Below are 288,358 nucleotides of genomic sequence, written 5' to 3'. Positions count from 1 at the left end.
AGTTATGATTATATAATTATTAATTTTCCTGCTTTGTATTCCCTATTTTTAACTCCTTGTATTTGTAAAAGTATTTTCAATGAGAAAACATCATTCAGTAGGTATAGTTGTGGAAATCAGAATATTTCTCTCAATTATTAATGATGAATTGTTGCATTTTTTTCTGTAAAATGAATGAACCTCTGGATATTTCTAAACCCATTGAGAAAAGGTTCCCATCAACCCATAATGACATGGTTAATATTGTGGAGTATAAGCTGGTCCCGTTAGAAATATTTTACATTATTTGAACGCATCCATTTTAATAAATTTGTTGTAGATAATTTGTTGATCTGGGTTTGCATGCTTTAGATTATCACAAATATTGTATGTATACATGTGGGATCTTGGTCAGTACCTGCATAGGAGACCTCCTGGGAATGTATGGTTGCTGCTGGAAGTGGTGTTAGTGGGACCAGCGGGGGGTGCCTACCCTGCAGTCGGTGTGAATCCTAATGCCCTGGTATAGTGGCGGGGACACTATACTCTACCAGGCACCATCTTTTGGATGAGACGTTAAACCGAGGTCCTGACTCTCAGTGGTCTTTAAAGATTCCTGAGCATTTCTCGATAAGAGTAGGGAGTCCAGACCAAATTTCCCCCCTGTGCTTTTACCGTGGTCTCCATGGGTCCAGGGTATACCCTGCCTTGCACTCATTGCTTGCCGGGTAGGCTCCAGCTTCTTGTGACACCGTATGGTATAAAGCAGTTTGGCAAATGACATGACAGTTGTTTAGACTTTTCAATTAATTTTAAACTGTTATTATACCATAGCTTGGGAACATGGTGTGCCTCTTTTAGGTTTACATCCACATAGAGAAAATCCAATGGTCAATTTTGGTAGCAGAAAATAATAATAGTACTGTTACGTAGTACATACCTAACGTATACACAGTAGATGGTAGTGATTGCTAAATATGAAAACATACACAACAGTATTCCACCCTCTTCATTAATATTTTATGCATCAAAGTCTTTAACATAGTGACTTATGGTGGATTCTGGTTTTAATGTGTTTGTTCAGGCATTATGTACACTTTATGTACTGCACTCCATAAAAACGTTACTCTTTAATGTTTTATCATTTTTTAAGAATACCAAGTAAGAACACCACATGCTGTTATTGTAAAAAAAGTTGCACTGATTTAATACCACTTGATAGTAAAATTAGTATACAATCATGTAACTAAGTGACTAAAATATCACATGCGGTTGTTTTGGAAACATTTTGACATTAGTTTTTTTTTTTTAACAAAACCTTTTAATGTCCTTTTAATGGCAAAGGACAATGGAATGCTCATGGACTGTATCCTAGCGCGCTGCACCTAGGTGGTTCAAAGCCTGATCAGAGCATTACTTTTGGTTTGTTTCTTACATAGTTGAATATATAAAAATAGCCTGTTTCTCCATGCGATGTTTCTCTTTCATTGGTCAATATATTTTATCTTAATACAAAGTTCAGCAATGAGTAATTTCAATTTGGATTAAGAAACATTTCACACATACTGTGTTGTAGTGGCTTTGAAACCATACGGTATCATGTAGTACAGTATATATAGTATATTGATTTGCGTGTGTGGAACAGTGGGAGAGAGCCCCGGCGGGGGGTGGGACAGGGCGGGTTATTTGTATTACACTATGAATGAGTCCCTGAGGCATATCATCCACATTTTGGAATTATAATAAACCTATTTGAGTTGAGTTTGCATGAGAGACACAAAAGGTACCTTTTGAGAAGTCATGTACTGCTTGCAAGGTAAATTATTTTAAAAAACAGCTACATTTGATTTAATAATTTAAAATCTTTCTGTACTTTAATGACCAGAAAGTCACTTTGCTCTTATAAGCAGCTCTGTTAAGCAGAGTTTGTGTTAACACACCGCACCCTTTTGCATGAGTTTTTATCTCCTTTATCGCCTTTGTCTGGGGAGTAGGTGTTGGACAGAGTGAAAGAGAGTGAAATAAATGATGACCAGCACTACCAGCTGCACTGGCTGGCATGAAACATTCCCTCCCAAGCTCTTTCAGAACATCTTGGAGATGGTCTGGAGGTTCATTCATGTTATTACATTATTTATATTAATATTTTATATGTACACATATCAGAAATGTGAATATAGTTTGCATAGCATTTTATTGTGAGAGAATAACAATTATATTCATCATTGTATTAACAGTTACAGCAGATATTTCACACCTGAAAATACAGGGTTTTTTATTATACTGGTAGTGTGAAAATTGAGTGAACACCGGGGTGCACAGAGATTACTGAGATGTATAATTTTGGTAAATATGTCGACAAATGTCTGGATGTTTGGTTTCACGAAGCAAGATACAATTGTATCCAACTGTGAATTAGCCCCCGTTGCCCCAATGCAGTTTTGAGAAAGGGGGTTAGTGGGCAGCATCCCTTGCAGTGTAGTGCCCAAAGAGTGTTAGTTTTAATATTGGTATTACCATGATCTTGCAAGTACGTTTTTTAAACATATGTAATCACTATTCTTGCAAATACATTTTTTATTGTTATTCAGTTTGTGTCTGCGGGTTTGTTGGTTGGAAAACGCTCAAAGTCCAAATTCTTCCATGAGAAGGGTACCTTTAAAGTGAAGAAGATGGCACCACATTTTTTCAGCTCTGTATGCTGCTTAAGCCTTTGGCACTTTAGTCATAGAGGGGGGGACCACCGCCTTCCCTCTGGCTGCCTGACTTGTTCTTATTTTTAATCATTCTGTGTCTAAATTGCAGCGATGTGAGAGAGTAGGGAGAGACAGACAGAAAAAGTGCACCCTGGCTAAATTTTAAATTATATTTTACTATCAATTTTTTAAAAGTTAATATTTTACTTATTTTCTGATAGTCAGATTTAATATATATTTGAACAAAGTATTGTAAATTAATGTTTTTACAAGATATGGAAAAAGTGCAACAATTTATCAGAGTGCAAATTTTAATACTAATTATTAATTACTAATAGTTTATGCTAACACCTGATTTTCTTTATTTAGATGTATATAAAATATTGAACTAAAAGTGATGTAACATTCAGAAATACAATCGAAAATAGTCTGTGGTATTTGTGTAGATTAAACATTTCTAAAATTGATAAAAAATTAAAAATGATTAAAATGTATAATCTTTCCACGTATAATGTTATTAGAAAGTACAATAAGCACCTGCTTTGTTTAGTGATGGTTTCAAATATAAAACTAACTGGTGAGAAAGCTGTTAAATAATAATTAAAAGACTTCAACGTAAAATAATTGATTTACGTTCCATTAATAAACTTTTAAAGGCAGACATGCTCAGTGCCATAAGCACTGGAAGTTGTAGGTATCGCTGTGTTCTAAGCCTCCTCTCAGTGCTCCCTCTTCTCTGACGAAGCTAAGCGGGCGATGCACTATTTTCTAAGTGACCTGCTGATCTGCTTCACACTTCAGGAAGAGTGGAGAATGTGATTGTATCTGTATGATATGCATGTTGTATTTACAAAATTAGTGTTTAAAATGTTTAAAACGTTTTTTTAAAAACTTCTAAGCTGATCATTGAACTATCAACCCACTTTGTATGGATTTTAAAGTCATGCAATGTCTAATTTAGGCAGGCAAAGTTTTTTTTTTATTTTCTTTAAAATTGAAAGAATCAATTTGCCCATCCTGCCATACAATATTATGTTACATTTGTATGTTTTTGAGAGACTTCTGAACCTTTCAACTGATGCATACAAATGTAACATAATGCCTTCTCACATTATGAACTTACACCTGGGATGTGCTTTATTCAAACTAAGGGTTTCTTAAAATGCAATCAGGTACTAGATATTGTTTAAATAAAAGCTGTGAAAAGTTTCTTTAAAATGTCTGTGGTTTGAAGGCTCTGGGTCATTTGTTGGTGGAGATATTGACATCTGAAGCATTCCATCTCAAAGGAGTTTTAATAAGAAAGTGAAGGTTGTGAAAACAGTGACAAATGACTGAACAAAATAAAACAGTTTGAAATTGTTATTATTAATAATTTAATATTGTTAATAGTGATTAGATACATTATTATAGTTTGGTTTCAGTGGTGTTTCTAAGATCACTTTGTTGTTCTCCATTATCCATTCTTGATTCTGACTTAACATTCAACCCGCATGTGCAGCACATTGTCAAAACATCTTTTTTTCACCTCAGAAATATCGATAGACCAAGCCCTATGTTATCACTAACTCTCAAATTGACTACTGTAATGCTCTACTTGCTGGTGTATCTAAATCTACTTTGAACAAACTGCAATATGTCCAAAATTCAGATGCCAGGATCCTGACCGGGTCTAGTGCAAGTGATCACCTAACTCCTATCCTGGAGTCCTTGCACTGGCTTCCTGTCAAATTCCATGTGGACTTTAAAATCCTCATGCTCACCTATAAGGCTCTGCATGGCTTGGCACCTCGGTACCTGTCTGAACTATTATCGCCCTACTCCCCACCTCGCAACCTTTGCTCTTCTAATTCTGGTCTCCTAACTGTCCCCCAAGCCCATCTACATTGTATAGGTGATGGGGCCTTCTCCTATTATGCCACCCAAGCTTTGGAACTCTCTGCCCAAGGATATCAGAGAGTCATCTTCTCTAAACTCCTTCAAATCCAGACTCAAAACCTCCTTTAGAAGAGCCTTTACTTAACTGGTTCCATTCTTCACCCCTCTTCTTTTCCTAGTATCACCATCCACCATCTTGTGTATTGTTGTTCTCATTCTGTAAAGTGCTTTGAGAATCCACCTTTAAAGGCACTATATAAAATAAAGTTTATTACATTATAATTGTAATATATACTATTTCGCTTTAAGACTTGTTGTAAAGGCTTGTCTTGAATTGCCTCGTTGGGATGCAATATTTTTAAATTGAATTGAATTAAACTGGTTGAACTGTTTTTTTACTCCTACTGTTGACAGTATTCACATTTGCTCAATCATATTTTTAATTTATTTATTGGACACATTGTGATGTATGAAAATACAATTTCAATATAATGTACATAATAGATTTTTAAAAAGAAAGTGGACTATGGTAATACTTTGAGCTACACAAATATATTTAGATCCTTAAATCAATATCATTATTAATGTATTTAGATACGCGATTCCATATTATATTTCCTATTCTAAATTCTAAAAAGTATGCATTTTTCACTGTGATAAAGAGCACAAGCATTCATAGAAAAGGTTAAAACATCATATCTCTTTATAAAGCATATGAGCTTAAAATAGTCAAAACAAGCGTGTCAAAACTTTCCTAAAATTACTAGAGTGAGTGACCAAGTGAAAGAATTTGATGCATAAAATGTTTATGAATTAAGTGTTGTGTATTTTTTATTTAAATTACCACTACCAACCATATACAGTTTGTATAATATATTTATACTCCTAAATTAATATAGTTAATGACATTCAGAGACTTTATGCTCTTCTTATTTTTATGCTTAGCTACCAAAATTTCCCTTTACTCCTAAAATTTCATATTAAGTGGATTTAAACATGTACAGTAAAGAGATTGCACGAATCAACCATTGCACTAACAACTAATGCACCACAAGTGCCACCTGTCGGTCATTTTGGTCAGTGAATCACGTACTGTGGTATTCTGCAGATAATTTCCCATGGTACGGGGTTTTACCACGCATTTTGAATGGCTACATTTGTACTGTATATATTTGAGGTTTGGAGATAGTTTGCTGGGTAGTAATCACTCCAGGTGAAGTTTTGGACCTTATAACCAATTAAGCAGCTTCATGCCATGAGGAAAATTAAAGATTTTCTGCATTCCTGTGTCCTATAGTCTTTCCCATTATATAGACTATAGTATGTATAAAGGGTTAAAATGATACAAATAACATTTAAAACATATTAAAAATATTTAAAATATTGTTATATCATTTAAAACGATATATCCATCAAATACAAATTTTATGTCTACAGCATTTTTTTAGACATTTTGGAAATGACTGGCCTGGTCTTGAGTATTGCCTGTGGGATACTTGAAAGAATCAGTATTCTATGAATAAACACTGCACAACCGAGATCTGAAAGTCAAACTAGAAACTAAACAAAAAGCAGGCAATAGTGATTTTCACCTGGCATGCTTTGAAGTTTTCAGTGTAATTGAAGAATGTGATCTTGGATCACTATACTATTTCACAGATAAGTTAATATAGAAAAAAAAATATTTACAATGACAGTCGGGCTAAGAGGCTTACCATTTTACCACTTTTGTGAATATTAATTCTTAATTTGTCCTTTATAATATATACTATTGATGAACATAACTGCATGAAGCTGTACCGTGAACTGAATTTTGAATATCAGAGGTGTGAATTAAACTATTCTTCCTGGAGAAAACAGGTCACAGGTTTAGTGAAAATGTCTGATGTACCTAATTCATACTATTCTTTTATATATGCTTCAGAAGTTTCTGAAGCATGATAATTGCTTAAGGTGCACGTTAGCAATTATTGTGCAGAAAGAGCAATTAAGAATTCGCATACCATGCCCTGATAATTAAGATAGCATGAAAAGCACTTTGAAAACAGTCATGCAAGAGGGGAAAAATAATCCATAATGCACTTGGAAGTTATACTCAGTGTTTTAAATACCTACATTAAGAAAATCTCAAAGTAGTTATGTATTAATTTAATTCTGCTGGAATGATTTTAGTTAAATAACATTTATATTCTGTATGTATTATATATAAAATAAGCGATACACAAATGAACTAAATGTCATTGAAGTCAAACAAAAAAGGTCTATAATATAAAACAAATGATATAAAATTAAATAAGAAAACCAAGTTTTTAAAGTGAATAACTTAAAATTTCTGTATTTTCAAGGCTTGTTAAAATAGATCAAAATGTTTTTTTTTACATTCAAGATATTTATATCTGTGACAATGAAATGTATTATATGTACAATATAATATACATGTTACTGATGGTTAATTCCTTGTGTACACTGGATCATATTATTATTTATAACAACAAATGGTTACTGGGATAGGCTCCAGCTCCCCCATGACCTTGTACTGGATAAAGCATTTGGAAAATGGATGAATGGAAAAATATATTTTACATTCAATCCTGTGATTATAAGATACCACAAGTACAGGGACACATTTATTTTAGTTCATTTGTATTATGGTGTTTTCTGACAGTTTTGTTCTTCAGCATGTAAAATGTATTCCACTGAAGGATATTTAACTCTTATCCTGATGAATGTTTACATTTCATTGGTTCTACAGTGTTAAAGTTTAAAAGTTAAAAATTAAAAGTTGAAAATTAGGGTTAAAGTTACGGTTACAGTTCACACTAAATAATTTTTAATTTGTCATCCATATATAACTAGGGCTAGTTTAGGACTCATGACAAGACTCTGATTAGGTTAAGGATTAAAAAAAAATAGTTTTAGAAAATTTATTTAGTTTGCCCCCTTGACTGGTACCATGGTAGGGAAGTCTGCACATAAACTGTCCCATCTAGAGGAGCCTAGATGGCAGAACATGTTGATGTATTGTATCCTTCCTACCCTAATGTAAGTCCCTGTTACATCCCTAATATGGCTCAGTCTAGGTGCGAATGGGGTCAAACAGTTGAGCCAGGGTTTCACTGATGGAAATACACACAACAATGTGTAGGATGGCGGAAAATGCTAGGAAGTAAAAAAAAAAAAACACGGGGGTAAGTGAAATAAAAAAAACTACACTATTCCAAAACCCAATTACCCGCTAAACCTGTCTCCCGAGAAAGGGGTGGCAAAGCAAAAGAAAAGTCTTCCGCAAGCTGTCTTTCTGATCTATACTAAACAAGGCTAATGAAAAATCAAAAACAACACAGGTGCCACAACAATCCCAACCCTACACAGCTAAGAAAACAAATCTGACATCTCATAATTTAGCCGTTTCTTCTTCTTACACCTCTCTTCAGACAACCTCTCAGGATGTCCCGTAACAGCATTTAAAACTGGACCACTCTCTTCAACAAATCCAGAGAGAGACTTAATTTAGGGATACGACTACTTCCAAAAATGGATTCCTACATGGGAAGGGAGTAAAAGAAAACAGAAAACAGTCCCAAAGAAGGCTCACCTATTTCCTTGTTTTTACCCAATAGAAATAGATGAAATTTTCAATTTGAAGCTTTATTGTCCCCTAGCAGAAATTTGTTTTATGGCACAGTCAAACAACACAGGAGAAAGAAACAAGAGACAAGGTAGTTACTTTGCATTGTTTAAGAGTGTGATTGCAGTGGGGATAAAAGTCAGTTGGTTTTACACCTGGGGGCACAGAGGTGTCTCCCAGATGGGAAAAGTGTGAATTCACAATGGAGGGGGTGAGACACACACTCTCTGATGCTTTTGGCTTTCTTAGTCATCCTCTGTTTGTAAACGATGCTTAAGTTTTAAGATTATTTTGCCACTTATATTTACCCAGCCTATTACAGTTACCGGTACTTATATTGCCAAACCAACAAATGAAGCAGTATGTTAAGACACTTTCAATAAATGATTTGTAGAAAAGTATAAGAATTGTTTTATCCACCTTAAAGCACCTGAGTTTTCTAAGAAAGAAGAGTCTCTGTTGGTCTTTTTTATAGATCGTGTCACAACATTTGTCTCATTTTAGGTTTTTGTCAATGACCAGTCCCAAGTACTTATAGTCATCAACAATTTCAACAGGCTGACCATCAATTATAGTGGGTTTAGGGGGTGTGGTATTTTTCCTAAAATCAATAACCAGTTCCTTTGTTATTAAAACATTTAACTTTAGGGAGGACTCGTTGCACCAGTTAGTAAAATCATTAAGGATGGGCCCATGATAGTATTCTGTGTTTTTTAATAAACTGACCAGAGCTGTGTCATCAGCAAACTTAATGAGGTGTCTATCTGTGTCTTTGCTTATGCAATCATTGATGTGCAAAATGTACAGCAGAGGGGACAAAACACAGCCCTGTGTATTGCATCATCTACTCCTCTCCTTTCCCTGTATGAAAACTGCAGGGGGTCGATGAGGGCTTGTGTGATCTTTGTGATGTGTTGCTTCACTATTCTCTCCAGAGTTTTCATTGGGAGAGATGTGAGGGCTAAGGGCCTGTAGCTGTTAAGGCAACTAGGCTTGGCAGTTTTAGGAATAGGAATAATGATAGATTTCTTCCACAGAGAGGGAATGATCTGTGTGTTTAAGGACATCTGGAAGAGAAAACTAAAAATATTACAAAGCTGATCTGCACAAGATTGTAGGACCCTACCACACACATTATCTGGACCTGCGCTTTTCCTAATATTGATTTTCCTAAAAAGTCTACGTACTTCTTCTGTGTCAATATTAAAGAAAACCTCTCCAGATACAGGGTGAATAGCACTATGAGCTGAGGTGGTTGTAGATTTTAACTCAAAGTGGGTATAAAACCCATTCAGATCATTGGCCTGCTGTTGCCCATCCATACCATGTAACAGAAGTACAGTGCTGTCACTACGCTTCTGAAGGATATTGGCCATGCTTTTAATGCCCCACCATGCCATCCTTGTGTCACCTGTTGTCATGGTGTTCTCTATTTTTACCCTGTACTGATCCTTAGCCTTCCTGATTTCCACTTTCAGATTCCTGTTAATAATGTGGTTCATTTTGACCTTCATCATTAATGGCAGTTAGCATTTCATTTAACTGAGATAAAATCCTTCACCAACTATAAAGAAGCACAGTTTGAAGGAATGCAATATTAAACATAAATCCACTAGAGAACACCAGCAGAGGCAGAAACTCTTGACAGTTCTGTTGACCCAAAGCAGCTTTATTATTACCAATTAATTCTCATGGCAGGCACGGAGACGAAAACAATCGCATTTGATGATTAAGTTGAATATGCACCCTTCAAATGGTTTGCATTTTCAACTCTCAAATCATATTTTGTTTCAGACAGTATGTGCTTTTCAGGGATTGTATGAAGTTGTTATTTGCTTTTACATAGAAGCAATTTACATTATCAAGGGTTGTTGTAAGGATGTTGTGTAATGATTTCTCCACATTAAAATTGCCATGCACAATCTTTTCCATCCCCTGCACATCCATGAACAGGCAATGGCAATGGTAACATGAAAGTAACATCTAGATGTACCTATTCATGGTCTGGCATGATGTGGCTGTTATATGAGGGTTCATATATTAATCAGCTGTGTAGGGGCAGATTTGAAATTCACCAGCTCTAAATATAGTTGAGCCACAATTTTAATAATTTGCTCTGCTCACTTCTTTTTTGGAGTTCACTGGAAAAGGTGCCAAAACACAGTCTGGCTATTTTTGACGAGACAGATCATATCAAGAGTATCAGGAGACAAAATCAATGAAAATTTCTATGACAAGCATGAATAAATTACTTGTGGAATTTTGGAATGGAACACTTGCAAAAGAGGGAAGGAGTTAGACACCATGTCAACTCCAGCAGCCTCCTTCTTACCAAAATAACAGTGCATGGGCACCCTGTTTCACCAGAATAACTGACACAAAAGCTCCTGATAGCATCTTTGGTAATTAAATATGAAATCCTGTGTCTAGAATTATAAAAATGTCCACATCACCAGAACAAGGTCTCTCGAATGACAAACACGCACTAATGAACAGTAGTTCAGGTGGGTAGCTGCGTCAGCATGCGTAGGCTGCAAAGAAACAAGTAATAGGTTTATTCCATGCTGAAAAAAAGAAGAAAGAAAACGTTTCGGCCATGGAGCCTTCTTCAGGGGTGAGAAAGACAAGGCAGTAAGCAAAGGTAATGTAGCGGGAGAACAAAGGATGGGAGAGAGGAGGAGTGAGAGGTGGGAGCAGGGGACAGAAAGAGAGTTCAATCAAGAGGTGTGAAGCCAGAATAGGTGAATGGAGAAAATTTAGAAGAAAAATACTCTGTCGTTAAGAGAAGGGGGAAGGTGTGATCCTAGCTGCAGGATAATTTTGGTTTCTGTAGTCTTTCTGATGTATGAGTTCGGAACATTATAATTTGCCTTGTTCTAAAAAATATACTATGATTAATTTATCAAATTAAATTATCGCCTTATAGCCTGATTTCACTAGCTAATCAAGGCTAGGCCGATTTAGTACTGGGATGGGTAACCATTAAAGAAAGATGGGCTGCTGCAAGTAGTGTTGTTGGACCAGAAGATTGCACTTTTCCCTCCCGAGTAATACGTATGAACAAATTCTAGGGCAAGGTGAAAAATAGAGTGGTGATTAAGGATACCATTCTATGGGTGGGAGGCACTATCCTTCAGATAAGATGTTAAACTCATTTCCTAACTACATAATCTTAAATATCTCAAAACCTACTGTTCTTCCTTAATGCAAATGATAAAATAATTTCTAATTATTTCTAATTTCTCTACCTGATCTACAATGTTGTGAGACTACTGGTGGCGCTCTTTAGAGGCTGATATACGGGGTTCCCCTTTTATATGTAAAGTTACAGTACTTATTCATAACAGGAATAGCAGTAGCAATACACACAGAGACAGATTTTAAATTGTAAAAGGATCCCAATTGTAAAGAAAAAACATACAGTAGGACATGAGTTGACAACTGGTATTTGTGAAAATGTGTGACTGGTAAATTGTTTGGAGCTGGAGGTTTACATAAGGAATGTTGAATGCTAGCACCTGTCAATCAGGATGTAAAGGGTAAAATATTGAACGATTTAAATTTAAGGGATGTTAAGGGTTGCCAAACAGGTTCAATAACCTCACAGGTGTAGACTAGATTCTATCAAGTAAAGCCAGTCAATTTTAAATTAAACTGAAGCTAGAATAAGTGCTCTTGCACATGATTTGTTTAGTATGAGCTGGATGTAAATGATATTTTTCGCTAAACATACAGGATAAGCAATGAAATCAGGAATGACTTTCACATTCTCATAATTGAAAAATTGTTGTGAAAGTTGAATCAGTGAAGATCTGAATGAAAATACATTGCAATGAAAAGTTTTGTTTTCAAGGATACCACCATCTTAAAAAGAAACAAGTTTGTATTTTTTCTCTAGTTTATCTTGTCACATACAGTATAATTTCACATGTAACAGAAATCTATTTTTAAAACTCCAATTCTGCCCTTTTCTGAATACAAGATTTCAGGTGCAAAACTAACATGGTATACTGTATACACACAGGATTAAAACATTTGGATAAGCAATGATAAGTTTTAAAATCCAATGTATTAATAAATATATAACATTTATTTTTTCCCATTGAACTAAGGATTTTAATTAACTGACTACCCTCACTGTCTCCTTTACTACAAAATATTCTGGTCCTGTGTACAATACAGGGCCTGTGTAAAATTATCTTTAAGGCCACAACTAACTTTTTTGGGACCTACATTATTTCGATTGCAGCTATGTCATTTTGAAATGTGATTACAGAGAAATGTGATTGTACAACACATTATGTTTCCTCTGAAATCAGTATATTAAATGCAGCTAGGTGATTTTTTTCCTGTATAAAGCTTTTGGATTAATGTAATGATAATGTAATGGGCAGAGCAAGATATGTCTATGTGTGTATATATATATATTGTTGCATGGCAAGGATTATTGTTTGTTTTTAATGTTTATTTATTTTATGTTGAGTTGAGTGTTTTTTTTATTTGATTGATTTTTATAGTTTTTATGATGATCTCAAAGATCACCATGTCCACCTTTTTACAAAAACAGTTATATAAAGTTAAAGATAAAGATACTGTATATCATGAACTATTTTTCCTCACAAATTTCTATTAGAACTTTGTTATAATTCCATAGTTCAGTAAAATCCTAATAAATATGAGAGAGACAAAATATGCAGAGTATATTTCACATAGCTCATCTGGCTGAGGGAAACTGGCAGTCTTTCCTTAAGGGTAAAGGTGCACAGACCCCCACAAAATCCTCAAAAACATTGATGCAGATTTAAAAATGCTGAGCTAAGAGCAAGTCAGTCAAATGTGCACATGTTTAGCTAAAATGTGAATAACAAAAGACTGAAGGTTAATGATGCAGGCTTATGCTTGCATAGAGTGGTACAAGGTGTACATATATTTCAAGTATATTAAGTGATTTGAACCATTTGGTGATGTGTGTAGGTGAGCAGGATGTGTTTTCTTGATCTTTTGGTTTCCAGGTGTGCCATATAGGTGGAGTTATGACAGTGTCATTATTGTATTTGTACTATTTGCCATGTTCACTATGAGTTAGTAATGGAAGGTGGCCTGATGCAGAATACAGAAGAGTGCCTCTGCTTGTAGAATTTAGATAAGAGAGAGTTTTGGGCCAAGTCCCCAAAAAAGGGAGGAATATTCCTATAGTCACAATAAATGTGGCTAGAGGTATAGGAGAGGGAAGGATCGAAGGCCAGTACTGACCAGTTGGATTCCAAGGAAGGGTAAATGGTGGAGGGAACCCTTTGCTGGATCTGCCTAGGCTCTAGTGTTAGGGACAACATGGGGGTGAATGAAAAAAACCCTGTCTGCTGCAAACTGCTTCTGTGCACACATGCCTGCAGGGTGAAGTGGGAGTCAGAAACTGGGGACTCCTGCAGTGGACAGAGAAAAGAATTATGGGGAGAGAGGGGTGAGACAAAACATACAATATTAAGGCCGGGGCTATAAGTGTTAGGTTGGATGTTTGACCAGAAATGGAGAGAAATGGGGGCAGGCTGAGAATGGAATGGGAGAGTGTAGGAAGAGAGAGAAAGAAAAACTGCAATGGGAGCAGCTGCTGAGAGATTCTGGAGGTTTGTTGACATCATGAGAACTAAAAAAAAGGCTCAGACAGTATAGAGGGCACAGAGCTGCTATATTGCATGTGAAGAATTGAGACTGAAGAGGCCAGACAGACTCCAGTCCTGGATGAATGCAATGAAATTAAGGTCTTGGGAATGCCAAAAATAATGTAGGTGATGAAGCAAGACACAGAATGCTCATAGTAGAGAGCTGGGCTATGGGAAGTTTTAGATGTGAGACATATAGAGGAGAGCAGATGTACAGATGCAGCCATTCAAAATGCGTGGGCGATACCGCATTATTTTGCAATGCGCTTTACGCAGTCTACCGCGAGTTACCGGAAATTCTCCTATAATACCGCAAGTAAAATAATAGTATCCGGAATTTCCGCAAGGTGGAGCTAATAAAGCTCAACCTATCATGTTTGAGCTGTCGCCATCAAAGTCTTTAACGAAGATATTACTAATAGTATTAATAATGAATGACCTTGGACAAGCTGTAAGTGTAAACTCAAAGTATTGTCCTGGTCCACATCCTTTTTTTCATTGACCGTCTTTGTAAAAGTAACACCACAGCATTTCGCAATCACGCATTTGTTTCCAATTATGCAAAGTACAGTAATTTTTGAGAATCGATTCACCATGCCTTTCACATGCTCATAAAAAAGATTGATTTAGGAACATAAACATATTACCGTATGCAAACTGTACTGTATACAGTATGTATATGTATATTTAATGTCTTAACTGTGCCCGTTTAAGTATTGAATATTTATATGGAATTTTACCACTGAAGGGAAATCTTAGTACCTGAGCATAAAAAGAATAGGAGCATACTGTAACGCGTGTAAAGGCCATAAACCATATTAATTTTGGAACTTATACAGTATATGGCTGGTCTCAGTACATTAAAGAAAACATACACACCAGTATTCCATTTCTCCCTAAACATTTTAAGCATGGAAGTCTTAAACTAACGTGATACCGGAGTCAACAAGCATACTTTTAGAATTTGATTAAAAGGGAATATAATATGGAATCGCAAATCTAAAGAAATTAATAACGATATAATTATATTCATGTACTGCAACACAAGAATAGTACACGCTGTACATTGTCTGTTGATAATGTTTCTGTAGTGCTTTTTCAGCACTCTGCATGTGACCTTGCCGGTGGCGCAGTGGGTTAGGTTCCTGACTCCCATGTCACACGGTCTGTGATTGAATCCTGCTGGAGCCATGAATTTCCTTTAACAAACATTTCTTTGAAAAAATGAAACGTTTCCCTAAGTCAGAGATTAAATAAAACCTCACTCGCACCAAACAAATTTATATTTCTAAATATCACAACATGATCGAATTTAAGTCTTTTTAATAACAATGAATAGTCACCCATGCGTTACAAAATAAACATTTATATTGATTTGAATCACGTTTTGATTTAAATCGTAAACATGTGTTTAAATATATGTGTTTAAAGGCGATATACTGTATAAAAGCGCTGATTCTTATGGAGTGTGTTCCACGGGGGATTCAAAAAAAAATATTTTTTTAATCGCATATCTAAGGAAAATTGCAGTATAACTTTGTTCATGCACAAACAGTGGCATGTTACATTATAAATGGGGTGTCTCCTCTTGCCAGAAAGCTCTAAATTGCATTTTGAGTGCGGTTTTTGACTTTTTCTAAATTGCAACCCATAAATAAAGCTGATAAAGCTTAGACTAACTGTATTCTAAACTATTACAACAGCACATTGGACAATGCAATGTAAATTGCAAAAATGCACTTGGAATCTGTCCAAGCCCTCCTACGAAAATTATTTAAACTGCGACACTGATCATTCATCTCTAAATAAACTTTATTTTATATAGCGTTTTAAGCGAATAGGTAATTAGATTGCTCATAAACCTAATCGCTTTTTCTACATAAACACAGCGTGATTGCTGTGTAATCTCTGACCAAGGAAAACGTTTCATTTTTTCAAAGAAATGTTTGTTAAAAAATAAAGTCATAGTTCCATGTGATTCAATCACAGACCATGTGACATGGGAGTCAGGAAACTAACACACAGCGCCACCAGATTTGATAACGCTAAAAAACGCTATAAAATAATGTGACTAGGCACAGAACAAGTTTACAGCACAGTACAATAATTAATGCTGACCATGACTTTAGAAGCATAAATGACCTTACACTCAATTTAAACACAAGCTGTCTTTAGCCCTCTAAGCTGGTTCATACAGAAATGTAGAGATCCAGGCTCAGAACACACAGCTTCATTAGCGAATACATATGCAGGACAACTAGAGAAGACGTTTTACAGAGGATGGATTTTTAGAAACATCCCATCAGTGACATCACTGAAGTCAACTCCTAGGTACTGTAACTGTCGTGTGGATAGTTTCACAAGAATCAGACAAAGTTTTAAGCATCGCTTGTTCTAGATAAAACTGCAAAAAAAACAAAACAACAACCCATAATGTACTTCTTTGCGGCTTTGTTTGCCCAAATCATATATTCACAACGTGAAATCTAGAAAATAATATTACGTAACCAAAATCCGCAATATGGAAACAGAACCTGTGGAATTGTTGATAGATGATGTACTCGTAACAATTTTACAAGACGAACTACAACATTTAAAAAATGACTTGTATGTACTTGATATCTCTAATCAATCCACGGCGACATTGTTAAAAGCAGAGTCCCAGCACAAAACGAAACTAACATGCATACTGTTTCGCGCTTCTTATCAGTTGCTCAAAAGTAATTTGACAGTATGAAATGCATAATATAAACCTAGAAACATATACGTGAGCAGTATTTAGGCACTTTAGTATCGGTGTTAAGACATACCTCTCAAATACTGTAAATCAAGTTAAAAATATCTCAAGACCGATTCTGGTCATAATGAAACCATGTTTCGTGTATGTTTTCTTTAAAGTACCGAGACCAGCCATATACTGTATGTTTATGTTCCAAAATTAATATCGTTTATGGCCTTCACACGCGTTGCAATATGCTCCTATTCTTTTTATGCTCAGCTACTAAGATTTCCCTTCAGTGGTAAAATTCCATATAAATGTTCAATACTTAAACGGGCACAGTTAAGACATTAAATATACATATACATACTGTATACAGTACAGTTTTCATACAGTAATATGTTTATGTTCCTAAATCAATCTCTTTTATGATCATGTGAAAGGCATGGTGAATCGATTCTGAAAAATTACTGTACTTTGCATGATTGGAAACAAATGCGTGATTGCGAAATGCTGTGGTGTTACTTTTACAAAGACAGTCAAAGAAAAAAAGAATGTTGACCAGGGCGATACTTTGAGTTAACACTTACAGCTTGTCCAAGGTCATTCATTATTAATACTATTAGTAATATCTTCGTTAAAGACTTTGATGGCCACAGCTCAAACATGAGAGGTTGAGCTTTATTAGCTCCACCTTGCGGAAATTCCGGATACTATTATTTTGCTTGTCGTATTATAGGAGAATTTACGGTAACTAGCATTATTTACCGGTAACTCGAGGTATTTACCAGTAACTTGCGGTAGACTGCGTACAGCGTACCGGAAAAAAATGCGGTATCACCTGCGCATTTTGAATGGCTGCATCTGTATTGTAATACTTTTCAGTTCGGATAGGACAGACATGAGAACTCAGACTTGCGGAGTTAAAGCAAGCTAAAGCCTTGATTTTATATATCACCTTTAAAAGTGGCATCTCAAAGCAAAGTAAATGCCCAACACTGATTGAACCCATCTGTCATGCTAATAAAGCACCTTGAATTGAATTGAATTGAGGGAGTGGGGGGGAGGGCGAGCGAGAGAGCCAGGACAGACAGGCAAATAAGATACACTCCACAGACATTCACAACAGCGACATATCATAAAATGTTTGCACATATAGTTAAGTTATTACTTGGTTTTCAAAGTGCAATGAAATACAATATTGTTGTTGTTGCTGTTATTGCTGTTTTTATCCTGTAAGGCGTTTTGAGAAGCCACCTTTAAAGGCGATATATAAAAGCGCTGATTCTTATGGAATGTATTCCGCCAGGGATTCAATTTTTTTTTAATCGCATATGTAGCGGCGAGCACATATCTAAGGAAATAGCAGTATAACTTTGTTCATGCACAAACAGTGGCATGTTACATTATTAATTTGGGTGTCTCCTCTTGCCAGAAAGCTCTAAATTGCATTTTGAGTGTGGTGTTTGGCTTTTTTAAATTGCAACCCATAAATAAAGCTGATACTGTTTAGACTTTGAATTATTTTAAACTGTATTACAGCAGCACAATGGACAATGCAACGTAAATTGCAAAAATGCGCTTGGAATCTGTCCAAGCCCTACTTTGTCAGGCATTTTCTTTTACTGCAATATAAACTCCCTTGCTTTTAACAGAGCGTTTCATAATTTCTAACTGTGAAAATTATTTAAACTGCGACACTTATCATTCAACCAGAGCTCGAAATATCACAAGGATCCTCTAGAGCACAGCAAAGACTGTATTAAAAGTATACTAGTGACAAACTAGTATACTTTAGATCTTTTTTTCTGAACTTGGGAAAATCTGATCATGTTTCTCTATAACAATAATAAAAAACATTATTTTACATATCACCTTTATGTGATATCACCTTAAGGACAGCACATACAAGGGTTAATTGCACAATGGACCGCACAAAGAAATTTAAAATAGTCTTCTTTAGGTGTGAGAGCAGGAGTGGATTGCAGAAGGCATAATCAGCAAATTAGGAAAACAAAGAACAGGACAGGTGAAACATTTATCCAGAGAGCGAGTGATCAGAAAAAGGAACAGCTGTTACACCCAGGTTTTACGCTCTCTCTCTGCTGAATGAATAAAAGCATTTTATTAAAAACACGTTTGCGTTTGTCTGGGTATTTACTTTGTAATCTGTGGTTTACATCTACTGTATTGCTTTGAGATGCCACTTTTAAATGATATGTAAAATAAAGTAAAATAAAGTAAAATAAAGTTTTTTATAATTGTTATAGAGAAACATGATCAGATTTTCCCTGGTTCAGAAAAAAGACGATTAAAATCTATAATCTTTCCCTTGTATGTCATCGGAAAATACAAGAGGTTTCTGCTTTGTGTAAGGATGGTATCAAAAAGTAATCTAAGTGGAGAGAAAGCTGTGCTCCTCAAAGCGCTTTACAGAATAAAAACAATAACAACAATAGTGTTAGGATGGGCAAACTATTTTTTTATAGAAATACAAAATGAGATAATGATGTGTTCCGGCTAAGACATTAACGAGAACAACCCCCCTCTTTGCGGGAGTGCTGAATGTGATGAATTAAACCGGTTTCACAGGTATTTTCAAAGTAGAAGGGGCCGAGATTTCTAGCGAAAGACACCTCCCCCCTACAAAACCAAGGAAGTACAGTATTTACTAGTACTTAGTATTACATGCTAATGCGTTGGTGTAACAGTCCAGGCATGGCAAGCTTCTAATGTCAACTCGACTCGATTGGAAGACAATGAACATATTCTAGCCCTAAATGAATTAATAGCAAACATGGTTTACATAAAATACATTTTTCCAAGAAAGTTAATAATAATACGATCTAAAGTTAAAATCTGAGCCTAAATAAAAAGAAAAGGCATTTTCAGAGAGCAATTACGCTGTGTTTTTGTAGAAAAAGTGATTAGGTTCATGAGCAATGTAATTACTTATTTGTTTAAAACGCTATATAAAATTAAGTTTATTATTAATTTGCTGGACAGAGCGGTGAACATTATTATGGATAAGACAAAGAAAACGATCCTGATCGTGGTGCATTTGTTGGTAGTGAAAAGATTTAATCATTTAATGTCTTTACCGTGCACATTTTAATCCACTTAGCTTTGAATATTTATATGGATTTTACAACTAAAGGGAAATTTTAGTAGCTGAGCATAAAAAGAAGAGGAGCATAACGCATCTGAAGGTCATAAACGATATTAATTTAGGAACATAAACATTACTGTATGTATGTAAACTGTACTGTGTATGGCTGGTCTTGGTAGTTTAAAGAAAAAATACACACCAGTCTTCCATTTCTCCCTAAACATTTGAAGCATGAAAGTTTTATGAAACGGTACCCAGATATGCGATTGCTGTATAGAATGAATTTTAATTTAAAAAAATTATTTAACACGAACATTAAGCTGTTTACATCTTCCGCCTGAGAACAGTCACCCGTTGCTACCCAACGCAGAAACACAGCCACTAACTAGCAAAGAGAGGAAATTAGCTAGCCAATATGATAAAGAAATGAATGATTTGCACATTTATTTGAACATTTCCACCGATTGTACAAGCACTTGGAAACTGTCCAATCCCTAGTTCATCAGGCATTTTACCGGTCTGGCGCCGGTCTGTGTCTTCCAGGATATAATGCCAGCGAACTCTTGTTTTTATGTCCACTATAACAGACAATCTCCTTTGCTTTTAACCGAGCGTTAGTTTTACTCTCGCAAAGTCCTCCAATTATCTTATCCCGCCCCTTATGCAAAACAAACCTTCCTCCCATCCCGGTTTATCCTGTTTATCATAAACAAAATCCAACTCAATTTTCAACATAAAGCATTACACAAAATCAATACCTCAACACTCCATACTCAACAACGGTAATTCACAAACAGCCAGAACATGTAACTACACATTCCCAAACATACCTAATTTCCATATCCCCGCCCCTTATGCAAAACCAACATCCCTCCCCTGTTCTCTCTCTCCCCTGGCGGTTGTAATTGTTTTTATTTTCAAATAAATTTTAGCAAAGTCATGTATTTTAAAAATCTTAAGACTTTTATTTTTACCACTTTATTTAGTGGTTTCATTAGTGACAAAGCCTAAACTTTCTTGGAAAAATGTATTTTATGTAAACCATGTTTGCTATTAATTCATTCAGGGCTAAAATATGTTCATTGTCTTCTAATGAAAGAAGGGTTTCTTTCGCCGTAGTCGGGAGCCTAGCCTTTAACTAGTAAGTACTGTACTTACTGGGTTTTTGAGGGGGGGGAGTGTCTTTCGCTGGAAATCTCGCCTCCTACTTTGAAAATACCCGTGAAACCGGTTCAATTCGTCACAGCCAGCACTCCTGCAGAGAGGGGGGTTGTACTTGCAGTGTATACAGTACACGCGTTATGCTCTTCGTTAATGTCTGTGAAGTTTTATTTAATCTCTGAGCCATACTGATTCTTCTGGAAGCCAGTTTCCGCCAGGGAGTAAAAAAAAAAACACACTATGGTATTCTCTCAAATGCAGTGCAGTTAAAAACATACCTCTGATGCTGATCCTAAATGACCATCAGAAGCTTTATGCTCCTTTTCTTTTTTCCAGTGGATTGAACAGGGAGAGGCATTTCATGATGTACTTTTCACTGATGAAACAACAGTGGCTCTGGAACAGTTTTCAACCAAGTCGTTTTATAAAAAGGGGAGATATGTACACGTTACTGAAGCTAAAAGTTTAGCCTTTGTCACTAATGTAACCACTAAATAAAGACATATAGAAATCCCTACGTTACAGACTGTATATGGCTGGTATTGGTAGTTTAAAGAAAAAATACACACCAGTATTCCACTTTCTCCCTAAACATTTTAAGCATCAGAGTCTTACATGTGGTTATTTCGGAAACGTTTGTATGTGCTCCATCTGACCATGTTACTGTTTACTGTTACTGACCATATTAAGTTTAAGTGCCTGTGGGCACTTTTCCTGTCTGTGGGGGGTGGACCGTCTTTCATTAGAAGGTTAGTCTGTTCTACTCTGAGAATGTAGAGGGGGTGGAAAGTGCCCGCGGTCATTTAATTAGTATTAAAATTCGCACTGATTCCCTTGCGAAGATACGGACATAGGAATATTCGTGCGTGGTCAAAAAATGGCATAAAAACGACAAAGTGAAGGCTGTGAAAACATTCACAATGTACTTTATACACAAAGCAAATATACCCCCCCCCCCCTCAATTCAATTCAAGCTGCTTTATTAGCATGACAGATGGGTACAATCAGTGTTGGGTATTTACTTTGCTTTGAGATGCCACTTTTAAAAGTGATATATAAAATCAAGGCTTTAACTTGCTTTAACTCCGCAAGTCTGAGTTCTTGTGTCTGTCCTATCCGAACCCGAAAGTATTACAATATGTATCTTTATAGCAGGTGGTGTACAGCTTTTTAGTATAGATTACACTTTTCTAAAATGTATTTAAAAAATAAAAACAATTACAATCTAATCTTTCCACGTTTGATCCCAAAATAAATCTAAACGGGGAGAAAGCTATGCTGAAAGTTTATTAAGATACTTAGAAGACAAAGATATCAATTTATGTTCCATTTGTCTGATTGTGAATCAAAAAACACATATATTTAAACCCGCATTTGCGATTTAAATCAAAATGTTATTTAAATCAATATAAATGTTTATATTGTAACGCCTAGGTGACTATTCATTGTTATTAAAATGACTTTAAATTCGATCATGTTGTGATATTTAGAAATATAAATTTGTTTGGTGCGAGTGAGGTTTTATTTAATCTCTGACTCAGTGATGGCCTGGCATGGTGAGGTGCGCTGGCAGCTATGTGGTGTTACGCAGTGGTGGCCTGACACGGTGAGGTGCCCTGGCAGCTGTATGATGCAGTGGTGGTCGGGTATGTAGAGGTGCACTGGCAGCTGTGTGTTGTGATGCAGTGGTGGCCTGGCACGGTGAGGTGCGCTGGCATATAATGAATATATTCATGTGCATCCAACACACAGTTCAACGCTAACAACTACACAAAATCTAAAATATGAGCTCTACTTGCCACTTACAATACCAACAGTACCAGCTAACTTTAGTAGTGACATTTTCATGGATCTTTTTAACAATGAAATTTACAACATCAGACTTCAGACACAATTAAACAGGCCTCAAAAAAGTCTGGTACAAACATTTTCAGCATGGTGAAACATGGTGAACATTTCCACCACTGCGTCACACCACACAGCTGCCAGCGCACCTCACCGTGCCAGGCCACCACTGCATCACCCAGCTGCCAGCGCACCTCACCGTGCCAGGCCACCACTGCATCACACAGCTGCCAGCGCACCTCACCGTGCCAGGCCACCACAGCGTCACACCACACAGCTGCCAGTGCACCTCTACATACCCGACCACCACTGCATCACACAGCTGCCAGCGCACCTCACCGTGCCAGGCCACCAGCTGCGTCAAACCACACAGCTGCCAGCGCAACTCACCGTGCCCGGCCACCACTGCATCACACAGCTGCCAGCGCACCTCACCGTGCCATGCCACCAGCTGCGTCAAACCACACAGCTGCCAGCGCAACTCACCGTGCCCGGCCACCACTGCATCACACAGCTGCCAGCGCACCTCACCGTGCCAGGCCACCACAGCGTCACACCACACAGCTGCTAGCGCACCTCACCGTACCAGGCCACCACTGCATCACCCAGCTGCCAGCGCACCTCACTGTGCCAGGCCACCACTGCGTCACAAAACACAGCTGCCAGTGCACCTCTACATACCCGACCACCACTGCATCACACAGCTGCCAGCGCACCTCACCGTGCCAGGCCACCACTGCGTCACATAGCTGCAAGTACACCTCACCGTGCCAGGCCACCAGTGCATCATACAGCTGCCAGGGCACCTCATCGTGTCAGGCCACCACTGCGTCACACATATTTCAGCGCCATATATTTCATGGATATTATGGCATATAATGGATGGATACTGTATCTTAGTTATCTTTCTAGTTGACAGGTTTGCATGCATAATTTAATTTTGAAAGCCACTGAGACATCAGGTACTACTGTTGTATTTATGAAAAAGAAACAAAACAAAAAACATACTAACAACTGTGCCATCCTACTCCTTAGTTAATACATTTTATTATTCATAAACAGTTAACATTGTTAGCAAAATATTTTGAATTATATTTAACCCTATTTTTTCTTTAGTTTTGTATTTAACTTATTATATGATAGTCAGACTTAATGTATATTTGAACAATGAAAATATATTTTTACAAGATTTTACATTAAGCACTTAAAATTAATATGGTTAATAATAGTAAACTGTAACATGCTGTAACAAGATCGGTTAAACTGCGATGAAAATGCTTTCAGAGAAAACTTGACTTGTATGTACTTGATATCTCTAATCAATCCACGGGTCCCAGCACAAAACGAAACTAAAACGCATACCGTTTCGCGCTTCTTATTAGTTGCTCAAAAGTAATTTGACCGTATGAAATGCATAATATAAACCTAGAAACATATACGTGAGCAGTACTTAAGCACTGTAGTATCGGTGTTAAGACATACCTCTCAAATACTGTAAATCAAGTTAAAAATATCTCAAGACCGATTCTGGTCATAATGAAACCATGTTTCGTGTATGTTTTCTTTAAAGTACCGAGACCAGCCATATACTGTATGTTTATGTTCCAAAATTAATATCGTTTATTACGCCTTCACACGCGTTACAGTATGCTCCTATTTTTTATGCTCAGCTACTAAGATTTCCCTTCAGTGGTAAAATTAGATATGAATATTCAATACTTAAACGGGCACAGTTAAGACATTAAATATACATATACATACTGTATACAGTACAGTTTGCATACTGTAATATGTTTATGTTACGCAATTAAAAAATAAATAAATAAAAATGAAAATGAAAAGTCCAGCACCAGCTGGATTCGAACACACAACCTGCCAGTTGGTAGTCATGCACCTAGACCAGTAGGCTACAAGACAGCTCACATGAATAGGCAGGCGAAACAGCCCTACACAGCCCTGCCGCAGTACACGGATATAATCATACTGTTATTAAATTCTTGAGATACGCGATTCCATATTATATTCCCTTTTAATCAAATTCTAAAAGTATGCTTGTTGACTGCGGTATCACGTTAGTTAAAGACTTCGAAGCTTACAATGTTTAGGGAGAAATGGAATACTGGTGTGTATTTTTTTCTTTAAAGTGCCGATTCCTGGAACACCCCTCTGAAGTGGTTCCATAAGAAAAGAAAGCGTTGATAAATACAAGTGTCTTTTAATACACTCTTTGCTGTGCTCTTGAGGATCCTTGTGATATTTTAAGCTCTAGTTGAATGATAGGTGTCGCATTTTAAATCATTTTCGTAGTTAGAAATTATGAAACGCCCTGTTAAAAGCAAGGAAGTTTTTATGCCCGTTGAAGTAAAACAAAATGCCTGACAAAGTATGGCTTGGACAGATTCCAAGTGCTTGTACAAATGTGCTAAAGAAATTATACTTTGAGTATACAGCTTGTCCAAAGTCATCCATTATTAATACTATTAGTAATATCTTCAGTAAAGGCTTTGATGCATAAATATTTCTGATAAAGGTAGGTTGTGTACTTTTGTCCAACTGAGCAATCTTGCTTTCAAAAAAATATACCAACATTTTAATGACTGATGATTAACATGCTGTAATACACAGTTCAAAATTAAAGGCTCAAATGCTGTACATGAGAGGTTAAGCTCCCCCTGGTGGTTTTACAAGGCGACGCCGGATAGTTAGTCACATGACACACGTGAACCGCGTGATACCCCGGTGGGCGTGTCGCGGTATGCCGCGAAATACCTCACCCATTTTGAATGGGTGCATCTGTAGGCCAGGGGTTCTTAACGTTTTTGAGAGTGCAACCCTTTTTTGGGTTTAAAACTACTTCACAACACTCCCCCCCCCCGCCCCCCTCCACACACACAGATTTTAAAATCATGTTGTAAAAATTGTAAGCCTACTCAATAATAATTTTTGTTTATATAGCACATTTCATACAATTATTTGCAACTCAAAGTGTTTGTTACAAAATTAAGTTAAAAAACCTTAAGCAACAATAACAAATTAAAAGAACCATGCACAAACAGTAAAAAAAAACAGTTTTGAACTGCCGTTTAAAATATCCTAATCCTCTCTAATATTTTTAGGAATACTATTCCACAGTTTGGGTGCGTAGTAGCAAAAGGCTGCCTCTCCAGTTATCCTATGCTTAATTTTTGGAATAATAAGTTGCAATTTACAGTACGAAAAGCTTCATGCATTACTTATTTGAGTTCGGGGGGCATTTCTTAGCCGCGAGGGCTTGTCTATGAATCATGCAATGCTTCCACAATGCAAACGGAGCAACGGCCTGCACTTTCGTGACTGGAACTGTTTGCCAGTCATAGCTTGTGCACCATCTGAGCAGATTCCCACACACTTGTTCCAGTCAATTTCATGCTCATGTACAGTAAGTGTCCAGCAAAACGAAAAGCTGATCGCCCATGGCACGCTTGGGAAGAGGACAACAGAACAAAAAATCTGGTGTAAACAAGTATTTGTGCATCTCTGGAGACATCAGTGGTCTCGTCAAGTTGTAAATAAAAATACATTTTATCTTAGCGATCACCTGCTCTTCCACATCTCTTGCCATACGCCCAATGCAGTTAGACATGGTATCATTTGACACTGGTATCAATGCTAGCTGCTCTGCAGTGCTTTTCCCACACATGATTGAAACTGTTTCCTTACCACATGGTAAGAAAAAAATCTCACCTAATGTAATTAGAATTCTAGAAAGTTAGTTTTAAAAAAATACTTTTCCTTTTTATTTCATTTTCTATATCCATGTTGGTGGTCTCTCAAAACAGGATTATTTTTACAGATTTTTAATAGAACTCAGACAATTTCCATATCTTTAGTAGTAACAGGGGAAAACTGACTGGTCTTTATCTCACACATAAGTATTTTAATTATGTATTATAAATGTCTATTGTCTAATGTGCACTTAATTGGTAAAGGGAAAGGAGTCTCTTTAATTTTTTTTTGAGTATAAGTTGCTTTCTTTTACTGACTTTGTATCTATATGTTGATACATGTTATAAGGTCTGATTCATTCCTCCATAGTTTGCTTATTTAAAATTATAAACCTCATAATTAATATTGATAATATTGTTACAAATGGGAATGTTACAAAAATAAAGAAAATCAGGAACTGACCAACTGGATCAATAAGTAAAATAATGAATTCTAACTCCCTGTCATGATCTTCATCCCTCCTCTAGAGGGTACTTAGTCCCTTTTGTGTTTTAGTTTAATTATCACATAGAGCTGTCCCTGGATTCACCAGTATTATTTAAACCCGGTGCTCCGGAAGCTCAGGGCTCTGTATTGGAAGACGGACGCCCGGAGGCCCGCCTAGAATCAAGTCCCCCTACGTCCACGGCTTGAAGGGATGGGCTTCCTAATGGCATCCTGACCGAGCTGAGTCCATAAACAAACAGACAAGTTACACGATGTACAAATTTACAAATAAGGTGTCCCAGATTCCCAATGTCTTAACCACCCAGACAAAATCCCAAACTGTTACCAAGTATTCAAACTCGTATACACTGTATCCCTACCAAGACCTGAAGAAGAGATAAGCTGCCTTCCAAAATAACCAGAAATTTAACCACAGTTTGTTTTATTTCTCTGTAAACCCGGATGCCACAAAATAAATAGGAACCTATTTCTCTGTTCTAAAAATGCACGCACTAACCATTTTTTCACAGAGGAAATCAGAGTTCCCTAAAAACTACAAAATAGCAAGCTCTATGTCATAGTAACCCATGGCTGTAACAAATAATAGAATACGTTCATATTTTAGAGACTAAATATATATATATCAAAAGATATTATCAACATTTCTCATTCTTTCTATCACATCTGTTCACTTTCTACAATTACAATTAACACAGTTTGTACAATTCAATTGTTCAATTCTAGTTGATTGAAAAAGTCTTTGCACACCTGGTTAAGTAGCAATTGACAACCATTTCCATTAGTATTCTCCCTCACATTATTCCAATTTGTGTGTGGAAAATTAAATATATCTATAACAAATTGAGTGTTAAATCTCTAGAATTTCTATTTTATCCATGGAGAGCCTAAAATGTCCATATCCTTGTTTCAGTTCTGTAGCTTGAATATATACGGTGCCACACCATCATCCATTATATCCTTACCTGTCTTGCTGAAGAACGTGTATCCATTTAGTCTGTTTCTCCCTACGCCATGTTTCGATTACTCTAATAATGTCACAGTTTTCCTGTTAATGCAGTAGCCTCGAGTCCTTGTATTTTATTCTAGATGCTTCTAGCATTAAGGCACAGGCATTTAAAAATGGAAGAGCTATTTGTTTTATGGTTTTGTTTCTTACTGTTGCCCATGGCTTTTCTAAGCCTATTGCATCTCTCTGCTTTCCAAGTGTAACCTGTTCCTGTACCCATCCCATTTCTTCCAGAAATGAATCACAATGCACATAAAAATTAAAATCTCTCTTCTGCACCAATCTTTTAGCCATTTATTAAATCTCCATAGATCCTTCTACAAAAGATGAGGGAGCATGGGTCTGAAATGTTATGAGGAAGTGATCTCAGAGGAGCTGTATTCCTTCATTTTCACCTTTCTTTATGTTGTATGCAATTATAAAAATAATATATTAATTGGAGAAACTTTAATTTTATCATTACAAACTTGAATGATATCTTTTATACTATTATTAAAATTGGAGGTTCAGATTTATACAGTTTTTTTAATGTCTAAAATCTCAAATTGTTCATTTTCAAAAGCCCTCTGTTTTTTTTTAAAAGAAAACAATTTAGGTTAAAAAAATCAGTCTGCACTGAAAAAAGTTTTACAAGACTGTACAAGATTTTATGCAAAACCATTTAAATGAATCATGTGTACATTCTGTTTTTCTTTTGCTTTTATTTCATTTTTTAATTTTAATTCAAATAGGTATATACAACAGAATGCTTTTCTGCTAAGCTGTGATTCTATACTCATATATATCATCTTTTAAATTGCACAAATGTAGTATTTAAACATGTTTTTAATTTTTTTAATACAGAATTCTGTACAAAAATAATTTAAATTTTATTGGGTGAACAGTGAAGAAGTTAATGTAGTGAAACTGTTGTGCTAAGATACTGACTGGAAAGTAAGTCGCTTTTCTAATTCTGATTCATTACCATGTGAGAATGGAAAACATAGCTCAGGGTCCCCAGTTATATTAAGTGATGTTAAAATTAGGACTATTTGCAAATCATGTTGGTGGCAGCACACAATACATACAAATAATCTTCACACTTATACATGCAAGTTTCTACGGCAACTTACAATTCACTGATTTCAAACTATTTCACTCCAGACCACTTGTTTTTATTTTCTGAAAAGTAATAAATGGCAGAAGGTCAAAGGTCAACAACAATGATTTTGAAAAGAATAGTAATTGTATATTTTATTTCAATACAGTTTTCTAAATCACAAAATTTAGTTAGACAAAAAAGTAGGTAGCTGCGTCAGCATGCATAGGCTGCAAAGGAACAAGTAAGGTTTATTCCATGCTGAAAGAGAAGAAAACAAGCACAACATTTTGGCTGTGGAGCCTTCTTCGGGTGTCTCCCAAATAAATGGAATAAACCTTTACTTGTTCCTTTGCAAAATAGTGAAAATGCTGTCACTTAGCAAAGAGCTTACTGATACTGTGCAAAAAATCTATACAAAAATTTATTTTGAAATACCAAAGTCATATAAGCATAAAAACACAGTAATGTGCTTTAAAACACTTTTTTGTGGACACTTAATGGAATGTAAGGATTGTTTCACAGACTGATTTCATGCACTACCAGCAACCACTTGCTTCATCATGATAAATGCTGCGCCTTAATACAGCTGTGTATCTCGATCTGATAAAATACTGTCTCAGAAGAAAGATATTGCAACTCTTTATTTCTTTAGAACTACTGTGGAATAACTTTTTTTTGTTCAGGAAATCTTCACCAGAAAGCATTAAGTTTAAGGAAATATTTTTACACTTAAAATAGCATCATGCCAACAAGCAATTATTAGCAATTTAGTAAACAAGCATTTGTTAATAATAAAACAGAAAACACTTCTATTGCCCATTTTTGATAAATTATTCTTGAACACCAGAAAGTATACTTAGACAATGAAGTATAAAAATCACAAATCAGGATTTTTCAAGCAGCGTTTTTTTGTCTTCCGACATGCGATGCATGCAAATCACATAAAGTCATATCCTGTACTGTTTCCCGTCTCATCCTGCTGCTGGCAGTATTGTTTTATTCCACTTCAGTCTCCAGTCACTTACAAGCATGGCTCCAGCTGCATCTGTCTATTTCTCTAAGCAGCTTCAGAGCCTTCCGTCAGCCCTTACCTGGGAAGCTTTAAGTGTTTGTCAGATCACATCCCAACAGTTGTACTTCAATCCAGTTTGTACTTCAGTTTCACCTCTTCAATAAAATTGCCTATCATGCATATGTATCCCTTTATTCCTCACCTCCCCACTGGCTATTTGTCACTTGGCCATGGTGCAACAAGCATATCATTGAATTTTGATACAGTAATTAATATTGCATTAAATAGATTATTTACTTCAAAATTAATCTGAGTACATCAAATTGTATAATTCCAGATAGCCAGAGACTGATAGATACCTCAGATTGACTAAACTAAAAAAGAAGTTTGACATGTTACAATTTACATAAGAAGCTCAAAGGTGAAATTCACATATGTTGTGATATGCATTTGTTTATTATAGTTAAGATACGTTGTAATATATTCTGGTTCATACAAAAAGTTTACACCACATAGACAAACAGAAAAAAATAATTCTTTGCCTGACAGTGACACATGCTTTTTGAAATGATAAAAATCAGAACAAGTCATTTGCAGCCTTGAACACTTGTTCTGTAAGAACTGGATGATACACCCTATTTTTCATATTTTACCCATAATATCAAGACACAAGGTCATAAATTTCACAAAGATGAAACAGGCTGCTGTGATATTGCTAGCTTGCTTCACACAACTTCACTGGAGGTGTGCATAATAATACAGTAAAACTATGAGTAACAAAATATTAGTGTGAAAGACTTACAATAGTAAACTTGCCAGACCAAGCTATTGTAACACCAAACAAAATGTATCAACTGTGGTAATATTTTATTTTTTGACACATATGCTGTTATTGGAATTTTCTAGTTCAATGGTACTCTCAATACCAAATATATGTTAAATGTATCTGTTAAAATGCCATTACATACAATGCCAAATGCAACGGTTTGAAAAGTTTAACCTTTTTCTTTCAAACTTTTGCTTTTCAGGAATTTAGATAACATTCCCGTGTAGGGCTATGCAGCGTACAGACCCATGAGTTTTCTAATTATTCTAACCCTAACCCTAGCTATGGGTTTGGGTAGGTTTGGGTGCAGATTTTCCATCAAAGAATCAATTCAACCTTCCACTCATTTAAGCAGAAAATATAGCTCAGGGCATCAAATATTCTTTTGTAAAGACTTGGCAACCTTGCCAAGCCAAACTAAATGTATCAACTGTGGTACTATTTTATTTTTTGACACATATGTCATTGGAAATTTCATGCTGAACGGTGCTCTCAATGAGCATGGTTTCAGGGACAAATAGGTTAAGAGTAAGGAATACCCAACTTAATTTTAGCTGTATCTGTTAAAATGCCAGTGCATTCAATGCCAAATGCAGCAGTTCATGAAATTTAACCTCTTTCTTTCAAACATTTGCTTTTTGGGAATTTAGACAACATTCCCGGGAAGGCTATGCAGTTTAGAGAGCCATATATACTTGAAAAAAAATGTGAAGATAAGATTGAAATATCACAATTCCTAAAGATCACTTTTGTCCTGAAACACAACCATGCCATCAAACATATCCTATATTTTCTAATAATTCTAACCCTAGCTATAGATTTGGGTTAGGGTTCGGATTTTTTTCAAAGAATTTATGCAACCTTCCACTCATTTATGCAGAAAATATAGTTCAGGCCACAAAATATTAGTTTGTAAAGCAACCTATCTAAACAGAATGTATCAACTGTAGTACTTTTTTTTACAAGTATTCTGTTCTTGGAAATTTAATGTATTTTGAATTCTGGTGTGTATTTTTTTATTTAAACTACCAATACCAGCAATATGCAGTTTTCATAATATGTTTATGCTCCTAAATTAATATCATTTATCACCTTCAGATGAATTAGGCTCCGATTCTTTTTATGCTCAGCTACTAAAATTTCCATATTAATATTCAATATTAAACAGATTAAAACATGCACAGTAAATAGATTAAATTATTAAATCATTTCACTAATAACCAATGCACTACGAGTGCCCATGTCGGTCATTTTGGCCAGCCAATCACATAGTGTGGTACAACACGGTGAACTGTAGATGATTTCCGTCGGTACAGGGTTGTACCCTGCATTTTGAATGGCTGTATCTAATTTACTTAGTTATTTTTGTGATAGATTAAATTTGTATGCTTAATCTATGGTAAAATACATTTTAATTACTTCCTAGATGCATTTCCTCTATAAACAAAAGTACATCTTTATTTGGGTTTTATTTATTTATTAAAAGATAACCATATGTCTTCAAGCAACTGAGAGGCTTCAGGGACCACTGTGTCATTTAAAGCCAAGAGAATTCTGTCTGTCTATTCCCACCCCAACCTGCATGCTGCTCATGCTCAGAGTCTACGGGCAATCAGACTGAATCCTATCAGATAAGTTATATACAACTAAACAGTAAATGTGTTGTTTTCACTTTTAGACATCTATAAATTTATAAAAGTCTTCTGGCATCAGTAAAATAATAATATCGCTGTTTACTTTACAAATCTGCAGATACGGGGAAAAAAAGCAACAAGGAAATTGTGCTCCACTGTAGTTCTTAGATACAACCACCTCCTTCATTACTAAATTGACCATGATAATTATTCATTTAAAAACTGAATCACGCAAAACTAAGTGTAGGAATAAAAGGATGCAGTTTTGATAAGACTTGCTTTTTCGACCTCTGATGAAACTTCCATTAAGTTGGTTAGATCTAGTTAAATAGCTGGACCGGGTTTTTCCACACGAAGCTGTATTGGGCAATATTTCTCACGTTGTGAACATGTGTACACAGCAGTCCCCCCGGGTTCCAATAAGTGCGTAATTACGCAATGATGAAAAACCAGAGGTTTTAAAAAAGAATTAGATCACTGACAGTTTTATGTGGAGGCTGTGAAAATTTTCACAAGTTGTAGTCTCTAAAATGCATTTGGTTTGAAGGCTTTCTTTTTTTCCCTTGCGAAGATATGAACAAAAAATGGCTTACAAACTACAGATGCAGCCATTCAAAGTTCGCAGTACAAACCTGTACTGCATGCAACTACCCACAAGCCCCGCGCACCAAGTTAAGTGATTGGCTGGCCAAAATGACCGACAGGGGCACTCGTGGTGCATTGGTCGGTAGTAAAAAGATTTAATAATTTAATCACTTTACTGTGCACATTTTAATCCACCTAGTACTGAATATTTATATGAAATTTTACCACTAAAGGGAAATTTTAGTAGCTGAGCATAAAAAGAAGAGGAGCATAATACATCTGAAGGTCATAAACAATATTAATTTAGGAACATAAACATATTACTATATGTAAATAGTACTGTGTATGGCTGGTCTTGGTAGTTTAAAGAAAAAATACACACCAGTCTTCCATTTCTCCCTAAACATTTTAAGCATGAAAGTTTTATGAAACGGTACCCAAATATGCAATTGCTATATAGAATGAATTTTAATTAAAAAAATATTTAACACAAAAATTAAGCTGTTTACATCTTCCGCCTGAGATTATAGTCAACCGTTGCTACCCAACGCAGAAACAAAGCCACTAACTAGCAATGAGAGGACATTAGCTAGCCAATATGATAAAGTAATAAAAGATTATTTTGTTTATTTATTTATTATTTATTTGAACATTTCCATTGTACTTGGAAACTGTCCAATCCCTAGTTCATCAGGCATTTTCTTTTACGCTGGGGGCATTCTCCCGGTCTGGCGCCAGTCTGTGTCTTCTAGGATATAATGCCAGCGATTTTTTGTTAAATTTGGGTTTCCAATAAAGCCGCAGCATACTCTTGTTTTTATGTCCACTATAACAGACAATCTCCTTTGCATTTTAACCGAGCGTTTCATAATTTCCTAAAATGAAAATTACTTTATTTCCCTCACGGGATCAATAAAGTATCTATCATCTATCTATCTAAACTATGGGACAGAATTCTGGTGTCTCCCTATACCAGAGAATACGGTAGGGCTTCAGAATGGTGATTGGCTGACACCATCTGACACCCCTCTGATTGGGGTAAAAAGACATGCTGATCTGCTCTACACACCAGGAAGTCAACAACATACAGTATGTTGTTTCTATTCCAAACGCATATTTTAAACATTCAATTAAGTAAAAACCTTACAGCGTACACAGATTTCTAAGCTGAATAGGAAGAAGAAAAATCACCTGTGTTTCGTGCATAAAAAGTGGTTATTAACTATTGAAACCTGTTTTATTTATTTTATTTTTATTTAGATTAAGAGTTCCCGTCACCCCCATTTCCATTTAAATCGCAAACCCGTGCTTAATTAAATGTCTTTTAACATAAATCGTTATCTTTGTCTTCTGCATAATAATGTTTACCACTCTATCCAGCAAATTAATAATAAACTTTATTTTATATAGCGTTTTAAACGAATAAGTAATTCGATTGCTCATAAACCTAATCACTTATTCTACATAAACACAGCGTAATTGCTCTCTAAAAATGCTCTTTTTCTTTTTATTTAGGCTCAGATTTCAACTATAGATCGTACACTAATTACTAGCAGTAAATACTGATGTTATGCTCCCTCTTACCACAAAAATATTAAAAATAATGTATTGTAGCTAGGATTAACTTTTTTTCGAACGTGTCTCTACCTACTGTGACTTGGACATGGAATGGTTAAAGATGGCGACACCTCAGGCACCCAGAGATGGGGAGGCGTCTTTCCACTTCCATAACTAAAATGCCAAATAGGAGTAGTTTTTAATTCAGTTTGAATTATAACTGTACATACTGTCTTCGTACTTGGCCAGGGCTTTAAAGAGAGGGCATGCCAAAAATTTTTTTGGTTTAAATTTTTGCGCTTTAAAAGTAGCCCTGTCGCGGAAGAATTTGACCTCGGAATGTTTACCCAGCGTAATTATTTTATTTCATTGCACTTTGACAGATTGTTTTTAAATCAATTGTTGTCAAAATATCCCCACCTCCAAACAAGAACAAAATTGCAACGATTTTATTAACTGGCTGTTTCAGTAACCTAAAGTATATATTTAAAGTAATAATTTAACAATATATGTAAATGTTTTAAGATATGTTTATGCTGTGAATGTCTGTAGATTGCATCTTATTTTTAGCTTTTGTTTTGTTTCATGTTAATTTTATAAGGGAATCTTGATTAAAATACTTTTATTTTTTCACAATCTGATAATGTCAGACGGAATTCACATTCGCTGCAGCCAAATGGCCTTGCAGATCAGAAAATCAAGAAACAAAACAATTATCCCGCCCGGCTCCTTAATGGAAACATCTTAACATGCTAATGTCTTGGTGTAACACTCTGTGTCTACAGTACATTGTGAACAAACCGGTTTCACAGGTATTTTCAACCCCTAACCACTTTTGTTTCATCGGTTGTTATACTTTAAAAGGCTTTGAAAGCCACCTTTAAAGGTGTTATATAAAATAAAGTTTTTTATTATTATTATTATTATCATATTTTTCCTCCCAGAACTTGTAAATTGTTGTTGTTATTGTTGTTGTTATCCTGTAAAGCGCTTTGAGAAGCATACTGTCCAGCTTGTCAGGTGCATTCTCTTGTAAAATAATAAGTAGAGCTTTGGGCTTATTAGTGCTCCACATACAGCAACCTAATGTAAATACATTTTGTCTCCAAATCCAGCACCACTTGTATGAATCATAGCCCTGCCAAACAACACAAATTCCAATAGTTCAAGTAAACACTGCTCTGTGTGCAAATGCAATTGCATTTAAAAATCTTTTTTTTTAAAGCCACCTTTAAAGGTGTTATATAAAATAAAGTTTATGATTTTTAATAATACTGATGATATTCTTCCTCCCAGGACTTGTAAAATTGTTGTTATTGTTATCCTGTAAAGCGCTTTGAGGAGCATACTGTCCAGCGTATTGTATTTCATTGCACTTTGACAGATTGTCTTATAATCACTATAATCCCCCAAGAGTATAGTCAGGGGAGATCGCCCATTTTCCATGTGAATAGTTCCCTGGTTCCGCACCCCTGTGTCTCTCTCTCTCTCGCTCTCTCTCTCTCGTCTGGGCTTGGAAGTGCTGCTGGCGGGTGGTGACGGAGAAGAAATAAAGCGCAGTTTTTAACTCCACAAGTTAACTCCACCAGCAGGGTCCAGCCCGCCACCCCTACTCCAGCCTGCGCCGGTGAGACCGAGCCATTATAATGGGGAGAACGCATGGCAAATGTTTGAGGCCCAGTTCCAGATGGCGGCCTGGGCAAACAGCTGGTCTCAGGTGGAGATGATAGGCCACCTCGCCGCCATCCTGGAGGGGAAGGCCTGCCAGGTGTTGCTGGATGTACCCGGGGACCAGAAGTACAACTACGCGGCATTGGCGTCGGCCCTCTGGAGGTGTTTTGCCAGGAGAGGGGAGGCGCCGGGACTGCTGTGGGCAAGGTTGGCCCAACGCTGCTGCCTAGCGTGAGAGCCACTGGGTCCAGTCGCCGCAGACGTGGCCTACTTAGCCCGCCAGGGTTACCCTACTCTCCTGGAGGAGGCTCCAGACATTCCTCTGAGCCCTGATGCCGGGGGAGCGATGATGGCTGGTCACCTTCCACCGCTGTGGGGAGTGGGGGCACATCGCTCGGGAGTGCCAGGCGCTGGATCCCCGGGGACTCCGGAGACCGTTGGGGAACGGGAGCGGGGCTGCCTAAAGCTCCAGGAAAGCCAGAAAAAGTGCTTCACCCCACCTGCTGTGGGAAGGTTTGGCCACAGCTGGGGCTTATTCCTTCCCTGCCTCACCAAGGGCAGACCCTGTCAGGCCCTCGTCGACATCTGTTTGACCATCACAATGCTGCGGCCTGGTGTCCTGCCAGGCACCAAGGCAGCCGGACCCCGAGGGTGCTCACCATGCACTTTGGGGCTGCGATGGTGAAACACCCTTTCTACCTTGCCCCAGTCTGTGAGAACTGTATCCTGGGGTTGGACTGGTTGCAGCAAGCGGGTAGAGGCCTTGACTCGGTCCGGTGAGAGTTGGTGGGGCAGGGGGAACGAATCAGTCTCGCGGCGGGCGGGGAGGGAGATGTCTGGTGTGTGTGGGTTGACTGGAGCGGGAAGCGGAGGTGGCAGTGGTGGGCGTTGCCTGGGCCTGTTGGAGCCGCGGGTGTAGGGGCGAGAGTGCCAGAGCTGACTCCCAGGACGGTCAGATAAGCTTGCCCCTACCCGAAGTCTGTAAGGCACTCTGTGGCGGGTGCCCTGATTTGACGATCTGTAAAAGTGCAATGAAATACAATATGCTGGACAGTATGCTTCTCAAAGCGCTTTACAGGATAACAACAATAACAACAAAAATTTTACAAGTCCTGGGAGGAAGAAGATCATCAATATTAATAATAATAATAAACTTTATTTTATTTTATATTTTATATAGTGCCTTTAAAGGTTTTTTTAATGCATTTGCATTTGCACACAGAGCAGTGTTTACCTGAACATGGAGATGCCATACTGAATAATTCCTGCACACAGCCATTGGAATTTGTGTTGTTTGGCAGGGCTATGATTCATACAAGTGGTGCTAGATTTGGAGACAAAATGTATTAATAAGCACTAATAAGCCCAAAGCTCTACTTATTATTTTACAAGAGAATGCACCTGACAAGCTGGACAGTATGCTTCTAAAAGCACTTTACAGGATAACAACAACAATAACAACAATGCTTTACAAGTTCTGGGAGGAAAAATTTTATCAATATTCATAATAATAATAATAATAATAAACTTTATTTTATATAGCGCCTTTAAAAATGGCTCCTCAAAATGTTTTACAGGATAACAACCAATGAAACAACAGTGGCTGGGGGTTGAAAATACCTGTGAAACCAGTAAGTACTTACTGTACTGTACTGTACTTAAGTACTACTACTGTATCAAAAAAAGGGGTTTTGGAGAGGGGGGAGGTGTCTTTCGCTGGAAGACTTCTACTTTGAAAATACCTGTGAAGCCGGTTTAATTCGCCACAGCCAGCACTCCCACAGAGAGTGATGAAAACCGCGCTGCACCAGACGAATGCACATAATGTTGGGCTTTTGGGCTCAGGTGGATTTGCATCCTACAGTTCAACCTGCGGTACCGCTGTGTACTGTACATACAGTACAAACGTGTTATTTTGAAATATAAAAATTGTCAATATACGGTAGTGTCCATAATATTTTCTATTTTAGTTTTTCAAGGAAGTGTTTCTATTAAAAGTAAACTCATAGCGATTGCTGGATTTGAACACCCGACCTCACGTTTATACGGTACTGTAAATCGGTCGCTTAAGCCGTGACAGTAATATGGTTGGAAGGTCAACCACGTAACACTTTGGTGCTTAAAATGTTTAGGGAGAAATTGAGTATTGGTGTGTATTTTTTCTTTAAAATACCAATAACAGCAACATACAGTTTACATAATATATATGTAATATGTTTATGTTCCTAAATTAATATTGTTTATGACCTTCGTTATGCTCTTCTGCGTTTTATGCTTAGCTACTAAAATTTCCCTTTAGTGGTAAAATTCCATATAAATATTCAATACTAAGCGGATAATGTGCACAGTAAAGAGATTAAATTATTAAATCTTTTCACTAACGACCAATACACCACATTATCTTCCGTGTCTCATTAAGATTGGAATGTTTTTTTTACAAATGTCAAAAGAAGTGATACACAACCTGTCTCCTCTATAACTCTTTAGTTTACAGAGAAATTCCGCCAGATCCTCACAACATTGTCCAATAATACTCTTCTCGTGTCTAATTTTTAGCAGGATTTGAGCTACAGACCATAACAGACCAAAAAACAGAATCTACCTGCGATTCGGGTGTTAACAAAACGTGTTTACAAAGAAAGTGAAATACAGTAATACTACCAGCTATATAGATACATAGATTTAGAAATTTAGATCATTAAATTAATATCATTATTAATTTATTTAGATACGTGATTACATATTCTCGATTATAAAATAGATCATTCTGGTCCTGGAATCTGACTGGCTGACACCCTTCTGAAGCGGTAGCATAATCTCTGGTATACGGACGCCCCTGAAATTTGACTTGTTACTGTGTGATAAATTTTAAAGACGTAGATAAAAAAGCTTGGATTCTCATGTATCTGGTACAAATATCTTTTAAAACAGTCTTTGTTGTGCTCTTGAGGATCCTTGTGATATTTTGAGCTCTGGTTGAATGATAAGTGTCGCAGTTTAAATAATTTTCGTTGTTAGAAATTATGAAACGTTCTGCTAAAAGCAAGGGCGTTTTTATGTCTATTATACTAAAAGAAAATGCATGACGAACTAGGGATTGGACAGTTTTTCAGTACTTGTACAATCGATGGAAATGTTCAAATAAACGTGCTAAAGAAAAAAAGTAATTTATTCCTTTATCCTATTGGCTAGCTAATGTCCCGTCCTTGTTAGCTAGATCAACGAAACACTGTGGTGTTACTTTTTGTCGATGAAAAAATAAAGTCTTTTCATTAAAAATGACAGTTACAAATAATGTGGTCCAGCGTAATACTTTGAGTTTACAGCTTGTCCAAGGTCATTCATTATTAATAATATGAGTAATATCTTCGGTAAAGGCTTTGATGCATAAAATATTTCTGCATAATTAAAATATTTATGATAGAGATATGTTGTGTATTTTTGCCCAACTGAGCAATCTTGATTTCATAAAATATACCAACTTTTTAATGACTGATGATTAACATGCTGTGTTACACAGTTTAAATTTAAAAGCTCAAATGCTGTACATGAGAGGTTAAGCTTTATTAGCTCCTCCTGGTGGTTTTACAAGGTGATTCTGGATTCTTTCTGGTATGACGTCAAATGACGCGATACGCCACGTGATACTGCGTGAAACTGCGTTTTGATGCGACATGCCCACCGGGGTATACCGCAAAATACCTCACCTGTTTTGAATGACTGCATCTGTACATAGTGAAGGCTGTGAAAACAGTCACAATGTACTTTGTACACACAGCAAGTGTTTTCGTAACTCGTGAAAAAGGGTTTTGTGAAAAAGCTACAGGATTGCCAAAATCATGTTCGAACTTCAAGGTGTGGTTACCGCATTGTAATCTCAATCACCTGCTAATTCGTTTTACACCACAGGAAGACAGGAGAATGTGATTTTACTCTATCTGTACGGAATGTGTGCTGCGCTTTCAACATTAAAGTGTTTAAAATGTAGAATTAAAAAGTTAAACAAACTTGCAGCTTACTTAAAGATTCTAAGATAATCACGAGGAAGTGTATTGCATGTCAAATGGTCTAAACCCATTTTCTCTGTTTTGATTAAAATCGCAAACGCATGTTTAATTAAATGCCTTTATTGATTCATAATCTGACAATGCAATGTAAATCGTTATCTTTGCCTTCTAAATCCCTTAACTTTAAGCATAGCTTTCTCACCATTTAGATTTATTTTCATACCAGTGTTAAACAAAGCAGGAGCGTATAGTACTTGATCATGAGATCAAACATGGAAAGATTAGATTGTAATCGTTTTTATTTAAATACATTTTAGAAAAGTGTCATCTATACAAAAATTTGCATTTAATACCACTCGATAGTTATATTAATAACGATAAGCTCTCTATTAAAGCTCAGATCAAAGATCAAACAGCAATATCTCACACAGATCTGTGATATGGTTGAATGTGAATTGTGGCACTCTAGCAGGCTAACTGTTGTCTGTGTGGTTCGGGTCGGCTGGCTGTGCCAGAAAAAAAAACAAAACTCTTAAGCATACTGTAGTTTTTGTTAACTTTATCAACGAAAAGACCAAGAGCACTTTTCCTCTTCCCCTACATTCTCAGAGTAGAATAGGTGTACAGTACCTTCCAATGAAAGACAGTCCCCCTTCCCCCACAGATGTTTTCACTGCTAATTATTTGATTAGCTATTCAGAGTGAAAAGCGGTGACGTCACCGCACTGGCAAGCATGCTCTTTAGATAACGCGATTCCATATTATATTCCCTAATAATCAAATTCTAAAAGTGTGCTTTGTTTACTCCTATAGCGAGCGTATTCGCAGAAAAGGTTAAAACTATCACTTTTCTCACAAAGTATATAAACAATATATACTTTTATATAAGGAGCATATAAAAATGTTTCCAAAATAATAATTAAATTCTTAAAAGTATGAGTTACTTTTACTGTGATAATGCGCGGACGTATTCATGGAACATGGTAATCACTTAACATGTTTTGTGATAGACCAACAAATTCAATATAGTGTTGATAATATTTATTGTCAGTAATAATATCAGTAGCAGTTTGAAATTATTCATTAGCTGGGGCTTATTCCTTCCCTGCCTCACCAAGGGCAGACCCTGTCAGGCCCTTGTCGACATCTGTTTGACCATCACAATGCTGCGGCCTGGTGTCCTGCCAGGCACCAAGGCAGCCGGACCCCGAGGGTGCTCACCATGCACTTCATGCACTGCCCAGACTGTATGCCTTCCTAAACCCCACCCTGACCACTTTCACTCCTGTCCTGCTCTTCCCCGTGCACCCCAGCCGGGCGCTCTTCGGCCTCTGCCCGGGACGAATGTATATTTAGATATTTACACCCGGAGTGGCACCGAGGGAGCGTCTGCATTTATAGCGTAGTTTTTAAAATTAGTCAAGCAATATGAAGCATCTCCTTTTACTTTTAAGTCCATTAAATACATTGAGCACAGCTTTCTCACCACTTAAGATTACTTTTTGATACCATCCTTACACAAAGCAGAAACTTCTTGTATTTTCCGATGACATACAGTACAAGTGGAAAGATTACAGATTTTAATCGTCTTTAATTTTGTTACGTTATACGTTTTAGGAACGTTTCATCTAAACAAACACCACAAAACTATTCTCGATTGTATTTCTGAATGTTATGTAACACCTACAGTAGTTCACTGCTTTAAATACATCGAATTAAGAAAGTTAGGTGTAGCATTTTAGATATTTTTTTCTGAACCAGGGAAAATCTGATCATGTTTCTCTATAACAATAATAAAAAACTTTATTTTACATATCACCTTTAAAAGTGGCATCTCAAAGCAATACAGTAGATGGAAAAACAGTTAAAAGGGACCAAAGTAAATACCAGACAAACACAAACGCGTTTTTAAGAAAATGCTTTTATTCATTCAGCAGAGAGTGAGAGGGACATCCAGCAGAGAGAGACACACACACTGGTTTCCATTGACAAAGTAATTGTTTTTTTTTCAATTCCTCTTGTCTAACTGGAATGTTTTGTTTGTGAACAGACTGTTAGACTAGAGGAAAAGAGCGCCTCCTTCTACGAAGCATTTCGTTGATCCGATCACAAATTATTTTTCAGTCGCACGAGGTAAGGGTTGAGAATCTCCGATTCACCATGCTACTAATGGTTTCCCAGAGATTGCAAGGCAAGGCGCTTTTGCCTCTGGACCCATCGAAATTTACAGACGTGGTCCACCCCCAGTAAATTTCAAAAGTCACAAGATTTCGAAACACGAGGGCCGCGTAGTGGTCGGCTCTTGCTTAGGTGTAACATACAATATAATTATATCTTATTATATTCTTTAGATATGCAATTCTTTTAATACAGTCTTTGCTGTGCTCTTGAGGGTCCTTGTGTTATTTCGAGCTCTGGTTGAATGATAAGTGTCACAGTTTAAAGTGTCGCAGTTTATTTATGGGTTGCAATTTAGAAAAATCAAAAACCGCACTCAAAATGCAATTTAGAGCTTTCTGGCAAGAGGAGACACCCAAATTAATAATGTTACATGCCACTGTTTGTGCATGAACAAAGTTATACTGCAATTTTCCTTAGATACGCGATTAAAAAAAATATTTTTTTTGTATCCCCGGCGGAACACATTCCATAAGAATCAGCGCTTTTATGTATCGCCTTTAAACACATATATTTAAACATGCGTTTACGATTTAAATCAAAACGTGATTCAAATCAATATAAATGTTTATTTTGTAACGCATAGGTGACTATTCATTGTTATTAAAAATATTTAAATTCGATCATGTTGTGATATTTAGAAATATACATTTGTTTGGTTCTGAGTGAGGTTTTATTTAATCTCTGACCAAAGGAAGCGTTTCATTTTTTCAAAGAAATGTTTGTTAAAAAAAAAGTCATAGTTCCAGTGGGATTCGATCATGGACTGTGTGACATGGGAGTCATATACTGTATGTTTATGTTCCAAAATTAATATAGTTTATGGCCTTCACACACGTTACAGTATGCTCCTATTCTTTTTATGCTCAGCTACTAAGATTTCCCTTCAGTGGTAAAATTCCATATGAATATTCAATACTACAACGGGCATAGTAAGGATGTTTAGAGTAAGTCTTTCTACAACAGACCAACGGACCACGAGTGCCCCTGTCGGTCAACCAATCACGTACCGCGGTACTGCGCGTCATCTTGTGTCAAAATGCGCTACGCCGTAGCCAATAACCTCTGGTACGTGTCTGTAACGCGCACTTTGAATGGCTGCATCTGTATACCTGTTGTATTCTGCTAACCCTCACGATAAGATCTGTTACGTTTATATGCACATTTTATGTATTAATAAATGTTTTCTCGTTTATTAGGAGCCGTGTGTGTGCGTTGCTGAGTTATCCCACAAGGCTGGTTTTCTAATAGCCATCAAAGAATCATTTTGTGACTTACTGCTTCGATTAATAATTGTCCCAGTAACTGCACAAAACCCCTACGAATGTTTAGGGAGAAATGGAATACAGGTGTGCATTTTTTCTTTAAACTACCGATACCAACAATATACAGTTTACATAATATGTTTACATTCCTAAATTATTATTATTTATGACCTTCAGATGTGTTATGCTCCTATTCTTTTTATGCTCAGCTACTAAAATTTCCCTTTAGTTGTAAAACTCCATATAAATATTCAATACTAAGCAGATTAAAATGTGAACAGTAAACAAGAGATTAAAATGATTAAATCTTTTCACTACCGACCAATGCACCACGAGTGCCCCTGTCGGACATTTTGGCCAGCCAATCACGTACCGCAGTACGGTGCGGTGGCTCGTGCGTAGTTGTGTGCGGTACCGGTTTGTTCCGCGAACTTTGAATGGCTACATCTGTAACTCCAGATCTGTTTATACATTTAAATAATAATCCTGTGACTCTTCCATTAATACCTATAAACTAGTTAATAGTTTAATTAACTAGTGTTTTCAAGAACACTTTATGAAATTATATATGGTGCAACTGTCTTGTGAGCACATTTCAACTAAATTTAAACAAGTAATCCAAGTTCTAATAAATGCAATTATTTATATAAAATACAACATACACATTCAATGTTTTCTTTAAATAGAAAATGAAGTGGATGTTATGTTATGGATTTTCCTAATGCTTTATGAAAACAAAACAGCACAAAAATTGTGAAAACATTTTTTCCATGAGTCTTTGTTTTGGTCATAACCATGTAATTATTTGGTATAATTTTCAATTTAAAGCACCACTTTCTTGAAACCCCTAGCTGTTTTAATAAGTGGAGGGTAAGTAAAAAGATAAACCTGATGTACAAACGTCAGATCCTGCCAGTCTGTAGGTTAATTAAAAAAAGCTGTCAATCATAAAAGCTCAGGAACTGAATTAACCTTTTATCAACTTGCATTGACTAGAGGATACTATACTGTTTTAATAAAAATAACCTGAAATTATCATAAAATGTCAATGCCCTTTTATATACTTTTAGAGCTATGCAGAAGAGTTTACTATAAAACGCACATTAATTTTACCAATAAAACCTGTCAGAGTGATGAACTGGCATTTTTGTTTCCTTAGAGAAGCTGTTCTTCAAAGTTTCATTAATGCTTTGATGAATTAGCCAACTTTGTGTGCGCAGACACACTCAATCAATTCAGTGGTTTTGAAGTCATTACAAGGACTTGAACTGGTAAAAACATTACATGCATCACTACTGTCTGCATTCTTGCATGCTCCATTTATGTCAATTGGTTTTGCATCTGTTAAGATTTCCAGACCTGATGCTTCTGCAGAAGATATTCTAAAATTGTATTATTTTTTTTTAAATGTGTATTTAAATGCACCTCCTTTAAAAAAGTCAACATTTTTAATTGAATAAATAAATGTATGTGCAAGCTCAGTTTCAAAGTTTGAATGAGATCATCACACTTCTAAAGCAAAAGGTGAAAACTCATAAATTTGGAACAGCATGGAAACAAAAAGTGCAACTTTCTTTAATGCTAACCCTGGGGTGGTAAAAGTGGAAAAATGTTGATGAGTTCATAGATTGATTTGGAAAGGCTACAACCTGTTGTAACGCCTACACATCAGTGTCTGGAATATGGGCAGGCTGTGGCAGAAAAACAAATTACCTTGACTTGATTCAGGCAGTTTCACCCAGTGAAGAAGTGTGACTAGCAGTATAATACTGTAGAGATTTGTCTGGCATCTTAAAGATTCAATTGCTGTGATAACTGTAACAAAACATCAAGATTTACTACAACATTGTCAGTGTCCACCATTTTTCCTTTTCACTTTTTATATTTTAGTAGTTTGAAAAAGATGAAGTTTCTTGCTAATGTAATATAATGTAATTATATAGATAATCCTTAATGTCAATACTGAAAAACATGGGAAAAAACAAGTTGTAGTAGAATTTTCTTTCATTTTAATGCAGATTAAAAATGGATGTATATATACACATTTAAAAAAAATAGGCAAAGTGAACTGGGCTAGCCGAACTGTCATCAAAAAAGGAATGCCATTTTCTTCTTTTAAATCTGCAGCTTTAACTTTAACTTGATGGATAGCCTTCAAACTGTAGTTGGATTATCTACACCTGCACTATTATATATCTGCACCTGCTTCATATTATATTTAACACATAGTATTTAATATAATGGTTCTGGTGGGGAGCAAACAACATGCAGGATAAAAAGGAAAATATACAGGTTAATTTCATGTTGAAAAAAGGAAGCAAAAACAATGTGCAGGCTGAGCTTCTTGAGGTGTCACTTGCTTTAAAAATACAAACTAATTCACAAGTGATGTTTTTTCAGCTTTAAAAAAAACTTTAAAATGAATTGGTAGCTTTTGAATACTTAGTCCTGTTTCTAAAAAAAACATTGCATTCTTCATTCATTGTAGTGTAGCGGCGATGCTTGTTAATAAGACAGAATTAAGTGTTGCGGTGCTTTCCCGAATGAGGCCCCAACTCTCTGTTAATCCCTGTGGTGCAGCCACAGAGAAGCTATTCATGCAGGCTGATTTAAAGATGTTTTCTTTTGATAAGGGATAGCTCCCAAAGGGGGATGCACTTAGCTAAGCCTGGCTATCATGATCAATGGTCATCCATTGGCACCTATCTGTCCTAAGTGTCAGGAGTAAGTGACTCATATCTCACCTTGATCAACCAATCAGGGACTGGTAGGGCCGAGTAACCCACGTGGGACTCTGATGCTCATGGAACTTTCAGCCATTGAATGAGCTGAAGTTCCTCCAGGTAAAAACAGGCAACACAGAGCTCCAAGACTTTCTGAGACAATTCTAAAAGGAATTCAAAGGAGAATTCCAGGGCAGGACGGCCCAGGAGCAGAAGGCTCCCAAGGGCAGGACATTCTCGCAGCGTGCCTCCTGACCATCCTGAGACTCAACCCCGGACAACCACGGAACGGCCAGTGTGTCAGAGTGCCAGAACTTTCCTCTGTCCTAAGAGTCTAGAGCGGAGGTTGCCAGAGAGTAACCAGAGGATCCACCCGAGGTTAGCACCAGCAGCAAGCCTTGTGAACAGGTTGGAACTGTGGACAGCTGAATCACTATTCAGAACTAGCTCTTCATCAGGAACGAACCGGTCCTCTTCCTGACTTGCTGGGACCCACAGTCATCTTTTCTCCGGTGCACAAACTGTGCTAGTTAAACCCAACACTAACTAGCCGGTCAGTGAGCATCGGCAGCGCACAGTCGCAAGCCGCACAGCACAGCCTGGCACGGAGCCAGAGAGCGCGGATTGGACAGCAACAGCCTGCAACTGCTTCTTTGAGTCCGCAGGAGATCTGAATCCCCAGAGATTGGATGAGTATTCAACTTCAATGCATTACAGCTCGGGAATTCAATTGTTATCCCAACCAGTTGATATCAATTTAATTCCTAAGAGTTATGTACTTGTTTTGAGTATCTAATGTAGATGTTGTAACAAAGTTAAATTACGAAACGGTCTAAATGAATGATATACCGAAGGTATGTCCTCTTGATATATGTAACTCTTTGTAACTGAATGAATATATATGAATATATATATTTAGTATTCTGATAACCCTCTCGATAAGATCTGTTAGGTTTATATGCATATTCTATGTATTAATAAATGTATCCTCGTGTATTAGTACCTGTGTGTGTGCGTTGTTTGAGTTATATCGCATGGTTGGATTCTAAAGCCATCAAAAGAATCAATTTTGTGATTTACTGCTACAATTAATAATTGTTCCAGTAAATGCCCAAACCCTACAGAACTGGTGCCTTCAGAGAGCACACTACAGTAGGTTGCATGGTACAGTATGTTTAATTATACAGTTCCATCACCTGGAAGGGTGTAGAGTGGCACATTAGTGGCACTAATAGCTGAGTAAAAATATGTGAGTAACTACTCTAAATAATATGATGGATCTAGACTGTATCCCTAGTGAGAGATTTAGGTAAAATGATACATTTTAACAAGATTGCATTTTCATGGGTTTGTCTGAGTTTATTTAATAAAAATATGAAATATTAACTACATTTTATAACTTTAAGAAATCTGGTAAATGATATTAGTACGATCCAATCATAACACTTCTATTTTCATTTCTTTTGTGCACTTTGAAATGATCAATTTGCAATTGATATTTAGTTTAGTTGTAATCTAAAATTTAAAAATATAGAAAATGTTACATTCGAATGAGAGAGAAACACAAAATAACTGATCTGCTTAGAATTTATAAGCAGTTAAAACTATAGTAGGGCAACATTACTGTTGAATGGAATCAGAAAAGGAAATGGAAATTACAGTAGGAAAAAGAGCCAAGCAAAAAAATGCAACAATTAAAAGGGGGAAAAAGAAATTGAAAAGAAAATATACAAAAAATAATCAAAATTATAAATTTAAGTAAAATTGGAAACTCACTTGGGAAACAAAGTGGATGCTGTGTGTTTAAAGCCTAACCTGGACAAGGCCAGGATTAACTGTAGTCATGGGTCCTTTTTGGCAAGTTTTATATGCCTACCTTTTCAGCCAAATACTGTAGGATAGCATATGGGTTATTTACTGTATGAATAGTTCAGTTATGTCAATAGACTATTTGCAGTCTTCTATTTAATTAGTAGGACATTATTTCAATGTATTGAATGTGTATTGAAAGAGATTCTTTCAATACAATAAAAATAGATACTCTTAGCATTCAATATTGAAATATGATTTGACTTCACCAGAATATTTAGCCTGTAAGCTATCATAGAAGACTATTTTCAGTAAATATATATCTCAATGTATAGTTCTCTTCCTAGCTCTTTGCTGTTCTAATTCCAATTATCATTTCTATCACATATTGACTAAAATGTTACAAAATATTATAAATGAAGTCTTACTAGTGTGTTACACAATTTTACCATAACATCCCTATATTTAAATTCTATGTTCCTTCCTATTTGACTCTGAACCATCAATTACATAGTGCCATATAGACAGGGGTGTAATCTAGAAGCCATTTATGACAATAGAGTACAAAACAATTGTGCGTAAAGGTAATGGATTTTTGTTAGGTTACACTATATCGCTTCCCTTCCTACAAAGTTAGATGAGATGCAATCTTAAATTGCTCTTACATCTTATGTCTTTGTTTCATCCTAAAGGCACCTCGCAGTGAGCCAGCAGGAAACATGGATAAATGTGGATTTGCTTGAGCAGTTGTAGTAGTATGCGAGTCCATGAACAGAACGTCTTGCTGCAACATGGTTTTCTTTAGAGACCTTACATAAAGCTACTTACCATCTACTGGCTTCTGAACCTTATAGGATCAGGCTCCAGGGTAGATTAGTGTCTGGTAGCTTTATATAAACATATCTGTAGAGGAACTGGTGTTGCTGGTGATAACTTCTCTGCAGGTGTTTTGAATCTGCACAAAAATACCAATGAAACTTCAGAAAAAAATATAGAAAGCATTCTAAGGACATGGCACTTTTGATTATTTAAAGCAACAGAGGAGTCCTCTGAGGGACATTACTGCTTGAGGCTAACCTTGTCCTTACACTGTAGGTTATACGTCTACTCTATTTATTTCAGCTAACCTTAGAGGCAAATTTAATTTTTCATCTAGGTTCTAAAAAGCATATCTAAACTGGTCTTTGAAGAACAAGACTACATTAAAAACTAACACATAGCTAAAACTAACCAAAATAAGAACAATACAATAACTTAAACAGGAACTAAAGTAACTATTACTATTACTATTTACTATTTATTTATGTTCTCAGGTGAGCTCTAGCAGCACTTTATACAAGAATTGCATGCCCTTGTTGTTGCTAAAAAAGGCAATTAATAAAAAACAAACTTTGCCAGAAAACAGTCATTCTGGGAATAAATAGTAATAGTAAATAGTAATAGTACTAAAGTAAACAGATACTGGTCAGTTCTAGGAATATAGAAGGACATGGTATAACAGTGCAAATAAAGGAGGTGTTTTTACTTTAACAAACAAGAATCTGGATTAAAACAACTGCTGTTGCTTTGCTAAAATAGGGAAACCAGCCAGCAATCATCAGAGCTAGAGCCCATATCATTGTTGTGAACAACTTGCAAACTGCTGGAACTGCTCATCCTACAAAGGATTAGCCCAATCATTAAGGCAGCAATCCCCCAAGAACAAACTGGCTCTAGGCCATACAAAAGATATTGTAATCAAGTGTTCAACCTCACAACAAACATTTAGTCTGGTTTCCAGTGCAAATGTAATACTACAATTGAATTTGATATTTTCAATACTTTTCTTGCAGCACATGACATTGTTTGGAAGCACAATGCTTAAATATGGTTTCTTCTTCTGCCAAGCTTATGTGCCTTTTGTGGACATTTTTGGACACAGAATATCTATTGAAATATATCTAACATCAAGACAATGCAAGCAGACCATTGACCCTTGCCACATAAGTATTTTTGCTCTAACCCTCTTCAATGTCTAAATTTTTAAATGTCATATGTGGAAGGGTCTGGTAAGTACCGATATAAGGGACAGGTGTAAGCAATATAATCAAGCTTTTAAAAGACTGGAGTTTAAGGTTCCTAAAAAGAAGAGAAACTTGAGTTCCACAAATGTAATACTTTAAAAATAGTACCTTGGCTTCTTGTTAAGAGATAAGCTAACTGTAGATGTCTCCATCTGTTAGTCTGAGACGCTATTGTTTTGTTTATCCAAAAAATAAATCCCCCCACAACCAGACAGTTATCAGCAATCTGCAATGATCATTTCCATATGACAAACCATAGTATTCTCAGTACCAAATTTCATAATCTTAATTGTCTTCTTTTAGCACAAGATTGTCCCGAAATCTTCACTTCTTCCAAACAAGTTTCCATGTCATCAGTCGGTCCGGAATCAATTACTATAGTCATGTAGAATTCACACATCTGTATTTCTGCATTTTCCTGATGAAAGATATAACTTTTCCCTGGTGGCATCTTGATAGGGTCAAGGTGTACAGATGCAGCCATTCAAAGTGCGCGGTACAGACACGTACCGGAGGTAATTGGCTACGGCGTCGTGCATCGTGACGCGCGATGACGCAAAATACCGCGGTGCGTGATTGGTTGACCGACAGGGGCACTCGTTGTCCGTTGGTCTGTCGTAGAAAGACTTACTATAAACGTCAAAGCCCATTGAGCCAGTATTGGCTTTAGTATTCCCCCCTTCTCCCCTCAATTCAATTCAATTCAAGGTGTTTTATTTGCATGACAGATTGGTACAAGCAATGTTGGGTATGTATATTGTAACGCTTACGGCAGACAGGCACTGTGTAAGAGCCGACGCACCAGAGCAACGCACCGAGGGAGCGTCTGCATTTATAACTTAGTTTTTAAAATTAGTCAAGCAATATGAAGCATCTCCATTTACTTAGTGCCTGAGCATACTGCAACGCGTGTGAAGTCCATAAACGATATTAATTTTGGAACTTACATACAGTATATGGCTGGTCTCGGTACTTTAAAGAAAACATACACACCAGTATTCCATTTCTCCCTAAACATTTTAAGCATCGAAGTCTTTAACTAACGCGATACCGGAGTCAATAAGCATACTTTTAGAATTTGATTAAAAGGGAATATAATATGGAATCGCGTATCTCAAGAATTTAAAGACCAGACAATCGCAAACTCGTTTTCAATAAAATTATTTTATTCATTCAGCAGTTTGTGAGAGGGACATCCAGCAGGGAGAGACACACACACCGGTTTTCATTGACAAAATTGTTTTTTTTCAATTCCTCTTGTCTAACAGGAATGTTTTGTTTGTGGACAGACTGTTAGACAAGAGGAAAAGACCACCTCCTCCTACGAAGCATTTCGTTGATCCAATCACGAATTCTTTTCCAGTCGTACGCAGCAAGGGTTGAGAATCTCCGATTCACAATCGTATTACTGGTTTCCTGGAGACTGCAAGGCAAGGCACTTTTGCCTCTGGACCCATCGAAATTTACAGACGTGGTCCACCCCCAGTAAATTTCAAAAGTCACAAGATTTCGAAACACGAGGGCAGCGTAGCGGTCGGCTCTTGCTTTCCCGTCTATGCCGATGCACTGCAAGTACAACCCCCCCTTACAACCCCCCGATTAAAAAATAAATAAAAATTTGAATCTCCTGCGGAACACATTCCATAAGAATCAGCGGTTCTACAACATATATCGCCTTTAAAGGTGGCTTCTCAAAACGCTTTACGGGATAAAAACAACCAGAACAGCAGCAACAACAATATTGTATTTCATTGCACTTTGAAAATTGCATTTGAGCATGGTTTTTGACTTTTTTTAAATTGCATTTTGGGCGCGGACAGCACATACAAGGGTTAATGAACTGCGCACCTCACCGTACCAGGCCACCACTGCGTCACACCACTCAGCTGCCAGCGCACTTCACCGTGCCAGGCCACCACTGTGTCACACCACACAGCTGCCAGCGCACCTCACGGTGCCAGGCCACCACTGCATCACCCACCTGCCAGCGCACTTCACCGTGCCAGGCCACCACTGCATCACACAGCTGCCAGCGCACCTCACCGTGCCAGGCCACCACTGCGTCACAACACACAGCTGCCAGTGCACCTCTACATACCCGACCACCACTGCAACACACAGCTGCCAGCGCACCTCACCGTGCCAGGCCACCACTGCGTCACATAGCTGCAAGCACACTTCATCGTGCCAGGCCACCACTGCATCATACAGCTGCCAGCGCACTTCACCGTGCCAGGCCACCACTGCATCACACCACACAGCTGCCAGTGCACCTCTACATACCCGACCACCACTGCATCACACAGCTGCAAGCGCACCTCACCGTGCCAGGCCTACACTGCGTCACATAGCTGCAAGAGCACCTCACCGTGCCAGGCCACCACTGCATCATACAGCTGCCAGGGCACCTCACCGTGTCAGGCCACCACTGCGTCACACATATTTCAGCGCCATATATTTCATGGATATTATGGAATATAATGGATGGATATCTTAGTTATCTTTCTAGTTGACAGGTTTGCATGCATAATTTAATTTTGAAAGCCACTGAGACATCAGGTACTACTGTTGTATTTATGAAAAAGAAACAAAACAAAAAACATACTAACAACTGTGCCATCCTACTCCTTAGTTAATACATTTTATTATTCATAAACAGTTAATTTCTAAAACTTCCAGAAGACCAATGAGCTCACATATTTAGGTTTCAGACATTAACCCACTGCAGCACCTGTAATGCACAGCTGCATTACAGCTCTTGAGCTCTGTGTTTAGCCTTTACTCCTCTGCCACTGTCTGCAGTGCCTTGCGATGTTGCAACAATGTACTGTATACTTAAACTCCACAATGTGTACTATCCCCAGAATCCTGAAACTAATACCAGTTATTATTGATTATCCAGCTCTTTGCAATTAACACAGCTTCATACAGCAAGGTTGTTCATGTACAACCATCAAGATTTAACTACTTTAGCAGCTTGAAGCAAGTGTTATTCTACAATTTGCCCATACTTTGCTCCCCTGAATGTTTTCAAACTTCCTAGTTCCTGCTGATGAGAAACTGCTTAAGCTGTGGAGAAAAAGTTGCCAGCACCAAGTTTGATAGTAAGGATAGTGTTGACCATGGTAGGCCATGTAGGACATGTACTGCATTGTACTGCATACATGTACCATGGTAAGACATGTACTGCATTGTGTTTATACCAGACATAACACTTTTCAATTAGATTAAAAAGTTCCAGTTTTATCTCAACCCTTTGTGGCATCAGATCTAAAATCACACATTTCACAGAAATGATTCACATATTTTGTATTAGATTTTTTCAATCTAAGCCACTGCACTTTGTAACTCTGATAGGTTCACCATTGACCTCATGGTGGAAGCCCTAACCAGTTTTCTTCTTGCCAAGATGCAAAGCTTGGAGGGACACCATCATCTAGGTCTCTGGGTGGTATGATATACAGATTCAGCCATTTTGCAGAAAAGCAAACTGCATCTATTTTGTTTGGTTTCTATTATACAAAAAGAGAAATATTATCTAAATTGCTAAAACTGAAAAACAAATGTCATTGTAAATGTGACTTTTTTGAGATAAAGTATTACCATGGTGTTTTTTGTAATTTCATATTAAATAGTTTTTGTAAGCTAAATTACTCTTTAAAAAAAATAGGTCAAGGGAAAATCAATGATATTGGAGGACAGCATTTCCCTGCCCCTGCTCCAAAATGTTGCCAGAGGTAGGAAGAAAGCCATTAAAAGAGGTGTGTGACAGAGGATCCTGTCACGAGGTACAAGTAGCACAGGAAATATTCTATTCATACTTTAACACAGATATAAGTGAATTATGTGGCTCTCAAAATGGATGATACTCACAGTTTGTTTGGTATTGGTACTTCCAGGGTGAGTTAGGCTATGGTGGCCTCAGATGGCCAAGCCTAACCCCCCCTTCTTAAGGTTTATTTATGGAGATGGGAAAAATCACATGAATGTGAAGAGAGGGAAATGTTATTGTTTGTATTGTTTATTTTCTGTATTGTTTATTTAAACCAGGGTCAAAAGAACTGTGCTACAGATGCAGCCATTCAAAACAAGCGGGCGATACCGCATTATTTTCCGGTGCGCTTGATGCAGTACACCGCAAGTTATGGTATTAATACCGTATATTCTCGATAGCACCGCATGATACCGCAAATAAAATACTATCCTGAATTTCCGCAATAAGAAGACAGTACGTACAGTTATAATTCAAACTGAATTAAAAACTACACATCCCAGTTACCATGGATGGTGCTTGTGATCATTGCGTTTAACCAACGAAACAGGGCAAAAAATCAGTCACATGACTTTGGGGCTGAGTTTCGAAAGCTTAACCTATCAGCAAGACAGCAAAGACATTTTTCCAAGAAATTTTAGCCTTTGTTACTAATGACACTACTAAATAAAGACATAAATATAGAAATGGACAATTAATTGACTTTTATATTTCTAAATATCACAACATGTTCGAATCCAAGTCATTTTTAATAACAATGGGTATACTGGGTAAACTATCACAAAGCTCTAGAGAACTTAACATTTCTATTATCAACAAATTGTAAATACGACGTTTACATTGGCGTTATTAATTTTTCACTTGAGTATATGGAGGATTGTGAGAGCAGACCCCCCCTCTTAGGCTACATTTTTATTAATAAATGGTGGCTGTATGCATTACAATATAAATATTTACTGTCAAACTTTAACTCAACAGTTGATTTAAAGACGATCTGTTAAAGTGCAATGAAACACAATTTTGTTGTTGTTATTGTTGTTTTTATCCTGTAAAGCGTTTTGAGAAGCCACCTTTAAAGGCGCTATGTAAAGGCCCTGATTCTTATGGAATGTGTTTTCTTTCTTCTTTTTTTCAGCATGGAATAAACCTATTACAGTACTTGATTCTTATGGATGCCCGGTTCCGCCGGGGATTAAAAATAAAACACGGAATCACGTGTCTAAGGAAATAGTAGTATAACTATATCCATGCACAAACAGTAGCATGTTACATTATAAATTTGGGTGTCTCCTGTTGCCAAAAAGCGCTAAATTACATTTTGAGTGCGTTTTTTTACTTTTTTTAAATTACAACCCATACATAAGCTGATACTGTTTAGACTAAATTACTTTAACCTGTATTACAGCAGCACAATGTGCTTTTTCACGAAACCTAGAGTAACGAAATGTCTTGCGTTGTACAGTTTTTCAGCTAAATATATTTATCGCTTACACCTGACACTTGAGGTGTCTGACAAAAACCAGTTGAACAGCTCTGTTGGAGGTTTGCAGGCCAGATCAGGTTCCCTTCCCTCCACAGAAAGACAGATTTATTAGTCGCTATTCACTGCGACTCCAAGTTCAGGCATAAGCGATAGATCCCAGTTTAGCCGATCTTGTTACAGCATGTTACAGTTTACTCTAATTAACCATATTAATTTTAAGTGCTTAATGCCATTTTTTGACCATGCACGAATATTCTTATATCCATATCTTCGCAAGGGAATCAGTGCGAATTGTAATACTAATTAAATGACCGCGGGCACTTTCCACCCCCTCTGACAGCAAGAACATAACCCATTCTCAGCTCAGCAGCTCATTACGGTGTTAGTGGGGCCAGCAGGGGGCGCTCACCCTGTGGTCCACGTGGGTCCTAATGCCCCAGTATAGTGATGGGGACACTATACTGTAAAAAGGTGCCGTCCTTCGGATGAGACGTAAAACCGAGGTCCTGACTCTCTGTGGTCGTTAAAAATCCCAGGGCGTTTCTCGAAAAGAGTAGGGGTGTAACCCCGGCGTCCTGGCCAAATTTCCCATTGGCCTTAACCAATCATGGCCTCCTAATAATCCCCATCTATGAATTGGCTTCATTACTCTCTGCTCTCCTCCCCACTAATAGCTGATGTGTGGTGAGCGTTCTGGCGCACTATGGCTGCCGTCGCATCATCCAGGTGGATGCTGCACATTGGTGGTGGTGGAGGGGAGACCCCATTACCTGTAAAGCGCTTTGAGTGGAGTGTCCAGAAAAGCGCTATATAAGTGTAAGCAATTATTATTATTATTATTATTATTATTACAATATAGGGTGTTCGAATCTTTTGCTGCCTTTTGCTGCCTCACAAAGCTTTAGAGAACTTAACATTTCTATTATCAACAAATTGTAAATACGACGTTAACATTGGCATTACTAACTTTTCACTTGAGTGTATGGAGGATTGCCAGCTGTCACTGAGAGCAGTTAATTAAATGTATTTTTTGATTCACAATCAGACAAATGCAACATAAATTGTTATCTTTGTCTTCTAAGTATATTAATAAACTTTCAGCATAGCTTTCTCCATGCTTAGATTTATTTTTCTTAGGATTTTGGGATCAAAAGTGAAAAGATTAGATTAGTAATAGTTTTTATTTTTTAAAAACATTCTAGAAAAGTGTAATCTATACTAAAAAGCTGTATTTATTTAATACCACTCGATACTTATATAAATGGAGTTTAGTTGATACTGTTTAAACTTTTAATTATTTTAAATTGTATTACAGCATTGTACACATGCTTAAAAGAGTAGAAAACGCAAGCCTTCTTCAGGTGTGAGGGTCTTCTGCTCAGAATGAAATGCTAAAATGTAATGTAGGCTCTGAATTGGTTCAATTATGATTTGGGCTTGATTAAGGTCGCTGCCTTTCATCCAAAATCCTGCTTGAATCCTTCTAAACTAAAAATTAGACACGAGAAGGGGCTCCGGTGAAATTTCTCTTTTTTTAATTTCTCTTTTTTTCTTGGAAAAATATCTTACCCGCGGCAATCTGGCGCTGCAGTCTGGGCACAGAAGGATTAAAAGAAGCCAGACAGGCAGGGGGAAGAGTGAGTTCTAAATAAAGAGGTATCCAGGAAACAGTGAAGGTAACAGCAACAGACGTGGCCTACTTAGCCAGCCAGGGTTACTCTACTCTCCAGGAGAGTCACCCCACCTGCTGCTGTGGGAAGGGTTGGCCACAGCCGGGGCTTATTTCTTCCCTGCCTCATCAAGGGCAGACCCTGCCAGGCCCTCATCGACACCGGTTCGACCATCACCCTGCTGCGGCCTGGTATCCTGCCGGGCACCAAGGCAGCCAGACCTCCAGGGCGCTCACTGTGCACTTTGGGGCTGCGAGGGTGAAACACCCCTTCTACAGTACCTTGCCCCAGTCCGTGAGGACTGTATCCTGGGGTTGGACTGGTTGCAGCAGGTGGGTGGTTCCCTTGACTTGGGCCGGCGAGAGTTGGTGGGGCAGGGGGAACTAATCAGTTTTGCGGCGGAAGGTGTCCAGGATGTGTGGGGGATGACCAGAGCGGGAAGCGGAGGTGGCAGCGGCGGGCGTCGCCTGGGCCTGCCGGAGCCGCAGGTGTCGGGGCGAGCGAGCCAAAGCTGACTCCCAATACGGTGAGATAAGCTTGCCCCTACCCGGTCTGTAAGGCACTCTGTGCACTGTGGGAGGCCTTGGAGGTGAGGGACGGGGTGCTGCGCCGAGGGTGGCAGGTGCCCTCCAGCACGAGGTCACTGCTTAACAGCCTCCGGCTGGCCGTGCACTGCTTGGAGAACTGCCCCACAGAGCGACCGCAACACCACAAACTGCCACCTAACCTCGCCGCTGGAGGGTACCCGCCACCCCCGACGCAGCTCATAAATAAGCTGATACTGTTTAGACTTTTTTTAAAACTATTACAGCAGCACAATGTGCTTTTTCATGAAACCTCCTAGAGTAACGAAATGTCTTGCGTTGTACAGCTTTTCAGCTAAATACTATATATTTATCGCTTACGCCTGACATAAGAGGTGCCCGATAAAAACCAGTTGAACAGCTCTGTTGGAAGTTTCGTGAAAAAGGAGGGTTCGTGAAAAAGCTACAGGAGTGCCAATCGTAATCGTTTTTTATTTTTAATCGTTCAATGCAGATGGCTGGTGGCATGTTCCATTAGAGTAGAGTAATTAAAAATGATTAATACTTTCGTTGGAGTTGAAATAAAGTTGATGTTTTATCTAGCGGCTGCTCGCCTCCGTCTGAATAGCGACTTCTAAACTGTGAAAACGTGTCTGTCTTTCCGTAGGGGGAAGGGAATCTGATTTGGAAGGCCCTTTGGCTACAAAAGTAAAAAGAAGGCGGTCGCTCTCTCTCTCTTTTGATTATTACATCCAATAATCAAAAATGACACAATAAACATAATAACCATAATAACGACCAACCAACAAAAACAACCATATAAACATATTACCAACCAAAAACATAGATAACAACCACAATACAAAATCAAATATATCAAACCATTAAAGCAAGACCATCCTCCAATTATCAACAAATCTCAATATCTTGTACAAATTATTCGTAATACAAACCAAAAATAGCCCGCAAACTCTCTCAAATTCATCAAATTATCATAATCCCACCCCTTACGCAAAACCAAACCCTCCTCCCATCCCAGTTTATCCTCTTTATCATAAACAAAATCCACCTCAATTTTCAACATAAAGCATTACACAAAATCAACACCTCAACACTCCATACTCAACAGCGATAATTCACAAACAGCCAGAACATGTAACTCCACATTCCCACATAAATCTAATTTCCATAGCCCCGCCCCTTATGCAAAACCAACACCCCTCCCCTGTTCTCTCTCTCCGCTGGCATTTGTAATCATTTTTATTTTTAAATATATTTTAGCAAAGTCATGCATTTTAAAAATCTTAAGATTTCTATATTTATGTCTTTAATTAGTGGTTTCATTAGTGACAAAGGCTAAACTTTCTTGGAAAAATGTCTTTTATGTAAACCATGTTTGCTATTAATTCATTTAGGGCTAGAATATGTTCATTGTCTTCCAATGAAAGAAGGGTTCCTTTTGCCGTAGTCGGGAGACATAAGAAGGTTGCTACGCCCGGACTGTTACACCAACGCATTAGCATGTTAAAGCGATTTCATTGAGGAGCCTAGCTTTCTTAACTAGTAAGTACTGTACTTAATGGGTTTTGGAGGGGGGAAGGTGTCTTTGGCTGGAAGTTTCGCCCCTTTCTACTTTGAAAATACCTGTGAAACCGGTTTAATTAGTCACAGCCAGCACTCCCGAAGAGAGGTGGGTTGTACTTGCAGTGCATCGGTATAGATGGGAAAGCCAGAGCTGACCGCTATGCCGCCCACGTGTTATGCTCTTCGTTAATGTCTAAGCCGGAACACATCATTATATCTCATTTTGTATTTCTTTAAAAAAAAATTGTTTGCCCAGCCTAACAGTTATTGTTTTTATCCTGTAAAGCGCCTTGAGGAGTCACCTTTAAAGGCGCCATTTACAATAAAGTTCATTATTATTACTATTGTTCATTTGCTGGACAGAGAGGTGAACATTATTATGCAGAAGACAAAGATAGCGATTTACGTTGCATTGTGCATTGTGCTGCTGTAATACGGTTTTAAATAATTAAAAGTCTAAACAGTATCAGCTTTATTTATGGGTTTTAAATAAAGGCGATTTAAACATGATTTAAATCAATATAAATGTTTATATTGTAACACCTAGGTGACTATTCATTGTTATTAAAATGACTTAAATTCGATCATGTTGTGATACTTAGAAATTGTTGGGTGCGAGTGAAGTTTTATTAAATCTCTGAGCCAGGGAAACGTTTTATTTTTTCAAAGAAATGTTTGTTAAAAAAAAGTCATGGCTCCAGCTGGATTTGAACACACAACGTGTGATGTGGGAGTCAGGAACCTAACCCACAGCACCACCAGCAAGGTCACAAGAGGAGTGTTGAAAAAGCCCTACAAAACATTATCAACAGACAATATACAGCGTGGACAATTCTTGTGTTGCGGTACATGAATATAATTATATCGTTATTAATTTCTTTAGATACGCGATTCCATATTATATTCCCTTTTAATCAAATTCTAAAAGTATGCTTGTTGACTCCTGTATCACATTAGTTAAAGACTTCGATGCATAAAATGTTTAGGGAGAACTGGAATACTGGTGTGTATGTTTTCTTTAAAGTACGGAGACCAGCCATATACTGTATGTTTATGTTCCAAAATTAATATCATTTATGGCCTTCACACGCGTTACAGTATGCTAAGATTTCCCTTAAGTGGTAAAATTCCATATAAATATTCAATACTTAAACAGGCACAGTAAGGAAATTAAATATACATATACATACTGTATACAGTACGGTTTGCATACAGTAATATGTTTATGTTCCTAAATCAATCGCTTTTATGAGCATGTGAAAGGCATGGTGAATCGGAGAGTCTCAAAAATTACTGTACTTTGCATGATTGGAAAAAAATGCGTGAAATGCGAAATGCTGTGGTGTTACTTTTACAAAGACGGTCAATGAAAAAAAGAATATGGACCAGGGCAATACTTTGAGTTTACAGCTTGTCCAATGTCATTCATTATTAATACTATTAGTAATATCTTTGTTAAAGACTTTGATGGCGACAGCTCAAACATGAGAGGTTGAGCTTTATTAGCTCCACCTTGCGGAAATTCTGGATACTATTAAATTTACTTGCGGTACTATAGGAGAATTTACGGCAACTCGCGGTAGACTGTGTAAAGTGCACTGCAAAATAATGCGGTATCGCCCGCTTGTTTTGAATGGCTGCATCTGTAATATGCTGTTTTATGCTAGGTTTCTAATTTGGAGCAAGTTTCCTTTCAGCATTTTTTTCATGTTTTCTTTTTGAATAGCTTTTGGTTTGTACTTTCTTTAACAAATTGCTCTTTGGGGATAGTAAGGACCTTTTCTCAATAATACATTAATGCATTGACATTCCTTACATTTTAAGTATTTAATATTAATATAGGAATAACTGGATTATAGATACATTGTATTGCCCTTAAAATCAGAATTGTTATTGGTTTGAATAACTAAATATAATTTTCAGGATTTTGGTTAGTATAATACATTTAATATCTCATTCATGGTTATTTGTAGTACATACAACATACAGTTTCTGAGGATAAAAGGTATGTTTATGCTAGTACAGTGAAGAACAGGACTTACACCTTTTTGCAAGAGTGAATCTTTGTAGTGTAGAGCTAGCTAACTTTTTTTGCTCTTTTCTAAGAACTTACAGTATATGTGTTCTATTACTTCATTAGTGAAGGATATTTTTCACCTGTTTAAGATTAAAAAACTTTCCAATTGAAGTACACTATTAAAGATATTCTCTTCAAATATTGTTTAGTTAATGAATATAATTAATTTGAAATACTACTGAAGTCTGTATCTGTGATACAGTAGCATTTACATCATTGTTTTGCAGGTTTGTTATTAACTTAGATCAGCTTCTGACCGTAGTTCACTCTTTGATCAGGGATTCATGGTGGGTTAACAGTGGTTCATGAGGCTTGCTGCTGTGTTAACCTCCGGCGGATCCTTTGGTTTCACGCAGGTAACCTCTGTTCCCGACTCTTAGAACAAAGTACGGTCCTGGCACTCGAACACACTGGCCGTCACGTGATTGTCTGAGCTGAGTCTGAGAATGCCCTACTATGTCAAGAACATCACCATGGTCAGGACTCATTTCTTTAGTAACGTGGGATTCCCAATGAAACATGCAGTGCGTACACCTTTTTTAATGACTGCAAACAAGCTGCTTTATAGGCTGCTCATAGCTCTTCAGGCATCAGCTCACATCATGACACATTTTGCCCATGTTTTTCCGTTAAACATCCATCATTCACTAAAAAAAATTCAGAACTTGTTGTGCATTCAGGTAGTTTTCTACAAAACAACATTTTTTGCTAATTTTGCTGTTGTTACCAAACACACAACCCAAGGAGTTGTGCATCTTTAAAAATATCAGTTGACTTGTCCATCTGCACTGCAAATGCCTCAGCTAATTTGTGTTTCTAGATATTGAATTGCCAAGTCTGATGCCAGTCTCAGATGAGGTGGAAGGCAGAGCAGGGTTCCTGAATAAGAAATGATCCATTATCTCCTTAACCATCATCATTCTTTTTGCCAGGTGTAATATTCACATTTAACAACATGGTGAATATAACCAATCGCTTCATAACAAAATCGTGCTGTACGTTGATAGGTCAATGCAGAGACAGAGATCGGGGAAGCAATATGTTACAGTGCTAAAAGGCATGAGTTATGATATTTGGAGTTAGAATTATAAAATAGAGTGTTTTTTTAGTAGTACATCATAATATGTATTATACATATAAAACATTTTCTACAGACCCCGTGCAGTACCTCAGTGGATCACTAGTTGAACACCTTTCTTAGATTACTTCTTCGGTTTTAAAAAAAAAATCCAGCTACAAAGAAATATGACATGCTAGTTAAATCTTTTTTTAAGAAAATGTAAGTGTTTTCTAATGTTTCCTTTTTAAGGCTAAAATGGCAGCTCTTGTGGTTATGTCTAGGTATTAAAGACAGATTTTACTATTCATACAAATACACAAAAAATACTGTTATTCAAATACAAAACATCTGCTCCATGATACCCCCATCCCCTCTAAACCAACTGAATAGACTGAGACAGCAAATTGCAGGCTTTCTTATGCTCATATTCAGTAATTAGCTACACTTACAATCCAAAGTGTGGATGATAACGTTTCTTGTAGGCAGTGATGTGATTGCCCAAAAAATAAGATGCTACAGCCCACTCAGTATTGATGGAACGGAAGTGGAAACAGTCACCAGCTTTAGGTTTTTGGGAATTCACATCTCTAAAGATCTAACCTGGACTGTGAACACTGACTCTATCATGAAGAAGGCTCAGCAGCGCCTTTATTTCTTGAGGTGCCTCAAGCGATGGGGGATGCCAATACATGTGTTGGTGAACTTCTACCACTGCACTATCGAGAGCGTCCTTACCAACGGGATCACCGTGTGGTATGGCAACACCTCTTCACGAGAAAGAAAGGCACTGCAGAGAATGGTCAATATGGCCCAGAAGATCATCGGCTGCGGTCTCACCGAGATTAAACAGCTCTATGAGGACCGCTGCCGTGGTAGAATTCTGGCCATCACAGAGGACAGTCACCACTCCGGGCATGAGCTCTTCACCCCACTGCCCTCAGGCAAGAGATATAAGAGCATACGGTCACTTACCACTAGATTCTTCAACAGCTTCTATCCACAAGCAGTGAGACTGATGAACACATTTAGCCATCCCCCTCGGACCACACCTACACCATCACCATCTACCTCATTGTAATGTATTTATTGTACATCTCCAGTCATTGTTTACACGTCTGTATTGTTTACATTCAAACTGTCTGCATGTTTACTTGCACATTGTCTATTGTTTGTTTGTACATTGTCTTGATGCACTGTTTGCACTTTGTTTTGTTTTTTACACTTGTTTTACAATCGAGAGACTTTCTGTAAGTAAGAATTCCATTGTATCAGTACCGGTTACATATGGCAATAAAGTTCAAGTTCAAGTTCAAGTTCATGGAATAAACCTATTACTTGTTCCTTTGATCTGCTTTATATTGCTTATGGTATGTTTGTGGATGTTGTTCCTGTCTATTGTTATGTGGCGTTAAGTCACTGGGGCTGCTAAAGCAAGCTAGCTTTATTGTATCATAGTATAACTTTTGTTGAAGGCTAAATTAACAGACCCCAGCAATACCTTTTATAATGTAGTTAAGTGGTAATATTGCAATGCTGGATATGTGAGATATTTACATGTCCCACTTCAACAGGGACAAATCTGTTAATAAACATTTAATACTGTAGTGATACACAGCTGTGGTATTTTAAAGATTCACTGTGCCACCTGACATTTTTATATAGTAGTACTGTCATAACTCTAATTATTTGAAAAAATAAAAATGCCGTGATTCAATTGTGTTTGGGATACTATGGTGCCTACTGCAGTATACCGTCTGACTGCTCATGCATTCTAAATGGTTGCATCTGTACCTTCCACGATTTAGTGATTGACTTCACTGTGCTCAAAGGGATATTATGTGCCTTTGAGTTTTATACGTTTTTTCTTGTTTTGTGCTTTTCTATAACTTTATCCTTGAATTGTTTTGAAAACTTTTTTATGGTTGACTATTTGCTTTAATTTCACCAGCTAACTGAGGCACCTAACAAAGATGTGTGTACATTCTGAAATCTGTGAATCACTACTATTGCTCACAGAGAGAAATCCCTTCAATTGGCTTTTTAAGCTAGTTGGGCATCTGAACTAATTAAGATTTGCCAGAGAAAAAGGGATGGATACTTAGTAAAAATATTTTAGTTTTTGATTTTCCTTAGAGGTGGCATGGTGGCAAAGTGGTAAGCATTGCTGTTTCACAGTGCTGAGTCCCTTGGTTCAATTCCAGACCTGGGATTCTATCTGCATGGATTTTGTATGTTATCCCTGTGTTTGATCCAGGTGTTGTGGCAGGTTTGGTTAGTGTTTGTGTCTGTCTGCCCTGTAATGGACTGGTGACTTATCCAGTGTGTACCATGGCAGCTGTTGCTTACCAAGATAGGCTTCTGTTTCCCAATGACCCTGAATTGGAAGTAGTAGTTAGAAAATGGATGATTTAATGTTTTTTTTTCAGCTTTACTGTTTACATGTAACTTATTTCACCCAAAAATGGTATGTTTAAGCATTAAAGTTTTGATTAAAAATATTCATGTAAAATGTTGTAGAGTTTTTGTGAATTTACTTGCACAATATTTAGTAACAGTAAATTTACCTTGGCTATTAAGAATCAATTGGTAGAACAACAAGGAGTCTTCACAAGGATTTACAGCACACAAAATATGTTTATTGATACACAGAAACAATGTGAACATAAAATATTCAAAATATCAGGCTGATACAAAATAAAAACATAAAAACAGAGATATACATTGGTACCGTTGGTAGTGTACCGTTGGATAGACTAACTTCCTCATCATTCTCATTAAAATAACAAACATTCAGGCATTCTTAAGTAACTATGGCTACTTAAAGCAATTAAATTGATAATAATGTGTAAATATTACAATTTTGTTCTCTAAAGGGTGAATATTGAGTTATACTCATCCACAGTTAAGTATTAATAACTCCTGTGCAGAACGTTGGGGAGCACCTGACTGGGTCTGTCTCAACGCTGTCCAATCAGTGCTCTGCTGGCTCAGTGCCACTCCATTCCTTAAGCAGCTTGAGGTATTGGGGAGGGAGAGAAGGATCCTGCTGTAGCTTCATGCTGACAGTCGATTCCCTCACATGGATTGTCCAGTTGGCATAGAGCTGAAATGGGACAGGGTGGTGACTGCTCAATCAGGGCAATTCACACAAAAAGGGGATAAATTTAGTTTGTTTCCAGCATAGCAGCTATTGCTGAAAAAATCTCTATTAACGAGTGTCAACAAAAAGTCTTACCGTATTGCTTCGGTGATCAAGCAGATGCACAGTGATAACAACTGTGGCTGTTCTGAAGGTCCTGTTGGAGTCTAGACCTCAAGCAGAATTCTGTATGGGCTCACCCCCTAACTCGGCACTTCAGGAAAAATTTAAGTCCTAAAGTTCAGACAAGTGTGGATGGCACGTGGTTTCTGTTGGCAGTCAAGTTGGTTCAGTGGAGTACGGAGGGCAGCTAAGGTAGAGGTGATGCACCACTTTTTAACTGGGGAAAATACAGTTGGTGATTGGCAGTGCACCAGTTTTTGATTTAGTCATAATCAATAGTCATAGTCAAGTCAACTAAAGTGTCTATTATTCATTGACACTTTCTAGACACCCACTTTTGACTATAATTAGTCTTACTTTTAGTTGTCTAAAACAGAATTAGAAGAAACAGGTCTGTCTTTGAAAGAAATGGGAAGGTGTGATCCTAGTTTCAAGATAATTTGTTTTTGGATGTCTTTCTGCAATAGGAGTTCAGAAACCCCTCTGTGAGAATTCAGACTGAGAGATCAGTATGATCGTGGCTGTTAGAAATTAAATGAGAAACTATGGGCTTGGAGAGATCTTTGATCCTCACAGCCCTGACATTTTCATTGAAGTGATCTCCTAGTCTTCTTCCTGTTTCACCAATGTAGATAGCTTGGCATTTTCTGCAAGAGAAAATCCTCTGTTGATGAAAAAAGAATGCATTTTGAGGGCATGGTTTTTGGTTTTGTTGTCACTACAAAGGTTTCACAGCCTGCAGAACTGTGAAAAAGGGAGATAATTTTTAGTATGTGGGGTGGAATGAACTATACAGGATACTGTGTGAATCTGTGGGTTGGTAATAGAAGTAGAGAGTAGTGGATGGTTAATGGATCTAGAAAACAGTAAAGTAGTATAAGATATGTTAGCTGTATACTTGAGGGATGGGTGGAAATTGGTGAAGTGATTCAGGAAATGCTCTAGGTGGTCGTTAGAGCATGTAGCGGCATTTACGTAGTCATCAATGTATCACTTGTAGAAGTCAGGGACAAAGCCGGTGTAGGAAGCGAAGTATACTTCTACCCAGTCAGCAAAACACACAACTCTGTTTAGGATTGATATTGTTAATGGCAATAACCAGGTAGTTGTCAGCTGCCGGTGAAGAGTAGTCATCAGCAAAATGTGCTCTGAGTTGAATCCTGCAATAAGAGCAGTTGAGGTCAACTTGAGTTTGAGGGATATCCAACATCTTCGGGACTGGTGGCCTTTGTTGAGAAGAGATCACTCATCCTGTGAAAGGGAAAGGTCTGAGGGTATAGTAACAACAATTTAGGATTAGTGGAGGTAGTGGGGGTGTTGATGTTTTTTTTCTGTAAAAGGTGATTAGGTTTTTGTATCCTTCTCTGCCGTGAGGAACTGGTAAAGTTTGGAGTTGAGGGATCTGATGATGATAGTTATAAAGTGAAGATGATGTAGAGCTGTTAGCCATAAAGGTTCCTTGGCTTCTTTGATGTTGTCAGAAAGAGTAATCTGTTGTTTGTGGGAGAAAATGGTACAAAGCATTAGTTTCCTTGAAAATTGTTGTGAAGTCTCTGAGTTTTACTCTGGGTGGTGTCAGAGTCAAAGGAAAAAGTGTTAAATTTCAGACTAAATCCTTTAGGAATGATATTGTAACGATGACATCTGCTAAGGAATAGGAGGTGGTTAGAAAGCCTGGTCTTGGAACAAATTGCTGTGAAGAGATGGAATGCCAGTTTGGTGAGATTAGGGGCAAGCAGTTCAGGAAGGAGGAGAAGGAATGATGAAAAGATCTAGAAAAAGATTTAGCAGAAGGCATAGTACCTATTTGAACTAATGAATAATTAGCCCTTTTCAGTTGAAAAACTACCATAATCTAAGAATAGTGTAAGTGTTGATGATGTTGCGCTAGTATCATACTAACAAAGTGACAGGCATGTGCTTCAGGTGTGTCACATCGCTTTCACTCTACAGTCTTCTGAAGAAATACTGTAAGTAAATAAGAAATAATCTCTTGCACGCATCGTAAGATGTTGGCTTACATAAACAGACTGCATGTAATTAAAGGACATTCTTTTCAAATGGCTATTACATGCTGTGTATACAGTACACAAAAAGTATTTTACAGAATTACTTTAACAATTTGAAAATAAAATATGAACAAAAATCACATTTCTAACAGATTACAAATAAATGCAGTGCACATGGTGTTTAACCAACTTTCATATTTTAAAATAGTGCTGAGTCAAGGGGGAATAATAGCGTGAAGTCCTTATTTCACACGCAGCAAGCACCTTTTATAATCCAGCGATTCCATTCATTGCCAGTTTTCCATTAGTATAACTAAAAGATTAACAGATTACTTTTAATTTTCAATCTTCGTGTTGGTTATCCCTCCTCATCCTCCAAGAGCAACTAGACCAAACGTATGAATTCAAATCCAGAGACACTGCCTGATAATTTAAGTCCTCTTTTATACTCTACTCGTCTCATGCTCCAGCCAAAGTCCGTGATCCAAAATCTCATATTCCCTGAATGTTCCAAAATGTCCTCATTGTACTATTTCAATTCGTCACCTCCTTTGTACTCCAAAAAAATAGGTTATTTTTCTTCCCTTACTCCACACTTTCACTTGCACTCTGCTTCTACGACCTTGACATAAATCCATAACCTTGGACATAAAAGGGGTACCCTGGTCTTTCAAGATTTCTTTAGATGTTCCTACTCTAGGGAAGAACTGAATTAGTCTCTAGCAATGTTCTCTGCAGTAGCAGTTCATAAAGGAATAGCCTTAGGGTATCAAGTGGCATAATCCCACTTGATATATTACTATCAGTAATATATATTGGTATTCCTTAGCCGATTTTATTAGGGGTCATACCAGATCCATCCCTATATACTCAAAATGTGTTTCTATTATTAGTAGGGTAATAAGGGGGCTATTATAATAGGGCTGAGCTGCTGTCCTTTGGCACTCAGGATACTCCCGCAGTATTGTTCTATCGCCTTATGTATACTGGGCCAAAATAAGTATTTGTGGAGCCTTTCAGCCATCTTCTTCACCTCAAGGTGTCCTACCAAAAGGTGGTTGTGTGCTAGATTGAAGAGTGTTCTTTGATAAGGCCGTGGTACAAGCAGTTGTTCTATCTTATTGCCTTCTCCCTTTTGGACCCGATAAAGCAGATTATCTCTCACTATGGAATAAGGATAGGACAGGTATTGATTAGGTTTGATCAGGATTTGACCCAGACAGAATTCTTATTTTTGTTTTTACATATCCATATGTGCATTTCAAATTACCATCTTCTAGTTAAGCAGCTCTAAACTAACTTCGATGATCACTTACTTTCAGATCTGGGGTTTCCATGGCTTCATCTCCTTCTCTCTGTTCCCAGTGGGATTCTGTTGTGTCATTTACCATTTTTCTGAGAAAATTAACAGGTGGTGTTATTGGTGTCTGGTTACCTTGCCACAATTGATGGAACCTTGGACAGTCTCTTCCTAATAAAATGGCATAGAGAAGTTGTTTGACCAAACCCAGGGTAGCATGATATTTTCCTTGGGAGGTACAGAAGTTAATACTGACGGTGAGGTATATTTTGGTATCTCCATGAACAGAAGAGATAGGTGTTCCCTTTTCCTTTTTAAGAACTGTCCCTTTGGGTATAACTGTAGGGGTTACCAGAGTTATCATACTCCCGGAATTCTGGAGACCATCAATGGTTTTCTCCCCCACATTGATCTTCGTGAGTCGAGGTTTCTCACAGGGTGGCTGAGAGGAAATTACCTTTTCCTCCATTTTTTTTATTCTATCTTTATGGGTTCTGTCCAGTAAGGACAGACACCAAATGTCCTAATTCATGATAACTGAAGAACCTGTGAGTCTCTTGCCAAGGTTTAGCTCCACAAGATTTTCCTAGAGGGTGAAAAGAGAGTGTTTTGGACTAGTCCGTGTTTAATATTAGATTCTTGAGAGTGGGGTCTTGTGTCCAGCCCAAAATCCTTATAAATGGACATCTCCCCAGAGCAGTGGATTCTTAAAGGCTGAACAAGCTCATCAGGAGAGCAAGCTCCATCATTGGGTCTAACCTGGACCCCTTGGAGGTAGTGGCTGAGAGGAGAATGATGTCCAAACTAGAGGCCATCATGGACAACTTCTCCCATCCCCTCTATGACAGGCTTACAGGAATGAAGAGCACGTTCAGCAATAGACTGATTCATCCACGGTGCGACAGGGAGTGCTACAGGAGGTCGTTCTTGCCTTCTGCCATAAGACTGTACAACGCATCCACCTTGCGTCTTGGCAGAGGCAACATCGACAGTGACCTGTTTCTGGACTAAACACATCTACACATCTCCTGCTACATCTGTTCTCTTTCTTTTTCTTTTTCTTTTTCCAATCTACAACCATTTTTTTTGCAATATATGCCAGGGACCTGTGCAATACATTTATATTTATATCTATATTTACATCTATATTTATATTCATATGTGTGATACGATTTTTCTGTGTACTGTTCTGTTCTAGTTTGTTCTTTGTGTGTGTGAGTAACTCTTGTATTGTATTGTATGTATTGTACTATTATTATATAATTCATTACACTGTGGCTGTGTTGTGTGTGTTAAGCTGCTGTTGCACTGCATTTTCCCTCACGGGATCAATAAAGTATCTATCTATCTTTATTTCCCCCTTTTCCTACTTTAATAATGCCTCAGTCTCACTCTAGTTCCACTATCCAATCCAACATTTGTGGACTGCCCTGACTTACCGTCCTTCAAAGAGTGAGAGGTAAACTCCTTACAAAGTGGTCCAAAACCACTCTTCAGCACTTGTCCTGGGGATAGTTCGTCGGGTTGAAGCCATTTCTTCACTAAGTGCATTAAATAAAAAAATTGGGACCATGCAGCCTTCTCTGGCTGATACTTCCAGTCTCACCAGAATGTCTTTCTTCAATGCTTTATATTTCTCAGCATCCTCCTGTTTCAAATCATAATACATTTTCTGAGCTTCCCCAATTACATACCAAGTTACTCTTTAGCTACTCTCTAGCTACTGCCTCTTGCTCCTTTGGCCAGGTGTTTCTAGAGGCGATCCTCTAAAAGATCATCAAATATGCCTCCACACCATTCAACTCAGTCATTTTCTGGAGATTTATTAGCTCAGAATTATTTATAGAAGCCCTTGTGTTCTGTGTCTCCCCAATTGGTTCGTTCTCTGATTCTTTGCAGTTCTTCTATAAATAACTGATTATTTATTTTTCTTCCCCTATTCCACACTCAGCTCTCACTCCTACTCTGCTTCTACTGGTTTTCACCCTGATGACTCCTTCCATGGTTGATTCATTTGGTTATTGACATCATTCACCTCTGGCCCACTAGTTAAAGGGTGTAGGAGATTTCTTTTGACGGGTCACCTGATGTAACTTGTCAGCCATCTTGTCAGTGTCTAGGCTTATATCTAGGACTTTTAAGAGATTATTTGAGAAATATTTGCCATTTATAACTGGCCGTGGATGATCTTACAAAAGTAACTTACTTTTTACACATTAACTACCCAAGACAAAAGGTAATTCCCTAATAAACAAACTGTAAAATACGGTTTATTATTGCTTAGTTTTCTAGTAAATTTGATGACTAGCTACGGTGTATAAAACAGATGTTTTAATGCAAAAGTGTCTGCGTGTTGTGACTCATATGGCACTTATCCTAGTGTCACGCCCTCTGACTGCATCCTTCTCTGTCCTGTCTCTCATTTCCGGTTCTTTGTTGTCCTTCCGGTATTTCTCTCTCTCTGGGACTATATATTTCTGGGTCTTTCATTCTGCCGAGGATGCATTAACGTCAGCATTGACGTTCGGATGTCCTGAGACCTGCCTAGCACCAGGTAGCCCCACGTCCGCTACCTGAGGGCATAGGTTTCTATACAGCATTTCCTGAACAGCTGAGCCAGGGCTAACCCCCGTCTCGTCGCTATGCATAGGGTCTTTTCACTCTCGTTTCATTCCACAGTTTGTCCCTTCCGACATCCGTGACACCTAGTTTGCTTTTCCTATATAAAGTACTTCCTGACTGCAGATCTTTTTCTTCCAGCTGAAACCATGGAGAACCACAAGCATTTCTTGTAAAAAAAAGCAAGGCGCTCTAGTTTTTATATTTTGTCTAATTTGTACATCTTATAAATCATATTGTTTATCTTGGTATCAATAAATTAAGAAACAATAAGAATTCATGACCTGAGGTGTGGAAAAGCCCAAAATCAGGACAGTTAGAAAACAAAAGAGAAGAAGAGTGAAAGCAGCACACCTTGATACTTTTAATTCTAATGTAAAAGTAGCTTTAAGGCACTTCACAGCCAACTTACAGCCGTAGCCCTGCAATTGTACCTGATATTTGTCAGACATAAAGTAAATGCCCAAATGTGAAACTCATGTGACAAATTTCATTTCAGTATAGGTTTTAGTCAGACAACAAAAATGGAAAGCAATTTTGTCTTTATCATCGTCACTGTGGATTATTTTTGTAAGTGTGTCATCTTTGATAGCTAAAATGAAAAAAAGGTAGTTAACGAGCATTTTATCATAATTTTTGTCAACAAAATTAACACTTGTGATGAAGCTACTAGGTGGAGTGGGTATTCGCACTGTGCAGGTCCCTGATTGGTTGGTCATCTTGTTGGATGACAATGCAGATGTGCCTATGTCCCACTGCCAGACATCAATTTTAAGGGAGTATAGATAATGGATTTGGATTGTCCTGAGAAAGATCCGTATCCAAAAGACAAGCTCATCTATTTTACTTGCTCAAATGCAAAGACCACTAGGTCATCTTGTGGCTGACCACAGAGAGGGGCCTCTTTCCTATGACAGGCAATAGGCTGTTTGATCCAGGTACATAAATATTTTTAGAAATACTTAATATCATTTAATTCTAAGTGAAATAAAAGGATAGTCCCTACAATGTATATGCATCATTTGTGATTCGACAAAATGATACTTGCTAAATCATCAGAAGGGAGTGAATACATTTGGAAGGAACTATAAATGGAATTTAAATATCACTATATAAGCTTATTTATAACTGTGATGCTCAAACCATTATATCCGGCTTTAAACATTATATTAAAGTACTTAAAATTTACAATGAGCATGGAATTTACTTTCCACTGATATTGGATCTTTTCAGTTAATCCTAATAAAAATGTCTCATGAGTGCGATGATTTCATTTTCTATACAGCTTATTAAAATAAATTACTTTAAAAATAACACACATATCAGTGGGTTATATACTGTAGTATAGATTGTATAAAATGTAATTGTAATAAAAATATTGTTTTTTAATAGTCTCTAAAAGGAAATCTATCCTTTATACTTTTTCTTGTCATTTACACTAAAGATGATATAATATTGAATTCAAAGTAATTTGTATTCACATTTTGGAATAAAATTCAAAAAGACTAATGCTGTACAAAGCTTGTGTTTTCAAAGACACTGTTGAGATTTATGTTAATATTGTGACTTCAGAAACATCAGTCTAACTTCCACTTCATTAGTTTAGTTTATTATACCTAATAATTATACATAATCACTATTTACAACCACTGGTTACTTGATGAAGATGAGAAAAATCTTATCTGAACTTTATATCAAATGGAACATGTTCATGAAGTTATGAACCATTAACAAATCAATAACACTAATTTGCTTATTAGGTCATTTGTATATTCTTAATGTTTTAGAGTGCTTGTATACCCAACTCAATTTTCTTCCTCAGTTCTAATGGTTTATAATTGCTAAGTTTAATCTTAAACTTATCAGTTAATTAGGAGATATAATGTTTTCTGATTAAATCGTTTTATTCAGTGGGTGCATTCACAACCTCAGCACATATATTGCAATTGAATAAAACTCAAACTTTAATTAAAATGTCAAAATATTAAAGACATATTTAATACTATTCTTCCAAAACTGTATATTGTTTTTTATTTAATCACACAGGAATATTAAATTATGCATCTGAGAGCTGTAGTTATTTCTGTTGCATGCTCTTATTCAAAATAAAAAATACCTGTACTACTGTGAAGAATTAATATTGCTATTCAGTGACCACTCATATAGCTTTCCTTATGTTCCTCTTCTCAGAAATACATTTGGAATTAAGATAACATGAAGAAAAATACATTTCAAAACCTTTTTTCAGTATTTCAACATCTAAAGTTTGATTCCAATGTAAACAAAATGAAAGCAACAAAACTGTAATGAGCTCTGACTTTAACTTTACACTTCAACTTGAACACCCCAAATGTACCATTTAAATTAAAGTCCATCCACCAAATCATATCGAGGTGATGTAAGTATTACCACAGAGACCTGCAATAGTACCACTGCTCTTCTCCATTTATACCACTGTTCTAGGTTCAGGTATAGTTAGTAAAATAATCAAGTTTACAAAAATATCAAAATAGGGCGATTAACAAATACCACAGACACATAAAATGAAATTCTAGAAGATTTAAATAAAATTCAAGACTCTGCAAACTCCTGACACATGAGGTTTGTAAAGTGCAGGCATATTACATGCACATAGTAAAAATACTGTACTGTACTGTATACTGTAAGTACCATAATGGGGGATCCTGTGCTTGAAAAAAGACATTGAGGGATACATAAAAAGGTAAAAACATTATAGAAGATATAATTAAATCATATCAAATTTATATTAAGGTCTGTTATGTTACAATTATGTAATATAGTGCTTAGAGCTCATTGAGATTGTTGTGTACAATGTTGGTCACAATGGCACAAAAATATTGTTCTGGAATCAATTCAGGAAAGAGAAAAGGATACATTCGGGGGCTTACAGCAATGTCTCATATTTATGGTGTACTATATAGTACTATATAGTTTATGACCTTTGTCTGAACAACAGCAATAAAAATTAATAACAATATTCACTGAAGAATAAAGGACATAAGCATTGGCACTCTGTACAGATGCAGCCATTCAAAATGGGTGAGGTATTTCGCGGCATACCGCGGTGGGCGTGTCACAGTATCACGCAGTATCACGCGGTGTCACGTGTGTCACGTGACTAACTATCCGGCGTCGCCTTGTAAAACCGCCAGGGGGAGCTTAACCTCTCATGTACAGCATTTGAGCCTTTAATTTTGAACTGTGTATTACAGCATGTTAATCATCAGTCATTAAAATGTTGGTATATATTATGAAAGCAAGATTGCTCAGTTGGACAGAAGTACACAACCTACCTTCATCAGAAATATTTATGCATCAAAGCCTTTACTGAAGATATTACTAATAGTATTGATAATGGATGACTTTGGACAAGCTGTATACTCAAAGTATAATTTCTTTAGCACATTTGTACAAGCACTTGGAATCTGTCCAAGCCATACTTTGTCAGGCATTTTGTTTTACTTCAACGGGGCATAAAAACTTCCTTGCTTTTAACAGGGCGTTTCATAATTTCTAGCTACGAAAATGATTTAAAATGCGACACCTATCATTCAACTAGAGCTTAAAATATCACAAGGAAAAATACACACCGGTATTCCATTTCTCCCTAAACATTGTAAGCTTCGAAGTCTTTAACTAACGTGATACCGGAGTCAACAAGCATACTTTTAGAATTTGATTAAAAAGGAATATAATATGGAATCGCGTATCTAAAGAATTTAATAACGGTATGATTATATCCGTTTACTGCGGCAGGACTGTGTAAGGCTGTTTCGCCTGCCTGATCATGCGAGCTGTCTTGTAGCCTACTGGTCTAGGTGCGTGACTACCAGCTGGCAGGTTGTGTGTTCGAATCCAGCTGGTGCTGGACTTTTCAGTTTTATTTATTTATTTTTTAATCGCGTAACATAAACATATTACCGTATGCAAACTGTACTGTATACAGTGTGTATATGTATATTTAATGTCTTAACTGTGCCCGTTTAATTGAATTTAAAAAAAATATTTAACACGAACATTAAGCTGTTTACATGTTCCGCCTGAGAACAGTCACCCGTTGCTACCCAACGCAGAATGGTGATTGGCTGACACCATCTGACACCCCTCTGATTGGAGAAAAAAGACGTGCTGGTGTGCTATACCAGGAAGAGGATTTCTTTCAATTCTAAACGTGTATTTTAAAAGTTTAAGAAGTAAAAACCTTACAGCGTACACAGATTTCTAAACTGATCAGGATCTTTATCTTTGTCTTATGCATAATAATGTTCACCGCTCTGTCCAGCAAATTAATAATAAACTTTATTTTATATAGCTTTTTAAACGAATAAGTAATTAGATTGCTCATAAACCTAATCAATTGCTTTTTCTTTTTATTTAGGCTCAGATTTCAACTATAGATCGTATTATTAATAACCATAATAACAACCAACCAACAAAAACAACCATATAAACATAATGGTGGTGCTGGACCTTCCAGTTTTATTTATTTATTTTTTAATCGCGTAACATAAACATATTACCGTATGCAAACTGTACTGTATACAATATGTATATGTATATTTAATGTCTTAACTGTGCCCATTTAAGTATTGAATATTCATATCTAATTTTACCACTGAAGGGAAATCTTAACATAAACATACAGTATATGGCTGGTCTCGGTACTTTAAAGAAAAAAATACACACCAGTATTCCATTTCTCCCTAAACATTGTAAGCTTCGAATGAAACCACTAAATAAAGACATAAATATAGAAATCTTAAGATTTGTTTTATTTAATGTTGGTAGCAGGATGAACTGTCAGAGTGTATATTTTGTCGCAAAGTTGCTACAAGATGTTAACAGTGAAAAAGGTATTTAGAAATGAGTTATTTCAAGATGAAAAAGAAAACATACACGAAACATGGTTTCATTACGACCAGAATCGGTCTTGAGATATTTTTAACTTGATTTACAGTATTTGAGAGGTATGTCTTAACACCGATACTACAGTGCTTAAGTACTGCTCACGTATATGTTTCTAGGTTTATATTATGCATTTCATACGGTCAAATTACTTTTGAGCAACTAATAAGAAGCGCTGAACGGTATGCGTTTTAGTTTTGTTTTGTGCTGGAACCCGTGGATTGATTAGAGATATCAAGTACATACAAGTCATTTTTTAAATGTTGTAGTTCGTCTTGAAAAAATGTTACGAGTACATCATCTATCAACAATTAGGTTCTGTTTCCATATTGCGGATTTTGGTTAGGTACAGTATTATCAAATCCAGTGGCGCTGTGTGTTACTTTACTGAGTCCCAATCTGTGATTGAAACCTGTAAAACCGGTTTAATTCGTCACAGCCAGCACTCTTCAGGTGTGAGGGTCTTCTGCTCAGAATGAAACGCTAAAATGTTTGTGTATATTCTAATGGTAGTGGGGGCAGGGTGTGTGGGAACAGGTTTGTTCTTCACACCTGAAACATTTTCTCTGAAAGGATTTTTTTCGCAGTTAACCGATCTTGTAACAGCATGTTACAGTTTACTATTATTAACCATATTAATTTTAAGTGCTTAATGTAAAATCTTGTAAAAATATATTTTCATTGTTCAAATATACATTAATATACATTAAGTCTGACTATCATATAATAAGTTAAATACAAAACTAAAGAAAAAATAGGGTTAAATATAATTCAAAATATTTTGCTAACAATGTTAACTGTTTATGAATAAAATGTATTAACTAAGGAGTAGGATGGCACAGTTGTTAGTATGTTTTTTGTTTTGTTTCTTTTTCATAAATACAACAGTAGTACCTGATGTCTCAGTGGCTTTCAAAATTAAATTATGCATGCAAACCTGTGAACTAGAAAGATAACTAAGATTTTAATACTAATTAAATGACCGCGGGCACTTCCCACCGCCTCTACATTCTCAGAGTAGAACAGACTAACCTTCTAATGAAAGACGGTCCACCCCCCACGGACAGGAAAAGTGCCCACAGGCACTTAAACTTAATATGGTCAGTAACGGTAAACAGTAACATGGTAAGAAGGAGCACGTACAAACGTTAAAGGCTAGGCTCCCGACTACGGCGAAAGGAACCCTTCTTTCATTAGAAGACAATGAACATATTTTAGCCCTGAATGAATTAATAGCAAACATGGTTTACATAAAAGACATTTTTCCAAGAAAGTTTAGCCTTTGTCACTAATGAAACCACTAAATAAAGACATAAATAGAAAAATCTTAAGATTTTTAAAATACATGACTTTGCTAAAATTTATTTGAAAATAAAAACAATTACAACCGCCAGGGGAGAGAGAGAACAGGGGAGGGATGTTGGTTTTGCATAAGGGGCGGGGCTATGGAAAGTAGGTATGTTTGGGAATGTGTAGTTACATGTTCTGGCTGTTTGTGAATTATCGTTGTTGAGTATGGAGTGTTGAGGTATTGATTTTGTGTAATGCTTTATGTTGAAAATTGAGGTGGATTTTGTTTATGATAAACAGGATAAACTGGGATGGGAGGAAGGTTTGGTTTTGCATAAGGGGCGGGATTATGATAATTGGAGGACTTTGCGAGTGTAAAATGGTTTGATTATTTGATTTTGTATTGTGGTTGTTATCTATGTTTTTGGTTGGTATTATGTTTATATGGTTGTTTTTGTTGGTTGGTTGTTATTATGGTTATTAATAATACGATCTATAGTTGAAATCTGAGCCTAAACAAAAAGAAAAAGCAAGTGATTAGGTTTATGAGCAATCTAATTACTTATTCGTTTAAAAAGCTATATAAAATAAAGTTTATTATTAATTTGCTGGACAGAGCGGTGAACATTATTATGCATAAGACAAAGATAACGATCCTGATCAGTTTAGAAATCTGTGTACGCTGTAAGGTTTTTACTTCTTAAACTTTTAAAATACACGTTTAGAATTGAAAGAAATCCTCTTCCTGGTATAGCAAACCAGCACGTCTTTTTTCTCCAATCAGAGGGGTGTCAGATGGTGTCAGCCAATCACCATTCTGCGTTGGGTAGCAACGGGTGACTGTTCTCAGGCGGAACATGTAAACAGCTTAATGTTCGTGTTAAATATTTTTTTTTAATTAAAATTCATTCTATACAGCAATCGCATATTTGGGTACCGTTTCATAAAACTTTCATGCTTAAAATGTTTAGGGAGAAATGGAAGACTGGTGTGTATTTTTTCTTTAAACTACCAAGACCAGCCATACACAGTACAGTTTACATACATACAGTAATGTTTTAAATTAATATCGTTTATGACCTTCAGATGCGTTATGCTCCTCTTCTTTTTATGCTCAGCTACTAAAATTTCCCTTTAGTGGTAAAATCCATATAAATATTCAAAACTAAGCGGATTAAAATGTGCACAGTAAAGACATTAAATGATTAAATCTTTGCACTACCAACCAATGCACCACGAGTGCCCCTGTCGGTCATTTTGGCCAGCCAATCACTTGCCCTGCGGTATGCTCCGGTGCCCCGCGGTGGCTTGTGGGTAGGTTACCGTACCGCGGGTTTTTACCGCGCATTTTGAATGGCTGCATCTGTATATACAATTATTTAATTCACTGAAACATTACTTGGACATTTGATGAGTAGTTACATCTCTGAGAAGGTACAAAACGTAAAGCACATAAGAGCTCTAAGAACATGTATTTTTCATTGTTTTACTTTTTTCACTTGAACACTGATATTGTTCCCATGTTTTTTTTTCTTCCAAGAACAGATCATCCTGACAAATCTGTATTTTTTAGCATAACAAAGTAGCCTGTTAGTTTTTTGGCCTTTTAGAGAGGAGAACGTGATGTCAATGCCAAGCAATACCTGACACTGAGTGAATTAGATTTGATAGGGCAATGTGATGGATTAGATATTACAAATATTCATACTGCCTGCTAATGTAGTTTACCTTTCACCAACAATAAGGTGTTATGATCAAGTTTTTGAAGTTTCTGATTAAAATGAACTGATTAAATAACCATCCTGGTTTATTCTCACACTAATCATAATCTCTAACTAATCAGAGTTTAAAATTAGTTATATAGATTACAATAAGAATAATTGTGTCAACGATTCTTAAGTGTACAGATTAATTTATATAGTAATATAATATATGTTATATATTAACGGTAACAAGGTGGCCAGGTTGGGACTATAGAAATGGAGTTAGACTGCCTGAGTGTGGCATTGAGACAGTATAATTCTATATACAGTGTGCCAATACTTATGTCCTTTATTCTTCAGCGAATATTGTTATTAATAATATTTTTTGCTGTTGTTCAGAAAAAGGTCATATACTATAGAAGCAAAAATATAAAATAAATCCTTTTTCAGGCAGACTTCAAATGCTGATAGTACACCATAAATATGAGTTACTAGAGTTTTATGCTACATTACTTTTCTGAAGTGAAAGACAAGTTTTTGCCACTCTCGCTAATTTAATCTTGCATGGTTGGCTGCTTCATTGAACAGGTTTTCAGGAGGAAAACTCAAGCTGAAAAAAAGTATTTTCCCTTGCCTTTAAAATACAATTTATCAATTTGACCTTTTCAAATAATGTACGTCTATCTGAAAAAACAAATACAATTTTTAATATAATGAATAACAAATTATTTTATGGTGCTTTGAAAATAACAACTGAGGTTAGTTACTTTTAATATTACCCTCACCACAGATAATTATAATTAACTTTATGTAATAAAATAAGAGATACAGTCTTGTAATTATTTTTGAAAAAATCCAGTCTCAGTCTTAAAGCCATTCTTCTACTTTATATAGTAGATCTAGACAGATTCATTTCATTTCGATATTACCTTCTTGAATTCAAGTCATTAATATAATTGAAAAATGGAAAAGCACACCAAAAGCATTTGGTTATTAGATATATACTTTTCCTAGGCAGTTCTGAAGCACAGCAGCTACAGTATAAAACAATAACAATATGCTGAAATTCAAGACTAAGTTCTGTTTTGCTTTTCAGTGAAAACACTGTTCATTCAGACTTCACTGTATTTGACATGTTTCAACCATTTTTGGCCACCCTTGTTTGAAATACATTCACCGGGGAATGTTGCTGTCCTCAATCACCCAACTGATCGGCGGAAAATAATTGGTAGGATTATAGATTAAAAAAAAAGGAACAAGTGTTCAGTTGTTTGTCTGAGAAAGATATTGGGTCCACCCTGCTCTCTGACTATGGGATCGGGGACATTTGGATTTTTTTATGATTCTTAACGAGTGGTTTTTATGAATTTGGCAGAGAAGATTTTCAAAGTGGCTTTTAGGAAGAATAATTGGAAAAGAGTCTCAGAGAAACAAAAAGCAGACTACACTAAGTAAGAATGTACTTACTGTATAGAGAAGAAAATCTGATTCGAATGATTCGGAATGTTGTTTCTAGAACTGTAAGTAAAAGGCAAAGTTTTAACTTTATACAGTGTCTATAGAAAGTAACACAGAGAACATTTAGGTGGGAAGCTTTGGTACAGACTTACAATATTTCAACAGATCTACAGCTATAATTAAAGCGAAAGTAGCTTTCACCATGTACTTACTCAGGAGTGTGTTCACTTATCCAACCCATTTTTGTCAATAAAGTTATGATTTAAAGTGTGTTTATTTCAGACTGTTAGGCAACACAAATATGATACTTTGTTGTGTAGAATTATGATATTGCCTATAGGAACTGTATCTGCTTTAGTGTGTATTTTGCCTAGACCCGTCTGCTTTAAAGATCACGTTATCACAACCTAACCCTGGTGTGCTGCAGCTTGTTTACATGAAAATGGTTAACATGACAGAGTTCTAATAGACATCCAACATATGTTAGGAAAGGTCATGAAATACAAGAATGCAAGGAAATGAAATAATTTGTATATAAAATGTGGCAAAAATATATGATTTTTTTTGTGATATTTAAGAGAAAGGAGGTCAAAATCTGATCTTGCACCTCTGCTTTACTATGTATAAATACTCAGCTGACTGCCCACAACTCTGAGCATATCTTTTCTAGCAGCCCTTCCTTCATCCCAACTTTATCATTGCAGGAGCTACAGTACACAGTTCATTCCCTGTAAGTGAATGAGGCGCTTGTGACAGTGCTCTCATTTGCTTAGGCTAGTGAGTAAAATTCAAATAATTAAGTTTGCTATTCCTGTATGTTTCTCTGCTTATTTTTTTGTTATTATAATTTGACTGAACAACTGAATATATATATATATGGGTAAAGCACCAGAGGAGAATGAAACTAGTGTGAGAATGAATCTAGTATAAATTTAGGTAATTTCAGAATTTCATCAAGATAATTCCCATGAGAGAATTATCAACCTGGCATGCTTATCAGTTGTTAAGCTGTAATATGGACCTTCCTTTTGTCTTATCTCATATGGATCTCTATTGATCTGTATCTCTGGATGTGTTATTTTTTATAAACAACCTCACGTTCTCAACTTTTTACTATCTTAACATGTTTTTACGAATCCTGTAGTGGAAGTAAAAAAGGCATAAGGCACACAACATGTACAATTATATTGCACAAGCAGCTCATTATTCATATTTGTTTTAACGAATGGCAAAATATATTGTACCATGTTACCTAACTAAATATATGACACCACGTTAAATATAAATATAATACAAAATATATCTTACCGTTAGCTAACTAAATCATACTAGGTAGTTACATAAAATATAACTTAATGGATGCTTAAGTAATACACTTAAAAATTGAAATAACATTTTATAAATAAGTGTGCTATACTGTACAGTAGGATCCAATTAAATGCATTACTAAATTCTTAATTCTCAATGCACATTAAACTAAAAATACATCTGTTTCCTTATCATACTCTTAGTCTTACCATTATATTTTTGCTTGGGTGTTATTTATTATGCATTTATTATTAAAACTGTAAATGAACATGAAAAAAGTATTTCTGCTCTTCAGCCCTCCTTAATTCATTACAATTGAATGATTCTGGCCTAAGTAATCTGATTTTGTAATAGGTTTATTCTATGCTGAAAAGAAGAAAGAGATACTGAGAAGAGATCACTCATCCTGTGAAAGGGAAAGATCAGTGGGTATAGTAATAACAAGGTTAGGACTGGTGGAGGTAGTAGGGATGCTGATGTTTTTTTTCTGTAGAGGATGATTGAGTTTTTGTCCTTCTCTGAAGTGAGGAACTGGTGATGAAGATTGGTCTTGGAAAGAATACTTGATTAGCACAGTGCTAAACTTGACTTTCTCTTCATTTCTCTGACCTGCATTGGCACAAAGCCCTTAAGAGAAAGTAAAGATTTACTTTTCACAGTCCTGCTTTTGAATGTACAGTGATTTTGTAAGGGAGAAAAATGAATCTATTTTAAAGGGGAAAATTAATCTATTTTAAATAAGTCACCAGCTGAACACAAACAAACTTTACTTCCTATGAGCTACACTTTTACAGTATGCTGATGTGCTTGATCGGACAGGCTGTGTTTTATTGCAATTTTCATTCAAGTTACCTCTTTTTCTTATTCCTTACCTGGGAATTACTGATAAATATTAGCCATCTGTTTCCCCTTTACTTCTCCCTGAGTTTTTTCCAGCAGGGTTCCTTTAGTTCAAGTTCAAGTTTATTTGTCATTCCAGCCATTTACAAGTGTACAGAGGAGCAAAATATCGTTCTTCAGGTCTACGATGTGAATACAGAAAAGGAACTGACAAGACAATGCTACAGACAATGTAAACATAGACATTTCTGATAGGGTACAGGGTGCATAAAGCGCAATGTGTATAGTGCAATTTACAGGATTGTGCAAAGAATACATCAGACAGTGTGCCTGACATTAGGCAAAAAAGAACTAAGTTTCCAGATTTGGAGTAGGTGCAAAAGGTACAAGGAGTTTGTTGGGGAGCCTGACAGCCTGTGGAAAAAAGCTGTTACGGAGTCTGGTGGAGCTGGCCCGTATTTCTTAACTAATGAAAAAGAAAAAATATAGTACTACTGTTTTCTACCATCATGGGACACTATCTTGTGAATACCCAAGAACACGGTACCATAACAGGATTTTTTGTCTTAGAGAAACCAGGTATACAAACGTAATGTACTGTAGATGTAAGGTAAAAATGCTTTTCTTATTTACAGTGAGAAAGATACAAAATTCCCAAAACAAAAACACAAAAGCCTTGCAGTCTCTGAGTTCTCAGCATACTTTTTTTATCCTCTTGGCATAATTAAATTCCTTCCTGTCTTGACATTTGTTTATTTGTTTATGTTTTGACTTACTTCGGTGTCAGTGGGAGGATGGTTGTGGCTAGGATTGCTGTTCCTGATGCACTCAAAGCCTTATTTTGTGAAGTTCCGATTGTAGCTGTTCGATCATATTTTAGGACCCTGTAGGTGGAAATTTAAAGCTGAATGCCTTTGAACATGAACAATCATCTGGCACAAGCATCTCATTATTCATATTTGTTTTAATTAATTATTTAAATGAATGCATTATAATATGAACAATTATTTCTAAAGTTCATAAGTGGTATCTAGAATAAGCTACAAAGATACTGTATATTGTTTAAGTAGATTACCAATGAAGAAGATTCTTGATTTAATGATAATTACTGAACAATGAAATAATAAAGTCATGCTGATCAGCCTCCTCTTGTTTGTATCTTTTATTCTGCTTATATAAACTCCATTCATGCACTATCTTTTTCAATATGTAATAGTCCATGCTTTCCATGTGGAGAACGTTTATTTCTGTTGTTTTATTTTCTCCTCCAGTTATATACTTACACTATATTGTTATAGTATGCTTTGTTTTTCAAGGAGTAAAACATTTAAAACATGCTGAAAAGAGAAGAAGGAAAACACAACGTTTCAGTTGTGGAGCCTTCTTTGAGTGTAAGCTACAGTACCTGCAGCAACCCACCTGCTTACACCCGAAGAAGGCTCCACAGCCAAAACGTTGTTTTCTTTCTTCTCTTTTCAGCATGGAATAAACCTATTACTTGTTCTTTTGCAGCCTACACATGCTGATGCAGCTACCCTCCTGAACTTCTTTAACACATTAAAAACATAACTAGCTTAGAAAGATACACTTCTCATCGTATGGTCATAACTGTCCTGACAATATGATTAATACTTGAGTGACCAAGTAAAGCAAATACAGGCTATAGCAGTAAGTGACTGATCATTTAGACCTACGTGATTTCAATGGTTGAGAACAGACTATGACCAAAAATACTTTTAAAATGATTAGTTTTCTTAATTACTGCAACAGAGAATGATGTATTTGTCATTAAAGTAAAGTTGTTTTTGTAATTAACTCCATGATAACCTATTAGACACAAAGTATTTCATGGTATGAAAAGCAAATGCTGATTTCTCACAAATGTTTTCATTCAGTCAAAGCACAACAGTTTCTTGTGCTGGAGTGTCACAATATATGTTCAATGAATCAGTCCCTAATAAAGGAAAACATTAATTAAACACAAAATTAAAATGGTCTCAGAATACTGTTTGGTGATGCAGAGTGTCCTCTGGTAAGGTTTGAGCAGTCTAAGTTGATATGTAAACTAGAGTTGTTTGTTTAATGATGTTGCTTTGCAGGATTTCAGAACTGAGCCTCCCTACAGTAGGAGTTCATTATTGTTAATGGCATTGCTGAAAGTAATTAGAACATGTTGAATGCAATTATCAACTGGGTGGAAGAAGAAAAATAAAGTGAAGGTCAGAAAAGTGTTTCTTCTTAAGTCAGCAGTAATTTAAAGGCACCTTTTTCAAAGTTTTAATATATTTATAGCAACTTCCTAAGTGAGACACATTTTTGCAAGGGAGTCTTTGCTTAGTGCTATATATATATCTATATATCTTAGGAAGCTACCTGTAATGTAACAGTAATAAATCACATGCTTCACACTTATAAAATAACTTAATGTTTATACTGTTTATATACATCTCTTTCAGCTATAATCATGCACCTATTCAAACTGTTAAGTAAATGACAAGAGTAAAAAAATCCACAATAGTGTCATCTACGTTTCATCCTATGTGGATTATCGGTTAATCAAATGCATACTTCATTTACCTTTTTTCCTTAATTGGAGATTTATAATAATATTATTCTTCACAGAATCTGCAGGTTTCAAATTTACTATTATTTTTTTTATATAAATAAAAACATTTTAGGACCTTCAAACCAATAAAAAGGTTTGATAACGCAACTAATTAGATCAATTAATTAGATTAAAAATATCAGATACAGATAAACAGAAAACCAATTACTTCCGATGTTATAAACTGGAAACTCCTGTATTTTATATTGATATTTCATTAGAAATATGATTACAGTAAGGGTTACAAAATATTTTTCTCGAGAGGTGTTGATACAAACAGCAGCCCCAAGAACTCCTGAATGTATTGTTTCTAAATCTCAATGGTACACATAAAGTATAATGTAGCTTCATCACATTTCTTAATATTCAGCCTTCAAAAAGTATCTCTGAACTTGTGCTGTGATATACAAAATATATATTACAGAATAGAATTTAAATTAAAATGTATTTGTGTCAATGCTGTTTGATGTTTAAGAAATTCATATTATGCATTTACAATCACCACTGATTGTAACCATTTATTTTCTATCTGCACATCCTAAAAATGAAATCCCTTTATTAGATGCACGTTTTCAATAACGGCTGAGACCATTCATGTTGTAAATGAATTCTGTTTTGGGGGATATTTTTGAGTCTGTCAAACCAAACAAAAGAGAGTTTCAAGAACTGTAATGGTCAGCTTTTTAACTGTTTTTATTGAAGCCAGGTAATTTGTTATTAAATACCACTAAAAATGCAAAGGCAATAATCATAGTTTAATTTCTCATGCACACCACGTATCATTATAGGAATGCATTGATTCACTGAATGTTTGTAGTTTGTATACCAAACAGCTTTAAAATATCTTTCAATAACCAGACACCATTGAGTGTAATTAAAATTTCCTACTGTACTATTTCGCTAGTGTGTCTACTAGTCCATATCAAGAAAAAATTATCAGATGTTTGATATTGAGTCTTGTGCACTATTGAAGCCATTCTATAATCGGCAGCACTTCTGCTTTTGTAAAATTTTTGTTACATACTCTGGCCTTGGCACATGGCAACTAAAACTTCCTGTTAGTGGCATTTACACCATTATTTTATTAAGATAGAACTCAGCATATTAAAAGTTTACTAAAACTGAGAACAATTCTCAAATAATAGGCTGCCATCTGGTTGTTTCTGTGCGGACCATATGTAGTACTTGTTGCGGTTTGGGAAAAAAACATCCAAGTATGAAGGAGATACCCCTGCACTCCACGAAGTAGGAAATTTAGAGTATCTAATGCAACTACGAGCATGTGCAATAGTAGGTAACCAGACACCAGGCAAAGCAAACAATCAAACAATCCTCACAAATTTCAGTTAAAATTTCTGTTTATTCATCTCAACAGCACTTTAATTGCAATAAATTTAAGCAGAAAAAAAGGAAAGGAAGAATATTGGAAAAGCAATCATTTACTTTGTTGAAACTGGTAAATACTGCTAATAGAGATATAATTATTATATACAAAGTTATCCCACTAATAAAATCAACATTGTATGCATGTACTTATGTAATGTTCCCTTTGGACTTTTGTTGTGGACCTTTTGCCTTCTACTGTTGGAACTCATATACATGCTGATCATGTCTGATCCCATATTACAAATCTTAGCTTCCCTGGGTTAATAAAAGAAGCCTTTTGAATTACATTTAAATTTTATGGAATCCTTTGAGCTTCAGAATAGTCATTTACTGTGACCTGAAATGATTGTAAGTTAAAATATGTAAAATTAATTCATGGAAAGTATAATGACTTACCATCCCCCCAAAAAGATTTTATTTGAGTTATTCTGACTATACAAAAATTATATTATATAACACATGTATACATATATAGATGTCCAGCTTTTGAAAAATGTTTGAATATACATTAACATGTATTTTCTAACATTCAAAATATTGGCCATTTAAAATTACTTACCATGGATCATACATCTCAGTAATTATTTGTGGTATTTGTAACCATTATTTGCTAAGAAACAAATATAATCAGTAGAATAACCTATTTTTTGCAAAAAAATATTATGAACAATGCTGTGTTGTTGTGAATAGATAAGAAGTCATTTAAAAATAACAACAAACCTGTGAGTATTATACAGCATATAATAGTAAACCACATCTGTGTTTGACATGTTATCACTAAATATGTCAGATACTCCAATACTAGAGATTTGCAGCAATATTTGACATTTTAATTTTAATACTAGAGACATTATAGTTTTAACAGTGCTTTGAATTTTTCCAGCACAAAAGGACTGGGGATCACAAGAGACCTTCAAGTCTGATTTAAATTAACAGACTTCTGTAGTTCGGTACTTTTGTGTTTACAAAACTGTTGTACTAAACAGTATCTGTTTTATCTGTACATTTGGAAAGTAAACAAACTGAATTTTCTTAAAATAATGCATACATGTTATGAAAGTCATTATGGTGTGTATTACTGAGATAATTGCATCACTTTACTAAAGGAAATAGATTAATTTAAACATGTTATTAGGATCAAGAAAAGCTTTACTTTCTGACTGCTATAAATAGTAATAGCAAGGTTAATACTAAATTAATCTCAAAGTGCTTAACAAATAAAATACAAGGTCAAATACAAGCATCATTACAAAGGGAAAATAAAAAAATGATGATAATTTATACACCCAATTAAAAGCATTAAAAAATAAAAGTAGAAAACCAATATTGCCATTAAAAGTGCAGTTTGAAAAAAATATTTTATACAAATTTTGATTTTGAAATATATTTAATGATGGTGAGTCTCTAATAAAACATGACAGTAATTGCAACCATATTGATGGATTATTACAAAAAAAAACTTTCTTTATTAGTTTTTCTCCTTATTAGATTGCAGACCTGATCTATAAAGACCAAGGTCATGCATGCGTGAAAGGAATGACCACATGTAGAATGTTATGCCTGTATTCTGTCACACTTTATTTGTCGTTGATGATCATTACTTACATTCTCCGAGCCTAACCAGAACATAACACAAACACCACCAAGCCTCCCTTCTCCACAGATGTCTCTGTTTAACATTCATTGTGATGCCAATACTCATTGTGCCTTCCTTCTGTGCACTGTATGCTGTTCTGGATTTTTTTAAAGGTGATGTTATCCCTCTAATGACAAAGCTGTAATACTGTAAGTGGTATGTGCACCACTGAAAATGTGCTTCACAGTGTTATTGCTGAAGCATTAGAAATATTGTTGATTAGAGTACCATTTTCACAGAACCTGCTGATGATTATTTGTGGATGGTTTGTTCAATTAGACATTGTTGTGGCTGTTAAAGATGCTGTGTGGAGGCAATCAGAGAGTTGCATGCATCTGACCCATTGGTCAAGGGGCAGCATCATTACACATGCAGCAGATGTCCTCAGTATGCTCTACGATTGACACTGTAAACCCTCTATGCACTTATGATATTTCTGTGACATCTGATGTGGTTAGCAACAGCTTGTTTGGACATTAAACCATACCACTTCTTTGATAATATTTATTACTGTATAGTTACAATTATGGATATTTTCCTACATGATATTGAAATAATGTTCTTTGTTTAACAGAATCAAAGAAATATGGATTAAGGGCCGAAATATCATAGTATAGTTCACTATTCTTTCATATAAGGTTTATTATAAGATCAAAACCTTGATCTTGATCTTCTTGAAAGAGACATTGTGTGGCATTTAAAATACGAAAGCTGAAGCTAAAAAGCAAAATATAATTACTTTTCTCCTAAAGTAAGGTTACATTAAATTCAAAAATGACACTGGAACATCCTTTAACATATATAAATACCCTAAGAGAATATTAGGAACTTTTTCACTCGAAATGCTATTGCTGAAAGTCTAATTCTACATTTGGCTCACCGAGTCTGTTTTAGTCACAAAGTGAACTGGATGAAGAATTACTGTCCATATTTATTTTCCAAAAAATCATTGACCAGTAAACCACAGAAATACAAAACTGTAAAATATAACGATATATACAAACATAAATAGTGTCTATTAAGCGAAAACTCAATCAGGAATAATGCAAACAGAAAAATGCTCCTGTGTCATTATTGGTCCTATTGATTTAATACGTTCCAAACTTATTCTCATGAGACATATGAGTGAAAGGTAATTTTCCATGATAATATGCAGATTTGCAGAGTCTTTAGAGTTGCATCTACAGTATAGCAAGAACATTTTGAAAATCATGGTCAATTTTGAGAAAAAAACATAAAAGAGGAGTTAAAGAAATCAGTGCCATTTTATTGGTAACAATACATGTGGAATACATCTGGTTCAATTAATTTTATATGAATGCCTGCTTGTTTGTAAGCCACGTTTATACCATTTTTTCTGTTATCATCTGTTTCTAATACTACATTTTAAATGTTTTGATCTTTTTGTAAACTGATTTTTTTTCCATGTTCACAATTATACCTGTTCAGGCATTTCTGATGTCCTATTTGAGAAAATAATATTAAACTAGAACAAGGTCTATTGGGTTTAGAGTTTGGATATAGGCCTATTCTTCTTTTTAAATTATTAAAAATGTGAATATTCACTGCTCTCAATTGATTATTTTGACTCGTAATTACAATTTTATCTCTCAAAGCTGTATCTCTGTCCAGAGGTTTAAATTAAAGTTTACATGGATCTCACTTGAAAAAAACTGTTTGAATAGATTATCCCATGATTGTTCTCCAAACAGAAATATCTGTTGATTTGTTTATTTTTAAATATTTGGCAAAAGTTAACACTGGATGTATAATAGATAAATATTGTAAGTGTAACCTTTAATATTTACAATATTTTAATCGATGTGAGAATGCATTTGATTTTTACCTATACATTCTCTATAAAGAGAACAGAAATCTTATTAAAGTTGTTTTTCCATCTCAAAAGGTTTGTATATAAGTCTGTAATTCAAATTCATTAAACAGCATGACAGAAGCTGTTTAATTGGATAATTTAATTTGTAATTTAATTAGACTGTGCTCACTGGTTTAAACCACTTGGCTGAGGGAACAAAAACCTCCTCACAAGAAGAAGGTCATTGATGTGACCCCATAATGCCAGTGTGGAATTCTTAATTGCTGAGTTTGAGAAGATTATGTTCAACCTAATGTTCAGTTGACAAGCTGTAGAACTCACATGCCCTAACTTGACCAGAAGGTTTAGGATTCTACTTTAAGTAGCAGAGATTGTGGTGCTGACCTGAAATGAGTGACCAAAAATATTAACCAGTCATATTTTTAAAATATTCCTGTACTAGATTGATTTCAGAGAAGGATGATTAAAGATTAGATCAGACTGATGTAGATTAATAGGAAGACCCGCAGATAATCCAAAAGGGTCAGGAGAGTCAAAGCAGGGAATAAAAGACCAGATCCAGGCAAAGAGGCCTAATGGGAGGTGGTTGTGACTGAGGAGGGATGGAGTTGGAACTACTTGGCATTGTAGGCTGCATATTTACCTTCTAAAAAAGCCAGACCATGACAACTCCAAACATCAAGTGTCTCAGTCTAGAACTGAGCCCAGGACTTAAAAACTATGAAACAATAAATGGGCATTTAAGGAGTAGTAAAGGACATAAGCATGATAAAATGTGAAGGAATTAACTCTGAGAAGGTGTGTTATAAACTCAATACTTTAGTGATTTGAAGTGGGCAAGGTTAGGTTTGTCATTTTATTTATTAAAAGAAAAACCCTTAATTAATCCACTGATTATTTCTTTAATATACTGGTACATAGTCATCATAGCTGCCATGAACTCACAGACAAAAAACAATAGATCTAAATGGACTGCTACCCTTCACAGTCCAAAAGTCATCATTTTGATTAAAACATTCAGACTTAATTATACTTAATGATTATTTTTCCTTTCAATGACCAATGTTTCATTGTTGACAACAGTGTACAACAATGGACAACAAGGTGTTAGATAAAATATACAGTATATATAGCTGAATATACTACATGGCTCCACTTTAAATCTTGATCTATGCTCTTGACTGGCTGTTTATGAATACACAGTCACTGCTATGTAGGCGAAAAGTCATAAAGAACCATGATGTGATTTTGAAAACATACATAGTGATGTGTTTTACTGACAACACTAGTGGCAGAAATAGACAGATATACTGGAACTGCAGTGAATTTCATGATGATGTCCAAGTATAGAGTTGTGTGCTTCAGATATAAAGTATAAGTTCAGATCCAACAAACTGAGAGTGCTATCATCAGCATTAATTGGAGTCTTTGTAAAAACCTCTTGCTCTGCACTTTTTGCTTGCACTTTGTTTTCTCTCTGAATTATTTATAATCATTGATGAAAACCATGATATTGTAAAAAAACTAACAGATTCATGTCAGGAATGCATAAGGACAAAAAATAATAAAGATGACTGAAATTAGGATGGAGCATGCCACTTTTATTCTAAATAACCCGGTAATATTGAGCGAAAACTCATCTGCACTGTAAGGTGATTGATATTTCAATTGTCTAAGGACTATGACTATGTACTGTACAAGTAAATAAATTTCATGCATAGATCGTACTGGACATTGTTATGGTACTCTAACAAAATACAATTCAAAATAATCTTAGTTTTGAATTTAAAAGTCAATATAATGCTCAAAACTAATTGATTTACTACTATGCCAAAGAAATATATTGTTACAAATGGGATTTTATGAGAATGGTGAAAAAAGTAGTAAAATAATTATTCATAGCACCCAACATGTAAGTGCTTTTTCCACAATATACCCAAGCGGTTAATATAATTAGAGGCACATTAAATATTTATTACAATGACAAGACACAAACTACACAACTCACAACAAAACATACAACACACAAGCTCTCAAGCTCCATGTACAGTATTTACAAATAAGGCATTTCAGTGGCCTAACATTCTGGTCACCCAGAAAACCCCAGATTGCTACTAAGCAAAAAAACTCTTATGCTTACAGAGGCCACATAGGAGATATGTTGCCTTCTAACTAAATACAATGTAACCTGCAGTTAAATCTCTCTGCACCTTGGGTGCCACAAAATAAATGGGAGCCTACATCCGTATCCGTAAAAATGCACCCTAAACTGAGGTTCCTTTTACCCAGGAAACCCACATTCCCTAAAAACACAGAATATCACACTCTCTCTGATGAGGTTCAAATACTTAGCTCCATTCAGGTTTCGTTTGGATGTCTATGAAACATGAGCTCTCGCCTGGCGCAAGATTCATGTCCCAACTTCTCAGACTCCACTTCTTCTTGTCTGCTTCTTCTTCCTCCTGTGCTTTTAATGTGATCTTATATTATGTGTTTCTGTACTGTTCCTTGATAATTATTAACCCACAATTTACCTAGGTATAATAAGGTAAACTTTACTTTTTTTCTGCTCAAGGGTCCCCCCAGACCTCAGCGAACATCCTCTGGCTTTGAAGCTAGAAGTGTCATAAACTTTTATCTAAAATCTAAGGGACACTTCTTAGTCACCTTTAGCTGTAAAAAAAGATATAAAATGTGAATAAGGGGTTGATTCCTTTCTGCACAAGGACTGGACTTCTTGTGACACAAGACATTCCAGGCTAGAGTTATGGCAGGAAAGGGGGATAACTGCTAAGGATTCCAGATGCCAGCTAGGAAAACCCCAGGGAAGAAAACCTAACATGGACCATTAAGAGTGACCAAAGCCTGTGAACTGGCCTGTGAACACCGTGACCTCCCCCCATTACCATGGTAACGAGCTATGTCAGAAGCGGCAGAAAAAGGCTATATAAACTGGAAGTTTTGTACTGGTACAATACTTCAATACAATACTTCGGTTTTATTGTTCCTTGCATGCAATAAAACTCATCTGTTTAACTTCATCCCGGGGTCCAGAACTTATTTGTCTGTTACAACAGCTGTAACAATATTTATGCTCCTTATAAGAAAACTGAAAAGTGAGGCTATGCCCGCATCAGTGACAGGACAGTGAGGCTCCATGCTGCTGGCCTTAGAGCAAGGTGACCTGTCCTAGATGTCACACCTGGCTGGCTTGGGCCAGGCAGAGGCTGCGGTGGACTCGTTAGCAGTGATATCAGGTGCCCTTCACGGATGAGCACTCATCAGCCTGTTCCACACAGACAGGAAGGCCAGAGCGTGGAGGGAAGGTGTTGCATTTCTTTTTCCATCAGTATATTTTGAGCATTTCAGGGTGTGTTTGCTGGCTGTGGATTTAGATCACAAAGTTATACAAATTTATTCAGACCATGAAAACCTTTGCCAGATTTGTAGTATTTTAAGTATCACTTAAATGCTTTGTGCAGACTCCATGAGAAATTTGAGAAGAATATTTTTATCTCTGCCGTATGGGCCAGATTTGTGAAGTGACCGAGATATTATAATCTGCTTATGTGGTAGCCCTTATTTCAACCGATTTGTTTTATATGCATAGCATTTAGGTATAAGCACATAATTGCCTATTTTTTTGTTAAGTGTTGTTGTTTTTTTTTTGGTTCCCCTTTGTCTTTGGTTCCTATATAAGTTCCCTTTCCATTTTCTTTGATTTCTGCATTCTTCCTTATAACTGTACGTGTTCTGATTTTTGTGGATTCCTTTGCCTAAACAAATGGTATTCATCTAATTTAGGTAGGATATGTCATGTCTGTTCAGATAGCTTTTGCCATGTAAGGGTTTGCAGTGACCAAGAAAGCTATAGTCTTCTTTTGCACACCATATCCTCATCCATGTGTTGTTTTGATGGACTAACATTTGGAGTTGTTCACCTTTGCCAATTCCTAAGAGATTTGACCTCTAATCCAATGTATTTTTAGTGTTTCTCAACAGCATCATCCAGTCTTGCCCATTAGGAGCATTTTGAAGAACTACTTATCAAGACACTATTATCTATTATTAGAAATAAAATATAGAAAAACAAAATAACTTTTGAATAATCTTTCATAGAAGATTGGTATTAATGAATAAATCACCCATTGCCTGAAATCTGAAACTACTACCATTGCCCATCTGAGAAGTGATTAAAGATTGCGGAATTACATCTGGAGAATAAACTTAGGTTTTACCATGCAGTCATTATTCTAACATTACTGGACAGAGATGAAACATGGACAATTTACAGAACGTATTTAAAAAACATTGTAGTTTATCACTGAAGCTGTTTATGGAAATTTTATTTATCAAGTGGGAGGACTGACCTACTGCCATTTTTCTTTGCTAAGGAGGGACTAAAAGCATTGAAGTTACAGTATGATCATTCAGCATAGGTTGGTCATTCTATCTTGATGTCAAATGTCAGGCTCCCAAAAATGATCATCCTGTCCCAGATTATCCAAGTCAATTGCAGCACAACAGGACAGAAGTGTTTCATAGATATGGTAAACAAATATGATGAAATGTGACATCAGCGTCAACTACTGGGAGAGCATGACTCTAAACTGAAGCAGATGGAGGAAGTACATGCCAGAAAGATCCCAGCACTTTAAAATCTAATGATGTCACAATGAAGAAGTAAAGCAGGAGCTTTGAAGAGATCTTACCATGACCAGATTGTTTAATATGTGACCAGATATTTTACCAGACAATATCTGTTAAATTTGCCAGGGTGTTTGTGGATCACATATTAGACATATCAATCCCCCCATAAAAGAATAGTTCCTTTTCTCAGTTTAGTTTGTACACTGAAGATTACAGTACAGATTCCAGAATTCTTCATAAATATAACATTGACATTCAAATAATAACCTTAATTTTATATACAAATTACACTTCTCACTGTATGTATGACACATCTATTTTAAAGTAAATAAATTTAATTTAAAATAGCCCAAACAAAATATAGGAATACATTAAACTGATCTATTCTATATCAAACATGGAGAATACTAAAGCTGTTCATTTGTTTTCCCAGACTTTTCTGCTGCCAACCTACAGTATGTAACAGCCAACACAATTTAAACTGTAAGTTCACTAATCATTCCCGTGTAAAACACTTTATAATGATAGGTTTATTCCATGCTGAAAAAAAGAAGAAAGAGAACACAATGTTTTGGTCGTGGAGCCTTCTTCAGGTGTGAGAGAGACAGGGCAGTAGGCAAAGGTAAAGTAGCGGGAGAACAAAGGTTGGGAGGGAGGAGGAGTGAGAGGCGGGAGCAGGGGACAGAAAGAGAGGCCAATCAAGAGGTGTGAAGTCAGAATGGGTGCAGAGAGGTGTGAAATGAAACTTCCAATGAATGGAGAAAATTTAAAAGAACAGTAATCTGTCGTTAAGGGAAGGGAGAATGTGTGATCCTAACTGCAGAATAATTTTAGTTTCGGTGGTCTTTCTGATGTATGAGCGAGCTGTATCACCTGCAAGTACACAGCCACCACCACACTCATTCAAGGGCCCTCAGGACAATTTCCGGATCACCCAGACAGCATCTTGTACCTCCAGCAACCTTATTTACTGTATCTCTTGCAGTAAATGCCTAGCCATCTACATTGGAGAAACAGGAAGGAGACTCGGAGACCGCTTCAGAGAACACGTCAGGGCTGTGAAGATTAAAGATCTCTCCAAGCACATTGTTTCTCATTTCACCTCTGACGGCCACGACCACACTAATCTCTCCGTCTGTGTTCTCAAAGACAGTTTTCCGAACTCATACATCAGAAAGACCACTGAAACTAAAATTATTCTGCAGTTAGGATCACACATTCTCCCTTGTGTAGCGGCAATGCTTGTTGATAAGACAGAATTAAGTGTTGCGGTGCTTTCCCAAATGAGGCCTCATCTCTCTGTTCATCTCTGTGGTGCAGCCACAGAGAAACTATTCATGCAGGCTGATTTAAAGATGTTTTCTTTTGATAAGGGACAGCTCCCAAAGGGGGATGCACTTAGCTAAGCCTGGCTATCTGTCACGGACGTCCAAAGGGACTAACCGTGGGGAGCAGGAGAGCAGAAAAAGACCCATATGCGTAGCGGTGAGACGGGAAAAAGGCCCGGGCTCATTAGTGCAAAGAGTTCAGGAATGCCGTATAGAAACCTATGCCCTCAGGGAGCGGACGTGAGGCGCCCTTGTGCTAGGCGGGTCTCAGGACATCCGAACGTCAATGCTGAGCCAGGACAGAGTGCAAGACCCGGAAATATATAGCCCAAGGAAGAGAGGGACAGGAAGGACAGCAGACCGGAAACTAGGGACAGGACAGAGAAGGAGCGCCCTCTGGCTGCAGAGGGCGTGACACTATCATGATCAATGGTCATCCATTGGCGCCTATCTGTCTAGGGAGTGCCAGATGGACATCTGGACTGCATTCCTAAGTGTCAGGAGTAAGTGACACCTATCTCACCTTGATCAACCAATCAGGGACTAGTAGGGCCGAGTAACCCACGTGGGACTCTGATGCCCATGGAACTTTCAGCCAATCAACGAGCTGAAGTTCCTCCAGGTAAAAACAGGCAACACAGAGAGCCTGAGAGAATTCTGTAGGATTCTGTGGACAATTCTAAAGGGAATTCAAAGGAAAATTCCAGGGCAGGACGGCCCAGGAGCAGAAGGCTCCCAAGGGCAGGACATTCTCGCAGCACACCTCCTGACCATCCTGAGACTCAGCCCGGACAACCACGGAACGGCCAATGTGTCGGAGTGCAGAACTTTCCTCTGTTCTAAGAGTCTAGAGCGGAGGTTGCCAGAGAGTAACCAGAGGATCCACCCGAGGTTAGCACCAGCAGCAAGCCTCGTGAACAGGTTGGAACTGTGGACAGCTGAATCACTATTCAGAACTAGCGCTTCATCAGGAATGACCGGTCCTCTTCCTGACTTGCTGGGACCCACAGTCATCTTTTCTCCTATGCACAAACTTTGCTAGTTAAAGCCAATACTAACTAAGCCAACAACACTAAGTGAGCATCAGCAGCGCACCATCGCAAGCCGCACAGCACAGCCTGGCACCGAGCCAGAGAGCGCGGATTGGACAGCAACAGCCTGCAACTGCTTCTTTGAGTCCTCGGGAGATCTGAATCCCCAGAGATTGGATGAGTATTCAACTTCACTGCATTACTGCTCGAGAATTCAATTGTTATCCCAACCATTTGATATCAATTTAATTCCTAAGAGTTATGTACTTGTTTTGAGTATCTAATGTAGAAGTTATAACCAAGTTCATTTACGAAACGGTTTAAATGAATGATACTGTATACTGAACGTATGTCCTCTTGATATATGTAACTCTTTGTAACTGACTGAATATATACCTTTTGTAGTCTGATAACCCTCTCGATAAGATCTGTTAGTTTTACATGCATATTCTATGTATTAATAAATGTATCCTCGTGTATTAGTACCTGTGTGTGTGCGTTGTTTGAGTTATGTCGCATGGTTGGATTCTAAAGCCATCCAAAAGAATCAATTTTGTGATTTACTGCTACAATTAATAATTGTCCCAGTAAATGCCCAAACACTACAGAACTGGTGCCTTCAGAGAGCACACTACAACTGCAATAAAGGTAGGTTTTTACTTCTTGTTAGCCATACCAGCAAGTTCAGTGTGCTGATTTTACCTTTACATTCACAGAAAGGAAGTGGTAAGTGTGATCTCAGTGAAGAAAGAGAAATAACAATATAATAACAAACAAACAATAACAAACATCTGGTGTCTAAGGTTTAAAAAATGTGTTTGAATTAGTGAAAAGTTGCTTTTTAAAAGGGGAATAAATTCATCTATACAGCTGATTTAGACAGAGGTAGTTAAGTGTCTCTCCCAGATTAATTTCAGGCACTACTTGATTGTGTATTATACCTGTACCTTAAAACCCAAAGCCTTAAGTGACTTTCAATTGGTGGCACTCACCCTCCTATTGGCTAAGTGCATGGAAAGGTTTATTTGTAATCATCCTACTCTTTCAATTGCAGATCATCTGGATCCCTTGCAATTTGCTTTATAAAAAACGTAGTGTATTTAATTTATAGATTTTCGTTCAGACGCATACTATTAGAACACCCGTTGGGTTTGGATGTTAATGGGGGTCTTTTTAAATGGATTAAGGATTTTCTCACAACAGGTTTTTATGAACAATGCATTTTCAAATGAAATTATTTTAAAAACTGGTATTCCCTAGGGCTGTGTTTTCTGAAATAAGTTGAAATCCTGATTCGTACTGCTTGTAGTCACATGGTCGGTAAAGGTGGTGAAAGAAGAGCTGCGAGCCAGCGAGATAGCTAACGAAATGAGTTGTGTACTGCCCTTTATACTAGGAAATTACAATTTGTAATAGGTTAGAATGTCTACACATATAGTTATGGTGTCTATCCTGCAGATTCCTCATTGGTTGGTCACTCTCAGGGTGATTGACCATGACCTCTGACCAATTGTGAGAGAAGCTAGACTAGTCAATCCCTCATTTAGGGAGTTTAAGAATGGATGGTTCGTACTTGTCTGTGTCAGACTTGGGATATGTTTATTATCAGAGGGGTCCCTTTTAGCTGCAATCTTAGTTTTTTAAACATAGGCCCAAGCTCCTTTTCCAAAAGAAAAATTACTAGAAATGCTTGATAACAATTTGTTTTCTAATAATATACCTTGTCACTACACACTGGAAAAAAGTATACAAAGAACTGAATATTTTAGTTTTGAACATAGAAGACTCTATTTGAGTATTCAAAATCCTTAAAGGTATTATAGAGATCAACCTATGGCTTCAGAATCATATGGCTTCAGAAGTCTGTAAACAAAATCACACAAGCCTACAAAGTAACGTAATTTGTAATATTTCATATTCTGTTTCACCTGAGTCTTGCAAGGCAAATTTCTACTTGGTCCTGTAAAAAAGTAAAAACAACATTAATAACTTTCTGTGAACATCTCAGGAATAAGTAATCAAATAGTACAATAGTATTTGTCAAAACATTTCTGAATAATGACTATAACAGAAATAAGATTAAATGTAAATCTTAAAAAAATTAATTGTTAAAATCTTGAAGAATGTATTGTAAACTCAGCGTACATGCTTATTTCTAAATAAAGTTCATTAACTTTATTTGCAACTGGCAATCAGTTGATCAGCTTAGGTTCATGTATTCTGTTCTATCCTCCTTATCTTGTTTTCCACTTCTGATCCTCTAGAGGACAAAATGCATTTGCTTAATAGTGCTCTTTTAACTACCTTCGACAACTTTACTCCTCTAAAAACTCGAAGAGTTCTTTTTCTCGCTCTGCACCCTGGTACACAGACCATCTGTGATCAATGAAGGCAGTCTCCTGGAAACTTGAACTTAGGTGGCATCTTTTTGGCTCATGGATTTTGGCCTTTCAAGCTTGGAAAGATTACTTGTCTGAATATAAGGATACGATAGAGTCTGCTAGATCTACCTACTTCTCTCACATCATTGAAAATAACCATAAGAACCTTAGATACCTTTTCTCTACCAACAACAGACAGCTAACGCCAAACTGCCCCACCACATTACCTGCCTCATCGTAACTTTGCAACACATTTGCAATTCTCTCCAAAATGCATATCATCTACACACCTCCTCCTTGCTTGCCTAACTTTACTGGTTCCCTTCTTTCTAACTTCTCTCTTCATGACTCCGCATCCATAAGTAAACTGGATTCGCATATGAAATCCACCACTTGTATTAGATCCCATTCACACCACTTTATTTCGTCCTTTTTCACTTCTCTCTGCCCCATTGTCCTCAAAATAATAAATGAATCCTTGATCACAGGTGTTGTACCACTGGTCCTCAAAACTGCTGCCATTACCCCCATGCCAAAAAAGCTAAACATGGCTCTGGACAATCTAAACAATTTCTGCCCCATCTCCAACTTACCCTTTCTTGCAAAAATTCTAGAATGTGCTGTCACAATTCAGTTACATAACCACCTCATTGCAAAGGAACTTTTTGAACCCTTCCAATCTTGTTTCTGACAACTTCACAGCACAGAAACAGCCCTGGTAAAAGTCACTAATGATCTTCTAATAGCTTCTAATTCTGGTTCTCTTTCTATTCTCATTCTTCCTGATCTCAGTGCTCCTTTTGACACTGTTAGCCATTATATTTTCCTTTGTTGTCTTAAGACTGTGTTTGGAGTTACTGACATTGCTGTGAAATAGTTCAAGTCATACCAAACATGACACTGATGTGGCTGTCTCTATTCTAACTTGTTGCATCTCCGACATGAAAACATGGATGACTCAAATTTTCCTTCATCTAAACTGTGACAAAACTGAAGTCATACTTATTGGCACCCCCCATCAACTTTGTAAAGCCAATACTTATCTGTTATCTGCCAGAAGTTACCACTAACTGTAGCTGAAAAGCTGATCAACACATTTGTCTTCTAACGAATTGACTACTACAATGCTCTACTCACTGGGGTTTCTATATCCACATTGAACAAACTCCAGTATGTCCAAAATTTGACAGCCAGAATCCATGCCAGGTCTAGTGCAAGAGATCACATTACTCCTATCCTAGAGTCTTTGCACTGGCTTCCTGTCAAGTTTCGTGTTGACTTCAAAATCCTCATGCTCATGCAATTAGAAGGCTTTGCATGGCCTACTATCATCCTTCTTCCCACCTTGCACCCTAAACTCTTCTAATTCTGGTCTCCTATCTGTCCTCTAAGGCTCTCTACACTCTTTGGGTGATAGGACTTTCTCCTGTTATGCCCCAAAGCTCTGGAACTCTATGCCCAAGGATATCAGAGAGTCACCTTCTATTAATTCCCTCAAATCTTGACTCAAAACCTTCTTCTTTAGAAAAGCCTTTAATTCACTGGTTCTTTACCCCTCTGCTCATACTGATTTCAGTACCCCCGTCTACTGTCTCCTCTCATTATGTATTCTCATTGTGCATATGTTGTGTATTTATCATTGTTGTTGTTCTGTAAAGTGCTTTGAGAAGCCATCTTTAAAGGCGCTATATAAAATAAAGTTTATTATTATTAAAAGAGATGAGAATTTCTGTAAAAAACATTAGCTTACAAATGCACACTTCATAATATATCATCAAATGGGTTCATAAGACTATGCACTATAGATATAGATTCAAATAAAAAGTTTAATTTGGGTAAGACATGCTTTAATATGCTACAAGACATACGAATTGTGGATTTCCATAATTTATTGGATTAATAGTTTATGATTTATGTGAATATTTTGGAATGAACCCTGTGGCAGACATTTTTCTTATATGGTTAGTTGTTCGTTATTCAATTAATGAAATTATTTCAGAAACTGCAGAGATGAGTAAGATAAATTTTGGGGAAAATAATATTATTTAATATAAATGTATTAAATTAACTACTGACTCTTAAATATCTACAAACAAAACTGTATAAAATCAGGCTTTACATAGAGTTTGTGTTACATGTTTGTGCAAGTTTAAGCATTTTGAGATGTATATCAGTTTTACTATGCTCCTAATCTATTTTCATGCAAATTAGAATTTTCACATTTCATTCTTCCCACTGGTGTTCTGTTGTCCTTTGTGTGTGAATTGTTTGACTGTTTTTTGAGCAGTCTGTTCCAGGTTCAGTAATCCTTTGTCTTTTCTTACTTTGGACAAGGCTCACAGTCTCACAAATCTCCATTTTTATTCTGCCACTCAGGTCTGCAATGATCTTTTTTTATAACTCCCAAACTCCCCATTCTGTGTTTGATTAGATCAGGGTATTCCTTGAGTTCCATAGTTACCATGTTATGATGTACACAAGTACATCATAGAAAGTGTCATTTTTCCACTTATTTCAGTATCACCTCCAGTATTAAACCCTGGTAGGAGGTACTTTTCTCTCTTCTAGAAGCTGGATTATGTTGTTCAGTCTACCAAAAAATCTTTTATTGTAAGGGTATTCCCATAAGACATGTTCCTGTATTTCTTCAGGAAAGCAAGAGTCCTATGGCTTGTCTTGTGGGTTTCTTGTTAGTGAACATTTGTAGAGGTTCCTCTTTCAGGCATTTAGCCATTTTACAGTAGGTTGAACTGCCCAAATGTGTGTATTTACATTTAAAAATATAAAAATATTGCAAATGCAAGTGATCTCCAATATCCCCTAAACACATCTTATACATTTTCACAGCCGCAACACTTTTTTGTAATAAACAAATACATGAATAGCATAATGCAGAGAACAACACTTCAGTCAGAAACTGCATAACAGGTGTATTATAAATATTTGTATCAGCAAAATCAAAACACAAGACCACAGACTATATATCACAAGACATAATACAACCTTTGATTTTCAATAGTGTGTTTCTTAACCAAACACAAAAGCATAAAGCAAATGATTTTTTTCATAGATACTGTATTTTTATGTATATTTATATATAATAAAATAAGTAATCTTATTTTGTATTCACATCTGTATGAACTATTCAATTGACATTCCACTTCTTCAAAAAATAACTCTGAGGGCTGAGTGTGAACACTATGACAATGTTCTTTTTTGTCAATTTGCTACTGGTATATGAACTTTTTGCATATATTTTAACAATGATAATGTATGTATATATTTATGTAGCTTGTTCAGTTTATCGATAATTATCAATTTTCCAGTAAAATGCACTTGAAAAGGCAAATATTTGCCAATATACATATTATGTTGTCTGCTACATTGAAAAATTATCAGAGTTAAACTTTCAAGAGTAAGCCCATATACCATATATAGTGAACAAAAGAAATGGCAGCTGAAGAACCATTCATGTTTTCAGACTGACCAGCTATGGAAAAAGCTGATTAAGTAGGTAGAAATTGCTGTCATGCAGTGAATTCTGAACATTCAGAGACTTAGGGAGGAATTTTTAGCTATTGTTTGTATTTTCTTTGGATTTTTTTTGTCAATGAAATGAAGATCACAGCATCTTGTCAATCTGTCATAAATACACACCAGAAAAGTAAAAATAAAATGTACTAAAACACTTTCATTTTCCATGAGCATCATACAGTAAGTAGGCTCTCTAGAACTCCCAGAAGTCAATCCAATAGAAATTACAGGGAATAATTTATACTTTTAGTTATTTTCTGTTATTTCACATTTCTTGGAAGGCAGAGAAAATTATTCCAGGTTCAGCCTTCATGAAAATTATGCAAAATTCTTTTTTGTATTTCTTCACTCTCAGATTTTTATCCAAGGTAGAAGCCACAATAGAAAAGGCCCGGAAAGAACAAAACTACATTTCCATTTGAGGAAAGACAATAAAAAATGTGTTAGTTGTTTTTTCCTGTTTTTGCTCTCAATATTTATTTCTAGTGAGTGTACTGAGTAAGACATATAAAAGAATATAAAGGTTCAGACAGGATGTCCAAGTTGTTTTCTTTAATTTAACATCCTAACCTGGCCTGTACTGTATATACTTTCCAATATATTATAATACTTAAAATATTTTAAAAAGCACATCAATTCCAGGAGGACATTGACCTTGACTTTTTGGGAGAAGGGTTTTATAATCAAGCCTATTTTGGGATTACATGTGTAACTTCTTCTATCTTGCTGAAAACAAGTTCCTCTCTCACTTCTTTCTATTAACCCTTGTGGTTATTACAAAGTTTTGAGTTTCTCACATCATCAAAGCTGTGTAACAATATAGTTAATTCTTGATTTTTGTCAGACAAATATTTGGGTGTCATCAGCAGAAAATTGGTACTATACCTCTGAAGAATCTTAACCAATGGTCACCTATAGATCCTAAAAATAATTACACTAAAAAAGGTCCCCATGGAATGCTTAATGTGATTAAATTTATCAAGGATGAACAATGCCTATTGTGTAAAAATTGGTAAATATTAGATAAAATTTAAAGCACAGAAAAGATCTGATAGAAACAAACATCTCTAATTTATACAAATACAACTGAGTTCCAGCAAAACAAGAATGCACAAAAAAGGTAGAAGTTAGGTTGTATCATTAGTATACTATAATACAAGGCGCTTTAGGACTCTTCATCAATCTGAACCCAAATATAGTACAGTATGTATGCTATTGTATTGTGCTGTATTTTTTTTTTACTGAACATCCCATTCTGGAACATTAACCAAAAAAGGTAGAAGCTGAATGTTTTTGCCACAGTCATCAGAGGTATGTTTGGCATAAGAAGAGGCATGCAGACACTTTGATCATTTACCTAATCAGAATCCTAGTCCATAAAAAAGTCACTATCCCAAAGGAAATGAGGAATGAAGATGATTCTTGGAAAAGTACTGTTTTTTCTATACCATCGTATTTGAGTATGTTGCAACAGAAAGAATAAGGTTCTAGATCCCGAGATGAAGTTAAACAGATGAGTTTATTGCATGCAAGGAACAATAAAGTCTAAGTCTTGTTTCCCGCAAGAAACAACAAAACTGTAATATTGTTCAAGGTGCCTGTACAAACTTTAGGTTTATATAGTCCTTCCTTGCTGCTTCAGACGTCAGTCGTTATTATGGTAAAGGGGGGAGGTCACATATTTCGCCAGTTTACAGCCTTTTGGCCAAATGGTCAGGGAATAAGTCCCCAGGGGTTTTCCTAGCTGGCATCTGGAATCCTTATCAGTTAACCCCCTTTCCTGCCATAAACTCCTGTTGCTTAGAAGTCTAATCTTCAGGCAGAACAGACTTAAGTTAACCCTTTTCACATCTTGTGTCTTACTACAAGTAAAAGTCAAAGTATCCCAAAATTAAAATACTTAAGTAAAATACAGATCTTGTATCTTGTACAGATCTCTACAGATCAAATGTACTTAAGTACTGTAGCAATGTTATTTCACAATTCTGATTTTAGATTGGATTGTCTCGGATCTTAGACTCATAGAATACTATTTTAAGTGTATTAAAGAGATAATTAATTACATAAAAATAGTTCTAGGATATTGTAGCACCATGTGGGCCACTTTAGCCATGCAAGGCAGGCTGGGAATAGCACCTGAGGGGCAGGACCTGGATAACTGGACTGTATATAGTGGGACAGGGGCTGTGAGAAGTACCCTTCCTGTGTCAGTCTGGTGAGGTGCAGCACTGTAATCCCTATCTGTGTGTGTGTACCTTTCCTCTGTTTGGTTAATATATGTGTCGGTTAACCCCTTTCCTGATTCAGCAGCCTGCTCCATTCTGTATGTAACTGTGGTCGTTACAATATCTTTTCCCTTTCTTGTCAGATTTATGTGCAGCAAGAAACTATTATTCAAATAAAATAATTAAAATAATTATTCTAATCCTACCTCTAATAATAAATAACCAATATATTTTTTTTTACTTCACCTCCAAACCTAAATTAAATTTCATAAACCATGTTGTCTAAAGTGCAGTATGGTTTCTCTGTGGTTAGCATTGTTGCCTTGCAGAGAACACAGGGGACCCGTGTACAATTCCTGGAGTGCTATCCATATAGAGTTTGCATGTTCTCCCTGTGTTTGCGTGGGTTTTCCCTGGGTGTTCCAGTTTCCTCCAGGAATACTTGTAGGTTAACTGGCTTCTGTAAAAATAGCCTTGGCGTGAGTGTGTGCATGTTTGTGTCTGTGAAAGCACACACTCACGCCAAGGCTATTTTTACATTGTGTCTGTCGAGCAATGGAAATACTGTCCAGGGTGTATCCTGCCTTGTGCCCAATGTTTCTTGAATTGGAAAGTTGTAATTGAAAATAATGTGATGATACTGGCTAAACCTGTAGAAAAAGTAATATTTAAATATATATTTATGTCTTCTGTCTTGCCATTTATGATTTATTCCTGATCAGAAACCAAAAGAAATAAAGTGATAAGCTACATTTTGTTTAAATAAATATACGTTTAAAATTACTGAAGGTAATAAAACTGTATTTAATTTGTAATCATTCTAATATATCTGATTTCAGAAATGTAAATAAATGTGCTTAAATTTAAACCACCTTGTCATAGTTTGAGAAAATCCAAGAAGAACATTGATAAGGAATTTCTTTTCCATTAACCTCTGTTTAACAATGTGGCCTAATAGCAACTTACAATCCAGCTTCATTACATATTCAGCATACTGGCTGATAAATAGACAAAGAATGAGATTGGTCATGATGAATGTTAATAAATGATACAGTACTTACTAAACTGCATAATGTGTTATTATTCCCTGACTCTATAAGACTAGGCAAATAGCTTGTCATCTTATTTTGTATTCATGTCTGTATGAACTATTCAATTGATATTCCACTTCTTGACAAAATTAACTCTGAGAGCTGAGTGTGAACACTATGACAATGTTCTTTTTTGTCAATGTGCTACTGGTATGTGAAGTTTTTGCATATGTTTTTCATGCTTCTTGATTATATCATACTGCATAGGGTCTTTAAACAATGTACTTCATGGGAGACTGACCCTGCTCCCATGACAACATCCTAACCACCCAGAAAAACCTCAGACTGTTAGCAAGTATTCAAACTGTTATATAATTCCTACAAATGCCAAAATAAGAGAAAGCTACCTTTTAAACCAAACAGAATATGACCTATGGTTAAAGCTGTATCTGTCACGGAACCTATAAGTGGAATAGGAGGATCCTTATGCGTGACCGGAATCCCACAGGACGCAGAGTAACAAAGGGACAATCCAAAAGACAAAATCCAAAGGCTGGGTCGATAAGGGAGGCAGAGGGTCCGGTAACGAGAGATATTCAAAAACAATTCAAAAGACAAAATCCAGAAGGCGAGGTCAAGAGGTGGAAGCAGAAGATTCGTAACGGGAGATCAGTCGAAAGGTTTGGAAACACGCACTGGAGAATACTATGAAAGGCTTCTCAATAGTGAGCATGGAAACGTGTGCGAAGGGGGTTTAAATACTGAAAGGAAAGGGGTGTGATTGGATGATTGGTTAGGGAGTGAGAATTTGAGGAATCTAATGCATGTGAGAATGTGATGGGTTCAATCAGGGATGAGATTGGGAAGCAGAGGTTCCGGGAATGTAACGTCGTTTAGGGTCGGCTCCTGATGACCCCAGAGAGTGAGTACGAACGAAGTCATCGATGAGGCTGCGATCCAAAATATCTTTCTCACAGACCCAGGAACGTTTCTCAGGACCATAGCCCTCCCAGTCGACTAGAAATTGTCGGCGGCCTCGGAGCCAGCGGGCATCCAATATCTTATTGACCGTGTAGGAAGGTAGACCGTCAATGAGTCGTGGTGTGGGTGGAGGTGGCTGAGGCCAGGAGAGGGGGAATCTGTGGTAGGGTTTCAGGAGAGAGACATGGAAGGAGGGGTGCACCCTGAGAGTTGGAGGAAGAGCAAGACGATAGGTTACAGGGGTGAGCTGGGAGAGGATGCGAAAAGGTCCAATATAACGGGGTCCCAACTTATGTGAAGGCTGTCTAAGGGGTAAGTTTCTAGTAGACAGCCAGACAAACTGTCCTCGTCGTAGTCTGGACACAGGTCGTTGATGGCGGTCAGCGGTGGTCTTCTGCCGCAAGGAGGTCTTCAGGAGGGCGGATCTGGCTTGTCTCCAAATTCTCCTGAGGAAAGTGAGGCGCGTCTGGAGGCAGGGAATATCCAAATCAGGGATAGAGTCCGGGAGAAGAGAGGGTTGGTATCCTAGAGAGCAATAGAAGGGAGACATCCCAGTGGTGGAGGAAGAGAGAGTTATGGGCATACTCATCCCAGGTGAGGAGAGAAACCCAGTCATCTTGAGAAGTAGAGACGTAAGATTGAAGGTAAGTAAGAAGGTCTTGGTTGGTTCTTTCCGTCGGTCCATTGGATTCAGGATGATAGCCAGATGTGAGAGATGTGGAAGTCCCAAGAGATTTGCAAAAAGTTCTCCAGAATCTTGAAATGAATTGAGGTCCTCGATCTGATACGATATCCTCAGGAATGCCGTGAAGTCTGAAGACATGAAGAATGAAGAGGTCAACCATGTCTTGAGCAGATGGAAGGGCAGGAAGGGGAATGAAATGAGCCGACTTCGAGAATCTATCTACCACGGCCATAATGGTAGTTTTGCCTTGACTCTCAGGAAGATCCATAAGAAAGTCCACTGAGATGTGGGACCAGGGTCTTCTAGGGGTTGGGAGTGGTTGGAGTAAGCCGGGCTTCTTAAGACGGGTGGATTTGGACATGGCACAGATGGGACAGGCCTGCACGTACCCAGTAACATCAGTCCTCATAGAAGGCCACCAGAAAGGTCTAGAGATGAATTCCAAGGTACGTTTGACACCAGGGTGACCTGCAAATAGTGAGTCATGACCCCAGCGAAGAACAGTGGAGCGTATGGTATCAGGAACAAAGAGTCTGTCTGGAGGAAATTGGGGAGGAACGTTTTGGTTATGAAGTGCACGTTTGATTTGGTTCTCCAGGTCCCATCTAATAGCAGCCACGATTCTCTCAGGGGGTATAATAGGTTCAGGAGGGTCCAAAAAGCCAGGAGGATCATGGAGGCGAGATAGGGCGTCAGCCTTTATGTTCTTGGATCCTGGTGTATAAGTAATGAAAAAATGGAACCTAGAAAAGAAGAGTGACCAGCGGGCCTGGCGTGGATTCAAATGTTTGGCAGTTTGTAGGCAAGAGAGATTTTTATGATCCATAAGAATAGTAAAAGGGTGTAGGGCCCCCTCCAACCAGTGTCTCCATTCCTCCAGGGCAAGTTTGATAGCCAGTAGTTCTCGGTCTCCAACATCATAATTAGTCTCAGCCTGGGACAATTTTTTGGAGAAAAAGGCGCAGGGGTGGAGGATACCCTTCTCTCCATGACGTTGAGATAATATGGCACCGACTCCGTTGGCTGAGGCATCCACCTCGAGAATGAATGGAAGGTTGGGTTCTAGGTGACGGAGGAGGGGGGCTGTGGTGAACAGTCTCTTGAGATGAAGGAAAGCTTGGTCTGCCTAAGGAGTCCATTTCCCTTGATCAGGACCTTTTTGGTTCAGGGCTGTAATGGGGGAGACGACAGAGCTGAAATTCCTAATAAAACGGCGGTAAAAATTGGAAAATCCCAGGAAGCGTTGAATTTGTTTTAAATTCTGGGGGGTTGGCCAGTTCTGTATGGATTCAGTCTTGGCAGGGTCAATTTCAATGCCCAGGGGTGAGAGGATGTAGCCAAGGAAGTGGATTCTGGTAACATGGAAAGTACACTTTTCCAATTTGGCGTAGAGTTTGTTCTGAATCAAACGATGAAGAACCTCACGCACATGAGAGATATGCTCCTGGGGACTACGGGAAAAGATTAGAATATCATCCAGGTATACCAGGACATATTTGTGCAAGATGTCCCTAAAGATGTCATTCATGAACCCTTGAAAGACAGCAGGAGCATTAACCAGTCCAAACGGCATTACTTTGTATTCATAATGACCATGGGTAGAAATGAATGCCGTCTTCCATTCGTCACCCTCCCGAATGCGGATCAAATTATAAGCACCGCGGAGATCCAATTTAGAAAAAATAGTGGCGCCCCGGAGTGATTCCAAAGCCGATGAAATCAGAGGAAGGGGATAACTGTTCTTGATAGTTATGTTGTTCAGATCGCGATAATCAATGCAGGGTCTGAGAGAGCCGTCTTTCTTTTTAACAAAGAAAAAACCGGTGCAGGCAGGTGAGGAAGAGGGGTGGATGAAACCAGATTCCAAGGACTCCTGGATATAATCTTCCATAGCCTGAGTCTCCTTGTTAGAGAGTGAATAGACATGGGCCTTAGGGGGTAGAAACCCTGGAATTAGGTCTATAGGACAGTCAGATGGGCAATGAGGCGGGAGGGATAGGGCCTTCTGTTTACTGAAGGCTAGGTGTAGATCCGAGTACTGGGAAGGAATATTGGGGAGGTTATCTTGAGATATACAGGAGACAGAAACTTTCTGAGGAAGCTGGCAATGCGAAAGGCAATGGGAACCCCAGGCTGTGAGTTCCTTTTGTGACCAGGAAATGTGTGGGTTGTGAATCTGTAATCAAGGGAAACCAAGAACCAATGGGTGAGAAGGGGATTGAATGAGAAAGAACTGAATGACTTCCTGGTGGGTGGCGCCAATGCGAAGAGTGAGGGGAGGGGTCTGCCACTTCACCAGACCAGGGGAGAGGGGGAGCCATCAAGGGTGAGGAGCCGAATGGGCTGGGTGACTGGCAACCGGGGAATATTCCAGGACGAAGCGAGTCCAGAGTCTAAGATGTTCTCTTCCGAGCCCGAATCAACAAAAGCAGAGAGAGAGGTCTGTCCAGTAGTCCATGACAGGGTGGCTGGGAGAAAGAGTCCAGATCTGGGAGAGGAAGAAGTGACACTGGCCATAACGGCGGGTGGATAGGAGCGAGGAGGGCGACCGGGGCAGGCGGCTCGGAGGTGATCAGGGGAACAGCAGTAAAGGCATCGCCCCTCACAAAGTCGGCAATCTCTCTTCTCAGAGGTCAGTCTATGGAAGGAAGGCAGTTGGGAGGGGTTCGAATGTCCGACCTTTGCTGTTGAAGCCTGACCTCTAGTTCAAAAAGTCAAGTGATGGGAAGTCCAGGGGCAGGTGCACAACGCGATACTTGAGTTCATCAGATAATCCGAGGCGGAAGTAGTGAATCTGGGCATTGTGATCCCAAGGGAGTTGAGCAGCCAGAAAATGGAATTCGGAAGAGTAGTCCTGAAAAGAGCGAGATCCTTGAGTAAGGGAAGTGAGGCGTGCAACAATGAGGAGGCAAGAGTGCAACTGCCCAAAGGCAGATTGTAGAGCTGTCTGAAAAAGGTGGAAGTTGGCAGTCTCAGGAGCGTTTCGAGAGAGATGTCCAGCCCATTCCAGAGCTTGTCCAGAGAGGCAAGATACCATAAAAGCAATTCTTTCTCCATCGGTGGGGAAGCAGTCTGGGCAGATGTGGAAAGCCATCTGACATTGAGTCAGAAAGCCCTGACAGCTGGAGGGGTCGCCATCAAATTTTTCCGGGAGGGGAGGGGGTAGAAGATTAATTTGTTTGAAGCGGGGGTGCAGGGGCAGGAGCTGCAGGTGGGGGAGACGGTGGAAGTGCAAAGTGGTCAGCTAGTTGCTGGACTGCCATAGTTAGCAGGTCCAGGTTCCGGGAGTGTTCGAGGAGAATAGAAAGTTGACTCTGGTCCGCTTGATCCATTTTAATATGGCTCACTATTCTGTCACGGAACCTATACGTGGAATAGGAGGATCCTTATGCGTGACCGGAATCCCACAGGACACAGAGTAGCAAAGGGACAATCCAAAAGACAAAATCCAAAGGCTGGGTCGATAAGGGAGGCAGAGGGTCCGGTAACGAGAGATATTCAAAAACAATTCAAAAGACAAAATCCAGAAGGCGAGGTCAAGAAGCAGAAGCAGAAGCAGAAGCAGAAGATTCGTAACGGGAGATCAGTCAAAAGGTTTGGAAACACGCACTGGAGAATACTATGAAAGGCTTCTCAATAGTGAGCATGGGAAGGTGTGCGAAGGGGGTTTAAATACTGAAAGGAAAGGGGTGTGATTGGATGATTGGTTTAGGAGTGAGAATTTGAGGAATCTGATGCATGTGAGAATGTGATGGGTTCAATCAGGGATGAGATTGGGAAGCAGAGGTTCCGGGAATATAACGTCGTTTGCGAGGGAGAGTGTGGAATGTGACAGGGACAGAATGGCGTTTCCAAGTAAGAGTGTGGGGCGTGACAGTATCTCTGGAAATCTGTGTGCAGTAAAATGAATGGGAACCTATTTCCCTATTCTAAAAATGCACCCACTAACCAAAAGAGGCACTTTTCTAACCAAGAGATTTTATAGAAAAGAAAGAAGAGTTCCCTTAAAACCACAGAATAGCAAGCTCCCTGAATAGTTACAAGAAGATATTTTCCTTTTTAAAAGTGTCTGTTTTTCTGTGTCTGTCTGCAGTCTGGAAGTTTTGCAATTATTTGTTATCCCCAAGTTACCTGAGAACTTAAATCTGCTTAGCAAAATGGTTAAAATCTTCTCCATCCAGGTGTACAAATGTGGTAGAAACTTAAAAAAAACTTGCAACTGTTAATGTAGTCAAAGCTGTTTCCACCAAAAATTGAGTTCATGGGTCTAAATACTTATTCAATCACCAGATTTCAATTGTGTTCTTTCTAATTTTTGTATACATTTATTGTAACATATTCTTCAAATTCTTCAGTTTAAACATTCTGGTTTTGAATGAATTAAGTTAAAAAAAGACATATGCATAATTTTGGAAATTCTCCAATCGGGCCACCTATGGAAGGGTCATAAAATTTCTGCAAAGGACTCTAAGTACAAATATTACATTATTATTGTGATTACTATTATGATTGTTTTGGTTGAGTCTTAAAGGGAGGGTTAAGATACTTCGAAGAGAGCTGCGGTACAACACTGTGTTAACTCTAAGTATTACTCTGGTCCACTTTGCCAATTGCAAAATGATAATTCAGATCTGTCACAATATTTTGATGACTTTCTTTTAAGGATAAATTGTAATAGTATGTATTTTTATTGTAAAGGATGTTTCTTTTATTATGTAGATGTGTCATGTCCACATGCAACATATAATCAAATCTACTTTGAAGAAACAATATCACAAACAATAGGAAAACATCCATATACAGATGCAGACATTTAAAATGCACAAGATGTCAAGTGGCATATTGCAAAAAATGCTGTGGTATGATAAACAATACAATACCATCTTTATGTTTTCCAAATAATCTGCTACAGGAATGCACTACTCTGAGAAACTGCCAGGTGCCACAATGAATCCTTAATGTACCGACACTGCATGTGGCTGTCACACAAATCTTATCTTAACAATAAAATTGTTTAGTAAGCCATTAGTGCTTTCTTGTGTATACTGTATAGTAACACTAACAGAACTTTTAATTTTCTTTAATTAAATACAGTATACATAATATTTAGTAATTGTGTATAAGTAGTAATTATAAAATATAAAATGTAATGTTTTTTTTATTCTTATTGTAAAAATAAAATATACAAGATAACATTAAAATGTATAATATTTAAAAGAAAAACAGCACATAATATTTTGTGCAAGTTTTATGCAGTGTCCCTATAAATTTAAATTTATAAAAAATACATTTAATTTCATTCCATTCCGTCTGCAAGCAATTATAACATCAGTGATTTTAAATATTTGTTTATATATTTACCTATATATAATATATAATGCTTCTTTGTGGTGTAATGGGGAAACAATCAAAAAAGGTTTTGAATTTAGCTCATCCCAATCAGAGTGAAGTGTTGATGGTTTAGCAGTAGAATTCTTTTCTGCCACATGAAAGATCCTAGTTCGATTTCTGGTCAAGACATGAGTTTTGACAAATTGCCACTTCAGGATAATAGATTATTTAATTGATAATAAAGTACAGCAAATAATATGTATAATATACTGACATTTTTATTAATTGTATCTATCACAGTATGTTAAATATTAAATCAATACTAAAAATAACAACCACAATGACATGGATGAACCTCCAAACTAGCTACCCTGGAGCAGTTTCACAAAGAAAAATTACTTCAGTTAGCCAGGTATTTAAGACAATAGTTTATTGTACACTTTATTATTGTGAACATGGTGCATAAGGATTACATAAAAAATAAATACATTTATTTTTGTCTTAATGTTAATTTTACAACCTAAATGATAGAAGGAAACTGAAATAAATATGAAATGATAGTTTGTTATAGTTGATAGTTTGTTCCTTCTTTTCATGAAATTATGTATTCATAATGGGAAGGTCTCTTGGTTTTGTTGGGTTCAAATGCAAAATTCTTTTTATACTGTAAAAGTTCTCTTTCTCTGTCACTCACTCACTCCCTGGTTCACTTGGTCTCTTTGTCTCAAATGCAATTAATTAGGCATAGCTGGAGATGGGATTTAAATTTGTGGTCCTGGAAGCATGAAGATGTCTACACCTCTTCCCCACCTCATCTACACACTTGCAGCTGAGCCTTGGTCACTATATAAACTGCTGGTTGAGTAGTTTGCCACTACAAAGCAGAGAGAAGGGGAATTAGTAAAAAAAAATCCTATGCATGAGTTTTATTTTTCCTCATGGTACCAGGACGCTTCCATATCAATAAACCAAACATTTTTTAATGTAAAAATAAGAGCAATAGAACTTCAGAGACTTAACTTAGAAGCAGCCTAAATTAATTATTATAAATGAATTCTAAAATATGCTTTTTGAGGAAAAACACATTTTCGTATTTGGGGAGATATGTAATTAAAAAGCTAATCGATCAGAGAAGGAACATATCATTCCAAAATAACATGGGAGAAAGACAATAGACATTATCACCCAGAAATCTGCTTCCTTGTGTCCTCCAAGTCCAAAACAGACTTCGTGGTACATGAATAGTTATATAACTTATGTTTGTTTTTGTATAATTTGGTTATTGTTTTTAATTTAAACCTTGTAAATATTCAGTGTTGAAAATTTAGTTAAAATGGACACATTATTTTTCTTCCCAAAATAACCACAACAAATGATCAATTTGCACAATGCACAAAATGTATATGAAAAAGGGGCAATGCCGTGTACTTTCTCAGCTATTAAAATATTCCTTTAGTTACATGATTCCATATTAATGGAAGTAGTACAATAGATAAGTTAACAGACTATATGTTTAAATAGATACTGAAATAAGGATTGTATTTTAGATTATGTGTTGTTGCTAGCGTTGAACTGTGTGTTGGATGCACATGAATTGAAGGAATGGGCAAACATAGCTGATGCGGATCAACGGAGCCTGCATATTAAGATGTTTTTAATTAGAGGCAATTTGTTTAAATAACTAGGTATGGATACTGATGTGCAAGAGAGGTGGAAAGGCTGTTTCCTTAAGCCAGCACCATAAAATGTTTTATTCTCAGTGAGATGCTGCCATTTCATAGTGGGTTTCTAACACTGTGTATAGTTCCATCCACACAGTGCCTTTACTTCCATCCATTTCTAATCTCTTTATCCAGTACAGAGGATTTGGAGCCTATCCCAGTAAGCGACGGACACAAGGCAGAATACACCCTGGACATAGCGCCAGTCCATCACAGGACAGACAGACACAAACACACACACACCAGGGCCAGTTTATATCTAACCTCAGAACCTTTCTTTTCAGAAGACTTAGTGTCTGTATCTGCTTCATTTTCTAATTTTGGTAGCACCTCTAACTGCTTGTCATTCTTATATGCATTTACTTTGTAATCTGTGGTCCTTTTATCTGTTTTTACATCTACTGTATTGCTTTGAGATGCCACCTTTAATGGTGATATATCAAATAAAGTTTTTTATTATTGTTATAGGGAAACATGATCAGATTTTCCCTGGTTCAGAAAAAAAGATCTAAAGTATACTAGTTTGTCACTCTTCTCATTCCCTTTGCTAAATGACTTTTCATACTAATCTGATCAATCTAACTGCCAGTTTTCTGTGCTTTCTCTATCCTGCTAGATTTGCAATTATTCTGAAAATTTTCATCTTGAAATAACTCATTTCTAAATACCTTTTTCACTGTTAACATCTTGCAGCAACTCTGCAACAAAATAAACACTCTGACAGTTCATCCTGCTACCAACATTAAATAAAACAAATCTTAAGATTTCTATATTTATGTCTTTATTTAGTGGTTTCATTAGTGACAAAGGCTAAACTTTCTTGGAAAAATGTCTTTTATGTGTTGCGGAAAAAACTGACTTGCTTTAACAAAATATGTTTACAAATCCTTTCACCTGGCATTTTCGTAGTTAGAAATTATGGAAAGCTCTGTTAAAAGCAAGGGAGTTTTTATGTCTGTTGCAGTTCTTTTGCAACATGAATATAATTATATCGTTATTAATTTCTTGAGATACGCGATTCCATATTATATTCCCTTTTAATCAAATTCTAAAAGTATGCTTGTTGACTCCGGTATCGCATTAGTTAAAGACTTCGATGCTTAAAATGTTTAGGGAGAAATGGAATACTGGTGTGTATGTTTTCTTTAAAGTACCGAGACCAGCCATATACTGTATGTTTAAGTTCCAAAATTAATATTGTTTATGGACTTCACACGCGTTGCAGTATGCTCCTATTCTTTTTATGCTCAGGCACTAAGTAAAAGGAGATGCTTCATATTGCTTGACTAATTTTAAAAACTAAGTTATAAATGCAGACGCTCCCTCAGTGCGCTGCTCTGGTGCGCCGGCTCTTACACAGTGCCTGTCTGCCGTAAGCGTTACAATATACATACCCAACACTGCTTGTACCCATCTGTCATGCAAATAAAACAGCATGAATTGAATTGAATTGAGGGGAGAGGGGGGGAATACTAAAGCCAGTACTGGCTCAATACCCTCAATGGGCTTTGACGTGCTAATGCGTTGGTTTAACAGTCCGGGTGTGGCAGGCTTCCAATGTCAACTCGACTCGATTGGAAGACAATGAACGTATTTTGTGATATTTAGAAATATAAATTGGTTTGGTGCGAGTGAGGTTTTATTTAATCTCTGACCAAGGGAAACGTTTCATTTTTTCAAAGAAATGTTTGTTAAAAAATAAAGTCATAGTTCCATTGGATTCAATCACAGACCATGTGACATGGGAGTCAGGAAACTAACACACAGCGCCACCCGATTTAATAACGCAATAAAAATGCTATAAAATAATGTGACTAGGCACAGAACAAGTTTACAGCACAGTACAATAATAAATGCTGACCATGACTTTAGAAGCATAAATTACCTTACACTCAATTTAAACACACGCTGTCTTTCTGTATGAACCTCTAAGCTGGTTCATACAGAAAATGTAGAAATGCATTAGCCTGATTATCATTAAAAAACACATAATTAACACGCGTTTGCGATTAAAATCAGAACACGATTTAAATCAATATAAATGTTTATATTGTAACGCATACTGTCCAGCCTCCATTTCTGTATAAAAACTTACTCTGTTGCACACACACACACACTAGAAGCAGGAACCGCTGTCAGAAGGGAAGATATGTTCAAAATATCGCAAATATCGATCATGTTGCGATATTTTGAAATATAAAAGTCAATTGATTGTCCATAATATCGCTATTCTATTTTTTTGAAGAAATGTTTGTTAGAAGAAAAGTCCAGCACCAGCTGGATTCAAACACACAACCTGCCAGTTGGTAGTCACGCACCTAGACCAGTAGGCTACAAGACAGCTCGCATGAACAGGCAGGCGAAACAGCCCTACACAGCCCTGTCGCAGTACACGGATATAATCATACCGTTATTAAATTCTTTAGATACGCGATTCCATATTATATTCCCTTTTAATCAAATTCTAAAAGTATGCTTGTTGACTCCGGTATCACGTTAGTTAAAGACTTCGAAGCTTACAATGTTTAGGGAGAAATGGAATACTGGTGTGCATTTTTTTCTTTAAAGTACCAAGACCAGCTATATACTGTATGTTTATGTTCCAAAATTAATATCGTTTATGACCTTCAGATGCGTTATGCTCCTCTTCTTTTTATGCTCAGCTACTAAAATTTCCCTTTAGTGGTAATATTCCATATAAATATTCAAAACTAAGCGGATTGAAATGTGCACAGTAAAGACATTAAATGATTAAATCTTTTCACTACCAACCAATGCACCACGAGTGCCCCTGTCGGTCATTTTGGCCAGCCAATCACTTGCCCTGCGGTGCCCTACGGTGCCCTGCGGGTTGGTTACTGCACCGCAGGTTTTTACCGCTCATTTTGAATGGCTGCATCTGTATGTCAGAGACTAGGATAATTCTAATCTGTTGATAAGAACAAGGTATTAATCTGTAAGAAATAAATGGTTTGAGTAACATGGGTTTTCATTGTATATTCTGTGGGCAACTGAATGTAAAGTAGTAGTGGAGGCCAAGCGTCACAAATAAATATTTATATAATCAAAATATATATTTTAAATATAGTTCAAGTAAGTAGTTGTGTCAGTGTACATACTGTAGGGTGCAAAGGAGCAAGCAAAGGTTTATTCCATGTTGAAACACAATGTTTCAGCTGTGGAGCCTCTTCCCTTTTCAGCCTGGAATATTTTATTGTAATTATATACTGTATATTTAAGTTTTTTATCATTTAATTCTTCTGTTTTTGTAGAAGTCAATTGTGCACTAATTTAAGTGGATTAATTTAAAAGAATGAACATGAAAAGTGAATAATAATTATTAAATTTACATTAAACATGTAAAAATTTCAGATGTTAAACAAAATGTATCACTGCCAAATCCCAACAAGATATTAATGGATGATATTAATATTTTATTTTAATTTAATTTTTAATGACATACTGTATTTACAGGACAAGAAGAGTGATCCTTCTAAACAGAATTTTAAGCCTTTATTAAATTGAAACCCCACAATAAAGTACACCTTCAAACAATAATTTGAGTTTTCAAAGAATAATGCACTCATGTACAGTATGCATGCCTTTAAATTCACTTGATTTGATTCAAGAATAGGTCTGCTCAATAGCTTACTGATGTTCATATTGACAACCACTCTTTGCAACCTTGCAAAGAATTATTAACATTAACTTATTAAATGGGGCAATAAAAAATTGAACATATAACCTTTGCAGGAATAGATATTGAAGCAAAACCATAGACATTTATTTTAAAGGACTGGAATAGTTGAAGCAGTCATAAAAATATTTCTTTGCTGTTACAATCTGCAGCTTCCACAAACATATAGAGTAAAGTGATAAAAACACACATCCGAGTGATTAAGACTGTGTATGCAATCCCAAGTGCTGTGTTGCCAGGTAGTGTACAATCAAAATAGGTTTGATGTTATGCTGATTGGGCTTCATTTCTGCCTCTGTAAAGATTAAGTAGTGATGCTCTTTTGAAAACCTGCAGCAGATCAAACCTGCAAGAAATTCCACTCACACGTGCGGTTTTTCCTCCAAATACCTCAAAAGTATTTTTGTGTTACATTATGTACAGTAATTTACTAGTCAAAGATAAGCAATAGGTGGCATTTGTGGTGAGTTAGATGTAAGTGAAATGATTCATTCATTTAATCATGCTTATCTAATGTGCATGTTTAAATCTGCTTAGTATGGAACACTAATATGTAATTTAACAGCTAAAAGGAACATTTAGTAGCTGAAAATAAAACAGAATTATACTGTATATGTACAGTACCTATTGTAACTAATGTAACACAAAATTACACAAATTTCAGCAACAATAACCAGCAAACAATTTAACTTAAAATTTCAATTATGAAAAATAGGTAGCACTTTACAATAAGGTTGCTGTTGTTACTTTAAAAATGTAATACCACTTTATAGGGAATCAAGTAAATAAAAAAATCTGACAGCTAAAAAATATCACCTGTGGATATTTTGGAAACTATTCTGGAAATTTTGACATTCATTTTTTATAAACTTTTATTGCCCTTATAGTGGAAATGAACAATGAAACATGTATTGACTGTAATAGTGCATTGCACTGAAGCGGCAGTTTAGCACAATGGTTTTAACCTTGCTTCTCGGAGGTTTGTTTGGTTTGGTTTTTACATAGCCAGAAACATAAAAAAATAGTTTATTATAGCTTGCTGTCAATGTGATGTGTGTCTTTCAGATTTACATCTGCATTAAGAAAATCTATATTTTGTCTTACTACAAATTTCAGCAATGAGTAATCATCAAAAATATGGTATCATACTGTACATACAGTATATTTATAATGTAGACGATCACGCTACAACTCATTGATGTGTATGTTACTGTTGCAGTATATCTATAGATATAACTTAATGTGATTCATGTGTGGAACATTGGAAGATGAGATCCAGCGGGTGTTTTGTTTTGATTATACAATTAATTACTTCTTGAGGCATACTGTCCAAGGTTTCAAAATTATAAAAAATCAAAACGTTGTTGAGTTTGCACAAGATAAAGGGACACCTTTTGAGAAGTCATGTACGGCTTGCAAAATATCTGATTTTGACAAACCTAAACAGCTAATTTCACTTGAAGAATTTAAATTCTGTCTGCATGGCTGTCCTGTTTTTTTTTAATTTCATTGAACAGAAAGTCACCTTGCTCTAACAAGCAGATGTGTTAGCAGATGAGTTTGTGTTAACACACTACACCCTTTTGACTGAATTTATATCACCTTTGTCTGTCCCGGGATGGGGCTGTGGCCTCAATTTAACATCAACATTAATTTAACAAGGTATATATTTAGTATGAGACCATATGGCTTCAAAATGTCACTATAGTACAGTATGTGTGAAATATATTTTTTCATATTCGAAATCTAAAGTAAAATTGTTTCCTGATTACTTGTTGCTGAAATTTGCATTAAGGCAAAATATAAATTCTCATTGCGGATGTAAACCTGAAAGAAGCACATCACATTTCCAACAAGCTACACTATTTAAACTATTTTTATTTTTCTAACTGAGTAATGTTGTTTTATATATAAAATAATTTAATCCAGCAGTGACCAGGATTTGAAACCAGGCATTTTCTGGCAACTAATGCTTCTGCACACCACATTAAGCATTCACTGCTCCACTTGGTTTTACAAAGTAGTGCAGTTCCACAACAAAATACTTTTCAAAACATGCAGCACACTGTGGTGTGCACGGCACAGTGTGCTGAATTGTCCCACATGCATTCTGGATCTGTATGGGCTTCTCCTTAGTAGTTTATGCTATCATTTAAAGCACTTATATGTTTTATGTGTTTCAATAATAAGGATTTAGAGGAAAGACACAATGGAATCCTATCCTTAAAGAACACCTTATGTTTTGAAATGCTTTTATTTTATTTTCTTCCATCGGTATTGGGAAATTATACAGTAGCATAAATGACATTGAGATTCTACAAGACTAAAATTACAATGGCCTGATAATATGTTCCCATTCATACTTAAGCAAATGAGGGATGTTATTTATAATCCACAAGCTAGGATATTGACAGACATGTAGCCTGGGATCAGGACTACAGATGAGTTGCAAGTGAAGAACAAACAGTTCTTAAAAAGGGGGATAGACTAACCAAAGGAAACTATAGACCAACCAGTTTTTCTTCTTTTACTGATAAATGTATTTAAATGATAGTGAGAGTTAAGCTAGACTTACACAACAAGAGTTTTGTTAGTTTTGCAGGAGAGAATGAGTATTGACACTCAGGTGGTCTGAAGCCAAGATAGGTGAAGAGAGGTATAAAGTCAAAACCTGCAAATGGATAAACAGGAAGGAAATTAGTCTGTCATTGAGAGATGGGGAACATGTGATCCTATTTTTAGGATAATTTTGGTTTTGTATGTTCTTCTGCAATAGGAGTTTCGAAACACCTCTGTGAGGACACAGTTGGAGAGATCAGTATGATAATGGCTGTTAGAGGTGAAATGGGAAATTGTGGGTTTGGAGAGATTGGAGTGTCGATACTCCTTTTCTCCTGCTCCCATCTTTTGTTCTCCCGTGTTTTATTAACTACCAGTTTTCCTCTCTCCCTCACACCTGAAGAAAGCTCCACAGCTGACATGTTGTTTCTCTTTTCTTTTCAGCATAGAATAAACCCTTATTTGTTCTTTATGGTGATTATGTTTATTTAACTTTTATTGATTCCAGGGATATGTGTGTATTCTTTTTTAATCAAAAAGGAAAATGCATACAGTTAAGCACTTACATAGACACCTTGGGGGTTATTTTCAGTTGAAATCATTTGGAAGATGAGGCTATTATGCCTTTGTTTTAAGCCTTTTTTCATTGAGTTGTTGAAAACATATAATAATATTGATGATCACATTTAACCTGTACCAGCAGGGCACTTTTTGTCCATCAATCCATTCTTTCACCTATTTATTTCAATTTCCTTATTTATGGATGCTTAGAATTGTAGTTGGAACAGAACTGTGCTATTGCCATTTTGATCAAAATATTTGCTTTCTCTAAAATAAGGGATCATTTTTTGGGAAGTTTACTTCAACTCCAAAATATTCTGTTCAGAAATATGAAGCTTTTCATTTCATTTCATTTGTGAAACTGCAATTTAAAGTCATTATTTCAGCAGATTAGTTTGCAGTTCTAGTGCCGAAATAAAATATGTGCAGTAGCCTGAAGTGAAGAAATTCACCAGGCTGTAACATAAGCAATTGCTCTGACAAACTTGTTATGAGGGTTCCAGCTGTGGGTTAACTGAAAATGATACATCTGAGTGAATGATGAGGTAAAGGATGGTGTTAATGCATTTAAAAAAAATTATGGTAGGAATGAGAGTAAGTAGGTTCATTTTATTTTAAGGTTGATTCTTAAATATTCTATTGTCTTTGATATATTCATGGAATTAATTTTATGGAATTAATATTGCCAGATGATCACATATTTATTATTTATCATTTGCAAAACCAACAGGACAACCTTTTTATTGATTAACACACTCCACCATTTATGAAAATACATCTGGGTTAATGGTCGTGTTCTTCTGGTTTGACTTTTTGGTTCGTCAGGGCATAGGCATCTGAGTTACCCTGTCTGTAAATAGTGTTATGTTTTATTTTTTGTGTGTGTAACATTCTGTTATCATCTAGTTATTGTCATTATTACTAAATGTTTTTATTTCAGTTTGCATCTAATTTATTACTCTTTTGCCAAAACTCAGAACCAACCACTTATGTATGTTCTTGCCATATCTTTAATAATGTGGGAGTTTTTTTTTAATTATTGAATATCCCACTCATATTCTATTTTCTTACCCCCCCCCCATATTTGTAACAATATACTTTTTCTTAAAATAATATTAAATCTACTTGAGGTGAGGACCATGTACTGTACAGTATATAGTTATTTTATATCACAGTGTACAGACAATCATTTGACTTTACCCCAACATTCTTTTGATCTTTTACTCATTGAGTTATATTAATGTTAATAAAAGGACCACAAAGGAGGTAATTATTACACTGCATGACATAAACAGTAATGTTCTGCTTTGATGTTCAATTTTGTGTTTGCATTTTTTAGTCTTAAGGAGTTTGAATGTTTTGACAGAATTTCTATAGCAGTCCCAAATTTGATCCAGAAATATATTCTAGAAAGTTACACAAATGAAAAAGGTTATTAATTTATTTATGTAAGGCACCCAAGAACTGAAAGAAAATGTGCAGAAAGTGTGATCCAGCAGAAGATGAAATAGAGAATCATTTTGATGGAGAACAACATTGAAAAATTAGTAGAATTTACCATATACAGATCCAGTCATTTGAAATGTGTGCAGGATACAGCAGCAGGTTGTGGTGCTCATGACATAACACTCCATTTTTTAAAATCTGTTGATCTGTGAATGCTTAACGTGGCATGTGGAGCATTTGGGCTGTCACCAGAAATCGACTGGTTTTGAATCCCCATTGATGCTGAGGGACAATCTTATTTTCCAATTATAGAATATAAGTTGGAAACTGTTTAGACTTTTATTAATTATGAACTGTGTATTGCAATATGTAAAATATGACATTAATATTGTTTTTATTTACAAAAACAAAATGACTCATATATATATTTGTTTGATGCAGCCATTCAAAATGCACAGTAAAACCTGTACTGAGAGAAATTATCTACAGTTTAGTGTTACTGTGCATGTTTAAATCCGATTAATATTGAACATTAATATGGAATTTTACAACTAAAGGGAAATTTTAGTAGCTGAGCATAAAAAGAAGAGGAGCATAACGTGTCTGAAGGTCATAAACTATATTGATTTAGGAATATGAACATATTATGTAAGCTGTATATGGCTGGTATTGGTAGTTTAAATAAACAATACACACTTGTATTCCACTTTCTTCATAAACATTTTAAGCATCAAATCTTTCATTTGGTTACATACTGTGGTTATTTTGGAAAAGTTTTTACGTGCTTCTGACTATATTAAGTTTATATGCTTCATAAAAAGTTATAATGTTTTAAGCTTTCCTATCACAGTAAAATGCATACTTTTTAGAATTTGATTAATAGGGAATATAATATGGAATCATGTATCTGAAGAAATTAGTAACAATATAATTTATCTAACTCAAATTATTACAGTACTACACTTTCTTTGTAAACATCTGCATCAATTTGACTCATTCACCTGTGATTATGTGAAGACATTTTACCTATTTTTTTCAGCTACAGCTTAACTTAAGTGGCACGTTGGTATAATGGCTTAGGCGTGTGCCTTGCATCCTGGAAGTTTGGGGTTCAAACCCAGCTGTCGCCATGAGGTTTTCTTTTAACAAACATTTCTTTGAAAAACTAAAATAGTAAATATTATCGATACTATATTGAATTTGTTGGTATTTTTAAATATCACAAAGTACAAAGTTAAGTGATTTATTAATAACAACTAATAATTTCAAACTGCTTGTATTTTAAAATTGTATTTTGTTCACGGTGATTTGTCACTTCACAACTTCAATTTATTAAACTTCTATTTTTGAGGCAGGGTGTTCCAGACTTCTGTTTAACTTCTGAAACTCCCTCTGTATTCCATGTTTTAACCTTTTCTATGAATACTTGCGCTCGTTATCACAGTAAAAATCCTCATACTTTTTAGAATCCGCTAAATAGGGATATGGAATTGCTTATCTAAAGAAATTAATAATTATATTAATTTAAGAATCTAAATATATGTATTTATACAGCTGATAGTATTACTGTAATCCACTTTCTTTGTAAATACGTTTTATTTTTAATTTGACTCATTCATGTATGATTACTTTAGAAACATTTTTAAGCGATTCATCTCAGCTGTGTTTCCGAGCAGCCTGTTGGTAAAGTAGGTTTGATAATAGGGTTTCTTTGTAGGCGATCCAAGTTCACTGCCCGCTTCTGGCACAAGTGTTTCTTCTTACAAAGACTTAAAAAAAAATAAAATAGTAAATATTATGTACACTTTATTTACATGTTTTTTTCATAAATTATAACATATTGAATGTTAAGTGATATTAATAATGAAATAAGAACGTGAATGACACAGAGCCTGCAACCTACAGATTTAAAGTTCGTGATTTGTGAAACATTTAACAGCTTTTATTTAAACAATATCTAGTACCTGGTTGCATTTTTAGAAACCTTAGTTTGAATAAAGCAGATCACAGGTACAATTTACTTCATAATGTGTGAAGGCGTTATGCTATATTTTTTATGCATCAGTTGAAGCCTTCTGACATAACATAATATTGTGTGGCACAATGGGCAACTGATTATTTTAATTTGAAAGAAAATCAAAAATAGGAAACAATGAAGTGTGTGCCTAAATTAGACATTGCATGGTTTTAAAACCAATAAAAAGGTGTTTAGTTAAAAACAAGAAAAATGGGTGATTATTCTTCTTTGTGATCAGCTTAGAATCTCTGTGTAAGCTATATAACTTTCTTCTGTCTTCCCGTGATGTGAAGTAAATTAGCAAGTGGTTGAGAAAATAGCACACTGCCCACTGAGCTCAGTCCATCAGAGAAGAGGCGGCGCCGTAAGGAGACCGTTCTGCAGCTTGCAGTGTTTATAGCATTGAGCACGCCCGCCTTTAAAACTTAATAATGGAATGTAAATAATTTATTTTAACTTGAAATCATTAATTATCATTAAACATAGCTTTCTCACCAGTTAGTTTTATATTTGAAACCATTTTTAAACAAACAGGGGCTTATTGCACTTTCTAATGACATTACACAAGGAAAGATTATACATTTCAATAGTTTTTAATTTTTAAAAAATAATTTTAGAAAAGCTTCATCTACACAAATATCGATTTCTAATATTCAAATATTTCAAATATCGATTTCAAATATTTTCGATTTCTGAATGTTATGTCACAGTTCAATATTGTATATAAATCTAAATAAAGTCAGGTGTCAGGTGCATAAACTATTAATAATCAAAAATTATTATTTACATTTGCACTGTGATAAATTGTTGCACTTCCACATCTATGTAAAAACATTTATTTGCAAAACTGTGTTCAAACATACATTAAATCTGACTATCAAAAAACCAGGGTTCACTTTTTTTCTCTCTCCCTACTCTCTTACCCGCTGCGATTCGGACACAGAATGTTAAAAATTGGAACAGGTCAGGTAGGCAGAGGGGTGAAACTGTTACCTGTCCTTGATAAAGTGCTAAAAAAATAGGTGGATTTACACTTGTAAAAAATGTTCCAATTTTAATGTGATATGGAAGATATTATAAATAATAAGTGACCTTGGACGGTCTTTAAACTGAAGATTTATAGAGGATACATGTTTTGTCTTTTCTTTCCAGCTTGGAATTAACTTTTACCTACTAGTATATTCCATTACAGCCACTTTATGTAACGCAGGTCCGTACTTCTCACAAAGGCTAGGAGTGTTACACCCCGCTGTGTTTATGTAGAATAGAAAATTCTGCTTGGGGGATGGGAAGGAATTTGCTCTGTTGTCATTGTTGCTGTTTAACATAAGGCAACCAGCAATCAAATGTCCTTTTTTTAACACTCTTAACACTCCATACTGTAGTTTTGAAATTTGAACAAAGATGTGCCACATGCAAACTGTGATGTTGTATAGTTTTAAAGCCACTACAGTATAGCTTGTGGGAAATATATTTATTTGTACTGCATCAGAGCTTAACTTCAGAGTCCCCGACATTACAAATTCTGAGTTAAAAGGAACATGTCAAAATATTTCCTAAATAATCCCATGTGGACGAGTTGAGGGATTCAATAATAATAGAGACATCATAACAAGAACCCTGAGTTGTTTCATGCTAATCATGCAATCCAACTGAAAGAAGGTCACTTAAATCAACACAAAAAGACTTTATATATAAGAATCAGTTAAAAACACTTTTTATGCATGTAAAACGGGTGTTTTTTCTTCCGCACGATCAGCTTAGAGTCTTTGTGTAAGCTGTAAGTTATTTTTACTTCTTGATTAAACATTTTAAACACTTAAATTTTGTAAACTCAACACGCATACAGAAATAAAATAATGTTTTCTACAGGTGTTCTAACTTTTTCACTTTTTCACACAGGGCCATGTAGGTTTGGATTTTTTCATTTAAAAACTGCATTTTGTGTTTACTTGTGTTATATTTGTCTAATATTTCAATTTGTTTGATGATCTGAAACATTTCAGTGTGACAAACATGCAAAAAAATAAGAAATCAGGATGGGGGCAAACACTTTTTCACACCACTGTATATTCCGATTGCAGCAGGGGCAGGGTGTGTGGAGAAATGTTTTGGCTGCAATTGAACTGGGGCTCTGTATTCTTCACCCCTGAAACATTGTTTCTCTGAAAGCGTTTTCTTCCCTCTTTAGCTGATCTTTTCCAGCCTATGCATGCTTACACAGCTCCCTAAGTGAATTCTCATTCTTGACCTAGAAAGCTTTAGAGAACTTTATAACCATTTTTATTTTCAACAAATTGTAAATATGATGTTTACATTGGCATTTTTATTAGTCGTAATTGTAAAAATAACCCTTCTTCCCTCCTTTGTTTAACTTAAAGAATTTTACGAATAAACCCCTGATCACAATACCATTACTTTTAATTTATTCAGCTACACAAATTCATGCCAGAGCCAACAACAAGCTATAATTGTTGACTATTTTTATGTATTCCCTATATAAGAAACAAACCGATAAAACTCTGATCGCACTTTGAACCATTGGGTGCATTTGTCCATCACCACTACAAGGACAATAAAAGTTTTTAAAAAGAAACGGATGTCAAAATGTTTCCGAAATGTCCACCTGTGACATTTTAGCTGCTTAGTTACATGATTCCATATTCATATAACTATCAAGTGATGTTAAATCACAACAACATTTATCAACAGCAATAACAGCAAGTGGTGTTCTTACTATGTATTCTTAGAAAAGGATAAAAATGTTATTACTTTTTTATGAATACAGAATATAATAATGTTAGAATAAGCATGTTAAAACCAGAACCCACTGTAAGTTACCAAGTTAAAGACTTTGATGCATAAAATGTTTATGTGTGATTAAATTATTTAAGATAAAGGTGGAAGGCTGTGTACTTTTGTCCATCTTAGCAATCCTGTTTTTATAAAATATACTGACATATTAATGTTTAATGATTAACATGTAAAAATACAGAGTTTAACATTATTAAACGTCTAAAGAATATACAATTTAAATTCACAATTGAAATAAGATTGTCCTTCACCAGTGACCGAGAACCGAAACCAGGCGTTTTCTGGCGATAGCTCAAATGCTGTACATGAGACGTTAAGCTTAATTAGCACCACTTGACGGTTTTACAATTTGCTTCCGGATACTATTATCTTATTTTAATAAAAATGTGGTAGGATGCAGTATATTGCGCCACATGCACCGTGTTTTAACGCAGCGTACCTCACTCATTTTGAATGGATGGATCTGTATAAAACAGTTTATTATTATATTGTGGCTTGTTATGGACACAATGTGCTACTTAGAGGATTAGTTCTACATTTAGATAATTTATATTTTCCCTTCAGCAACAAGTAAATTATGATTATAAAAATATATTTCACATTTTATTGTAGTGTCTTTAAAACCATGCATATCATACTGTATACACCGTACATTTATATAGTATATGATCACATTACAGTTCATTGACTTGTCTACACTACTGTTTCTGTATACTGTATCTGTGGATATGACTTAATGCGATTCGTGTGTGTAGCATGTTGGGAGACGAGAAAGCACTGGTTAAAAAATCCTGATTGGGATAAATTTTCCCCTCATTGCAATATATAGCCTAACAGTGTGATTTAACAATTAGCAATACAAGCTATTTCACAAATAAATAAAAATGTGAGTTCAATTTATTGGAATCCCCAAAACCACATCACATAATACATATTTAAATTACTTTACTTTATTCTTTATTGCCACACAACAGTAGTTGGTGGAATTTGCTTTCGGTACAGCAAAGAACACAGATGAGACATACATTCAACGTTTACAGTACAAGTAGTTGAGTAGTTATCGAAGCTCACATACCAGACTATAGTAGAGGTTGTCAGAACATTTTGGATTATGGCTGTGTTGAATTGAAGGAGAAGTTGCCAGTTCACTCTGTACTTTTTGAGTTACCCATGAAAAAACATCCTCTGCTGTGCTTTCTTGACTATATGGTCAGTGTTTGTGCCCCATTTAAGATCACTGTTTATTTATGTACCCAAAATTTAAAGGAGTTTGTGGTCTCTTTAGGAACATCATATACAGATGCAGCCATTCAAAGTGCGCGGTACAGACACGTACCGGAGGTAATTGGCTACGGCGTCGTGCATCGTGATGCGCAATGACGCAAAATACCGCGGTGCCTGATTGGTTGACCGACAGGGGCACTCGTGGTCCGTTGGTCTGTCGTAGAAAGACTTACTGTAAACATCTTTACTGTGCCCGTTGTAGATATTGAATTTTACCACTGAAGGGAAATCTTAGTAGCTGAGCATAAAAAGAATAGGAGCATACTGTAACGCGTGTGAAGGCCATAAACAATATTAATTTTGGAACATAAACATACAGTATATAGCTGGTCTTGGTCCTTTAAAGAAACAAAAATACACACCAGTATTCCATTTCTCCCTAAACATTGTAAGCTTCGAAGTCTTTAACTAACGTGATACCGGAGTCAACAAGCATACTTTTAGAATTTGATTAAAAGGGAATATAATATGGAATCGCGTATCTAAAGAATTTAATAACGGTATGATTATATCCGTGTACTGCGACAGGGCTGTGTAGGGCTGTTTCGCCTGCCTGTTCATGCGAGCTGTCTTGTAGCCTACTGGTCTAGGTGCGTGACTACCAACTGGCAGGTTGTGTGTTCGAATCCAGCTGGTGCTGGACTTTTCTTTTAACAAACATTTCTTCAAAAAAATAGAATAGCGATATTATGGACAATCAATTGACTTTTATATTTCAAAATATCGCAACATGATCGATATTTGCGATATTTTGAACATATCTTCCCTTCTGACAGCGGTTCCTGCTTCTAGTGTGTGTGTGTGTGCAACAGAGTAAGTTTTTATAGAGAAATGGAGGCTGGACAGTATGCGTTACAATATAAACATTTATATTGATTTAAATCGTGTTCTGATTTTAATCGCAAACGCGTGTTAATTATGTGTTTTTTAATCATAATCAGGCTAATGCATTTCTACATTTCCTGTATGAACCAGCTTAGAGGTTCATACAGAAAGACAGCGTGTGTTTAAATTGAGTGTAAGGTAATTTATGCTTCTAAAGTCATGGTCAGCATTTATTATTGTACTGTGCTGTAAACTTGTTCTGTGCATAGTCACATTATTTTATAGCGTTTTTATTGCGTTATTATATCCGGTGGCGCTGTGTGTTAGTTTCCTGACTCCCATGTCACATGGTCTGTGATTGAATCCAATGGAACTATGACTTTATTTTTTAATAAACATTTCTTTGAAAAAATGAAACGTTTCCCTTGGTCAGAGATTAAAGCTCTGGCATGAATTTGTGTAGCTGAATAAATTAAAACCTCACTCGCACCAAACAAATTTATATTTCTAAATATCACAAAATATGTTCATTGTCTTCCAATCGAGTCGAGTTCACGTCAAAGCCCATTGAGGGTATTGAGCCAGTATTGGCTTTTGTATTCCCCCCCTCTCCCCTCAATTCAATTCAATTCAAGGTGTTTTATTTGCATGACAGATGGGTACAAGCAGTGTTGGGTATGTATATTGTAACGCTTACGGCAGACAGGCACTGTGTAAGAGCCGGCGCACCAGAGCAGCGCACAAAGGGAGCGTCTGCATTTATAACTTAGTTTTTAAAATTAGTCAAGCAATATGAAGCATCTCCTTTTACTTAGTGCCTGAGCATAAAAAGAATAGGAGCATACTGCAACGCGTGTGAAGTCCATAAACAATATTAATTTTGGAATTTAAACATACAGTATATGGCTGGTCTCGGTACTTTAAAGAAAACATACACACCAGTATTCCATTTCTCCCTAAACATTTTAAGCATCGAAGTCTTTAACTAACGCGATACCGGAGTCAACAAGCATACTTTTAGAATTTGATTAGAAGGGAATATAATATGGAATCGCGTATCTCAAGAAATTAATAACGATATAATTATATTCATGTTGCAAAAGAACTGCAACGGACATAAAAACTCCCTTGCTTTTAACAGAGCTTTCCATAATTTCTAACTACGAAAATGCCAGGTGAAAGGATTTGTAAACATATTTTGTTAAAGCAAGTCAGTTTTTTCCGCAACACATAAAAGACATTTTCCCAAGAAAGTTTAGCCTTTGTCACTAATGAAACCACTAAATAAAGACATAAATATAGAAATCTTAAGATTTGTTTTATTTAATGTTGGTAGCAGGATGAACTGTCAGAGTGTATATTTTGTTGCAGAGTTGCTGCAAGATGTTATCAGTGAAAAAGGTATTTAGAAATGAGTTATTTCAAGATGAAAATTTTCAGAATAATTGCAAATCTAGCAGGATAGAGAAAGCACAGAAAACTGGCAGTTAGATTGATCAGATTAGTATGAAAAGTCATTTAGCAAAGGGAATGAGAAGAGTGACAAACTAGTATACTTTAGATCTTTTTTTCTGAACCAGGGAAAATCTGATCATGTTTCCCTATAACAATAATAAAAAACTTTATTTGATATATCACCATTAAAGGTGGCATCTCAAAGCAATACAGTAGATGTACAAACAGATAAAAGGACCACAGATTACAAAGTAAATGCAAATAAGAAAGACAAGCAGTTAGAGGTGCTACCAAAATTAGAAAATGAAGCAGATACAGACACTAAGTCTTCTGAAAAGAAAGGTTCTGAGGTTAGATATAAACTGGCCCTGGTGTGTGTGTGTTTGTGTCTGTCTGTCCTGTGATGGACTGGCGCTATGTCCAGGGTGTATTCTGCCTTGTGTCCGTCGCTTACTGGGATAGGCTCCAAATCCTCTGTACTGGATAAAGAGATTAGAAATGGATGGAAGTAAAGGCACTGTGTGGATGGAACTATACACAGTGTTAGAAACCCAATATGAAATGGCAGCATCTCACTGAGAATAAAACATGTTATAGTGCTGGCTTAAGGAAACAGCCTTTCCACCTCTCTTGCACATCAGTATCCATACCTAGTTATTTAAACAATTGCCTCTAATTATAAACATCTTAATATGCTGGCTGTGTGGATCCGCATCAGCTATGTTTGCCCATTCCTTCAATTCATGTGCATCCAACACACAGTTCAACGCTAGCAACTACACAAAATCTAAAATATGAGCTCTACTTGCCACTTACAATACCAACAGTACTAGTTAACTTTAGTAGTGACATTTTCATGGATCTTTTTAACAATAAAATTTACAACATCAGACTTCAGACACAATTAAACAGGCCTCAAAAAAGTCTGGTACAAACATTTTCAGCATGGAATAAACCGTTACTTTAATGGTATAAATCTTAAATGGATTCATATTCTCAATAAGATTTGGTGCTCAGTAACATGACTTAGAAAATGACAGAAGACATACGTATCATGCTTATCCTTCTATTTTTCATAATCATAAACTCCTTATGGCAGTTACATTTTCTCTGTTCTGACCCGTAGTTACAGAGAAATTTAAATTCTAAAAAGAGATTTGTAATGAGGAAAGTCATACCAATCACTCATACAGTACCAGGATTTGCAATTACAATACAAATACTTTCTTTCTGTATGTGTTTATTTTGCAGTTTGAGTCTATGGCATTCCTTTGGGGGTCTATACTCCAAGGCATGACTTTTTTATGTACAGATGCAGCCATTCAAAATGCGCAGTAAAAACCCGCGGTACAGTAACCTACCCACAAGCCACCGCAGGGCACCGGAGGGCACCGCGGTAAGTGATTGGCTGGCCAAAATGACCGACAGGGGCACTCGTGGTGCATTGGTTGGTAGTGAAAAGATTTAATCATTTAATGTCTTTACTGTGCACATTTTAATCCACTTAGTTTTGAATATTTATATGGAATTTTACCACTAAAGGGAAATTTTAGTAGCTGAGCATAAAAAGAAGGGGAGCATAACGCATCTGAAGGTCATAAACGATATTAATTTAGGAACATAAACATTACTGTACGTATATAAACTGTACTGTGTATGGCTGGTCTTGATAGTTTAAAGAAAAAATACACACCAGTCTTCCATTTCTCCCAAAACATTTTAAGCATGAAAGTTTTATGAAACGGTACCCAAATATGCGATTGCTGTATAGAATGAATTTAAATTTAAAAAAATTATTTAACACGAAAATTAAGCTGTTTACATCTTCCGCCTGAGAACAGTCACCCGTTGCTACCCAACGCAGAAACACAGCCACTAACTAGCAAATAGAGGACATTAGCTAGCCAATATGATAAAGAAATAAATGATTATTTTGTTTATTTCTTTTGCACATTTATTTGAACATTTCCATCGATTGTACAAGCACTTGGAAACTGTCCAATCCCTAGTTCATCAGGCATTTTACCGGTCTTGCGCCGGTCTGTGTCTTCTAGGATAAAATGCCAGCGAACTCTTGTTTTTATGTCCACTATAACAGACAATCTCCTTTGCTTTTAACCAAGCGTTTAATAATTTCCTGAAATGAAAATGATTTACTTTATTTCCCTCACGGGATCAATAAAAGTATCTATCATATGTCTGAACTATGGGACAGAATTCTGGGGTCTCCCCATACCAGAGATTATGGTAGGGCTTCAGAATGGTGATTGGCTGACACCATCTGACACCCCTCTGATTGGGGAAAAAAGACGTGCTGGTTTGCTATACAGTACTGTACCAGGAAGAGGATCTATTTCTATTCGAAACTTGTATTTTAAAAGTTTAAGAAGTAAAAACCTTACAGCGTACACAGATTTCTAAACTGATCAGGATCGTGATCTTTGTCTTATGCATAATAATGTTCACCGCTCTGTCCAGCAAATTAATAATAAACTTTATTTTATATAGCATTTTAAACGAATATGTAATTAGATTGCTCATAAACCTAATCACTTGCTTTTTCTTTTTATTTAGGCTCAGATTTCAACTATAGATCGTATTATTAATAACCATAATAACAACCAACCAACAAAAACAACCATATAAACATAATACCAACCAAAAACATAGATAACAACCACAATACAAAATCAAATATATCAAACCATTATACTCTCGCAACTTCCTTTAATTATCATAATCCCGCCCCTTATGCAAAACCAAACCCTCCTCCCTTCCCAGTTTATCCTCTTTATCATAAACGAAATCCACCTCAATTTTCAACATAAAGCATTACACAAAATCAATACCTCAACACTCCATACTCAACAACGATAATTCACAAACAGCCAGAACATGTAACTCTACATTCCCAAACAGACCTTATTTCCATAGCCCCGCCCCTTATGCAAAACCAACATCCCTCCCCTGTTCTCTCTCTCCCCTGGCGTTTGTAAGTGTTTTTATTTTCAAATAAATGTTTGCAAAGTCATGTATTTTAAAAATCTTAAGATTTTTATATTTATGTCTTTATTTAGTGGTTTCATTAGTGACAAAGGCTAAACTTTCTTGGAAAAATGTCTTTTATGTAAACCATGTTTGCTATTAATTCATTCACGGCTAAAATATGTTCATAGTCTTCTAATGAAAGAAGGGTTCCTTTCGCCGTAGTTGGGTTGAAATTAGAAGCTTGCCAGGCCCGGATTGTTACACCAACGCATTAGCATGTTAAAGCGATTTCATTGAGGAGCCTAGCCTTTAACTAGTAAGTACTGTACTTACTGGGTTTTTGAGGGGGGGGGGTGTCTTTTTTTGGAAATGTCGCCTGCTTCTACTTTGAAAATACTTGTGAAACCGGTTTAATTAGTCACAGCCAGCACTCCCGCAGAGAGGGGGGTTGTACTTGCAGTGTATACAGTAGATGGGAAAGCCAGAGCCGACCTCTACGCCGCGCACGTGTTATGCTCTTCGTTAATGTCTAAGCCGGAACACATCATTATATCTCATTTTGTATTTCTTAAAAAAAAAATCGTTTGCCCAGCCTAACAATAGCATTATTGTTATTGTTTTTAACCTGTAAAGCGCTTTGAGGAGCCACCTTTAAAGGCGCCATATACAATAAAGTTCATTATTATTACTATTGTTAATTTGCTGGACAGAGAGGTGAACATTATTACACAGAAGACAAAGATAGCGATTTACGTTGCATTGTGCATTGTGCTGCTGTAATACAGTTTGAAATAATTAATAGTCTAAACAGTATCAGCTTTATTTATGGGTTTTAAATAAAGGCGATTTAAACGTGATTTAAATCACGTAAATCACGTTAATATTGTAACGCCTAGGTGACTATTCATTGTTATTAAAATGACTTAAATTTGATCATGTTGTGATATTTAGAAATATAAATTTGTTTGGTGCGAGTGAGGTTTTAATTAATCTCTGACTAAGGAAATGTTTAATTTTTTCAAAGAAATGTTTGTTAAAAAAAAAACAGTAGGATTTGATCTCAGACCATGTGACATGGGAGTCAGGAATCTAACCCACAGCGCCACCGGCAAAGTCACGTGCAGACTGCTGAAAAAGCACAACAGTAACATTATCAACAGACAATGTACAGCGTGTACTATTCTTGTGTTGCGGTACATGAATATAATTATATCGTTATTAATTTCTTTAGATACGCGATTCCATATTATATTCCCTTTTAATCAAATTCTAAAAGTATGCTTGTTGACTTCGGTATCACGTTAGTTAAAGACTTCGATGCTTAATGTTTAGGGAGAAATGGAATACTGTTGTGTATGTTTTCTTTAAAGTACCGAGACCAGCCATATACTGTATGTTTAAGTTCCAAAATTAATATCGTTTATGGCCTTCACATGCGTTGCAGTATGCTCCTATTCTTTTTATGCTCAGCTACTAAGATTTCCCTTCAGTGGTAAAATTCCATATAAATGTTCAATACTTAAACGGGCACAGTTAAGACATTAAATATACATATACATACTGTATACAGTACAGTTTGCATACAGTAATATGTTTATGTTCCTAAATCAATCTTTTTTGTGAGCATGTGAAAGGCATGGTGAATCAGTTCTCAAAAATTACTATACTTTGCATGATTGGAAACAAATGCGTGATTGCGAAATGCTGTGGTGTTACTTTTACAAAGACGGTCAATGAAAAAAAGATCGTGGACAAAGGCAATACTTTGTTTACAGCTTGTCCAAGGTCATTCATTATTAATACTATTAGTAATATGTTCGTTAAAGACTTTGATGGCGACAGTTCAAACATGAAAGGTTGAGCTTTACTAGCTCCACCTTGCGGAAATTCCGGATACTATTATTTTAATTGCGGTATTATAGGAGAATTTACGGTAACTCGCGGTAGACCGCGTAAAGCGCACCGCAAAATAATGCGGTATCGCCCGCGCATTTTGAATGGCTGCATCTGTATAAACATCAGTATTTACTGCTATTAATTACTGTACGATTTATAGTTGAAATCTGAGCCTAGATATAAAGTTAGATATAAAGTTAAAATCTCGACAAAGCAATGTAGGAAATACAGAGAAAATAAATCCTTTCTGACATCTAAAATCAGTTTCGATCAAGGTCTCTAAAACGAACAAGAAAAAGAGGATTTTCGGAGGGCAATTACGCTGTGTTTATATAGAATAAGTGATTTATGAGCAATCTAATTTCTTGTTTGTTTAAAAAAGTGAAATGTCAGCTGCAAAAGATCGCACCAGAAACAGCACTCTCTCTGCCTGTCATAGACGTTCAGGAAAGGCTGAATGAAGTCATGTCAAGTACAATAATTCGGAGATCAATAATAACAGTTGTAGGACAGTATATAAGGAGGATAAGGATTTTGAAGTTGACTCGAAATCTGATAGGTAACCAGTGCAAGGACTTGAAAACAGGTGTAATGCATCCCTGATAGGATTCTTGCTGTCATATTCTGAATATATTGAAGATTGCTCAGTGTGGATTTAATTTCCCCAGTGAACAGGATGTGCATTTATTAATTCTAGAAAAAAAGCCTTTCTTGATTTCTCTAGTTCTTAGTTTCTCTAGTTCCCTTTAAAATAAACTATTATTCCACAATGCAGAGTATTACATGGCCAGTATTTACACATGATATTTGTGATTTAAAGAAATGAACACAAGCAGCTTTTGGAGATTTAAGTGTCGGCTGAGTTATTGCAGGATAAAAGACTAGAGATTTTGGCAAGAAGAAGATAATTTGCGGAAAGCTGAGGAATACACTTATAACAAGAACACTTCCTAATGGGGTTAGGCATACTTTTGATGAAGATGATGAAGTTAACAGACTATATGTTTACATAGATACTGAAATAAGGATTGTGTTTTAGATTATGTGTAGTTGCTGGCATTGAACTATGTGTTGGATGCACATGAATTGAAGGAATGGGCAAACATAGCTGATGTGGATCCACAGAGCCAGCATATTAAGATGTTTATAATTAGAGGCAATTTGTTTAAATAACTAGGTATGGATACTGATGTGCAAGAGAGGTGGAAAGGTTGTTTCCTTAAGCCAGCACTATAAAATATTTTATTCTTAGTGAGATGCTGCCATTTCATAGTGGGTTTCTAACACTGTGTATAGTTCCATCCACACAGTGCCTTTACTTCCATTTCTAATCTCTTTATCCAGTACAGAGGATTTGGAGCCTATCCCAGTAAGCGACGGACACAAGGCAGAATACACCCTGGACATAGCGCCAGTCCATCACAGGACAGACAGACACAAACACACACACACCAGGGCCAGTTTTCCCATAAACCAATTAACTTACCAGTATGTTTTGGAGTGCGAGACGGAGTCATATCACACATATGGAGAAAAACCATGTAACCCAGAGAGAACATGTAAACCCCACACACACAGGATGGCAGGAATTGAACCTAGGACCCCAGTGCTGCAAGATAGCATTGCTAACCACTTTGTCACCATTATAAATGGATGGATATCTTAGTTATCTTTCTAGTTCACAGGTTTGCATGCATAATTTAATTTTGAAAGCCACTGAGACATCAGGTACTACTGTTGTATTTATGAAAAAGAAACAAAACAAAAAACATACTAACAACTTTGCCATCCTACTCCTTAGTTAATACATTTTATTATTCATAAACATCTAACATTGTTAGCAAAATATTTTGAATTATATTTAACCCTCTTTTTTCTTTAGTTTTGTATTTAACTTATTATATGATAGTCAGACTTAATGTATATTTGAACAATGAAAATATATTTTTACAAGATTTTACATTAAGCACTTAAAATTAATATGGTTAATAATAGTAAACTGTAACATTCTGTAACAAGATCGGTTAAACTGCGAAGAAAATGCTTTCAGAGAAAATGTTTCAGGTGTGAAGAACATAGATCTCCAATGCAATTTCAACCAAACCTGTTCCCACACACCCTGCCCCCACTACCATTAGAATATACATAAAGCACTCAAATCTTTCGAGCTTATGATCAGGTGACCCGAGAGAGAGCGAGAGAAACACCAAGGGGTGCGGAACCAGGGAACTATTTACATGGAAAACGGGCGATCTCCCCAGACTGTCCGCCCGTTTCACTGTTACCTGGATACCTCTTTATTTAGAACTCACTAACACTGGTTTTTAGTTTAGAAGGATTCAAGTAGGGTTTTAGATGAAAGGCAGCGACCTTAATCAAGCCTAAATCATAATTGAACCCATTCAGAGCCTACATCACATATTATTGTTTCATTCTGGGCAGAAGACCCTCTCACCTGTAGAAGGGGGAGGTATTTTTCGCTGGAAATCTTGCCTGCTTCTACTTTATAACCGGAGTGCTGGCTGTGACGAATTAAACCGGTTTTACAGGTTTCAATCACAGACCATGTGACATGGGAGTCAGGAAACTAACACACAGCACCACCGGATTTGATAACGCTATAAAAACGCTATAAAATAATGTGACTTGGCACAGAAAAAGTTTACAGCAAAGTACAATAATAAATGCTGACCATGACTTTAGAAGCATAAATTGCCTTACACTCAATTTAAACACAAGCTGTCTTTAGCCCTCTAAGCTGGTTCATACAGAAATGTAGAGATCCAGGCTCAGAACACACAGCTTCATTAGCGAATACATATGCAGGACAACTAGAGAAGACGTTTTACAGAGGATGGATTTTTAGAAACATCCCATCAATGACATCACTGAAGTCAACTCCTAGGTACTGTAACTGTCGTGTGGATAGTTTCACAAGAATCAGACAAAGGTTTAAGCATCGCTTGTTCTAGATTAAACTGCAAAAAAAACAACCAATAATGTACTTCTTTGCGGCTCTGTTTGCCCAAATCATATATTCACAACGTGAAATCTAGAAAATAATATAACGTAACCAAAATCCGCAATATGGAAACAGAACCTGTGTAATTGTTGATAGATGATGTACTCGTAACATTTTTTCAAGACGAACTACAACATTTAAAAAATGACTTGTATGTACTTGATATCTCTAATCAATCCACGGGTCCCAGCACAAAACGAAACTAAAACGCATACCGTTTCGCACTTCTTATTAGTTGCTCAAAAGTAATTTGACCGTATGAAATGCATAATATAAACCTAGAAACATATACGTGAGCAGTACTTAAGCACTGTAGTATCGGTGTTAAGACATACCTCTCAAATACTGTAAATCAAGTTAAAAATATCTCAAGACCGATTCTGGTCATAATGAAACCATGTTTCGTGTATGTTTTCTTTAAAGTACCGAGACCAGCCATATACTGTATGTTTATGTTCCAAAATTAATATCATTTATGGCCTTCACACGCGTTGCAGTATGCTCCTATTCTTTTTATGCTCAGCTACAAAGATTTCCCTTCAGTGGTAAAATTAGATATGAATATTCAATACTTAAACGGGCACAGTTAAGACATTAAATATACATATACATACTGTATACAGTACAGTTTGCATACGGTAATATGTTTATGTTACGCGATTAAAAAATAAATAAAATGAAATGAAAAGTCCAGCACCAGCTGGATTTGAACACACAACCTGCCAGTTGGTAGTCACGCACCTAGACCGGTAGGCTACAAGACAGCTCGCATGAACAGGCAGGCGAAACAGCCCTACACAGCCCTGTCGCAGCACACAAATTCTTTAGATACGCGATTCCATATTATATTAGCAGAAAAGCTTAAAACTACCACTTTTTCACACGCTATTTCACATGCTAGTTAAATACTTCGATGCTTAAAATCGTTAGGGAGAAATGGAATACCGGTGTGTATTTTTCCTTTAAAGTGCCGATTCCTGGAATCTGACTGGCTGACACCCCTCTGAAGTGGTTCCATAAAATCTGGTATACGGAAAAGAAAGCGTTGATAAATACAAATGTCTTTTAATACACTCTTTGCTGTGCTCTTGAGGATCCTTGTGATATTTTAAGCTCTAGTTGAATGATAGGTGTCGCATTTTAAATCATTTTCATAGTTAGAAATTATGAAACGCCCTGTTAAAAGCAAGGAAGTTTTTATGCCCGTTGAAGTAAAACAAAATGCCAGACAAAGTATGGCTTGGACAGATTCCAAGTGCTTGTACAAATGTGCTAAAGAAATTATACTTTGAGTATACAGCTTGTCCAAAGTCATCCATTATTAATACTATTAGTAATATCTTCAGTAAAGGCTTTGATACATAAATATTTCTGATAAAGGTAGGTTGTGTACTTTTGTCCAACTGAGCAATCTTGCTTTCATAAAATATATCAACATTTTAATGACTGATGATTAACATGCTGAAATACACAGTTCAAAATTAAAGGCTCAAATGCTGTACATGAGAGATTAAGCTCCCCCTGGCGGTTTTACAAGGCGACGCCGGATAGTTAGCCACGTGACACACGTGAACTGCGTGATATCGCGACACGCCCACCGGGGTATGCTGTGAAATACCTCACCCATTTTGAATGGCTGCATCTGTATGAAGATTGTCTTCTAATGTCAGTGATGATTTCACTGGTTTTAGAAGCGTTGAGTAGGAGATTATTGTCCAAACACTAGGATGTTCCCAAGTCAATCTGCTTTCAGTAACAAGTCTCATCGTTATTTGAGATGAAACCAACAATGGTAGTGTCATCTGCATATTTAAAAATCTTGACAGAGTCATCCTGAGATGAAAGGCTGATTGTGAAAAGGGAAATGGAGATAGGACTCAGCCTTGGGGAGCTCCTATGCTTAGAGGGCAAGACGTCCTGCTATTCACCTTGACAGTCTGTTGAAGATGTGTTAAAAAGTCCAGAATCCAACAACACATACTGTAGCAGGGTTGATGTTCGAGTCCATCAGTTTACTGTATAATTTATGTGGATTAATGGTATTAAATGCTGATCTGAAATTCAAATAAAGGATGTGGCCATAAGAATTTGGCTTCTCCAAATACTGGAGTATACAATGGAGAACCAGATTAACAGCATTTTCAACAGACCTGTTGGCCCTGTAGGCAAACTAGTGAGGATCCAACAGAGGAGATGTGCAGTGCTTGAGGTGATTAAGCACTAGCTGCTCAAAAGCCTTCATAGCAACCGAAATCAAAGCAACTGGTCTGTAATCATTGAGGCAAGATATTTTTGGTGATTTAGAAACAGGCATAATAGAGGATATTTTAAAACAGGGAGGGACTTTCTGCTGAAAAACTGAAATATTATAAATGTTGGTAAACAGAAGAGCCAGTTGATCAGCACAATAGCTGAGGGCTGCAGCTGACAAATTGTCTAGACCTGTTTTTTTTTAAGATTGCTCTTACTTTGTCAGTATGGATGAAGAATGGAAGAGGAAGTGGGGTAGATTACAGTGAAGGTAATGAGGAGGCCTTTACATCAAGTTTTTCAAAGCGAACATAAAACTGCTTGAGTTTATCTGGAATCCTGGGGTCGTCATTCAGTAAGGTAGTGATTTTGTATACTAATGATACAAAAGCAGAGTTTTTTTTTCCTTAATCTCATTTAATCACAATATTAGGCAATAAATAGTAGTACTGCAATTATATTCACCATTGTATTAACAGTTTCAACAGATACAAATCTCAACACAAATCCAAAACCATTTAAAATAGAAGCTATTAACCCTACTTCACACCTGCATGTCAAGATCACTGTGTGCCCAACGGGTGTTTTGTTTGGATTATACTAGGAATGAGTCTATGACGTATACCTTCCAAGGTTTCAAAATTATTTAAAAAATCAAAACTTTGTTTGGATTAGAGTAATGGGTACCTTTTGAGAATTTGTGTATTGCTTGCAAAGTAGCTGATTTTGACAAACTTTAAAGAGCCAATTTTGCCTGAAAAATATAAATCTGTCTGACTTTACTACATCTTATTTCATGGCTTTGTTATGCAAAATGTTTCTGAGTTTCTGAGATCCTGATTTTCTTTACTTTTTATTTGTCTCATTTAGCTGAGACAGAATAAGAAAATAATAATCTGTATATAATCTTTATGGAATGTATTTTATTATTGCAAACCCCTAAAATCTACAGAGGTGTTGCTGCTGTTCATAGCCTCTTATTCATTTACAAACGTGCTGAGCTCTGCGACACTGGACCCCTACCCCTCAGTACCAGTACCCCTCTAGGAAAACATGAACATAAATTGAATATGTAAATACTGTGATAAATAAAATAAATACCCTGATACTACCAGCTAAATACATATATCTATATCAATATCATATTGTTTATGATGCTCAGAATTGTATTGGTAGTGAATTCTTCAAAAATTAAGAAGCTTCCTATTTCTTAAACCTCATGATTGTTACACATGAAAGTGAAATGCGACAATTTGTTAGTTATGATCAGGAGAAAAAAAACGTTTGTTATTTATTTCTGTCTGCTGCAGTTGCTGGATAATTGACACTTACAAATTTCTATTTCAGTCTGTCCAGGGAGGTGATGGGGCCGTTTCCTTGACATTTGATACTCCTCTGTACATTTGATCATGAATGTCAAGTACATATACTGTGATATATAAAATTATATTAAAACAGAATATTATATATTATAATTTATATATATTAAAATTATTATAGTATAGGAGTGATTTTTTCTATACGAAATGCATGTTGTGTTTACAAAATTGAAGTGTTTTAAATGACTAATTAAAAAGTAAAAAATAAAACTTACAACTTACACAAAGATTCTAAGCTGATCACGAGGAAGAAGAATCACCTGTTTTTCATGCCTAGAAAGTGTTTTTCAACTATCTAAACCCATTTTTAATAGCTTTTAAAGCCATGCAATGTCTAATTTAGGGAGGGACATGTTATTGTTACTTTTTATTTATTCATTTTTAAAACATTAAAAGAATCAGTAGTCCATCATGCCATACAGTATTATATAGCATTTTTATGTTTTTGAGAGGCTTCAGAACGCTGTGACCAATGCATAAAAAATGTAGCATAATGCATTCTCACGTTGTGAACTCGCTTACACCTGGGATTCACTTTATTCAAACTAATGTTTCTAAAAATGCAACCAGGTATAACCTTTTGTCAGAACTAGCACCTCAAAACTGAGTTAAAGACTTTGGTTCATAAAATTTATGAAGAAAGCTACCCTTACCAGTCATAAACAAAATGTATTAATACTGTTTATGATGTTAAGAGACATTATGCTCCTGTTATTTTTATGCTCAGCTTCCAAACTTTCCCTTTTGTTGTGAAATCCCATATTAATATTCCATGTTAAGTGGATTTAAACATGAACAGTAGAGAGATTAAATGAAGCAATCATTTTACTAACACCTGTCAATCATCTTTGGCCAGCAAATCACATGCTGCAGTAAAGTGCAGCTCCTGTAATGCATTTCAGGGCTTTAACGCGCATTCTGAATAGCTACATTTGTATAATGAAAACATTGTCCTTTTAGATTAAAACAGTTAATCTTGACAAGACTTGAAAAAAAAGCTCAAACATGAAACTGGAAAAAACTTTCTTCAATGAGAAAGAGGCCAGAAAAGGTGACTGGAAAGACCAATTAATTGGTAAGAGCCTTTCAGGAATGTATTTTTCTCTAGGCCAGTCAGTCACATATCTCTTCATCAACATCCTGTAAGAAGATAAAGATAGAAAAGTTTTTTGGATTATGTAATGAAGGCTATGGACCTTATTTAATTTATGTTGTGGATAGCATACATGCTTTATTTATTTAGTTTGAAGAAATTGCTCTGCTGTGTAGGGGGAATACTATGTGTAACCCAGGAGGGTCCTGCACTTCAGTGCTGGATATAGTGGATCCCTTGGTGTGTGTAAAGTGCTTTGGAATTTGGAAAAGAAAATGTTTTTTTTGTCTCTTTGCTCTTTTTCTTCAAACGTGTGGAGAAATGAACAAGACACAAATTTGAGATAAAAGATTTGGTTATGAAGAAGGAAGAAATGGGGCCTGCTAATGCGTATGAGTGTGGAACTCTTCCAAATTCCATTGAAGAATTCCAGTGACAGGGCAATAATCTGAAATTAGTGGAGATACAGAGAAAAAGTGTAATTATGACTGGAAGAGAAAAATGGGGAACAATTTGGAGAGGTATTTGGAGAGTGAGGATGAGTTAGTTTTTCAAAGATTCTATACCTGCTTGAAGTTGGTTCACATTACCCTAACACTAAACAATTGACTAATCTCATTTATATCTCTCATTTCACTTACAGATTGCTGCCTTTTTATTCCTGTGGAGATCACTGCCCACATTCCATCTCTTTTCACACCCGTTGTTATTCTCACATTTATTTTCTCTCATCTTTCCTATTTCACCACTGTCTCATATTTATTCTTTCTCTTAAACACCTGAATTAACTCCAAATACAAAACTATTATTTTATTTTATTTTTTTACTTTTTGGTGTCTAATCAATCTTTACTTTTTGCATTAAATATCTCCTATTTTTAATTAAAGCAGCAAAACAAATTTTAAAAGTAAATTCCAATATATCTAAGCATCAGTTTAAGGCAATACTTCCTTTTTTGCAGAGGGTGCACATTTTTAAAAAAATCCCCAAAAATAGACCTCCCATCTTGCCCTTAAACATATTGTTACAAAAGTAATTGAATGGTAAATAGATTTGTGAATAATGCTGTAACAATTAAAACAGTTTTAACAACAGCACTAAAAAATGAAAAGTGACACTGACTGTCTTTCGCAGAGATCAAAAAGTCAATACTGAGGAAAGGGAATGAGTTCTTAAAGTTAACCAGGAACACTTCAAACACCAATGCAAGATGACAAGACAATGAACATATTAAGCTTAAAGTCAGCATGAGACAAGCATGCTTGTCCACATTTTTTTACACAAATAACTGTGGCAAAAATTATGAATTTATGAGATTAAAATCATAAGCAGAAAAATAAGTTATCTTTTTGTTCCCAGAACAGACCTTGACATGTATCATCAAAAGGAACTGATCATCGTGATGTTAGATTATTTGCAAAAAGGATTTGGGAAAAAGGTGTTGCAAACACACCTTGGTAACACTTTGAAATGTTCATCAATCAATGTGACTGAAAAAAATAAAGTTATGTGTTAGGTAAAATAAAAAATAAATCAAACTCATCATCAAGGAATGTATTATATTCTATTCTACATCCTAAATATTATTCATATTATTATAAATATTCTAAAATCCATCCACCTACAAAAGTGTTGCTTTTTGCAATGATTAAACATTCATCAGTTGTGGGAAACTATAATATGACTACTGATGCTTCATAGACCCTTTAATGTCAGCCACAGAAAAATCACTGTTCTGAATAGATAATTCCTAAATAGTTGTGTATTGACTTGTATGTGTAATATAGCTTAAACATGTTCCATTATCAATACTTAGATTTTTTTTATGATCCATTATTACATAAACTATAACATTATATAAAACAACAGGGTTTTGTGTAACAATACATAATAATTTTAATTAATAAATCACCTTATTTACTATAATAATATTAAACAGTTTAACAGAAAGCCCTTTTCTGTATGGAGCAAATAGAAAGTCAGGAGGTTAATCACAATTGTCAAACAAGTGATTCAACCATTATCAATCTTGAAATGAAGTACTGTGAATAATCACAAAAATATTCTCAATTGTAAGATAGCATAAATGAAATTGTAAACAGTGCAACTGTACCTGGGCTCAACTGAGTCTACTAGAGTAGCATAATCCAGTAGGAAACCATATGATTTAAGAACACCTTTTATACAGTACTTTCAATTTTTCTTCTTTTTTTTCTGACAAATACAATGATTTGATGTTTTTTCTTTATTTTTCTATTTCATAATTCATAATTACTATATTATACCATTATATGTAAAGAATATATATTGCTATTGTGTATTTCCTTTTACTATAATGTTAACATAATACCTCCTAATGGTTTCAAGGTTTATAGGAAATGGAATTGTGTCTTTAAATTCTTGAACTCAGCTCAGCTGCAAATCTAAAGCAATACATAAGATAATGAGCTGATTTATTTAGTGCTAATCTCTATTCCTATTTTAGATGTAAAAAGTATTTAAACAGGGCAGATTTAGCTTCTGACAGAATCTAGTACACTTATTTTCCAGATAGATATCAATGTCTGCATGAAAATAATGACTGACACTGTATGATACAATATAGTGAAGCTATGCTTAGTAAAAATTGCCTTTAGGGTAGTAAAATGAACGAGCACTTTGCAAGGTTGTAGGAATTATGGAGACAGATGGCAAGTGAAGTAATAAATGTATCAAAAGAAATATGATTTTTTTGTATTTTTACACTTTATAATTAGAGGAAGATGTCTTAAAGAGAATGAGAACAGAAATCACAAAAGCTTTATTACTGTCATATCACATACCCGTGGGTGTCCTTGTCTTCATAGATTTCCTTATTCTGTTAAAATTACACTTTTGCATGTGTAGAAATGCTTGTGTCTGATTAAAAAGCTTCTGAAATCATTCTAAAAATATAATAGATGATAATGTTTTAACAGTAGTTTTCAAGATTTGGTAAATAAAACAATAGGGAATCAGTAATAAAAGCTTGGAATAACATTGTTGAGTAATATAAAGAGTTATCCCTGTGCTGTGTGTTGCTAAGATCAATTTATCAGTAAACAACAAAACTATGATGAAAGTAAATACCTAAGTTGTACACACCAGAAGATTTCAAGGTTGTGTGTTTAACTTTATTTTTATGCAGAATTTGCTATTACTTGTTTATATACAGACTATAGTGAACACATTGTTTAAGTCAGATCTACATGTACGTTTACATTTAAAAGAAGTTAGTTGATCACATTGAAATAGCTCAAAGCAAAAGATGAATAATGTAGAGATAGTGAAAGCCAGAAGACAGATTCAAATCTGGATATGCATGATTTGTATAGCTTGCACTTGACAAAGATATTCGTTTTGAATGTGAATGTGTGTATATATTTCCAAAAAATTGTGAAGAAAATATTTATTTAGTACAACATGAAGAAGAGTGTAAATGAGGACTGTCATTGAACAAATGTTTAATACTGTTAGGTATGAAGAATGAGGCACACTTATTTTAATTTGTAATTCCTATTATTCATCCAGATGAAGCAAGTAAACATAAAATACTCTATATGAAATGCCTTGTCTGAAATGTCATTTCTTGTAGATAATCATCAAGGAATGCTTGTGCCAAGCTTATCTCACACAAACATATAGATTTTAATTGTTGTTTGTAATAACAAGAATACACCCTGAAGGAATAATTTATCAAACCAATTTGTAATCTTATGGCAGATGATTGTTACTCTTTTCTATTTTAGTTCCCACAGGAGGAATAAAAACACTAAAATATGTCTGAATAAATAATACATATTATGTGCAGCTGCATTTACCACAATTCCAATTTAGTTATTTAAGAATGCTATTTTTGTATTAATGTGTTAACATAAAAAAATATTTTTACGTTAACACATAAAAACAATATTTGTTAGAAACATCTTTCAGTATTGTAGTTTTAGTGCACAATCATTTAAAATGAAGGTACTTATTAAAATTGTTTTATGAATTTGTCAGGAAAAATACATTCCCTGCTGTCAAGGTCTTGAGAAATCAATAATCTGAATGATTTATATGTTTTGGGGCAGTAGAATACTAACAGCATACTAAACATAGCATGCCTTAAATAAATAAACAATTACTGGTGGTTTAATTATCTGAAGTATATAACTCATAGCAATTTAGAATCCTGGTAGATCTGATGTTTAGTTCAGTTTATTGCAACCAAGAGGTGTGATTAAACTTGCATTCTTTAGCAGTCTAGATTCAGAGTTTTGAACATTTACCATACTCATATATAATATAATTTATATCTGAAAGAATCTTAAAAAATAATTTGTACTTAGCCATTAAGAACAGACTAGGTTACTTAAAACAACATGCTGTACCATCTCACATATTCTATTGATTAGTTTCTCATTCATATGTATGTGTTCAAAAATGATCATTTCTACACTAAGGTGGATTAGAAGGGCAGGCCAAGTGTGTGCACTATGAATAAACAATATTTAAAAACTTGTCATGAGTGAAGATATAAATGTGAACTATTAAATGAGAAACAAAGACATAAACAAAGAAACAGGACAAACAAAGGGATAAAAGTTAATCGGTCAAACACAACTCCAAAAAAACCCTTTTCTGTATATAAAGAAGGAAACAAATGAGTTTTTTTATTTTATATTCACAAACCAGATCATTGCAGATCCAACAAACTATACATTACTTTATTTCTCATTTTTCCTGTACTTTATATTATTTAAATAGGAAAAAAAAACTATGTTGATATAATTTTTCTTTTGCTAATATGAACTTATGTTTCAAGCCATTGGCTTAGAAGAATCCAGTTAAATATTTGACTCTGTACTGCTTGCTCAGACTGGTTAACATGAATTAGGGTCATTGGGCAAAGAGTTTAAAAAGAGAAAGAATAATAAGACGTCAGACATTTCTTCATTTGGGAATGAAAAATGCAGTTCTGCAGGTTTAAATGTTGACCCAGCAACCACATTTCATATGAAAAAAAAAAATTACCCCCATTAAATTTTACCAAAAGATTTACTATTACAACTGAGATCACAAAACTGCACTGTGAATTGAAATAAGCTTTTATCACCTCTAATATTTTGGGTATTTTGAAATTGTAAAGTGACTAAATACATATAAGAATAATGATTTAATGGTGAAGGTAAATTACAGATTTGATAAATTTTTCACACATTCAAAATGCTGATATCCTCATTTTAGCTTTCAGACATGCTTTATGAGTTTTAATTTTCATTTTGAAAAAGTTAATCTATATGTGTTACTGTATGATGTGTAGAAATATACCTTTAGCATGTATAACGTATGGAGATGCAAAACATAATTACACTATATTTGTGTGCTGTTTGGGGTTTCCTAAACCTTTATAGTTTATGTTATAATAAATTAATGAGAAAAACTTAAGAACAGTATATAATGCATACTTGTTGTTTGTTTCTTAGTTGTGTTTTACCCCTGCTTTAAGTTGTATATAATCAAAAATATACTACTATATTTTGTATTCTATATATTTGGTATTAGAATACTGATATTTGATCTAAAGGGCACAAGGGACTGTAAGAGAATAGCTGTCGCTCTGAGTGGTCCTTTGTTGGTTTAATCCTAGATGAGAGTGGCTTAGAAAGGAAGGAAGATTTAAAGAGAAATAGGTGCAGGAATTTGCATGAGGTTGCAACATTTTTTTTTGCTGCAGCTAATTCCATTTTGATTTTTACTTAAATAACGAAAGACCATGGGAGGAGGAGTTTCTTGGTAAGAATTGTTTTTTTATTTGGTTAGGTCAATCCTTTCAATTAGGACTGGTTGTTTTGTACAGATGCAGCCATTCAAAATGAACGGTACAAACCCGCGGTACGGTAAACTACCCACAAGCCACCGCAGGGCACCGCCCTGTGATTGGCTGGCCAAAATGACCGACAGGGGCACTTGTGGTGAATTGGTTGGTAGTGAAAAGATTTAATCATTTAATCTCTTTACTGTGCACATTTTAATCCGCTTAGTTTTGAATATTTATATGGAATTTTACCACTAAAGGGCAATTTTAGTAGCTGAGCATAAAAAGAAGAGGAGCATAACGCATCTGAAGGTCATAAACGATATTAGGAACATACAGATGCAGCCATTCAAAGTGCGCGGTACAGACACGTACCGGAGGTAATTGGCTACGGGGTCGCGCATCGTGACGCAAGATGACGTGGGGTACCGCGGTACGTGATTGGTTGACCGACAGGTTGGTCTGTCGTAGAAAGATTTACAGTAATCTTTACTGTGCCCGTTGTAGTATTTAATATTTATATGGAATTTTACTACTGAAGGGAAATCTTAGTGCCTGAGCATAAAAAGAATAGGAGCATACTGCAACGCGTGTGAAGGCCATAAACTATATTAATTTTGGAACTTAAACATACAGTATATGGCTGGTCTTGGTACTTTAAAGTAAAAAATACACACCAGTATTCCATTTCTCCCTAAACATTTTAAGCATCGAAGTCTTTAACTAAAGAGATACCGGAGTCAACAAGCATACTTTTAGAAATTGATTAATAGGGAATATAATATGGAATCGCGTATCTAAAGAATTTAATAACGATATGATTATATTCATGTACTGCGACAGGGCTGTGTAGGGCTGTTTCGCCTCCCTCTTCATGCGACTTCCCTTGTAGCCTACTGGTCTACAACTCACAGGTTGTGTGTTTAAATCCACTTTTAACAAACATTTCTTCGAAAAAATAGAATAGCGATATTATGGACAATCAATTGACTTTTATATTTCAAAATATCACAACATGATCGATTCTAAGTCATTTTTGATAACAATCAACAAACAAACATTTCTTTGAAAAAATGAGATGTTTCCCTTGGTCAGATATATAAATATATAATATATAAATAAATTAAATTTAACTAACGTGAAATAGCGTGTGAAAAAGTGGTAGTTTTAAGCTTTTCTGCTAATATAATATGGAATCGCGTATCTAAAGAATTTAATAACGATATGATTATATTCGTGTACTGCGACAGGGGCTGCGTAGGGCTGTTTCGCCTCTCTCTTCATGCGACTGTACCAGGAAGAGGATTTCTTTCTATTCGAAACGTGTATTTTAAAAGTTTAAGAAGTAAAAACCTTACAGCATACACAGATTTCTAAACTGATCAGGATAACAATCAACAAACAAACATTTCTTTGAAAAAATGAGACGTTTCCCTTGGTCAGATATATAAATATATAATATATAAATAAATTAAATTTAACTAACGTGAAATAGCGTGTGAAAAAGTGGTAGTTTTAAGCTTTTCTGCTAATATAATATGGAATCGCGTATCTAAAGAATTTAATAACGATATGATTATATTCGTGTACTGCGACAGGGCTGTGTAGGGCTGTTTTGCCTCTCTCTTCATGCGACTGTACCAGGAAGATGATTTCTTTCTATTCAAAACGTGTATTTTAAAAGTTTAAGAAGTAAAAACCTTACAGCGTACACAGATTTTTAAACTGATCAGGATCGTTATCTTTGTCTTATGCATAATAAGGTTCACCACTCTGTCCAGCAAATTAATAATAAACTTTATTTTATATAGCGTTTTAAACGAATAAGTAATTAGATTGCTCATAAAGCTAATCATGTATTCTACATAAACACAGCTTAATTGCTCTCTGAAAATGCTTTTTCTTTTTATTTAGGCTCAGATTTCAACTATAGATTACATTATTAATAACCATAATAACGACCAACCAACAAAAACAACCATATAAATATAATACCAACCAAAAACATAGATAACAACCACAATACAAAATCAAATATATCAAACCATTAAACTTTCTCAATTCCTCCAATTATCATAAATCGCCCCTTATGCAAAACCAACCCTCCTCCCATCCCAGTTTATCCACTTTATTATAAACAAAATCCTCCTCAATTTTCAACATAAAGCATTACACAAAATCAATACCTCAACACTCCATACTCAACAACGATAATTCACAAACAACCAGAACATGTAACTCCACATTTCCAAATATACCTAATTTCCATAGCCCCGCCCCTTATGCAAAACCAACATCCCTCCCCTGTTCTCTCTCTCCGCTGGCGTTTGTAATCGTTTTTATTTTTAAATAAATTTTAGCAAAGCTATGTATTTTGAAGATTTCTATATTTATGTCTTTATTTAGTGGTTTCATTAGTGACAAAGGCTAAACTTTCTTGGAAAAAATGTATTTTATGTAAACCATGTTTGCTATTAATTCATTTAGGGCTAGAATATGTTCATTGTCTTCCAATGAAGAAGGGTTATTTTCGCCATAGTCGAGTTGACATTAGAAGCTTGCCAGGCCCGGACTGTTACACCAACGCATTAGCATGTTAAAGTGATTTCATTGAGGAGCCTAGCTTTCTTAACTAGTAAGTACTGTACTTACTGGGTATTTGAAGGGGGGAGGTGTCTTTCGCTGGAAATCTCGCCCCCTTCTACTTTGAAAATACCGGTGAACCCGGTTTAATCACAGCCAGCACTCCTGCAGAGAGGGGGGTTGTATTTGCAGTGCATCAGTAATACAGTAGATGGGAAAGCCAGAGCCGACCGCTACGCCACCACATGTTATGCTCTTTGTTAATGTCTAAGCCGGAACACATCATTATATCTCATTTTGTATTTCTTTTATCTTTTGTATTTCAAAAAATCGTTTGACCAGCCTAACAGTATTGTTGTTATTGTTTTTAACCTGTAAAGCGCTTTGAGGAGCCACCTTTAAAGGCGCCATATACAATAAAGTTCATTATTATTACTATTGTTAATTTGCTGGACAGAGAGGTGAACATGATTACACAGAAGACAAAGATAGTGATTTACGTTGCATTGTGCATTGTGCTGCTGTAATGCAGTTTTAAATAATTAAAAATCTAAACAGTATCAGCTTTATTTATGGGTTTTAAATAAAGGAGATTTAAACGTGATTTAAATCAATATAAATGTTTATATTGTAATGCATAGGTGACTATTCATTGTTATTAAAATGACTTAAATTCAATCATGTTGTGATATTTAGAAATATACATTTGTTTGGTGCGAGTGAAGTTTTATTTAATCTCTGAGCCATACTGATTCTTATGGAAGCCAGTTTCTGCCAGGGAGTACTATGGTATTCTCTCCGATGCAGTGCAGTTAAAAACATATCTCTGATGCTGTTCCTAAATGAATATCGTTTATGACCATCAGACTCTTTATGCTCCTTTTCTTTTTTCCAGTGGATTGAACAGGGAGAGGCATTTCATGATGTACTTTTCACTGATGAAACAACAGTGGCTCTGGAACAGGTTTCAACCATGTCGTTTTATAAAAAGGATAGATATGTGAACAAGCAAAACCTAAAACAAACATGTATACCATATGGTGTACGCGTTACTGAAGCTAAAAGTTTAGCCTTTGTCACTAATTTAACCACTAAATAAAGACATATAGAAATCCCTACGTTACAGACTGTATATGGCTGGTATTGGTAGTTTATAGAAAAAATACACACCAGTATTCCACTTTCTCCCTAAACATTTTAAGCATCAGAGTCTTACATGTGGTTATTTCGGAAACATTTGTACGTGCTCCTTCTGACCATATTAAGTTTAAGTGCCTGTGGGCAATTTTCCTGTGTGTGTGTGTGGGGGGGGTGGACCGTCTTTCATTAGAAGGTTAGTCTGTTTTACTCTGAGAATGTAGAGGGGGTGGAAAGTGCCTGCGGTCATTTAATCAGTATTAAAATTTGCACTGATTCCCTTGCGAAGATACGGACAAAGGAATATTCGTGCGTGGTCAAAAAAATGGCATAAAACGACAAAGTGAAGGCTGTGAAAACATTCACAATGTACTTTATACACAAAGCAAGTGTTCTCACAACACTAGGAGGTTTCGTGAAAATGCTAGTCATGCCAAAATCATTTTTTTTTAATTCAAGGTGACTTTACCACAGTTTTCATTTTCAGATTGTGAATCAAAAAAGGTAATTAAACATGCGATTGTGATTTTAATCAATTACTGTATTGATTGAAACACACATTCTGTACAGATACAGTACAGTCACATTCTCCTGTCGTCCAGTGGTGTAAAAGGAATTAGCAGGTGATTGAGATAACAATGCACCGCCCACTGAGTGGAATGTTCTCATTTGTTCTCAAGTGTAAAAGAGGTGATAATTCTTAATAATTCTGTGTCGCATTAACTAATCTCTTCAGTTTATTCCGCCAGACAGTTCATGAATATAATTATATCGTTATTAATTTGTTTAGATACCCAATTCCATATTATATTCCCCGTTAATCAAATTCTAGAAGTATGCATTTGTTAGATAACAAGCGAATTCACAGAAAAGGTTAAAAGACTATCACTTTTCACAAAGTATATAATCCTAATATGGTCAGAAGGAGCACGTAAAAACGTTTCCCAAATAACAACATGTAAGACTTTGATGCTTAAAATGTTTAGGGAGAAATGGAATACTGGTGTGTATTTTTTCTTTAAACTACCAAGACCAGCAATATACAGTACAGTTTACATACAGTAATATTTTTATGTTCCTAAATTAATGTAGTTTATGAGCATGTGAAAGGCATGGTGAATCGGAGATTCTCAAGAATTACTTTGTATGATTGGAAACAAATGCGTGATCGGATCAACTAAATGCTGTGGTGTTACTTTTTGTCAATGAAAAAATAAACTCTTTTCATTTACAAAGACGGTTACAAAGAATGTTGACCAGGGTAATACTTTGAGCTTACAGCTTGTCCAAGGTCATTCATTATTAATACTATTAGTAATATCTTTGGTAAAGACTTTGATGCATAAAATATTCCTGCATAATTAAAATATTTATGATAAAGGTGGTAGGTTGTGTACTTTTGTCCAACAGAACAATCTTGCTTTTATAAAATATACCGCCTTTTTAATGTTTAATAATTAACATGCTGTAATACACTGTTTAAATATAAAAGTCTAGAGAGTATACAACTTAAATTCTTAATTGAATAAAGATTGTCCCTCAGCAGTGATCGGGATTCGAAACCGACGTTTTCTGGTGACAGCTCAAATGCTTTATAGGAGAGGTTAACCTTTATTAGTTCCACCTGGCTGTTTTACAAGGTGATTCCGGATACTATTAACATAATCTAATTTGCATATGGTATGATGCAGTGTTCTGCAACACGCCTACCGTGTTATACTGCAGCATACCCCGCTTGTTTTGAATGGCTGCATCTGTACATTAAATTACTTGGCTGGACCAGCCTCTGAAATGCAGTTTTTGTATATTATTGAAGAGAAATCTAGGTGGGAGAAGTACAGTTACAGTAGTCTATCCAATTAATTAATTACAGGTTAAGCAGTTTTAGTATTTTTTTCTGGGGGTTAGAAGGGACAAGCTTTAGACATTGGTATTGGTTGGGCATTAGTCATATGAGGGGGAAAACCAAGGTTAGCTCTCTCTGTGGTTACTTGTAGTGATCCGTACTGAGTGCCCCAAGGAGGAGCTGGGTTGCTCCATTGGGAAAGCAGTGGAAGCTCTTGGGTTCGGGTAGTGTCTGCCAACTTTTGGCTTTGGCAGAAGGTTTTCTGTTATTGTAATGGCGAACCAGGCAAGTAAGAAGGATCCGATGCGGAGCTGAGTTTCTTACGAAAATAAACAATCCTAAATGTAAGACAAAGTCGAGGTCAAAGAGATATCCAAAGTCCAAAATCCAAAAGATCTAGCCACAGGAGTTGAGAGAATAAAAGGTGAGGTAGGAACTCTGTGAGGAGAAACTAATACTGAGCAAAAGACAACCTAAGGTGTGAGTTTAAGTAAGCTGTGAGTTGATGATGAGTTGATGGAAAACAGCAGGAGATGATTAGTTAACGTGTGTGGTGGTGCCTGGTGTAATTAGGTGGCTGCTGAATCTGTTTAGCCTGATTTCGACAGGTGGAGGATGTGACAGTTATGATTTAGATAAAAAGGGAACCACGAAAGAAGCAAGGTATACACATTAGAAGGCACAGATGTAGCCATCTAGAATGCAGAAGGTTCCAGTTGATATTCTGCGGTAGGCACTGCAGTATCCGGAACATTAGCACAATATGATTTTTTTTTCTCAAATAATCTGATGCAGGACTGCGCTATTCTGTAAAACTGCCAGGTGATGCCGTAAATCCTTAAATTATTGCAGCTTTGTGTGGAGTAGGGTGGATGCTTTGCACTTGATTTTCATTTGAATAACAGTTTTTGTGTGGATGTGTGAGAAAAACATATTAAATCTATCTTCGATATCTTATTGTAACCACAGTTGCCTTTTTAGCCTTTTTTCTTTACTCCCCTATGGCAGGATTCTCATGTCTTCTAGCTTTACACTCTGGTGGTTCATCCTTGCAAAAAAAATAACCATCCAAAAATAACCTTCATCTACACCAGCAAAACTATGGAAAGAGATTGTGTGCCTTAATCCACACTTTGAATAGGTTCCGGTCGAGAGGGAACGCTGGCGCATTTGGCTGCCGCTCCTCTCACCAGTTTTTCATTTCTACCTACTTATTTATGTTTTTTTTTCCCCTTTTTCTCCTCGATTGCACTGATTTCTAGTTTATCTATTTTCATCCGCTTCACGTTACAAGTTCACGGGTGCGACTTCCACTGCATTGTGAACTTACTCAACTGAAGACCTTCACCTCTTGCTACCGCCTTCTCTGGATTTCCTTCCCGTCTCGTTTCATCAATCATGTCTCTGAGGTACACTGCACTGCAATTTCTTCAACTAAAACAAAGCTACTTCCTGGTCAAAGACACTTTCGATTACTGCCGTTCTACTGGGATTTTACGACCGACTCGCTACATCCATCGCAGCACAGGACGCCGTTCTCTACGTTCGTCTGCCTGCGGAGTCTCTATCCCTGCCTTTCGCCGCACGTCTGTAAGTCCATCACGTACCGGCGCCGTTCTAAAAAATCTCCTCTCACTACCGCACCTGGACCGCACTCCGCTTCCCCCCGCATCCCCGAGACTGGCCAGATCAGCGCTACTCAACACCCGCTCCGTTAACAGCAAGGCTCTTCTTTTATGTGACATTATCAAAGAAAAACAACTGGACCTTCTGTGCTTAACCGAAACATGGCACAAACAAAACGATGGACTCCTGTTCAACCAACTAGTTCCTCCTGGATATGGTTTCTTTGACCTTCCGCGTCTTTCAGGCAGAGGCGGGGGCATCATTGTTATTTACAACCTTTTTTACAGTCTAAGTCCTATAGCTATACCTCCTCCCTCTTCTTTTGAGTGTCTTGTTTTAAATGTTTCTATCCCCCAATCTACTATTATTGCCACAGTTTACAGACCACCCAAACCCAGTGGAGTCTTCTTAGGTGAGTTTGCTGATTTTCTCTCATTCTTATCCCTTACATTTAAAAGGATCCTTATTCTAGGGGACTTTAATATACACATTGATTCAACTTCCTCCAGTCTGGCTAAAGACTTCCTTTCTCTTTTGGGATGCTTTGACCTTGCTCAGCTTGTTTGTACCCCTACACATAACAAAGGACACACCTTAGATCTAATTATTGCAAATGACTCCTTTGTCTCCCACTGCTCCCCCCTTGATCTAGGCCTCTCTGACCACTTAGCCATTCTCTTCAATCTGGAATTTCCTGTTTCTAACACTTCCCCCTCACGCTCTGTAAATTTCCGCAACTGGCGATCAATTGATCACCCAAGGTTTGCAAATTCTGTTCTGTCCTCCTTATCCTGTTTCTCTTCCTCTGACCCTCTAGAGGACAAAATACAGTTACTTGACAATGCTCTTTTATCTACCCTCGACACCTTTGCTCCTTTAAAAACTCGAACCATCTCCTTCTCTCGCCCTGCCCCCTGGTACAATGACCATCTGCGTTTCATGAAGGCAGCCTCTCGCAAACTTGAGCGTAGGTGGCGTCTTTCCGGCCTAAATGTACATTATCAGGCCTGGAGAGATTACTTATCTGATTATAAGGTTACTATAGAGTCTGCTAGATCAACCTACTTCTCTCACATCATTGAAAATCACCAAAACAATCCCAGACATCTTTTCTCCACCATCAACAGACTGCTCAAGCCAAACTGCCCCACCACATTACCTGCCTCATCACAACTTTGCAACACATTCTTAGATTTCTTTAGTTCTAAGATTGACAACATCCGGCATCACATTCTCTCCACTATGGATATAATTTCCATACCTCCTTCCTCCTCATCCAACTTCTCTGGTTCCCGTCTCTCCAGCTTCTCTTTTCTTGACTCAGCATCCCTAAACAAACTAGTTACGCGCATGAAACCCACCACATCTATTTTAGATCCCATTCCCACCACTTTATTCCAGTCCTGTTTCTCTTCTCTCTGTCCCATTGTCCTCAATATAATACATGAATCCTTGAGCACCGGCATTGTACCAACGGTCCTCAAAACTGCTGCTATTACCCCAGTGCCAAAGAAGCCTAACATGGCTCTCGACAATCTTAACAACTTTCGCCCCATCTCCAACTTACCCTTTCTCTCTAAAATTCTAGAACGTGCTGTCACACTTCAGTTAAATAACCACCTCATGACAAACAACCTTTTCGAACCCCTCCAATCTGGCTTCCGTCAACTTCACAGCACAGAAACCGCCCTAGTCAAAGTCACCAACGATCTCCTAATAGCTTCTGATTCTGGTTCTCTTTCCATACTCATCCTTCTTGATCTCAGTGCTGCCTTTGACACTGTTGACCATAACATCTTGCTTTCTCGTCTCGAGACTGTGTTTGGAGTCTCTGACACTGCCCTCAAATGGTTTAAGTCTTACCTCACTGATCGCTGTCACTTTGTCTCTCTCAATGGGTACAGGTCTGAAATTGGTCTTGTCAAGTCTGGTGTCCCTCAGGGCTCAATACTGGGCCCCTTGCTCTTCAGCATTTACATGTTCCCACTTGGTCAGCTTTTAAGATCACATGGCCTCAGCTTTCATTTTTACGCTGACGATACTCAAATATACATCCATACCAAACCCGACACTGATGTGGCTGTCTCTATTCTATCTAATTACATCTCTGACATAAAAATTTGGATGACTCAAAACTTCCTTCATCTTAACTGTGACAAGACTGAAGTCATGCTTATTGGTACCCCCCATCAACTTCGTAAAGCCAGTCCTGTAACCCTGTCTGTAGATGGCTCTGTACTTGAGCTCCAATCAAAATTGAAAAACCTTGGGGTTATATTCGATTCTGGCTTAACATTCGACCCACATGTACAGCATACTGTCAAAACATCTTTTTTTCACCTTAGAAATATCGCAAGACTACGCCCTATGCTATCATTAACTGTGGCTGAAAAGCTGATCAACATATTTGTATTCTCTCGAATTGACTACTGCAATGCTCTGCTCCCTGGGGTATCTAAATCTACTCTGAACAAGCTGCAGTATGTCCAAAATTCAGCAGCCAGAATCCTGACCAGATCTAGTGCAAGTGTTCACATTACTCCTATCCTGGAGTCCTTGCACTGGCTTCCGGTCAAATTCCGCGTAGACTTTAAAATCCTCATGCTCACCTACAAGGCTTTACATGGCTTGGCACCTCAATACCTGTCTGAACTTTTATCGCCCTACTCCCCACCTCGCAACCTCCGCTCTTCAAATTCTGCCCTCCTTACTGTCCCCCAAGCCCGTCTACATTGTATGGGCGACAGGGCCTTCTCCTGCTATGCCCCCAAGCTCTGGAACTCCTTGCCCAAGGATATTAGAGAGTCACCTTCTCTAAACTCCTTCAAATCCAGACTCAAAACCCTCCTTTTCAGAAAAGCCTTTACTTAACTGGTTCCATTCTTCACCCCTCTGCTCTTCTTAATACCATCTTCCACGGTCTCCTCTATTGTTATTGTTGTATTGCTGTAATTAAAATTGTGTCCTGTCTTGTGAAATTTTCTTATTTATTGTTGTAGTCTTCTTATTTATTGTTATTGTCATCCTGTAAAGCGCTTTGAGAAGCCACCTTTAAAGGCGCTATATAAAATAAAGTTTATTATTATTATTATTATTATTATTATAACCTCAAATTATGGCTCTTTATGTAAATCTGTCAGGATAAAATCTGTTGTAATAGTGAGGAGGTTTACTGTAGCTGCTTGATTACTGATGGATTTAATGCAGAAGTTATTTAGAAAATGTAATTAAACATTTCAAGTCAGAACTACAGAAATTGCACAAGAATGCATGTACTGGCATTGTTGACCAATACAGTTTAGTACAATACTCTGAATAGAAATGTTTAATAAATTAGCAAACAAGAAGAAATGTGAGCAAAGTAAGACTGGAGGAAGAGGAAGCTTCATCATCAACACAATAAAGAATATATTCCTTTACTGGGATATTGTCTTTTCCCCAACATTGTTTGATGTGAATCATATAGTACAGGTTAGGGTCCCCCCACCACCAGGTTGCAGAAAATGTGATCTTATTATATTTGGAAAAAAATAACCTAAATGAAAATATGTATCTTAATTACATATGATGTTCAGCTGTGATGTCTCTCACTGCTCTGCTACCCTGCTGATTCAGATTAAAAGGGAGAAAGGTCATCTGAGGGTAAGGATGGAGGGGAGAAACTCTCTCCTTCCTAAGGGCTGCAGTGTTATGCAGCACAGCACATGTGACAATGATGTCACATGCCTTGTCTGGGAACACTCTAAGGCAGAGTATATGTTGTAAATGTGACACTGCATCATAAATCATTTCATAACATCGAAAACAATGAGAGGATGGAAACTGTACATATGAACACCAAGTCTAGCTAATACCCATGGTAGGAACAGGTTTCAAAACTTCTGTAGATGAAAATGATTGATAGTTTTGGTGTCTTTTGTGTAATCAATGTTCACATTTTTAGGCATACATGCTGTGGTTTTAGGCAAATATGCTGTTAACTGATTTTGTGTTAAAAAAATCAGTTGTGTTTGGCCCTTTGGGGGCCAGCTTTAAAGAGGATCTCTTTGCTGTCCAGAGCACTTATTATATAAGGATATACTAATATTTATGTTATATGTATAATATTACCAGATACTTCATGAAACCACTGTTGGATGGTTATAACTAATGTATGGCCATGAAACATTATGAATAAATAAAAACTGTTTTAAGGTAAACACCGCAAGATACACTGTTGGTTACAGATGTGCTCAGAGTTGCCAACATAGTATAATACTGCACCAGTAAGGAATTTCAGCCATATGAACAGTTGAGTTTCTTTAATCGCTGAGCTGAGCTAACCTGGAGCAGGTTAAGAATAGAGCATATATTACTATAGTTACTTACCTAGATACAATTCAATCCTGCATTGTGAGACTGAAAATCCAGACTTTTGTCAACATGTTAACTGAATTTATCTTGTTAAATGAGTAAACTCGCTTTGTGACACTGTACCCTGGTGCTCATTGAACACCTTCAGTAATATAAATACAATACCTGCTGGGCACAATCTTATCTCACACATAGGCTTGATAGACATATGGTTATTAGACTAAGAAAAACACTGATTAAATGAAGCTGGCATTTCAGTAACATCTAACACAACATAAATGCCACCTGATCTGTTTTTAGCAATGAATGTCTGATTGCAGCATTCTGACCACAATTGCGATATAACACATTATGCTTACCATTAAATTGTGAATTGATGGACATTCTAGATAGCCACATCTATAGGTAATAGAAAATTCAACTGCTGCTGTCTCAGGGTCTCCGGTGGTAGTTATTGAGAAGTATCCCTGTCCAAACAGGATCAGCTGGACAGGTTTAGACAAATTGTGTAAGGAAGAACAAAAGTGAGAACAGTAAGTAGAGACCGGAGAAGAGTTTACTCTCCCTTGGAAAAGGGGGGTTCAAGTTTTACAAATTACATGGCCTTAAGACCTTATTTTTGGCAAAGTGAAGAGCTAATACTGTACATCTATAAAGCACAAGTCCACTGGTTAAAGAGGAAGTAATCGCACTTAGAATAGAATAGAACTTGGTGATGCTAATGTCCACTGAGGCATAACCAGGGAGTACTCTTGGGAAACCAGAGCTGATTAAGGGATAACTCTTGAAAAGCATACTGGAGAAAGGAAGCTCTGTGTAAGTGTGGGGACTGAGAAATGTCCCCATGATTCCCCACAGTTTATTCTAGCAGCATATGGTAAATATCAATATAGTTCTATGTTTAAATCAAGAACCAAACTTGCAAGCACACAACTATACTTCTCCCATCCTATTCACACATTTATAAGGCTGTATTATTTTACAAAAGTCAAAGCCCACTTTTATCATTAAGCCTGCACAGTAATCATTACCATTAAATCAGAAAATACAAAACATAATTTTAGACTTATTTTCTGCCATCCAATGTTACATTTTGTTAAAGATCAATGTCATTCACTGATTGAGCAAATGAAGGTTAATTCTATGCTGAAAAACATGAAGGAGAAACAATTTTTGGTTGATGAGACTTCTTCAGGCACTGAAATGTTATTCACCAATCTATATTTCCCACACTGATTATGAGCTGCAAATATTGCAGGTGAAAGGCAATATTTAGGCTATATTTACCAACACATATGCATAGCAATATATTACCAGTTAAAAAATCTAAATTTCCTTTTTGTGGTATGCAAGGATGAGCAAAAACCAAAGGTAACAAGTAGTATAGGTCAGATATGCCATTTTTTGTTAATTCTCATTAGAAAATAGTGTGTAGACTACATCACCTTTCAGTTGTTCCCTGTAATTTGGTAGCTTTCCAGCACATTTATACTCTTACCCAAGGTTATTTGAGGACACACTGTGCTCAGATAGTTGACTTTCTGAAACTATTTTTACATTTTATTGCCATTATCCCAGCTGTAATTTGACATTGTGTTTAGGACATTTAAAGCAAAAGTGTCAGGCCTTCCTTAAGATCATAAACTGAAATAAAGAGTTCTCATCACATCACTTCTAAATATATAACTAAAACACTCTTATTTATTAATTAACTTATCTGTCCAGTGATTCTTGGTGGAGAAAACCAAATCTCCTGGGCAGGTTGTTTTAAAAGAAGACTCAACAATTACTCACTAATGTCAACATCAAGTGGTCATGTTCTAACAGATCTTACACCAATCAATGCCTTTTGACTGAATGTTAAAGGAATTACTTGTGGTAGCTGATACGCAGCTGTGTCCAATCACTTCACAGTTGATTAAGATAAGAAATTGTTCCTTATCCAGTCAACTAAATTAAGGACTATATTGGATTTCTTGTTTAAATTCCTGTGTTCCTCTGCCATCACAATAGAAGCCAATGAAGCATGCCTGCTTATCTCCCTTTTTCTGCCTGAGGTGTTTCAAGATGTTCTTCATCTAGTTCCTTTTAGTTATAAAAATACTTGGAAGTAATTATTGCCATCACTTCAAACTTATGGCAAGAACATACTGATTTGTAGTATAAAATGTAAACAAAATTGTTTTTTAAACCATGTTATGGAAATGATAAATTTTATATTTGCAGAGTTAACTACTGATATTGGATATGTTTTTTCAAGTTTAGGTTTTTATAAGTATTTTGACAAGGGAAAATTTGTTCACTCACAAACCACTTCAGAGCCACATACTGACTTTACCCAAACAGTGGGCATTTCTGCTATGCATAAAGGTAGGGCTTCCAGGTGCTATCCAGGATCCCTCGTGATGATGTCATCTTTTGTAACTGGCATTGTGCCAGCTTGAGTGAATAGAAATTAAGTTATTTCTTAACTATTTACAACTGTAAATTTATGTAGTAAAGAAGAAAAAGCTTGTAGCTACCTTTTTTGTATTTATAGTCTTTATATTGTGGCGCCACGTAGGGCGCTTTAGCCATGCGCACGCAATATGTATATAGTGTATATAGTGTATAGACTTAGACTGTATATAGTGGGGCAGAGGCTGGGAGACAGGCTCTTCCATTCATGTGTGTGTTTAAGTGAAGGTGCAGCCTCTGTCCCTGTGTGTGTACCTTTCCCAGTTCGAGTTAATAAATGTGTTGTTCAACCCCATTCCCTGAGTCCTGTGCCTGCTCCATTTCATACCGAAACGCGCGGTCATTACAATATTCTGAAATGATCATGAGTGAAGCTTGCAGCTCTCTATGACACATTCTTAGTAATCTGCTTTTTTTGTTAACCTTAACGTATTACCTTAACAAATTAATGCACATTTATGTGGATTGAGTTTTATGTTGAAATGAAAATACTATTTCATTTAGTGTCCTAGGATCAATTGCAATGAATTGAAAGCAGAGTACCAACTGGAGGTGATTCCATGGTTAATACGCAGCTCCATATGCTACTGTAGGTTAATACCAATTGTAATGAACTTAGCTGCTGAAACTATTTCCCAGCTCCATACTATAAATATTCTCAGTTTCAACCCAAAATAACAGCTTTACTTAAATACTGAGATAAATATTATGTGGAGGGAAGCACACTGAAATCTAGTCAAATACATGTAAGTATATTGGAGGTGATTCTTAAGTGTGTTCAGTTATATTTGAGTGTTACTTTAATAGTAACACTCCTGTCCTGCTATTTATTGTCACCACACTGGTTGTTCTTGAAGGCAGCAGGGATATTGAGGAACAGGGGTACTGTGGGTATTTTAATGTAGTTTAATGTAAGAGTATATAATGTAATATAACAATGTATACAAGATAACAAATATAATATAATTTAAAATAAAGATCCCTTGGATTTCATTCTTTAGAAAATCAGGGAGATTATCAAAACTGTAGTGCTATCCCAGATAGTCAATTTACAAGACAATTTAGAAAACACTCTCACCTGAAGTGCAATAAACTGAGTGAATGAGGTATGCAGCTCCGTACTAAATCCGTACTAAATCAGCAAGTTCAATTGACTCCTAATGTCTTCATTCTCTAGTTAACTGCTCTTGATACTGCACAGCATAAATGGAAACACGTGGTTTATTTCAGTATAAATGATATACTTAATAACATCACTAAATTGTTGTACTGTTTTTACTTAAAACATCTTAAATGTGCCATCAAAGGTTTGCAATAAAGATGTTGTGGTGTGCAGTTTAAAACACATCACATATGGTGCCTTGCAAAAGTATTCAGACACTGCCCCATGGTGCCACATTTTATGAAACCACAAAATTACCCACAGATTGTTTCAGTTAATATTTATTGAGAATCTGAATGCTGAAACTTAAGACTTCTAAGGGTAAGATAAGTTACAGTAAATTTCAATCGAATATGTTAATAGCAAAATAATTCAGACCCTTGAACTCAATATCTGATGAAAGTACCTTTGGCAGCAATTAAATATGCAAGTTTTTTGTGGTGTGTCTGCCAACTTTGCACACTGGCTTTGTGTATTTTCTTCTTGGCAGATTTGTTCAAACTCACTCAAGTTGGTTGGAGATCGCTTGTGGACAGCAGTTTTCAAGTCCCAACACAAATTCTCAACAGATTTCAAGTCCCATCATTGATTCTGCCACTCAAGCACATTCACTTTCTTATTCTAAATCCATTCCAGTGTAGCTTTGACTATGTACTTTGGGACATTTCCCTGCTAAAAGTTGCTGTCACAATCGCAACCCCTCCTCTTAAGGGCGCTCCAGCCCTTCCTCATTTGTATCATTCCGGCCACGTGTTCCTTGTTTCTTCCCTGTTTCTGTTTGCCAGGCGCTCACTTCATCCGGGGCCCTGCATTTGATCCCCGCATCGTGCGAGCCCGGGATCTGGTTGCGCCTGGCTCCGTTTTGTTTTTAACTTCCTGCTCCTGCTCCTGTCCTTGTTCCCCCTGCCGGTCCCGACCCGGCACCTGATTTTAATCTCCTGTTTGGACGGATTTCCCAGCCTTGGACCTTTTACTTTCGTTTTTGGATTCCCCCTTTTGGATTTATTCTGGACTGTTCATCTTGGCCGCACCTCCCCGAATCACCAGCACCGTATGGACACGCCCCCCTGTTCATCCCTGTTCCTGCATGACTTTTCCCTAGTGTATTCCTTCCTCACTATTCTGGATTGTGTCGTCCGCATAGGGTCCAGAAAGAACTGTTTGTTACAGTTGCTTTTCGTGCAAGATTTAAGTATGAAGCAGGTATTCCTCTAACATTTGCCAGTACCTTCCTTCATCTACAGTATATTCCTTTTAGTCTTCCCTGTCCCTGCTGATGAGAAGGAAAATAGTAACAATGTTGCCAACACCATCCGTGACAGTAGGGATGGTGTTGATTGAGTGATATACTATGCAGGATTTGTATCAGATATAACACTTTGCATAGAAACCTAAAAATTCCAAATTTGTCTTCTCATTTGACCACAACGGTTGCATTAGCACTTGATGGTACTTTGTTGATAACTCCTTTCTGGAACTGAGATGTTTTTATTTTTCATTTTCATATGAGCCCTTTTTAAACACGACTGGGATTCTATTGAACCATGGGCATTTTTCCCACCTCAGTCACTGAACTCTGTTACCCCATCAAATCAACCATTTGCTGCAAGGTAACATTCCAAACTAGTGTCATTCTTGTCCAGCTGTTCAATTTGGAAGGACAGTCTGGTCTAGGATTTTCACCATTACTGGAAAAGACTTATCTTATATCTTGCAAGAAATGTGCTGCAGAAATACAAGAAAATATTTTATGGTCAGATGAGACAAAAGTTTAAATGCAAGTCTAACACAATACATAACCCAGCACCATCCTACCTTTCAGTCCACCTGCCAAACATAGTATCAGAATTTTTTTTAGTAAAGCATCTTAAAGTTGAAAATATAGGGACATCCTAGAAGAAAAGCTATTTGAGTCACCCAAGAATCTAAACCTGGTTAATATAAATATGTAAAAACAAATATTGAAAGACTAAAGCCTAGCTTTAGTTGTTTGACAAGAAGAGAGTTCATGTCTTAAAGTAATGCAGTCAATGTCCTGACTCAAATGCATTAGACAGCTCATGGCGAGACTTGAAGATTGTCTCCATCAACAATCCCCAGCAAACATGGCTGCTATCTGCAGTTCACGTGGGTTTCCTCTGGATGCTCTGGTTTCCTATAGTCCAAAGGCATAGGTTAACATGCTTCTGTTAACAAATGGCCCTGGTGTGAGTGTGTGTGTTTGTGTGTGCCTTGCAATGAACTGGTGTCCTGTCTAAATATATCCCGAAGAACCAAAGTGGTAGACACTGATTCAAAAAGACTAAGAGCTGCCAAAGAAGTACCCAGGTTTTGACTTACAGTTGCAGCCATTCAAAACGGGTGGGGTATTTCACGGTATACCCCGGTCAGGGTGTCGCATCAAAACGCAGTTTCACACAGTATCACGCAGTATCACGCAGTATCACGCGGTGTATCGCATCATTTGACGTCATACCGGAAAGTATCCGGAATCACCTTGCAAAACCGCCAGGAGGAGCCAATAAAGCTTAACCTCTCATGTACAGCATTTGAGCTTTTAAATTTAAACTGTGTATTACAGCATGTTAATCATCAGTCATTAAAAAGCTGGTATATTTTATGAAAGTAAGATTGCTCAGTTGGGCAAAAGTACACAACCTACCTTTATCGTAAATATTTGAATTATGCAGAAATATTTTATGCATCAAAGCCTTTACCGAAGATATTACTCATATTATTAATAATGAATGACCTTGGACAAGCTGTAAAATCAAAGTAGTACGCTGGTCCACATTATTTGTAACTGTCATTTTAAATGAAAAGACTTTATTTTTTCATCGACACCACAGCATTTCATTGATCTAACTAAGAAGGACAGGACATTAGCTAGCCAATAGGATATAGAAATAAATTACTTTTCTTGTTTATTTCTTTAGCACATTTATTTGAACATTTCCATCGATTGTACAAGCACTGAAAAACTGTCCAATACCTAGTTCGTCGGGCATTTTCTTTTAGTATAACAGACATAAAAACTCCCTTGCTTTTAACAGAGCGTTTCATAACTTCTAACAACGAAAATTATTTAAACTGTGACACTTATCATTCAACCAGAGCTCAAAATATCACAAGAGCACAACAAAGACTGTTTTAAAAGATACTTGTACCAGATACATGAGTATGCCAAGCTTTTTTATATTATAAAGTACTCTTTAAAATTTATCACACAGTAACAAGTCAAATTTCAGGGGCGTCTGTATACCAGAGATTATGGTACCGCTTCAGAAGGGTGTCAGCCAGTCAGATTCCAGGACCGGAATTATCTGTTTTATAATTAAGAATAAGTAAGCACGTATCTAAATAAATTAATAATGATATTAATTTAAGGATTTAAATTTCTAAATCTATGTATCTATATAGCTGGTAGTACTACTGTATTTCACTTTCTTTATAAACACATTTTGTTAACACCTGTATCGCAGGTGGATTCTGTTTTTGGTTTATGGTCTGTAGCTCAAATCCTGCTTAACTAAAAATTAGACACGAGAAGAGTATTATTGGACAATGTTGTGAGGCTCTGGTGGAATTTCTTTGTAAACTGAAGAGTTAAAGAGGAGACAGGATGTGTATCACTTCTTTTGACACTTGTAAAAAAACATTCCAATGTTAATGCGACATGGAAGATAATGTGGTGTATTGGTCGTTAGTGAAAAGATTTAATCATTTAATCTCTTTACTGTGCACATTTTAATCCACTAAGTATTGAATATTTATATGGAATTTTACCACTAAAGAGAAGTCTTAGTAGCTAAGCATAAAACGCAGAGGAGCATAACAAAGGTCATAAACGATATTAATTTAGGAACATAAACATATTATGTAAACTGTATGTTGCTGTTATTGGTATTTTAAAGAAAAAATACACACAAATACTCAATTTCTCCTAAAGTATATTGACATTTTTATATTTCAAAATAACACGTTTGTACTGTATGTACAGTACTCAGCGGTACCGCAGGTTGAACTGTAGGGCGCAAATCCACCCGAGCCCAAAAGCCCACATATTAATGTGCATTCGCCTGGTGCTGTGCGGTTTTCATCAATCTCTGCGGGAGTGCTGGCTGTGACAAATTAAACTGGTTTCACAGGTATTTTCAAAGTAGAAGGGGGCAAGGCACCCCCCACCCCCAAAACCCCTTTTTTTTGCTTACAGTAGTAGTACTTAAGTACAGTACAGTAAGTACAGTAAGTACTTACTGTACAGTACTTACTTACGATAGTACTTCTCACGTTAAGAAAGCTAGGTGTAAGCATAAACTATTAGTAATCAATAATATTAAATTTAGCACTGTAATAAATTGTGCTAATAATAAATTCTATTCTACTCTGAGAATGTAGGGGGGAGGAAGAATGCCCGTGGTTTTTTCACTGATAAACTTGTGTCAAGCTGTCAACAAATACCAGCTGTCAAAAAACGTTTTTTTTTAAAGTCAATTGTGTGTCCATAATATTGCTATTTTGATATTGCTAATTGCTATTGCTACTGAGTCTCTGTGTCTACAGTACATTCTTTGTGAACCAACCAGTTTCACGGGTACTTTCAATCCCCAGCCACTGTTGTTTAATTGGTTGTTATCCTGTAAAATGCTTTTAAAGCGTTTTACAGGATCCACTTTTAAAGGCACTACATAAAATAAAGTTTATTATTATTATTATGAATATTGATAATATTTTTCCTCCCAGAACTTGTAAATTGTTGTTGTTATTGTTGTTGTTATCCTGTAAAACGCTTTGAGAAGCATACTGTCCAGCTTGTCAGGTGCATTCTCTTGTAAATTAATAAGTAGAGCTTTGGGCTTATTAGTGCTCCACTTACAGCAAATCAATGTAAATACATTTTGTCTCCAAATCCACCACCACTTGTATGAATCATAGCCCTGCAAAACAATGCAAATTCCGCTACAATGGTTGTGTGCAGGAATTATTCAGTATGGCATCTCCATGTTCAAGTAAACACAGCTCTCCGTGCAAATGCAAATGCATTTAAAAAAAGTTTTTATTTATTTTTAGTTTTTTTTTTTAAAAAAGCCACCTTTAAAAGCGCTATATAAAATAAAGTTTATTATTATTATTAATATTGATGATATTCTTCCTCCCAGGACTTGTAAAATTGTTGTTGTTATTGTTGTTATACTGTAAAGCGCTTTGAAAAGCATACTGTCCAGCATATTGTATTTCATTGCACTTTGACAGATCGTCTTATAATCACTTGTTGTTAGAATATCCCCCAAGAGGATATAGAGGATATCCCCTAAGAGGTATGTAGGTAACAGTGAAACGGGCATACAGTCTGGGGAGATCGCCTATTTTCCATGTAAATAGTTCCCTGGTTCCGCACCCCTTGGTATCGGTATCTATTCTCTCTCTCTCTCTCTCTCGGGCCCGTGCTCTTGGCGGGCTTGTCTTGTGTTTCTCTCTCGTCTAGGTGCGGGAGTGCTGCTGGCGGGTGGTGACAGAGAAGAAATAAAGCGCAGTTTTTAACTCCACAAGTTTGAGTCTCTGTGTTCGTCCTCAACAAACTCAAATTCATTACATTGGTGTCAGAAGCGGGAGGATGGACAGTGTAGCGGCAATGCTTGTTAATAAGACAGAATTAAGTGTTGCAGTGCTTTCCCAAATGAGGCCTCATCTCTCCCTTCATCTCTGTGGTGCAGCCATATCACCCTGCAGCCATATCACCCTGCAACTCACAACTGGCAACCCACTAAAGCTAAGCAGGTGTGAGCCTGGTCAGTACCTGGATGGGAGACCTCCTGGGAAAAACTAAGGTTGCTGCTGAAAGAGGTGTTAGGGGGCGCTCACCCTGCGGCTCATGTGGGTCCTAATGCCCCAGTGTAGTGACGGGGACACTATAGTGTAAACAGGCGCCGTCCTTCGGATGAGACATAAAACCGAGGTCCTGACTCTCTGTGGTCATTAAAAATCCCAGGGTGTTTCTCGAAAAGAGTAGGGGTGTAACCCCGGCATCCTGGCCAAATTTCCCATCTGCCTTTATCAATCATGGCCTCCTAACAATCCCCCTCTATAAATTGGCTTCATTTCTCTGCTCTCCTCCCCACTGATAGCTGATGTGTGGTGAGCGTTCTGGTGCACTATGGCTGCCGTCGCATCATCCAGGTGGATGCTGCACATTTGGTGGTGGTGGAGGGGAGTCCCCATTACCTGTAAAGCGCTTTGAGTGGAGTGTCCAGAAAAGCGCTATATAAGTGTAAGCAATTATTATTATTATTATTAATGTAGGCTGATTTGATGATGTTTTCTTTTGATAAGGGACAGCTCCCAAAGGGGGATGCACTTAGCTAAGCCTGGCTATCATGATCAATGGTCATCCATTGGTGCCTATCTGTCTAGGGAGTGGTCATCTGGACTGCATTCCTAGGTGTCAGGAGTAAATGACTCATATCTCACCTTGATCAACCAATCAGGGACTGGTAGGGTCGAGTAACCCACGTGGGACTCTGATGCCCATGGAACTTTCAGCCAATGAATGAGCTGAAGTTCCTCCAGGTAAAAACAGGCAATACAGAGCTCCAAGACTATTCTGAGACAATTCTAAAGGGAATTCTAAGGAGAATTCCAGGGCAGGACGGCACAGGAGCAGAAGGCTCCCAAGGGCAGGACATTCTCACAGCATGCCTCCTGACCATCCTGAGACTCAGTCCAGACAACCACGGAACGGCCAGGGTGTCGGAGTGCCAGAACTTTCCTTTGTTCTAAGAGTCGAGAGCGGAGGTTGCCAGAGAGTAACCAGAGGATCCACCCGAGGTTAGCAAGCCTCGTGAACAGGTTGGAACTGTGGACAGCTGAATCACTATTCAGAACTAGCTCTTCATCAGGAACGAACCGGTCCTCTTCCCGACTTGCTGGGACCCACAGTCATCTTTTTTCCTGTGCACAAACTGTGCTAGTTAAAGCCAACACTAACTAGTCGGTCAGTGAGCATCAGCAGCGCACCGTCGCAAGCCACACAGCACGGCCTGGCACGGAGCCAGAGAGTGCGGATTGGACAGCAACAGCCTGCAACTGTTTCTTTCTGCCCGCAGGAGATCTGAATCCCCAGAAATTGGATGAGTATTCAACTTCAACGCATTACAGCTCGAGAATTCAATTGTTATCCCAACCAGTTGATATCAATTTAATTCCTAAGAGTTATGTACTTGTTTTGAGTATCTAATGTAGAAGTTATAACCAAGTGCATTTACGAAACTGTCTAAATGAATGATATACCGAACTTATGTCCTCTTGATATGTGTAACACTTCGTAACTGACTGAATATTTACCTTTTGTATTCTGATAACCCTCTCGATAAGATCTGTTAGGTTTATATGAATATTCTATGTATTAATAAATGTATCCTCGTGTATTAGTACCCGTGTGTGTGCGTTGTTTGAGTTATATCGCATGGTTGGATTCTAAGGCCAACAAAAGAATCAATTTTGTGATTTACTGCTACAATTAATAATTGTCCCAGTAAATGCCCAAACCCTACAGAACTGGTGCCTTCAGAGAGCACATTACAACAGTTAACGGCCGATGATGTCGGACTCAGATAAGTGCCGGATCCCCCAGCAGCCAAGTGACCCCCTAAAGCACCTTTTGGGGGTGAGCAGCAGCCGCCAGGGGCCGGGACGACCTTTCAGCACCGCCAGTGGCCACAGCCCTTATCAGGGCTACCCCACGGTGACCTACTCAGCGGAAGGGGGGACCTTTCCCGGGTCCCTTCAGGCCGTGTGGCAGGAAGGAGATGCCAGACCAGCGGGGTCCAGCCCGCCACCCCTGCTCCAGCCTGCGCCGGTGAGACCGAGCCGTTATAATGGGGAGATCCCATGGCAAATGTTTGAGGCCCAGTTCCAGATGGTGGCCTGGGCAAACGGCAGGTCTCAGGTGGAGATGGTGGGCCATCTTGCAGCCGTCCTGGAGGGGAAGGCCTGCTAGGCACCAGAGGTACAACTACACGCCAGTGTAGCCCCTCTGGAGGCGTTTTGGCAGGAGAGGGGAGGCACCCGGACTGCTGCGGGCAAGGTTGGCCCAACGCTGCTGCCTAGAGGGAAAGCCACTGGGTCCAGTCGCCGCAGACGTGGCCTACTTAGCCTGCCAGGGTTGTGTTTCTGTGTTGCGTAGCAACGAGTGACTATATTCTCAGGCGGAGGAACGTAAAAAGCTTAATTTTCGTGTTAAATATATTTTTTAAATTAAAATTCATTCTATACAGCAATCACATATTTGGGGACCGTTTCATAAAACTTTTATGCTTAAAATGTTTAGGGAGAAATTGAAGACTGGTGTGTATTTTTTCTTTAAACTACCAAGACCAGCCATATACAGTACAGTTTACAAAATATGTTTATATTCCTAAATTAATATTGTTTATAAACTTCAGATACGTTATGCTCCTCTTCTTTTTATGCTCAGCTACTAAAATTTCCCTTTAGTGGTAAAATTCCATTTAAATATTCAATACTAAGCGGATTAAAATGTGCACAGTAAAGAGATTAAATGATTAAATCTTTTCACTACCGACCAATGCACCACGAGTGTCCCTGTCGGTCATTTTGGCCAGCCAATCACTTACTCCGGTAGACTGCGGTGGCTTGTGGGTAGTTGCCCACGGTACAGGTTTGTACCGTGATCTTTGAATGGCTGCATCTGTAGGAGGATGAATACTTATGCAATCAGTCAAATTAACTTTTTATATCTTATCTGCAGCTTTCAACATTTAACATCATCCACATATCAGAGAACAAATATTTAATTTGATTATTACAGATACGAATAAAAACTTAAAAAAAAATAAAATTCATATTACTTCAAAATTATTCAAATGTGATATAATTGGCAGCGATTGAATACTTTTGCATGGCACTGTAGGTTTGTTTTTTTAGGTTTTGTTAGTTTTTTGTTAGCTGTTAAAATGCTACTGTATATTTAGTGTTATGGATAGCAAACCAGGCAGCAATGCATTTTCAAATAAACATTTATTTATATTAAGAGAATAGCAATATAAATATCCATCAAATTCATTTCATGTTTACATAAAATTATTAAACAAACATAACCATATAGCTACAATAACAACAAAACAAAGTAATAATCATCTGCATTTTCTTAGACCTAAAAAACTGTGCATTTACTATATATAAGCAGTAAAGAAAATTATCATCACAAAAGGAGAGTCTTGTAACTGTCATAGCCACAGATGAATAAAGGTGTTTCCTAGAGTGAAGTTACACATTTTTAAAGCTAACTAAAAACATTGAAATACAACCATAGGCACTGTTAAGATATTTTGAATAGAATTATTTGATACATACATTTGAAGGTTCTCTCCTTTTTTTCTAGGTCATGAAAGTTCCATTTTCATCTATCAGAACATTCTAATGTAATAGAAAAGCCTGCCTAAACACCAACAGATATTTTCTTTCACATCAGCACCATCATTCTCATACTATTCTATTAAAATTAAGTGCTGTCTATATTACTTCTTTGTGAGATTTTCATAGTGGCCAACACTTCCATTTTTTTTATTTGACTTCTCAATGTGAATGATTCTAGTTACTGGATACACAAAAAGTCATTTCTGTCAAACAGGATAATTATACTAGCAGTCTTGTGTAATTCAGAAACAGCACGTGAAGACACATAAGTCATATTTGTTTGACAGAAAATATTGGAATGTAAAATTATGTAATTAAAAGACGAATGTGCTGAATTGACAACAGAACTGATAGAATATTTGGATGTTGTTCATCCACCAACATCATCAACAGGTTGACGGACACTTTTGAAATCAGAAACTAGGATGTTTTGCACTATAAAAATCTGACAAGGGAAATAGACTTAAAGACTTAAACTAGGCTCCAGAACACAGAAATTGGACTAGGGCGGAGCGGCGGCTCTGTGGCTAAGGATCTGTGCCAGTGGGTGGAAGGTTGCCGGTTTTAAATCCCATGGCCAGCAGAGGAATCCTACTCCGTATCCCTGAGCGAGGCCCTTAACCCCAACTTCTCCAGGGGCGCTGTATAAATGGCTGACGCTACGCTCTGTCCCCAAGCTTCTCTCTTCCCGTCTGTCTGTGATTCTCATGGAGAGCAAGTTGGAGTATGCACAATGATTAATTCCTAATGCAAGAAATTGTATATGGCCAATAAAGTGATCTTATCTGATAGAACTGTGAACAAAGATGCTTTAAACTGGCAAATCAAGGTTTCATTTAGTTCAGGTGGGTAGCTGCATCAGCATGCGTAGGGTGCAAAGGAGCAAGTAATAGGTTTTTTCCATGCTCAAAAGAGAAGAAAGAAAACACAATGTTTCGGCTGTGGAGCCTTCTTCGGGAATAAGAAAGATAGGGCAGTCAGCAATATAGGGTATAGGGAGAATAAATTAACAACAGACAATTTGTCCAAAGTATTATTGTCCATCAATCATACATTGGGTAATAACAATCTACACAGGATCAATAAAAAAGAAATGCTTACAATAGGATCTAGTTTGAGTGAGAAGTTAAATTACAGAATAATGCAGAACATATGAACATATGAATAGTTCTTTTGCATGCCAAATGGAACCTGTCAAATGCCTCCTTTCATAATCCTAGTTACGTGTAAGTAATGATGTTATACAACCACTTCCAACACATCCTCTCCAGGAATAACAGTCAGATGTTTGACTCCACTAGAGAATTTTAGGCATGGCTAGACCACCAGTAATCTCCTTTAGTGGAATTTCAATATCCTATAATCTAATCGGTGATTTAAAAGAGTGACCATATTGGATCATAGTCATGCACGGACTTGTTACAACTTGCTAAAGTTGTATTTAGCTCATTATTACCATTATTTAATTTAATAAAATGCTAGCTATGACAAGATTATTTTAGATGTTATGTGCTTTAATTAGTAAAACAAAATAAATAAAAAAATATATCTACTCATGTAGATCCAATAATTACCACAGTAAAACCAATAAAAACTTGTTTTTTACCTATGCAACTAAATACTATAGGACAATGCTAATAAATTAAAATGCCAAAGGATAAAGAAGAAGAAATTACTCTTTTATTCAATTTCTTGAATAAATTAATTTATCTCATTTAATTTTCTGAACTTCAAGCCTGTTAAAAGAGCCCCTAACGTTACCTGAAGCCAGGACTTATCTTGGGTACATGCTGTTGTATCTCAATTGAAAACCACACGCAGAACTAACATTTGTGCATATAATTTAAAAACGGTCATATAGTAATCTTCCATCTTGGGTGGTTTCTAGATACATGCAAGCAGTGTCTGTAATTAAACATTTCAAAGACATCAACAATTTTAACAGACTAAACCTTTCCACAATGTAGCCTTGAGCTCCATCAAAAATCTTCACAATACACTAGATTTTAAACAATTATGGGTGCTTAAATTGTATTAAATTAATCTTAAAAGTGAGGAAATAGTTTAACTACTAAAAAAATTAAAGCTGTGCAAACTGCCAAATGGATAGGTATGTACAACATCAGCTTTAACAAGACCTAGAAAACCTGCATACACACATACAAAGAGGAGACTCTGGGTACCCAGCAGTTTTTTTTAAAAAAACATTATCTATTGAGAAAATTGTTTAACATTTAATAAATATATGTAAAAATCAAAGAAAATAAAATAGCTAAGCATGCACAAATTGAGGTTCTGGAGAACCTTTCCTGCTTTTATCCAATCTTGAAGGATCACATATATTCTGGGTACCCAGCAGTTTTTTAATAAAGAAATAAAGGGCTAATAAAGAAACATTAACATATTCTAGTGATAATCTTTCAGATGTGTGAGATAATTTGAAGTACAATTCCAGAAATTAACTAATAAAATTGTTTTCATAATGAAGCCAGACAGCTGAGGTCAACCCTCTTGAGGAGACCAGGCTAAAGAGGTCAAGTAATCAACAGTTCTTTATTTCAGTATCAGACTCAAGGCACGGTAGCAGCAGTACACGAGAACAAGAGAGCTCAGTCACTTTCTCCGAAAGGTCTTTTTTATATCCTGTAACAAACATTTGTTCCAAAACTTAGCCACTTCCTCTTGCTGGTTAAATTGACAAATTACCTTTTCCTATAGTTAGGGGCAAACCTTCTCCTCTGTCTGTTATTTAAAGTTCATTATGCTGTTTATAATAATCTAAAGTTTGCTCCTCTGTTTTTATTAAATGGTACAAAGGTTGTTGATTAGATTCTTTGTCTCTGTCACCTATCTGCATATTATTTCTAACAAATGCCTCAAACATGTTTTTATCGAAGCTTGCTAGCTTGCTTGTTTAACAATTTTTGTAGGTACGATGTTAAACTGAGAAATTGGCTGGGCTGGACTTGTTACATACCCTGTGGTTACAATTATGTTATAGAAAACATAAAATCCAATCCTTCAATACATATTTTATCTGCAATGCATAGTTTAAAAAATTCTTATTTTTACGGGTCTATATTACATTTACATTGCCAAATGTAATTAATACAGCACAAACTAAAGACAATTAACATAATTTTAAGTAAATACATAAGAATATATAGAATATATAGGACAAAGTCTCAAGCATATACAATAATCACATGGCTACATACTGCACTGCACACAGACCTGCCCTAAACCTACATTTTCATTAGACCATAACTGTGATACTGATATGTGTCTGGTGTGTATTAAAAATGAGTTACCATATTGTAGAAAACAATCAATTTTTTATTACAATTTATTATGTAGTATAAGCCATATTTTAAATGACTAGATATTTGGAAGTATGGTAATATACTCATCAATAGGTAATATTACACAGGTCTAGGGGAGCAAAAGCTTATTAATCAAGTTGGAAACAGAGTTTGTGGACTGGACAGAGTTCTAGTGTGGGAGTATTTATGAAATATGTATATATACATTTTTAGTATTTTTTTTTATTTAAGAGTTCTGTGTAAAATAAAATGAGAAGATACAAGGGGTCGTAGGGAGAGGAAATTGAGTTGACTCACTTACCTCATAAAAACTGAATTATAGATGAACAATTTAGTGGAAAGACAGGTCTTTAGGTCACCTTTAAAATACCAGCAATTGCAGAGTCTGTATTGAATCTGTGCAATTAATTCTATACAATAGATGTGGTGCTTCACTCAAGAAGGCTCTCAACCATTGTATACAAGTATATTAAGATGGACTATTCTCACCAAAAATTCCTTAACAAAAAATGGATTTCAAGCATTCAATGCTACATACAGTGGATATAAAACGTCTACACATCCTTATTTAAATTGCAGGTTTTTGTGATGATAAGTCCCACCCCACCCCCTCCCGCAACTACTATTTTGTGGAAGAACCTTTTGCATTTATTACAGCAGAAAGTCTTTGTAAATAAGTCTCTGTCAACTTTGCACACCTGGACTTTGCAATTTTATACCACTTTTCCTTGCAAAAAAGTTCAAGCTCCTTCATATTGCCAGGGGATCTCCTGTGCACAGCCCTCTTTAGGTCATTCCACAGGTTTTCTATGGGATTGAGGTCTGGGCTCTGACTGGGCCATTCCAAGACCTTGATCTTCCTTTTCTGAAGCCATTCCTTGGTTGACTTCAGAAAAGTCTGACTTGGATGTGTGCTTTGGGTCGTTATCATGTTGGAAGGTGAAATTCCTCTTCATCTTCAGCTTTCTGACACAGGCCAGCAGGTTCTGTGCCAACATATCTTGATATTTGGAGCTAGTCATTATCCCATCTATCTTGACTAGAGTCCCTGTTTAAGCTGAAGAGAAGCAGCCCCAAAGCATGATGCTTCAACCACCATGATTCACAGTAGGTATGGTGTTCTTTGGATGTTGAGCTCTTTTGTCTTTGCACCAAACATATCTTTTAGAATTAAGGCCAAAAACTTCACCCTTTGTCTTATCAGACCATAAGACATTTCCCCACATGTTTTAGGGTGATTTAATTTTTTTTTGCAAAATTTAGATGGGTTTGGATGTTCTTATTTTGTGAGAATTGGCTTCTGTCTTGCCACCCTGCCCCATAGCCCAGATGTGTGCAGAATATGGGAGATTGTTGTCATATGCAAGGAGTGACCAGTACCTGCCAAAAATTCCTGCAGCTCCTTTAATGTTTCTGTAGGCCTCTTGGTAGCCAAGCTTTCTCCTTGACCTGTCAACAACGTATGAGGGTCGTCCTGATCTTGGCAATGCCCCTGCCCTATAGTGCCACATTTCCTCCATTTATTGATGATAGTCTTCACAGTGCTCCATGGTACATCCAATGCCTTTGATATTCTTTCGATATTTCCTGATTAGTATTTTTCAACAATAAGATCCTGTAGATGTTTTGTCACCTCCTTGCGGACCAAGGCTATCCCAGTAGGATGCAACCAAGGAAATCCTACAGGAACAACTGATTTTTGTTTGGGGTTAATCAGAATCACTTTCATTGATTTTGAATGTGATTGGTTAGCTCTGAACACAGCTACAGCCCCAATTATAAAAGGGTGTGCACACTTATGCAACCAGGGTGTTGTATGTTTTTTTTTTCATTTCAATTGTTTTTACTAATAATTATCTGTTTTTCTCTTTAATTTTGTTGGTTGCAAGGTCACAATAAAGATGGAAAAATGTCTGGCATGATTTGTCTTGATTTCTGGCTTTTCATCACAAAAGCCTGCAATTTCAATAAGGGTGTGTAGATTTTTTATATCCAATGTACCTGAATAGAACTTTAAAATTCACTCTAATGGGAGGCTGGACAATTTACATTGGATGGGGGTTAAGGGTTGATATGGAATACTTTAAGTTAAAACACAAGCAACAGAGTTCTGGGCTTGATACTATATATTATCTTAGGGGATAGTAAGTAGATCATAATAGCATATATTGTATTATACTGAAGCACCACAGAAAAGCACCTCAGGGAGATGGGAAGAAAAGAGAAGGAGATCCTGGAAATCACCAAAGAAGAACTCAAGGAGTACGTGAAGCATCAACTCGGCGATCCCTGAAAGAACATTTCACTTGGCTCACCAGGGTATGTACCACATCCAGCCCAGCCAACTTCCCAGTTTAACATTGTGCCTCCCAAGCTGAGTGAGATCAAGCAGGTTGTAAAAAAACGCTAGATCTGACTCAGCTCCAGGCCCAAATGGAACACCATATAAGTTATACAAGAACTTCCTAGGGTGCTAAAGCTGCTATGGAACCTGATGAGAGTTGTCCGGAAGAACCAACGTACTCCATCAGTGTGGCAAAGAGCAGTGGCCATCTTCATTCCCAAAGAACAGGAGTCCTATAACATCGATCAGTTCAGAAGCATTGCTTTACTGAATGTGGCGGGGAATATCTTCTTTTCGGTGGTGACAAGGAGAATGACCAACTATCTCCTGGAGAATGGCTACATATGTAGATACGAGCTGTCAGAAGGCACGTGTCCCAGGTTTCCCTGGGTGTGTAGATCACTCAACTATGATCTGGGAACAAATTCAGACTGCCAAGTGAGAGAAGTCAGACCTTCATCTAGTCTGGCTGGACCTGGCAAATACCACCAGTTCATTAGCCTTGCCCTCAACTTCTTCTGCATACCAACTAGCATCAGGAGTTTAATAAACAGCTATTTTGACCGACTGGCAGCACCTAGAAAAGGGAACAAGGATGGGTTGGGCAGTTTCTCCCATTCTTTTCATAGCTGCTTTTGAAATCATTCTGATAGGTGCAAGGCAGATGGTCCGTGGAGGCCGGACATGGTCGGGACAGAGATTACCGGCATTGCAGAGCTATATGGCTCAAACGGGCAAAGTCTCTCAGCCTCTCAATTCGGAAAGCAATCAGAAATGATCAGACCTCCTTCATTGTGGATGGTGAAAGAATCCCCTTGCTGGCAGAACAACCCATCCAAAGCCTTGGGAAGTCAGTACACATCAGGAAATTCCGACTTCCTGAGCTTTCTCATTAGGTCCACATATGACACCCTCCCAAGTCCTAGCAACCTGTGCCATTGTTATGGCTCGGAAGGGAAGTGTTCCCTCTGCGATACCCTGAATGCAAGCCTCCAGCACATCCCATCTAGCTGTTGGACTGCACTGTCACAAGGCCAGCCAAGGTGCGGCGGCACGATCAAGTTCTGCAGAAGCTAGCAGAGGACATGCAGAGTGAAAGTAAACAAAGGTCATCCTCTCCCACAAAAACGGCTTATCCACTTTGTCCAACAAGGATGGGTAGCACAGGGTATCATGTGTAGGGAAAATGAAACGATCCTTGCTCCTGGGAAAGACTGGAGTATGAGATTAGACCTTAAATCGGCACCTCTGGTTCCCCACTGAAATCACTACAACTACATTAACACCAGACATTGTGGTATGCTTTGTAGCAGCCAGAACGGTCATAATGATCGAGCTGACTATCCTGAGGAAGGGAGGAAGGTTTGGAGGCAGCCCATGAGAGCAACAGGTGGAAAATCAGAGCTTGCAGTGGAGTGCAGGGAAATGGATGGAGGGCAGTCATCTACACGGTGGAGGTGGGATATAGAGGCTTTGTGGGAACATTCATTCAGTGTCTACTGAGGGACGTTGGAGTGACAGGAACAAAGCTGAGGAAGATACTGAAGGAGCTGACCAAGGAGGCAGAAAAGGGAAGCTTCTGGTTGTGGCTAAGAAGGAAAGATAAAAGCTGGGGAACGCAGGATCTCACAAGCAGAGTTAAAGGAAGACTTTTGTTCTGGTAGCGGAGAAGAGATAACTTCTCTGCTTCAGGGGGTGGCAGGGAGACGTCCCTGTTACTGCCATCACCAGGAGATGTTCTGGGATTAAAGGGGCGAAACATCAATGAGGAGTGGCTCCCAGCTGATGACCCTGTAGCTTGCCCGAAGGCAATGGCAGAAGTGCGACAGGCAATAATGCCCAGCAGATAATACACCTACCTGTGCACTTAACTACTGTAATCTGATCTCAATTAAGGTGTGTAGTGTGCTCTCACTAGGCACTAGTTCTGTAGGGGTTTGGGCATTTACTGGGACAATTATTAATTGTAGCAGTAAATCACAAAATTATCCTTTAATGGCCTTAGAATCCAACCATGCGATATAACTCAAACAACGCACACACACAGGTACTAATACACGAGGATACATTTATTAATACACAGAATATGCATGTAAACCTAACAGATCTTATCGAGAGGGTTATCAGAATACAAAAGGTATATATTCATTCAGTTACAAAGAGTTACACATATCAAGAGGACATACGTTCAGTATATCATTCATTTAGACCGTTTCGTAATTGAACTTGGTTACAACTTCTACATTAGATACTCAAAACAAGTACATAACTATTAGGAATTAAATTGATATCAACTGGTTGGGATAACAATTGAATTCTCGAGCTATAATGCAGTGAAGTTGAATACTCATCCAATCTCTGGGGATTCAGATCTCCTGCAGGCACAAAGAAGTAGTTGCAGGCTTGTTGCTGTCCAATCCGCGCTCTCTGGCTCCGTGCCAGGCTGTGCTGTGTGGCTTGCGACAGTGCGCTGCTGATGCTCTGCTCTGCTCTCTGAAGACTCGCTAGTTAGTTTTGGCTGAAACTAGCAAGAGTTAGTGTACAGGATAAAAGGTGACTGTGGGTCCCAGCAGGTCAGGAAGAGGACCGGTTCGTTCCTGATGAAGCTAGTTCTGAATACTGATTCAGCTGTCCAGAGTTCCGACCTGTTCACGAGGCTTGCTGCTGACGCTAACCTCGGGTGGATCCTCTAGTTACTCTCTGGCAACCTCCGCTCTAGACTCTTAGAACAGAGGAAAGTTCTGGCACTCGGACACACTGGCCGTTCCGTGGTTGTCCGGGCTGAGTCTCAGGATGGTCAGGAGGCACACTGTGAGAATGTCCTGCCCTTGAGAGCCTTTCTGCTCCTGGGCTGTCCTGCCCTGGAATTGTTTAGAATAGTCTCGCACCCGTGGAATTCTCCTTCGAATTTCTCCTACTCCAGGCTCTCTGTGTTGCCTGTTTTTACCTGGAGGAAGACCCACGTGGGTTACTCGGCCCTACCAGTTCCTGATTGGTTGATCAAGGTGAGATATGAGTCACTTACTCCTGACAATTAGGAATGCAGTCCAGATGTCCATCTGGCACTCCCTAGACAGATAGGCGCAAATGGATGACCATTGATCATGATAGCCAGGCTTAGCTAAGTGCACCCCCCTTTGGGAGCTCTCCCTTATCAAAGGAAACATCTTTAAATCAGCCTGCAAGAATAGTTTCTCTGTGGCTGCACCACAGAGATGAAGAGAGAGATGGGGCCTCATTTGGGAAAGCACAGCAACACTTAATTCTGTCTTATTAACAAGCATTGCTGCTACAGGTGTATCAATATTTTAGCATTAGAAAAGCAAAGCTGAGTTCTTAAATGAGCAATGGTGCAGGTTCAAGTGGAGGATACTGTTGTGAAATTCTTAATACACCTTTCAAGAGATTTGTTTGGATTTCAGAACCGTGAACAATATTCAAGTCCATTCTTGCAAAGTGGATATTGGGAACCTATGATAGTAACCTCAGTTTTGTCATTGTTTAGCTTCTTTTGTAAGTGTATCTTAGAGTTTTTTACAATTGCTAACAAGTGTTTTTCACTTTCACGTTCACTTTTTCAAGTTCACTTTTTCAAAATTCTTCATATAACTCTACACCAACACAGAGCTTGGCACAACTGCTCATTTCATGCCCAAAATGCACTAAAGCTATCAAAACATTTGCAAACTTGTCTCAAAATAAAACAATCCTGTCAAAATACCGGCACCTTTTTTTTTCCAACAAGAATACTTTGTTCATCAAAACACAATGACCTGAAAAACACTAAACACAGGTGACATTACAGTAGATGGTTTATTTTAAGTCAGGCTTCCATGTAGCAAATAATGTTGTGTTCTCTAGTTTCTTTTTATTGTAGTTATAGGTTTTTATTTGTTCTTTGTGTACATTTTTTTACAAACTTTCCATAACAAAATAGGATTGCACATGCACTATTCTATACAATGAACCACCACAGTACATGTAACAGAAAAAATCAAAGACAAATGAAAAGTGCCAAAATTGCCAAAACAGTAATACAGCAATATTGACATACTTTATAGTAATAAAAATATTGTACTGTAGTGCTGAAAAAAGCTTTAGTCTACCCATTCTTCTGCATTTGGCCGCATGTTCTCATCTACTGTACATCACACCTTATGTCCTCTCTTGCTATACACTGGGGAAATAATCTTTTTGTATGGCTTATCCATCCCTGGCAGTCTCCAGTTGTTATGTCCAGGCATCCAGCATTCATTGCTTCCAGGAGGGACATCGGATCATGAGGACAATGATCGTACACGTTCCACCTCCATGAGGAAAGGAATTCCTCTATAGGGTTGAAGAATGGTGAATAAGGTGGATGGAAAAGGGAAACCATCTTTGGATGGGATGCAAACCAGTCTGTGTCTGCATGGGAATGGTGAAAGTCTACATTGTCCCACGTAATCACAAATGTATGCATGTTTGTCCTCACCTGTCCCCTTTCCTCCTCAGACACAAGCCTTCCATATAATTCATCCAGGAATGAAATGAGGCGCTCTGCATTGTATGGCCCGATTTGGGACCCATTGGATGACATAGCCACACACATAGCGATATTGCCACTCCTATGACCCAGAACATCCTCTGTGGCCCTCTGTCCTATTAAATTCCGTCCCCGCCGGTACCTTTTTGCTAAATTGGAGCCAGCCTCATCAATATAAATGATTTCATGGGGTGTCGGACTGGCCTCCAGCTCCATGACTCTCTAGCAGAAATCAAACAGATAAGGCTATACAGTAAAAGGATTATTGTGCATCTACAGTAAAAACAATAAGGCAGTGGGTGGTGTGTCCTACAGGGCCCTAAGTTTTTTTCAAAACCATTACTGTTGAACAGACACCTTACCTGCACATACTGGTGCCTTTGCAACTTGATACAATCACTGCTCCTCTCAAAAGGAACAGTGTACAACTGCTTCATGCTGATGTTATGTTTTGTCAGGGTATGAGCTATTGTTATGACACTGACACTTTGAACATTTTGAAAAACAGTGTCTGCCAGCACTGGCCTAAATATTGCCTAAATTTCTTGAAGTTTGATTGCATTTTCAGCAATGACCATGTTCACAATGGCCCTGTCCAGCTCAACATTGAACTTCTTTCCTCTTCCCCCTGAGGGAGGCAGTCATTGGGTCCTATAGAACAAATAAAATTATACATTAGCAGTGGTTCTAGAGGATACTACTTATTGTATGCATTTCAGTTAAAGCCTTTGTAAAATGCATAACTTACCTGTTGGTTTGCTGGAAAGTTCTTGCTATACTGTAGATGCGACAGTTGAACAGTTGAAATGTGGCTGAACTCTTAGACCAGTCTCTTTCAGTGACAGACCATGATTTATGACATGGTCTATTATGGTAGCTTTTATCTTATCAGACACAATAGCTCGTGGTCTTCCTCTGTGGCAAAGGCCACCACGCATTCAAACTCCTCTCCCTCTTCCTCTCCATCATCCAGCCATTTGTCTTTCACCCACTCCTCCTTCTCTTCCTGGGTCCACGTTGAGCAAAACTATTCCAAAGATTTCCTCTTTTTATAAGATAGCCGTGGAATTGAAAATCTCTCAGCACCTGGGTAGGTTTTCAACTGAGATGGGAATCAAATGGTCTTGGTCTATTTACATAACTTCAATCAGCAGTTGGTCTCAGTAACCCTTATCAAAAACTTTGTTGTGGACTTCGAATGCGTTTAAATATATTTTGCAACTTAGCAAATTGCTATCCCCTTGGATTTTACTGTAAGTGTAAAGTTTTGAAATTTAGTGTGTAGCGGCAAGGCTTATTAATAAGAAAGAATGAAGTGTTCTGAGCTTTCCCAAATGAGGCCCCATCTCTGTTCATCTCTCTGGTGCAGCCACAGAAAACTATTCATGCAGGCTGATTTAAGGTTTTCTTTGATAAGGGACAGCTCCCAAAGGGGGATGCACTTAGCTAAGCCTGGCTATCATGATCAATGGTCATCCATTGGCGCCTATCTGTCTAGGGAGTGCCAGATGGACATCTGGCCTGCATTCCTAAGTGTCAGGAGTAAGTGACTCATATCTCACCTTGATCAACCAATCAGGGACTGGTAGGGCCGAGTAACCCACGTGGGACTCTGATGCCCATGGAACTTTCAGCCAATGAATGAGCTGAAGTTCCTCCAGGTAAAAACAGGCAACACCTAGCTCCAAGAGAATTCTGTGGATTCCGTGGACTTTTCTAAAAGGAATTCAAAGGAGAATTCCAGGGCAGGACGGCCCAGGAGCAGAAGGCTCCCAAGGGCAGGACATTCTCGCAGCGTGCCTCCTGACCATCCTGAGACTCAGCCCGGACAACCACGGAACGGCCAGTGTGTCTGAGTGCCAGAACTTTCCTCTGTTCTAAGAGTCTAGAGCAGAGGTTGCCAGAGAGTAACCAGAGGATCCACCCGAGGTTAGCACCAGCAGCAGGCCTCGTGAACAGGTCAGAACTGTGGACACCTGAATCACTATTCAGAACTAGCGCTTCATCAGGAACTAACCGGTCCTCTTCCTGACTTGCTGGGACCCACAGTCATCTTTTCTCCTGTGTGCAAACTTTGCTAGTTAAAGCCAACACTAACTAGACGGTCAGTGAGCATTAGCAGCGCACCGTTGCAAGCCGCACAGCACAGCCTGGCATGCAGCCAGAGAGCATGGATTGGACAGCAACAGCCTGCAACTCTTTCTTTGTGCCCGCAGGAGATCTGAATCCCCAGAGATTGAATGAGTATTCAACTTCAATGCATTACAGCTCGAGAATTCAATTGTTATCCCAACCAGTTGATATCAATTTAATTCCTAAGAGTTATGTACTTGTTTTGAGTATCTAATGTAGAAGTTATAACCAAGTTCATTTACGAAATGGTCTAAATGAATGATATACTGAACGTATGTCCTCTTGATATATGTAACTCCTTGTAACTGACTGAATATATACCTTTTGTATTCTGATAACCCTCACGATAAGATCTGTTAGGTTTATATGCATATTCTATGTATTAATAAATGTATCATCGTGTATTAGTACCTGTGTGTGTGCGTTGTTTGAGTTATATCGCATGGTTGGATTCTAAAGCCATCAAAAGAATCAATTTTGTGATTTACTGCTACAATTAATGCCCAAACCCTACAAGTGTTATCAGTTTTGAGACAGAATATGGAAGCATTTGCAAATTGGACTGTTACAACACACTGTTTTGCTGGTAGTGGAGCTTGAGTGAGATGTGAATTGAAGAATTTTGAAAAAAGTATGTTCACCGAAATAATTTTGTGTCTAAGCAATGAAAAAATCATTCATGGTTTGGTCCACATAGAGGCCTGTTGTGTTAACTGTGTGAAGAGTCTTGAAAAAGTGAACTCGTTAGCAATTGTTAGCAATTGTAAAAAACTGTAATATAAGACAGACACCTCTAAAGTGCAGAACCTCAAGTGATGTGGTCGGCATATAAATCTGAGTTTCATCAGCATAGCATAGGTATGAATAACTTTAAGTAATATAAATAAATGTAATTCTCCTCAATAGTGTGCCTATTGCCTTTTCTTTTGCAGCTTTCTAGGTGGAATCTAATTTTTATGCATTCTAGCACAGTTTTCCACACACCTTCACATTTTATCCATTTCCACTTGTTATACCACTCCATTTCCTGCCTCATACTCCTTGACAGCCTCTTTGTATGTCTCTGTTAATAGTTTCTTCTAGCATTTACTTGAAGTCGGGCATTAAAATGAGAAAGAGAATAAGATAAAAATGTCATGTTTAACAAGGCTTATCAAATGAAACTGTCAAATACATGTGGGTTAAAGGCCTAATTTCTAAGTATTGAAATACTGTCTAAAGTATGGCTCATAGGTTATTACTAATACAGTTTTGGAAAGCTATCTTGCCTTTAGAATCAATATAAATCAGTTTAGGTTATCACCCTGCCACCTCTAATAACTGTCATGATGTTTTGTTGTTCTTGTCTCACTAAAGAGTATAAGTGGTGAAACATAATGTTAAATACTAGAAAGTTTTAAAAAGTTAAAAATAAAGCAATAGTATTTTAAACATGTATAATATGTGACAATATTCAATAATGCAATCTTCTAACCAATGCTGGACATTTTGTCCTTTGATTGTTGGAAAAAAAAGCACTAGTCCATAAGTAATTTCTTCATATTTCTGTATCTCATGCCTCTAACTTTTGCCATTGTGGTGCCAGTGGTTCTGAAAAATATGCAGTGAGTAATGTCAATTCTATTAATGATTTCTCTCATTCTGTTGTTTTCTGACACCAAATTAGTTTCACTATATTTTAAGTACAATGTATTTGCAACATGTTGTATCATTTGTACCCCTACCAGTAATTAGGTTTTAATTTCAAGCAAACAGTTGATAAGAACAAAAACATCTAGTGATCATTATCCCCAATGTCTTTTTATAATTAAGTAGTAAGAGGGGTTAAATTAGGGGTTGCAAATTTCATTTACAACTTTTCTTCAGAAATTCTAATTTATACAAATAGTATTAATAAAGTGTGAATAATCTGGTAGTAAAAAATCTCACATTATGATTAATTACATGTTTAATAACAAACATCAGATTACACAAGGATGGTTACATTACTGGAACTTGAAGGCTATGGTTCAGAACCCAAATACTGGGTTCAGGGGTATTGCTGTTCTACACTTTCTCTTCTACTAAGGAACATCATCTTAATTGATTCAGGTGATCCATCTGTATAAATTGTCACAAATGTAAGTTGCTTTGAATAAATACATTAACCAAATAAATTGGTAGCAATAATATTTGCACATGCAATTTTGTTTCATATATCTGAGTATTAGTAGCTTGCTTGTTAAGCCTCCGTATTACATGACCAGACGGTGGTGTTAGCAATTTAATTTATTCAAAGTCTGTTCCATGACTTTTGTCTGTTCTTTATTCAGTTTAAAAGCAAGCTTTTCCTAACTCACGGATGTCCGTGAACATAGCTAATTCATGTAGCCTAAATTTAAAGCTTGGGGAACCTTGAAAGTAATTTGATGCATTCAAGTTTAATTAGGTGCAGGTTGTTGTATAAATTAGAAAACAACTGATCCAAAAAAGCAATTATTCAATTATGTTTTAACTTCACTTATCTTCAAAAGCTATTTTTTTAACCTTAGCAAATTTTAAAAAATACCGCACCTAATATTGTCTTGTGTTGGAAAAATCATGTTTTTATTGCAAAGTTCTTGGGCCTCAGGTCCATTTCTGGTCTGTATTTCCTTATATGGGGAGTTTGTATGTTCTCACATTGTCCACTTGGGTTCTCGTCATATATTCTGGTTTCTCCCTACAATCCAGATTTGTTTCCAAATCTGGATTGTAGGTTAATTGCCATTTCCCTCTGTGGGTGTGTATGCATCTCTCTGCTGTCCCATCCAAGGTGTAATCTCACCCTGTGCATACATTAAGCTCCAATTTTACTGTAAATGTCCAATAATTAAGAAGTTATGGTAGATAGATAAAATCCATTATGGCCACCACTATGGCTTCTCCCCCTTTTGGCTGAGATCAAGTGTTTGTGGCTTGACTGCAGCATTGATTTTCCAAAGGTCCTGAAGGTGATTGAAGACCCTGAAGAGTGCTTGAGCCAGTATCAATTTAAGGCCAAGCAGCAGCTGAGCTGGGTGGGAACCAGCATTTTCCTCTTCCTTTTCTCTCCTTTCTCTGTCTCTGCCTCCTTGGCCTCTAGGCTGGAAGTAAGTGCTCACGCCCTACCCACAACACTTGCTGTCTCCCTGAGGCTCAGAAGCTTTATCCACTCCCTTTTTTCTCTGGCTCTCCAGCCTACTGGCTGGGCCTATGTTTGCCTGCACTTTGTTAGGTTAAGCCCACATGGAAAAAGGCCAGGGCTCTCTTCTGCCTTTCCACAGAGGAGGGCTGCATCTGGGCTCAGTGTTGCACAGAAGACTTACTGCCAGATGACAAGAAAAGGAGCTACCACCCCTATTATCCCCTCACTTGATTTCTCTTTGTTCTCTCCCCTTGTTTCTAGTGCAGAGATGGGGGACAAGAGGAATCTGATCCATTTCTACTGGAGGAAGGCAGGAGAGGAAATGCCAACACACTGTCATTTCTTCATCACCTTCCTACAGGGACTACTGCAACTTGCAGCTGGAGACATCTTCTGCATCCAGGAAAACTGGGCAAAAAAGAACACAGAGGTTTACATGGCCTCCAATGCGTGCTACCAAAAGACAAACAAAGACACACAGAAAACTATGTAACAAACCTGGTTTCTTTCATTTCAGGGTGGAACCGATGAGAAAAATGAACCAGAACACCATCACAGTACATATATACAACATCTATGTACTAACGGAGCTGGTAACAGCTTTTTTGGGGAAGATATGTGTGAATGTGATGGTCCAGCCCCAGAACGTGAAGGATGAATTTGGCATCTGGACTGATTCCAGCACTCAACAGGTCGGTTCACCATTGCAGCAAACACAGAGTACCTCTTCTACCCCGGAAAGCTAGATTTCTGCAAGAAATGCAGGATGTCCGGCCACAAGGAGAAGAGCTGTGACAACATTAGGTGTCACAATTTTGGAAAGGATGGGCGCAAGGCTAAGGACTGCCAAGCTGCCAGGAATTGCAATGTATGCGGCACTGAGGGACATCTGCTCTGTCCTAAAGACAGGAGGTACATTTAGGCAATACAGTACCTTAAGATTTACTGTATAACTCCTGTCAGGGTAAGATATAAGAGAAAGAAGTAAAACTTTCAGGAGTAAAACTTGCTTCAGAACACTATTCATGCAACACTGTGAGAGCTAGGCAGATATGAACTGCGGTTACAGCACGGTAGTGGAATGGTGGGGAGCAGTGAAGGAGAGGACCAGAGCCCTGGCACAGGCCTACTGCAGTTGGAAGGCAGCCAAGGAAAGGAAACTGTGTGACACCAGAGACAGGAGGAGTACAGCTCAGCAAAAGGGGGAGGAGCCTTCAATTCAGCCCAGGCAAAGGACCTGAAGGAAAAGTTCTGCAACCTGTACACTGAGAAAGCCATGGCTTTCCTTTTCAAAGCACAAAGGGAACATTATGAAAATAATTAAACCTGTTCCTCTTATTTCTTTATTCAGGTCCAGGGAGCCCAGAAAAGGAGGGTCATCCACAGCCTCAGATGAGTAGATGGAGAGGAAGTGCTTGAATGAGGGCGACAAAGTAAAACCAGTGACCACATTCTATTGAGAGCTCTTCTCAAAAAGGCAGATAAAGATGGAAGCAGGCAATGTTTTTCTGGAAAGCCTGAAAGTGAGAGTGCGGGAGGATGTGAGGGAGGAATTGGAGGGACCAATAACAGTAGAGGAGCTGAGGGCAGTGCCTCGGTCCATGGAGAATGGCAAAGTGCCGGGGCTGGATGGATTCCCCAAGGAATTCTACACCTGCTTCTGTGACACCCTAATGGCAGACCTGTTGGAGATGGTGCAAGAAATGTCACCAGGGGAAACTAGAAAACATCTCCCTGCTCTTCAAGATGGGGGACACCACAGACTTCAAGAACTGGAGGCCAATAATGATGCTTTGTGTGGATGTCAAAATTCTGTCCATGCTACTGGCCAGCAGACTGAGGACCATTCTGTCCTGCATAATCAACAGCGACCAGATGTGTGGGGTGGAAGGGCAAATCATCACCTCCAGCTTACCAGGGACGCAATCACCTGGGCCAAGGACTAAAACAAAACCACGATGGTTGAGAAAGCCTTCAAAGAGTAAACTACAGCTATCTGTTCAGAGTGCAGGAACGCTTTGGTTTTGGAGAGAGTTTCAGATGCTGGATGAAGATACTGTATAATAGGCAGCAGAATCAATGTGAATGAGCACTTAAGGGATTAGATCCCCAGGAGTCTGGATTATGACAAGGGTGACCTCTTTCACCTCTTCTCTATGTTCTCTTCACAGAACCATTAACAGAAGCGGTGGGTCAGGACCTAGTCATCTACGGCCTGGTGATACTGGGAGGTGCACGGGAAACACTCAAGATCTGCATTGTATCATCTGCATACTGGGAGTTACTGAGCTCGGACAGGGAGTTGAAGGGGGTCCTGCAGGTCATGGAACAATACTCCAGGGCCTCGGAACCAAAGATCAACCACTAAAAGATTAAACCCAAGTTCTTCGGACCCTGGAAGGAAAAGATGATGGCACTGGAAGGTCTCGAGCCCTGCACAGAGCCCCTCAAGATATGGGGATTTCATTCCAGAGTCAGGACAATGAGACCATCATGTGAACGCCATGGTGAATGCAAAGCTGACTCTGTGGAAGACGCAGTCGCCATCCCTCACAACGAAAGTGATTGGTGTTGAAAACAGACATCCTGCCGGCTTTGGTTTACTTGGCTGTGATGTACCAATTGCTGGCCAGACTCAGACGAGCACTACAAGGGATGGTCTTCAAGTTGGAGAGGAAGGTACGAGTACATCACAAGGATGTGTAAGCTGTTTGAGGAAAGGGGGAGAGATGTGCCCCATTTCCCCCTGAACTCGACTGCATCTTCTTTCCACAGCACCCAACAAACATCGGCGACAAGTACCAGTACTTTGCCAGGCTGTGGCTCTCCATCCCAATGAGGCACCTGGTCCAGTGGACAAACACCAGACCCAAAGCAGAAAAGTGACCGGAGACCTACACCTACGCTGTCAAGTGGAGCAGGAGGTACGAGGCAATGAGACAGCCAGAGCTCTGCACCAACTACAGGTCACTATACAAGGAGGTGAGGGGGCAACTCATCACCAGAGAAAGGCTGTGGGTTCCTAGACAAGTCTGGGAAAGGATGATGCCAAATGAATTGGACAACAAGCTAAAGGACTTCAACTGGATGGCCGTGCACCAGAGGCTGGCAACCAGAGAGGTCCTCTACAGACACATGCTCACCACGAATCTGCATTGCCCCCGGGACTCATGTTTTGTTGAGGAGACACAGGAGCACGTGTTCTGGAGCTGTCCCTTCATCAAAGCGGTGTGGAGCAGAATGGACAACACTATACAACTCCTGGGAGTGGGAGCGGTGCTCAGCCACCAGTGCATCCTTCTGGGGCTGGCACTGACTGGACAAGGTGACACAATAGTTGCTTTGGCTACTAGTGTCCCTAACAAAACAAGGTCTGTGAAATACGAGGAACACTCTCATCCAGCACAACACAGAGTGGGGAGCATGGGAGCTGGAGGAGAGGATCCTTGCAAACTTTAGAGGGAGGATGAAGCACGACATCACCAAATGGGGCTTCTCAATGGTGAAGGAGCGTGAGAAGGGACATTGGGCTCTGTACAGGGAGTAAAGAGGAAACCCCTGTTCATTGAGCTCCTGTGGAGGACTGGACAACTGCAGTTTCAGAGCTGGGACAGGGAAAAGGAATGGACAAAAGCAAATGTTAGGGCTTGGAGGGACTCTTTAATTGTGCAAATCCAACCTCAACATTCACTTGCACTGATTGATAAAGGACAATCACCCAATTGAGGTTTTTAATTGATGACAGATTAATATTATGTTAGAATGTGTTCTTATTGGAAGATGTTTTTGTGAGAATAAAAGTTTATTTTAATAGAAAAAAAATATCAATTCAAGGTGTTCTGTAAATATTGAGGTTATTGTGATATTGGTCTTTGTCATAAGTGCCCAATCAAAGTTTTCCAATTGACTTTGTCTTAAACATCCAAAGCACATTTTCTGAAGATTATAAATTATCACAGAATCATCATTCATTTCCATTTTTTGTTCTATGTAGTTAATACAGTGCAATAAGTATTATTTGTAACAAATCCAAATGCCATCTCAAATTTTCTCAGATTCTGTGTAATTTTGCCATTGCCATTTTAGAATTTTTAAGATCCAGTCAATGTAAGCACTGACTAGTCAGAATGAATTTAAAAGCACCGCATGCTCTTCAATCAGCAACGTTTTGAATGATTTCTGTTAAAACATTTCACTCTATTTTCACTTTTAATGAAAGTACTCAGATTTTCCTTTGTTTTACTTATGACAAGGAGGATATCAAGTGTTTCATATAATTTTTGTACTTATATTAAACTAAGTGTTAAATAAAAATACTTATCTATGTTAAGACATTACCTAAAAAGATGTGGGATAAAAGAACATTTCTCAACTACTTTCCAGTAACTTCTAAACTTTGTTTTTAAAAGTACAATGCAAGAGCTACAATGTAAAGGTGAATATTTGCTTTTCATGAAAAAAATCTTTCAGTTTTCAATAGCAACAATTGTTTGGGGTATCATAGATATGCAAGTTTGGTATTTAAGAACGTGTACATCTATAACCCTCCATAAAGTTACATTTGTATTTAGACCAAAATGAATTAGATTTAGTGTACCCTAAGGGTATGTAATGAACACAAAGTGATATATTTATCACAATACAGATGTCTAGGTATTTTCAGTGATGCCATTAATACAGTAGAAAATAATTCAGTTCAAAGCATTTTAGTATTATTCCTAATACGAATACTATAAGATTAGTCTTTTTTTAGTATCACATTTTCTATCAGTATGTACAGGTTATTGAAGCTCTTGTTTCCAAGTAACTTTTAGCTAACTGTCCACTATTACTACAAATATCCCCTCCATACCCAATTAGATTGATTTTATTTTGATAAAATGTGCTCTTTTTACATTTTTTTTCATTTACCTTTCTGCAGCCTCAGTAGTCTTTTTTGATGGCTTTTATCACTCAGCTTCTCTGCGGCTAACTTTATTTCTGGGCTTTGACTTCATATAAGCCAGCCTCTGGTGCACGGCCAGCCAGACACTTTCAGCAGCACCTGCATCTTCACACTTTTGATGAATGGAAGGTACCTACAGTATACACATTTTAATAGCTCACATTTCTGTGGCACTGAGTTGAAGTAGATATATGTTTTGATGTATACATTTCTATTTTGACTTGTGTACAGGCACTGGAGATCTCACAGTTTAATATTTAGCCTCACACTTAATATATTAAAAACAGAAGCCAACTAATGCATTTTAAAATCGCTTTTGCCCTTGACTCCAGCCCAAATGTCTACACATTTAGTTACTTGAATCACAATCTCTTAGTTAACTTTGAAACACTAGCCTTAAAAGTCATTAATTTTTTTAAAGGTATGAAGATTCTTTTAACTTTTATTTTAATGTCATATCCAACACTTGGTCTGATTTTTCATAGCTGGTACAGTTTTCGTTAATGAGTTGAAATTTGTAAAGCCAGGATTTAAAGTCATGTGGCAGAAGAGTTTGATAACATTTAATTTAGCTTAATCTGGAAAAGTGCTAAATGGGCACAAGTTATTCCTCATTAAATCTTTTACAGACTTCTAAAAATCGAGGCTTTATGAACAACTGACCATATTTGTCAAGAAAACTAAGGCACTTTAGTCACTATATTTGTTTTAATACTTAGCCTACTGATTATGTAAATAATAAAGATAGGTTACACATGGAACCAAATAGGACTATATTTTGGATCCATTTTCATGGTAACATTAATCTTAATCAAAATGTTCTGAAGTTTTCTAATTTGATGAACCAATACTTTTAGTGATGCAAATTAACCAAGAGTAAATGATTACAGGTCCACATGCAATTCTTGAAGCACTGAAATTCTTATTGTACCATATCTATTATGTTTTCATTGCTGCTAGGATACAACAATCAGTTTCCAGTAGTCAATATGAAAACACATACTGTACAGTCTTAATAACCTTATGGGAATGTAGGGGCAGAGATCAGGATACATTACTTTTACAAAGAGAAGCCCAGTGGATACATTTTTAATACTATGGCCGCAGCAGGCCTGAGTGCTTTTGTTTCTTTGTCTGGTTTTCTGTAGGATCATGATACTGTATATTATTGCAAGTAGTGTGCATTGGGTGATTCAATGATACTCTATATACAGATGCAGCCATTCAAAATGCGGGGGAATTTCCGCAAGGTGGAGCTAGTAAAGCTCAACTTCTCATGTTTGAGCTGTCGCCATCAAAGTCTTTAACGAAGATATTACTAATAGTATTAATAATGAATGACCTTGGACAAGCTGAAAACAAAGTATTGCCTTTGTCCACGTTCTTTTTTTCATTGACCGTCTTTGTAAAAGTAACACCACAGCATTTCGCAATCACGCATTTCTTTCCAATTATTCAAAGTACAGTAATTTTTGAGAACTGATTCACCATGCCTTTCACATGCTCATAAAAGAGATTGATTTAGGAATATAAACATATTACTGTATGCAAACTGTACTGTATACAGTATGTATATGTATATTTAATGTCTTAACTGTGCCCGTTTAAGTATTGAATATTTATATGGAATTTTACCACTGAAGGGAAATCTTAGTAGCTGAGCATAAAAAGAATAGGAGCATACTGCAATGCGTGTGAAGGCCATAAACAATATTAATTTTGGAACTTAAACATACAGTATATGGCTGGTCTCGGTACTTTAAAGAAAACATACACACCAGTATTCCATTTCTCCCTAAACATTAAGCATCGAAGTCTTTAACTAACGTGATACCGGAGTCAACAAGCATACTTTTAGAATTTGATTAAAAGGGAATATAATATGGAATCGCGCATCTAAAGAAATTAATAATGATATAATTATATTCATGTACCGCAACACAAGAATAGTACACGCTGTACATTGTCTGTTGATAATGTTTCTGTAGTGCTTTTTCAGCACTCTCCACGTGACTTTGCCGGTGGCGCTGTGGGTTAGGTTCCTGACTCCCACGTCACACGGTCTGTGATCAAATCCTACTGGATTTTTTTTTAACAAACATTTCTTTGAAAAAATGAAACGTTTCCTTAGTCAGAGATTAATTAAAACCTCACTCGCACCAAACAAATTTATATTTCTAAATATCACAACATGATCAAATTTAAGTCATTTTAATAACAATGAAAAGTCACCTAGGCATTACAATATTAACATTTATATTGATTTAAATCGCGTTTTTTAAGAAATACAAAATGAGATATAATGATGTGTTCTGGCTTAGACATTAACGAAGAGCATAACACGTGGGCGGCGTAGAGGTCGGCTCTGGCTTTCCCATCTACTGTATACACTGCAAGTACAACCCCCTCTCTGCAGGAGTGCTAGCTGTGACTAATTAAACCGGTTTCACAAGTATTTTCAAAGTAGATGCAGGCGAGATTTCCAGCGAAAGACACCTCCCCCCCTCAAAAACCCAGTAAGTACAGTACTTACTAGTTAAAGGCTAGGCTCCTCAATGAAATTGCTTTAACATGCTAATGCGTTGGTGTAACAATCTGGGCCTGGCAAGCTTCTAATTTCAACCCAACTACGGCGAAAGGAACCCTTCTTTCATTTGAAGACAATTAACATATTTTAGCCGTGAATGAATTAATAGCAAACATGGTTTTCATAAAAGACATTTTTCCAAGAAAGTTTAGCCTTTGTCACTAATGAAACCACTAAATAAAGACATAAATATAAAAATCTTAAGATTTTTAAAATACATGACTTTGCAAACATTTATTTGAAAATAAAAACGATTACAAACGCCAGGGGAGAGAGAGAACAGGGGAGGGGTGTTGGTTTTGCATAAGGGGCGGGGCAATGGAAATGAAGTCTTTTTGGGAATGTGGAGTTACATGTTCTGGCTGTTTGTGAATTATTGTTGTTGAGTATGGAGTGTTGAGGTATTGATTTTGTGTAATGCTTTATGTTGAGGCGGATTTTGTTTATGATAAAGAGGATAAACTGGGATGGGAGGAGGGTTTGGTTTTGCATAAGGGGTTATGATAATTAGCGGAATTTGCGAGAGTATAATGGTTTGATATATTTGATTTAGTATTGTGGTTGTTATCTATGTTTTTGGTTGGTATTATGTTTATATGGTTGTTTTTGTTGGTTGGTTGTTATTATGGTTATTAATAATACGATCTATAGTTGAAATCTGAGCCTAAATAAAAAGAAAAAGCAAGTGATTAGGTTTATGAGCAATCTAATTACTTATTTGTTTAAAACGCTATATAAAATAAAGTTTATTATTAATTTACTGGACAGAGCGGTGAACATTATTATGCATAAGACAAAGATAACGATCCTGATCAGTTTAGAAATCTGTGTACGCTGTAAGGTTTTTACTTCTTAAACTCTTAAAATACACGTTTCGAATATAAATAAATCCTCTTCCTGGTACAGTACTGTATGTATAGCAAACCAGCACATCTTTTTTCTCCAATCAGAGGAGTGTCAGATGGTGTCAGCCAATCACCATTCTGAAGCCCTACCATAATCTCTGGTATGGGGAGACCCCAGAATTCTGTCCCATAGTTTAGACAGATGATAGATACTTTTATTGATCCCGTGAGGGAAATAAAGTAAATCATTTTCATTTTAGGAAATTATTAAACGCTCGGTTAAAAGCAAAGGAGATTGTCTGTTATAGTAGACATAAAAACAAGAGTTTCCTGGCATTTTATCCTAGAAGACACAGACCGGCGCAAGACCGGTAAAATGCCTGATGAACTAGGGATTGGACAGTTTCCAAGTGCTTGTACAATTGATGGAAATGTTCAAATAAATGTGCAAAAGAAATAAACAAAATAATCATTTATTTCTTTATCATATTGGCTAGCTAATGTCCTCTCTTTGCTAGTTAGTGGCTGTGTTTCTGCGTTGGGTAGCAACGGGTGACTGTTCTCAGGCGGAAGATGTAAACAGCTTAATGTTCGTGTTAAATAATTTTTTTAAATTAAAATTCATTCTATACAGCAATCGCATATTTTGGTACCGTTTCATAAAACTTTCATGCTTCAAATGTTTAGGGAGAAATGGAAGACTGGTGTGTATTTTTTCTTTAAACTACCAAGACCAGCCATACACAGTACAGTTTACATACATACAGTAATGTTTATGTTCCTAAATTAATATCGTTTATGACCTTCAGATGCGTTATGCTCCTCTTCTTTTTATGCTCAGCTACTAAAATTTCCCTTTAGTGGTAAAATTCCATATAAATATTCAAAACTAAGCGGATTAAAATGTGCACAGTAAAGACATTAAATGATTAAATCTTTTCACTACCAACCAATGCACCACGAGTGCCCCTGTCGGTCATTTTGGCCAGCCAATCACTTACCGCGGTGCCCTCCGGTGCCCTGCGGTGGCTTGTGGGTAGGTTACTGTACCGCGGGTTTTTACCGCACATTTTGAATGGCTGCATCTGTAGTTGGTTCCATAATTGATTTTGTTAGGAAGATCATGTTATTTGTAAGTTTATATGGAGTGTTACATTCCCAATATGGCTCAGTCTAGAGGCGAATGGGGACTAAAACATGAGCCAGGGTTTAACAGACAGAAATACACAAACAAAAAAACACTAATTATACTATTCTACAACTCAAAACCCTCTAAATCTGTCTCCTGAGAACGGGGTGGCAAAGCCACATCAAAGTTTTCCGCAAGCTATCTGTCTACTCTATCTAAACTAAGCTATAATGGGAAAAAAAACACGGAAGTCACAACAATCCCAACCCTACACCTCAGCTAACAAAACAAATCTGATACGTCTCACATTTTTGCTGTTTCTTCCTCTTACACCTCTCTTCCACACACTCTCTCCAGACTTCCCATACCGGCATTTAAAACTGGACCGCTCTCTTTAACCAATCCAGAGATACGCCCAATTTAGGGACATGCCCACCTCAAAAAATGGACCTCTGCATGGGAGGGCAGTAAAAAAAAAACAGAACGTAACGGGGGAAAAATACCTTTATTACATTTATTACAGTTTAATGACAATAAAGTTGAATTGAATTGAATTGAATTTGCATGCTGAAGAAGGCTGATTGCTAAAAGATATTTGTGTTTACAATAAAAGGAAAAAAAAAACTATTGTAGACAGGGCCACATTAAGACTATCACAGGCCCCAGGCCTATAGATTTTCAGGGAGCCCCCCTAACACACATCACTCCCGACCAACAAACACAACTGTGCCCTACATGTCATTACATTTAAAGCTCAAATCTTGTTCAAAACATTGTATAGAAACAGAACTTAAGATGAGTTAGAATCATTAAATAGCACAATATTATAGGCTACTATAAGTGAAGTCTTCCTGCATACTGACTGACAAACACATTTCGGCCACATCAAAAACACTTAACACCGCCACAGACGGTCTTCTCAACATACACAAAGAGCATTCCTATGTTATTCCCAGAAGAACAGACTCAACCACTGCCAACTCAAAAACACACATGCCATTACAAAGAATGCAGTTAAATAATGCAAATTGCACAAAATCATTTAAAATGCAAATAGATGTTTTACCCCTTGTCGGTGGGAGTGACATTCAGGACCATGGCTGGTAGCCTCGCTGTCAAAAAAAACAGTGAACCAGTGATTTTGACCAGTGATGACTACAAATAACGGTAGAGGCTCATGTTCAGTGAGAAGAAAACATCTTAGTTACCATCAGTAAAGCTGAAAGCAACACACATGACCTGAACTGAACTTTTAAGAACTGTGGTCGGAAAACAGCTTTGAATGTGGAGAATGAGTTTTTGTGTTGAAACACTGCATACTAAGGCCAGTTTAAATGTTATGAATAGGCTACTGCAGGCATTGCTTAAATGCTTTTGTGGTGTTCTGACAGCAGTCTCTGAACAGTCCATTTCTGAGGCCTGTTACTCTTACATTAGGGACATGAGGAATCGGCACACAACTTGGTACACTTCTTAAATCGAATCCAATCAAAGATGAACTGATGCAGTGCTGTGCATTCTGGGTGAATTAACGAATGCACCCATATGTGCAATAAAGCACACAGCACATAGCCTACGAAAGCAAAATGGAACATGAAGAAAAAAAAAACTATGTGAAAACCGTCTATGGAAAAACAGCTAGCTACAGACTAATGAACAAAGGCATGCTGGTGCTAACCAACACATCATCAGAACGAAATTATAGCAAGAACAATTAAGTTAGAAAACTTTACAGAGGTCGAACAGAGATGCCCTACCTTTGATGTACTATATTTTGAGTTGCCGTGCAATGTTTGGTCTACATCACGAAGCGAATACGGCGGGGGTTGGCATTGAATATGATAATTGTCCAGAATTTGAACTGTCCAAATGTGCTTTTTTAAATGACATTTGGTTTCCATGCTAACTTTGGCAAGCTCGTACGGAGTAGCTTACTAGATGTTGCACCAAAACTGGCAGGATTTTTTTGTTTTTCTCCAACGTCAAGAATTTGATAGCGACTTAGCCAATTATATCACATTGACTTCCCCATTTTATTTGTTTCATTTTCTTATTGGTTAGAAATGTTATGATGTATTTTGCTTGAGCCCCGGTAAGCCCATGCATTACTACGTCCCTGATTGTAGGTGATATACTTTTCATCATTTTCAGTAGTTTTTGTCATTTGAGGATCAAGCAACCATTTTAAATAATTTGAATAACAGAATTGAGCATAATCATAAACTTTTATTTAAATTTAACTGACTCCCTGTTAAATGTGCTTTAAGACTTCATTTGTATTGAGATCCTGACCACCACAGAGAAGCCCTAACACTGCTACAGTATATGAGATATTAATCAAATCACTGGATGTTACACTTAACAGGGTGTTATCATCCTGAAACCTTTTGATATAAAGGTTAATATAATATAGTCAAGGCAGCAATGGTCAATGTACATTTAAATCAAAGATTCTGGCTCGCTTTTAGAACTCGAATGATTTTTGTATGACTCAGTCTGACTGATATACAGGTTCCAAGCAGAAATAAACATTCCAATGTCCATTTCCTCATAGCAAATCATGTTGTATATTGCCGATTTCATCATATTTCACTATTTGTTTGGCTAAAGAAAATTGTCTTACACTGATATAGATGACTGTGTACATCTTTAAACTGCCTTTTTCTAGATCTGACACAGTCTCAATGATCTAACCTATTTTTTTCATTGAAGTTTTCTGGGCTTTATTATTTACCAGAGTAACCCATGCTGTTATCCACTTTTTCTACTCTAAGGAAAGCCTGGGAGAATCCAGTCTTCTAGATAAACAGTAGCTGTCATCTAAACCGTATTTCAGTTCTTTAGCTGTGAAAGCAATTTTCATTCCATTTGATCACAAATGCTTTCCCTAAGGTTTTTGCTCATTATACTTTGACAGCACCACAGCTTGTTCTTCAAATTCCAAAGTAATTTATGGTCTACTCTTACAATCTATGAAAGTAATCAAAATGTTGACATCAGAAAACAATCTTGGGACACACTGTCTGTTGTAACAAAATTATGTCAAAAAGAGCATCTAATCAAGTATTAGAAAAATACCTCTTTATAAAGTGATTCATATCAAATTGATTCAGTGTTACAATAAAATGTAGTATATGTATAACATGTAAAACAGGCTTGGGTTTTTAACCAAAACACCATACCTTAAAAATGTAAAAAGGAAATCAAAAATCAATTTGTAAACAAGTGAAAATATAATTGACAGACCCTACCCTCATCCAGGGTGGTTTCAAGAGTCTGTGTGCATAAATACACACAATGGCCAACAACATACAGTACCTTTTGTTCTTTACTCTAACTTCAGGTTCACATACAGTATTAAAACAGTGCTCTCCTTCCTGTGCAGAGCCTTCATATAACAAAAACAAGCCTAATTACACCCATGTAAGAATGTGCCAGAGCACCCCTTCACCACCTCACAATCTAGATATATAATTTTCACCTGCTATATGACTGGTTATAAGAATTAGACCGTATATTTGGATGAGATTTGTTAAATATACTATACTATAAGGTGTAGAACTTTGGTACTTCTTTAAAGCACTCTTTATGGGAATAATAATGTTATGTTATAATAATGTTAAAGTCAATATTATGTAGTAACATTTATCATGTAAATATGTGGTAATTTGTTGGGTAATTTGTTGGGCAGGACGTATTCAGAAATTAATTTCCTACAATTTTTTTCTTTGCTTTCTACCTACTGAGATTGGAGGATTAAAACTAGGAGTGTTATGTATTGAAGCACTGAGATGTTTAGTTTTTGCTTTTGCTTAAATAGGTTGTTCTTTATTGAAAAAAAAATACTTTACCAGATTAAAAAGGATATTTATCATTCATTGTAGCTCATGTAGCTCAGCTGGTTGATCTTGTAGTGGCGAGGTTAATTAATAAGAAAGAATTAAGTGTTCTGAGCCTTCTCAAATGAGGCCCCATTTCTCTGTTCATCTCTGTGGTGCAGCCACAGAGAAACTATTCATGCAGGCTGATTTAAGGTTCCTTTGATAAGGACAGCTCCCAAAGGGGGATGCACTTAGCTAAGCCTGGCTATCATGATCAATGGTCAACCATTGGCGCCTATCTGTCTAGGGAGTGCCAGATTGACATCTGGACTGCATTCCTAAATGTCAGGAGTAAGTGACTCATATCTCACCTTGATCAACCAATCAGGGACTGGTAGGGCCGTGTAACCCACGTGGGACTCTGATGCCCATGGAACTTTCAGCCAATCAACGAGCTGAAGTTCCTCCAGGTAAAAACAGGCAACACAGAGAGCCTGAGAGATTCAGTAAGATTCAGAAGGGAGATTCAATAAGATTCAGGAGAATTCTGTGGACTTTCCTAAAGGGAATTCAAAGGAGAATTCCAGGGCAGAACGGCCCAGGAGCAGAAGGCTCCCAAGGGCAGGACATTCTCGCAGCACACCTCCTGACCATCCTGAGACTCAGCCCGGACAACCACGGAACGGCCAATGTGTCCGAGTGCAGAACTTTCCTCTGTTCTAAGAGTCTAGAGCGGAGGTTGCCAGAGAGTAACCAGAGGATCCACCCGAGGTTAGCACCAGCAGCAAGCCTCGTGAACAGGTTGGAACTGTGGACAGCTGAATCACTATTCAGAACTAGCGCTTCATCAGGAATGAACCGGTCCTCTTCCTGACTTGCTGGGACCCACAGTCATCTTTTCTCCTATGCACAAACTTTGCTAGTTAAAGCCAACACTAACTAGCCAGCCAGTGAGCATCAGCAGCGCACCGTCGCAAGCCGCACAGCACAGCCTGGCACGGAGCCAGAGAGTGCGGATTGGACAGCAACAGCCTGCAACTGTTTCTTTCTGCCCGCAGGAGATCTGAATCCCCAGAAATTGGATGAGTATTCAACTTCAATGCATTACAGCTCGAGAATTCAATTGTTATCCCAACCAGTTGATATCAATTTAATTCCTAAGAGTTATGTACTTGTTTTGAGTATCTAATGTAGAAGTTATAACCAAGTTCATTTACGAAACGGTCTAAATGAATGATATACTGAACATATGTCTTCTTGATATGTATAACACTTTGTAACTGATTGAATATATACCTTTTGTATTCTCATAACCCTCTCGATAAGATCTGTTAGGTTTACATGCATATTCTATGTATTAATAAATGTATCCTCATGTATTAGTACCTGTGTGTGCGCGTTGTTTGAGTTATGTCGCATGGTTGGATTCTAAAGCCATCAAAATAATCAACTTTGTGATTTACTGCTACAATTAATAATTGTCTCAGTAAATGTCCAAACCCTACAGAACTGGTGCCTTCAGAGAGCCACTACAGTTACATTTTGGCTATGGCAACGTTACAATATTAATAATGTTGCAGCTCTCAAACTCATCCTACCATGTTTCCCTATCTACAGTATGTTTTAATTTAGTAATTTAAAATGTCAGTTACTGACAATAAGCATTTATTTCATTCTTCTACAAAAATGTCTTCTATTAATCCAATAATCATCCATTGAATTATATACCAGAAACAGGAAAATAACCGTGCATTTAAATTGCTAAAGCATAGTAATTGTTTGTTCATCTTCCTTGATTGTGTTGATTTGTTAAAGTTTTAGTTTACAGTTATGAAGTGCAGTTGAGTCAGATTAAGAAAGAACTGGAGCTATTCTAAGAGTCTAACTTAAAAAAAGTATTCAAACCTTTTCAAAGTTCTGACATTTAGTTGTTTTATAGCTAAAAGTTAAAACACTTTGAAGTATAAATTAATTTTGTTATATATACAAAACATACTCCACACAAAGTAGAAAGAAAAATAAATAAATAATTAATAGAAAATGTATGACTCCAAAAGTATTCGATCCATTTGCTGTGGCAAATCTTAATTATTTTAGTTGCACAAAATTATTTTTATGTGACACAATTTATTGTGCTTGGTCTCTATATGATACTAGTGGTTCACATAATTACATGATAAAAATACCGGTTTCTCTGAAGTTCCTTGGTCAAGTAATGAATTTGTAAGCAAATATGCAACCATGAAGACTGAGGAGGTTTCAAAGCAAGTCAGGGTTAAAGTAATTAAAAAATTCAGGAGTTTAAATATTTATATGTTATATGCATTCACAAGAGAATAGCAAACTCTCTTAACAAGGTTCAAATACTTAAGTTAAATCTGGTCTTAGACGATGATTGAATCAAGACTGCTCCTGTCTGGTACTATCTCTTCTCGCTCCTTGTGTCCCTCTCTCTCTTTCCATATCCTTTCCCTCTCTTTCTCTTTCTCTATACACCTGTTTTATATCCTGTTCCTAAACTGTTGATGGCCCTTAATAATTTACCCAGAACTTATTGAACCAAGGTAAACCATACAATCTTTGATTAATTTTTCTCAAGAAGTTCCTTTCTTGCTTTGAAGCTCCCGAGAATGTCAAATGTTGATAATAGCTAGGTATTAACTATTGCCTCTAAATTCTTACGAAAAGCAACTTCCAATAACTATCACAATATAAAATAGTATTAAAAATATCATGTAATTTTAGTTAACCTACCTTTAAAGCTAATGCAGGCCTTGAGCAAAACTATAACCTTTCAGAACTTGTGCTGTGCTTTAATGAGTTTATAATCTAAAAGTAGCATACCCTACAAGCACAGATTAAAACCACTTTGATGTAAAGTGCAAGTGCTTTGAGTAAACAAAACATTTCATACACTTTATCAGCTGAAAACGTTCCACTGCAAGAATGCCTCTATCAAAGCAACTGTTAATCTCAAATTTAAAGGATGTAGAAGAATAGTTAAATCTGTTTATTCCATGTCAAATTTAAGTGAGCCATACTGACAGAATGTATCCAGATATTTTTCTCTAACTTCATTCCAAATTATTAACCAACAAACACTTATTTTTTTCTTTACAAGTTTTACCTTTTTTGAATAAATGTTTGTAATTATAATAGTAAGAATGACTTATTCTTGCTATTATATAAGGTTATGAAATATTTGCACCTAGATTTTAGATGATGTTTTAGAAGGATTGGCTTCAATTGAGATTACGGTGTAATGATGTACAGTTTCTGAACATTTAACTAGTTTTTGAATAGTATCAAAGTCCCCAGATAGTCTCAGACAGGGTAGGAAATGTAACTGCTGTCAACCCAACTTTCACACTTTATTGATGAATTTGCTTTCAACTCTTTAATGAACACAAGATATTTAATCTTCAGGGAGTTTAAGGCCAGAATGAGAGGCTGGGTTGTGAATAATATTGGTTCACTGGCTGATGACTGTATCAAAAAGCATCTCAACAGACAAGAAAAATACATTTAGTTTTTCAAAGACTGAAGCAGACATTTTCAGTGCAACAAATACAAATGGACATGAATTCAAATCAAAATGTTATTGTAAATAAGCTTCAATGGGAAGCTGTATCTGCTTGAGTAGCTGCAAAGGAACACATATTGGTTACTTCCATGCTGAAAAGTTTTCATCAAACAGGACCACAGTATCTTTTACCAGCCTTTTCAGTTGCCTAAATTAAAACCTGTTTCAGTTCCACATTATAAATAAGGACAGCAAAACAACTGATCTACTGCTGAATAAAGTAAAGAAACGATCTAGTCCCTTCACCTATACTAATTTTGTTGTTACCATATCCTCTAACCTTCCTACCTACTCAAGGAGAACTTCAGCCACTCCAATATCTCTGCAAGAGAGATCACAGTCATCTAAGCAAAGCACAAAGATAGTTCTGTTGCACTGTGGTAAATGGATCTACATACTGTTTAAACCCCTAGATAAGTAACACTTCTGTCTACTGCCCACTTCCTGAGGATCAAGTTGCATCTCCAATCTCACTTTTTATCAGCAGTAAAGAATTACCTCAAATTCACAAGAATTTCAATTCTATCACATTGCAAAGAACCATCAGCCTGATACCCTAGGATGCCCAGTTGCTTTGGCATGCAACTGTCTCTCCATTTACATGCTTCATTTTCTGTATTAAGGACACCAACCATGCTCTCCAATTTTTATTTTCAGGGTCCAGATTTTTTTTTAATATTCAACATGGACATTACAACTCTATATGCTGTCATTCCCCATGACAATGATCTCACAGGTCTCAAGCATATACTCAACAAACTTGCAGTGCTGTACCCCCCCTACCCATTCCCTTCTATGATTAGTTGATTGCATTCTTACTGAATGCATCTTCTTTCGATAAACATTTCTACTGCCAATTCAGTATGGTTTTCATGTGTACCACGTTATGAGAACATTTTTGTCAGACAGGCTGAAGAATGCTTCTTCTACTATAACAGCTTTGTCCCTGACCTCTATACAGTATGTGAGGCTTTTTCTTTCTTCTTTTTTTCAGCATGGAATAAACCTATTACTTGTTCCTTTGCAGACTAAGCACGCTGACGCAGGTTTTTTCTTTCTTCTTTTTTTCAGCATGGAATAAACCTATTACTTGTTCCTTTGAAGGCTACGCATTCTGACGCAGCTGCTCACCTGAACCTCTATATGTGATACATCAATGATTGTGTCAGTGCCATTACCTGTTCCTATAGTCAACTACAGCAATTCCAGCATCATTTCACCAATCTTCATCTATTTCTAGCATTCACTGTTGATGTATCTTCCACCGATGTTTTTTTTTTCTGGCATGAACCTCTCCATCAGCTACCCAGAATTACAGTAGCACCTCCTGTATTATAAATCCAATGATTCACAAAACTATCTTCTTTTCAACTGATCCCATCCAAAAGTCACTATTAACTTTCTATCTTCACAATTCCTGAGACTTTGTTGATTATGCAATTCTTCACAAATCAAGCTCTTATTATGCACTTTTTAATTGACAGGGCTTATCCTGTATGCTATAATGACATGTTCCTCACCTGAGCCAAAAACAGCCCAGAGCTACCAACCACTCCAGGCATCTTTCACTATAACAGAAGCTGCTGCATCAAATGTAAAAATGAATGCAGTATCAAGCCTATACTGTATATAACTCTTCCGACAGCTTAAAAAAAATCATCCAGAGAACTTCATGTGTATCTTGTAAATGTACAATTCACTAAAATGTGGAATACTACCTATACCTGTGTTATGCACTCCTGAATGTGTGGAGCCAGATATTGCTGTACCATGTTGCTGTATTTTATTTAAAAAGCAAATGTAATGATATTTAATAAATTACCAGAATGCTCAACTACAGAAAATACAGTAGGTGATGTGCACAAAGATTTAATTTTGCCATTCAAGAAAAGAAATCAAGCCAAAAGATTGAATTACAGGTTTTTATAATACTGTATTAAAATATTTAAAACCAAAAGGTTTGTTAATAATGATAACATACTGTGTGCTCTATAGCAATATCATAGTTATTTGCCTCAAACATTAAAAGGTAGAATTATGAATAAATAGCCTTCCTGTGTGTAAAATTCTAATAAATAGATTATTACATTATTACAGACTGTAATGATGGAATACAAGAATAACAAATGGTTTGCAAACAGCACTCAGTGAGCTAACATCTAATCTCAAGGTCTCCATTCTCTAGAGCTTAATTCTGACCAATACATCAACATATATATTTTTACATTAATATACTTTTTAAGATAGTATAATTTCTTCTTGATTGAGAGGGGGAAATTACAAATGAGGGTTTTAAACTGTTTTTATTCTTAGCTAAATCTGGAAAGAATTTTTAATACAGGCAACCCAGCTCATTTAAACAAAATTTAGCATTTAGCATTAAATTAATTGCACTGTGCAATATTTTGGGGAATATAAAGTCAGTTCACCCTCTCACACCCATCCATCTTTTTTCTAACCGATTTTTCTAATTCATGGTCTCGGGATCTGAAGCCTATCTCAGCAAGCAAGGGGCACAAGGCAGGGTACACCCTTTGCAGGGCACACACACATCTAGGGCTCTCTCAAAACCATAAAGCAATATTAAATTACTGACTTGACCTAAGCTTACCTTCTGTAGTCTGATTTCACCAGATAGTCCAGTCAGCAGTCAGATACAGGACCTCTAAGGAAAATTTGGTTGCTGCTGTTGCTGCTGTAAATTGTGTTTGAGGACTTGTGGTCGGAATAACAATCCCAATATTTTTTTTAGTATGGTGACTGGAACTACATTATTCTAGAAGAATTTGATTTTCCACCTTAAACCATTTAGTAACAATTTTTACTTTACCACCTGATCTGCTATGCAATGGGGAAGTTGCTACAGTACCTTGTGGTTGCTACATCTCACCCAGGTGAGTGCTGCATTTCAGTGTTGGATGAAATGGATATCCTTCTATAAGCAAAACAATCCTTTCTGATTAAACACTACAAAAACAAGGACTTTTTTTTATTATTTTGACCTTCAAAGTTGTTTACACCTGGCATATGCAGTCAGGGTTGTTTTAATGTAATGTTCTTAGCATACGTATCCTTATTATCCCCTTAGGCAGACTGTAGGTAAACTGCCTAATCTATAATAAATTAATTGCGTGGGCAAAAAAACAATTAGGGAAAACTGTAACAATTTTAGTAGTAATACTAAAGTTGTCATATATTGTAGGTATGCGTTTACATGTCTTAGCTGAGCTAAACAATATTGGCTAAATGTAACTGAATCCATTCTATTTCTGGAAAGTTTATTTTAATCACTGCGGTGCTAAGTTCTATTAAAATTTGTGATGTCAGCTAATGTATTTTTAACATGCTGCAATCTACTTAAAATTATTCTTAGGTTATTCATGAGTCAGGGTAGACTATGCCTTTTACCTTTTTTGGAATAAGAGTGTGCAAATCAAATCTGGTATCAAGCACTTGTCATTTGTTTATCTCACCCTCTTGTGAGATTGTGTCTTTCGATCTTAAAAATGTTTTCTACTATATAAGGGTGAAAATCTGTTTGTCACAACATTTCTCCCAATTGGTATTATTGGAAGAATGAAAACACATCAATAATAATTTGAATAAAACACATCAATAACACATTTGCAAGGTAATATTAGATGTGGGAAGCCTAGGAATGTATGAATATATTAAGATCTCTTAACACACATTTGTAATTATTATGATCACATAAAGATCCAAAATGGCTGTAGAACTTTGGTCCACTCCTTTAGGGCCTTTATATTTGTCATCTCTAGATTCACAGTGGTGGAATGAACTACCCCTTGAAATCAGAACCACTCACTACCCTCTGACCACCATTCGAAGACTCCTCCATACTCATGTTTAAACATGATCTGTGATCACATGGACATTTTCTACCAACAAAAACTATTCTCTTCTCAAGGAAATTCCTTATTTATTGTAATCAATGATTACTTATATGTTCTCTATCTTTCAATAGACATTGGTTTCACTCTCCTCTGTGTTGCACAGGCATTGCACTACTTAAATGTGCCTACCACACTTTTGTTTTTCTTTCCATTTGCTTTTTTACTTCTGTTTGTAAAACTCTATTTACAAAATGCTATAAAATAAGTATTGTGACAATGCGGAGTGGGAGAAGCCACTAGTAAAAAGTCAATGCCCCTAACTGAGGGATGGAAGCACTGGAGTGAGGTTAGCAAGGACCAAAATAAAACACAAAAAGGGGTGAAAATGGAACAAAAAGGCAAAAAGAAAGCTGTACCACTGTGCATCGTGACCTCCAGGCTTGGCTTACCCTATTTAATGGGCTCCATCTTTGGAAAGAAGAAGTACCACTAGCACAGTGTTGACCAGACTGAGCTTACCGTATTAAGTGGGTAAAACAAAAACAAAACAAAAACTTAGTGTGAAAATGGTGTGTCTGCCCCAGTGAAAATACGTGATGGGACAGGCAAAAGAGAAAAAGAAAAGGAATGCCTTACGCAGATGCAATCCTCTCCAGGGACTGTCGGTGTAAAAAAGGCCCTGTTCGTCCCATCGGGGGGTGTCCAGCTGTGACTACAAAAGTGAGGCATCACCCTTCCTCCAGGGCTCCGCTTACACACTGGGCATGCCCCTGCGTAATGCCACAGTATAAATATCTGTAAATATCAATTTGTATAAATATTTTAATTTATTTTGTTTTTTTCTTTTATGAAAATACAGTAGTAATAAATGATAATTATAATACACCATTTTTTTAAACAAATAAACCTATACAAGTAAAATTCCATTAACTTAATGTAATCCTTAAATACATTAATTGCTATTAGTAATCAGGATTATCATCTTATGCATTTTCAACTATAATGATCAAAAGTAATTCTGGACACTTCTTTATACCTGTACTTTATGCACAGAATCATAATCAGAATTAATGTTTAAATATTGAAAACTGTTCACTATTGCTTTTTTAAAAAATAAACCATACAAACACGCTGGTTTTGTTCAAATTTTATTGGTAACCTCATTCGTTTTTTCCCTCCTGGGTGTCACACACTGACAAGACCAAAGCAGATTGACATGTGCACAATATGGATTTTGTATGGGTTTGTATATGACATGTATTTTACAACTTAGAATAACACTATGAGATGATAGAATTTTTGTCTGTAAAACTCCAGCTTAATATTTCCCATTACATCACATACATTGAAGACAGCCATTAATTAGAACCATTACTTTAAACTGCCTTTGCTATTATAACTTCAATTCCTTATACAGCTGTAAATAAATTGTTCATTTTTGAGTACTGGATTTTTCAGGTCATTGCTTTTTGTCCAAATTTTTACAACATTTTTAAACATTAATTATGTCTTTATAGTTCCCATATATATTGCAGTGTGTCCTTCAAATACAGAGATACAGATGCAGCCATTCAAAGTGCGCGGTATAGACACGTACCGGAGGTAATTGGCTACGGTGTCGCGCATTGTGACGCACGATGACACGCGGTACTGCGGTATGTGATTGGTTGACCGACAAGGGCACTTGTGGTCCGTTGGTCTGTCGTAGAAAGATTTACAGTAAACGTCTTTACTGTGCCCGTTGTAGTATTGAATATTCATATGGAATTTTACCACTGAAGGGAAATCTTAGTAGCTGAGCATAAAAAGAATAGGAGCTGTAGCGGCGAGGCTTATTAATAAGGCAGAATTAAGTGTTTCTGAGCTTCCCAAATGAGGCCCCATTTCTCTGTTCATCTCTGTGGTGCAGCCACAGAGAAACCATTCATGCAAGATGTTTTCTTTTGATAAGGACAGCTCCCAAAGGGGGATGCACTTAGCTAAGCCTGGCTATCATGATCAATGGTCATCCATTGGCGCCTATCTGTCTAGGGAGTGCCAGTTGGACATCTGGACTGCATTACTAAGTGTCAGGACTAAGTGACTCATATCTCACCTTGATCAACCAATCAGGGACTGGTAGGGCCGAGTAACCCACGTGGGACTCTGATGCCCATGGAACTTTCAGCCAATCAATGAGCTGAAGTTCCTCCAGGTAAAAACAGGCAACACAGAGAGCCTGGGAGATTCAGATTCAGATTCAGATTCAGATTCAGATTCAACAATTCTAAAGGGAATTCAAAGGAGAATCCCAAGGGCAGGACATTCTCGCAGTGCGCCTCCTGACCATCCTGAGACTCAGCCCGGACAACCACGGAACGGCCAGTGTGTCCGAGTGCCAGAACTTTCCTTTGTTCTAAGAGTCGAGAGCGGAGGTTGCCAGAGAGTAACCAGCAGCAGGCCTCGTGAACAGGTCGGAACTGTGGACAGCTGAATTACTATTCATAACTAGCTCTTCATCAGGAACGAACCGGTCCTCTTCCTGACTTGCTGGGACCCACAGTCATCTTTTCTCCTGTGCACAAACTTTGCTAGTTAAAGCCAACAGTGAGCATGAGCAGCGCACCATTGCAAGCCGCACGGCACAGCCTGGCACGGAGCCAGAGAGCGCGGATTGGACAGCAACAAGCCTGCAACTGTTTCTTTGTGCCCGCAGGAGATCTGAATCCCCAAAGATTGGATGAGTATTCAACTTCAATGCATTACAGCTCGAGAATTCAATTGTTATCCCAACCAGTTGATATCAATTTAATCCCTAATAGTTATGTACTTGTTTGAGTATCTAATGTAGAAGTTATAACCAAGTTCATTTACGAAACGGTCCTAATGAATGATATACTGAACGTATGTCCTCTTGATGTGTAACTCTTTGTAACTGACTGAATATACCTTTTGTATTCTGATAACCCTCTCGATAAGATCTGTTAGGTTTATATGCATATTCTATGTTTTAATAAATGTATCCTCGTGTATTAGTACCTGTGTGTGCGCGTTGTTTGAGTTATGTCGCATGGTTGGATTCTAAAGCCACCAAAAGAATCAACTTTGTGATTTACTGCTACAATTAATAATTGTCTCAGTAAATGCCCAAACCCTACAGAACTGGTGCCTTCAGAGAGCCACTATGATTACATATTTGGCGTCCCTGAACCGGTTTTCCCTACAGAGCATATTGTAACGCATGTGAAGGCCATTAACGATATTAATTTTGGAACATAAACATACAGTATATGGCTGGTCTTGGTACTTTAAAGAAAAAATACACACCAGTATTCCATTTCTCCCTAAACATTTTAAGCATCAAAGTCTTTAACTAACGAGATACCAGAGTCAACAAGCATTCTTTTAGAATTTGATTAAAAGGGAATATAATATGGAATCGCGTATCTAAAGAAATTAATAACGATATAATTATATTCATGTACCGCAACACAAGAATAGTACACGCTGTACATTGTCTGTTGATAATGTTTCTGTAGTGCTTTTTCAGCACTCTGCATGTGACCTTGCCGGTGGCGCTGTGAGTTAGGTTCCTGACTCCCATATCACACGGTCTGTGATTGAATCCCACTGGAACCATGACTTTTTTTTAACAAACATTTCTTTGAAAAAATGAAACGTTCCCCTTGGTCAGAGATTAAATAAAACCTCACTCGCACCAAACAAATTTATATTTCTAAATATCACAACATGATCAAATTTAAGTCATTTTAATAACAATGAATAGTCACCTATGCGTTACAAAATACCCAAATATGCGATTGCTGTATAGAATTAATTTTAATTAAAAAAAATATTTAACACGAAAATTAAGCTGGAAATCTCGCCCCCTTCTACTTTGAAAATACCTGTGAAACCGGTTTAATTCGCCACAGCCAGCACTCCCGCAGAGAGGGCGGTTGTACTCGTTAATGTCTTAGCCGGAACACATCATTATATCTCATTTTGTATTTCTATAAAAAAAAAAATTGTTTGCCCAGCCACTATTGTTGTTATTGTTTTTATCCTGTAAAGCGCTTTGAGGAGCACAGCTTTCTCACCACTTAGATTACTTTTTGATACCATCCTTACACAAAGCAGAAACTTCTTGTATTTTCCGATGACATACAAGTAGAAAGATTACAGATTTTAATCGTCTTTTTTCTGAACCAGGGAAAATCTGATCATGTTACTCTATAACAATAATAAAAAACTTTATTTTACATATCACCTTTAAAAGTGGCATCTCAAAACAATACAGTAAATGTAAACCACAGATTACAAAGTAAATACCCAGACAAACGCAAACGCGTTTTTAATAAAATGTTTTTATTCATTCAGCAGAGAGAGAGCGTAAAACCTGGGCGTAACAGCTGTTCCTTTTTCTGATCACTCCCTCTCTGGATAAATGTCTCTCGCCTGTCCTGTTCTTTGTTTTCTTAATTTGCCAATTATGCCTTGTGCGATCCACTCCTACCCTCACACCTAAAGAAGACAATTTTAAATTTCTTTGCACGGTCCATTGTGCAATTAACCCTTGTATATGCTGTCCTTAAGGTGATATCACATAAAGGTGATATGTCAAATAATGTTTTTTTTATTATTGTTATAGAGAAACATGATCAGATTTTCCCCGGTTCAGAAAAAAAGATCTAAAGTATACTAGTTAAGAAAAATAAATCTAACTGGGGAGAAAGCTATGCTGAAAGTTTATTAAGATACTTAGAAGACAAATATATCAATTTATTTTAGTAAAAATTGTGTATATCACCTTTAAAAGTGGAATCTCAAAGCAAAGTAAATACCCAACACCGAATGTACCCATCTGCCATGCTAATAAAGCACCTTGAATTGAATTGAATTGAGGGAGAGAGGGGGGGAGGGCGAGCGAGAGAGCTAGGACAGACAGGCAAATAAGATACACTCCACAGACATTCACAACAGTGACATATCATAAAATGTTTGCACATATAGTTAAGTTATTACTTGGTTTTCAAAGTGCAATGAAATACAATATTGTTGTTGTTGCTGTTATTGTTGTTTTTATCCTGTAAAGCATTTTGAGAAGCCACCTTTAAAGGCAATATATAAAAGCGCTGATTCTTATGGAATGTGTTCCGCCGGGGATTCACATTTTTTTTAATCACGTATCTAAGGAAATCTCAGTATAACTTTGTTCATGCACAAACAGTGGCATGTTACATTATTAATTTGGGTGTTTCCTCTTGCCAGAAAGCTCTAAATTGCATTTTGAGTGCGTTTTTTGACGTTTTCTAAATTGCAACCCATGAATAAACTGCGACACTTTAAACTGCGACACTTATCATTCAACCAGAGCTCGGAATATCAGAAGGACCCTCAAGAGCACAGCAAAGACTGTATTAAAAGAATCGCGTATCTAAAGAAATTAATAAGATATTATTATATCTGCGTGTACTGCGACAGGGCTGTGTAGGGCTGTTTCACCTCTCTCTTCATGTGACTCTATTCAAAATTATTTTTTTTACATATCACCTTTAAAAGTGGCATCTCAAAGCAATAAAGTAGATGGAAAAACAGTTAAAAGGGACCAAAATACCAGACAAAAGGAAATGTGTTTTTAATAAAATGCTTGTATTCATTCAGCAGAGAGTGAGAGGGACATCCAGCAGAGAGAGACACACACACCGGTTTCCATTGACAAAATTGTTTTTTTTCAATTCCTCTTGTCTAACAGGAATGTTTTGTTTGTGGACAGACTGTTAGACTAGAGGAAAAGAGCGCCTCCTTCTACGAAGCATTTTGTTGATCCGATCACGAATTCTTTTCCAGTCGCACGCAGTAAGGGTTGAGAATCTCCGTTTCATCATGCTACTAATGGTTTCCCGGAGATTGCAAGGCAAGGCACTTTTGCCTCTGGACCATCGAAATTTACAGACGTGGTCCACCCCCAGTAAATTTCAAAAGTCACAAGATTCCGAAACACGAGGGCGGCGTTGCAGTCGGCTCTTGCTTTCCCGTCTATGCCGATGCACTGCAAGTACAAGCCCCCCTCCATCTCCTGAGTGATGGGTAGCAGTTGGACATCAGGGAGAATTATTCGTCCCACTGGCATCTGTGAATTCCGCTGTGCTTCCTGGGGGGAGACAAATTCCTGCGCGGTGGTGAGCGGAGAGGCCGGGATGGAGTGTCCTGAGGCGATGTGTGCTCTGCGGGGGGCAGAGCTTCCGCCAGGCATTGCAAGCTGCGCGGCGGGGAGAGGCACTTATCGGGAGACAGCTGCTCAACTGTTTGACTGCTGGAACACACTGTCGCCTTCCTCTGCATTTTCAGGAGTGTCTCTAGCCTCCCAATCCTCCCCAGTAATGTGTGGTTCTGCTCCCGCTGCTGCCGAAAAGTCTCCACACAGGTGGTGCTTCTACAGGTTGGCACCCTGGCCAGTGGCCGAGAGCAGAGACCCACGGCCTGTGGCAAAATAACATAATTCATGTAAGAAATAAAGTCACACAGTAGTATTCATCAGTCGCGAAACAGACTTCAAAATAAACTTTTCTTTTTTCCATCTGACCGCTTTCATTTTTACTGTCTTGGTGGTAGATTTCGAAGATCGTTTCGCCTGTGCTGTGTTTTCTTGAAGAACAGGCTACGAAAAAATAATTATAATTGAATTTAAAATTCAAAACGGCAATAATACCTTGTAATATGTGCTGTAATAGCATATTTCAGATGAAGTCTGCGGTATTTGCTTACCCTTCACTCTTTGGAAGCTGGGGCGGCAGAAGCACCCCGTCTCTTCCCGTAAAAGGTCTTGGTCTCCATACTGTACTGTGGTCGCTGTAGTGCAGGTTCGCAGTTTTTTTTTGTGATGGGAGCTCACCCAATCCCTTGGTGTATTTATGCTATATTCACATGTACAGCTAGAATGTGTTCATTGTCTTCCAATGAAAGGCGGGTTCCTTTTGCCGAAGTCGGGAGACATTAGAGGCTTGCCACGCCCGGACTGTTAAACCAAAGCATTAGCACGTCAAAGCCCATTGAGGAGTGGGGCGCAATAATTGTTTTGTCCCTTGATTTACTGATCTGCATTAATTATGGAAATCGAGTTCCTGCTCTTTGCAGACGACCTGGTCCTGCTGTCGCCCACAGAACAGAGGCTGCACCAGAACCTGGCACTGCTGGAGCAGCACTGTCAGACCTGGGCGCTGACAGTCAATCTGAACAAGAGTTATGGTTTTCCAGAAAAAAAGCCAGACCTCAGGGAAACAGGTACAAATTCACACTTAACAACACATTAACACCTAGCAACGGGAGCAGGGGCGAATTAGGCCAGTACCCACTATTGTTAAACATACAGAAAAGAATATTAAAGTATTGAATATTAGTATTGGCTTTAGTATTAGCCATACAGAACATTAAAGTGCCCCTTTTCCATTCAGCGGGTGCCTGAGCCACTGTGTCCTATCTTCTGACAGTCGCCGTTGTGAATGTCTGTAGAGTGTATCTTATTTTTAGTACTATATTTTTGTATTATATTCCCTATTAATCAAACTCTAAGAGTATGTATCGGCTTGTCCCCTCCTCCCGCCCCTCTCTGTGTACAGTAGAGCCTCCTGTCCAGCCAGCACATGTCCACAGACATTCACAACAGCGACATATCATAAAACGTTTGCACATATAGTTAAATTGTTAGTTGTTTTTCAGGAAGTTAAAAAAAAACACTTGAATTACTTATCCAGTCTCTCGAAATAAAGTTATTTTTCAAGCAATGCAACAAACGTCGGGCAATGTGTTTTTTTTTAATCCAACATTGACAGCCACATCTTAAATGTTGTCAGTCAGCTCTTTTTTCTCTATTTGAATTGTGGCGATTCAAACAACCCGGGAGAACAAGTGGTCTCAAAGTCACCGAGCTCACAGAGCTTCAACAACAGATGACAATTCTCTTAGTCCTTCCTTAGTCTTCCTGAAATTGTCGGATCATGAGTGAATAAAAGCATCTTATTAAAAACACGTTTGCGTTTGTTCGGGAGCTATATTATGTATTTTTCATATGTAAGATATAATGATGTGTTCCCGCTTACACATCTCACGACTTTAAAAGCTAGAAAAACAGGTTTCGATTCACATTAGCTGGCGAGCCTTGTTGTGTCAAAGGACAGCACAAAAAAACAGACAATACACAGGGAGGGGGAGGGCAAGCAAGAGAGAGAGTTTTTTACCCTCTGTCAAAAAACCCAAATAACCCGGGGCAGAGACTCTGGGGGGCTCATTGCGTGGTACAGAGCTGAGCTCAGTCAATTCTTATGGAATGTGTTTTCTTTCTTCTTTTTTTCAGCATGGAATAAACCTGTTACTTGATTCATATGGATGCCTGGTTCCGCCAGGGATTCAATTTTTTTTTTTTAATCAGGTATCTAAGGGAATAGCAGTATAAACCTGTTCATGCACAAACAGTGGCATGTTACATTATTAATTTGGGTGTCTCCTCTTGCCAAAAAGCTCTAAATTGCATTTTGAGCGTGGTTTTTGACTTTTTGTAAATTGCAACCCATAAATAAGGCCGATTGCAAAAATGCACTTGGAATCTGTCCAAGCCCTACTCTGTCAGGCATTTTCTTTTACTGTAACGGACACAAAAACTCCCTTGCTTTTAACAGAGCGTTTCATAATTTCCAACACCGAAAATTATTTAAACTGCGACACTTATCATCCAACCAGAGCTCGAAATATCACAAGGATCCCCAAGAGCACAGCAAAGACTGTATTAAAAGTATAGTAGTGACAAACTAGTATACTTTAAATATTTTTTTCTGAACCGGAGATATGTGGACAAGCAAAAGCCCAAACATCCACTGAAGGTTTACGTCTGGGGGGGGCATATCTAGAAGAGGCCCGGGACCACTTCTTATTTTTGAAGGAATTATGGACCGTGAATTCTTCGAGGAAGCCGTGGTCACACAGCATGCCGCCCCATATATCAGGGAGCAGTTTGGATCAAGGCACCGTCTCTTTCAAGACAACGATCCGAAACACACAGCAGCAAGGGCGAGGCTTGTAGCAGAAGTAGTGAACTGGGTGAAAACTCCAGCCGAATCCCCAGATCTAAATCCAATAGAGATGGTTTAGCATTCGTTGAAAGACTACGTTCGGAAAACTGCTAAGCCCGTCGCAAAGCAGGAACTGATCGATGCGATCTATAAATTCTGGGAGGAAGAACTGACCGAACAAAATTGTAACAATTTTATTAACAGGCTGTTTCGTGTTCTTCCTAGGATTGTTGACCGGGGCGGGGGACATTCGGATATGTGAGTCTGAGAAAGACAGTCTCACGTTTGTGGACAGTCTGTCCACAAACAAAACATTCCCGTTAGACAAGAGTAATGTAAAAAAACAATTACTTTTTGTCAGTGAAAACCTGTGTGTGTGTAACCTGTGTGTGTGTCTCTCTCTGCTGGATGTCTCTCTCTCTCTGCTGAATGAATAAAAGCATTTTATTAAAAACGCGTTTGCATTTGTCTGGTATTTACTTTGGTCCCTTTTAACTGTTTTTCCATCTACTGTATTGCTTTGAGATGCCACTTTTAAAGGTGATATGTAAAATAAAGTATTTTATTATTGTTATAGAGAAACATGATCAGATTTTCCCTGGTTCAGAAAAAAAGATCTAAAGTGCTACACTTAACTTTCTTAATTCGATGTATTTAAAGCAGTGAACTACTGTAGGTGTAACATAACATTCAGAAATACAATCGAGAATAGTTTTGTGGTGTTTGTATAGATGAAATGTTCCTAAAACGTATAACGTAACAAAATTAAAGGTGATTAAAATCTGTAATCTTTCCACTTGTACTGTATGTCATCGGAAAATACAAGAAGTTTCTTCTTTGTGTAAGGATGGTATCAAAAAGTAATCTAAGTGGTGAGAAAGCTGTGCTCAATGTATTTAAGGGACTTAAAAGTAAAAGAAGATGGTTCATATTGCTTGACTAATTTTAAAAACTAAGTTATAAATGCAGACGCTCCCTCGGTGCTGCTCCGGGTGTAGATATCTAAATATACATTCGTCCCGGGCAGAGGCCGAAGAGCGCCTGGCTGGGGTGCGCGGGTAAGAGCAGGACAGGAGTGAAAGTGGTCAGGGTGGGGTTTAGGAAGGCGTACAGTCTGGGCAGGTATAGATTACACTTTTCTAAAATGTATTTGAAAAATAAAAACAATTACAATCTAATCCTTCCACGTTTGATCCCAAAATCACAAGAAAAATAAATCTAAACGGGGAGAAAGCTATGCTGAAAGTTTATTAAGATACTTAGAAGACAAATATACTGTATCAATTTATGTTGCATTTGTCTGATTCTGATTAAAAAAACACATATAATTAAACACGCATTTGCGATTTAAAATCAAAACACGATTTAAATCAATATAAATGTTTATATTGTAATGCATACTGTCCAGCCTCTATAAAAATTCTATTACAAATTTACAATTTGTTGATGATAGAAATGTTAGGTTCTCTAAAGCTTTGTGATAGTTGACCCACCCAGGCAGCAAAAGATCAGCTGCACTGGTAAGATGCGACACCGAAGATATGATTAATAACCTTTTAAATCTGAAGGGAGATCTGAAGGGATCCCCCCCCACACACACACACACAATAGAAGCAGGAAGCAGAAGCTGGGGCCGTTGTCAGAAGGGAAGAAGGTGACTATTCATTGTTATCAAAAATGACTTAGATTGGATCATGTTGTGATATTTTGAAATATAAAAGTCAATTGATTGTCCATAATATTGCTATTCTATTTTTTCAAAGAAATGTTTGTTAAAAGAAAAGTCACAGCGCCACCTGGATTTGAACACACAACCCATAAGTTGGTAATCAGGCACGTAGACCAGTGGGCTACAAGGGAAGTTGCATGAAGAGAGAGGCGAAACAGCCCTACACAGCCCTGTCGCAGTACATGAATATAATCATATCGTTTTTTTTTTAGATACGCGATTTTTTTAAATTTCTTTAGATACGCGATTCCATATTATATTAGCAGAAAAGCTTAAAACTACCACTTTTTCACACTCTATTTCACATGTTAGTTAAATACTTCGATGCTTAAAATGTTTAGGGAGAAATGGAATACCGGTGTGTATTTTTTCTTTAAAGTACCGATTCCTGGAATCTGACTGGCTGACACCCTTCTGAAGTGGTTCCATAATATCTGGTATATGGAAAAGAAAGCGTTGATAAAAAAGCCTGGATTCTCATGTATCTGATACAAGTATCTTTTAATATAGTCTTTGCTGTGCTCTTGAGGATCCTTGTGATATCTAGTTGAATGATGTGTCGCATTTTAAATAATTTTCGTAGTTAGAAATTATGAAACGCCCTGTTAAAATCAAGGGAGTTTTTATGTCCATTGAAGTAAAAGAAAATGCCTGACAAAGTAGGGCTTGGACAGATTCCAAGTGCTTGTACAAATGTGCTAAAGAAATTATACTTTGAGTATACAGCTTGTCCAAAGTCATTCATTATTAATACTACTAATAAAGTAATATCTTCAGTAAAAGCTTTGATGCATAAATATTTCTGATAAAGGTAGGTTGTGTACTTTTGTCCAACTGAGCAATCTTGCTTTCATAAAATATACCAACATTTTAATGACTGATGATTAACATGCTGTAATACACAGTTCAAATTTAAAAGCTCAAATGCTGTACATGAGAGGTTAAGCTTTATTGGCTCTTCCTGGCGGTTTTACAAGTTGATGCCGGATACTTTCTGGCATGACGTCAAATGACGCGATTAACCCCGTGATACTGCATGATACCGCGACACGCCCACCGGTATACCGGGACACGCCCACGCCTACCGCGAAATACCCCACCCATTTTGAATGGCTGCATCTGTAGATATACTGTAAAGGTTACAGTATCAGGCTCACCCAACAGAACAGCATGGTATGGCAGCCTTCCTCTGCTCCATCCACCTGTATCTCAACATTGGTTGCCATGGATATCAACAATATGACAATAGATCTGGATCACCTGGTCGCAATTACCATCTCACCAGTCCAGGTGATCTGGGATTATTCAGACTCTGATCTGGGCTCTGTTCTACAGTTCTGTCTCTGACTCTTGAGCTTTTGATTCCCTATTCTTTCCTTAGTTTTTACTCCTGTACCTTACTTTGGAAACCTGACCTCACTTTGTTCTCTAGACCTCGATTTCCCGATCTTCCCCTGGCTTTGTTTTCCTTTCCCCAGTGCGATAACTTCATGACTGCCCAATCCTCCCACTTTGTTTACCTTCTGTGTTTTTACTAATCTTCACCACTGTGCCATGCCCATAGCTCCACTACCACTGCATGACTGCCTGACTGTACAACTAAATCCCTGATCTTCCTTTGTTTTGTATAAAAGCTGTAAATATCTCAAACATGTTTCTAGATAACTAAATTGGTTTTATTAACTAGCAGGACACACCACTATTACATGAGCAAAGTTACCCTGATAACAAGTTATTCCATGGTGAAAGAAAACATGATGTTTCAGTTGTGAAGTCTTCTTTTCAGCATTGCATAAACCTTTACTTGTTCTTTTGCAGTCTACACATGCTGATGCAGATACCCACTTGAACTACTGATAACATCAGTATGATTCAGAATTTCTAAAAATGAAACATTATAGATTGTATTAAGAAATGTCTACATCATGACTAAATACAGTATGAACTAATGATCTAAAGCTGAAAAAAAATCAATCATTAAACAAACCATGAAAAATCCCAAATCAAATCAGGATAATCATGCACAAACACAATGATAAGAATCAGCTACGATTAGTTAATCAACTTGAGTTAAGCTATATGCGGTGGTTTTAATTTATGTAATCGGTTAGATCTAAGTTCGCGCACATGCCATCAACTTTATAATGATTGCTTATGTAATGAAATTATGAGTGTGCAATTATATTGAAGCATGCATGCATCAATTATTTCCACACATATACCTCACCCAAGGCTCTTTATTTCAAAATTAAATTAAAAAATGAACAATATAACTAAATATTTCAGTTTTATTACCACTCCTCTTTCTATTTTCAATGTCAAAGAAACCAATCTGTGCAAGTTAATCTTTAAAAAAAAACATATTCCTGGTCGAAAACTAAAGAAAATGTCTCAGAATACCATTTTCTTGAGAATAATTGTCATATAAAATCCCAATGCTCAAACATTAACAAATATCTAACACTTAACATTGTTTAAATGTATAATCCTCATTGAATGAGATAGAAGAAATACTATTAGGCTACAAAATGTGGTGAGCATGACAGCTCAAGTAATTATAGGCCCTTTGCTTTTCCCTCACCTTACAACATTCCTTCAACAGTGAAGACAATAATAAATACATCAAATCAAAAAATGCCATTCAACTTTTGAGAAATGCATTTTACAATTATAAAACAAGACTGCAAATAAGCAATCTATCCCAAAATTACAAGATTGTTTTCTTTAATGTATCTGTAAGTGACATGTATTATATATATAAGGATATTATTAGTTGGAGCATTCGCACAGGAATATGGGAGTGTATGCAAGCCGTGAAAGTAACACGACATATTTTCCAGTAAAGTTATTATTACTTTTCAAATCGTGTGGATTGTTATAAATCAAGCCCAGAATAAAAACAAAACATTACCCTTGCATTTCTTCTTATTCTCTGTACCCCTAGTTCCTCAATGTCCCTGCTTTCCCATGAGAACTACAACTGTAAAGTCCAATTACAATAAAAATTCCAACAAAACCATGCAATTGACACTCAGATCTGACAGAACGTATTTAAGACTTACACCCCATTTAAAAAATTATTTCCTTAATTTCTGTTGTCTTCACTCCGCAGGATATCTGAAAATTCACTATCACCTACTTAAGGTTCTACATGCATTAGCTGTAATATAGCTACTAGTAAATATAGACATGTAACTTCATTATTAATAAGTAGTACACTAGTTTAGCATGGAGCTGCATGTTGCCTGTGGGTTGAACTCCAATTAGTACGCTCCATTCAGTTTGTTACAATTGACCCAAAGTGTTGAAACACTATATTTTGATAAAATGTACTTGAGCAATAGGTTTACAGGAGTTTGTTGTTGATCAGGTGTTTGTTGTTGGCTAATTAGGCGTTCATAACTGAGTTATGACCAGTCTATTAATCTTTTGCTTTTGCTTTAGTTTATCAGAGCCTGTAATTAAAAGGCAAAATGGAAACAAAAGAATTTTCTACAAAAGGAAAACATACTTTTATTAGGCTAAAAGAAATAAAACCTCAATAAGACCAATAGCATAGAAACTAGATTTACTAAAACCAACTTGGTCTAATCAGCTTGAATTTGACTGAAAAAGAAACCACATGTACAATTGCCAATCAATCAAACTGTGTCAGAAAAATGTCTGCAGTTGATGACAGATAACTGATCAGACCTGTCAAGGAAAAACCTAGCATAACCATCAATGAAATCACCAAAAAGCTTCAGAGTGCAGAGAATAATTGTAGAAAAAGTTTGGAGAGTTGTGCACTGAATTCAGTTTTTGACTCAAAGGGATATGCACCCAAATATGTTTACATTCTAATATGTACTTTAAGCGCATGCATCTCCATTCTTGTGGTCACTTAAAATCACAGGGTTGAACACAAAGAATGTTTGTTTTAATATTATTATATGTATACATTAAATAACTGAAAAATAAAAATATTGCGCTTATACTGTATGTATGAATCTTAATCTTATCATGACAAAATGTTCAATACATTTCCTAGTATTTTTTGAGGGCACTGTATATAAGACATATTACATACAGTTAAATATTTAAAATTATCCTGAAATGATCAACTATTGACAAGAGCATAAAGTGTTAATAAATAATGTATGGTTGTCTTTACTATGCTACCATTATTATGTATTCTTTTAAGATGCTCATCTATCTTACTGATTCATCCATGGTGTCATTACCAGAATCATTTTAACTTGATTTTGACAAGCCTCAGCGATTGCTGCTAATGAACAGACCCCATCATAAATACATCAGGAAAGATAATGCCATTTTGTGTACTGAGAAATCATTAATGGTTGAGGTCTGATAAATCAGTAATTAGATAAATAATTTCTGAAGCTCTCTCATGGCAGTATGTGCAGCATTTAATATATTGCTGTCAACCACAGAGAGAGTGATTAAATTGAAAAAATAGATGTAAACATGTTTTATATCTTAGGTTTTTATTTTGCTAAATTAAGTTTTAGGAATCAATATTGAATAGATACCTCAAATGAAATTTACCTTAAAATTATTTAAAGAAATGTTTCCTTCATTGACATTATGAATTAATGTAATCATACTTCACATGCTTTATGTAGCCCCCAAAAGTCAGATAACCTCTTAAGAGATATTATTTCTATAATTAATTATTACATTTTAATTTGGTTGTGTATAGATATATTAAAAAGCTAATAAAAATTGAAAATTTAAAATAAAACTAAGAATGCTTCATTCTAGAGTATTAAGCAGTCCATAGAGAGAGTATTGTCAGTACCCCCTTTTAATTTAATATTTCATTCTTTTACCAGGTCTAGCTGACCTTTGTTTCGGGAATTATTCTGGATATTTAATTATTGCTTTTTGTAAAAGAAGAGCAGAGTAGTACTTAATATTCATAATTATTCGACCATTAATATCAAGTTGCTTAATGTTAATTATACATACTGTATATATTCAGGATTTTCCACTATGTAGTGCTTTAGTTTTAATAACTTTTCACATATGAAAATGTCCCTGAGCACGTTTCTTGATATTTCCACATTGTGAACACCATAGGTGAATTGCTTATTTTCAGTGATTTGCACAGATTCTTTCAGTATGATAAAATCAAATACTTTCCTAGCTGAAAACCAGCACTGATAGTGAAAATAGTCAGTTCTGATTCCTAGTCTTCTAAAATGTCTTTTACACATATAACTGTAATCTTACTAATCTCATGGAGACAAAGATGCTTTTGCTCCATATATAAATGGGTTTATTTACATATTCTGGGCATGTGTGTGTTACAGCTATCTTGAAAGTTCTCAATGATGATCTGGCATAGTGCTTAGGGCTCTGCACCAGATCATAGATTAACATCTTGGGTGGTATGCTGCAGTTTTACCTTTGTAAAGTACAGTAGTAAAGCGTTACTACTCAAATGTCCAGTTGTATAAATAGTTACTGTGAAACTTTAGCACACTAACCAAAGCAATGCCAACATTTCACCTTATGTTTTTCACATTTTAAGTGATCAACTGTTTCCAGGGTGTTTACCTTTCCAGGGTGCTACTGTAGCTGTTACATTTGTCCCCTTTCATAGTCTGTACAGTCTTTATAGTCTTTGTTCTTCTCTCAGGGTTTCACTCACTCTGATCATCACTAATCATATTTCACTCAACTAATTAAGACAACTTAGTCTTCTAATTAAGAAGTGGAGTGAATCCACCTCACTCTGCATCACTCACCCTCAGTATTGTTACTAATCTTCTTTCAATGAACTAGTTATATCATTAGCTTTACTTTTTCAACTTTTTACTCAGTCTTCATAGGCATGTGTGTCATGGTAAGGTGACTCCTCAAACAAAAATTATTATTCTGTAAAGGATGCTAGGACCCTTGTTACCCTGCCATAGGTTGTGTTTATCTCCTAGAATCACAAGTGCATGCACAGACCAGCAACAGACACTAATATTGTTAACATTTCTAAAACAATTGTTACAACCCCAAGTGTCTAGGGGTAAAGCGATGTTACATTTAAGATAATTCTTTTGGAAGCAGGTGGGTTTTGGTGAGGGACTAGGAAGCGTGATAACAAAGGTAAGGAACTAGAGTGGTGCCAAAGGAAAGAAAATAACAAACAAAATGGAGCTGGCTAAGACAGTGAGGGAACGCTAACCTAACTACAAAAGAAAACCCGAAACACACGGTCTTCGGTGTCTTCAACACCCTAACTAACCTTCCTTGACTACCCAAAACCATACAAGACAAATGGCACTCACCTGTACTAAACTAGTGCTACCAATACAAAATCAACTAAGTGTGTAAAGTGTACCCAACAACCTAAACTAACCTTTATACACAAAAGTTCACACACCAAACACAAGTGAACCAGGAATACAAATAAGGGAGAACAAAAGTAATCAACAGGAACAGGGTACAAAAGAACACAAAAGTTGAACATCTAACACGTTAGGGCAAGGTAATGGCAAAACAAGGATAAACACAAACAAACGAACAAAAACCAACAAAACATCAAAGCCAAAGCTATATGAAAATACACACACAGACAAAGCAAAACAAAACAAACCAACGAAGCCGAAGCAATAATCAAAAGCGAAGCGAAGCGATAACCAAAACCAACTGGGACCAAAGTCAAACGAAAGGCCTTTTTTCAGAAAACCTCCATGTTATATGCTGAATAAGATGCACTCTGATTGGCTGAGAGCTAATTGATGATTCATCATACTGAAACAGTGGTGTGATGGTGGGCCAATGGGGGAGGGAGAACAATCAAGGGTCAGCAGTGTGGAACATAAAAAAAACACACACAGACCACACACTGGGACATAACAACAATATATCAAAATTCATCACTACCCAAAAACAAAGCATCCATGACATAAAAATTATTTCTAAAAGGCACATATGATTTCAGAGGATTCATCTCACGGATTTGTTTCACAGCCTCTACTAAGGATCAGCAATCTAATAAGTAATAGGGAAAAGGCACTAGAAAGTCTTTGTTGCCCTATATTGTATGATTACATCAATATACACAAAAAAAAGTCCTGCTGCAGGCTGCACTCCATTCAACTTTGTTTGGTCAGTATTTGCTCTCTTTCTGTTTCTTTGTTCCTCTCCCCCAGGAGATCTAAGTCCCGGCACAGTACTTCAGATCTGTTGCCAATGACTCTTTTGGTCTGTGGTTCTTGGACCAATTGTTCCTCTCTCCTGTGGTCTTCCAGAATGCAGCCTCCTTAGCTCTGTCCATCTTTTGCAGAGGGACCCTTGGAGGAAGAGATAGCTTTCATCAGTTCAGGCTCAGATCTTTAATATGGTTTCTTTAGCCAGACCCTCTCAGTTTTTCAACTGTCTTCATCAGGGCCAAGTGTCTCCAGTTGATTATCAGGAGGAAGCATGAGTTGTTTGAGAATTGTGAGTATGCAGATTTCCAGGAGTCATGGGGCCCTGTTGCTTCTTTGTTTGCTTTCTTTCTTTCAACTGTTGTCTTTTGTGTGACACTTCCCAGTGTCAACATTCATTTGTTCTAATTAGTGATCCTGTTTGGCCAGGTATGCAGCTCTCTTAATCAAACCACCTGTACCCCTGACAGAGCAGCAGCCAGTTATCTCTCACAAACACTAAGGCCACACATCCATCTGCTACTGGGGTATTCAGGTCTACATCTATGCTATCTGAACTCCTTCCACACTTAAGGAACTAAGCCATACTGCTCCCTTGCCAGATGCTGTCCTAACTTCTACAAGAAATATTCCTATCAATCCTGTTTTCAGCTGGCTAGCCCTGTTCCTCGGCAGTGCACTTCAACCTCGTTAAGCCTGGCAAACTAAGCAAAATAAACTATATTTTTAAAAGCCTCTTATGCTCACTAAGTCCCAGAAGCTTGTTTGTCATATCAATCCAGTGTCCCAGAGATTACCCTACCACCACCACTCTAACTCTCCTTCTTTATATGCTAGTGCCTAGCACAAACTGAAAACAATTTTTCTCCTGTCTGCTCTTATAGACCTTCCCATTAGTCCAGGGGAGTGACCAGTTACATCAAAGCCACCTCAAACAACCTCACAGATACTCTCTAGGTAATCATTGTAAATGACCGTTCTTAGTTGATTTATCTAGTTAAATAATATATATAATATTTGATCTTCACAAAACTTACAACAGCTGTCCTTAAAAAATTAAGTTTTTTATATTGTAAATAATTTGGTTCTTCCGATAACACTGAATTATGTATTCCAACAATTAGAATTGGTATTGATATAAACTCCCTTGCACAATTACAGAATTCCGTACAAAATTGTATACAAATCTCATGGATTTATTTCACAACCTCTTCTGTTTCCTGAAGGAGACCCACAGAGTTCTATTTCAGGCTCTACTTTTTTTCTTTATCTATATTAAATAAATGTTTTAGAACCATCTAGGGCACTAGATGAATTGTGCTTTTGATTATTCAAAGCTCAGATCAATAAATTATAAGCAAAAGTAAAATTTTGACTTGGTTTCTATTATCACGTTTTATTTTACATGTTCCTTTAGGTATGTTAAAAGATCCATATGTGCCACATTTGACTCTGGTGAAATGGTTTACAGATTGTCTCTTGGGTATCTTGATGTCTTAAGCTGTTCTGGCATTGAATGGCATGAATATATCACTGACACCCTCTATCACACTCACCATTGTGATCTTTTTTATTTGATTGATTGGCTGCCTGCATCCTACACAAATGTTTCAGTGGTTTAATTTACTTATCTTTAATTGAAAGAATACCTTCCTATCTTTATAATTTATTGCAGTTCCCTGACATCTTAAAGTTTAAGATGCAGTACTTATCAAATTTCATTATCAAATTGAACCTCCCAAGAGAAGCTACCACTAGCAATGACTGGAATAATATGTAGAGTAAGATTAAGCTGTCTACCACTGCATCTGCAGGTATTTTCAGTTGTATGATTAAATTTTTTACACCTTATACTTGTATTTCTTACACTATTATATTCTGTTAATAATTATTATTAATTAGTAATAATACATTAATAGTTTCTTTTTTCTTGAGTTTGATATTTGTGCTACAATGGTGTATTCCTCATGGCCATGTGGTCTAAAAATAAATGATGTTTAGTTTTCAACTTATCCAGTTAAATAAAGTATTTTATGTCAACTTCTTCTCCAAAAACTGATTCTGTCATCCATGCAAAAAATGTTAGTTCTTTTCAAGAAGCAAGCAGCCATGTAATCACTACCTTGCATTGCCTTCAGGGGACACTTTTCATCTCTAACAGTGGCATGTCACTGTCAGAGTGCTGCTGCTATTTTGTGAGAGTAAAATAAACTTATGGAACATTATATATTTATATTTTTATCATTTTAATGAAACATGTGATATACTTAGTCTGACAAAATATAATCTTGTTTTATTCTGCCCAAAAACAGATGAATACCACATTAATATCACATTACAAAAAGTATTAAATTCTTGTATGGTGAGAGGAAGCAACTGGCAAAAAATGTAAAATACAAATGATATATCAGACATGTATCAGACATATGTAACATTGTTTTTAAATTTCTATACAAAAAACTTACAGTACCTCCTGAAATCACAGGAGGGGCTTCCACCTTTGACCACTAATTAATAATAATTCCTAATTTACTGGTTCCTCAGCTCCACTCACAGCAGCAAAATGATTTTCCTTAGAGGTCTCCCATCACAGTATTGACCAGGCTTACCTTCTAAGATCTGATGAAATCAGCTTAGAAAGTGGTATCACTGCTGTCAGAGGAAGGTCTCTCTTGGGATATGACAACTGGAACAGACATAAAGAGTCATTTCATTAGCAGGTTTTACTTCTTTAGCACTCAGAATACCACTCAAATCTTGTGAACCCCAATTTAAAAACAGATAATAACACAATGGTAGTTCTAGCATGATTTCTCTAAATTTTAGTGGTATGTGGTCACTTTTGTTCTGAAGTATGAATCTTTTCAAATAAAATGAATGTCCTACTGAGAAACTGGCTTTCCAATTTAACAATCAAAACTCCTGCTCTCAACATTGTGAAGACTTAAAGATTTTTCTTAAATGGAATTCTAACATGGTCACAGAATAATAATGGAAAATAATTTCACTGTGTTTTGTGTATCAATCATTATATTTCCAAGAAGAATGTATGTTTTAGGATAGCAGTTTTGTCATTAAGAATTAAGGTGGCACTGATTTAATATGTATTAACTATGATCTTGTTTTGATTGTTAGGCCATTTGTTTCTATTTCCTATTTAGTTACAAGAGATATGACAAGAAAACAAAATGTCTAAGTTTTGCCATGCAATATACAAATCTAGGTTAGTATCTGGCAGCTGAAATAGCTGTTTTTTTTTCAGTTCGTTTTACCTGTTAATGAAAACAATGAGCATGGTCAAGTAAAAGTCTTAACATGCATTTCTAAGATCCCTCACTATAATATTACTATTAGGTAGATGTACTACAATTTTTGTATAAATCTGTATTATTTGTGTGCAATTCTTGGAAAGGGGTTACAAACCCAGATATAGCAACAAAAATAGCTATTATAATGATTATAATGATTACAACAAAAACAGAAAAATATATATAAATTAAAAAAAACAAATAAAAATTAGACTTTTTAAATATTGAGTCCTCTTAAATAATTATTAAATTTATAATATTCATTAACTAAATGTATTAATAATATTCATTATTACATCACATCGTATGTAACATTAATGTAACATTTTTCAAATCAGTATAATACTTTTTTTTTCACTGCATTGAAATACAAATAGAAAGTTTTAAAAAGAAGGGAATATTAAAAATCATTAACATGAAGCACACTGTTACGGGCAGGGTCTGCAATCTGTGTCCGGTTTTGTAGTAGACCCTATGCGATGTGGTAAGAGCTGGAGGAAACAGAAGGCGTGATATGGGAAAATACACAGGGGTTTAATGGTGCACAAAATAACAGTGACAGTCCGTGAGATGGTGAGAAGCGGAGACACAGAGTAATGTCCAAATCCGAGCAGGTCCGAATGAGGGTCAGGGCACAGTCCAAGAATCCATTAGCAATAGATCCATCCTGAGATGTGACAAGGTTAAAATCCCCGGGAACTAGGAAAACACGAAATGACCAACATGGAGATCCTGGGATAACGGGGCGAGGTCCTCCAGACCCCGGGCTCAGAACACGGGAGGTGTCGGGGATGAGGTCTATGCCCTCAGGAGACGGACGTAGGGTATCCTGCTGATCCAGGGCCTACTTTTACACAGACCTGCTGATTTCTCCTCTGAGTTGGCTGCTCATGGCTCTGCATTTACAGATACAGGCATCTATAATGAATGCCAAATCTTGTGTTATCAGCAAGCATATAGCAGTACACTGCAGTGTTGGCACTTGTGTTGCATTAGATGTTACTTAAAAGGCAGATTCATTTGATCTTTTTAGTATTATTTTCTGAAAAGGGGATTACATGCCATGAATAGAGCTTGGATTGGATCACTATATTTTTATGTGTCTGTTTTCATGGAAATCCTAAGAAAATGGAATTTCAAGGACTGACTATAAACAAATTAATAGAACTGAAATTGTCAATATTGAAATTTGCCATTATAGTATAGAGGTATGCACTGCTGAAGCATTTAGACTTTATTTTGATCAAAATTTAATTTGCAAAACTGGTGTAAATGATTGCATCTAGATGATCTACAGATGCAGCCATTCAAAACGGGTGGGGTATTTCGCGGTATACGCCGGTGGGCATGTCGCAGTATCACGCAGTATCACGGGGTTAATCGCGTCATTTGACGTCATGCCGGAAAGTATCCGGCATCACCTTGTAAAACCACCAGGAGGACCCAATGAAGCTTAACCTCTCATGTACAGCATTTAAGCTTTTAAATTTAAACTGTGTATTACAGCATGTTAATCATCAGTCATTAAAAAGTTGGTAAATTTTATGAAAGCAAGATTGCTCAGTTGGACAAAAGTACACAACCTACCTTTATCAGAAATATTTATGCATCAAAGCCTTTGCCGAAGATATTACTAATAGTATTAATAATGAGCCACTTTGGACAAGATGTAAACTCAAAGTATAATTTCTTTAGCACATTTGTACAAGCACTTGGAATCTGTCCAAGCCCCACTGTCACGATTATAGTCCCCCCCTTCTTAAGGGTGCTCCAGCCCTTTCACTTTAGACTTAATTCTGTGCACCTGACCTCTTTTCCCAGCCCACCTTAAAAGCCAGGCGCTGACGTTCATCCTGGCTCTGCATCTGGTTTCCGCACCGTGCGAGTCCGGGACCTGGAAGCGCCTGGTCCCATTAAGGTTTTAATCTCTGTTCCCGTTCCCTGTCCGCCGGTTCCGACCCGGTTCATGGTTTTAATTCCTTGTTTGGATGGATCACCTGGCTATGGATTTATTTTTGTGTTTTTGGATTCCCTCTATGGATTACTTCTGGATTGTTTGCCTCGGCCACACCTTCCCCGTGCACCAGCGCACTTTGGACAGGCCCCCCTGTTTTCAGCCCCGTATCCCTGCATGACCTTTTCCTAGTGTTTCCCATTTCTTCGGATTGTGTCAACGCAAAGGGTCCGGAAAGAACTGTTTTGTTACACCCACTTTGTCAGGCATTTTCTTTTACTGCAATGGACATAAAAACTCCCTTGCCTTTAACAGAGCGTTTCATAATTTCTAACTACGAAAATTATTTAAACTGCGACACTTATCATTCAACCAGAGCTCAAAATATCACAAGAACCCTCAAGAGCACAGCAAAGACTGTATTAAAAGATACTTGTATCAGATACATGAGAATCCAGGCTTTTTTATCAACGCTTTCTTTTCCATATACCAGATATTATGGAACCATTTCAGAAGGGTGTCAGCCAGTCAGATTCCAGGAATCGGTACCTTAAAGAAAAAATACACACTGGTATTCCATTTCTCCCTTAACATTTTAAGCATCGAAGTCTTTAACTAACATGTGAAATAGCATGAAATAAGTGGTAGTTTTAAGCTTTTCTGTTAATACAATATGGAATCGCGTATCTAAAGAAATTAATAACTATATGATTATATTCGTGAACTGCGACATTTCTTTGAAAAAATAGAATAGCAATATTATGGACAATTAATTGACTTTTATATTTTTAAATATCACAGCATGATAGAATTTAAGTCATTTTAATAAGGTCCTATCCGAACCCGAAAGTATTACAATATATATTTTTATAGCAGGTGATGTACAGCTTTTTAGTATAGATTACACTTTTCTAAAATGTATTTAAAAAATAAAAACAATTACAATCTAATATTTCCACGTTTGATCCCAAGATCCCAAGAAAAATAAATCTAAACGGGGAGAAAGCTATGCTGAAAATTTATTAAGATACTTAGAAGTTAAAGATATCAATTTATGTTGCATTTGTCTGACTGTGAATCAAAAAACACATATATTTAAACCTGCGTTTGCGATTTAAATCATTGATGATTTAAATGACTATTCATTGTTATTAAAATGACTTAAATTTAATCATGTTGTGATATTTAGAAATATAAATCTGTTTGGTGCGAGTAAGGTTTTATTTAATCTCTGACCCGAGGAAACGTTTTATTTTTTCAAAGAAATGTTTGTTAAAAAAAAGTCATGGCTTCAGCTGGATTCAAACACTCACCATGTGACGCAGGAGTCAGGAACCTAACCCACAGCACCACCGGCGAGGTCACATGCAGGGTGTTGAAAAAGCACCACAGAAACATTATCAACAGACAATGTACAGCGTATACTATTCTTGTGTTGCGGTACATGAATATAATTATATAGTTATTAATTTTTTTAGATACGCGATTCCATATTATATTCCCTTTTAATCAAATTCTAAAAGTATGCTCGTTGACTCCGGTATCACGTTAGTTAAAGACTTCGATGCTTAAAATGTTTAGGGAGAATTGGAATACTGGTGTGTATGTTTTCTTTAAAGTTCCGAGACCAGCCAAATTCTGTATGTTTAAGTTCCAAAATCAATATCGTTTATGGCCTTCACACGCGTTACAGTATGCTCCTATTCTTTTTATGCTCAGGTACTAAGATTTCCCTTCAGTGGTAAAATTCCATATGAATATTTAATGCTAAAATGGGCACAGTAAAGATATTTACTGTAAATCTTTCTACTTCCGACCAACGGACCACGAGTGCCCCTGTCAGTCAACGAATCACGTACCGCGGTACCGCGCATCACGATGCGCGACGCCGTAGCCAATTACCTCCGGTACGTGTCTGTACTGCACACTTTGAATGGCTGCATCTGTAGGTAGTGTGCATTAATGGAGGTAATACTGCAGTTAATGTATAGTACAGATAACTGTTTTTGGTGTTCAGTTGTCTCACATGGTGAATTAAAAATTACAGTACATTCTTTTCTTGGGATTTCTGTTTCTGAGTCAAACAGACCCTTAAAAAAACAATTATTTTAGAAATGTAACATTTGTCTTAAAATAATAAAATATTATTTTAATAATTATTAATATTATTAATATGCATTATTAATACTGTTGTGAACACAATGTGTTGTTTTCAACTTTACCTATCCATTAAAATAATTCATATTTTGTCTTAATGCCAATTTTAGAATCAGAATGGTAGAAGGAAACACAAAAAAAAGGTTTCTTCTTTCTTTTCCTGAAATAATTTCTGCATAATTTGAAATTGGAAAAAGGAAACGTAGTCCCATATTACTGTACTTAGCACTACAAAACCGAGAAGAGAGGCAAGAAAATACTGGCTCTTGAGCATGGGCAGGCAGTACAAGCACAGAGCTAACATGTTGGTTAAACACCATTTAAGTTCAAGCATGTTTATGTTAGAGTGAAAAACAGGGCTCACATTTGTTTTGCTAGGATAAACCTCTGGAGTTTACATTAACATGTAAACTCATAGTCCAGAAAAACCTTCTCCACACCCCATTTATCATGGAACTACAAACCAAAAAAGCAATAATTAATTTACTGCCAGATCCCACTGTTTTATTTATTGAACAATTTGGGATATTGGTTATTAGCATTTGATTTACTGACTTTTGGGACACATTTTCTACCCTGTTGCATTCCACTCCTTTTAAAATGTGCAATTCCTTCACAGTCTGTCTTCCCAAAGCAGTGAACATTTGCTTTGAGGTCAATCTAAAATAAAGAAAAAAGCACATCATATTATCATTATAGATAATACTTCTCTCACCTCTACTTACCTCATTTTCTTTTGTAGGTGCTCTGGCAAATTGGATAAAAAAGGTGTCCTTAACAATGTGTGCCATTACAGTTTCAAAGAAAAACATTTTGTGCTAACCCTGTTCTTAAGTGTTTAACTATATTAAATCTGCAAATGTATATTCATTCTTAAGAACATAACAGGCGGCTCATACTACAGCATTACCTCTCCACCTTTGCAATTTCCCTTTGGACACTTTTCACTCTGCAGGGGGTCCCAGCCTCAAAGAGGGTATAGAAAGGGGGATGGGGGTGAGGTGATTCAAGGGAGAGGTAAACAATTTGTGGTTTGGTGTTATGTTCCACATCCCTCCTCTAGAGGGCGCTCCTACCCCTTTTGGTTATGATTAATTTCTATTATTTCCTGGTGCGTCTTGTTTGCTTTTTGGTTAAAAGCCTAGTGGCTCTGCAGTTCTGGACTCAGTATTGGAAGATGGACGCCACAAGGCTTGCTTATTTTCCGGGTTCTTCGAAGGCAGGTCTTTTCCCTGGCGTCCTGACCGCCTGGGTCCGGGATGCAGAGTAAGTGGTTCCGTTATGTTTTTAGTTCCTGTTCCTGTGCCGGTTCCTACCCGGTTCCCCCTTTTAACCATTTATCTTGGATGGATCTCCTGGCTCTTGGATTATGGACTGTGCCCCGACTTTTCTTTTGGATTTCCTTGGACTTGGTTGCTTCCTCATATCCCCCGTGCACCTGCTCACTACAGTCACCGCCCCCTGTCTTGTCAACCCAGCCAAATCCTGTTGTACCTTCCTCCTTTGTCTTTTACGGATTATACCGTCTGCATAGGGTCTTTAATAAAGCACTCCACGGGAGTCAAAACCGGCTTTCGTGACAGTTTGGTTTCATTCCATCACTAAAGTTTTTTGTATTTTGTTGCCACTTTGGTTATTAGATTAGATATTCGAACGTAAATGAATCTCATCATTTCCCTGCCCCACACTCAAAATGTTACAAGAAGTGTTTTTCACACTCCTTTTGTCTTTACAAATATTCCCTGATATTAGGGGATTCTGATATTTGTAGTATGTATTATGAGGTGGTAATTAATATCAAAATTTATAAAATCATAGCCAACAAACACATTATAAATATATATTTTTCTCTTTGGGTTTGCACAGAAATCAATGTGATGAAACATACTGTAACCTAAAGCAACACAGCAGCTGCATATTTTTTACATTGGAAATGGTAAGACTGAACCTTTAGTGATACTGTACACCCAACCACATCACTGGTACAACATGTGTACGGCTTGCAATATTACGAGATAAAGAGTACAATTATATTTGCCGTTGTATAAAGAGTTATACAAATTCTAAAACAACTTTTAAATCAGAACTTAAGAGTTTCTATTATATCTCACAGTTTCTATGTGAGACATCAGTGTGCCTTGTGGGAATTGTGTTTAGATTATTAAGGGTGTAAAGGTTTAATGAGCATCGGGGGGTTGTTTCACAAAGCAAGATTATTTAATTAACCAGATAACTTTAGTAAATATGTTGACAAAAGTCTGGGGACTCCCCTCCACCACCCACCTGGATGATGAGACAGTAGCTATAGTGCACCTACACACATCAGCAATCAGTGGGGAGAAGTGAAGAAGAGTGATGAGGCCAATTCATAGATGGGGGTTATTGGGAGGCCATGATTTGTAAAGGTGTATGGAAAATTTAGCCAGGATGTCAGTGCAGCACCACTACTTTTTTCAAGATTTTCTGGGATTTTTAATGACCACAGAGAGCTAGGATCTCAGTTTTACATATCATCCAAAGGGCAGGATCTTTTAACAGTATACTGTCCCACCATCACTATACTGGGGCATTAGGACCCACATAAGCTGCCGGGTGAGCACCCCCTACTGGCCCCCCTATCTCCTCTTCCAGCAGAAACCTTAATTTTTCCTTAATTTTTCCCAGGAGATCTCCCATCCAGGTACTGACCAGCCATATCACACTTACTGGTGATATGGCTGCTGGCAAGAGCTTGGCTTAAGAGCCCAACTCACAGACCAATCAGCAACAAATTACATCACCTTTCTTCAGGGACTATCTGACATTGAAGGATTTGTCAGGATAGTTTTGCAGAAAGAAATAAAGCTTAGGGTTTGCACAAATCATTTGCTGATAATTTTTATTTGAAAAATATTGTTTGTTCCCACAAACAGGGCAATCCTGTATGTTTTGTTTGGCACAACTGACTTTGAATCAGATATTATATTAGCTTAAATGCAGGTCTGGTAAATTGTATTAAATTATTCAAACCAGTTACAATTCTGATTGAAATTGTGATTCCATGTATTAATAACGTATACTTGATTATTAATATTCATTTAATATTAAACAGACCATGATATGTGAAATTAATACAATGTCAATATAGTATGCATAATATTTAGTATATTTAATTATTGGAGAAAGAGTCTATTTTCTGCAAGAGGCAATTTTCCATTACACTGCAAGGAAACATTATTTATTAAATCTCTATATAACTGTTTATAAAAAAAAATTAGAATTAGTCATGTAACGATTGTTTGCAGGACTTCAGGAAATACAATCGAGAGAATAAGAAATGTTTCAAAATAAAAACTGCTGAATGAAAATTTACAAGAAATTACTGAGAAACACACTAAAAACAGCATGTTATAACTATTGTGGCATCATTGTGGTGAAAATGTGTTTTCTGCTTCTTAAAAAAAATCCTTTATATAGTTGGTAGAAAAAAAAATGGCTCAGGGACGCCAAATATGTAATCATAGTGGCTCTCTGAAGGCACCAGTTCTGTAGGGCTTGGGCATTTACTGAGACAATTATTAATTGTAGCAGTAAATCACAAAGTTGATTCTTTTGATGGCTTTAGAATCCAACCATGCAACATAACTCAAACAACGCACACACACAGGTACTAATACACGAGGATACATTTATTAATACATAGAATATGCATATAAACCTAACAGATCTTATCGAGAGGGTTATCAGAATACAAAAGGTATATATTCAATCAGTTACAAAGTGTTACACATATCAAGAGGACATACATTCAGTATATCATTCATTTAGACCGTTTCATAAATGAACTTGGTTATAACTTCTACATTAGATACTCAAAACAAGTACATAACTCTTAGGAATTAAATTGATATCAACTGGTTGGGATAACAATTGAATTCTCGAGCTGTAATGCATTGAAGTTGAATACTCATCCAATTTCTGGGGATTCAGATTTCCTGCGGGCACAAAGAAACAGTTGCAAGCTGTTGCTGTCCAATCCGCGCTCTCTGGCTCGGTGCCAGGCTGTGCTGTGCGGCTTGCGACGGTGCGCTGCTGATGCTCACTGTTGGCTTTAACTAGCAAAGTTTGTGCACAGGAGAAAAGATGACTGTGGGTCCCAGCAAGTCAGGAAGAGGACCGGTTTGTTCCTGATGAAGAGCTAGTTCTGAATAGTGATTCAGCTGTCCACAGTTCCGACCTGTTCACGAGGCCTGCTGCTGGTTACTCTCTGGCAACCTCCACTCTAGACTCTTAGAACAAAGGAAAGTTCTGGCACTCGGACACACTGGCCGTTCCGTGGTTGTCCGGGCTGAGTCTCAGGATGGTCAGGAGGCGCTGCGAGAATGTCTTGCCCTTGGAAGCCTTCTGCTCCTGGGCCGTCCTGCCCTGGAATTCTCCTTTGAATTCCCTTTAGAATTGTCCACAGAATTCTCCTGGATCTTACTCTGAATCTCACTGAATCTCCCAGGCTCTCTGTGTTGCCTGTTTTTACCTGGAGGAACTTCAGCTCGTTGATTGGCTGAAAGTTCCATGGGCATCAGAGTCCCACGTGGGTTACTCGGCCCTACCAGTCCCTGATTGGTTGAAGGTGAGATATGAGTCACTTACTCCTGACACTTAGTAATGCAGTCCAGATGTCCATCTGGCACTCCCTAGACAGATAGGCGCCAATGGATGACCATTGATCATGATAGCCAGGCTTAGCTAAGTGCATCCCCCTTTGGGAGCTGTCCTTATCAGGAGAAAACATTTTAAATCACCCTGCATGAATAGTCTCTCTGTGGCTGCACCACAGAGATGAACAGAGAAATGGGGCCTCATTTGGGAAGGCTCAGAACACTTAATTCTTTCTTATTAATAAGCCCCGCCGCTACATAGTGCAGAATTAAATAATCCACAATGCAACCTACAGTACACAACTATACATTATTCCATGAAAGTCACTTATATCTGTACTGGCCTCTATTTTTCTTTTAAATATGACATTTTAAAAGCCACTGTTTATAATATATATATTTATAATCAAACTCTGAAATAAAAATATCTGTTTTCTAATTACTATTCCACAATTACAGTATATGCAAGTATTCATATGTAATTAAAAATGATAATTCTGTCAGTGTTATATAGCATTGTGACACCCATACACATGTGCAGTACTTTAAGGATTTACTAAACCATTTTCACAGTGTAGTGCAGTTCTACATTAGATTATCTGAAAAAATAAAAACGGCAAGACACAGTGCTGTTTGTCATGCCATGACACTTGTTACAGTATACCACCTGACACCTTGCACATTTTAAATGGCTCCATCTATAGTTCTCAGCAAGCAAGTGTTGACAAAGAGTCAGTTCTAAATTTCTGTAATGCCATGACAAATCTTGAGCTCAGTTACTGTGCTAGCTTGAAACTCACCCGCTGGAAATCACTCAGTTGCCCCTCTGTTGATGGATGACCTCACCAAGATGGATGTCTCTGATCCACCTACAAGGAATCCTGAACTCATTACCCTAACCACCCATTGTCACATTAACATAGATAAAGAAACACAAAAGTTATCCAGAAGAGGCAATATGAGTAACCTATCATGCCAGTGCAGTAATCAAAACCTAATGAGTACATACATAACTTAGTGAGTATATACATAGTATATACAGTGTACTGCATTTTTATTTCTCTTACTTTACCCATTTGTACTGTTGAAGCTGTTTTCCTAGTGGTGGTGGATGCTGTGTGGGCAGTGTAGAAAGCACCTGTAGTCTCTGAGCTCTGAACATGAACTTGCCTTTGTTGGTACGTCCCCAATAGCTGAATTCTGCATACTGTTTTGTTTTGTCCAGTACAGTGCTTGCTTTACTCTTGCAGTATATGGTCCCTGATTGGTACATTTGTTAGTTCTGAATTTAATTAACATAAAGTATAGAATAAATCTTAGGTACTCTACCACATATCTCTTCAAATTACTAAATTCCATCTGAATATAAATCCATGTTCACATTGACCAATTCTTAATCCCTATAGGCATAGTCATGATGCTGTGAATAAATCTTTCATATTGAACCACAGTAAGTTTGTTTGAAAAAAATCTTTGACAATCTATGTTCATTCCTTTATTTGGTTCAATTATATTGCTTAATCTTTTGCAAAGAAGAAAAAAAAATATTATTGACTTTTCTCAATGACAACATAAGATATATTATGATTTAACGTTGAGTATTATACAAACCAGATTTCCTGAGGACTATTTCAAGCCTTGCAATGGTCTGTCATCCTACCTAGTATGTATCCTGCCTTGCTCCCGTTGTTTGCTGGGTTAGGCCCTGGTGTCCCCTGTGGCCCAATACTGGATAAAACAGAAAATGAATGGACCGATAATTCAGCCTCATTACTGAATGTGAGAATTAAGAATAATCTAATCTAATCTAGTATCATGTTTCAATTTGTGTGTCGTTATTTTTGGTTGCATATTTGTTCTTTAAAGGTGGTGTTTCTTTTTAAAATCTTAACCAAAAACAATAAACATTATGTCTCTGTCTTCCATCATAATCTGGTAGTGATGATGAATACCATTATCTCACTGAATGAGCAATACTTTGAGTATGTCTAATTTAAGCATTTGCAAGGAATCAGATTTTAATGTTTTCTGTCACTAGCTGTCATGATTTGCTGTCTTTTTACAATAAAGAATAGTGAACTGGCAAATTAGTGTGTATTAGTCATAAATGTACTGGATTTGTAAAAAAAATACATTCTTATTTCAACATTTCCTTTATTTCCATTGTTTGTGGCTTCAAATTGATGATAAGATATTTAAAAGTTAAAATGTAATAATGTCTGAAAATAGTACATTAGTCCATGATATCAAAAACAACACCCAGTGTTTGCTACTTGCAATGTGTAACAATACTCACTTTCATTTCAATAATTATCTTTCTGATTATGAGTTCTAACAAATAACTTAAAAGAGGATCATTAATTAAATCTGTTGTCTTACATCTCATAGAAATAGTTACCAGCAACATTAGGAGAGTAGTATGCACTGCATGTAGAATCCAAACAGCCATCTGTCCCTTGTGAGTGTAGTCTTCAAAAGAGGGGAATGAGTAAAGAAAAAATCAAAAGAGATTGTGTTTCTCTTTAGTCTTGTACATTTTGTATAAGAAGTACCACACATACATCAAGGTTTTGGATTTTGCAGGTATGTTCACTTTATTTCCCTTGAAAAACAAACAGCTTTAAAAAAAATAGAAAGTCTTTTTCTGCGTTAATTTTCCATTATTTATTTTCTTATGTATAATTATGACAAATCAGCAAAGAGTTTTAGGAGGTTAACTGATAGTCTATTATTAAAACAGAATACAATTAAATTTGAAATTGCTTTATTTTGGAAGACCAATACAGGTTTCAAAGCTTTTTACAGCAATAAAGTGATATAGATTACCATTTGTTTTTTATATATATATATTTAATTAATATGTACAGTACAGTATATACTGTACAATTTTATTTTGTTAACTTTTCATAATTAAAATTGCAAGTCACTGCAGAGTTCATTATGCCAACAGTGTCTACAAATGGAAAATCAGTACAACCTTATATGTCAGAACATTTAAAATAAATGTCATTTTTCTGTACCATTCATATTGAGAAATAAGTCAAGTTCCCCCCAAAATGAACATTTTCTTTTTTCTTGACCTAGCTTTATACTTGTTTTATTGTTAGGAAACATTAAAGACTAGCTCTGTCACACCTAATTCTGTCCTTTTGATATATGTGGTCATTTGTTAGTTCTGAATTTAATTAACATAAAGTATAGAATAAAGCAAAGATTCACTGAAAAACAATATATCAAAATGACAGCTCTATAGCAAGTATCAGGAATAATCAGCTTTGAAGGTATGCCTCTGTTGTTCTATTGGCCTTTACAGACCTTACTTAAGGCTTACATGTTGAAATCTTCTCCTTCTACTCTTTTGTTTAGTAAATTATAGAACTTCGCTAGGTGTTCTATTTATTGGTAGTCATGATGGTTTAAGGAAATTAACATTTTTTTTTAATATCAACTGTATCAACTTTATAAATGTGTTGTATTCATATTTACACTGTGATATGCTCTTGTTTTGTATTATATTTTATTTTAATAATATTTTATTAACAGTAAATAAAGTAGCAAAGCAAAACTGAATACTTATCTTTTGAATTTAATTTTGAAACCATACTGAGCAGTTTCATTTTTATTTTATTTTTTAGTGGTTATTGCATTTTATTCTTCTATTCTATGTGTATTCCACTAGTAGCAGGTTTTGCCCAGAGGCTAATTTAACTACACAACTTAGTAAAATGCTTGTTAATACAATTAATAATCATTGTGTTCATTAAAACCGGATCTGTAACTTTTAACGTATCATGTTTGCTCTAAGAATATCCTGTGACATTATAAGTGCAATAAGTAGGCTGGGCAAACGATTTTTAATTTTTTTAAAAAATAAATAAAAAATGAGATATAATGATGTGTTCCTGCTTAACTTAGACATTGCACGACTTTAAAACATATAAAAACAGGTTTCGAGAGTTAAAAACCACTTTTTATGCGCGAAAAATGGGTGATTTGTCTTCCTCGTGATCAGCTCAGAATCTTTGTGTACGCTGTAAGGTTTTTACTTCTTAATTAAACGTTTAAAATACACGAATTTCATTAAAACAACACACGTTTCGAAGAGAAAAAATCCCATTCTTTTCTCTTCCTGGTGTGTGAAACTGATCAGCAGGTCTTTTTTTCCCAATCAGAGGCTCTGAAAATAGCGTACCGCCCACTGCGCTCCGTCAGAGAGGGGCGCGGCACCGAGAGAGGGAGGAGGCGCGGAGCTCAGCAGTACAGAACGAACGTTCTACTGCCTGGAGCGCTTATGGCAGCGATCGCGTCTGCATTTATAACTTAGTTTTTAAAATTAATCAAGCAATATGAAGCATCTCTTTTTACTTTTAAGTCACTTAATTATCATTAAGCACAACTTTCTCACCACTTAGACTACTTTTTGATACCATCCTTAGACAAAGCAGAAACTTGTTGTTCTGTCTAATGACATTACAAGTGGAAAGATTACAGAATTTAATCGTCTTTAATTTTGTTACGTTATACATTTTAGAAACGTTTCATCCATACAAACACCACAAAACTATTCTCGATTGTATTTCTGAATGGTATGTTACACTTAGTTCACTGTTTTAATTACACCTAATTAAGAAAGTTAGGTGTTAGCATAAACTATTAGCAATCAATATTAAATTTAGCACTGTAATAAGTTGTTGCACTTTCCCCCGCATCATGTAAAAATATATTTTCATTGTTCAAATATACATTAAATCTGACTATCATATAATAAGTTAAATACAAAACTAAAGAAGAAATAGGGTTAAATATAATTCAAAATATTTTGGTAACAATGTTAACTGTTTATAAATAATAAATTGTATTAACTAAAGAGTAGGATGGCACAGTTGTTAGTATGCTTTTTGTTTTGTTTCTTTTTCATAAATACAACAGTAGTACCTGATGTCTCAGTGCCTTTCAAAATTAAATTATGCATGCAAACCTGTGAACTAGAAAGATAACTAAGATATCCATCCATTTCTAATGGTGGCAAAGTGGTTAGCATTGCTATCTTGGAGCACTGGGGTCCTAGGTTCAATTCCTGCCATCCTGTGTGTGTGGGGTTTGCATGTTCTCTCTGGGTTACATGGTTTTTCTCCATATGTGTGATATGACTCCCTCTCGCACTCCAAAACATACTGGTAAGTTAATTGGTTTATGGGAAAACTGGCCCTGGTGTGTCTGTGTTTTTGTCTGTCTGTCCTGTGATGGACTGGCGCTATGTCCAGGGTGTATTCTGCCTTGTGTCCGTTGCTTACTGGGATAGGCTCCAAATCCTCTGTACTGGATAAAGAGATTAGAAATAGATGGAACTATACACAGTGTTAGAAACCCATTATGAAATGGCAGCATCTCACTGAGAATAAAATATTTTATAGTGCTGGCCTTTCCACTTCTCTTGCACATCAGTATCCATACCTAGTTATTTAAACAAATTGCCTCTAATTATAAACCTCTTAATATGCTGGCTCTGTGGATCCGCATCAGCTATGTTTGCCCATTCCTTCAATTCATGTGCATCCAACACCCAGTTCAATGCTAGTAACTGCACAAAATCTAAAATACAATCCTCATTTCAGTATCTATGTTAACATACAGTCTGTTAACTTCATCATCTTCATCAAAAGTATGCCTAACCCCATTAGGAAGTGTTCTTGTTATCAGTGTATTCCTTAGCTTTCCCAAAATTATCTTCTTACCAACATCTCTAGTCTTTTATCCTGCAATAACTCAGCCAACACTTAAATCCCCAAAAACTGCTTGTGTTAATTTCTTTAAATCACAAATATCATGTGTAAAAACTGGCCATTTAATACTCTGCATTGTGGGATAATAGTTTATTTTAAAGGGAACTAGAGAAACTAAGAACTAGAGAAATTAAGAAATATAGTTAGTCCCTAATGCTGAAAGAAATGATCATAGAACATGACTTCTAACCTTACCTGTGGCATCTTTAATCCCTATTGCTCAATGCACAGTGAAAGTATTGCATACATGTGTCTGACAATGAGGAATGGGCCCCTGAGACAGTCATTTGCCTGTGTTGTAACAGAAGGAATAAGGTTCTTGATCCCGAGATGAAGTAAAACAGATGAGTTTATTGCATGCAAGGAACAATAAAGCCGAAGTTTTAGAGACCTTGATCGAAACTGATTTTAGATGTCAGAAAGGATTTATTTTCTGTGTATTTCCTACATTGCTTTGTCGAGATTTTATCTTTATATTTAGGCTCAGATTTCAACTATAAATCGTACACTAATTAATAGCTGTAAATACTGATGTTTTGCGCCCTCTTACCACAAAAATATATGTTTTGTAGTTGGGATCAACTTTATTTCGTACGCGTAGCTACTGCGATTTGGACACGAAGCTGTTAAAGATGGCGGCAAATCAGGCACCCATGGGGGGGGGGGGGCGTCTTCTCACCTCCATAACTAAAATGCCAAATAGGAGTGGCTTAAGCGACATACACAGTCGTGTAACTGACAGTTTGAGGTAGCCTATCGTGTAAATTTCGCTTTGTTGCTGATAGGTTAAGCTTTCGAAACTCTGCCCCAAAGTCATGTGACTGATTTTTCGCCCTGTTTCGTTGGTTAAACGCAATGATCACAAGCACCACCATGGTAACTGGGATGTGTAGTTTTTAATTCCGTTTGAATTAAAACTGTACGTACTGTCTTCATATTTGGCCAGGGCTTTAAAGAGAAGGCATGCCAAAAAATTTCAGTGCCATCGTCTCCGCTTTAAAGGTACCCCCGTGCTGGAAGAATTTGACCTCGGAACGTTTGCCCAGCGTAATAACTGTTAAGCTGGTCCACAGCTCAGGAAGCAAAGAGAGGACCCTATGCGGGTTTCAAGATCACATAAATCCTAAACCAGTAAATTAGGGAAGTCCAAGGCCAGGGTCAAGAGGGGGGCGAAAGTCCAAAACCAGAAGACAAATTCAGTATCAAGCACCAGAGACACAATCTGAAAGCGAAGGTCAGGAAACAGGCCAAAATCCAGGAGTCAGGCCAGGAGTCCAAGGAGAAAACAGCAAAGGATAGGTCAAGACCTCAAGGTGAAACAATACAGGGCACAGCTTGAACAAAGAGTAGGGTTTAAATAGGTGTGAGGAGGGGAGGCATGGTGATATAGGGACACTGGGCAAGCAGGGATTGGCTAATGCCATCTGCTTGATCTATGCCTCTGCTGCACAGATGAAATAGGCACTAGAGGTTGAGGTGCCCTTAGGGGCAGGATGTTGGGACTGTAACAATAACGCTGTCCTTATTAACTACTATGGAGAAGCTTGAAAACGTAGGCAGAACCTTTCACAGTTTTCATGTTTTTGCTTTAAAACTTACAGGCATGACACTGTGAATTAACAATTAATATCTGTTATATACTGTGTATAACCTAATTCACACAACCTACGTTAACGTAAAAAGCAAAACGAAACAATAGATAATTAATATGAAAGAACATTTGAAAAGTAATGACTGTAAGTATTAAGTATAAGTATTATACTTAATACTTTGCTATGGCACAACTAAAATTAAGGGCATAAAATAACCCCACACCACACAATTAATTGACGAAATATTGTCATCGGGTGGGAACTGGCACTACAGCATTGCAAGAGTTTCTCCCTCTGAGCAAAGAGAGAACAGAGACAGGTGGATCTAAAACTGATCTGAACAAATTAACAACCAGGATAGAGTACAGGACTCTAAACTGCAATTCCCCAGCTCTTATGGTGATCGTACCCTGTTATACATACTTTGCTTCCTCCTATACTGGCAAGCGAGCTCTCCATGGAGTATCAAGGAGAAGGGACAGCTGAACCTTGTACTCTAATGTACAACCTGTACAGAACTTTACCCTTATCATTTGTCAAAGGCTGTTCCTCTAAGACAAGGGCTCAACTAAAGGTCCCACAAGATGGAGACTAAATGCATTGGATACAGTAGACATGAGTAGGCCAGGGAAGGGATTTTGAGCTTTACTTATCTCTCACCTGCTGGAGCACTCCCTCACAGTTTTTCTTTCATCTCCTAGAATCACCGCCATGTATTTCTGTCCTCATCCAGATAAGCCACTCCCGCAAGATTAAATGACCAGAATCACTCCCTTTCTCAAGGGCAAGGTACTACTTTTTTGCCCATTTGACCTTTGCTGAAATCATTTTTTTAAGTATCCTTCTTCTTTGTGTAATTCCTTACTACATGCCCCTTGCTGCTGCATTTCATGGATTTTGAAGACATTAAAAAAAATAACAAATGAGATCCTCAATAATATTGTTACAGGTTTCTAGGAAGTATTTCTAGGAGTTTAGATAAAGTGTGTAACACCTGGCAGAGGGGATGTTTGCTGAAATGTAGGGGTCTTCTGATTAGAAATAATTGCAAAGTTTACCTTGGTGTACCCAACTAATTACATTGTGGGTAAATTATTGTCAAGGAGCAGTCCAGAAACACACCATACAAGATCACATTAAGACCCCAAGAAAGAGATGAGTCAGGAAAAAAGAGAGGAAAAGAGAAGAAAGCTGGTCAGACTACAAGAAAGGAGTCAGGAGTTGAAACTTGAAGCTTGCGCTAGGCGAGAGCCCCTACTTCATGAACATCCAGATAAATCCTGATTGGAGCTAAATATTTGAACCTTGCTAGAGAGAGCTTGCTATTCTGTGTTTTTAGGAAACTTGGGTTTCCTGAGTAAAAGATTCAGTTAAAGACAGGCTTTCCTGCTTGTGGATGTATTTTTAGAATAGGGAGATAGGCTCCCATTTATTTTTGTGCATCTGGGTTTGCAGAAATAGAGATTTAACAGCAGGTTGTATTGCATTTTTAGTATCCTCTCACGAGGCACCAGTAAATGTAGGGGTTGTGCTTAACTGGGACATTTATTAATTGTAGCAGCAAGTCACAAAAATGATTCTTCTGATGGCTATCAGAATCCAACCTTGCGGGATAACTCAAACAGCGCACACACACAGGTAATAATACACTAAATGCATTTATTAATACATAAAATGTGCATATAAACATAACAGATCTTATCATGAGGGTTAGCAGAATACAAAAGGGATATATTCAATCACAAAGACTTACAAATACCAAGAGGGACATACGTTCAGTATTTCATTCATTTAGACTGTTTCGTAAATGAACTTGGTAACAACTTCTACACTAGATACTCACAAACAAGTACATCACTCTTAGGAATTAAATTGATATCAACTCTGGAGCAGTAATGCAGAATGCAGAATGTTGAATACAAAGAAGTAAAGTCAGGCTTGTTGCTGTCCAATCGGTGCTCTCTGGCTCGGTGTCAGGCAGTGCTGTTGGCTTGGGACATGGTGGGAGAGATTCCTGCGATGCAGTGCGCTGCTGATTACCAGCTAGTTAGTGTTGGCTGAAACAAACAAAGTTTGTGCACAAGAGAAAAGTGACTGCGGGTCCAAGCAGCTCAGGAAGAAGACCGGTTCGTTCCTGACGAAGCGCTAGTCCTGAATCCTTAGCTTTAAATCCTCGGATGGATCCTCTGGTTACGCGCTGGCTACCTCCGTTCTCGACTCTTAGAACAAAGGAAAGTCCTGCACTCGGACACACTGGCCGTTACGTGGTGCTCCGGGCTGAGTCTGAGGATGTTCAGGGGGAGCCCTGAGGCTGAATGTCCAGCAGGCGTGCTGCGAGAATGTCCTGCGCTTGGGAACTGTTCTACAGGGGCTCTGTTGCCTGTTTTGCCTGGAGGAACTGCAGGTCGTTCATTGGTTGAAAGTTTCATGGGCATCAGAGACCCACATGGGGTTAATCTGCCCTACCAGTTCCTGATTGGCTGATGATGAGTAACCATGCACTCTGACCTTAGGGTTGTAAACCAACTTTGAATAACACTTTCCCTTGGAATCTCAGACTTTAAGGTGCCAGAGATGAACATTTATTAAGGTTGCTGGAGAAACTCAGGAATTGGGGAGCTGTTCCTTATCAGGACACTCTATCAGCTAGAAAAACACCTTAATTGTGAACCAAATGGAATGGCCTCTCTGTATCAAGCACCATTGCAGAGAGGGACTGGCAAGGGAGCAGAAAACTTAATTCCTGTATTTTAATAAGCCTTGCCGCTACACATTTATTAAAAAAAAGTAAGCTTATCTCTTATTTTGGCCTCTGTAGGCATTAGTAAAGAGTTCAATACTTAGTAGCAGTCTGAGGTTTCTAGGTGATGCAGATGTTATGATTATGAGGACATACCTTGTCTGTACATACAGTAAAATACAGTAACCTCTGTGTTATACTATAGGTTGTGTGCAGTGTAGTGTTTGTTTATTAACTATGACAATACATGTTTAACCAAGTGAGCATTAATTATTACTCTGTTCACCAAAGCTGTGACAAAGAACAAAGAATTTATGTGCCACTCAAGTATAATCTGAAGAAATCACTTACAATTATTTTTACTTATTAACTATATGTGAAGGATCCCACTTTTCTAATAGTGTGGCATGGGGTTTTCCACATGAACCTAAACTGTGAAATTCCCTGGATAGCAGTGGCAAGACACTTACTCAGTAAAGTCCGGTTGGACAGGTGCATTAATTAACTGCATTCCAACCTTGAAGATTAGATGTGCAAGAAGATCTCTCTAACCTCTGTATCTTCTTTCAAATGCTCACTGTTCTTCTCAACCATCTGTGTAAAGACAACCTCTGACACCCTAAGGTGCTACTTTCATAGGAATCTAGAGATTCCAGGTGTAGCCAATTCAGTGATTTCCTCATGAGAAATTGAAGAATGTGGCTAACCTAAATGAAATGACCCAGCCTCTTGGTGATTCAGCCATATTCCCAACACCTGATCTACTACACTATACTAAGGCAGCTCTGTTGTCAGCAGGCTGTGAGAGGCACCACTCAAGTGAAGACACAGAACAAAATCACTAATTTCTCTACTAAACTGTTTACTAAATCCATTGTTTTCAAATACATGAAGATCTCTCCACTCATCTGGCAAGTGGACTTGATATTTTAATAGCCCACAACATCCCTGACTGCAAGAATACAGTGGAGAAAGATGTGAAGACGGGGGTTTGAATGTAATCCTTTCTGTAGGGGGTTTAGACTTCTAAGTCACAAGCTGGGGTTTATGGCAGGAAAGGGGGTTAACTGATAAGGATTGCAGATGCAAGCTAGGAACCCCCCTGGGTGTAATGTTAAACTGACCATTTGTCCAGAACATCGTAAACTGGCCAAATACCATGAACCCCCCTCTTTACCATCAGACCGAGTGACGTCAGAAACGGAGAAGAAAACACTATATAACCCAAAAGTTTGTAACAGTACGGCGAACAATACTTTGGTTTTGTTGTTTCTTGCGGGAAACAAGACTTCGGCTTTATTGTTCCTTGCATGCAATAAACTCATCTGTTTTACTTCATCTCGGGATCAAGAACCTTATTTCTTCAGTTACAACAAATTTGGCGTAGTCGGCAGGATGCTCCAGAAGGCGCAGAACTTCCCATCGGCAGGAGAGACGGTCAGCGCTCACATTACTAAGAGGTAAGGACTCCTCTTTTTAAAAAAAAAGTCCCGACTCTCTCTGACCGATTGGGAAATCTCTGCTCCTTGCGAGAATCGCCTGAGATGACGGAGTAAACGTGAGTTTCTGAATTCCTCTGGCCCGGGGAAGACACCGGTGTATGTAATGGGTTGTTTGCTGTAAGCCCAGAATTTGGTCTGGCAGGGGTTCCGCGGTATTGTGTACAGGCGTTCGAAACTGGTGTATGCCTTAATTGCGCGTGGAGTTTTTGAACGGGTTTTGGACCCTTACCGTGAAGTTCAGGACTGGTGTGGGCCTTAATTGCGCCCGGAGTTCTGAAGGTCAGAACTGGTTTGGGCCTTAATTTCGCCCAGAGTTCTGAGGCTCAGAATCGGTGTGGGCCTTAATTGCGCCCGGGGTTCTAGAGCAAGTGGTGCATTAAATGCACGTAGTTCAGGACTGGTGTGGGCCTTAATAGCGCCTGGAGTTCTGAAGGTCAGAACTGGTGTGGGCCTTAATTGCGCCCGGGGTTCTGGAGCTGAGTGGTGCATTAAATGCACGTATAATCCAGGATTGGTGTGGGCCTTAATTGCTCCCGGGGTCCTGAGATTAGCTACGCCTTGATCGTGCACGGATTGGCGTGGAGTGGTTTTTTGTTTTAAAGGAAACAGGAGTAGAAGAGATAGATATATATGTATGTATGTTTTTGGTGTTTTCCTTGTTTGTGAACTACATATACGCACGCACGACACTAACATAAACACACCATATAAAAGAGCAAAGCATTAAGTAGCAGGATTTAAAGGACGTTGAGACCCGAGAATCGCCCTGATTGAGCTCAGTCCACCCCGGGGCAAAAGCAGCGATGCTGGCGTTCTGGGGATGGTGAATTACTGATCAAGAAAGGGGGTTTTCGAGGTCTCGTTTCTTACCTGTGAACAGTGTGGTGTAAGTCCTCTAAAGTCTCTGAGAGGCATTTAGATCTGGAGGTAACAGATGCCCTTGGCTGAATGAGTGCAGGAATGCACAGGTTTTTCAAGTGAACGCATCCCCTTACTGTATGAGCTGTTACCTCACACACGACAAAAGTAAAAGAGACCGAACATGTGTGCTAACTGATGGTTTGAGAAAGTGGTGGAAGGGTCCGTTTATATATCGGAAAAGTGTAAGTTGACAAAAAAAAAAGAGAAAAATATGCGAAAAGTTGAGTTTGTCAGAGGGAGTCTGGGGCGAAGACGCCTGTAAAGAAAGCATATGAGTATTGATTGGCAAAAGCACAAGCATGTAGCTCCCACCCTGGTGCACGGCCGGCACCAGTGGTGGCAGATACATGAGGAAAAAGAAAGAAATTGTGATTTAAAAATGTGTTTACGGGGAAAACAAAAACCCGGAAGAAAAGATACTTTACTCGCTACTAAAGAGTATAGAAAAAAAGCTAAAAGAGGCAGTACAGGAGAATGAGAAACTAAAGAAGGAATTAACTCCTGGTCACGCTGCACTGGTTAATGTGCTACAGCCGGCGACTAAGTTATATCCTGCTCTCCCACAGGGGAACAAACAGGCAGGAAACGAAAATAATTGGGATCAATTCCCACAGTGGCCATATGGAGAAGGGGGGTCTGATTGGGATAACACTTGGTATGAGTGTGATAAAGACGGATCATGGTCTTCCCTGTTAGAGGGAGGGCGCTGCAGATCTGTACTCTCACTTGAAGTGGGAAAGGACTTGATGTAGCAGGGGCTGGCGCCGTTGATGACAGCGCCACTCTAACACTGTCTCGCACCCCGTCGAGGGGGTCTGCACTCGCACCTACCTTCCCTGATTCCCCCATACGATCAAATCCAAAACCGGAAGATATTGACCGGTGGGGTAAAGTACCGCACCCGAAATTAGAAATGCAGCGAACGTGGAGTGCGCTTCAGGAATTAAAAGGATTAATGTAGAAGTAAAACAAGAATACAGCACATTGTGGTACGAAGAGAAAAATATATTCTCGATGTGTATGTGTGTTTTATGAATTTGTGTGCCGGCATGTATGTGTGTAACTGTGAGTTTTGGTCTACTAAATGACGATGCGAGTGTGTTTAGCCAGCAGGACTGGCTAGAGACGTAACTAAAGAGACTTGACGAAAATCAACTTAAGGAGATTGGAAAATATAAGAGCATCTGAAACGTATAAGTACAGTACAGGTGGACGTAAAAGTAGTTAAACAGTTTTTGTATTTTTATACAATTAGTTACAATAATGGAAACAATTTGGTTTTATTCGAATGTCTCGAAACCAGACATGCTGAAACGCTGTAGGTTTAGAATCGAGACTGGGGAGAATAACGTCTTGTGAGAAAATCTGTTTACCTCCTGTAAATCCCTTGTAGGCTCCCTAAGTCCGTCCCAGTCCAGTGGTTAAAAATGTACTGTTAATGGAGTGTTGGTTTCTCTGTTAGGGGATACTGGAGCACTACTGTCATGCTTGTTTCACTCCTCTGTTCGACAGTGTGCTATAGATTAATGTATATGGGAAGACGGCAGGAGGCCACAGGAGTATTGGGACAGCAAGTTTTACTTGCCGAGTACCAGATTTTAATGGGTGGTTTTATTCCAGATCTATTGGGTTGGAATATTATGCATTACAAAGAATGACTATCCAGAACAGGGTATCACGTGGCTTCAACTGGCTGTGATCACTCAGTATGTTGATGGTATTCTGAGTGCTTCCCCTGACGAGGAAACCCACAAGTCTGAGTTGCTTCAGCTTTAGAGTGTCTAATAGAAGCAGTTATTATAAGGCCCTTTTGTGTCTAGCATTGTGAAATTTTAACAGGGCCTGGGTGCAATGTTTTTACAGGGTGAGCACAACTCTTAACAGATCTGCTTAAGGGGGGAGTGCAGTACAAGGACAAGATTGCCTTGCTTCCTGCAGCAAAAGCCACTTGTAATAATTTGAAACAAGCTCTCTTACAGGAGCTGAGACTGGGGTTTCCTCAGATGGATCAACCATTCCTTTGTATTATTGCAAGTTGCTGACAGAGGCCACCCAAGGAGCCCGCGAGCAGGTCCTGGAGGCGTGGGACCACCACCTGAAGGAGGGCACAACCTCATCCCAGGAGAGTGGGTGTGGATCAGGAAATTTCCTTCACAGGTTCTCCAGCCCAGGTGGGACGGACCCTACCAGATCCTGTTGACAACCGAGTCTGCGGTTCGAGTGGAAGGAAAAGATCGCTGGATCCACGCGTCACACTTCTGACGAGCCTCATCCCCATTTACAGACTCAGAATGAAATCATTTCTGTCAATAATTGTTGCTGTAGGACTATGTTCCGCAGGGATTAATGACCATCTCTCCCACAAAGGAGAACATGGAATTAATTCCTTTTTAGGCCTCTCCTATCTGACAGCTAAGAAAACCAACCAAAGTGCCTGCTGGGTGTGTGCCGCATTACCCAAATATGTACAGGGAGGACTTCCTATGGGGGCCATTCCTTGGCGTCTCGAGGAAGTCATAGGCATGATCATTTGGAGGGATAATTTAGGAGATTTTAATATGACAAACTATGGGGGTTGCCATAACACAACTTTAACCTGCACAACATTACAATATCTACAGGAGCGAGGCTTAGAGCCCACGAGTTTCACAGGCTCTTACGCTCCTAAATATAACAGAAGCCATACACCACCATACCTGACTCTAAATAAGGAACGTGAGGGAAACATATGTTTCAGCACACTAATGGTCTGCACTTGGTTGGATGGAGTCGTTGCAACCTTACCATCGCTGCAAATATATCCACCTCTACCTTCCAAATTCCAGGATGGGATCGGCACACCCCACAATTCGGTATAAATTTCTTATTTTCAGAGGCATGGGGAGCGCCAAACGGAACATATTTCATTTGTGGAAAACGAGCCTACCCATGGTTGCCAGCCCAGTGGTCTGGCTCATGTTATTTAGGATATGTGGTTCCTCATATCCGTGTTCAAACCCACAGCCCCTTCAGACCTAACCACAGACCACAAAGAAAATTGGCTGATTGGGAATATTATTTAAGTATAATATTTCCACAAGCCGGCATGAACTTTCTGAGTCGAGAGTTAATTCAAATGGCCTTGACTTTAGAAGAATTCGCAAATTCTACTTAATCTAGTCTGAAGGCTGTTAATGATGAGATGGAAGCCCTCAGAACAGTGGCCATTCAGAACCGACTAGCTTTAGATTATGTACTGGCGGCCCAAGGAGGAACTTGTGCAGTAATTGGCACTGAATGCTGCACATATATTCCTGATAATTCTGAGCACATCTCAGATCTGGCCCAACACATTTACAATGAGGGACAGAAATATCAGGACTATTATACTGAAAATTGGGGAATTGGGTCTTGGGTTAAGTCTGTGTTTGGAGCCTGGGGTGGAACCTTTTTACAGTGTTTATTTGTAGGAATAGTATTGTTTATATGTATAATTGTAATCATCACGTGCACAAAAACATGTATCACATCTTGCTATAACCGTGGAACGTACAATGTCATGGCAATACATACCTGTTCGCCAAGAAAGGAAAGATCTGCCCTGACATTGTATGTATAAAAATAGGCTACACTGACGTATGCCATATTTTATAAGGGGGGAATGAAGAAAGATGTGAAGACGGGGGTTTGAATTTAATCCTTTCTGTAGGGGGTTTAGACTTCTAAGTCACAAGCTGGGGTTTATGGCAGGAAAGGGGGTTAACTGATAAGGATTGCAGATGCAAGCTAGGAACCCCCCTGGGTGTAATGTTAAACTGACCATTTGTCCAGAACATCGTAAACTGGCCAAATACCATGAACCCCCCTCTTTACCATCAGACCGAGTGACGTCAGAAACGGAGAAGAAAACACTATATAACCCAAAAGTTTGTAACAGTACGGCGAACAATACTTTGGTTTTGTTGTTTCTTGCGGGAAACAAGACTTCGGCTTTATTGTTCCTTGCATGCAATAAACTCATCTGTTTTACTTCATCTCGGGATCAAGAACCTTATTTCTTCAGTTACAACAACAGTAAAGTGAAAACAATCATGAAAAAAATTACCATGACTGAAAATCCTGTTTTCTAAACAAAATAAACATAACACAGAGATAAAAACACACGCAGACAACACACAAGTTTTACAGTATATAAAGAAGAACAAACCCACACATCTGTATTGCTAGTATCAATTTGATTGCATTTGACTGATTTTCAACGCATGCTTATGGAATCCAAATATAAATAAATTTCTTCAAGCCACAGGAAAAAAAGGTCAAAATCAGGTGCATACCAGATGCCGAAAATATGTCAAATAGAGTCAGAATGGGTTTGCGTAAACTTGGGAAATGATACCCAATTCTAATACAATAATTACATTTATGCCATAATAGGAATGTCTTTGATCAATGCATTCTACTTGTAGTGTATTTTCACTTAGATGTATAATATGGAACCTGAATACAAAAAAAGCACATAAAAGAGTACAACAAAAGAGGCAGAAAAATTGTGACTGAATTGGTTAGGTCATAAACAAACATTTTTTATATCTTTACCAGAGCTACAAAATTGAACTGTCAATAATGAAAAAAGAAAGGAGCGATAAGAAAGAACTCATTGTTTGAAGAATGGACCTTTGCTGGACAAAAGAAATATGGTAATAGGTCCCAAGAGAAGAAATGTCCAAGAAGAAAGCATCCCACAAGATTAAATTAAGATCTTTGCTGGAATAAGCTTGATGAGAATAACTTAAAAGCAGATGTTTGTAGGACTCTTGGGGAGGTTTTCTCTCTTTAGTAAAGATTTAACAAAAGTTGATCATATACAGTGCCGTTTAGAAGTTTGGAAATAACATCACACAGAAAAAAATAAAATGATATTTAAACAAAGACTTTTTGTTTCTAGTATGGTGTCAATATTTGCCACACTTGTGATGTCATTTTAAATTTTAAGTATTTCCAAAAGATCTAAATAAATTCAAAATAATTCCACTCTGACACATTGTGAACCTATAATAAAAATGTCAAATGCAGTATCACTACAGTATAAGTCCTTGATCTTTCAAGGTATCTGACTACATGACAGACAATTGATAGCAGTGATGAATACATTGACAATGTTTGTGAGGGCTTTTCAAATCTGTGGTTTACTTCAGTTGTCAGCAAGTCAAACTGGATTCCAATATTCCTCAGGAGTAACTAACTGAGTGTTTTGTAGATAGAAGAGTGTGTAGCACATTAATAGCAGAATTAACAGCCTTTGGGATATCTTTATGATTAATTTACAGGTTTAGAAAAGTCCCCTTGCTGATTCAATTGCCTAACTTCTTACTGTTCTTTAAGTGGTTCACAGATACATGTGGCTAAAAACATGTACTTTTAGAGTAGTTAACTTGAATATCCTTAAAATCCTGAACTCCTTTTTTTAAATTTAATATATAATTTCACACAGATCAAATACCTAAAAGCACTTTTAATACTGGAATGTTTACTCTCAGTTTCCTGCAAAATGAGATTGACACTGTGATTCATATGCTGAACTGAAACAGCCTATAGATTAGCATATTTGATTTGTTTAGGTATGTTTGACATCTGGCCTTGAAGGACCAAAGTGCCATCCTAAAATTGTCATCTTATTTGATCAATATCTAATCCACAATGTGGTAAAACATTCTTTGCTGTCAAGAAGATTGATTACATATCTGTTTTTTAGGCTCATTTCCATCTTGTGGATCATCAGCTGTAATCAAGTAGATTTCTGCCATTTTAGTCTGTTCAAGTTGGAAAATAAAGAACTTGCAAAATTAATAATTTTGAGATTATAAAGGGGAATATGTGATGCATCCTTTCCATCATACATAAATGTATGTAAAATAAGGCTATTTTGTAAAACAAGCTTGACTAACATACATTTCTCAATAAATTCAACATCGTGAGGTTTCCATCTCCATCTTCATCTGGATCCAGCAAGCTTTCTATTAGATCTCGGTAAATCTCTCTGTTAATATTAATAGAAAAGAATAGTTTGATCAAGTTAAATTTTAAATGGATCAACTTAACACTTCTTCCTGGTTGGGAAGCCATTTATAAATTCAGACTATGAGTACCAGAATTGATTCAGAATGCAAAATACAAGCACTGTGATTATTTTAATAGACATTGTGGGTCAATTTTTGATAACAAGTGAATTGATGAGTAATTGATTCAATAACCATTACATTTAAGTGAAGACCACCTGAAAATGCAAATTATTTATTAATCTAAATTTGCAGGACATTCTTTTTTAATATTTGAAGAATTTGATGAAAAAAGCTAATTTGAGATTGCCCTAATACATATCATTTTCTTTTTTTTGCACTACAGAGTGAAATAATTGCCATTTTAGACCTTTTAGACAATTTTCCACATACTCTACTATATATCTGTGATTACTAATTGACTTATTGAGGATATCACACTCTGTTACTTTCTACAACACTGCTTACATTACTGACATACTTAAAATCTCTCAAAGATGTCAGTTTTGTTTTGGACAGATCAGTCACACTTGCACTTACAGCAGTGAATGCCAAATCTCTTGTAATATACTTTAGCTAGGATGTATTTCATTTGTATTTTTTCAATGTATCATCTCTGTAGCTGATACAGGGTGAGGAATGCTCCTAATCTCCAGTTGCTTAGCAACACTGCAGGTTTGTTATTACATGTTGTCTAAAACAGAAGCCTCTCTACAAAATGCTAAAAGTCATTGAGAACATCATGCACGAATAAGGATTGGGGATTTCATACTTATTTTATGAGCAAAATGTAGTATGGCCATGGTGTCAGCCACACCAGTTTTTACATCTCCTGACTACAAGGGAAGCAAGTAGTCTAGAGGAAGCAAATTATCTTTACAAGCCAGGCATACATACTTATTACCACAAATGCTAATAAAAATGAACAGGGGAGTTAAAATGCTGTTTAAAAGTCAGCCTGTTTCATCAAAAATACTGTTACAGATTTAATGACAAATAAGACTTACACAAATAACCAATAGAATTTTGGGCATGGAGACATTTCAGATGCCCACAGATCTGACATATACTATTTGATTATTAAAGTCATACATATGAAGTTAGTTTCCTTAATAAAAAGTGTTTACCTACAGCATTTTATTATTTTTTTCTTCTATTCCTTTCCAGTCTGCAAGAAATATTGTTCTTATGTGGGTGTGTTAGATTAGCGCCTTTAGATTAGATTAGTATTTTTAATTGCTGCCTGTAATTTTCACTTTGTATCTTACAAATTATTTATGTATTTTTTATTTAACATCCAATTGGTGTTCTTTTATACTCTTTAAGAAAAACTTGTATAATCTTTTGTAATCACAGAGTAAGACATTTTCTGCTTAGACACATTACGATGTCTCAATATTTTTGTAGTCAACAGTCATCTATGAACTCAAAAATTCACTTGACCTTGAAATGTTATGATTAAGCATGGGTCCATGTTCAAGGGAAACAGTTACATTAATAGTTAACTTCATGCTACCTTGTTACATCATCTATCTGCTAAATCTGGCTTCCTGACAATATAAATATAAACTGCAAACTTCATGCGACTGGTCAATTTGGTACTTTTTTTACCTTTTATTAACTTGTATATATTAGGTCATTGGTCGAAGGCCAGGAAGCAGAACATCTTACTGGTACAAAGCAATATTCTGTACTATGCTGTCACCCCAATTCTTTGCATATATAAAGTCTAAGTTACTAGACACAGACAGCTGTTTTTGTTCTTGGAATTTCAAGTTGAACAAAAGGAATATAGTGAGTAAAATCAGCCTTGATTTGTTTTGCAACCTCTCTCAGTTATTAGAGAGACCCTTAGGTTCTATCTTGTGTCCTTATCTTTAATATATATCCATCTATATTAATACAATATTGTTTAGGCAATATAGAACATTCATATCCACCTTTGTGTTGACAACACCATTTTATACTCAACTGGACACTGAACTGCAATAATATAGCGCTTTCCTGGACACTCCATCTACAACGCTTTATAGTAATGGGGACTCCCCTGCACCACTACATGCAGATGATGAGATGAAAGCTATTAGTTGGGAGGAGAACAGATTGATTAAGCCAATTCATAGATGGGGATTAATAGGAGGCCATGAATGGTAAGGGCCAATGGGAAATTTAGCTAGGATGCCAGGGCTACACCCCTACTCTTCTTGAGAATCACCCTGGGATGACCACAGAGAGTTTGGTTTTAAATCTCATCTGAGGGACGGTACCCCTTTATAGTATAGCGTCACTATACTGGGGCATTAGGACCCACACAGACCACTGAGTGAGCACCCCCTGCTGGCCCCACTAACATCTCTCCCAGCAGCAACCTTAGCTTTCCCAGGAGGTCTCACATCCAGGTACTGACCAGGCTCACATCTGCTTAGCTTCAGTGGATTGCCAGTTGTGGGTTGCTGGGATGATACAGCTGCTGGTGACCAATTTGTAACTTAATTTCTTTAATACCAAATACATAAAAAACTTGGAGTAAATCACAGAGTATAAACATCTGGGTATCTGGTTAAATAGTACATTAACTTTCAAAAACTCAAATAAATAACAATCAAAAATCTTTTCTGAAAAATGTTTACAGAATAGCCTCTACAGCTGTTCTTGATAAACTTAATTTATTACATCATTCTGTCACAATATTTGTCACTGATACTGTTGTGCTCTTTATTCTTTGATTTATGAGCTATCTTTGCATATTAGACAAATGTTTCACTGGTTTAAAGTAATTTACAGATCTTTAACTGGGAAAATACCTTTATGATGCTACAGTTAATTCTATCCTACAATTTCAGTGGTAGTCATTTTATTAAACCTCTCTTGTAGGTAGTAGACTACTGACTTCTACTCATTTTACTTTGCCACTGCTAATGAATAGAACAAGCAGAGTAAGCTGAAATTACAGTATCTACTGTAACTTCATATTTGCAGGTTTATTCACATCTTTGTTCTTTTGTGCCTGATGCACCACATCTTGTTATTTTATGTCCTATTCTGATATTTACATTTTATTGATTGTTCTTTCTTTCATTGTTTTTTTTTTTGTGCAACATGTAAAAATGGTATAAGACTTCTGGATAGTCCACCATTGTAAATCATCATTTGCAAACCATTGTTATCAACTGACTTCACTGATTCAATTATTATTATTATTATTATTATTATTATTATTATTATTATTATTATTATTATTATTATTATTATTCAGATGACAGTAGTAGAGTGAGTAACAGAGATTCCCAAGTTATATATTTTTGGATGCACCATGAATGAAAAGAGGTTTATGCTGGAACCTCTCAGTCTACGATTTTTAAAAAATACCAGTTCAACATTATCTTACATCTTTCTTATTGATTTGATTTTTTTGTATTTTACTGGACTTTTAGGCAGGTATCAATCAGATCTCAATCAAAGAAAACAATACTTTAAATGTGATACACTGACTGTGATTTCAGTGTATATTAGTTTGAGGATTTCTATGTTGTTTGAGCTTCATGATCTTGCACCAGCCACACTGCTTTATTTTTTTTTTTAAATCCAGTAGTCATGTGCACTTCTAAAGTGATTGAAATTTTAGTTGACATATATTGAAACCTTATGATGGGCAGTTTCATCTCATTCTCATGAAACTCATGAAACTAACATTCAAAGCCTTGTTGTACAGTAATCCATCACATGAAACCATTGGATTAAGACAAGCGCATGGATTAAAATCAGCCAATAAATTCCTGTTCAAACACTGTCAATCTAAGAATGGACTATGTCATTAGGTGACTGTGAACAGGATTTCCCACATATAATTGACCAAGTGATAAATCCAATAAAATGTTATTTTTTTCTTTTAAGAATACCTCCAAAGTATTGAATATGTTTTGTTTCAAGCAAATATGCCTTTGTGCTCTTTGAGATCAATTTCAACCAGCTTTTTGAGAATACAAACTTTTTCCACTGTTAAAGAATTTTAAAGAAGTATGAGACAAATGTAGAAATAATGGCTGTGAAAACATTGAACATCTGAAATTATTTCAGTGATTTCTTTCTTAAAAGACTGCTCTAACATGAAACAATGGCTTTGATTTCTCACTACACATCAATTATTCCATTATTTCAACATTATTAAGGAACTACAGTACTTGGAGTAACCGGTAAAAAAATGTTGACAATATGCATTGCTTATGCAGCTAACGGATAGCTAGCTTACATCGCTAACCAAAGGGTATAATTCCCCCATTCTCTGAAGTGAGGTAGTGTTATAGTGTTTATCGACAATTAACCATTGCAAAATATATTAAAGAAGTTATGGGTTTGAGCCTGGGTCAGGTAACTAGCTATCTGGGACCAGAAGTCTCAAAGAAGTGTTACATAATTGTGTGCACAGAAGAAGGAAGGGATTAGTTGTTCAGGCTTTCTTTGCATTAATTGTCAGATTAACTCTAGGAGCTTCTCATGCACTTGCAGGCATGTGGCATGGGGCTGTGGTGCCTTTGAGATGTAAAAACATAAGGGGTTCGAACACAATTTCCAAATTTCTTTCCAGTAAGTGAACTCAGTAAAAACTTTTTTATATACACATAGCTATTTTGAGGCATTCGACCACAATTGTTATTTATCATTTTTGTCATTACTTTTATAAAGTCATCTCACCCCAAACACTTTAAAATTTTATCAAGGAGAAAAAGAATCCTCATCATCATGTTATGGACAGTAATCTTGTCATGTTTAAATGAGATTGTTAATCACATTTCATATTTAGACAGTTGTGAATTTAAAAAAAACAATAACTGTCATAATGCTTTCTTTTAAGTTGGCACAGAAGAAATATTTTAGAGTTATTACATGTTATGTAATCATTTCCAATTAAAGAAGAGGTCAATGATTAATTTCACAATGGTTCTAAATAAAGATGAATTTTAATGTTTTATTTTGCTGCGATTTTTGTTCCATAAATACTTATATTTGCGTAATGAAAAACTGTCATGCTAATAATATAAATCATGACATGATGCAAGCTATTTATTGAACAGTTGATTAGCAAAATATATGGAATTCACAGAGCCAGATGTGCTAGAATTACTGTAGATGGGATCAGTTGCATTATTTATGTATATACAGTATACATATATATACAGTATGTGTTTATAAGGATAGCTTATATTTCAAGTGGAGAGCTTTCTGATATTACAAAAGACCAATAGCACTGTACATGGGTCTTTTCCTTCTACTTTTTGTGCTCTGATGAGAATGTTACTGTTGGCCTGTCAAAGTATTTGGTCAACATTTGTAGAACATTTTAAAAATCATTTCAACTGGGAATAAAATGTCACGTTACACAGTTCTATTTTATGGGATAATAGTAGTAAACAATGTAAACACAAATATATGTCTAATAAACATCCTTATCCACAACTATCATGTTAGCAATTATTGGCAACCTTAGCCAATGTTAAAAGTGCCTCAGGATATACTGTAATTGTAATGTATGAAGGAGTCTTACTTCTGATTCTAGCCACATCACTGCTTACAACAGCTGCATTTAAACATTCCTGCCTACAAAATACAAATTTTTAACTTCTGGAATTCACAGTTATGTACAAATTCCTTTGTGTTTCATGACAATATATGCTACTTAAAAAAATATTTATTAAATAATAAAAGCCATTGTATCTTCTTTCTGGTCATTGTAGATATGCACTGCTTAAATATATCCCATCTTTCATCAGCTACCCAGTAGGTCAGTTGTGATTTGTTAATTACTGGAATTTAAATTTCTCTGGTAGCTGTATACTCTGACACCATCCCATTGTAGTTTTACTAAACTTGACAAATATCATATGATACTTTTCCATCACAGTTCTGTTGATAAAAGTTGTATAACACACAGAGGGATGTTTTTTGTCGGTGTCTGTGTATGGTTCACAAATCATGATTTCCTTCCAAGACAAGAAGTAATGATTACCCCCATGGACAAAAAACATCAAGTATTCTTATAGACCTAAAGAGCTCAGGTTTTCTAAATCAATATAAAAGAGATTGAGTGCTCTATAGAAAATACTTTGTATAAACAATACATTTATAAAGTATGACATGAAATCAATACTTCTACTGCATGTCCACAGCCAGAACTACTTAATCATTTTGCTGACTTAAGAACAGTGTTGGCTTAAAATGACAAATATAGACTAGAACAATAAACCATTTTACAGACATATTATTGTAGATCATAACATTTACAGACTAGTTCAGTAAACTTAATTATGGCATACACAATGTTGTCATTCTACACATTTTTAAGATTTTTAAGAAAGATATATCCACAATGACTGGTACATTCTACTATTGTGTTTTTACTATATAAATTTGTAACAGGATTTTGTCTTTTTAATTATTTAAAGTTACATAATCTTAAATACTCAATAATAAAAAAAAACTTAGCTAGTGTCCTTGTTGTCCAGTAAATTCAACAGTAATGTGCAAAAGTTGTTATATTTTTGATAGATTAACCAGTATTTTGTTTCTGGAAAGGTACTTTTTTTTCAGAAGAGGTAATTTCTCCTTACAGACATGAGGGTCATTGAAACAATTTAATAAGGATGAAGACCCACACATTTTTTTTTTCAGAATGAACTTGCTAGCCTAGTAATAGGATAACCTCATTATGGAGGACTGGTATACTGTATATCCTCCCTGTTCTGAATTTTGTATATCCTCCCTGTTCTGTATGAGTTTTTCTGATTTGCAGTTTGATTAAATTGAATTTCATCTCGTTTATCCTTGCACAAAAGTAGTGACACATTATGTACTTCCTGTTGACTCAAAACAGGCAAAGTAAACTGAGGAAAACCTGGAAATACCACTCTCTGTTTATTCAAAGCTTTGTACTACTAAATGCACTTCATGTTGTTAGTACAAAAATGACAGTATGAGGAAAATTATATGTTCACTGACATTCATTCAACGTAAACTAAATAAGGTAAACTTGGCAATACCTCAAACCTTTGTACTATTAAATAGCTTTTAAAGCTTCTGTGTATAAAATACAGTGAACATAAATTATTACTCATCAGTTGAAATGATGTGACGAAATAAAATCTTTATGTCAAAATTTCATACCAGACAGTATGAATCTAACAATTAAATGAACTTGCTAGCCTAGTAATAGGATAACCTCATTATGGAGGACTGGTATACTGTATATCCTCCCTGTTCTGAATTTTGTATATCCTCCCTGTTCTGTATGAGTTTTTCTGATTTGCATTTTGATTAAATTGAATTTCATCTCGTTTATCCTTGCACAAAAGTAGTGACACATTGTGTACTTCCTGTTGACTCAAAACAGGCAAAGTAAACTGAGGAAAACCTGGAAATACCACTCTCTGTTTATTCAAAGCTTTGTACTACTAAATGCACTTCATGTTGTTAGTACAAAAATGACAGTATGAGGAAAATTATATGTTCACTGACATTCATTCAACGTAAACTAAATAAGGTAAACTTGGCAATACCTCAAACCTTTGTACTATTAAATAGCTTTTAAAGCTTCTGTGTATAAAATACAGTGAACATAAATTATTACTCATCAGTTGAAATGATGTGACGAAATAAAATCTTTATGTCAAAATTTCATACCAGACAGTATGAATCTAACAATTAAATGAACTTGCTAGCCTAGTAATAGGATAACCTCATTATGGAGGACTGGTATACTGTATATCCTCCCTGTTCTGAATTTTGTATATCCTCCCTGTTCTGTATGAGTTTTTCTGATTTGCATTTTGATTAAATTGAATTTCATCTCGTTTATCCTTGCACAAAAGTAGTGACACATTGTGTACTTCCTGTTGACTCAAAACAGGCAAAGTAAACTGAGGAAAACCTGGAAATACCAGGTTTATAAAATACAGTGAACATAAATTATTACTCATCAGTCGAAATGATGTGACGAAATAAAATCTTTATGTCAAAATTTCATACCAGACAGTATGAATCTAACAATTAAATTTTGTTTTTACATAACATTTTTAAAACCAGAAAAAGTTCAATTTTACTATCTCATGAATATTTTATTCTCCATGATAACATGATAACATAAAGACTGCTCAGATGTGGACTTAAGAAAAGAGAACCTTAAGGGTGCATTGAGGGGCACTCTTGAGCACCCTTATGAAACACAAATTTAGAAATGGGGCACCCTAAGCCCTTGCAGAGTGAGAATATGAAGGGTGCAACTCCACATCTGAGCATATTGACAAATGTTCCTGGACATACAGTATCAGCTGGTAGAATAGGTTTCAGAAAAAGAGAAGGCTTATGATTATTTGTAGTTTCACAAAAGGGTCTTGGTTCTTTTGCATGGCACTGTATAATAATAAAGATTCCCTAACACAGAAGTACAGACACCAAAATAACTAATATAGATGTAGGCATACTATTACAGCTACAGATACAGAGGACATTTATGCAGATATGCAATAAGACATATTCTGTAGATACTGACACAACAATTGTCAAGAAGCGTTCTTTCAGGACCCTATGAAGACAACACAATCTGGGGAGGAGTGAGGAAAAATTGGGGGGAAAAGCATGCAAAGGGGCTGACAGGAAAACAGGGGGCGTTTTCATGATGTGCTGGTGTTCCGGGGAGGTATGGCCGAGGCAAACAGTCCAAGGGAGTCCGAGGCAAATCCATGGGTGTAGCAAAAGTCCAAGACCAGGCAATCCATCCTGACAGACAAACAGAGTTAAAAGCTGGAGGGGGATCCGGCAGAGGTACAGGGAAATAAAAGAGTGGTCACGGGACCAGATGCTCCCTAATCCCAGACTCAGAAGGTTAGAATGCCATGATGAAGCCTGTGCCATTGAGTTGCTGTGCTATATTCTCTGATATATGCACACCTCAGAATTTTGACTTTTTACTGTGTGATAAAGAATTTAAAGACTACTTCTTAGTATAGATAAGAAAGTGTAGATAAAAAACTTGGATTGTCATGTATCTGATACACGTATCTTTTTCTGCTGTCTTTGTTGCGCTCTTGAGGATCCTTGTGATATTTTGAGGTCTCGTTGAATGATAAGTGTTGCATAGTTTAAATCATTTTCATTCTTAGAAATTATGAAAAGTTCAGTTAAAAGCAAAGGAGAATATGTCTGTTATAGTGGGCATATAAATGAGAGTTCACTGCTACGTTATTGAAAGCCCAATTTTAACAACAAATCACTGGCATTATATCTTAGAAGCCACTGAGACCAGCAGCAGTGGGAGCACTCGTGCAGCGAAAAAGAAAATGCCTGATGAACTAAGGATTGGACAGTTTTTCAGTGCTTGTATGATCGATGGAAATGTTCAAATATATGTGCTAAAGAAATAAACAAAAAACAAGTAATTTATCCCTTTATCATGTTGGCTAGCTAATGTCCTCTCTTTGCTAGTTAATGTTACTTGTGGCTGTGTTTCTGCGTTGCGTAACAATGTGGGACTACATTCTCAGGCGGAGGAATGTAAACAGCTTAATTTTCATGTTAAATAATTTTTTTAATTAAAACTCACATATTTTCACATATTTGGGGACTGTTTTATAAAAGCAATAAGGCACTCGATGCCTGTGCTATATCGTGGATATAGTCACAGTTAAAAGGGTTGCTGGCCCTCTGGATCGCATCGGGCCTAACAACAACACCTTTTAATTGCGACTATATCCACGATATAGCATGGCCTCTCGTGCCTCATTGCTTAAATAATTAAATTCTGAAAAATATGAGTTTCTTTTACTGCGATAATGAGCGCAAGTATTCATGGAAAATGGTAATCACTTAACTCACTTAACTTTGAACGTTTGGTGATATTTAGAAAGACCAACAAATTCAATACAGTGCCGATAAAATTTAGTCAGTAACAATATTAGTAGCAGTTTGAAATTATTCGTTGTTATTAATAAATGACTTAGCTTCGAACATGTTGTGATATTTAGAAATATAAAAAATGTCAATATAGTGTCCATAATATTTGCTATTTTAGTTTTTCAAATAAATGTTTATTTGTTAAAAGAAAACTCATAGAGATAGCTGGATTTGAACACCTGACCTTAACCTTATAAGTCAGTCACTTAAACAATCACACCGCAGACGCAGTAATTCACTAAACAGTGAAACAGAAGTACCCATATCAATGGAAAGTCTTATATTATTGTTTGTGCAATAGTACATGAATATACTTATATTGTTTTTAATTTGTTTAAATACGCGATTCCATATTATATTTTCTATTAATCAAATTCTAAAAGTATGCTTTTGTTTACTCCAATAACGAGCATATTTGCAGAAAAGGTTAAAACGATCAGTTTTCACAAAGTATATAAACGTACAGTAATATGGTCAGAAGAAGCATGTAAAACGTTTCCGAAATAACCACATGTAAGACTGGTGTGTATTTTTTATTTAAACTATCAAGACCAGCCATATACAGTACAGTGTACATACAGTAATATGTTTATATTCCTAAATTAATATCTTTTATGAGCATGTGAATGGCATGGTGAATCGGAGATTCTCAAGTTTACAGCTTGTCCAAGGTCATTCATTATTAATACTATTAGTAATATCTTCGGTAAAGACTTTGATGCATAAAATATTTCTGCATAATTAAAATATTTATGATAAAGGTGGTGGGTTGTATACTTTTGTCCAACTGAGCAAACTTGCTTTCATAAAATATACCAACTATTTTTAATGTATAATGATTAACATGCTGTAATACACAGTTTACATTTAAAAGTCCAAAGAGTATACAACTTTATTCAATTAAGAATTTAAGATTGTCCCTCACCAGTGATCAGGATTCGAAACTGGTTGTTTTCTGGTGAAAGCTCAAATGCTGTACGAGAGGTTAAGCCTTGTTAGCTCCACCTGGCGGTTTTACAAGGTGATTCTGGAGACTATTAATATAATATAATTTGCATACGGTAAAATACGATATGACTCGAATTGACGCAATTTGATGTGACACGCCCACCGCATTGTACCGCAGCATACCCCTCTAGTTTTGAATGTCTGCATCTGTAATAATAATGGGAATTCTTTAATGTTACTCATCTATAGCCATCACTTTTGTAGTGTTGCTTACTATGGGTTAACAAAGATCTTTGTACATTCCTTATCATTTTTATGTAATAAAAGCAATAAAAGATTATTCAGGATTGCTCTTCAGCATATATAATGCAGACTGTCTCCTTAACAGAGGTTAAACAGAGGAACATCAAACAGTAGGTTGATAAGAGAAACAGAAACAGGGGAACAAGGTAGAATTAAAATCCTGGAGGTGCAAGTAGGGGCACCTATTTGATGACTTGCTACATGTTGGGTGAAGTCAATGCAGGAAGCAGAAATATGCTGGAGTCTTTATCTTAAATCTAATCTGTGATCTCAGGGATTGCAGTAAATTAAAAAAAAAACAGCAGGCTGAGAAGCCAGAGACTTTTGTTTGAGTCCAAAAGTTTTTTATTAGAACATCAGATCTGAAAGTTCGTAGCAAAGAGGAATATATTTTTAAAAGGATATCTGTTGCTCAGTTTCTACCCTACTTTTTTAGGTTGTTTTGTATCTTCAGTTTGAGAAGTTACACAGATACACATAGAAGTTCTCCATTTCCTTCTGGCTTTTTGGTTATTTATTGTTGTTTTAATAGAGGAGACTGAAAAAAAATTGGGTTCTGTTAGTGCTCAGAGCAAACTACTGTGTACTTTTTTATTTGTCTTTACAAATTCCCTCTGCACTGTGAATTAAAAGCACTGCTTTGGACCTGTGATCCTACCTTCACTTACTGTTACTTCACATAGTGCTACAAGATGTAAATCTAAATGATCCAAATATGTTACTGCAACAGATAATATGTTACTAGATGAAAGTCCAGAGTGCTTGAAAGATCAAAACTAGTGCTTTTACAAATTACATACCAAATGCTTAATGGTTCTCTTTCAGTAACAGCATGAAGCTCCCAGAAAATAAAACTATCATCAAATACCAGGTTCACAACTGGTTGTTGTATCATTGGTCAACAACCTGCTTTAATCATAGCAGTAAAAGTTAAAATAATTCCTACACTGTACATAATTATGATGTATAGGAACATTAAGTCTAGTTCAGTACAGAGATTGCTGGCACATCCCACATGTCTGAAATATGAGTAAAACCACTGGGGAAACCAATATGGTTCACATAAACCTTTGGTATGAGAAGCAAAGACAAAGCTTTATTTGCAAGGCAGGGAACTAAGATCTTGTTCTTTTTTGCAGAATGATAGGAAAGTATATACTTTGAACATTTTAGAGTTTCTTTTGCTTTGTCCTGGGTATTGTAGAAAATCTCTGAAACTATATCATGGGGCTTCAGGTCAACCTTAAGGGTGAGTTGTTAATTAGGTCACAAGGGTCTCAATTTCTTTTTCGGTGTAGAAAATGTATCTCTTCTATCCTACTTTATTTTTGTCTTTTCACACTAGCAGGATGACTCTGGGGGTCATATACATAAAAGATGACAGCAGTTAAAAATTTCTGGGGCAGTATTTTATCTTCAATTTATACAACTGGAAAGAAGAAGGCTACTGTTAAAGGGTTCAAAATGTAACTGCTCATGATAGATTTGGGTCTTCCAGTGCTGCAATTTATATTTTTCTTTCATAATTTAAAACAGTCAAATAGTCGAATAACTACAACACGGATGTTACAGGGAAGATCTATGACTAATTGGGAAACCTAAGGAGGCACTAAAATCGTATGGAGCTTTCAAAAACAGTAGCAAATGTTACCTTAATTTATAGGTTATAATAAAAGTACTTCATATTTTTCCTATTAACACAATTTAAAGTTCTAGATTCAAAATACCTTTTAGAAGTTTAGTGCTTCTCCAGAATGTATTAATCAGTTTAAATTATTAGGCTACACATTTGGATCACAGGACATTATATTTTAGTTTCTCTTTATTTATCCATTGTTTTCCCACTTTTGACTTTTCCTTAGAAAATAATTACTATAACAACAACATAACAAAATAACTGTTTAGTTCAAGTCAACTCTGACATGATACAATACAGTTTATAGTATATATGCAGTATACAAAATATACATAATCAGTTTGACAAGAGGCAGGGAAATTATACTATATAATATATACTATATAAAATAAACTTCAGTAAAACAGCTAATTTATTTTCTGCATTAAATATTTTATCATTTGGATTTAATGTTAAACCCATGCAGACCTTAAATCACTTCATCAGGTGTAGAAAGAGATACATCATTACACTCTTCATGATATGCTATTTTGCATTAATTCAAAAAGGAGTTATTATACTTGTTATATCTAAAACATATACAGTATACGTTAAATATTTATTTTGCAGAATCTATGTCATCATTTGTTTTTACTTTTTAACAAGGGTAACATCTAACTTTGCCCTGGGGTCATTACTCCTGAACTGGCTTGAGTGCATTTTAAAAAGACACCTGCTGTATGTAACATGTCACAAATAACTATAGTATGTGACATCTCAGAAATAACTGAAAGGCAGAGAATAACGTTATCAGGAATAGCCACTGTGTCATAAGTGGAAGTATTTTCTCTGATTCCAATGTGCTGGTGATGGCCACACCCATTCATGGTAATAACATTGGGTGACCATGGCTGTACATGGACTATAAATCTCTCTGTAACACTGCTGGAATTCAGGACACTGTGGGGGATACACCTTTTGTGTCTTGGAAATTCCCTTTTTCTTCACAAATCATTCTTCTCAACACTTTACTCTTCTCACTGTCCTGGTCTGTGACTTCTTGCAGTTCTACGAGACCTTGTGCAGCATCTTTCCTTTAAGTCCTTAATAGTTTAAACTTTAATAGCAGTTTAAGTATCTTCTAAAAAAATCTTCTCCTACTACCGCACCTGGAACGCACTCCGCTCTCCCTACATCCCCAAGACTGACCAGATCAGTGCTACTCAATATGCGTTCCTTAAACAACAAGGCTCTTCTTTTATGTGATATTATCAAAGAAAAAAAACTTGACCTTCTGTGCTTAACTGAAACCTGGCACAAACAAAACGAAGGATTCCTGTTTAACCAATTAGTCCCTCCTGGGTATGATTTGTTTGACCTTAAGCGTCTTTCAGGCAGAGGTGGGCATCATTGTTATTTACAACCTTTTTTACAATCTAAGTCCTATTACTATACCTCCTCCCTCTTCTTTTGAGTGCCTTGTTTTAAATGTTTCTATCCCCCAATCTACTATAATTGCCATAGTTAATAGACCACCCAAACCCAGTGAAGCCTTCTTAGGTGAGTTTGCTGATTTTCTCTCATTTTTATGCCTTAAGTTTAAAAGGATACTTATTCTAGGGGACATTAATATACACAACGATTCAAGGTCTTCCAGTCTGGCTAAAGAGTTCCTTTCTCTACTGGGATGTTTTGATCTTACTCAGTTTGCTTGTACCTCTACACATAACAAAGGACACACCTTAGATATAATTATTTGAAAATGACTCTTTTGTCTCCCACTGCTCTCCCCTTGATCTAGACCTCCCTGACCACTTAGCTATTCTTTTCAATCTCGAATTACCTGTTTCTAACAATCCCCCCCCCCCCCCGACTCACACTCTGTACATTTCCATAACTGGTGATCAGTTGATTACCCACTGTTGGCAAATTCTGTTCTGTCCTCCTTATCTTGTTTCTCTTCCTCTGACCCTCTAGAGGACAAAATACAGTTACTTGACAGTGCTCTTTTATCTACCCTTGACACCTTTGCTCCTTTAAAAACTCGAACCATCTCCTTCTCTCGCCCTACCCCCTGGTACAACAACCATCTGTGGTCCATGAAGGCAGCCTCTTGCAAACTTGAGCGTAGGTGGCATCTTTCTGGCCTAAATGTACATTATCAGGCTTGGAGAGATTACTTGTCTGAATATAAGGTTACTATAGAGTCTGCTAGATCCACCTACTTCTCTGACATCATTGAAAATCACCAAAACAACCCCAGACATCTTTTCTCCACCATTGACAGACTGCTCAAGCCAAACTGCCCCACCACATTACCTGCCTCATAGCAACTTTGTAACACATTCTTAGATATCTTTAGTTCTAAGATCGACAACATCTGGCATCACATTCTCTCCATTATGCATATAATTTCCATACCTCCTCCCTCCTCATCCAACTTCTCTGGTTCCCTTCTCTCCAGCTTCTCTCTTCTTGACTCAGCATCCCTCAATAAACTAGTTAAACGCATGAAACCCACCACATGAACTTGAACTTGAACTTGAACTTTATTACCATATGTAACCGGTACTGGTACAATGGAATTCTTACTCACAGAAAGTCTCTCGATTGTAAAACAAGTGTAAAAAACAAAACAAAGTGCAAACAGTGCATCAAGACAATGTACAAACAAACAATAGACAATGTGCAAGTAAACATGCAGACAGTTTGAATGTAAACAATACAGACGTGTAAACAATGACTGGAGACGTACAATAAATAAATTACAATGAGGTAGATGGTGATGGTGTAGGTGTGGTCCGAGGGGGATGGCTAAATGTGTTCGCCAGTCTCACTGCTTGTGGATAGAAGCTATTGAAGAATCTAGTGGTAAGTGTCCGTATGCTCTTATATCTCTTGCCTGAGGGCAGTGGGGTGAAGAGCTCATGCCCGGGGTGGTGACTGTCCTCTGTTATGGCCAGAATTCTACCACGGCAGCGGTCCTCATAGAGCTGTTTAATCTCTGTGAGACCGTAGCCGATGATCTTCTGGGCCATATTGACCATTCTCTGCAGTGCCTTTCTTTCTCGCGAAGAGGTGTTGCCATACCACACGGTGATCCCGTTGGTGAGGATGCTCTCGATAGTGCAGAGGTAGAAGTTCACCAGCACATCTATTTTAGATCCCATTCCCACCACTTTATTTCAGTCCTGTTTGTCTTCTCTCTGTCCCATTGTCCTCAATATTATACATGAATCTATGAGCACTGGCATTGTACCAATGGTCCTCAAAACTGCCGCTATTACCCCCGTGCCAAAGCCTAACATGGCACTCAACAGCCTTAACAATTTTTGCCCCATCTCCAACTTACCCTTTTTTGCAAACATTCTAGAACGTGCTGTCACACTTCAGTTACATAGCCACCTCATGACAAACAATCTTTCCGAACCCCTCCAATCTTGCTTCCGTCAACTTCACAGCACAGAAACTGTCCTGCTCAAAGTCACTAATGATCTTCTAATAGGTTCTGATTCTGGTTCTCCTTCTATACTCATCCTTTTTGATCTCAGTGCTGCTTTTGACACTGTTAACCATAACATCTTACGTTCCCGTCTTGAGACTGTGTTTGGACTTTCTGACACTGCTCTCAAATGGTTCAAACCTTACCTCACTGATCGCTGTCACGTCGTCTCTCTTAATGGGTATAGGTCTGAAATTGGCCTTGTTAAGTCTGGTGTTCCTCAGGGCTCAATAATGGGCCCCTTGCTCTTCAGCATTTACGTGTTTCCACTTGGTCAGCTTTTAAGATCACGTGGCCTCAGCTTTCATTTCTACGCTGACAATACTCAAATATACATCCAAACCAAACCTGACACTGACGTAGCTGTCTCTATTCTATCTAATTGCATCTCTGACATAAAAATTTGGATGACTAAAAATTTCCTTCATCATAACTGCGACAAGACAGAAGTCATGCTTATTGGCACCCCTCATCAACTTCGTAAAGCCATTTCTGTAATCCTATCTGTAGATGGTTCTGTACTTGAGCTTCAATCTAAATTGAAAAACCTTGGGGTTATATTCGATTCTGTCTTAAAATTCGAACTCGACCCACATGTGCAGCATATTATCAAAACATATTTTTTTCACCTCAGAAATATCGGTAGACTATGCCCTATGCTATCACTAACTGTGGCTGAAAAGCTAATCAACACATTTGTGTTCTCTTGAATTGACTACTGTAATCTACTCACTGGGGTATCTAAATCTACTTTGAACAAACTGCAGGATGTCCAAAATTCAGCAGCCAGAATCCTGACCAGGTCTAGTGCAAATGATCACATGACTCCTATCCTGGAGTCCTTGCACTGACTTCTGGTCAAATTCTGTGTCGACTTTAAAATCCTCATGCTCACCTATAAGGCTCAGCATAGCTTGGCACCTCAGTACCTGTCTGAACTATTATCGCCCTACTCCCCACCTCTCAACCTTCGCTCTTCTAATTCTGGTCTCCTTACTATCCCCCAAGCCCATCTACATTGTATGGGTGACAGGGCCTACTCCTGTTATGCCCCCAAGCTCTGGAACTCGCTACCCAAGGATATCAGAGAGTCACTTCCTCTAAACTCCTTCAAATCAAGACTCAAAACCCTCTTCTTTAGAAAAGCCTTTACTTAACTGATTCCATTCTTCACCCCTCTGCTTTTCTTAGTACCACCATCCACGGTCTCCTCTGTATATTATAATTGTGTTTTATCTCGTGTATTATTTTTATTTTTTGTTGTTGTCATTCTGTAAAGTGCTTTGAGAAGCCACCTTTAAAGGCACTATATAAAATAAAGTTTATTATTATTATTATTGTAGCGTTTGCAGGTTCATTCGTTTACAACCACACAAAACCAAACACAGGATCTACACACACATGAGGAGACTGACGGAACACGTGCACATATTTAGGGTGGTAATTACCTAACAACACACTATACTTTTACAGGACTACACAGGGGGCTAGAATTACTAGGACATTATTTACACAGGTAGGGTCAGCCGCTGGTCATCGTGCTGACCCTCAGACTCTCCCCGGCTACCACTCCCAGTATGCCCAGCGGTACTATGAGCGCCTAGGGGCGCTTCCTCCTCACCACTAGGCGAGGGCGTTACATTATGTATTATTTTAAGAAAAAAATATTTAGATTAAAAGTTCAGGTGGGTAGCTGTTTCAGTATGCGTAGACTGCAAAGGAACAAGTAATAGGTTTATTCCATGCTGGAAACAGGGAGAAAGAAAACACGTTTCGGCCATGAAGCCTTCTTCTGGTGTCACACCTGAAGAAGGCTTCACAGCCAAAACGTTGTGTTTTCTTTCTCCCTTTTTTCAGCATGGAATAAACCTATTACTTATTCCTTATTCTCTGTTGTGTATCTCTTTGTGTTTGCATCTCTTCGAGATTATATACCTTGTATATAAGGTCTGCCGCTCGTATCCAGGCAGACTAGTATATGTTTGGTGCACAGTTTATATTAATAAATGTATCTCGTGTATTGAACCCGTGTGTGTGCGTTGTTAGTTGTTCTGACGATTGATTTTCTAAAAGCCCCAATGAACAACCTCGTGATTACTGCTACAATTAATAATTGTCTCAGTAAACCCATCAAACCACTACATAATGATAATTTATTTACATATGAAATGTATTTCAGTGATGGAATGATAAACTGTATTGTAACCTCCAAACTGGTAAAAAAAAATATGAGTGTATAAATACAGAGTATGTTATCTTTATGTGCATTCTTCTGAAAAATAATGAGTAGTGAATTGGGACATGTAAATATTTCACATATCCAGCATTGCAATATTACCACTTAACCACATTGTGGAAGGTGTTGTTGGGGTCTGTTAATTTATCCTTCGACAAAAGTTAAGTTAAGATGCAATAAAGCTGACTTGCTTTAGCACCCCCAGCGACTTAATGCTACATAACAAAAGACAGGAACAACACCCACAGACAGGATAAAGCAGATCAATGTCTGCTGCATATCAAAGGACAGAGCATGACAAGTAGTAATTACATATCAAAGAACAGGACAAGCACTCAGATTCTGAAACAAACTTCTTTCTGACTACTGTATATAAGCGTTGGGAACACCTTGCAGTGTATCTGTTAACCGGGACACATTGCTGTCCTTATTGATTTTAATAAAACTAAGTCTGCACAAGACTGTGTTCTGCTCCTATGATGAAGAATTTGCCACAAAACCTAGCCTTTGAAAATTCCAAGTGGCATTTGTCTACAGGTTGAGACCTACAGCTTAGATACTGTCAGGGCTGAACAGAAGATTTGTCTGACTATGCGTGTGACACCTCTTGTGGAACACATGTACAATATAGTTTTGCCATCATTTGCAGGGAGAAACATACAGCTTGATATCCATAATTTGGACCATTTATTTAGTGTTAAATTTAGCATTCGTTGCAGTGAATCTTTTTCCATGTGACCAAACCAATTATCATGTTTTAAAGCAGAAAGATAGGAAAGTATAAGTATTTATGGATACTTAGAATAATGTTTTTTGCATATATAATATATACAGTATTTTCATTATATCATTCATATAGACACAAAAGTGCATCCATTTGCTTTTTAAAGTTATTGCAGAGTAAAATTGTTTGCTTTTAAGAAACAATTTGAAATCCAGATGTGAATATTTTTTAATTTAATTCATTTGTTTTGAAAATGTGACTAACTTTTTTCAAACAAAACTCATCCAGACCTTTGATGCAAATTCTGCTATAGAAATGGACTAAAATCTGTGAATCAGAAATTGATCACATCTTGCAAAAAGGCATATTAATTAAAAAATATATTTTTATTTTTTTAAGTTAATTCATTATTTCAGTACTAGGAATAATAAATTAAGTTAAATTAAAAGACAGCATACTAATAAAATTTTGAGAATGATTTCATATATGGAATTTTAAACTGGAGATGCTTTTACACATCAATTATTCTTGCATATTGAATACACAGGTATGTGAGCGTTACAGGACTAAAATAATAGAATAACTTCATTATGTGTTACTTATGTGTTATGATTACATCAATTTCTTTACAATTGTTACAATAAAAATATGCTTAGATTTGGTCATCAGAATAGATAACTAGTTCATTACCTGCAAGGTCATATTTTCTCAGGATTTACAGATATACAGAAATAGCAGGAATTTCAGGGTTCTCTACTCTAAATGCACAACATGTTTTTACTGAAGTACTTCCTTGCATTAATCAATTTTCTTACATTTGAACAGTACTTGAAATCTAATTAATTCCTCTTATACAAGATAAATAAAAACTTTTCAAACCTCTTTATAACATTGCAGATGCCTTGCAGTTAAAAGTGATTTAAAAGGAGGTATGAAAAGACATGATGCCACTTGAAAGATCACTGTAGCACTCATATGCCATTTTAATTAACCTTCTTGAATAGCCTTTCTATATTGCTAATTAATCCTAGGGCTAAAGACAACAATAGAGCACAGGAAATTTAAATAGTAACCACAAAACACCTGGAAGTACATGAGAATGCAGGCAGACCATTTATGTGGGTAAAATTGAAAACAAAATATAAAAGTTAGCTGTGTGTGTTGTTTAAGAGAAATAATTTGTACAATAATATTTTTTGGCTTAATCCCATGAATACTGTAGCATAATAACAGATGATCTATGCTAGGAGATATTGTATTATGCATGAATGAAGAACAGGATACAAATTAAATGAGAATTCCTTTTTTATAATGTTTGTGTGCTTGACCTTCAGTTATTTTTGTTTTTGACTGTAACTCTTTAATATTATGACAGCTCTATAAAAAACACATTTTCTTTGGAATTGCACTCATGAGGCATTGACTGAACATGCAATGAGGCTGACTAAACCTAGTGAACTAGCATCAATTCTGGCTACAACATACTCTTTTATTTTGTTTTCATGCAGAGTTTGGTGAGAAGCTTACCACATTTGCTGGTATTCAACAAAACCTATAAATTCTAAACTTATGTATTTTTAAAAAATCAATCATTTAAATTTGCATCCACACAGTTACAGACAGTAGATCAATTTATACAATTAAAAAAAAGTAAATTGAGTTATACAGTGATAACTTATTCCTGTTCAGTAAACCTCTGGTATCTCTTGTAGTCTTATATTTCACACTATTACTAAAGTTTTTTCTATACTTCACCTACAATTTTAATTACTTGCATTTTGCTTCCTTTGGCATTAAATCACAAAATTTAGAAAATGACTCAAATTGTAAACAGTTACATGTAAATTAATCTGCGGAAGAAATGTACCATAATGCATATAATGTACTATAAATATAAGGTAAAAGGAAATTGAATGTTAACATCTTATAGATAAGAAAATGTTGTTTAAATTAGTAAATAACAAAACATCATTATTGATTGTCCGATTTTCACTAATTGTGTTTCTAGAAAATATTTATATAGTCTTATTTATAATTTATCTATACTTGTTTACTTAATTATATACAATATTATGTGTCTATGGATCACAACATTAAAAAGTAAAAGGTAACACAATGAAAATAAAATCATTATGCTGAATACATCCTTCCTGCTCCTTACTGATTTATTTTATATGCCATACTGTACTTACCACATCACCATAATCTGTTTGTATCTTGGTTGGACTGATTGAATACTGTATTTTTTCTACAGTGTCAATTTTATGTCAACCAGATCTGACCTCGACACACAAGACACCCTTTGTTTCAATGTTCCCTCAACCATTTTTCACCCTCAGTGATGTTTTACTTCCTTTATTCTTGAACGTCAAAGACACCCAGTAGAACCTACTATAGTTTTTTAAGATTTTTATTCTAATAAATATATTAGACATAGTGGCTTTAAAAATGCATTTAAAAGTAGGTTAACACATAAAGGCCAGATTGAAACAAAACTAAACATTTTTGAGTATTAATTTTTATGAATTTGTTGTACTGTAACTTACCTTATGGTAAGGTGCATTGGTAACCAGTAGATGTTTATGCTGCCAGGAAGTCACCTTGTGGGTTTTATTGGAATTGGAGCTTCTAAGATAAAAGCACTATCAGTGACAATTGGGATTTTTGTAATAGGGATGTATCAGACATTAAAGTGAAAGGAACATATTTATTCAATGTCATCTCTATTGCTGACCTAGTGGTAATTTTATTTACAATTAGTAGAATTTTCCTTTAAACTTCAAAGTGACATCACGAAGAAAATAAAAATGGTTAAAAACTGCTCTAAAACCATTTAAGCTTTTGGTTTGTGCTTCAATCAAGAAGTAGAGTGATAAAAGAGTGCAGACAGCAACCACACACACAAACACTGCAAGGAGACAATGCAGCACCAAGCACGAAACATTCCCTCCATCAGAGAAGTTACGCTGAAATAGGCGCTACATGAGAAACCATAATTATATAATCAACTATAAAGAACAAAGGGAAAACAAAAAATGTTTATAAAACTTCATTGTGGTTTTAAAATTTGTACCTAAAACTTAATACTGAATGCAGTACATGTAAAAAACTCAATAGCGATTTCTGTTTAAGGGCATTTTTAAATTCCCTTGCTTTTTCTGAGCATCCTGAAGATTGTTGGCCTGTGGGTTCATTCATGTTGTTACTTTATTATTATTATTATTATTATTATTATTATTATTATTATTATTATTATTATTATTATTTAGCATACAGTGATATGTAAAATTAACATACATGTGAATATAATTTTGATATTATTGTATTATTTTTTAGCTACCACCATTTCCCTTTACATGATTCCAAAGTTCTGCATTAAGTGGAGTCATGAAAAATCACTGTAAGTGAAGTAATTGTTTCACTAACATCTAAATCTACACATAAACCACAATTGCCAACTAAAATATTTTTTGACAAGTGAAATGATAACTAAGATAAGATAAGATCAGATAAAATAAGATCATAAGATCAATTTTGGTATCCTGAATGATATTGTATTATGCTGCGGCAAAATTGTAGTGGGAAAGGTGTACAACACATTCTGAACGGCTCCAGCTGTATTAAAAATTTACTGTACACATGAAATTGAATGTTTTATACTATTGTCAATGTGATTGCTCAAAAGGTCTACAAACTTAAATATTTACCTTTCACTTGCTTAAAAATAGCCACTTTACATCCCAGAACTCACTTCTGAGAGGAACATGACATTGTTGCACTTACTTGGTATTTCTTAAAATATTCAGTACACACTCAAATGTTTGATTTTTATAGGGTGTTTTCAGTAAACTTCTGCTCTCACACTTTGTCTCTTCTTACACTATAAAAGCTCACAAAATATTTGTGAAGAGGATCCTATTAGGAAGGAGGGATTTCGGTGCCCCTCTTCATAGAAGCAGGTGGGCAATTCATTGCCTATTGTAATTTGCTGCTAGAAAGAAAGTCATTTTTCTCATCGTGTTAATTTGCTTATTAGTGGATCTTATCATAGATGTCTATTTAATAATCTTGGTAAATTTATTTCTATTAAATGGTCAGACGGTTTGACAACTTGCCTAAAGTTGTGCTTTAGCAAGATGGTGCTTCTGCACTAAATATGGGTCACCATATCAGGCTCAAAAGAGCCCTGATACAATATTATGTTTAGGAATACCACAAAAACAATTCTCCCCTGCTATGTGTTTCATTTGTAGTACTTCGCTGTACTGAAATACGTAAACCAATGCCATTTTTTAAATCCTTGGGAGTTTGTAAAGTCATGAGATCTCTGCCACAAAAAAGGTGTGACCCCTGTTGTCATGATTGTAATACCTCCCTCTTAAGGGCGCTCCGGCTCTTTCACATTTTAGTTGATTTTCTGCACCTGCTCCCTTTTCCAGCCCACCTTTAAAAGCCAGACACTCACTCTGTTCCAGGCTCTGCATTGGAACACGGATGCCCGGAGGTCCACCTAACACCGAGTCGCCCTATGTCTGCAGCTCGGGGGTCATTCGCCTCCTATCAGCATTCCTAACCAGCTGAGTTGGGGACTTGGAGTGCCTGGTCCCGTTGCCCCTTTTTCTTCCAGACCCTTTGCCAGATCCTGCTCCAGCTTTTAACTTTGTCTAACTTTGGATTGATCACCCGGCTCTTGACATTTGCCTCCCCACGAATTTCTCTTCAGACTTGTTTGCCTGGACCATGCCCCCCAAGTACCTTCGTCATGCCCCCGTTCATCTACCAGCCCAGTTCTTCGTCTCCTCCCCATGTCTGTTCACTCCCTTCGGGATTGTGCGGTCTGCATAGGGTCCTGAAAGATGCTTTGTAACACCTATCTCTGTATCTCTGTACCTCTCATCTGTAAGGCAATTTTTTCCAGTCTTTCACACATCTATGACTTTATGGATTTTATGTCCACGCATTCATCCATTTTCTAAGCACTGTTCCAGTACAAGGTCACTGGGGAGCTGAAGCGTATCAGGCAATGGGCGCAAGAAGGCACGTCCTGGATGAGACACCAGTCCATTGCAGGATAGACACACAGACACAAACATGCACAAAATCACACCAAGGGCCAACCTCCCCAGAAGCCAAGTAACCTACGTATAAATTATAGGGAGTGTTAATTACTTTTTTAATGTTTAGAAATATCAAATCAAAAATCATTTATTTATAATATTATGCATAATTTGAAACATATTTGCAGTTTGTTGACATATCTATAAAATATAGAATAAAAAGGACAGCTGCATTATTTTAAAAAGGATAAATAATTAATACATTACAGATTAGGATGTTTTTAAGTGCAGTAAGGGGACCTGTGAACGTGGAGACCCAGTGAACTTTTTCATAATCAACAGTGAGAAAACAAGAGAAAGCTATACTGAAGTGTTTTTAAAAACAATGGACAGGTTGAAGTCATTGTGTTGGATAATTAAAAAAATTTTTCAAGGTTAAAATTCAAGGTAATCATGTCATCTGACAGTTCATCTGTGAATTTGAGGTACAGTATAATAGTGTTAGGTGAAAAGGAAACAAAAATTAGATTTTAATGTTTTATTTTTCAGGTATGGCTTTTCCTGATGTAAAATAAAATGCATATTAAGACTTAGCTATTAACTTTGGTCAGCCTCTATTTTAGAGTTTAATAATGAATCCACAATCCAAGATAATGTATTATTAAAACAGAAGAAGAATATAAAATCATTGAAGATTTAGCTATAATGTAAGTTGTCAGACTTCATGAGAATCTAACACAACATACAGATTAGTTTCATGCCATTAAAATACCTGGGACTTGAATGTAAATATTTAAACTTCTTTTAAACATAAATATTGATATATTACTGATCTTATTTAAACTAAAATTTTATACAAATGATCTGACTTTGCAGCAATGCATTTTCAAGGAAATGTTCAATTAAAACGCCACTGCAATACAAACTAAACATCTGTGCTTTTATTATTTTAGGCACAAGCCTCAATAGCCTTGAGTGACATTATTATTACCCATCAGATAATTAATGTTTACCCTTCTTACATTTGACAAGCCAATGCAATATGCACCAACAATTACAAGGTTATATAATTAATATCAGCAAAATAATCTCAATGGATAAACAATTACGCAGGATATTACCAGTCTTGTAAAATAGATATGTCTTGTCACATCATACTGTACAAATATTTAAGGGATTACTTGAATTTTGTTAATTTTATAATATTTCTACAAAAACATACATGATACACCAATAAATTGAATCTGAATTTTGTTTGTTTGTGTCATTTGTAAAGATGAGCTGTATGTGTTCTTTTAACAATAAATGTCTCAGTTTGACCAGGTTTTGGAACTGTGATATTAATCATAGTATTGTATAAACATCTACATATTTAATTTAGAAATATACTATTCAACAACCTCTGGCAACTGAATGAACTAATCCAGTTGCATTTACTGTTTATACTGTTTCACATTTAGGTCACTGTCAGTGAATTCTTCATCAGTAACATACAAAGCAACCACTTTGCTCACATTTCAAGAAAGCTGCAATCCTTGGTTATTCATAGCATTGGTATGGCCTATATCTGTCTGATACTCATGTGCGTTTGAATTACAGTAATTGAAAAATGCGTGAGTGGTCATGGAGTCTTTAGCATAAAACGATGACTGTGCTTGACTGGTTAGTGGTACTGGAACAGACAATATGAAACAACTGCAGTCACTGACATATCATTACATACTGTAAATTCTTAGCACTTAATTAGTTTGGTTTGTTAAGAATGTTGTCAGTGAATATAACATGGTCAGTTTGTCCAGCAGAATTAATAAAAGAAAACATTCTTACAAATGTCAGTTTTTGTAGTTGCTTTTGGTTTTTGGTGTTTATTTGGATGATTTTGTATTTTAGAATATTTAGCATTGCATTACCAGTTCCACTTTAGAGCCAGTTCAAAGGCTATCTCTTTAACAAAGATTTTAAATAATATTGTAAAGGTCAGAAAATCATCAGAGGAAAGAAGTAAGATTAAATATTATTTTCATGTTTTTTTTTATAAGTTGTTGGCAGAGTGGCTGACATGATAGCACAATGATTTAGCACTGCTGCCTCACAGTACTGGAGAGCACAGAAGAAACATGAGGAGGAGTTGGGACTTGAAGCTTGCGCCAGGTGAGAGCCCCTACTGTACTTTATGATCATCAAAAAAAAACCTGACTGGGGCTAAATGTTTGAACCTTGCTAGAGAGAGTTTGCTATTCTGTGTTTTTAGGGGACTTGGGTTTCCTGGGTAAAAGATACCTTGGTTAGAAATGTCTTTTCTGCTTAGAGTGCATTTGTACGATAGGAAGATAGGCTCCCATTTATTTTGTAGGATCTAGGGTGCAGAGAGAGATTTAACTCCAGGTTGTATCACATGTATTTGGAAAGGCAGTTTATTTCTTATTGGCCTCAATAGGCATTAAGAGTTTAATACTTAGTATTAGTAAGTCTGGGATTTTTTTTCAGGGTGATTACAACGTTAGGCTTCTGTAACACCTTTTTTCTAAATACTTTACATAGAGTGTGTTGTATTTTTTGTTGTGTGTAGTGTAGTTTGTGTCTTGTCATTGTAATAAATATTTGTTTCACCAAGTAGGCCTGGATAATAAAGCTGGGCCAGAGAACAAAGGGTTGGATTTGATGCTGGAATGACAAAGCCATATCACATAAATTAACTGCATTTCTTATTACAACTATAGGTTTTAATAGCAACTATAATGAAAACCAGTGAAGTAAAACTATTATGTACAGAACTGTAAATCAAATTGGGTTAGGGCTGAACCAATTATTGCACCATAAAGGTGAAATGCAATGCTTCATTTCTTGTCTTCTTATCTTTAAGGAAATCTAATACATGTCAGGAATAGATCCTTAAACTATGATGTACAAAAATAGATAAAAACCATTAAAGGGTCCAAAGATTGAAAGTAGACTTTAAAATTTACTTTGCATGATATATGTGATTTAATAAAATTATTTTTTCTTATTGAAGTCACAATGTTGTGTGATTAAAAAATAACTTATTTTTTCTGCAGTATGTTCACTGCTAGATATGTAAAAGAGGATTTTTTCATTTGCAAGTAAGCATTCCAATGCCAATGTCTGTTGCATTGTCTGTGACACAGTAGTACAGACATTTCATTTATGACACTATAATATTTCATGTCATGACTGCCATTTAATTATGTTAAACTTGAAACTTAAAATTCCATCTCTCAGAAATGCACGTATCTTGGTAATAAACTCTGTGTTAGTTGATTTGAATTAAATATGTAGTACTGTGCATGTCTCACATGCCTCGGCAGTTTTAGCAAAGTTGACAGAGCATCCAAGTTGGAACCAGAAAGTTCAATTCCAAGTCACTGCATATAGTATAAAGATAAGGAAGCCAGCATAATGTGACACCCTTTATTTTTAGTCTTTTGTTGTAACTTTAAAGAAAAGAGTCCAACTAATACAGGGCAATTAATAAGAAATCTGGAAAGAATGAAATATTTGAATTTTGTAATAAGCTCTTTACTGTGCACCTACTATCACAAATTATTCTCTTAGTAATTAAGACACGCTTATGTCAAATAGTAAACCTGTCACCAAAAGAAATGCACACAAAATTCAAGCATGTACTGTATCAAGAGAATATCAGACAATACTGCTGTTAGTTGAAGATGAAAGTGATATTTGGGTTCTACTGTCCCGTTTCCATCAGTAAATAAATATTTATTGCTTTTTAAACAATGCATGAAAAGGGAAGAAAAGGACATTAAATGTAACAGTTAAGAAGTAAATGGCTTTGTACATTATATATTTACATATCATATGCATGTATTATGTATACACAATCCTGTACTGCTGTTGTTTTCAAAGTAGGAAATAAAGTACAGCTTTATTTCTATTTCATTTTAATGTGTTAAATTTTTACAGAAAGCACAGAAATATTACATTTCCCAAAATTAGACATTTTTTAAATCAATATTA

The sequence above is a fragment of the Lepisosteus oculatus genome, chromosome 15 (assembly GCF_040954835.1).
Source record: "Lepisosteus oculatus isolate fLepOcu1 chromosome 15, fLepOcu1.hap2, whole genome shotgun sequence".
Lineage (NCBI taxonomy): Eukaryota > Metazoa > Chordata > Actinopteri > Semionotiformes > Lepisosteidae > Lepisosteus > Lepisosteus oculatus.
This window is presented reverse-complemented; position numbering follows the sequence as displayed.